This window comes from Centropristis striata, chromosome 22 (genome assembly GCF_030273125.1).
Source record: "Centropristis striata isolate RG_2023a ecotype Rhode Island chromosome 22, C.striata_1.0, whole genome shotgun sequence".
Lineage (NCBI taxonomy): Eukaryota > Metazoa > Chordata > Actinopteri > Perciformes > Serranidae > Centropristis > Centropristis striata.
The window spans coordinates 14,040,141-14,303,470 of record NC_081538.1 but is presented as its reverse complement, the minus strand read 5'-3'; the positions used below and the strand labels follow the sequence as shown (position 1 = coordinate 14,303,470).

The 263,330-nt window shown below is 40.6% G+C and overlaps 2 protein-coding genes and 3 non-coding genes across 5 annotated transcripts in view; 3 read left to right on the top strand and 2 right to left on the bottom strand.

Annotated features, from left to right (window-relative positions):
* The first annotated feature begins 38,594 nt into the window (after positions 1 to 38,594).
* mpped1 (metallophosphoesterase domain containing 1) lies at positions 38,595 to 173,607 on the top strand. Its single transcript, XM_059325471.1, has 7 exons — positions 38,595 to 38,655; positions 53,501 to 53,895; positions 59,452 to 59,633; positions 95,910 to 96,135; positions 154,504 to 154,619; positions 163,219 to 163,332; positions 167,377 to 173,607. Exons 2-7 carry the CDS (start codon positions 53,714 to 53,716, stop codon positions 167,490 to 167,492), a joined length of 936 nt encoding a protein of 311 aa, XP_059181454.1. The 5' UTR covers positions 38,595 to 38,655; positions 53,501 to 53,713; the 3' UTR covers positions 167,493 to 173,607.
* On the bottom strand, positions 73,954 to 74,140 carry LOC131961193 (U2 spliceosomal RNA). The gene has a single exon (XR_009389854.1). It is a non-coding gene; the product is annotated as a U2 spliceosomal RNA (small nuclear RNA).
* Positions 162,383 to 162,455, top strand: trnav-aac (transfer RNA valine (anticodon AAC)). Its single transcript has one exon. It is a non-coding gene; the product is annotated as a tRNA-Val (tRNA).
* Positions 162,594 to 162,667, top strand: trnav-cac (transfer RNA valine (anticodon CAC)). Its single transcript has one exon. It is a non-coding gene; the product is annotated as a tRNA-Val (tRNA).
* A 12,957-nt stretch (positions 173,608 to 186,564) lies between the features above and the next one.
* efcab6 (EF-hand calcium binding domain 6) overlaps positions 186,565 to 263,330 on the bottom strand; it is a 191,423-nt gene continuing 114,657 nt past the window's right edge. Inside the window, exons 10-30 of the mRNA XM_059325470.1 lie at positions 261,830 to 261,920; positions 258,356 to 258,595; positions 251,826 to 251,950; positions 246,550 to 246,690; positions 243,518 to 243,523; positions 240,567 to 240,774; positions 221,138 to 221,252; positions 219,542 to 219,669; positions 218,252 to 218,475; positions 218,103 to 218,166; positions 216,107 to 216,225; positions 215,003 to 215,173; positions 209,114 to 209,269; positions 205,647 to 205,857; positions 204,243 to 204,437; positions 201,350 to 201,568; positions 200,749 to 200,967; positions 190,947 to 191,130; positions 190,686 to 190,873; positions 187,206 to 187,355; positions 186,565 to 186,693 (exon numbers count right to left, since the gene is read on the bottom strand). Of these exons, the coding sequence (XP_059181453.1) occupies positions 186,571 to 186,693; positions 187,206 to 187,355; positions 190,686 to 190,873; positions 190,947 to 191,130; positions 200,749 to 200,967; positions 201,350 to 201,568; positions 204,243 to 204,437; positions 205,647 to 205,857; positions 209,114 to 209,269; positions 215,003 to 215,173; positions 216,107 to 216,225; positions 218,103 to 218,166; positions 218,252 to 218,475; positions 219,542 to 219,669; positions 221,138 to 221,252; positions 240,567 to 240,774; positions 243,518 to 243,523; positions 246,550 to 246,690; positions 251,826 to 251,950; positions 258,356 to 258,595; positions 261,830 to 261,920 (3,277 nt within the window). The 3' untranslated portion in view covers positions 186,565 to 186,570. The remainder of the gene's footprint in view (positions 186,694 to 187,205; positions 187,356 to 190,685; positions 190,874 to 190,946; positions 191,131 to 200,748; positions 200,968 to 201,349; positions 201,569 to 204,242; positions 204,438 to 205,646; positions 205,858 to 209,113; positions 209,270 to 215,002; positions 215,174 to 216,106; positions 216,226 to 218,102; positions 218,167 to 218,251; positions 218,476 to 219,541; positions 219,670 to 221,137; positions 221,253 to 240,566; positions 240,775 to 243,517; positions 243,524 to 246,549; positions 246,691 to 251,825; positions 251,951 to 258,355; positions 258,596 to 261,829; positions 261,921 to 263,330) is intronic.

Genomic DNA, 263,330 nt, shown 5'->3' with positions numbered 1-263,330 from the left:
ATTGAAGCATGGTCAGTGACCCTACCAGCCCAGTCTCAGTCACAACTCGTCACATACCAACGCTTAGTTGCAGTCCTCTGTGTCTGTTATCGACACACAAGGTAGCCTTTAGCGTCTGTATGAGACTTACCAAGTTTTCCATTAACTCCAATATCCACAGCAATATATAGGCGCTTTCACAAGCCAAGGTTTAGTCCATTTCAATGGAACTGGTGTGGTTAAATCCTTGTTACGGTTCGTTTTGTCACTTGTGAATAGGGCTGCACGATAAACCGTTGAAAAAATCGCGATCTCGATTTGCACATACACGTGATCTCATTTCTACACATCGATTCTGAAGCATTTTATATTTCGAGCTGCATCAGAAACAAATGCTCCTATTTCCTCACAGATTTTTTCAAGCTCCCCCAAACGCAGCACTGCCGCTGCCTCCTCCCTCAAACAATGGTAAAGCGTCTTTATGTTAACACGTGTTTTAGTGGAGGAAGCCCGCCTGCAGTTGAGTGTATGGAACAGTGTTGCCAACTTAGCGACTTTGTCGCTAGATTTAGCGACTTTTCAGACCCTCTAGCGACTATTTTTCAAATAAGCAACTAGCGACAAATCTAGCGACTTTTTCTGGTGTTATTAGAGACTTTTGAAGACTCGTTCTTTCTCTTCTTAACGAGCCGCGGAGTCTGCCAGCTGCCCCTCCGTCGCCCCAAAACACTGAAAAGCGGCACAGTCCTCCCGTACACTGTAAAAAATATCTGTAGATTTTACTGTGAAAAACTGCTAAACCATGACGGTAAAAGACAGTAAAATGATAAATGAGTTAATTCAGTTTCAATAACAATGAAACACCATAAATGTATACCAGCCAAAACAGTGTTTTTTTACAGTTATTTAAAGGAAAAATACATTACTCCACTGTAAAATACTCTGGCATTGTGTTTGTAACAAAATATACTGTATTGAAAGCCATCACTGTCATTTTTGCATTTATTTTTGTAAAAATACTTTTTCTCACTCTTAAATTTAAGATTTTACCATTAAATATTACAGTATATTTTTGTAAGATATGGCGTTTAGTACATTTATGTGGCATTTATTAAGTGTTTTTTACCGTAATATTAGAAAAATTTGCACCGTATTTATTACAGTAAAGTTCTGGCAACCACAGCTGCTGTTTTTTACCGTAAAAACAACAGTTATTTTTTACAGTGCAGGAGTCTCTCCCAGCTGCAGTCAGAGCCGGAGGAGAGACTTCTAGCGACTTTTAGGACAGCCAATAGCTACTTTCCTTGCTGAGGAGTTGGCAACACTGGTTTGGAAAGAGTGATACCTGATTATTCCTGCGACAAGCTCACAAGTGCTCTGTTCAGGGCCATACACTCTACCTTCTAAGGAAATGATGTGCACATGATGATAGGGGGAGACATAACTAAAGCACTGTTTTTTTGTTTTGTCAAAGTTTATCAGTGCAATAAACATTTTGTGAAAGAAATCGTGTCAGAGAATCATGATCTCAATTCTAAGCAAAAAAAATGTGAATCACATTTTTTCCAGAATTGTGCAGCCCTACTTGTGAACTTATTGTGCATAACCAAAACACAGTGGAATGTGGGCTACTCAGCGTGCATTTTGTGAGCTGTATACACAGGGACAGATGCAACAGGCATGGGAGAGGACGGACTTGGACTTCTGCTGAAGTCCGATGTTCCATTGACATCAGGGCCCAAAAACACATACAGAAAATGCTGAAAACAGGCCACAAAAAATTATGATTATAAAATCATTCAAGATCAACCGTAGAAAGGATTGAAGCACATGATAAATCAGTGCAGAGTCAAGTTCTTCATATCTTCATGGTGCGTTCGGCTCTGTGTTGCTTTGTTTATTCCGTGTTGACATTTTCCACCACCAACTTTCCAACCAGTCAGAAATAAAACTGTGGCTATATTTCCAGCCCTCCACCTTCGTTCATGCCCCTGGGCAAATCTTTTTTAATTTGGTGTACTTACATTTCTGCACTGTGAAAGCAAACCAGTTAAGACAAAATGAACCAAAAGTATCACTTTCACTTTTATTCGGACTAACCAAATGGACATGGGTTGTGAAAGCACCCTCAGACACTTGGAGTAATTAAAGTAATATAAAGATTGTAAAAGTCCACTTAGAACTGGCAGGATTGGAGGTGGATGGGTCAAATAAACCCTGGACTTTGATCCCTGAGATTTAATGCAAGTTGTTTTTAAGCCAGACCCTGCTCGTGAACAAGACCCCAAGATACTTGAACTCCCTTCAAGGTACTGCCTCGAGTGAAGGACTTCAAGTATCTTGGGGTCTTGTTCAGCAGTGAGGGTAGAACGGAGCGTGAGATGGACAGGCAGTTTGGTGCAGCTTCAGCAGTGATGCGGGCGTTGTACCAGACCATCGTGGTGAAGAAGGAGCTGAGCCTGAAGGCAAAGCTCTCGATTTACCGGTCCATCTATGTTCCAACCCTCACCTATGGTCATGAGCTTTGGGTAGTGACCGAAAGAACAAGATCGCGGATACAAGGGGCTGAAATGAGCTTCCTCCGTAGGGTGGCTGGGCTCAGCCTTAGAGATAGGGAGCTCAGACATCCGGAAGGAGCTTGGAGTAGAGCTGCTGCTCAGACCCAGAACACGGTGGAGGGATTATATCTCTCCTGGCCTGGGAACGCCTCGGTGTACCCCAGGAGGAGCTGGACGTTGTGGCTGGGGAGAGGGGTGCCTGGAATGCCCTGCTTAGCTTGCTGCCCCCGCGACCCGGCCCCGGATAAGCGGACGAGAATGGATGGATGTTCTTTTACCCTTATCAGTCAAATGGTTTTATTGCCAACAGCTAACCATTTCCTGTGAAAACAAATTTTTCACATTTTTAAAAATGTTTTATTTTGACAAGCCACTATGCATCTAACTAGCAGAAACTCGAGCTCTGTCCCTTTTCCTGTTAAAACAGCAGCAAGAGACTGTAACTTTAGTTGATTGCTTGTGAGCAAAATTATGTGATGGACAAGTATCCACAGACTGCAAACATTCACTCAGGTTGTCTTGGGATAGCTGGGTTCAGTTATTGTCAGATGGGTGTCAGACAAAGGACCAGACACTGTAGAGAACCCTAAAGGTATCAGTATGCTTCCAACAAAGTTCTTCATGCTTTATGTTTTGATCATTTCCTGGGAGCCAACACTGACTGGAGGCCCTTGCTGTTTTACTGAGCCCACGCAAGGAGAACCAGGACTGAGCAGGGCAGACTGTCCAGCCCTTCTGCAGTAAAATGAGAATTATTATTATTAATATTATTATTACTATTATTAATTATTACGTTTTTTTTTTCTTCCTGAGAATGTATTCTATTGTGAATGGGTGGGTGCATTGTGTGTGTGTGTGTGTGTGTGTGTGTGTGTGTGTGTGTGTGTGAGCACCTGGGCCAGGGCTTGCAGTTTGTTCAGTTTTTTAAAATTGATCTTATTTTTGTTACATCTTGCCCTGAAAAGTAACTCGTAACTAAAGCTGGAAACAAGTTTAGTGGAGTAAAAAGGTACAATACTTGCCTCTAAAATGTAGTGAAGTAGAATTGTAAAGTTACATTTTTAAAGTACCTTTAAAAAATTGTACCTAAGTACAGTACTTGAGTTACATTCCACCACTCATAAAATGGATTGGTAATGTTGTTTCATAGCAGGTTAAAGCACAGAACGTGAAATATATTAGTTCATTACAAATCCAGAGCGTGTATGTTCATTACATTTTTCTATGGCAGAGAAGTGTTGGCACAGCACTGTTAAGACCTGCTTCCATGGTGTTTTTTTATGACAATATCTTGACAACATGTCACCCCTCTGACTACCATTATATTATTATATTATATATTATTATATACTGATGAGCTGTCACTGATCCATACCTGTCAGGTTTTGGATTTGAAAATAAGGGAAATTTTCCGGCACCCGTTGCGAGCAGTCCCACCACCCCAACCAAGCTCCAGTACCCCTTACATTTTAAGACAGGTGTACAAGAAAACTAAAATCACCACTTGTCAACCACTTATAAACTACAATTGGCTTTATGCACAGCTGCACTACTTCCTGAACTTCAGCCAGCTCCTTTGTTTCCTCTCTGCCATTATTGGACAAACTGATTAATGCAGGTGTGCCTGACCTCAGTTGTCACAACAACAATAATCAGACACACCTGGATTAACCAGTAAGTCAGAAGCCTATGGGTGACGTCACGGTGACTACGTCCATTATTTATTTATACGATTTTTTGGGGGCATTTTATAGCTTTATTGATAGAGAGATGTTCAAAGTGAAAGGGGAAGACAGAGGGAAAGTGTTCCGAGCCAGATTCAAACCTGGGCCACCCGCTCACGAGGACTGAGCCTCTATTTATATGCGCTCTACCAGGTGTGCCACTGGAGACGCACCACTTCCATTATTGATACAGTCTATGGTTGTCACTCATCTGATGTCACACACTAAACTTGAGACAGCTGCTACCTACAGAACCTGTAGTAGCTACTGTAGGTGGCAGTTATCGCAAGGCTAGTAACAGAGCTCAGATTGGGAATGTTTTTTTTTTTACTCCGCCTGGGCCCGGTTAAAATATGGGAGATTTACGGGAAAATACTAATATGGGAGGACGGCGGGAAAGAAGGGTAAAATACGGGACTTTCCTGGCCAAAACGGGATACTTGACAGGTAAATGGACCTGCACTTATATAACGCCTTTCTTGTCGCTTTGCGACCACTCAAAGTGCTTTACACTACAGACTGCGCTCATTTACCCGTTCACACACACATTCATACTGGTGGCAGAGGCTACCCTAAACAGTGCCACATGCCACCATTGGGAATTCATTCACACTTGTTCAGTCACAGCTTGTTTGTTGCCCATAAAATCAGTGGATGTGTGTGGCTGAATGACATGAGGGGGAATAAAGCGTGAAAAAAAATAATCTTGCAGAAAGCGAGAACTGGAGAAGCAAAGCAGCAAACAGCACTCTCTCACAGACACACACACAACAAACATCCATCTCTGTTGCTCTACTACGTCATCTGGTATAACTGATCTGATTGGCTAAGAGCTACCTACAGACGCTTTTGATAGACATTCTAAGCTCCCAATAAACGGCTCCGGAGGATCGTAAACCACACCTCCTCTACGGAGGAAAGCATTGAAGGTGTCCAGACCTAATCTCCAATGAGATTTGGTCTGGTGTTAGCCAGGCTAGCTTGTGGAGCCCCTGTGCTGCTCATTAAAGGTCCCATATTATGCTAGTCTGAACTGTGTAATACGTGTCCAATGGTCCTTAAAATCAATATTATGAAATCAATTCTAAAAAATCGCTCACATACAGCCTGAAACAGACTGCAGAAATTGGCAGTTTCTGCCTCATTGAATACAGAAGCTGTTTTGGGTGGGCGGAGAAACTATGTTAATGAGGCGCTGCTCTGATTGGCTGCCTAAAAGGCTTGGCTTCCTGGAGGAGGTGGCTACGCACAGAGCCGCCTCTATCAGCTGACTTCCAGCCATGCTGAAAAAACAACAACAACAACAACATGGCTCGCACTTCAGGAGTACCGCAAGCAGGATCAAATATTGCGAGACCGTACGTATGTGAACCGGAGTCTGACCCTGAACAGGAAGAGGCAGCTGTCCAAGTGTTGCAGCAAAGGCTACAGCTGGATGTCCGTGCATGGTGGGTTGAAATGTCATTGTTGTTCATATTATCTTGCCTGGCATGTGTATGTGCTAACGTTTGCCTCAGCTATATTAGCTAGAAATATAACGTCAGGACACAATTGTAACCATTTACAATTAAACAGTGATATTCTTTTACCTGCCGGAGTGTGCACACTTTGTCAGTGTGTGTGTTTCTTTTGGTTTATTTTATTTTTTGTGTGTTGTTCACCAATGCTGGGGTTTACAATTTCACTGTTTTATTTCTATCATTACTGTTCCATGACAAATCTGACAGTAATCATTGTATTGGCCAGAAATAAAAACAAAACAAATTCACACTGACAGTATGTAACGTTAGTTATATAGAGTTATTGAAAAATAAATTGGGGGAATAGTGATCCTGTTCTATCAGGTGTTACAGTTTGACATCTACCCACCCAGTTTAGGATTAGCATCATTGTTTGTTCTACATTATTTCATAACATAACATTGTCTATTCGTTTTTCAACAGGTGCTTATGTGGGTATTGTGCAACAATGCCCACAGAACAAGAAAACGTGTGCTGCATGGAGATCCCACAGGTATCATTACCAAGTAATTACCTTAAGTTACATTAATCATTACATAAATAAGAGTTACAGGTAAAATGGTCTTTTAGTTAGCAAAAATGACTGAACTACCTGTTTTCATTTATTAGGTTACAAGAAGAGTAAACCAGCTCCAGGATCCACCAAGATGTATGCTTGACCATCCTGGGGCCTCATGTATCAACGCTGCGTACGCAAAATAACATTGCGTACGCTGTTTTTTCCGCACACGCCACATGTATGAAAAGTGAACTTGCCGTAAGAATGTGCGGACCACTCCGCAACCTCTCGAGGTGCCGTGAGAATGTGCGGTGGCACCGCAAACTTTTGTTTGGCAGAAACTACTGTCTTTTATGCTCTATTTAAAACGTCGTTCATGTCTAAACTCATACGACACACAACTGACATTATTTTTATAGTTCATAGCTCTCGGAAAATGGAAGGAAAATGCCGTTTTCCACCATCAATAACCCGTTCTGAATATCAGGGGGGGAGATGATTTTTGTTATGATATTTTACATGTCAGTTATGCCACCTGCAGACTGCGGCTTATTAGTGCAATAATAGTATGTTGAAGTCTGTATATTCCGGCTATGCATGTTTTTAAGTGTGTTAATTTTTGTAGGTTAGTATATATTCATAAGTCTATATGTTTTACTATTTGTACTATTTTTATATACATATATACTTACATATATTATATATTTATATTTTTGTTGGAGAAACTGGAGAGAAACCGAAGTATCCCCCTGTAACCAATAAAGTATTTGTGATTAATATGGAGCCCAATAAAAACCTAGTGAAACATGTTTTTCACAGATAACATTTAGCCTAAATCACTGTGTGAAAGTCCCGATCGCCGACTGTTTCCCCTTTGGTTTTACACGGAGATGTTAACGCTGCAGGTGCGCAGCGACCCATGTCGCACAGATCCCTTTTTCCCCGGACAAAACACGTGTGTGGGAAAAGAATAACTCAGGTGAGGTGATTATTGATCCTGTATGTGATGATTAATTAGGACTACAAGGTGTAGGCAATTAAGTGTGGCTTATAAAACGATGCGTAAACATGATTTTGGCACGCATTACGCAATGGCTGCTTTGTTGGCGCTGGAGGATATAGAAAATGGTTGAGTTCGAAGGGAGCGGATCTTCAGAGACCACGCTGATCTACTGGCCCATGATGATGAGTGGCTTATGAGCCGGTTCCGGTTGCCAAGAACAATCCTATTGGAAATCTGTGCCGAACTGGGCCCAGACTTGCAGAGGGCCACTGCAAGGTCCCGCGCATTGCCAGTCCCGTTGCAGGTCCTCACGACACTGGGGTTCCTCGCAACAGGGGCTTTCCAAAGGGAGCTGTCTGACAGGTCGGGCATCTCCCAGTCTTCCCTGAGCCGAGCCATGCCAGTCGTATGGGACGGCTTAATCCGCATGCTGCCCAGGTACGTAAAATTCCCTTACACTGTGGGTGAGCAGGCCAACATCAAACTGCAATTTGCAGCGGCGAGCCGATTTCCAAATGTAATTGGAGCGATCGACTGCACTCATATTGCTATAAGGGCACCATCGGAGAATGAATTTGCTTATGTAAATAGGAAGCATTTTCATTCCGTTAACTGCCAGATCATATGTAACGCTGAAATGCTAATTATGAATGTTGTGGCAAAGTGGCCTGGCTCAACCCATGATTCCTTTATTCTGAGGAATAGCAGTGTTGGGACTAGACTCCAAGCAGGAGCTGTGCGTGACGGCTGGCTCCTTGGTAATTTATGGCGTTATTTTTATGATTCAGATTATAGCTGGTTTACAGTTATTTGGCCCTTTGCCTGTCAATTTAACAGTGTGGGTTTTTAATTAGCTATAATTACCTTTGTGCATTAAATCATACCTCAAAGGTGACCATGGCTTCCCTCTTAAAACGTGGCTGCTAACGCCGCTCACCAACCCACTACCCGAGCAGGAGCACCTGTACAACCAACTCCACACTCGGGCTCGGTCGGTGGTGGAAAGAACAATTGGGCAGCTGAAAGGCCGGTGGCGGTGCTTGGACAGCAGTGGTGGCGTGCTGCTGTATAAACCACTGAAGGTGTGCCGCATTGTGATGGCCTGCAGCGTGCTGCACAATGTGGCACAAATGCGTGGCGTCCCCGTGGCGCAGGAGCTGTGGGAGGATGGACCGGACCCCGGCCCACTAAATGTGGTACCACATGTCGCAGCCATACAACGACGCTTGGATGTCATTCAGGGTAATTTCAAACATTTATTTCATTTTATTAACCATTTCTTTTAACACTGTACACATATTTGTCAATATGACATTTTGATGGTTGATTCCATCACGAATTCCACTCATCATGTTAATGATTTCTCTCTGCGTCTCCAGCACTTCGTTTGTGAGGACACGGCCAGACCAGGGGGATCCAGTGCGTCAGTCAAGGTGGACGCACTGGATCCCCCTGGTTGCGCGTCCTCTGCCGAGTCGCCGCTCTCATCCCCCTCTCTCCCCCCAGCCTCTGGTGGGCTTTGGTTGCCACGTGGTGGCGTGGGTCTGGCGCCATCTTTCAGTATGAAAGCTACGCACTCTTTGATACATGAGGCCCCTGGTCTTGAGCCTGTATGTTTAAATATATTCTCTTTGCAAAATGCTAATAACATATATCGAGCTGACTATGGGCCTTTGCGGCTTTGCATTCAAAGAATAACATTTGCCAAATAACATTTTGAACATGACTTTTGATTTTACTGTATGTCAATAAATGTAAGTAAAACAAATGTTTGTATTATGTTATCACTCTATGTAGTAAAAGTACACAGTTAAGTATTGCACTCGAAGTGTGCAGGACAACACCCAGGGTTACTGAAAAAGAAATGGCATATAATTCTACACACACTTCAATTATACAGAGTTGCAGCGGTATTCTCTGTTGTAGCAAATAACAGTTGTCATACCATGGTCATTTACCTATCTAGTGTATTGAATTCATTTTAGCTAAATATCAACTTTTTTAGCATACTAACATGAAATACAGTTTGAGTTATAATTATAGTCAAGGTTTGTTGCAATTCTGTGCAAAGGATAATAGTAATAATATTAGTGTAATACTGTATGCTGTAAAAATGTTATAAATTCTCAGACTGTTACCATACCACTGCAACCCTTCAATAACACGGTGCTTTACCACAGTTTTACATATTTTTCCATTATGTATCACTGTAAACTAAATGTGAAGACCAGTACTCACAACATTGTTTCTACAAAATAAATGTACTTTATTAAATAACAAAAGTAATAAATACATGATTCTTGTATGAAATACAACAGAGCAGGGGTGTCCTCTGGGTTATAAGGTTAGTCTTGTGGTCCTGGAGCCACCATAGATGAGGTGTTCTCCCCAGGATCTTCCTCATCCTCTTCGTCCTCCATTACCTCACCTTGATTGGTGTTGAAGTCATACTTGGTTCTATTGAGAGGAATGGGACGGTGGACGTGCCAACTCCCAAATCAATGGTGGAAAGTGTTGTCGTCTGGGTACCTTGTATGTACATAAGCAGACATAAGATGCATAAAATTGTGAATATAAGTGAATTGAAATTGAAAAATATAATATTTAATAATATAAGGTAATGACAGATTATCTGACTTTTCATGTATGAGTTGCCACAAACCTTTACTTCTGAAATGAGGCTTGAGTGTGTTCAAGGACAGCTGTGTACCAACCGATGCTGTTGTTAGACGTTCCACCTGGCAGCACTGATGTACTGGCCTAAAACCAGACAACAGAAATGTTAAAAGCAACCAAACACTTGATCTGATATACCTTTTAGCATATTTTATCATAAATTACATGCTCTGGTTTGGAACAGCATAAAAAATCATAACCTAACATTATACTGAAATCCTATAGCAAAATACCACACACTCAGTAATTACTACTGTTTTCATTGCCATTATAAAATCTCAAACACATTCCATTTGAATGTAAAATAAAAAACACATTAGGTGTCATCTATACTTCGGACGATGGACACTCGAAAAAATGAATTGTGTCCCCCCTATAGCAGCTCCTGTGTCGCACAATAGATACATCCTGCATTGAACATGAAATAACATAAACTGAGCATGAAAAATCCGCGACACCGGCGGCGGCATGGAGGTGCGTTGCACATAACATTGAATGTCTGCAATAATATAATCCATATTCGTGAATATGGGCTTATATTATGAAAAGTCTTCGGTACTGGCGGCACCAACAACCGCTGCAGCGACGTCACCACCAGCGGTGCAGCAACGCACATCCATGCCGGCGCATTACACATTAAAATACATGAATGTATGCAGTAATATCCTCTACATTAGTGAATATGGGTAGATGTTATGAAGAGTCCTCGGCACGGCCGCGCAGAGCTCCGGGGAGCCGAGCTAAGAGCAGACAGACAGCCGTATGTCACACAGAACTGCTGACACGGTAACAGGATAAACACCATTAATTAAATACCATGTCCCTTTGTCTTTCTAACCACACAAGGCTGTAGATTAATCAGCAAAGGTCCATATAATAGAAGAATTAGAAGTAATAGTATAAGTTATAACAGTGACGCTAACAAGCCGATAGCACTAGTTAGCACGGTGAGACATGCTATTAGACCAAGGTAACGCTAACTGCACATTCTTTACTGTACATGATATCACAAAGTAGCAAAGCAGAAACTTACCATGGCACGTTTGCTGTAGCTTGGTCGCGTATAGTGGGTCTGGCTCCAACCCTAAGAATTAGTTTAGAGGCATATCCAGCGTTGAACTGACCCGTGTTGGTGAAGCAGTCTGTTGAGCGTTGCAGCTTCATCTGGGTTGAACTCTGGAATTAATTAATCATGAATTAATAACGGAGGCAATAATGCTCTTTAGCCCCTTTTGGCATATTTATTGAGAGCACCCTTCTTCAGTCATGAAGGCAGAACTATACAGTGAACTCTGAACGCCCTCTGGGCATAGCCCACAGACCTGCGCCCCCTTGTGGCACCTCAACAAAACAGCACCGCTTAAAACACATTACTGAGTACACTCAATTAAAGAATGTCTTTTAACACAGTCAAGGGCAAATGGTCATGGTAACGCATTAGCATTAGCTACTGCAGGAACCTGGTTGTCATAAATAAAAACGGGCCATTGATCCCTTCTGTCCTCCTGTGGTGGGAGAGAAAATAGACTGTTGTGCTCGTTGTTGCAGCCAACAACAGAACATTTGCCATGTCTCAGTCTAAGCTTTGACAGCTCTCGCTGAGTTGCAATGGCGGATGCTACTGAAGTCGTAACGGACTGACAGGTGGCAGGTGCAGCGGTCAAAGCCTTGATTGACGGCTCTGGGAGTAATTATTCACCAATGTATGCTAATTCAACCGAGTCTACACACCAACGAGTGGCAAATTAAAATGGCCGGTAGGAGGGCCATCAGACCAAGAAAAAGTTGGGGAAAATCAATGGAGGGGTTTCAGCTTTCAACATGCACAGGTCTGGTTGGCTGAAGGATGACTGAAAAACATATCTATAGGCCAGAAAAAAAAACACATTTTTCACAATAGGGGACCTTTAATGTCCTAGAAACACAATTCCCCAACCTGTTTGTTTCTCTCTTAACAAACTGCTTCCTTAGAGTGAGATAATCCATCACAGCATGACACCTTCATTTGGTTTGATCAAAGTTTGTGTTTGAGTGTGTTTTCATTCACCGCTGCATTACTGACCTTCTCCTTCCTGTCAATCAGCTAACACCAGAAGAAGATAAATTTATCTCAGGAAATAAACACGTCACCTTACACACTTTAGTGATGTCCTCTTCTTTCTTGTGTCTTTTTCTTTCTTACGTGAGCTTGGATTTCAGAAACATCAGTATATTTAACCAGATGTAAATGGCCTATAACTCTGACTGACAGTAGCAGTCTCCTTTAATGATGGGGTTGTCAGCCTTTTAGAATATTGCTGTAAGTCCTCAGCTGCTTTGCTGTTGGTCATTAATCATATTTGACAGGCAAATCAGATATTTCCTACGTGTTCGTTCCAGGACGTCCAATCAGCATCCGGCATCTGCAGGCAAATGCAACTGTGCCAGATGCTGAGATTACTCCCAATTCGCTATCTTGTTGCCTTTCTTCCATCACTCGCTCTGCTCAAAGTTCACTGGATTTCAAGTGATAAAGGTGGAAGATGTGCTGATTGAGTGACGAAAATGTGACAAAAGAGGAGAACGACTTTCTCACAGATTTTGTTTATTTGACGTATCACAAACATGTTTCTAATCAGACTTTAAGACCATAGATAAATGTTAAAATAAAGCGAAAAATACACAAAGATTGTGACAAAATGCTATAATGAATCAGAGAATATGCTTTAGAAACAAATATTTCAACATTAAACATTTCACCAGCTTTACAGTGCGCTTCCAGTGTAAAAAAAACTCATGAAGTGCCCCTTCCCGTAGAGTAAAACATGGTTAAGACTGCCCTCATGCTTTTAAATGTTCTGCATGCTGGTGCTTCACCGCTTGAAGCTGCTGCCCATTATGTTTTCTTTCCACCCCTTCCCAGAGGCCAAAGAGAAGAAAAGAAGAGTAAATATTATAGACCAGGGGTCAGCAACCTTAGGCACGGGTGCCACGATTGGCATGCGATCGTGGCTTTACCAATGGCACACTACTGCAAGAGAGTTTTTTTGAAAATGCTGCATGCCAAATGACCTTTCGGAAAATGATGGCAGCATTCCTGTAAAGTGCTCATGTTACACTTAACCCTCTGAAATATTCAGCTATTATGTCTGTTAAAAAATCAATGTGTTAAAAATCTTGATGCCATGTTGGTATCAGTTTTCTCAGCGTTACCTCACCGATATGTCCTGATAATTCATTTTTAACTGTGACCTACTTGATCAAAAGGTTGAACTCAAAAGAAACTAAGGAAGCATAAAATCTGATCTTGAAAATTATGTTTCGAAACACAGAATTTTAAATATTGCAAATATGAATACAGGTTGCAAATATAACATATAACAGGTAAAATGAGGATAATATCTCAATATTTTTTATATATATATATTTTATAAAAATATAAAATAATCTGGCATGGAGTTTCAAAGCAGAACTTTAGAGGGAAGCTGATGGCAAGACTCAATGTTGCTTCATTTTTATGTCTTCACGTCATGAAGAAGTAATATGCAGGTGTTTTCATGGACTCCAGAGGGTTAATTCTCCCTTTTTTATATTTGCTGCTATTGCTTCATTTTGTAAATGAGTGAACGTTGTTTAAAGCAGTATGCTGAAATGGGAACTGTGCATTCAATTTGTAACCACAGCAGGTAAAAATGGTACAACTATTTGATCAGTTTATTCCTGATGAACAAGATTGTTAGAAGGATGGTACAGTTAATGATTTTAAATATGTTTTTATAACGTTTTAGTACTTCCAAAAGTACCAGATGGACTCATTACTGAGTACTTTCTGGGTAAAAACGTAACTTTACACGCCATAAAATCAAGATCCCTCTTGACCCCCTGTGAAGCTTTGGCGACCCCCCTAGTGGCATATATTGATGGAATAAAGAGGCTAAATAAAACAACAGATCTCACATTAGAGATTTACATTTTGATGTAGTCAGTGGTGGGTGGTGCATTTCACACTTAGGCCTTCAGTGATGTCCAACTTAGTCAATAAATACCTTTCATTTTGCCAGCATTTATAACACCAGGACTGGAGAGTAGTTAGAAACACACTTAAGCACTACTAGGCATTGCATCACCTCAGTTGTTTACAAAATGGGCTATTATCCGGCACATTTTAAAAATCAACAATACCGCATCAGCAATTAAAACCTATCTGATATGCTACTGTCAAAACTTAAAAATAAAAGGGTCTTTAAAATTATCTTTCCAAAAAGTTTTATTAAATGAGTCCACAAAGAATATGGAAGCTTTAACAAGATTGTACAATACATTGCAAAATCGCAGTTTAATATCAGAAAGACACTAACAAGACGGCCATACTTTGGCGACAGCGACACAATAAACAAGTCTCCTTGTAAAAAAACGTTTTCATGTCAAAACGTGAGGTATCACGACTTTCTGTGACCTGTTGCTTTGAGTACAACCACACAGCTGCGCCAATGCGCCAGATTATTTACATACCGTTAACAGTCCCGGCCGGGTGTGACTCTGTTGATCTGCATAGCAGTGCCGTGGCTCAAACTAGTAAGTATCCATATCCAATCACAGGACGCGTAAATGTCACGTTCAACGTGAGGCCAGCTAGAGCATAGACATATATATATATATATATATATATATATATATATATATATGTCTATGAGCTAGAGGGCCTTACTGACACAACTCGTGATCTGATTGGCTATCGCAACTATCTATCAACTGTATTTGCCTGTTCACTTACAGTGCACAGACGCCCGCATTGTTGATTCTGAAGGCCCTGGCAGATTTCATACAGCCTGGCAACATAAGATAGCTGAATTCTGATTGGATAAAAACTCTAACCTAAAAACAACAGCACTGGAAGGAGCATAATATGACATGAAGAGAATATGAATACTTTTAGATATTTAGGGAAAGAAATTTAAAAATTAAATTAACCTTTATCATAATTATGATCATGATTTCTGGTTATGTTAGGCCAGCAGAGAAGGCCTTGCTGGCCCTGACGGCCCACCACTGGATGTAGTGTCATAATCAGGCGGCAACCTCCGGGTCATAGCAAGGAGGCCAACCAGGAAGTGCCTTAAGTTGCATTCTACCGAAATTCTAGCAGGGTGCGCTGCAAAGAAAATCTACCTCTGAAATTTTTTTTAGGGCAACACTATGGTCTCAATCACTAGTAAAAAATCTTCTTCAAGACAATCTGATGTTTATAGTTCTAATAATGGCCCTATTTAGAAGAAAATAGAAGATAAAGAATCATATGGTTTGGGGCGTGGCTACCTTTGATTGACAGGTCACTAACAAGGCGAGCCGTGGAGAGAAGCAGAACAATGCATATCCACGGCAACGCGTCAATAAAGTTATATATAACATTATATAGATATCAGAAAAGGACGTTTAGTGGTTTGGTCTCATAACTTTGACCCTTTTACTGTATTTTCACTTAATGACAGTTTATTTGAATGTTTTGTTCAGTAAAAATGTCTTGTTCAGTGTTTGGTTGGACTAACAGACACTCCAAGGAGATGCTGGTCAGCTTTCTGAGGTCAGTAACATACATTTTGTTTTTGTTTGTTGCTAGCCAAAACTAGCATCCCAATGCTCCAGTTAATGCTAACATGAATTAGCAGCAGCTTCTCTCAGTCAGGTTGAGGTGTAGAGAGGCTGTAGTCAGTGATCAGATCCCTCTCACTCCTCTGACAAAGCCATTTTTTTATTTTTCTTAAAAAAAACAAACATATGTAGACGTTGCGGAAGAACTCAGGATGCTCAAAGTGAAGTCGGATCAATGATAGGTATTATGGTTTTGCCAAAAATGCTTTCTGTTCGAGGCCAGAATTTCCAGTTTGTCGACCTCTGGCTGCTCAGTGTGGCGGAACTGTCTCCACCGTCAGTTAATTTCAGTTGATTGCTCTGCTCTGATTGGTCGACTCCACCTGGCCACCTGGTTGCTTAACTACCAAAGCCCCCCCCCCAACACAGACATCTTAACTGAAAACTGTTTACTCTAACTCAGCGGTTCCCAAACGTTTTTAGCGCACCCCCTTCTATGTCCCAACCGTGTTGACGCACCCCCAATCCCCCACACCTTCAAAAAAAAAAAAAAAATGCAATAAGCTTTTTTATAGCCATATTAAAGCCGGCATGTTTAATCATGCTTAAATGAGAACTCATATAATAAAATAATCACCATCACAACAATGCGGTCTCGCATTTGAATTAACCTGAACACAGTTTCAATATAATGCAACAAAGTTATGCGTAAGCTTACACTTTTAAGAGCAAAGAGGATGATGACAGGCTCAGGATCAGAGGCAGAAAGCACATAAGTTGGGGAAAATGTTATAATACTTTGAGCCGCGTTGAACAAAAATTGCAGCAAGTTTAAATGAGCGTGGAGCTAAACAACCAGTCATAATCGTATCATCATCATAATCATCAATCATAACACAGGTTGGAAAAAAGGAAGAAGATAACTTCTTCTACGCTTCATTTGAAGATGAAGTGCATTTTGAATAGCCTGCATTTATTTATTAATTAATATTAGTTTTTGATTTTACATTTTACAAAGGAAATGTTTATTCACACTTCTTTATTGTGTGGGGGGAAAAATGTAATTGTGTTATTATCAGACCGCCATTACATTTTTCATCTTGCACACCCCCTAGCGGCAGCTTGTGCACCCCCAGTGTGTGTGGGAGCTTTGCAAGATGGCGCCGCCTATGGCTGCTATAGTGTTACACTGTGTCGTGTTTTGTTTACTGTGTACTTTTTCTGTGTCAAGTCGGTTAACTTACACAACCGAGGAACTTATGCACTTTAAGGGCTCTGTCCCTCCGGATGATTGCCCTAAATTACTCACCCGCTCTACGGACGTTTTGGATATACTTGTAAGGGGGACTTCGTTCTTTGCCTGCGCCGTGAGATGGATCAGAAGACAGCGGGGAAGGAGAGCTGGTTCTCTGGTCCGCCTGCGCCGGAGGGGAACGCGGCCACCGCTTCCGGGTATTTTCCTTGCTAATGTGAACTCTATTTGCAATAAAATGGACGAACTTCGGTGCCTTGTAGCAAGGAACAAGGACTTTCACTCCTCTGCTGCCTTTGCCTTTGTGGAAACCCACCTGTCGCCATCTGTTCCCGACGGAGCTGTAGAACTGGAAGGTTTCTCCTCGTTCCGGGCGGACAGGGACTTTGAGGCAGTGAATAAGTCTCGTGGAGGGGGGCTTTTGCTCCTTGTGAACGACCGCTGGAGTTCCGACGTCAAAGTTATTTATCAACACTGCTCCTCTGAAATTGAATCCCTCTTCATCCTCTGTTACCCATTCTATTCCCCCCGTGAGTACAGTTCATTCATTCTCGTGTGTGTTTACATCCCGCCTTCTGCTGACGTCACAACAGCTGTAGACACACTGGCCGAGCAGATCATGAGCGTGGAGCGCCGGCACCCTGATAGCCTTGTTATTGTTGTGGGTGACTTCAACAGGGCTAATCTGAGCCGGACGCTCCCCAGATATAAACAACAAGTAACATGTCCCACCCGGGGAGCAAACACCCTTGATCACTGCTACTGCACAATCCGTCAGGCCTACCACTCCGTCTGCCGTGCTGCACTGGGCAACAGTGACCATGATCTCATTCACCTGATCCCCTGCTACAGGCAAAAACTGAAACTATCCAAGCCTGTGATAAGCCGGTTCAGAGTGTGGTCCAGTGAAGCATGTGAGCGACTCCAAGCCTGGCTGGAGAAAGGAGGCTGTGACCAGAACTTCGAGTGGGCGGGGCCAGTGGCTGGCAACAACTTGGATGAGTACACAGACACTGTGGCTTCGTTCATCGGCTTCTGTGAGGAGGCATGTGTCCCCCTCCGCTCCAGGAAGTCTTATAACAACGACAAGCCCTGGTTCTCACCCCAGCTCAAGCGACTAAGGGGAGAGAAAGAGGCAGCCAGGCGCAGTGGGGACGGCGATCTGTTCAAGCAGGCCAAGTACAGGTTCACCAAAGCGGTGAAGGAGGCGAAACAACGCTTCGCAGAGAAACTGCAGCTGCAGCTGTCAGAGGGGAAACCTGCCTCTGTCTGGAAGGGCCTAAAAAAGATCACAAACTACAGACCCAAATCCCCTCAGGCACCTGATAGCCTGCCCCTTGCTAATGAGCTCAATGAGTTCTACTGCAGGTTCGAGAAGGTGCCCCCCCCGGCCCCCCCTCCTGGGTCTTATTCACCGGCCCCTTCTACTCCCCCTCATTGCCATTCCCCCACCTCTCCCCCGCATCCCCCCTCCCCCCACTCCCTCCACTCCCCCACCCCCCCCCCTCTCTGTCACCGAGCGGCAGGTGAGACGGCTGTTCAGGAGTCAGAATCCTCGCAAGGCAGCCGGCCCGGACTCTGTCTCTTCATCTGCCCTGAAGCACTGTGCTGACCAGTTGGCTCCAGCGTTTACCTACATCTTTAACACCTCTCTGGAGCTGTGCCGGGTCCCAACATGCTTCAAGGCTTCAGTCATCATCCCCATCCCCAAGACGGCCAAGGCCACAGGCCTTAACGACTACAGACCTGTCGCCCTGACCTCTGTTGTCATGAAGGTGCTGGAGCGTCTTGTCCTGGCCCACCTGAAGTCCATCACTGATCCTGCACTGGATTCCCTGCAGTTTGCATACAGAGCCAACAGGTCCACGGACGATGCTGTGAACATGGCTATGCATTACGTGCTGGAACATCTGGACACTGCAGGGAACTACGCTAGGATTCTGTTTGTGGACTTCAGCTCGGCGTTTAACACCATCATCCCTCCTATCCTGGAGCGCCAGCTCTCCCAGCTGCAGGTACCAGCCCCCACCTGTAGGTGGATAACGGACTTTCTCACCAACAGGTCCCAGCGGGTGAAGCTGGGGAAATGTACATCTAGCCCCAGATCCATCAGCACAGGCTCCCCCCAGGGATGTGTACTGTCCCCCGCCTTATTCTCCCTGTACACCAACAGCTGTACCTCACTCCACCCGTCTGTAAAACTCCTGAAATTTGCGGATGACACAACCCTGGTGGGTCTCATCTCCAGGGGGGACGAATCAGCATATAGGAGGGAGATTTCACAGTTACAGTCTTGGTGCAGCCACTACAACCTTGAGCTTAATGCATCAAAGACAGTGGAGATGGTGGTTGACTTCAGGAGGAATCCTACCCCGCCCCCTCCCATCACGCTGGGGGAAACACCGGTGACTTTAGTAGACTCATGCCGCTTTTTAGGTCTGATCATCACCAGGGACCTGAAATGGCAACTAAACACCACAGCTCTTCTGAAGAAGGCCCAGAAACGGATGTACTTCCTCCGGCAGCTAAAGAAATTCAACCTGCCGAGGCCCATCATGACTCAGTTCTACACCACCATCATTGAGTCCATCCTCACACACTCCATAATCACCTGGTTCCCTGCTGCAGCGGCCAAGGACCAGGCCAAGCTGCAGCGGGTGATCAAGTCGGCAGAGAGGGTGATTGGCACTCCCCTGCCCTCTCTCAAGTCCCTCCATGACACCAGGGCACTAAAGAGGGCAAGAAAAATTATGGCTGATCCCACACACCCAGGGAACTACCTGTTCTCCACCCTCCCCTCTGGGAAAAGGCTGCGGGTGCTCAGGACCACGAAGACCCGCCACCGCCTCAGCTTCTTCCCCTCAGCCATCAGGCTGATCAATGCGGCTGGTCCTCTACCCCCACCCCTACCCCTACCCCACTGAATGTCATCTGAGTGTCATTGACCATTGAACTGAACTAGGACTGAGGCCCACCCCATTGCACTTTATTATTATTATTATTATTATTATTACTAATACCTCAATCATTACATATGCACTATCTGTCTGTTGTATCATCACTGTCTTTGTCTAGCTGCACTATATGTTATTTAAAACACACACACTGTAACTACTGAAACAAATTCCAATATGTTTTTCTTACATAAATGGCAATAAAAGTACCTTGAACCTTGAACCTTGAACCTTGAACCACACTTTGGGAATCCCTGCCCTAGACAATAACAGGTTGTCTTACATAGTTTTTGCTGCTTCTTCTAGGGTGGGTAGATAGATATCTTACCTTATTAGGTGAACGACCATGCATTCATATATTTTTTTCTCATGATAACGAGTTAATTTCATTTGTTTTCTCGAGATAAAGAGATAATTTTCTGGAGCTCCGTAGTCCAGACACGTAACCAGCAAAGGGCCTGCCCATTTTACTCACTGGCCCACCCAGCCAAGTATGATAAAAACATATTTTGTTACAAAAAAATATAAACATGTATGTAAGAAAGGAAACAAATGTATAATTAGGGCCTCGGGGCAATCACTGTAGGGACCAGTGCTCGGGACGAAGCACTACTGTTATACTGTGGATTTCTTCTCCTTCCTCTTCCGGACGCAATTTCGTCCCGCTACTAGTCCTACAACTTGAAGAGTTGCAGGACAAATTATACATCAAAACATGCGGTTTGATCGGGATCGGTGTGATATTACTTTTCTCTACAGAATATGAATGATTATGATGGGTGTGTATTGCACGAAATGTTCGTGTCACAGTGTGTGATGTCATCGCTCAGAGTGTAGAGGGAGAGAAAAAATAGTCAAAAAATAAATTTGAAAACTGCACTCCAGGCCTCAAATTCCACTCTACAGAAATAATTTATACATAGAAATGTAGGAAAATTTGTCTTCTCACTCACAATCCTCTGGTAAAGCTGTCAGAGTTATAGTTTGGGCGTAAGACGCACAGATCTGCCACCAACACCACCGACAGCCTCATTGGGTCCCATATTAAAAACGCAGGAAGATTTCGGAAAAAAGGAAGATGAAACAGTTTTTTTAGATCGCTCTAACAAAGCTATGTTTTCATTTTTCTTAAAAAAATCATATGTAGACGTTCAGGAAGAACTCGGGACGCTCAAAGCGGAGTCGGATCAATGATAGGTATTACGGTTTTGCCAAAAATGCTTTCTGTTCGAGGCCAGAAATTCCAGCCTGTCAATGTTCCGGGACATTAGCAGGTGTCATAATTCTGTTGATTGCTTTGTTCTGATTGCCTTTGATCTTTGATGTGATTACAGTTACAGATACATACACACACACACACACACACACACAGTAACTTTATGTGATTTTAATTACACATACACATAGTAACTTTATGTGATTTTAATTACACACACACACACACACACACACACACACACAGTAACTTTATGTGATTTTAATTACACACACACACACACACACACACACACACACACACACACACACACACACACTTTGAGGTTAAAGGGCATAGTTTGAAATCTCTGAAGAATCTCATCATAGTGTACACACACCGGCAGTAGCCCCCGTGGCCCTTTCAAAATTTCCCCAGAGGAAATTTTCTAGTTGTATTTGTAACCCAGCCCATGTGGGATGAGCCTCTCCACACCCTGGAACTCTGCGTTGTGTTGTTTATGATGATGTAGGGCGGAGGAGGGACCAGTCAGACATGGGTGGTCGTTATATTTGCGGCTCAACTATAGCACATGACACAGAAATGCAGTGCCACCCACCTTCCTACAAGTGCTGATTGCACTTTGATTTTTATGATTTCCGTGCTTTTTTTCTTACAGTATTAAACGGTAGATAAGGTGTCAACGCACAGCATAACATAGGCCTGCATCAGACAGAATTCTCACATTAACAGCAAGTGGTTTCAGTACCACGGACAGCTCATGCTTAACAGAAAATGCACAGATCATAGCCTACGGCAACCAGTTAGTGTGGAAACCAGTAAGGACACAAAACCGGCCTTTAGACTTTCTGTTGTCTCACGCCAGTGTTAACTTGTACTGTTTAAGATTGAGCTGCCGTTCACAGCCGTGTTCACATTGTTTTATAAATGTGGTTCATATCAGACTGCGTGTGAACTTACAGTCCTGAATTGCTACCATTGTGAAATGCGACATGACTGTTCAGCCTGAGGTGGCATTGGAAAACATCAGATCTATATCCGATTTAGGATCACAAAGAGACCCAGTTCTGATTTGAAAAAAAATTTGATTCCATCTGATCTGTGCTGCATACTGTACAAAACAAAACAAAAACAGATACATATAAGCAAAAAAAACAAACAGATTATGGTCACTTTTGCTTGCAATAGCCCATGTTGTGTGGCAATCTGCCATAAAAATTGTCTGCATTATTTGAGTCTATATTTTAATGTTCAAAATCCACACCCCAGTCAACTCTCCCTTAAGCCAATAGGATTCTGGCATTCATTGACTTTCTTCTTTAAATACTCGGAAAAAAAGATAGCTGTGTAATTTACCATACCCTGGACCAGTAGTTCTCAACCTTTTTGAGTCGCGACCCCAAATTTAACATGCATGTTGTCTGTGACCCCCCCAGAATCTCACAGTTCAGATCATACAAACTCAGTTAATGCGACAAATTTTGGACAAATCATGAAGCAGAGAACAACTAAAACATCTCTCTGTCTGTGCATTTATATATTTTTATATTTTATTGTTAGTTTTAATCTAAGTCCTTTGCTATAAATTTAAAGGTCCATTCTGACCTCCTGAGTGTGTAACAGTCAGCTTCAAGCCAGAGACTCCTTGGAAAGTAATAACTTGCTACTTTGGGATTTGTCACAAAATTACCCAAAAAAGAATCAAATTGACCTCAAATTGACACAAAATGACAAAATTACCCAAAAAGACACAAAATTAAAAAAAAAAAAAAAAAAAAAAATACCAAAAAAAAAAGACACAAAATGACTAAAAAAACACAAAAAGACTACAACACATGAACACTTTAACACAGTGGAGACAGAGCTGACTTCCAAAATGATTTGGCGACCCCCAGAAATCGTCTTGCGACCCCAATTGGGGTCGGGATCCCAAGTTTGAGAATATCTGCCCTGGACAACAGGCTCCCCGTGGTGGTAGCCACAAGAACATATTGAATTCTTCAGACCCCGGGAATGAGAGGTTCGCTCAAACACAATAGCTCTAATTGATATTTATTTATGTGATGGTGACTCTTGAACTGCTCAGTTGTAACCTCCTGTCCCTTGGAAGAATTGCAACATTCAGTTCACAAACTAGAAGTAATGGTGTGGGACATGAAAATTGAAAAGGAACATATACCATAGTTGAATCAACCTCTGATGGAAATCAGACATGACATTAGTGACAGTCAGGAACATGGATACCGGAATACAAAGGAGTTTTTGGTCCAAAATACAGAGTACCTTAGAGATCAGCTCAGAGACACTATGAAATGGCTACAACAGCATCACTCAAAACTCTTAAAGATATACATTGTCCCCCATGGTTGAGATAATCCCCCGGCTGCAGGAAGAAATAACTTCTTGTAGCCTTAAGCTACACAGTGTCTATTAAGAGGTTACTGCAGTAAGACAACCACTCTACGTGATTTTACTTCAATCCAATCCACTTTATTTGTATAGCACATTTAAACAACAAAAACGTCTCCAAAGTGCTGTACATAGAATCAACAATAAAACAAACATTTCCATATAACAATCAGCAATAAATAATAAGTGTATTACTCTAAAATGATGCTATAAATAAAACAATAAAATCAAACACATAGTAAAATAAATAAAAAACGTAGTTTGAAGTAGTAAAAGAAATAAAAGACACAGAGGACCACAAAACTCACACAAAGTTAAAAAGCCAGGGAATAAAAATGGGTCTTAAGACGAGACTTAAAACACTCGACCGTGGGGGCTGTTGGGACATGGAGGCGGAGGGCATTCCAAAGTCTGGGGCCAACGACAGAGAAAGCCCTGTCCCTCCTGGTTTTAAGTCTCGCTCTAGGCTGGGGCTGGCCCATGGACCTCAATTTGAGCACTGGAGTATAGAATTGGATGACTGTCGCTGAGAACATATGAACCAGTAACTCTGCCGCTGAGACCATGTGAACCGATGACTCTGTCGCTGAGACCATGTGAAGCCGTAACTCTGCCGCTGAGACCATGTTAACCGGTAACTTTGTCGCTGACACCAGTAACTCTGCCGCTGAGACCATGTGAACCGGTGACTGCCACTGAGACCATGCGAACCGGTGACTGCCACTGAGACCATGCGAACCTGCGACTGCTACTGACACCATGCGAACCGGTGACTGCCACCGAGACCAAGCGAACCGGCGACTCTGTCGCTGAGAGACCATGTGAACCAGTAACTCTGTCGCTGAGAACATGTGAACCAGTAACTTTGTCACTGAGACCATGTGAACCAGTAACTCTTCCTCTGAGACCATGCGAACCAGTAACTCTGCCTCTGAGACCATGCGAACCAGTAATTCTGCCGCTGAGACCATGCGAACCGGCGACTGCCACTGAAACCATGCGAACCGGCGACTGCCACTGAGACCATGCGAACCTGCGACTGCTACTGAGACCATGTGAGCCGGCGACTGCCACCGAGACCATGCGAGCCGGCGACTCTGTCGCTGAGAGACCATGTGAACCGGTGACTCTGTCGCTGAGACCATGTGAACCAGTAACTCTGCCGCTGAGACCATGTGAACTAATGAGACTGCCGCTGAGACCATGTGAACCAATAACTCTGTCGCTGAGACCATGTGAACCAGTAACTCTGCCACTGAGACCATGTGAACCAGTAACGTTGTTGCTGAGACCATGTGAACCAGTAACTCTGCCTCTGAGACCATGCGAACCAGTAACTTTGCCGCTGAGACCATGCGAACCGGCGACTGCCACTGAGACCATGCAAACCGGTGACTGCCACTGAGACCATGCAAACCGGCGACTGCCACTGAGACCATGCAAACCTGCGACTGCCACTGAGACCATGCAAACCGGCGACTGCCACTGAGACCATGCGAACCTGCGACTGCCACTGAGACCATGCGAACCTGCGACTGCGACTGAGACCATGCGAGCCGGCGACTGCCACCGAGACCATGCGAACCGGTGACTCTGTGACTGAGAGACCATGTGAACCGGTGACTCTGTCGCTGAGAGCATGTGAACCAGTAACTCTGCCGCTGAGACCATGTGAACCGATGACTCTGCCGCTGAGACCATGTGAACCAGTAACTCTGCCGCTGGGACCATGTGAACCTGCGACTGCTACTGAGACCATGCGAGCCGGCGACTGCCACTGAGACCATGAAAACCGGCGACTGCCACTGAGACCATGCGAACCAGAAACTCTGCCACTGAGACCATGTGAACCAGTAACTCTGTCACTGGGACCATATGAACCGATGACTGCTACTGAGACCATGCGAACTGGCGACTGCCATGGAGACCATGCGAACCGGTGACTGCCACTGACACCATGCGAATCTGGGACTGCTACTGAGACCATCCAAACCGGCGACTGCCACCGAGACCATGTGAACCGGCGACTCTGTCGCTGAGACCATGTGAACCGATGACTCTGCCACTGAGAACCATGTTAACCAGTAACTCTGCCGCTGAGACCATGTGAACCAGTAACTCTGTCACTGGGACCATGCGAACCGGTGACTGCCACTGACACCATGCGAACCTAAGACTGCTACCGAGACCATGCGAACAGACGACTGCCACCGAGACCATGCGAACCGGCGACTGCCACTGAGACCATGCGAACATGCGACTGCTACTGAGACCACCCAAACTGCCACCGAGACCACGCGAACTGGCGACTCTGTCGCTGAGAGACCATGTGAACCGGTGACTCTGTCGCTGAGACCATGTGAACCAGTAACTCTGCCGCTGAGACCATGTGAACCGATGACTCTGCCGCTGAGACCCATGTGAACCAGTAACTCTGCCGCTGAGACCATGTGAACCAGTAACTCTGTCACTGGGACCATGTGAACCAGTAACTCTGTCACTGGGACCATGTGAACCGGTGACTGCCATTGAGACCATGCGAACCAGCGACTGCCACTGACACCATGCGAACCTGCGACTGCTACCGAGACCATGCGAACGGACGACTGCCACCAAGACCATGCGAACCGGGAACTGCCACTGAGACCATGCTAACATGCGACTGCTACTGGGACCATGCGAACCGGCGACTGCCACCGAGACCATGCGAACCGGCGACTCTGTCGCTGAGAGACCATGTGAACCGGTGACTCTGTCGCTGAGACCATGTGAACCAGTAACTCTGCCGCTGAGACCATGTGAACCGATGACTCTGCCGCTGAGACCCATGTGAACCAGTAACTCTGCCGCTGGGATCATGTGAACCGGTGACTGCTACTGAGACCATGCGAACCGTCGACTTCTACTGAGACCATGTGAATGGACGACTGCCACTGAGACCATGCGAACTGGCGACTCGGTCGCTGAGAGACCATGTGAACCGGTGACTCTGTCGCTGAGACCATGTGAACCAGTAACGTTGTAGCTGAGACCATGTGAACCAGTAACGTTGTCACTGAGACCATGTGAACCAATAACTCTGCCTCTGAGACCATGCGAACCAGTAACTCTGCCGCTGAGACCATGCGAACCGGCGACTGCCACTGAGACCATGCAAACCGGTGACTGCTACTGAGACCATGCGAACCGGCGACTGCCACTGAGACCATGCGAACCTGCGACTGCTACCGAGACCATGCGAACTGACGACTGCCACCGAGACCATGCGAACCGGTGACTGCCACCGAGACCATGCGAACCGGCAACTCTGTCGCTGAGAGACCATGTGAACCGGTGACTCTGTCGCTGAGACCATGTGAACCAGTAACTCTGCCGCTGAGACCATGTGAACCGATGACTCTGCCGCTGAGACCCATGTGAACCAGTAACTCTGCCGCTGGGATCATGTGAACCGGTGACTGCTACTGAGACCATGCAAACCAGTGACTGCTACTGAGACCATGCGAACCGGCGACTGTCACTGAGACCATGCAAACCGGCGACTGCCACTGAGACCACGAAAACCGGCGACTGGACCATGTGAACCGGTGACTGCTACTGAGACCATGCGAACCGGCGACTGCCACTGAGACCATGCGAACCGGCGACTGCCACTGAGACCATGCGAACCGGCGACTGCCACTGAGACCATGCGAACCGGCGACTGCCACTGAGACCATGCGAACCTGCGACTGCTACCGAGACCATGCGAACCGCCGACTGCCACTGAGACCATGCGAATCAGTAACTCTGCCACTGAGACCATGTGAACCAGAAACGTTGTCGCTGAGACCATGTGAACCAGTAACTCTGCCTCTGAGACCATGCGAACCAGTAACTCTGCCTCTGAGACCATGCGAACCAGTAACTCTGCCGCCGAGACCATGCGAACCTGCGACTGCTACTGAGACCATGCGAACCGGCGACTGCCACCGAGACCATGTGAACAGACGACTGCCACTGAGACCATGCGAACTGGCGACTCTGTCGCTGAGAGACCATGCGAACCAGTAACTCTGCCGCTGAGACCAAGTGAACCAATAACTCTGCCTCTGAGACCATGCGAACCAGTAACTCTGCCGCTGAGACCATGCGAACCGGCGACTGCCACTGAGACCATGCAAACCGGCGACTGCCACTGGGACCATGTGAACCGGTGACTGCTACTGAGACCATGCGAACCGGCGACTGCCACTGAGACCATGCGAACCTGCGACTGCTACCGAGACCATGCAAACCGGCGACTGCCACTGAGACCATGCGAACCAGTAACTCTGCCGCTGGGACCATGTTAACCGGTGACTGCTACTGAGACCATACGAACCCGCGACTGCCATTGAGACCATGCGAACCGGCGACTGCCATTGAGACCATGCGAACCTGCGACTGCTACCGAGACCATGCGAACCGACGACTGCCACCGAGACCATGCGAACCGGCGACTCTGTCTCTGAGAGACCATGTGAACCGGTGACTCTGTCACTGAGACCATGTGAACCAGTAACTCTGCCGCTGAGACCATGTGAACCAATGACTCTGTCGCTGAGACCATGTGAACCAGTAACGTTGTCGCTGAGACCATGTGAACCAGTAACTCTGCCTCTGAGACCATGCAAACCAGTAACTCTGCCGCTGAGACCATGCGAACCGGCAACTGCCACTGAGACCATGCAAACCAGCGACTGCCACTGAGACCATGCAAACCTGCGACTGCCACTGAGACCATGCGAACCTGCGACTGCTACTGAGACCATGTGAACCGGCGACTGCCACTGAGACCATGCGAAACGGCGACTGCCACTGAGACCATGCAAACCGGCGACTCTGTCGCTGAGAGACCATGTGAACCAGTGACTCTGTCGCTGAGACCATGTGAACCAGTAACTCTGCCACTGAGACCATGTGAACCAATGACTCTGTCGCTGAGACCATGTGAACCAGTAACTCTGCTGCTGAGACCATGTGAACCAATGACTCTGTCGCTGAGACCATGTGAACCAGTAACTCTGCCGCTGAGACCAAGTGAACCAGTAACGTTGTAGCTGTGACCATGTGAACCAATAACTCTGCCTCTGAGACCATGCGAACCAGTAACTCTGCCGCTGAGACCAAGTGAACCAATAACTCTGCCTCTGAGACCATGCGAACCAGTAACTCTGCCGCTGAGACCATGCGAACCGGCGACTGCCACTGAGACCATGAAAATCGGCAACTGCCTCTGAGACCATGTGAACCAGTAACTCTGCCTCTAAGACCATGCGAATCAGTAACTCTGCCTCTGAGACCATGCGAACTGGCGACTGCCACTGAGACCATGCAAACCTGCGACTGCCACTGAGACCATGCAAACCTGCGACTGCTACTGAGACCATGCGAACCGGCGTCTGCCACTGAGACCATGTGAACCAATGACTCTGTCGCTGAGACCATGTGAACGCATGGTCTCAGCGGCAGAGTGACCATGCCTCTGAGACCATGCGAACCAGTAACTCTGCCGCTGAGACCATGCGAACCGGCGACTGCCACTGAGGCCATGAAAACCGGCGACTGCCACTGAGACCATGCGAACCAGTGACTCTGCCGCTGAGACCAAGTGAACCAATAACTCTGCCTCTGAGACCATGCGAACCAGTAACTCTGCCGCTGAGACCATGCGAACCGGCGACTGCCACTGAGACCATGAAAATCGGCGACTGCCTCTGAGACCATGCGAACCAGTAACTCTGCCTCTGAGACCATGCGAATCAGTAACTCTGCCTCTGAGACCATGCGAACCAGTAACTCTGCCGCTGAGACCATGCGAACCGGCGACTGCCACTGAGACCATGCAAACCTGCGACTGCCACTGAGACCATGCAAACCTGCGACTGCCACTGAGACCATGCGAACCGGCGACTGCCACCGAGACCATGCGAACCGGCGACTGCCACCGAGACCATGCGAACCGGCGACTGCCACCGAGACCATGCCAGTAACCAGTAACTTTGTAGCTGAGACGAAGTGAACCAGTAACTCTACCGCTGAGACCATGTGAACCAGTAACTCTGCCGCTGAGACCATGTGAACCAGTAACTCTGCCGCTGAGACCATGTGAACCAGTAACTCTGCAACTGAGACCATGCGAACCGGCGACTGCTACTGAGACCATGTGAGTCGAGGAAGACCACTTTTTAGTTTTAGACTTATCTTTTCTTTTCTCTTTGTTTTTACATAATTTCATTAGCCTGGCTAACACCAGACCAAATCTCATTGGAGATTAGGTCTGGACACCTTCAATGCTTTTCTCCGTAGAGGAGGTGTGGTTTACGATCCTCCGGAGCCGTTTATTGGACGCTTAGAATGTCTATCAAAGCGTCTGTAGGTAGCTCTTAGCCAATCAGATCAGTTATACCAGATGACGTAGTAGAGCAACAGAGATGGATGTTTGTTGTGTGTGTGTCTGTGAGAGAGTGTTGCTGCTGCTTTGCTTCTCCAGTTCTCGCTTTCTGCAAGATTATTTATTTTCACGCTTTATTCCCCCTAATGTCATTCAGCCACACATCCACTGATTTTATGGGCAACAAACAAGCTGCTGCGGGGCTCTGGGGGCTCCGCTGTCCCCCGGCTCGGAGCCAGATCACCGGCGGTGACCGGAGGTCTCTCCGGCTCGGCGCAACGAACCGCAGAAACCGCCCGTGCGGCGCTAATAGCCCCGCTACCGGTGATCTGGCTACCAGCCGGGGGACAGCGGAGCCCCCAGAGACCTTTCGCCTTTCAACTTTCGCTCTAAACTATTTAAAACACCATCTACAGCTAAAGAGAGTTTCGCGTCTGCAGCAGCCATGTTGGATCCGGAAAGCTTCCAAGTGCCGAGTAGTACGCGTCATCGTCTCACCGTCCCTCCCCGCTCTGTGATTGGATCCCTAAAACAGGGCTAGCAAAATCGCCTAGTTTCCAGACTGGCTGGAGGTTCGAAATCAAATTCGAGCGCGCAAGGCAGTCTGGGTATACCCAGGCTATAATTTCATATGAAAAATACTATATAGTATCAATTTCTTTAAATGAGATTAGAATTTAAAGTAAAATTAATATTGTATTAATGTGGGCTTATTAAAGATGTTTAACCCATCATTTCAGGACTGTCAATCATTTTTTATTTTTGCATGATTGTCCATAAATGTTAGAAGTAACTGCATATTGATACTTTTGATAGTCACAGAAGAATAATACCCTGGCTTCTAAAAGAATCCACCTCCGCTCGGACATCCTTCAGCTCGGACATCCTTCAGGGACAGCACGTCCTCTTCCTGGCACAGTACTTTAAATGTGCGAACATTTGTTACACATGCTTCTCCACACAAGATATGGTCAAGGTCAGCCTCCTGACAGCAGATAGACTCAGGACACACCGACACCAAGTGCTGCCGACCCGCTCCGCCCCCCAGACGAGCTCCGGCTCCACATCCTCCTCCTCTCTCCGGACCACCGCTCCAGTCTCTGATCAGAAAGTCTTCCGATGTTTGTGGGCTGTCTGAGAAGACTGACATAAATTAAGACGACCGTCATCCTCTGCTTCAGAGACAGCCTGCACCACTGAACTGCAGGTCTCTGCTCCGTGTCATGGCAAACCCATGGATCTAACACTTTAACTACTGTATGATCATTTAGAAACAAGAAACAGCACATTGACACATTGGGGGCGGGGCCAAGGCTGACCCCGGGCCTCTTATGATTGGTCATTTTCCAGCCCTCCACGTGGGTGCGTTTTCAGTTTACTGCTGACAGCTGGTAGCGGCGGCATCATCGAAACAACAACGGTTGTTTCATGACGTTGACGACCACAACTCTACGCTTCATCACTGGTAATAAAAAGGTTAAAAAAATGCTGTTTCTTGTTTCTAAATGATCATACAGTAGTTAAAGTGTTAGATCCATGGGTTTGCTGTGACACCGAGCAGAGATCTGCAGTCCAGCGGTGCAGGCTGTCTCTCTGAAGCAGAGGATGGCAGTCGTCTTAATTTATGTCAGTCTTCTCAGAATCAGGCCTTTATTGATTCATTGATTCTTAAGTATTTCTGACTGCTATGTTGGTTTCATTTCACATTATTAATTGTGATGGTTATTTACCGTATTTCCTCAATAAATAGCCGGTCTCATATAGCTAATGGCCGGGTGCGTTGTTTACATGAACAAATAAAGGCCGGAACAGCACTTTTTAACCTTTAACCCTTAAAAAAAAGAAAAAGAAACCTTGACAAGGATATGATCAGAAAGTCTTCCAATGTTTGTGGGCTGTCTGAGAGCTCCGTGTCATGGCAAACCCATTTAGAAACAAGAAACAGCATTTTTTTAACCTTTTTATTACCAGTGATGAAGCGTAGAGTTGTGGTCGTGAACGTCATGAAACAACCATTGTTGTTGTTTAGATGATGCCGCCGCTACCAGATGTCAGCAGTAAACTGAAAAGGCACCCACGTGGAGGGCTGGAAAATGACCAATCATAAGAGGCCCGGGGCAGCCTTGGCCCCGCCCCCAATGTGTCAAAAGTCCTCGCTCCGCGTGAGCAGAGCGGAGAATCTGCTTCACTCGGTTGCTGAATATGTGTGCGATCAAACAATGACTCAAATAAAATATGACGCTATAGTCCACCTCATGCCTGCTCACTATGGCAGAACTGTCTACACCAGCAGTTACTTTCAGTTGATTGCTCTGCTGTGATTGGTCAACTCCACCTGGCCACCTGGTTGCTTAGCTACCAAAGCCTCCCCCCTACCCCCCCTCCCTCCTCCAAGACAGAGATTCTAATTTAACGGACATGGCGTTTTTTCATAAAGCATGATACCTTATAACTTGACCATACAACTTGTCATGCATGATGATGGTTCATCACTGACCAGTTCTACATAACAATATTTAATAAATATTGATTAGCCACGCCCCCTTTCATAACTATATTCATAACTTTGTCCTAGAAACTTGTATGAGGTGTCAGATTACTCGGCATAGAGTTCCTGTTTAATAGGTGGTTGATTACCCCGCCCCCTTTGATTAGCCACACACCCCTTTACTAACTAATGAACCGTTTGTCCTAGAAACTTGTATGAGGTGTCTGTGAACTCAGGACAGAGTCCCTGTTTAACTGTTGATTTAATCAACAAGAATCAAGGGCCAGAGGCAAGCACACAATCAAAATTTCTTTAGAAATTTTCTAGTTATACTTAATGTTGGCCTTAATGTTGATATGGCACACTGATTAATAAGAAAATGTAAAAAGGGCACTCAATATTAAAAAGGTTGTTGACCCCTGTTATAGACCGAGAACTGATGGGTTCTAAGATTGGTGGAAATCAAAAAAGAAGAATTAATATTGGACTTACAGTTGTCAGCTAACCCTTTCTACATATATGTTTAAGTTTTAGATCAACATGATCATTTATTTACACATGATGATTTACTGACATTAGTAACTAAAGCATTAAACTAAACACTTTTATTATGAAAAAAACCTGTGTTGTGTGTAAGCCAAACAAAGTAAACAGGTAGTTTTCTTGTCCAGAATTAATTCTAATTAGGTCTCTTAGATATTTGAAGTGATCCCAGGAGGAACTGGGAAATAATATTGCTGAATATTTAGGTTTTGTAGAAATAAACTTCAACAACTTAATGTTTCACCTTTTTTTAATTTGTATTTGCCATGCCAGCAGGTGGTGAACAGAGGCAGAGAGAGTTCAGTGTTCAGTGGATTCTAATTAATTGGTAAATGGAGCGTACACTGCCAGCAGATGGCGGACTCACTCCAACCTGAGACTCTGGAAGCCTCCACTCTAGCTTGGGTGGTTGTGAATGCATGTGTTTGAGCTCCAGATTGTGCTCTATTTGTTTAGCTCATTACCAGCCTAAATCCCAGTCCAATTACCTGCGGATAAACAGGAGCAGAGGTGGTGATATGCTGTAATGCTGAAATTTGACTGATTATCCCTTACGTGGCCAGTGATGTGGGGAGCAAATTCGTTTTTTCACTTTAACAGAAATGGAAAGATTTAACAGGCTGGAGCTTTTAGAGATAAAATACAATTTATTGATCTGTTTGGTTTGCCCTGATGAATAGTGATATATATCAGTGAAACATGGCCGACAGAGGGGGGCAATGGACGGAAACTCGAAAAATATTTTTTTATGTATTATACATTAATGTTTTTCAGTCAGGAAATTAAAAAAGGAAATATTTCTATATATAGAAATTAAATAGCCCAGTTTTTTTTAAACAGATCAATATCCTTTTGGCTCAGATCAAGAAAGCAAATCCTTAACATTGTCTACACTCAGTGTATTAATGTGTATTAATGACAATAACTCCTTATTATTTACCATTTCAACTCAGCCATGCGAGTTGAAACAATTAATACAAATAATTTCATTTGTTGTTTAATTAGTTCTTGTTTGTTATTTCAACTTACTGATGTGAATCAAAGAAATTAATATAACTTTTTTTCTTGCTTTTTCAACTTAATTATATTAGTAAAAACAACAAATACCATTATCATAATTTACACTCTTTCTCAACTTAAGAAAATGATGTTAAAGCACAGATCCAAACCAAGAAATCAATGCGTCTTCAAATAAAATCATGTATTCAAGTATGTCCTTATAAGTACAATTTTTAGCTACTTGCACTTAACCTTCAATTGTATAGTGTTTGATATTTCTATTGGTGGTGCACCAATCCAGCTTTTGAGCCCAATACTGATGTCAGTGGACTGCAGGACCAATCAATAGCAGCCATTAATTGATTAAATTAATCAAACTGGATTAAGCTGTATGTGTCACTGTGTTGAAGTGACTGGGATCATGCATTTATGTCTGAGCTAAGATCAGGCTTGACTGAAACATTATTGAAATGGTTATTATTAAAATAATAAATCAGCAATATCAATCTGCAAATTAGTAATTGAATACAATTAAAGTGTAAAGTGCAAAGGGACAGAGTTGGATCAATAAAGTTTGCATGTGGCAGGTGTACAAACCTTTTAAGGACAGACTTTACAAAAAGAGGCTGAAGACCCAGCTCTTTCCTGATCACCTACACACATAATCCACACACAGCACGCACACACACAAAAAAATAAAATAAATGATAAAATAAAAAAAACTTTTTTTAGGACCCAACGTAATATTTGCCACTTATTCTTGCTTATTTTTGTGTTGTTTCTTGACTTCATCCTTTGAATAATTTCCTGAACGGCATGCCATTATATATATATATAATGGCATGCCGTTTATATATATGCCGTATATATATATATATATATATATATATATATATATATATATATATATATATATATATATATATATATATATATATATATATATATATATATAAATACTGAATTGAATAGATAAGCCCTATTGTCACTGATATCTGCTCCAGCTATTAGAGTAAGTCTGGGCTCAGTATCTGTTATCAGTATCTGTACTGGTGTGAAATAATGTTGCTTTTACTCCTTTTATTCACCATGTTAAGTTACTTTTCAGATCCAGATGTCACATTAAAAAAGCCATATGCTGTGTTTGTTTGTGTTAAGTTGGGGCCCCTTGTCACATGTTTCTGAGTTGTCAACACTTCCACCAGTGAAACATTGCACTCAAAACTCTCAACATGTAACTAGCTTCAGCAGTAAAATGCTGCTCACACATTGAAGCATCAGTATGAACAATTTATTAATGTCAAATATAATAGATATGATCATGAAACTTCCCTGGTTGATTACTTGCATCAAAACAATTATTTTTTGTATGACAGGTTTGCTGAAGATGGATGTCAACATATAAAAATTAACATTATTATTCTTACTGTTATTCTGAATTACAGTTATTCTGTATAAAGCTTTGGTTATCTATTTTCACCTGCTAATAATACTGCCAATTTGCATGCAGTACTATCACTTGTAATTTAGTAAAACATAAATAACAAATAATTTTTAAATCAAATAAAATTTGGCTTTGAAAAAATATTTGCCACACAAATATAATTTAACATTGGCAAAGATTACATGGTAACATTGTCTCCACATCCAGCAATGGTCGGGTCAGACTCTCTTTTACAAACCAGCAAATATTAATACTATCAATGCTGAGAAAAATGGCAAATATGTCTGTGTTTGTTTTCTTTAATACAGCAACATTTGATTGAGCATTGATTTGGCACTGAAATGGTTATGATCAGACAGCCACACTGTGATGTCGCTTCCGTGTCAAAAGACTAATATTACTGGACTGCATTTTTTAAACAGAAAACAAGTTTAGTATTGTGCCATCTATGTATACTTACATTTACATTGTATCCCTGTCTTATTGTTTAAGCCTGTGGATACAACTATAGGACAAGTTTTTGTCTTCAGTGTTATTTTGCAATAAAGTTAGTTGAATTGGTATTGACATATTGAGATTGTTTAATGGGTTCAATACAGGCAAACTCAGGCTTTTCTGAGTTTGAGTCCCATGTCAAATTGAAAGATGAGCTTTCAGTTATTAGAATTTGACAAATTATTTTTCGCTTTTTATAATGCATAAAGCAGCTGAATCACCTTTCAATCTGGACGTTACCGCAATGGGCGTTGATCAACGATTGTCATAGTTGGACTGACTGGACTGGATATTGGGCCATCGCACATTCACATTCTGATGACCATGGCCGGCAATTTTCCAAAATGGCGGCTTGCTGTTATAAGTAGATAGAACCTGGGCCTCCAAGCTGCTGTTCACATGTTTACAACACCACACATATTTATTACATAGAAGTTCAAGTGAAAATATGTCTTTTGACAATGTAAAACAATAAGAAAATGCAACAAAATGGGGAGAATGCCTCTGCATGGTATTGTAATAAATGGACGCCTTGGTGTTCTAATCTTCTGTCCGCGGCACATTGGAGTGATTGGCCAACCGCCGGGCTCATGGGGCTGTAGCGGTTTAATTTTCACATCATATCTATCTTTTGAAACTATCTTATGAAGAAAGATCTAAGGAATCCATTGGTAAAAAGCATGCCAGGATATCATATCGGAAAGTTGACGTAATACGGTGCAAAGTGAGCCTATTTTAAAAATGGCTGCCACGACAACCAGGGTCTGAGTTTGTGATGGCCCAGTATCCAGTTTTGTTCCCAATATATCTATCAACACATCTGCCAAATTTGTTGCTTTTATCACATAATGAACAATTGGTATGATATATTAAGCTATGCTGCCCCACTATCTAGTAAGTATGGGCAAATATTACTATCCTACCTTCTAGTAGCTCCAGTAGGTTGTAATCAGCCCATTCAATGGTCGATGACTGTTTCATTACATTTAATTTTCATTTCATTAAGGCACCAAAATTCTTTCTTCAAGTTTAGGCAAAATGTTCCTGTTAAGCCATTATAAAAGATAATTTAAAAAGTAAAATAAATACTATTTAATACCCAAATACTTCATACTACATTCCCTTGCTTACCCGTTTGCTTTCACGCTCTGTAATGTCACTTCTGCCGTATTGTTGTTCATAATTAATAATCATAATAAGGCTCTAGAGGGCACCACCAACAATATACATTAATATAGCAGCCCGTTGAATGAGCTGCCAACAACCTACTGTCAGAGTCAGATTCAGAGTCTGATTTTCCTTGATTGTCATTGCACAGAGTAACAAGTACTAGGACAACGAAATTAGCCATCAACCCATCCAAACGTATACTTAAAACACACATACAATATGACAGAGGTGGACAGGACAGGGAGACAGAGATGGAAGAAACCTTAACAGGACATTTTTAAAATCGAGTTCAAACAATGGTCATTAAATGTCTCAGTCTATCTGGGTTGTATCATCATGTTGAAAAGTAAGTTCAGGCGAAAATATATTTCCCAATCTATCTCCTTAAAAGTTAGGTCGAAATGTCCAAAATAGCGCTTTCTTTCCGAGAAAAGAACTTCAGGGGAGTCAATAGGAGTCACAATTGCAGGTTAGGGTTAGGTTAGGTAAGGGGGTAATAACCAGGATCAATGGGGTGTTTTTTGGTGATCGTATTTCCCACATGGGTAGGCTCTCTGGATTTTTTAAGGGACAAGACTGGCGTGTTCAGAAGGGTCGAATTATGGCAAGTGGATCAAGGTTGCAAGAAGCGGTGTGTCATATCGTATCGTTCAAGATAATATCGGTATTTTTTTATTTATGGTTAAAAAAAATGCATATCATGATATTGGCAACATTCCTACTTCTTGATTTAGTGGTTAAAGCTGTTTTAATCACAAAAAGCTACTTAGTCTCTGTCGCAAAACACATGCAGCTTTATAAAATAAGAGCACAGTGTGTTAACAGAACCCACCACAGAACGTACAAGGAGACTGTCAAAATAAGATGCCTTAAATAAAACATACAAGAACCTTTATTCTCCTTTACAAAATGTCATGAAAACATGCCCCTGGAACCCCTAAATGGTTATTTTTATTATTTGCTCATACTCAAGAGTCAAGAGTAAATTTTTTTGTATTTGGCAACTGTTGAGATTTGCACTTCAAACTACATTTTAGATTTTTATTCATTTATACAGACTAAAATATATATATATATATATATTTTCTATATCTTTTTAAGTATTTTGTAATATCGTCAAGAATATCGTTATCGCAAAAATAGTCTGAAATATCGTGATATTATTTCAGGGCCATATCGCCCACCCCTAGTTGCAAGTCTCTACGACGTACGGTTCTAGAGATAGGGTTAGGTTTGGGGAAAACAGGTTGAAAAATGAATAAATATGTGTAAAAGATCAGGTATTGAAACATTTGTTTGAAGTGGATGGGGAATAGTGGGCTCATGACTTCAGCATTTACAAAATCCTAGACACGGCCCTGGTGGCCCCAGCGGGAGCCCTAAAGTAATACCAGGTGATCTCTGTCGCTGTGTGACCAGGAATGAGCTCTGTGGAGCGGCGCAGCAGCTCTCGGTCCTCCCTCCCTCCCTCCCTCCCTCCTTGCGTCCTCCTCTGCTGCTCCTCCTCATTGTACCGCTCACCGGGAAATACGGTGGGCAGGACTGATCAGGAGAGAGAGAGAGAGAGAGAGAGAGAGAGAGAGAGAGAGAGAGAGAGAGAGAGAGAGAGGAAACAGATCTTTCCACCGGTGCACCACGGGGTACGCATTCAAACTGACCAGCGCGTCTCTGAGAGCGCAGACACACCGTCCTCTCTGCACAGCCATCACCGAGCAGCCTCACTGCAGCGGAGCACCGGAGCCGGTAGGTTGAGTCCTCTTCATCATCTTATGCAGAGGTTTCTTCTTTTCATGCATGCCACACCGGGGCACAGACTGGCACTGAACCCGCGCAGCGCTGCGTATTCTCGGCTTCATCTGGTTATTTTTCCCCTCACATGTGTGCGGGATCCTGCGTTCTGCGTGCACTCACGTTCCCACATAGAAAGCTCTCCCAGCAGGGCTCCCCGGAACGCTTTTAGGTTAGATCACATTTCAGTGTGTGAGTACAGTATTAGAGGAGCTTCTTGTGCAGCCTGTGGAACCAAAGTTTTATTATAGTTTAGTGAAACAGAAACTTCTACAAAATGCGCATGAAGCTCAAAGAATTAGCCTAAGTGTTAAGGTAAAGTAAGGTTTGTACACCTGCAAAGTAATTATATGAAACAAATAATGTTTCAATTAAAATGGTTATAAAAGCAAATGCAATAGAACAAAAAGAGATGTAGAGAGAGAGCGAGAGAGAGAGAGAGAGAGAGAGAGAGAAAACTCTTCTTATTCCTCCATCATTTTCTTGGTTGAATGTGTCTTGTAATTTTTATGTAGATGGAATTTTCTGAACTCATATTTCACAGAGCCACGGCTCCAGATCAGCCCGTGGACATCTCCAGGCTGTGCTTAAACTGTAATAGAGCAGCACACTCAGATGCACTTTAATCTGCTGTGTGTGTCCAGATGTAGCAGAAAACCAGCGAATAAGCATGAAGATTGCCACACAGTGTGACGTGACGGCCGCTTGTTAAATGTGATAATGCATCAATCAGACTGCCTTGCTTCTGTCCCTGGAGGACATACGGCTGAGGGGCCACATCTGGCCCTTGGACCAATTTGTAAAATAAATATTGTAGAAATGCCCCTGCGTTCACCTCACCTGTGTGCGCCTGGATTATGAGCCTTCTAAGGTTCATTAATTATATCTGATTATTAATAAGGCTGAACAATCAATCTCACTTTAATCAAAATCACAGTAGGGACCAGTGCAATGTGCAAATGTATTTATTTAAGGCAAATTATATGTGTTAACAAATAATATTCTGAGAAAAACCTTGGTTTGTTACAGATTCTCACAAAATATCACATCATGATTATTTTTTAATAAAACACGGTCGCCTATAAAGTTGGATTAATTTTGTTTTCGGACGCATTTCTCTGTTAATTGTGGTTTCATTTTCATTGCGATGTGTTTGGAAGAGATTGATTAATACAGTTTAGAGAAGATATACACTATCTGTTGATAATAAATCACATTGTGACAATCATTTCATGGAAAGAGGTAAAAAAAATATTTTATTCTAACTTTAAAAGCAACTGTGTATTTTTCAATCAAACTGAGAATGATGATGGAAAAAATATTATTCCCTCCTTTTCCCCATGGCAATTTAAACTCGAGCAGCTCTAATTACCATGTTTTTGTTCCTTAATGGCCCCTGGCCTCCCTTCACTTTATAAAAGTGCCCCCCTGGCAGAGCGGGTTAAGTATCTGTGCTCTGGAGCCTGGCCATCATACTGTACAGTACAAGGCTGTCTCTGTAACTGCTCCGTACTGCTTGTCTTCTCTTCTATTGGATGATTAAACATGGTAGGGGCCCGTAGGATTCGGGGGTCATTATCATCTCACATTGCAGAGAACAGTCATGTCAGGAGCAGAGCTGAAACATCATTGTCCTTAAAGTGTGTAGAGTTGATATTTAGTGTTTGCACATTAAGTTGTAATTCATGTTAAATGCATTTTTACATGTTTTATTTTGAGCCAGAAAAAGTGTTAGTAACACTTTACAATAACAACTAAATGATGTTTATAGATGGTTTATAGACTGATTATTAACCATTTACAAAGTGCTATACATATTTAATCTTTAAATGTTTTCAACCAATTTCTTAAAGGTATATGGATCATTTAAAAACCATTAACATACTTAATATGATGTTAAAATGTTAAAATGAGTGCAACTAGAACTATTAATAAACTATGAATTATAATTTAATTGTTTGTTAATGGTAAAGTAACTATAAGCTTACATTAATATACCATCTATTTGCCATTTATAAACAATTGTATTGTATGTATTTACCATTCTAAATGGCCTATATACGGTTTATAAATGAAGATTAAACATGATCTGTTTACCATTTATAAATGATGGTTATTGTAAAGTGTTACCAAAGTGCAGGGCTGCACAATTCATTCAAAATGTTATCAATATCGCAATGGACTAGTGCAGAGGTTCTCAATCTTTTTACAGCTTACAAGATAGAGAATGAAAAGAAAAGAAAAGTGGATCTTTCAGCTTACCTTCTTACATATACTGAAGGACATAGTAATATGTGGATATATTACAAGATAGATAGAGAACTGGGGAGCCCCTCTGTTATGTCCCTAGGAACACGCATAATTTGTTCTTTGACAACATTTTGCAGGTTCTAAGAGTAATATATTTGTTAGATAGGTACTGCAGAGATGTCCCGGTCTGCAGATGTAGGAAAATTCTTGGTTTGGTACAGATCCTCAGCATGATCATTTCATACATTTCTCAAAGAAAAGAAAAATGATCCTGAAATGATCATTCTCTTCTTTATTGTGAATAATATTGCAACTGCAGTTGCACTATCTGCAGTCAAATTAGTCGCAATTATTTCTTTTCTGACACATCCCGTGCTGTTATTTGATACATTCTACCACTAACAGGCATATTGATTGTGTGCAGATGTGTATACTTTTGTCTTTGTGCACAGTTTTCTATTCAATCATCAAAGAAAAAAATCAATTTCATTGCAAAATCATGAAATGGTTCAGATATTTGGACTGTGTGCTTTGTCTTCGAGAGTCTGTTGTATTAGTTAACTCTGTAAATCCTCATCTACATTTTACTCAAGCTGTTAGTCGTGAATATGAACATATGTATGTAGTGTATCAAAAATGTTTTTTAAGTCTAGATTAAGGCGACTTTTTACCTCCACTGAGGATTTCATCGAAATCCATGAGTAAATAGTATTCGGTCAGAGGCATAGTGCTTGTATGGCTGAAAAAAATATATTACTAAAAGCTTGTCAATGTATGAAAAAGATATCCCTTTTATATGAAAATATTACTGTTAAGTACTTGTTATTTTAAAAACACTCGTGTGTGGACTCGAGCAGTAGTTCTCAACCTTTTTGAGTTGCGACCCCCAATTTAACATGCATGTTGTCCGCGACCCCCGCTCACTGAACACAATCTCACCTGCACAGATCACCCAAAAAAAGAAACAAAATGACCAAAAAAAGACACAGTGACTAAAAAAGACACAAAATGACCAAAAAAGGAAACAAAATGACCAAAAAAGACACAAATTGACCAAAAGAAACAAAATGACCAGAAAAGACACAAAATGACTAAAAAAAGACACAAAATGATCAAAAAAGACACAAAATTACTGAAAAAGACACAAAATGACCAAAAAAAGACATTAAATGACCAAAAAGCCTAAAACACATTAACACATGAACACTTTAACACAGTGGAGACAGAGCTGACTTCCAAAATGATTTGGCGACCCCCAGAAATCATCCTGCGACCCCAATTGGGGTCGGGACCCCAAGGTTGAGAAAAGCTGGACTCGAGGACCATCGTCATACTGTTTACAACAGCATATTTTAACATACAGCAAAATGTAATTCTCATCAGGAGAAATATTGAACGAAATGTACAATTATAGTAATGAAACATTAAGATCATCAGATACAGTTATACAGTTATAGTTGAGACTGACAAATGTAACTGCAGTTTTATGAAAGTGCTAATGGCCATCCCATCATGCACCTCTGACCTGGGTGGTATAAATGTTCATGTGTCTATAAAAGGCACATTCACTTAGATAATGTCTCTTTGGGTATCTGCTCATGAAGAATCTAAACTGTAGTTTTGTAACTCTGGTTCTGTGTCATTTCCTCTGATCACAAGCCTGTGATTTAAACTGAAATGATTTAAGGTATCAGTTAAAATCCGAGGGGGAAAATTGTTAAATATCTGTTGCAAATGGCAAAAAAAAATCTGTCATAGCCTCCTTCTGACTACGTCAATAATTATGTGTATTTCGGGTCTATTTGTGCTCTTTGTGTGATGAATCATACAAATGCAGGAAATGATTGGAGAAACTTCTCTATGGAAGGATTAATGAATGGCTCCATGGGGTCAGGGGCCCCTAGGCCAGAGCCTCAGTTTAAAGTGACTGTAAACATTTCTTGTTGGAAAGTCGACCACATGAAGATGCTTTAGAGCCACAAAGAGATGCAAAATGGTAGGTATTACACAACCGTAAAGAGATACAAGATGACTATAAACATCTGCAAAATGACTATAAAGATATACAAAAGGATCACAGAGAGACTAAAAACGACTACAAAGAGATGCAAAAACATTGGCATCAATGCAAAGTGATGCAAAAGGTCGACAAAGAAATAACTAACGACTACAAAAAGACACCAAATGGCCAGTAAGACATACAAAATGACTACAAAGAGACACAAAACGACAACAAAGAGATGCAAAATGTCCATAAAGAGATGACTAATGACTACAAAAAGACACCAAATGGCCACTAAGAGATGCAAAATGACTACAAAGAGACACAAAACGACAACAAAGAGATGCAAAATGCCCACAAAGAGATGGCTAATGACTCCAAAAAGACACCAAATGGCCACTAAGAGATGCAAAATGACTACAAAGAGACACAAAACGACAACAAAGATGCAAAATGTCCACAAAAAGATGACTAATGACTCCAAAAAGACACCAAATGGCCACTAAGATATGCAAAATGACTACAAAGAGACACAAAACGACAACAAAATGATGCAAAATGTCCAAAAAGAGACGACTAATGACTACAAAAAGACACCAAATGGCCACTAAGAGATGCAAAATGACTACGAAGAGATGCCAAATGACTACAAAGAGATGCAAAATGACCACAATCATAAATAGACACAAAATGACTACAAAGAGATGCAAAACAATCACAAAGAGAATCAAAATGATTACAAAAACACTTAAAATTACTATAAACAGATGCAAAATGACCACTAAGAGATGCAATACAACTTTAAACACATTTAAAATGATCAGAGAGAGAATAAAAACTAACTAAAAGAGATGGAAAGTAACTGCAAAGTGATGCCAAAGGATCACAAGAAAACAAATGAAGACTACAAAGAGACACAAAACGACAACAAAATGATGCAAAATGTCCACAAGACTAATGACTACAAAAAGACAATGAGACTAATGACTACAAAAAGACACCAAATGGCCACTAAGAGATGCAAAATGACTACAAAGAGACACAAAGCAACAACAAAGAGATGCAAAATGTCCATAAAGAGATGACTAATGACAACAAAAAGACACCAAATGGCCACTAAGAGATGCAAAATGACTACAAAGAGACACAAAGCAACAACAAAGAGATGCAAAATGTTCATAAAGAGATGACTAATGACAACAAAAAGACACCAAATGGCCACTAAGAGATGCAAAAATGACCACGAAGAGACACAAAGCGACAACAAAGAGATGCAAAATGTCCACAAAGAGATGACTAATGACTATAAAAAGACACCAAATGGCCACTAAGAGATGCAAAATGACTACAAAGAGACACAAAACGACAACAAAGAGATGCAAAATGTCCACAAAGAGATGACTAATGACTCCAAAAAGACACCAAATGGCCACTAAGAGATGCAAAATGACTACAAAGAGATGACTAATGACTCCAAAAAGACACCAAATGGCCACTAAGAGATGCAAAATGACTACAAAGAGACACAAAATGACAACAAAGAGATGCAAAATGACTACAAAGAGATGACTAATGACTACAAAAAGACACCAAATGGCCACTAAGAGATGCAAAATGACTACAAAGAGACATAAAACGACAACAAAGAGATGCCAAATGTCCATAAAGAGATGACTAATGACTACAAAAAGACACCAAGTGGCCACTAAGAGATGCAAAATGACTACAAAGAGACACAAATTGACCGCAAAGAGATGCAAAAGGATCCCAACAAGACTATAAACAATAACAAAGGAACCCAAGCTGACCACAGGGATGCAAAACGACCACAGAAACTCAAAACAGCTATAGAGAGATACAAAACATCCACAGACACCCAAGAACTACAAAGAGACTAACATCGACTTTAAAGAGATTTAAGAAAAAGCACAAAGAGAAGCGAAACAACTGGAAGACTGTTGCGCCTGTGTAGAGGGCTGTCTGGTTCAGGAGAGCAGACTGAAGGCTGTGGCAGATATGGTGTGTGTCAGGATGAAAATCATGTGTGAAAGCATTGATGAGAAAGTAAACAAACTTTTGATCAGGATGGTTGGAGGCTAGATCATTTCCTAGAGCCAAGGTGCTTTGCTCGTCAGTCTGCAGGTGTGATTGGGCTGTTGGTGTGGGCATGAATGTGTGTGTGAACGGGTGAATGAGCGCAGTCTGTAGTGTAAATCGTTTGAGTGGTCGAAAAGCGACTAGAAAAGCGCTATATAAGTGCAGGTCCATTTACCATTTACCACTGTGATCCTTGCTCCAGGCAAGCTGCGGCTTTAATTTAAGATATTTTTTAATTTAAATGTGCACTTTATGACGCTTTGATTTTTTTTTTTTAAAAGGTACTCCTGTTGTTGTACAGTATTTATGTTCACTTAAATGAACGGTTTCAAATAAACTACTTGTGACATGTCATATTTGGCTTTGACTTTGACTGAACATTTGCTTTCACTTAGCGTTAAAAAATAACGGGATATATATTGTATATCGATATTCAGCCTAAATATATCGCGATATTACTTTTGGTCCATATTGCCCAGCCCTAGATCCAAGGAAGTCTTACTTTTTAGATGTATAGGAGCATGAGATTGCACATCTGTAGCACAGGAAGGGATGGGTAATTGGGTAAAGATCTTCTATCCTGACAAAGGTTATTTCCAACCTGATATTACAAATTTTCGTGAAATGACCATGACTTCTTAACACCATGGCATGTAATGTGTGCAAAATGACATGCCACCAGCACGAAACTGCTGAGTATTCTAAAAAGTAGCACACAAGTCATTATACATACATGTACGGTTCACAGTTGTAAAAAAGGCTGCAGTTTCTGCCAATTAAGGCAACCAAACCACTGACCCAGGTTTACGGCGAAAAAACGTTCTGGTAAGGTATTACTAAAGACAGTTTGAAAAGTAAATCGGAAATGCCAGAAGTGAAGCTACGGAGGTTATGATAAAATAGTAACTGTCACAAACAGTGAACGACAGAAGTTACATAAGTTACATAAAAAACACAAGTTACGATAAAAAACATTTACTTTTGATTTCACACGGGACACGAACCCCATTTCCTGGGTGAAAGTGTGTTGTCTGTTTGACCCATCCACCCTAACTGCAGCTTCTGTGCTTTATACTCCGCCTCTTTTTGGATGCTTTCTGCAGTTAATGCACATTGTTTTTATGTTTTTATGTTTTATGTCTTTTTTTAATTCTCTCATTTACTTTTAAACTGCCTTTTTGCTGTTGGTGTTCCATGTATACATATATATTTTACATTTTACTTTTATTATTGCTAAAATTGTGTATGGTTCCATATTTTTTTTTTCATTGCTTTGTGTGAAGCACATTGAATTGCTACGTGTATGAAATATGAATTAATATGCCTTGCCTTGCCTTGCCTTGCTTCGTCGTCAGTCACTACTACTATGTCACCAGGGAATCAGGTGATGTGCTGTGCCCAGCACGTAAAAGGATCCCTATTGACTTTTTGATGGCAATTTTTTTTGTGCCAGTGGCATGTAACTTTCACACATTACATTACGTAGAGCAAAGACAATGCTCTTTCAGTCTATTAAAACTTGTAGTTATGCTGTTTTTTCCTATGTGTAATGCATGGCAGCCACCACCAGAGGTCAGTCTCTAGGCAGTTTAGCTGAGAAACATGGCGACTTACAGGACTAAAATTTAAATGACTCTGTTCTTTTGTGGGCTTAATCCTCATGATAAAGGTGAGCCAGCCAAAACAGACCAAGCTGTTTTGAGGCGAATTTTGTCATTTTATTTAGCTATTTTAATGGACTGCCTCCAAAGAACAGAGAGCCGTTGCAGCGCTATTCACAGCTGGCAGCTGATGAGGTTGAGCTGGGGCACGTTAGAGAAACAGCATGTAACCAGTAGGATTTTTTACATCATACTCAAAATGTCATGACATCACAGTTACATGAGTCTGTGGAGCTATCTACTCCACTGAACTCAAACAATCGTCCACTCTCTCTCCACTTGAAGATGAACTACTGTAAAAGTCAATCAATCGCAAACTTCAAAAAATCTAAAAACAACAGGGGCAGCACAACTTACAGCTTACAGAGTAAGCGGGTGCCAACTTCAAAAAAAGAAGTGTTTATTCCCTTACTGCAAAGTACTACCTTCACAGTTGTGCTGCTAGGGGAAAATCTGAGCAGGTTTTAATGGGTGTATTTTTTAATATCTTAGATGCTTTCTTTTGTTGTGGGTGAATTATATTTCTGTCCACCGTTTTAGAACTGCGCCCACGGTGTACGCTGGGTGCTGTCATGGACTTCATGGTGCATTCAGCTGCAGCTTGTAAATACAGAATACATATTTTCAAGCACAACAGAATGCCTGAGAATGTTGCTGTTATATATTCCATTGTATTTTTGTACTTTGAAATGTCACCTGCTGCCTGAATGTATGTTTTCTTTTAAATACATAAATACATTTCCACCATAAATTGATGCAAATAAAGACACAAATTGGTGCGTAAAAATTACAAGTGCAGGTTTTAATGGAACCTCTGAGTCCTCCTAGTTATTTTAAACACTTGTGACATTAAACGCACCACTGAATCGAAATGTATAATAGACTCAGATTTAATAAAATGCTCTTAAACCCCAAACGGAGTGACAGATTACTTTGTTTTAGATCCTGCAGGTGGAATTATCTTACAGATATAAAAAATACATTTTACTTTAGACAGAGTCAGAGTGAATAAAATGAGGAGAGTAGACTTAGTGTTTGATTCACTTCCTGTATAGCCTGCATGATCCAAAAAACTGCATTTGGTCCCAATGTGTTATAATCTGGCAGCATCTGCTAATGCATCTTTCTGTCTCACACTGGTAGTGTGAGGGGCTGTCACTGTCACATTTATGACAACAGAAACACATTTCAATATGCATGCACAGTCCTGCACACACATCAACCTGCGTGCACACACATGTAATGTATGCACTCCTGAAACACATCCACAGAGCATGCTGGGATTTGCCCGTGACAAACCACCACGGTGTGAACTGTGAAGTGTGTATCTGTCACGTCAGTGTGCTGTCAGCGTGTGAGGTTGCAGTGAATGGGGAATCGAGATGGCGCGCCGACATCTCGCCGCGGTCCAGGGCGACTTTGCCAAAGCAGCCTGTCCCCAAATTATCACCTCCGTCTCCAGCATCCCCGTCATCTTGCCACCTCTCAGCGGCTCCGCTCCCTCTCAGCAGTCGCCAGAGCCTCCGAAAATGAGCTGCACAGCTGAATCCATTCTTAATGGGCAACACACGTGCAGGCCTCACACTCCAGGGACAGGGATTTCAAGGATTTTATCAATTCAGTTTGTTATTTTATATCTTGGGAGAAAAAAAATCAAATGAAAAGAACATAATGCACAAGAGGCAAGGAACTTTTAAAAGAGCAAAACAAAAAGGAGATTTGGAAATATGAATCATTCTAGCTGTAGCCTGACTTACATTCTGCATAACATAGGTTTTTCATTTCACTCCCTAATCAAGGTGAAAATGTTGTCTCAGGCAGCTTCTGTTACATTTAAAATGAAAGCTAACAGATGCATAGTACAGCAGTAGCTGGAGGGGATGCAGAACCTCCACACTTCTGTCATTTCATAAATTGTATCTCCAACAAATGTTTGAGCATACTGGTGTTTGCCTGTCTCTGCCTTTACACCCAGTTTCCTTCTGTGTTTTCTGTCTGCATGAATAATTATTTTTGTCAGGTTGTCTTAGGGGAGGCCCATAAAAACATCCATATAGATGGATCTCCTTTTAAAAGGAATTTATTGATTTGATATTTTAATAATTACGATCTTGCTTGCATTAATATCACATTTTACTGGAATTACCAAAAATGACTACATGATAAAACTGATTGATAAAATCGTCTTTAAAAAACTCTATGCAGTATACCAGGGGTGGCCAACCCGTCAGAGACCAAGAGCCACATTTTTTACTGTGTTACCGCAAAGAGCCACATCATACACATGGGCACAGATGATCACCCCATCTCTTCCTCACACACACACATACCTTCGCCCAGCCAGATTTATTGTAAATGTCACACACCAACATGATTACATTGATATAACATGATAATTACAGAAATTGACTCCTAAAGTACTAAGACCACAGGCCAGTCTTTTCAACAATGAACATTGTGTGCACTGTCTCACACAGACAAACTCCCAGTTCAACCAAGTCCACAAACATAAATAAAATAATTTACAATAGCGTTTTTCTTTTACTATGCATGTTACTTAGCGTTTGACTAAAATACCTTATTGAACTTGTGCAATCTTCCCTGCTCTGCCCTGTTCGGGACATCGCCGAATGTCACCGGAAAGACCAGAGTAGTCCCGAGTAAACCCCAATGAACGACGAACAGTTCCGGAGGAAAAGTTACCAGTTAAGTGCGCCGCTGCTGCCGCACATCCTCGTCGGTTACGGCAGAGTCAAACTGAGCCTAATCATAACTGCCTGTTATCACTTAGTGTTCGTTGTGTGAGAGTACAAGTTATTTGCATCGGTTGATTATTATTATTATTTGCTGTATAATGTGCGTTTTTATGGATCCGGACAAGTCGCCATGTTGTGATGCGTGATCCCGCACATAGAGTTTTATTTTTGTAAAATCTCACCACAGCAAGTCCTGTACCTTGTTCATGTGTGAAGCAATTAAGGAGGATGTTTTCTGACAGAAAACTAAGGCCAGACTGTGTACGCCAGCATTCAAAATATAGTTTACAGAACTCAAGCGAAGCGCACACGCACATTGAAAAAAACACAAACACAAACTTCGATATGAACGTAAGAGCCGCATGAAACCGGGCAAAGAGCCGCATGTGGCTCGGGAGCCGCGGGTTGGCCAGGTCTGCAGTATACCTTCATGGGTGTTAGGGCTGGGCAATATATCAATATTAAAATATATCGACACATTTTTAAATGTGATATGGAATTAGACCATATCGCATATATCGATATAGTTCAATTTTTTTTCTTTCTTTATATATAGATGCTGCCCTTACTAGGGTTTGTCATATCTAGTTATTTTGTAATGTTCGTTATTCTTTTCTCATATAAATATATTTATTTCAGAAAAAGATTGGCCTATTTTATTTCATAGACTATTTTTAAGATTTTTTTAATTTAAATGAGCACTTTATGGAGCTTTGATTTTCAAAAAAAACGTACTCCTGTTGTTATACGGTATTTATGTTCACTTAAATAAACAGTTTCAATAAAACTACTACTTGTGACATGTCATATTTGACTTTGACTGAATATTTGCTCTCACTTTGCTTTGGATTTAAAAATATCAGGATATATATCGTACATCAATATTCAGCCTAAATATATTGGGATATGACTTTTGGTCCATATCGCCCAGCCCTAATGGGTGTTATGATTATCTAAATCCATGATGATTCAATATTTGATTAAAAAATACATTTCAGCTCTTGATTCGTAAAGATCAACAGATCACTGGTTTTATGCCCTGACAACTTTCATTTACATTGTAAAATTCTCACTATACACACAGAAGACTACAGTGCTGCAATGCTTGCATATGTGCTGGCAAAATATTGACAACATTTCCTTCATTCAAGTCTTTTTTTTTTTTTGTCTATTTGCATTCATTTTCTTAATTTGTAGTGCCTTGAGCTCTCAGTTCCCAGAGTCTGGTCTTGTTCTCGAGTCTGGTCTCAAGACCATTTTTTTGAAGTCTTGCACTTCTCCTGGTCTGGTGCCTTCCTCGATTCAGAATTGTCTTGTTCTTGGGCTTGGCTGTTGGTGAAGTTGTTCCTAGCTGCTGGTTCTGGACAAGGCCGGATTAAACATATGGGCAATTGGGCAATTGCCCAGGAGCCCACAACCTTTATAGGGCCCAGGGCAGTGTGGGCACAAGCTAAATATCTTCCATAGAAGCCGTTGCTCAAAAATTAATTTTGAGGTGACAGGGTGATTTCTGTTTAAAATGAGCTGAGGACCAAAATGCTACTTGATAATAGATTCTTGATTTTTGTTTGTGTCTTGTCTTCCTCTGTGATGCCTCTATCAGTTCAATACATTTGTGCTGCTGGGAATAGGTGTTGTTAAATATATATTGGATACTTTGAAAGTGGTTGTATTGGGTCAATTTTGCCAGATTATAGTGATGCTGATGTGTTTTGTTTTCATAACATCATATTCACATATAGTTATAGTTGTCATTAGTGGCTTGACAAGAGGGCGTTTGCACATCTGTACATGAAAATGCACTTGATAACAGTTAGTTATTGATGTATGGCTGCACGATAATGGCCAAAATGATAATCACGATTATATTGATCAATATTGTAATCACGATTATTAATCACAATTATTCATCATGTTAAGGAAACAAGAGATCACTAAGTGAACACCTCCTGCAGCAGCAGCACATACACACTGTACTGCTACAGAGCTAACTGTTAGCCTGTTAGCAATTTGCAGACAGTCGCTTTTTTAAAAAAAAGTCGCTAAGGGGTCTGAAAAGTCGTCGGCTTTTTTCAGGGGAGAAAAAGGTCCCTGCCCCCTGGTGGTTGGTGGACTACTGGTGTAGAAAGTGATTGATTAGATATGCAGGAGAGCCGCATTTTAAAATGGAAATATCGCAGACGATCAGGTTAATTTAACCGTGGCGGCCAAAATCTCGATCACAATTAAAATTTGATTAATTGTGCAGCCCTATATTGATGAAAGGAGTATATTAACTGTATATAACTGTAATTTATTCTGTATTTTGCCAGATTCTGGTGATTCTGGGGTTGTGATGATGGGGCCCTTGAATATTGTTGCCCAGGGTACAGCAAAGTGTTAATCTGGCCCTGGTTCTGGATCACTTGTACAGAACATTGCTTGATTGTCTGTTTGTCTTGTTCATAGATTATTTCTGTCCATCCTAACTCCATGATCACTATTAGTATTGGAAAGACACTATTGCCTATTATGGTCTTAAACAAGACTCGATATGCTCTGGACTTGGTCTCAACTGACTTTGGACTTTACTTGGACTTGATTAAGTAGGTCTCGACCTTAAGCCCCTGGTTCTCAGGGCCACTGTAGAAAACTGATTCAATTCACCTCCATGGAGTTTGTTTTTGGTGTTTAGGCATCAGAACTGGAAAGTGGTTTGGCTAAATGAGTTTAACCTGATAAAATGTTGTTAAAACAGTGAGTTAAAGTGAGTCTTACGTACCCATACCAAGTTTTCACGGTGAAACTATTTCTCAAACAATTAGTTATTTAGCAGACAACAATTCTGATAATTAATAATTGTGACAGTTATGTAATGAAGACAGCCTTCTGTTTCTCGAAAGTGAGGATTTACTGTAGCATTCTCTGTTTCATTTTATTTTGGACAATGTTTTGTCATGTCCTGTTGGTCACGGACAAGACATTTAAAGACATCACACTGCAAAAAAGGGGATTCTAAAAACAAGATAAAAACACTAAATCTGAGGGAAATGATCTTGCTGCATGGACAGATAATTTCACTTGACAAGATTTCTTAAATTAAGATTGTTAAATCCAGAAATAAGCATGTTGAAAGCTTAAAATAAGAAACCAACTTTTAAAACAAGATAAATTATCCAACACTTCCAAATCTAAAGGTTTTTTTTTTATCTTGGTAAGAAACAAATAATTGTCAGTACACTCTGCTCGGGCCAGTTCATCGCTGCTCGCAGCTTTAATTTATCTTGTTTTAAGTTCATTTCTTATTTTAAGTGTTCAACATGCTTCTTTCTAGATCATTTCCCTCAGATTTAGTGTTTTTATCTTGTTTTTAGACACACCTTTTTTGCAGTGCACCTTGGGCTCTCAGAACTCTAAGACATTTTTCCCAATTATTTTTAATTTTAAGAAAAAACAATATTTTATAATGACTGGGAATAGAAATTGCCAGTTGTATCCTGCAAATGAATAGCTGATTCATCAATGGTTAAATGAAATACACTCCCTTCTCATTGGAATTCAAATGTGTTGCTTGTTTTTGATGTTAAATAGAAAGTCTTTTGGACTTTTTGTTGGACCAAACAAGATCCCTAATGATATCAGCTTGGGCTTTAGTTAAGTGTGATGTGCAAACAAAACAAACCGATTAATAAAGCTTATAAATTATTAATTTAAAAATAATAATTTGGAGCTTTACCCCATTTGGCAAAACGAACCCACCTTTCCTTCCTGCACACAAACACAGTCTGAAAAAATAGACAAACATTGGAAAATAAACTGATTGCACCAGATCCAAATTATTCTTCATTCTTATTTCCATGTAGTTGTAATCACAAGATGCCAGAGGACAAGGTGGCATCAGCAGTCCAAAATATTCAATTTACAATTATATCAAACAAATGAAAGCAGAAGATATCTGGCTTGATAGATAAACTGTGAAATAATTTTTGTTGCCAAATTTCACCACTTCTCTGAATGCCATCACCACACTCTCTGCTCTGTTGTGTTCCTTCCAGCTGCAGAGAAGAAGAAGAGGAGGTGGGAGGAGGTGATGTTCTCCCCTCAGCTGGCTGTGACTGTTGGCTCAGTGAGGATTTGAGCCTGTCAGGACGCCTCCCAGCAGCCTCTCCTCAGGCCTGGACTTTCTGCTCACAAAGACAACAAACAGCTAAACTTCCCAAGCCGACACCTTGCTCTGCTCCAGCCGCTCCTCTCCCGTCCCCAGTGCCATGGCCTTCACCCTGTCAGAGATCATGGCAGCGAGACGGCAACAGCAGTCGCAGGCTCAGTCGCACACCCAGCGAGGCACCAGGACAGCAGTTGAAGTGGACGAATATAGCACCAACCCCACTCAGGCCTTCACCTTCTACAACATCAACCAGGGACGCTTCCAGCCTCCACACGTTCACATGTGAGTAGAACAAACAGGCCTGCAGGAATTCATATGCAGCAGGGTGGATCATTGAAGGAGCATACAGCTGTCATTTACGCTTACGGCCCTTTTTATTTTGTAGACTTTTCGGTTTACATTTTTTCTGATTATTTTCAACCTGCATATACAGCAAAGTTATTATATTTAACGAAAACTAACGAAATAACTAGAACTGAAAACACATTTTTTCAATTTATTATTTTTTATTGGTGAAATTACTTAACAAACAAGGTGACATGAGGGACAAATCCACTACACCATGTGGACCACAAGTAGAGACAGCAGACAACATGGCTCACTTATATGTATAACACAATGAAAATAAATAGGCAAACAAAGCAAGAAGCACTAACGCGAGAATAGAGGGAAGAGGAAAGAAAATAATAATATAAAAAAAATAATAGTAATAATACTTATACATATATACATACATATATATACATAAATATATATATATATATATATATATATACACAGGCCAGCTGACAGTCTTGCCTGGGCCCAGGACGAGATTATCTTAGATGTGCCCCCCCGCGCCCAGATCTCTCCTTTTCTCTTGTTGTTCCTCTCCTCTCCTCTCCTCTTTCTTTATAAGCCATGACTAAATGTGCAGCTATTTACCCTGCAGATTATGAGTGTATATTTTGAAATAAGGGGCTAATTCCCATCTTTCAAGTATAATATCCCTGATTTACAAAAAGCTTTTTTGCAGTTAACCTATTTGTGCAATGAGCTTTATGTATCTATTTTATTCTTTAAAATAAATTAAATATGAATTAAAACATTGCAAGCAAAAACATTCTCTCCTGTTCCTCTCCTCACATCTCTCTTTGACAAGAGACAATAATGGTTAAGATTAACAAACTACACATGCGCTGTTGCTAAATACACTCTTCATATGTATTGGAATTCTGACACTAGCAGGAAAATAACTGACTAAATAAATAAACTATAAATGCATTACTCTCTCTGTCACCTGACAGCTGCTGGATCTCTCCCCTCTCTGTCTCATCCTCTCTGACGGAGCTACCAAACTTTGTTTCTGTCAAAGATAACGTGTTGTGTCAGGCTTTCATACAAGCTAATGGACGTTAACATTAGAGCGAGCTTGTTAGGTTACGTTACAAGGCTGTAAACATTGGCTGCGCTGTTTCTTACCTTGCTCTACGTTCACTTTACTAGTCCCAGCTTCACCGTCACCACCTTTTTTTTTTTAATATTTGTTCATAAAATAAGGCCTCCATTTTCTTCTTCTCGTCTTCTCTTTTCTTTCCGTTTCTGAGCACCGGACTTGTGTTTACCGGACGGCAACATCAAAGTTTGATCAGTGGCCAAACCATTTTTGTGTTGGGGGTGGGGGGGGGTTCTTGACCACTAGTTCAAGGACAATTAGGAAGAAAATAAATAAAAAGCTTTTAACTCAAATACATATTACATTTTTTTTTCCACAAATAGGCCTATTTCATTTTATTTTTTTAATCATTCCATAATTTAATGAGGGCCCAGTTCTGGGCCCCCCCCTACCCTGGGCCCGGGACAGCAGACCCGTTTGTCCCCCCCTATCGGCGGGCGTGTATATACATATACATATATATACACATACACAAAACACATTTCGTTAACTGAAATAAAAATAAAAACGAGAGTTTTTAAAAAAACTAACTGAAACTGTATTGTGTGCTGACTAACTAAAATTATCGTGAAAATGTCCTTTGTTTTTGTCTTTGTCAACTTTTTTCATCATTCATTGTCCATCGGACGCAACTAATTCACTAAACCAGAAGTAACCAGATCGGAAGTCTCGAGTTCACTGCTCATTGAGCACCATAGATGGGGAAGAGTCATAAGGGCTGTTTCCACTACCGGGCAATACCTGGAATGAGGCGGGTCTCACTCTCCGAAACGCCCCTAATTTGAATACGAGCAGTCTGGAGTTGACTTTTGTCAGGACTTTTTTCGTCACTGTCGAAGAGCAGGGTATTTTTTCTCCCCTGAAAACAGCCTGGTTGCTGATGGATGTGACGTAGTACACTACACGACAACAACACACGCCATTTGTAAAAGCCGGCAAAGCAGTTTCCCAACTTAGCGACTTTGTTGCTAAATTTAGCGACTTTTTAGACCCCCTTAGCGACTATTTTTCAAGAAAGCTACTGAAGACAAATCCAGCGACTCCTTCTTACTCTTCTTAACGAGCCGCTAGCAACCGGAGGCCGGCTCTTCAAGAAGAGCCGCCGTTAGCGACGGTTAGCCACAGTTAGCTCTGTAGCAGTACAGAGTGTATGTGCTGCTGCTACAGGAGGTGTTCACTTAGCGATCTCTGTTTGGAACGGACACTCTGTGCACAGTTAGTGATGTTGTTAATTCACAATCAGTATGTTTATGTTTCTTGGAGACTCTGTGCATAATTAGCCATGCTGCTTTCAGCTGCTGACGTTGTGCACAGTTAGCGACGGAGAAAACCATACGTCACCTCCGGAGTTTCTAAATCCCTCTGGGGGGCTAACTTGTAGTTGAAACATGCAGAGTGAGTGGACTTTTGAGAGGGTGTGGCCTGAGACTTTAGCCATGCTGCTTTCATCTGCTGACATTGTGCACAGTTAGCGACGGAGAAAACCATACGTCACCTCCGGAGTTTCTAAATCCCTCTGGGGGGCTAACTTGTAGTTGAAACATGCAGAGTGAGTGGACTTTTGAGAGGGTGTGGCCTGAGACTTTCCCAGTCATCTCACAATGTGAAAGACAGTGGCACATGCTCATAACCTCAGAATTATTGATTATTAGTAGTAAGTAAGGAAGTTGTTATATATGAATTATGATCTTAATATGCTTTACTTTATATGGACTTTATAAGTCTCTGCATAGCGGTGAGAGAAACCATGGAAACGGCAAATAGCCACCTTCTCCAGACCTTTGACGTGACTGGTGGCTCATTATATATTTCCCATGTTTATTAGGAGTCTGTTGACACTGATATAGTCTAATAAAAATAGCATGAATTTAGTAAGAAAGTGAAAATATCAAACTATGATAGGAATAAGTACATTTTTATTTTTGAAAGGTCAGCCCCCCACAGTGTCTGCTTGGAAAAAAGTCTGGCCCTTGGAAAAATGTAGTTGATGACCCCTGGTTTATATAGTTAACATTGGGAAATGGTTGCACTTTCATCGTATTAAGGAAACAAAAGTGCTTGGTTAGGTTTAGTAAAAAGATCATGGTTTGGGTCAACAATAATACAAGTGGATACTTGTTTTGTGCATATGCTCTGTACAGTATTGCTAAGCCAGACCAGTGCTCTCTTTTCAGTATCAGTTCTGACATTACTCACCACTTAAATCATTGTAAAATTAAAATAAATATCAGATACCATTTCTACTTCACCAAAAGTTGTTGTTTTCTGAATTAAATGCTCTGTAAAAAGCAAAATTATTATGACAGACTTATGTCAGACTCTACTGTGTTGCCCATCATTGGTTGCACTCGTTAATTTTTTTTTTTACCTGCTTTAGTATGTATAGAAGCACAGGTGAAGACAGTGAGATGCAGCTGAAAGCTCTAGAAAAGAACTTGTTAGTGGAATTTGAGTTTAGATTTTGAGTTTAGATGAGTTCACAGTTCTGAACTGTTCGTGGTTGTAAAAAAAGGCTGCAGTTTCGGTGAATTCATGCTACAAATCCACTGACCTAAGTTTGGAGAGAAAAACTTCCTGGTTAGTCGTTATAAAAGCCAGTTTAAACTGTAAATAAATGTACATATATGCTGGAAGTGAAGTAGGTGCGTAATAGTAGGTACAATACATACTAGGTGCGTAATAAAATTTTAATTTCGATTAACAATAGTTCATAGATACAATGTAATCTAGCAAATGCTAACTCTTAGAATCTGCAAATATCTTTCTTATACATTTCTCTTTTCGTGTTCTTCTTCGTGTTCTTCTTCATCTTCTTCTATACCCTTCCAACAAGTTCACAAAAACGGACCAATAGTAATTCTGTTGACAAACAGATGAACTAACAAACCAAACGGGATCCCTTTCCCAGAAAAAGGGTCCTATGCTCCCCGCAATCTATCAATCTTAACGGTAGACTCTCAGCATGGCCAGCAGGCCTACCGTTGCATGGCCCACCTTAGCTCAAGCAGCCAAAAACTTACATTTGCACAGCAGCTACTTTCTGGTTACTTTGCAGTTAATTTTTTTTCCTTTTTAAATCTAGGATTACTCATGTTTGTATATTCCCACCCCTAATCATATTGTCTTGCATTAAGGCTTAGCTTATTCTTTTTAGGGTTAGGATTAGGGTTAGGGTTAGGGTTAGGTTAGGTTATTTGCATATGCACGTCAAACAGCCCGTAGGCCTACATAGGCCTATTTGCCATGGGATTTGGCAGTAATGGTGGAAAAAGTAAGAGACCGGGGAACATAGGACCCTTTTTGGGAAAAGCGGGGAAAAAAGGGTCCTATGTTCCCCAGTCTCATACAAAGAGGGGAACATAGGACCTGGGGAACATAGACACGTTCTAACCAAACTATCCTCCTTGGAGAAGGTACTAAATGAACAGTATTTCTGTGGAAAACAGAAGCAGAGCTGCAGAGTGGTCTTTCGTACTATACAAACTAATGGAGCTCGTACTAGCGACATGTCCATCACACTAAATTTACCAAGTGAGCCATTTAGTGCATGTTATTTGTTCTTGTTTAATGGTGCTTACCTGGACCTTTCATTAAAACAGCTTGAAGCTATTTAACAACATAACACAGTTTAGTGGCTTTCTCTGACTTCCAAAAGTTCAACTTTAGTTTTAACTTTGCTTGAGTACTTTATATAACGTCTTTTTAACAGTTATATTGACGTGAAGAAAGAGTATATCTCTGCGGGGCTCCATAAAGCATCACTTAACATTTCCTTACAATTCCGTGTACTCAATAATGGAAATGAAGCATTTTTCATGAACTCTCATCTGTATACTTTGTGACTCACACTTCTTACCAGCTGTCCTACATGGATGTATATCTCCTTTCCCACTTCTCCTCGTCTCTTTGTCTCTCTTGTGGTGGGGTGCAGAGGAGGAAGAGGAGAAGGAGGAGGACGGGCTGGGTGTTATCGTACCTGGAGGAGAGCTCACTAAAGTGGGCCACGGTTATTCACCAGCTCCCCTCTTCCCCCTGGAGACCCCGTGGATCTGCACACTCGCTGGAAATCCCACAAGACTCTGCTCTTTTTCTATATCTGTGCTTTACTCTTTTTCTATCCGCACATTTCTCTTTCTGTCTCTCAGCGCCGCGCTTTTATTGTGGCCTCTCGCTTCTCGCTACGTCTCTTGTTTCCTCCTCTGCCTCAGTCTGTGGGGATGATTTTCTGCTGGATACTAATTCAAACTTCTTTCATTGTCAGCCTCTTACCACAGAGACTCTGCATACTGTGCAGTGTCTCTTTCTCCCGTATTGTTTAAGAGCACCATGAGCTGCACTGACCCCTTTTCTTTTCTTTCCTCTCCCTTAACTTTATTGTCTTCTGTTCTTCTTCCTTGGTTCAGGGTGGACCCGATGCCCCATGACACGCCCAAGCCCCCGGGCTACACCCGCTTTGTGTGCATCTCGGACACTCACTCCCGCACAGACAGCATCCACATGCCGTACGGAGACGTGTTCATCCACGCCGGAGACTTCACTGAGCTGGGACTGCCCTCTGAAGTCAAGAAGTTCAACGACTGGCTAGGTGAGCACCTCTCTAAGTTGTGGCTCTGGATCCAGAGCAGGTCAGGGCCCTGTTTTCTCTAACTAGGTCCCCTTGTGACAATCTATTAATGAGGCAGGCCAGGCTAAAATTACTCACTCTGGGTGCTATGCTGAAAGTTTTTAAGAAAACTTTAATAGGAGAGGAGGCTTTGAAGTTTTCAGAATCTCAGGGGCACAATATACTTCTTCCCCCCCCCCCGTTTTCACTGTAGTTTAATGGACCGTACCAGGGGTTTCCCATGATTTAGAACATTGATTACAAATTAATAATCTTCTTGCCTTTACTGATGACCATTTTACAAAGCATGCCATACATTTTAGAGGTCCAGGCAGCAACACTCACTGCTCTTTTTCATTCATCCTTTTATTTTTTTTCTGTATTTGTACGTGTTTTCTTCTGCTCTACAAATATTATATCTTGCAACTTCTTCTCAATCTTTTCAAAATCCTATTTTCAACAACTGGTCAGGATCAAGGTTAATATAGTTATGTTAAAACTAACAAAATAATTAAAACTACAATTGAAAAAACATTTCCGTTAACTGAAATGAAAATAAAAATGAGAGTTTTTTTAAAAACGATAACTAACGGAAACTGTATTGTGTGGTTACAAAACTAACTAAAACTAACTAAAATTATAGTGAAAATGTCCTTCGTTTTCGTCTTTGTCAACTTTTTTCATATGTAAATCTTTTTGGTTGATATGAAATCTATTTCGTCTATCTGGTTTTATGACTTAATAAACTTATTGGTGCTGAGATGGATCAGACAAAGGAAATAAAGGAAACATTTATTGTGACTTTTTTTTAATCTGGCACCCAACAAATACCCCATAACAAGAAAACTAAAACTAACACTAAAACCAATAAAAACTAAACTAAATCTAAGCATTTTCCAAAAACTAATTAAATCTAGCAAAGTCACTCCAAAAAATGAACTAAAACTAACTGAATTTGAAAATAAAAAATGAATGAACCATGAAATTAAAACTAAAACTAATGAAAAATTCCAAAATGATTATAACCTTGGTCAGGATCATCTGCTGACTCTGATTATCTTAGTTATTAAAGACATTTACATACATCAATCCATCTTGGATGCTAAATATCACGTTTAAATGGTGTTCAGATGGGTGAGTCTCGGGAAATTCATTGTGTTACTGAAGTTAGGGCTGCATGAGCAACATTTTCTATTATCATCTAATTTTTAATTTCAAATATTTTTATTTGGATTTTCAGACACATGTTCATGTTGATTACAAAGTAGACAATAGATCCTTATTTTTAACAAACAAAAAGTGCAGGGATTAACAAATACAATTAACAATCCCCCCTCCCCCCTCCCTTTACAGTACTGAGAGCATTTTAAGGCACAGTTCTAAAGATTAGCTTATGGTGTATCCCCCTCACGGGAGTCAGGCTGCGAATGCTTATGTCAAGGGCCAAAGCTGAGCACATTCATGTTGTTTGGGTATTATGAAAATATAATAAAAAAGGATCCCATGTTTTATAGAACTTTATCTCTGAGCCGCCGATATTGAAGCGCAGCATCTCCAACTTGGGTCATTATGTCCTGAAGCCATTGGCTCAGCGTGGGCGAGGCAGCATCCCTCCATCTAAGTAGAATTGCGCGTCTGGCCAGAAGCAAGGCAAAGGCAACAACATGTTGCTCACTAAGTGTCAACTGTGGGTTGTCACCAGTGGCAATGCCAAATAGAGCTAGAGTAGGGCTAGGGGTGAAATTCCTACCCAAAATTTTAGATAAAGTATTGAAAACATTGTTCCAGAATATCTGTAATTTGGGGCACAGCCAATACATGTGGAAGAGGGTACCGTCATTGGCTTTGCATTTGTCACAGATTGGATTTAAGCTAGGGTAAAAACTAAACAGCTTTGTCTTAGACATGTGAGCCCGGTGGACAATCTTGAACTGAAGCAAACAATGTCTTGCACAAAGTGAGGTTTTGTGTATTGCCCGCAATATAGAGTCCCACTGGTCATCAGATAAGGGTCCCAAATCCTGTTCCCAGGCTGATCTAATCCTATCCAGGAACGGGCGCGACAATACGGATATGTTTCTGTATAGTTTAGACATTGAACCTTAAGATAACGGGTCAAAAGAAAGAAAGGAATCTATCGGGTTAATGTCTGGTTTTGAGGGAAAGCTAGGTAAATGGGACCGGGTGTACTGTCTAACCTGTAAATATCGAAAAAAGTCGGTTTTTGGTAGGTTGTATTTCACAGACAGTTGGCTGAAGGAGGCAAAGTATCCATCCACAAACAGGTCTGCAAAACATTTGATACCATTCCTGTGCCATGTCTTAAAAGTTGGGTCAGAGCAAGAGGGAATAAAGAGGTGGTTAGACGCAATTGGGCTCAGGAGGGAGAGGCGTTTCAAGCCAAAGAATTTACGAAACTGGGCCCATATTTTAAAGGTGTGACGCACCACAGGATTGTCTAGAGGTTTTGGGGAAGAACCATCGAGGGGTGAACCCAAGAGAGCCTCGAGAGAGATATCTTTGCATGAATTGAGCTCCAAGAGGGTCCAGTCTGGACCCTTAGACCGCAGATGAGGGAGGGTCCAGAAGGCCATGCAACGAATGTTAGCGGCCCAATAGTAATGGCGGAAGTCAGGGAGCCCCATACCTCCATCTTTTTTTGGCCTTTGAAGCAAGGATTTGTTAAGTCTAGGCCTCTTACCCTGCCATATGTATGAAGAAATTATTGAATTGAGTGACAGAAAAAATGAATTGGGAATAAATATTGGGATGCACTGGAATAGATATGTGAATTTTGGGAGGATATTAATTTTTATGGAGTTTACTCGTCCGGCAAGTGATAGCTTGAGGGGGGACCACTGTGTAAGCGAAGTCTTTACCTGATTTAGTAAGGTGAGGAAATTTTCTCTCAGAAGATTTTTGAATTGTCTAGTGACTGCTACTCCCAGATAGGTAAATTGTTTCTTTTCAATTTGAAATGGTATATTGCTATAATCAAGGCCAAGTGCCACACTGTTAATTGGAAATAGCTGACTTTTATGCATGTTAACCTTGTACCCAGATATTGATCCAAACTGTTTGAGCAAGGCAAGCACTGTGGGTAGAGATGCAATCAGATCTGACAAATATAATAAGAGATCGTCTGCATATAGCGAGACTTTATGTTCGGTGTCTGCTCTTGAAATGCCAGGGATGTTTAAATTGTTTCGGAGGGCCACTGCAAGTGGTTCAATTGCTAGGTCGAAAAGGATCGGGCTCAGTGGGCAGCCCTGACGGGTTCCACGGCTCAGGATAAAAGGTTGAGATATTATGCCATTTGTTTGAACTTTTGCAATGGGAGAGGTATAAAGTAACTTGATATAAGCTATGAATGATGGTCCAAATCCAAACTTCTCCAAGACCTTGAATAGGTACACCCACTCCACCCGATCGAAAGCCTTTTCGGCATCTAAGGATACAACACACTCAGGTGTGTTGTTTGAGGTGGGGTACAGAATGTTAAATAAGCGCCGGACATTGAAGAATGAATGGCGGTTCTTAATAAAACCCGTCTGATCTTGTGTTATTATTGAAGGGGCCACATCATCCAGTCTATGCGCTAACGTTTTGGCGAAGATTTTCGCGTCCGTGTTCAGAAGAGAGATCGGTCTGTATGAGCCGCAGTGAGCAGGGTCTTTTCCTTTCATTGCTATGAGAACTATTCGGGCCTCATTCATTGATGGGGGAAGTAAGCCCTGTTTAAGGGATTCAGTTAAAACTGTTGTCATGAACGGAGTTAGAAGTGTTGAGAACTTCTTGAAAAATTCGGCTGGAAAGCCGTCCGGGCCTGGCGATTTCCCAGATTGCATTGACGATATTGCTTGGGCTATTTCTGTCTGGGTAGGAGGTGTCTCCAGTCCCCCTGCCACCTCAGGGGAGATTGTAGGAATGGGCAGTGGGTCAAGAAATGCCTTAATTGGTGCAACGTCTCCGTCGCATTGGGAGGTGTACAATTCAGAGTAGAAATCCTTAAAGGTGTCATTTATTTTAATGTGATCTACAGTTATCTCTCCACTTTTAGTGTTCATGTTTTTTATGAGTTGCTTAGCCCTTTGCCCTTTTAATTGGCTAGCCAACAGCTTTCCGCATTTCTCGCCGTGTTCATAGTAATTACTCTTGTTTTTTAACAGTATGTTCTGTGTTTTGTAGGTGGTAAGAAGGTCAAACTTAGTTTTTAGTTCCAGACGTTTGTTATATAGTTCGGGAGTTTGAGTATGTGCATATTGTTGATCAGTCTCTTTAATTTTGGATATCAAATCTAGTTGGTCTTTCTGAGAAAGTCTTTTTTTATTTGCGGTGAAAGCTATGATTTCCCCTCTTAAGTAGGCCTTAAGTGTATCCCAGATCACAAGAGCAGATACATCTGGAGTGATGTACATTAGGGTTGTGGTACATTAGGGAGAAACAGTGCCATTACTACAGGGGCGTGGTCAGATATGACAATACCGTGGTATGTACAAGAGCGAACTTGGGGGATCAATCTATTATCAATAAAGATGTAATCTATTCTGGAGTATGAATGATGGACGCTGGAGAAAAAGGAATACTGTCTGTCCCGTGGATGGAGAAACCGCCATATATCCGATACTCCGAACTCTGACAGAAAGGACTGAATACACGAGGCCGATTTACTCACTGCCCCAGGTCTGCTGGAAGAGCGATCTAAAGTTGGTTCCAAGCAACAGTTGAAGTCCCCTCCGAGTATTAGAAAGTGTGAGTCAAGGTCATGGAGAAGAGAGAAGACGTAGTCAAAAAAGCTGACATCATCAACATTTGGAGCATATATATTGGCAAGGATGACTTTTGTGTTAAATAGCTTCCCAGAGACAATTACAAATCTTCCATTTTTATCTGCTGTGATACTGTTTGGTTCGAATACTATGTGTTTGGCTACCAGGATGGAGACCCCTCTTGCCTTTGCCTGGAAGGTGGAATGGAAATGCTGCCCCGCCCAGCACGCCATAAGTCTGGAGTTATCAGAGGAGCGCACATGCGTTTCCTGTAGGAAGACAATATCTGTCTCTAAGTTGTTTGAGATGAGTGAATATTTTCTTTCTTTTTACTGGGTAGTTTAGGCCCTTGACATTCCAACTCACAAAATTAAGGGGGCTACCCATGAGTCTTGTGCAAAATGTGGAATGAAAAGTTTCCAAATGAAGCGGACTCTGTGAGGTAGCACCGCCACAGCCTCCCTGAAAAAGACAGTAATGTGCCTAGTTTGGAGCACAGTAACACATCCCTCAGTCTCTGTACCAAAGAGACTCCCAAAATTCCCCCAAAAACCCCAAAACAAAAACAAAATAAGAATGTCATGTAAATCCCAGATAGCAACTGCAACAGCCAGTTGCAAGCTCTTCCTAACTTTAACAGAACTGCACATATACTTCCTGTGGAATCACCTCAATCCCATATGATAATAGGAGCCTCGGATAAAAGCTGTTTTTTGAATACTCTTCTATCAAATGACACTAAGGTGGATGAACAGATATAGAGCTAAAACAATAGTACAATAACCAAAGAAATAGAACCAATAATAGTCACAATAGTGGTAGGCTAAGTAACATAAATAAATAAAAGCTGTCTCATGTACACTTGGCTGTCAAATGCCTCTAAGGTGGATGAACCGGTACAGATCTATAATAATAGTAATAGCAGTAAAGTAAAATAAATTAAAAATAGCACCAATTATAATAGTCAAAATAATAATAAGTAACCAGAAGTAAAGATTTGAGGTGCCTCAAAATGAAATAGAAACTATCTTTCTGGAGTTGTGGGGAGCCTCAGCCAAATGCAGCGTATGGTGGCTGAGTTCACAGTCACACATCTCTGTTGCTACGCAACAGTATGAAACAGTCTCTGTGTAAACAATATGGCGGCCCCCATAGTAGCCATGTGAAAATGTTATTGCCGTAGCTACCCACTACAGGGCAGCCGAGTGTACAAAAGAATCATTGTAAAGACAGTCCAGAGAAACGTGGAACATATGTTTAGATTATATTATACATTCAAAGTGCTATGTAAGGCCTACTAGGTGTAAACAGGGAAAGCGAAAGCAACATTCATTGTAAACATTAGCTTGTCATGTCAATATGAAGATAGCAGCTTTACTCTAGCATCGGCCACCCTGAGTGAGTTACCGCTTTTCCCCGGCTGGTGAGTGTGGTGCATTATCGCTGCGTGTCACGAAAGCCTCAGCATCCTCCACCGATGTGAACATCTTTTTCCTCCCATCTTTAGTTGTGATCCGTAGCCTAGCTGGGTACAACAGTGATGGCTTCAGGCCTTGTTGGTACAGCTTCGACATCACCCCCCGGTACGCCGTCCGCTGTTCGATGACCTTGGGGCAGTAGTCCTCGAATATCGCCACCGGTTTCCCCTGGTAAGACAGCTCACCTCTTCTTCGTCTGGCCTCCTGGATGATCGTTTCCTTGATTTTGTAGTGGTGAACACGGGCGATTACCACTCTGGGCCTGGACCCCGGGGCTGGTTTTGCTGTGAGTACTTGCAGTACTTGTATTTGCTGTGGGCACGGTCGAGCTCTGGAGGTGCATGGAGGGTCCCTTCGCCGAGAATGTCTACCAGCAACTCGGAGAAAAATGTCGTAGGCTGTGTGCCTTCAATGGATTCCGGTAGGCCGACTATTCTTATATTATTGCGGCGGCAACGGGACTCAAGATCGATGGTTTTAGCCTTGAGCTTAGCGTAGCCCTCTTCCATAGCCTCACACTTAGCCTGTAGCATCCCAACTTGGTCGCTAAGTTGGTTAGCTTGAGGAAGTGAGGACAGGCGGTGCTCGTGGTCGGTGACCCTGGCTTGAACAAAGTCTAGTTTCTGTTCCAGTGGTGTAATAGCCGACTTGAATTCAAGTGAGAGGGCTTCTTTATGCTGCTCGAGGACCCTCGTCATGTTAGCCATGATGTCTTGGGTGGAAGCAGGGGCTGGTGAGGCCTCGGTCGAGGTCGAGGCCGAGGCCGAGGCCAAGGCCGGGGCCGGGATGGGGGCGGATGAGTCCTTCTTTCTGTTGGATTTCGCAGCCATTTTTGTGTTTTTTGGGAGAAAATAGGTTCTCTGTGCGTTAATTGTTTGGTTCAGTTCGATTGCATGAGCAAATGAGGCTCTGAAAACGATTTGTATGCAAAGTTAAGCGGGAGCTCGAGGGAAGCACGTCTACTCCATCTGTGACCCGGAAGTCCCTCATCTAATTTTTAAACAAATTTCACTTAAGTATATGACAGTACACCTGAAACTAAAATAATGTTGTGTGGATTTTGTCAGATTTCTATTGCCACAATTTTAACTGTTAAAAAACACAGTTTTGCATGTGATGTCATTGTTGTCCCGGTGGTGCAGTCAGTCAGTCACCTTCTCAGGGTGACAAAGCATGAGGATTTGAATCTCAGGGGGGGCGAGTCTAACTTTCCAACACAGAGTTCAGTGCTTGGACCCGTTCATTGCTGCTTGCGGCTATATTTTCATAAGATTTCCTCCTCTACTCTTTTTCCTTGTTGGTGAGTTCAAGGAGGCTTAGAGATCTGAGTCAGCAGCACATTTTTAAATGTAATAAGCAACGAGATTTCACAGTGTGCTTATTGTTTGTCCTCTTTGTTAAATTTTCTGACAACAGAGCTCATGAATGCAGTACTGTGCTGCAGTTGATTCTCAAATATTTAAGGAGTTCCTTAAACACCACAAAGGAGAGTTTTAAAAGAAGGTTTTCTGCTCATAACTGCATATGTAACGGCTATGTGCGGTCAGGGAATAAAGGATGACTCGATTGCACTGTTTTCTGTGTTTATTTTCCTCCTGCAGAAGACATAATAACATTTTTCACATGTTCTGCTTCCTCCTCTGCATCACCGCTGCCCTCACGAACACAAACAGGGACTGTCGCAGAGTTTAAAGACTTCACAAAACATTTTATCACAATTAATTTATAATCTCAAAACAATAAAAGAACATACAAGGAGCAAACAATGCCACCTGGTAGCGAAACAAGCACAGAGAGTGGGTGAGCTAGCTAAACAAAATCCATAACTTAACAAAGAAAACACATACCTGCAGAAGACATAATAACATTTTTCACATGTTCTGCTTCCTCCTCTGCATCACCGCTGCCTAAACATGCAAACATACACTGTTAACGCCAGGAGAGGGGGGACAACTTACACTACTACACAGAAGCAAATCGCGCCAAAAATGTGAAACTAAAAACATCCATAAAACTTATATTTGTGGTTAAAACAACACAAACCAAAGTGATAACATAAAGTATACAATAAAGAACAATATACACCGAAGAGTTATACTTAAATGACTACATTTTCAAAGAAAAATAACACAAGATTACAATGACATTTTCCCACACAACTTACCCTCACGAACACAAACAGGGACTGTGGGGGCAGAGGGGAGGGGATACAGAAGCCCAGGAGGTACACAACAGACGGAGTGCAGGGAGGTCAAATGTATAAAATAATGGTAAACGAAAATAACTCATTAAGATAAAATTCATAAACACTCAAAATAATCATGAAATGATAATTAAAATGTACAAATACAAATTGGAAATAATAAATGCATTTTTAACTCTGTTACACATATCCACATTGCATTAACTTCAACAAAGGAATAAAGTTTGCTGAATGTTCATTATGATGGACAGCAAGTCTCTGAAAGTGGCTTTTCTTAGCGTGACATGCATTGAAACCAACGGCTGCCTGGAAAGAAGAAAAAATCTAAGTAAAAACTGATGCAGTGCTTTGGAGAACAGACCACAGTAATGTAAAAAAGACTTCTATGTGATTTGCGTTAAACATGAAAACCCTCATTATGGTCCTTTAAGTGTGATGTGGTGCAGTGTGAGTCTGGTTTGTGTTACTCCACTCTCAGCTCTGACAGAGACTGGAGGGACATCCCACATCATATCTGTGTAGTTTACCACTGACAGCAGGAATAAACCATGAAACAAAGCAGGCACAGTTCATTCGTTGAGTTTTCAGATGCCTAAAGGATGGACTAGATCATTCTCACTGAGGCCCTGTTCACACCAGGACGCTTGTGTGTAAAAATGACAAAATATTTTATTAGGGCCGGGACTCGATTAAAAAAATGTATCTAATTAATTTGAGGCTTTGTAATTAATTAATTTTAATAATAGTTAAGGTACGATGTAATCTAACAAATGCTAACTCTTAGAATCTGCAAATATCTTTCTTAAACATTTCTCTTTTCGTGTTCTTCCACATATACAAAGTCAATTTCAAGTACATTTCTTCAAGCATTTCAATGTGCATTTTCAAGCTTTTCCTGCACTGTGGTAGACAACACATTTATATATTTCACTGAGTCATGCATTAAATTAGATGGAGGTTTGCTCTAAATAACCTAAATTATGTTTTGTGGCTGCATGCTACATACGACATTGAAGAAAAAGAACAATATGGAATGTTTCATTTGTGTTACCTGTTTGTCAGTAGACTTGGCGTTCTGTATAACATCAACTTCAAGCACGTTATTCGAAATCCAAGCACTTTTCAAACCCTGCACTATAAAAGAGTAAAAAAACAGCTGATTTAATTATTGGTATTTTAAGGGACATACTTGAAGTGGTCCCCAGCATGCTCTAGACTTGTAAGGGCTCTTTGGTTGAAAAAGTTGGAGCTACTGTGAGCAGCTGTTGAGATGTTTCCAGTATGTTTCAGTGCAGGCAGACGAGTCGGAACTTTCCAGAGCAGAGTATTCTTCTTTGACTTTGTGCCTCAGCAGCCTCCACTGGAGGCTGCTGAGTCGGGAGCAAGTGTAAGCCTTATCATCGCCACGTGATATCTGTTAGAACGGAATGAAGTGACCTCATAGAAAGCAGTGCGACAGAAAAACTGTTGAATGGGTGGATGTACAACAGTGGAGCAGTAGCAGAGCATCCTGCTATCGTCGCCATCATCATCATTGTCGTCGGCGTCATCAACACCGGCTCGAACCGGCGCGCGGGCCTTTGTGTGTTCATCTCTTCCTCTGAGCGAGGGGGAGGAGGAGGAGATAAGAGGAGAACTTGTTGTCCTTCCCCTCCTCACACACAAACACACACACACACACACACACACACACACAAATACCCCATTACAAAAAAACTAAAACTAACACTAAAACTAATACAAACTAAACTAAAACTAATAAAAACTAAACTGAAACTAAGCATTTTCCAAAAACTAAAAACAAATTAAATCTAGCAAAGTCACTCCAAAAAATGAACTAAAACTAACTGAATTTGATAACAAAAAGTCACCACGAAATTAAAACTAAAACTAATGAAAAATTCCAAAATTATTATAGCCTTGGTCAGGATCATCTGCTGACTGTGATTATCTTAGTTATTAAAGACATTTACATACATCAATCCATTTTGGATGCTAAATATCACGTTTAAATGGTGTTCAGATGGGTGAGTCTGCAGGGAAATTTATTGTGTTACTGAAGTTAGGACTACATGAGCAACATTTTCTATTATTATCTAATTTTTAAACAAATTTCACTAAAGAATATGACAGTACACCTGAAACTAAAATAATGTTGTGTGGTTTTTGTCAGATTTCTATTGCCACAATTTTAACCGTAAAAAATACAGCAAACTAAACTAAAACGAACACTAAAACTAATGAAAAACTAAACTAAAACTAACTCTAAAACCAATAAAAACTAAACTGAAACTAACACTGAAAACCAATAAAAACCAAACTAAAACTAAGCATATTCCAGGGCATCCTGCTATCGTCGCCATCATCATCATTGTCGTCGGCGTCATCAACACCGGCTCGAACCGGCGCGCGGGCCTTTGTGTGTTCATCTCTTCCTCTGAGCGAGGGGGAGGAGGAGGAGATAAGAGGAGAACTTGTTGTCCTTCCCCTCCTCACACACACACACATGCGAGCTGCAGGGAGCGCGAGCTGCAAATCCACTAGCCCGCACTCCAGCGGCGAGAGAGGCAACGGGAGAGACGGGGAAGCAAAGATAAACCGAGCCAAACGCGCCTGCTGCTGCCTCTGAAGTCACTTCTCTCTCTTCATCCCTTCCTCTTCTCCTCCGTCGCTACGTCCTCCTCCCCTGCAACTCTGCCAGCTCTTCCTCTTCCTCTCGTCTGCTCATATAAATATTTATAATCTGGCTATTCCTATTCTTTCGCTCTCTTTCATTCCCTCCTGCTCCCCGTCTCTGTCACACACACACACACACACACACACACACACCGTCCCATTCTGGAGATGAATGTGACTCCTGCTGTTTAGTGTGTGCACAGCAGATTTACAGGGAGATCAGGTATTCATTACGGAGGAGTCGCTTCAAACTGAGCCTCGTCAGGTAACGATATCTGCTCCCAAACTTTCAGCGCTTTTATATCCTCGTAAAACACTTTTTTTTGTTTAGTGTATTTCTTTCAGTTTGTTTGTTTCTCCTTTCGTTCCTTTTCTCTCCCTCTTCAAACTTGTTCTTCCACCTCTGTCTTTCAGTAGGGGAGACCGGGGCAATTGCAACACAAATGATCACCCAAATTACAAACAAACTCTACTGTGTCTCCATCAAGGTTATTATAGTTAACAAAACTAAAGAAATAACAAAAACTCGAATTGAAAAAACATTTTCGTTAGCCGAAATAAAAATGAAAGCAAGAGTTATTTTAAAAAACGATAACTAACTGAAACTGTATTTTGTGGTTACAAAACTAACTAAAACTGAATTATAGTGAAAATGTCCTTCGTTTTCGTCTTTGTCAACTTTTTTCATAAGTAAACCTTTTTGGTTGATATGAAACCTATTTCATCTATCTGGTTTTATGAATTAATAAACTTTTTGGGGCTGAGATGGATAAGACAAAGGAAATAAAGGCAACATTTATTGTGTCTCATTTATTGAATCTGGCACCCAAAAAATACCCCATTACAAAAAACTAAAACTAATGGAAAACTAAACTAAAACTAATACAAACTAAACTAAAACTAACACTAAAACTAATACAAACAAAACTAAAACTAACACTAAAACTAATAAAAACTAAACTAAAACTAAGCATCTTCCAACAAAAAAAAACTAATTAAAACTAGCAAAGTGACCTGTGCCCAAATCATACGATTCTTTATCTTCTATTTTATTTGAACTTTTAACATCAAATTGTCTTGAAGAAGATTTTTTACTAGTGATTGAGACCATAGTGTTGTCCTAAAAAAATTTCTGAGGTAATAAATCAAGTGAGAAGTTTTCAAATTTTGCATTGAAATGAATGGACAGATTTTTTTTTGCAGCCAAACTTAGCGCCCCCTGCTGGAATTTTTGGTAGAATGCAGCTTAAGGCACTTCCTGGTTGGCCTCCATGCTCAGACACGGAGGTTGCCGCCTGTGTATTATCCATATTTTTAAAGGAATTAACTATAAAGCAACTCACAGTTGTTTACTGTTATTTGATGGTAAGTGTTTTGGTTTTTTTTAGACTTTTTACTGTTTTGTTTTTTTATTATTTCTTTCTCTTGTCTCTGAGCTAGGATGTTAAAACTGACTCTGCCCGTGCTCAGTAGGATTCTCTTTGCTATGCATGGCTGCAGTCACATGTATATGTTAATATTGAATATTGTTATGGTCATGTACTGTATAGTACTCATCTTTGCTTTGGTCACTGCATTTATCATGGTTGCAAGATCGGGGGCGAAGTAAGCACCTTGTCTGAGTTGACACTTTTCTGTTAAAAAAACAAAATCAACATATTTCACTACAATAGCAGCTCATCAATTAAGTTGTGTTTATTGTTTTTGCAAAGCAGAAGCTCCTTTCATTGTCAGGTTGTCACTATAGAGAATTTAATGGGTTAGAATACATTTTTTCCCAGTGTTATACAAAAAAGGTGTGTCTAAAAACCAGATAAAAACACTAAATCTGAGGGAAATGATCTTGCTGCATGGACAGATAATTTACCTTGACAAGATTTCTTAAATTAAGATTGTTAAATCTAGAAATAAGCATGTTGAACGCTTAAAATATTAAATTAACTAATAAATAAATTAAAGCTGCAAGCAGCGATGAACTGAAAGAGTGCACTGCAAATTATTAATTTCTTACCAATTTTACGTCTTTTGTGTCTTTTTTTGGTGGTTTTTTTTGGTGTTTTTTTGTCTTTTTATGTCTTTTTTGTGTCTTTTTTTGGTCATTTTGTGACGTTTTACGTCTTCTTTTGGTCACAAAATGACCAAAAAAGACAATAAATGAACAAAAGAGATCAAATTAAAGCTGCAAGCAGTGATGAACTGGCCTGAGTAGAGTGCACTGCAAATTATTTGTTTCTTACCAAGATAAAAAAAACTTTAGATTTAGAAGTGTTAGATAATTCATCTTCTTTTAAGAGTTAAAAGTCTTATTTTTTTGACACCCCTTGTTTGCAGTGTACAGTTAACCCTTTAGTGAGGGCAATGGTAACCCTATGGTCTTACATTAAATTTTATATAATAGTTTTGTCCTTTTCAGCAAAATATATAAGTTGTATGATAATAAGTGCATAAAAATGTTTGTTATTTCAGAAGATTTAACAAACATATATAAAAAGAAGAAATATAAATCATGTCACGATTGCCCCCGGTCTCCCCTAATCCTTTACCACATACCTTTCTTTCTTTCTCCACTCTCTCCAAATCTCCCTCCAGTGTCAGCTCTCTGCCATTCTTCTCTCAGCTCTTATTTTTAGCAGGAAGTCAGCCGGCTCTCAGGGGCCGCTGGCAGCCGCTCAAGGCTTTGTCAGCGATGGTGAACGCCGCAGGAGAGGCGAGGAGGAGAGGGAAAGAGGGGAGGACTGAGGAAGCAGGAGATGAAATTCATGCAGGGAGAAAGGAAGTTGGAAAATGATGGGATGGGGAGGGAGGGAGGAGGTGGAGGTTTAAAATGAGACTTCTCCCTGGAGGAGGGCTTCCTAACCTGGGTAAACTGCCCAAATTCTGACCTGTGCTGTCATGGTGACCCATGCAGTCCAGCTGCCAGTCACTGTCGGAGGACTGTGTGTGTGTTCTGGTCCCTCTACTGGATTTAGGACAGTGGTTCTCAACCTTTTTTCAGTGATGTACCCCCTGTGAAATATTTTTTCAGCAAAGTACTCCCTAACCAGGGCAAAGCAATTTTGGTTGGAAGAAAAAAACAGAGCACTGTCTTTTATGAAACTAAGTAGCGGCCAAATTCAGCCAGGATCAGTTAAATATTCAGGTTTAATCCACTTTATGGCTTTTACTTGATAAATCGTGGAGATTCAACCTTAAAGCATCTTCTTCCATTTTCACAAATATGTGTCAGAGTGCTGATGCCAAAGACACATTCATGTCGTGAACTGATTTTGAAATTGCGGCGCTGAATTTATTTATTTATTTTTTATTGAACTGATAAGAACAGATACTACACTTGATCTTAGCCAAAGGGCCGAGAGCGGCGCTGAACTTAAGCAGGACGTCCAATTACGCAATGACGCAGAGCTGCACACTCCGAAGGCTGTCCCATTTGTGCGTTACACCAGTGAAAGGAAGGACTCTTGCCTCGCCTCCGGAGGACCCGACTCCGAAGGAAGGATCCTACCAAGGAAGGATCCTTGACTTTGGGATACAGCTATGTTTTGCTTTGAGGTGATACTTGAGGCTGGATGTGCTGCGGTGATATGTGAATTCCTTGTTGCATAGCAACACAACCATGCTCTTATCGACGCTTCCATCCGTTGGTTTTTTGTAACAAAATGTCCCATCATCCACGGGGCCAACCAAAGCGGTCTCATCAGCTTCTTTGTTCATGTTCACTGTGGTTTGTTGTCTGAACTCATGAACGCTAGTTGGTGCTCCAGTATTATCGGTCCGCCTGAAACTCATCCAGTGAGAAATGTTCCGCGGTGCAAAAATAAGTGCGATTAAAATGCGTACATTTTTGTGTAATTAGTTATTCTTAATTAACACGTTAAAGTCCCGGCCCTAATTCAAACGAATGTAGTAAAAACAGTGAGCATATAACCATTTAAAACTATAACTGCTACGCTTCAGCCACAACTCCATCTTTGAGTTTTCAAGTAATTAACAGGTGATGCCAGGTGGCATATGACAGGTTGGGTCCAACCATCCTGGTATGGGGGACACTTTGGGTTTTTAGGATCAGGAAATTGAATAGCTTACTGAATATAAAATCAATTTTATGACTTAGTATACTTATATTCTCCTAAAATATTTATTAAATAATTATCTTTTTAAAATGTACATTTTAAAATCTCATGTACCCCCTAGAGTGCCTTCATGTACCCACATTTGAGAACCACTGCTTGGTGTGTGGTTTGAGAGAACCATAGTCTTGTCAGATTTGTGAGTCATTTTACTTATTTAAATTTTTACTAATGTATCGTTCAAACAACTGGATTTAATAGTTTATCAATAGAAAATTATTCAACATCATTTTTTATAAATCAACATGTAAATCAAATATCTTTGATTTATTTAATAATGTCATATGACAATACTTTAGGCTCCATGAAACTATTATCTCAAGGTTTATTGACTAAGTGACTATTGATAATTATATTAAAGAATATTTCTAATGACTTTACTTTAAAAAAAAAAAAAGAAGCCAGGAAACTGACGCGTCATTATCATTTATTTAAAGTTAACACCAGAGCCTAACCGTTATGGTCTTTTTTACGGCTGATACTGATTTAAGAGGTGAAAAATTCATCAATAACCTAAATATATGTAATATGTAAATCTAGATTTTGCACCAATATGACTGCACAAATACTCAGAAGGCTGCTTGCTTAAACAACTAACTGTATTAAAGACTATTTGTCATTATTGTACATAATGAGTTCAAACAATTCTAGCAATGATTATTGGAAAAAATGAAGAATATATAGAAATAAAATAAAAAGCTCAATAGACATCAATGTTGTATATTCAGTCAGTCATTGCTGATAAATAAAGAATACATAAAAATAAAACACATTTTTAAATCACTGCAAACATTGTTTTCTGCATTATGTATTGTGTAAAAAATAATATCCACCCATATCAACAGTGATATGGACAAGATAATTAATCATAAATTAACCTTTCTATTGTTTTTTGGTGTGATCTGTGTGTTTGACTTCATAAGTGTGTGTGTGTGTGTGTGTGTGTGTAATGAGTCACAGTGTACAGCCTGAGGAGCAGTGATAGCTTTAAAGGACGGCTCTAAGCGTTGTTGAAAAGATGCCCTTCGTGCAGAAGCCAGCGTGGGATTGTGGGAGATGGAGGCTGATTGAGCGGGACAGGTGGGAGAACAGACAGAGGAGAGAGATTAGGAAAGAGAACAGAGGAGAAAAAAAGGGTTATTGAGGGCGAGGGGCAGACCTCGAGCTCGTGAGGAGCAGCACTTCACTCCAATTGTCTCCAATAATGGCCTCTTTGATCAGCCTCTCAGCACACACACGCCAACAAGTCTCCACATGGATTTTGTAAGCCGAGCCGGTGCTTCTCTGAGTGTTTGCGTGTTTGTTTTTTGTGCGTTGCCCTTGCTGTAGACTTGAGTGACGTCTTTATTTATGCCGCGTGATAGCGTGAGCTGGCGGAGCCGAGCGGGAATATACTGCAGCGAGTGTTGTTTAAATATGGATCTCATTGTGCTTCGAAGTTGACTCAGGGTCAAGAGACGAGCAGCTTTAATTCTTAAAGGCTTTGTTCTCTCGCTCTTTCCTTCTGTGTGTCTGACTTGAACTCTACCAGCATCACACAGACATAAAGACGAAGGATTCACACAATGGAAATACAGATCAATTAACAACCAGCTGGCTATTTACACCATTTTCGGTCTTTTTCCGAGAACAATTTCCATCTACAGCTTGTGTGAAATATTAAAAAGGATATTGAGGGCATTTCCTCTCTTTCATTAACTCCACTCTTGGGTTGAATCAGGTTAAAAACACCTCATGCCTTATTTGTTTCCCGCAGCAGAGGGTTTTTAAAGGAATACTGCGGCACTCCATTAATCAAACCACCACCTGTGGGCCTGAGTGTTTAGCTTAGTCTGCAGAGCTGTCGCTGTTATCAGCTTGGAATTACATTTTAGGCTTCTAATGGTTTCCAATTGTGACCGAAGCTACAGCAAAAAATTGTCTTAATGTATCAAATGCCTCAAAACCTTTTAGATCACTCCTGCAGTGAGACACCAAAGGGCTGTTTCCACTAGGGGGCAATACCCGGAATGAGGCGGGTCTCACTCGCGGAAACACCCCTAATTTGAATACGAGCAGTCCGGAGCGGACTTTTGTCTGGACTTTTTTTGTCCCTGTGGAAGAACAGGGTCTTTTAAATCCCCTTAAAACAGCCTGGTTACTGATTTGATAGATCGCTAAGCAGGATCTGACGTAGTACTCTACCACCAGTAGTTCTCAACCTTTTTGAGTGGCGACCCCCAATTTAACATGCATGTTGTCCACGACCCCTGCTCACTGAACACAATCTCACGCGCACAGTTCAGATCATACAAATAATGAAGCAGATTATAATAATGATTTTATATTTTATTGTTACTTTTAATCTAAGTCCTTTGCTATAAATTTAAAGGTCCATTATGACCTCCTGAGTGTGTAAAAGTGAGCTTCAAGCCAGAGACTCCTTGGAAAGTAATAACTTGCTGCTTTGGGATTTGTCAGAAAAGACACAAAATTACCCAAAAAAGAACCATATTGACCCTAAAAAAAGACACAAAATGACCAAAAAAGGAAACAAAATGTCCAAAAAAAGACACAAAATGGGCAAAAAAAAAGACACAGAATGGGCAAAAAAAGACACAAAATGACCAAAAAAGACACAACATGGCCCAAAAAAAGACAAAATGACCCAAAAAAGACACAAAATGGGTATAAAAAAGACATGAAATGACCAAAAAGACTAAAACACATTAACACAGTGGAGACAGAAGAGTCGCCGTTAGCAGTTAGCTACAGTTAGCTCTGTAGCAGTATGTGCTGCTGCTACAGGAGGTGTTCACTTAGCTATCTCTGTTTGTTTACAACAAGCACCAAACACTCTGTGCACAGTTAGCAATTTTGTTAATTCACAATCACTATTGCTGTGTTCCAATACCCATACTTCCCGTACTTACTATACTTAGTTTGAGTACGCAGGGTGTTCCGATTCCGATCGCAGCGATAAGAAGTGTACCTAAAGGACCCGTATGTTGCCCTCATAACGGTCAAAATGTTGAGTGTGGAACGATGTACACTATACGCACTCAACGGCCGATATCTTGTCTACGTAGCGGAAGAGGCGGAGCCAGGCAGAGCCGCTCAGCTCAAAAAAAATGTTTGTAATGGCGGCCGAAACAACAGCGGAGCATTGTCTATCAACATCAGGAGGAGTAGGCAACGTTGCTGACGACGCCGGTGCATTCTCCACATTTGCTGCATTAATGGAGCCATATTGCCGGATTGTAGAAGTAAAGATTAAACAACAAAGGGTCATTTTTTCGGCGTTCAAAGCGGGAAATTTTTCGCGAGCATAATTTCCGGTAAGTGCAACACGGAGACTCTGTGCAGCTGCTTTCAGCAGAGTCTCTAAATCCCTCTGGGGGCTAGCTTGTAATGGAGACATGCAGAGTGAGCGGACTTTTGAGAGGGTGTGGCCTGAGACTTTTCCGGTGGCCACTTTCTGAATTTCTGAATGGCAAACTCGAGTTACCACCTTAGTTTATGGTTGTTGCCCTATTGTTTTTTTTTTACGTCATCAGCAAATGCTAGTGTTAGCAAGGGGCAATCATTATCACAATTTACAAAATGAACATCATGCTTTAGACTTGGAGCTAGCACTTGACACCAAAAACTCTTTATTATGAGAATGTTAACTGGGTATAAATCAAGTGAAAAGTAGTTTCATTTTCCTATTGACTTTAATACAATCTGGCTTCATTTTGCAAGTCAAGTCGCCCCCTGCTGTCCGTTAGAATGCAGGTTTAAGATACTTTTTAGACCCTAAGGTTACTGATTAGATTAGAGTTAAGTGACTCCAGTCCACTTGGTGTTTTTATTGATTGTGGATGGAGTTCTTGTTATAGATTAAAACACACACAAAAAAAATAATTAAAAATGGATTGTCAGATAAACTTAAGCAAATACTAATATACTGTACCTGGGCGTCCCTGGGCAAAGTCAATTCTATGTGTTGGAAACACTCTATACCTTGTCTCTTTTTTCATTTTCTGACTTAGTATCACAGGTTAACTGTTACACAAAGTATCGTTACATGTCATTTGATCCATTGCTGTCATACAGAAATAAGAATTGGTGCAGCTTTAAGTGCATTTTGAGATATGTTGAAGCCAAAGTTACGCCAACTCTCATCTTGATATTGATATAATATCTCAGGGTCCTCCTAATAAAACAAAACCAACACAGCAGTCTGTCTCTGACTCTGGGCTGTGAGGTCTTACAGCCTTTAGCATCTCTGCTACATCTCTTTATTTAGCGCCTGCTCCACTCTGTTCCCCTGAACTGTTGAATAATAGATAAGTGACGACCATGATGCTATTGCCGTGTAGGCACTTTAAATGTGACTGTGTGTTTTTTCTCTGCCCGGGAGAGGGAGAGTGTGTCTCATGCTCTGCACCTACCTCTGCAGCCGTGTGTGTGTGTGTGTGATTTCTGGCCCTCTGTCAGGTGCTGCCCCCCCACCTCCCCTTTAGACCTCCTCTTCACCTCCTCGGCTCCCCTCGTTCTCCTCCCAGCTTGCTCCCTTTAGCTGGGTAACAGCGAGGGCATTAAACTTTCATGACTGCTGTCTTTTTCTAGCACGCTCTTCTCTCCTCCTTCGCTTCCTTTTTTCCTTCCTTCCCTCTCTCCTCTTCTCTTGTTCCTCCTTCCTCCTCTTAACCTTATTCTCATTCTCTCCCTCTCGACTTTATTCCTTTTTTAAAAATCTTTTTTTGTCTTCACCCCCTGTCTTATGTTTACCCAGCAGTGAGTGCTGGAGGAGAGCATAATGAGGAGGTCTGACACTCCTTTATGTTTTTTGTAAGGCTGATGCTGATTTTAGAGGTGAAAAAAAAACTAAATCATTATTGATATGTATAATAGAAATTATTTCTAATGACTTTACTTGCCAGGAAACCGGTTGCCTCATTATCATTAATTTAAAGTTAACACCAGAGCCTAACCGTTATGGGATTTTTAAGGCTGATACTGATTTTAGAGGTGAAAAATTCATCAATAATCTAAATAAATGTAATATCTGAATCTAGATTTTGCACCAATATGACTGCACAAATACTCAGAAGGCTGCTTGATTAAAAAACTAACTGTATTAAAGACTATTTGACATTATTGTACATTATGCATTCAACCAATTCTAGCAATAATTACTGGAAAAAATGAAGAATATATAGAAATAAAATAAAAGGCTCAATAAACATCAATGCTGTATATTCAGTCAGTCAATTGCTGATAAATAAAAAATACATAAAAATAAAATAATTAGCAAACACATTTTTAAATCACTGCAAACATTGTTTTCTGCATTATGTATTGTGTAAAAAATAATATCCACCGATATCAACAGTGATATGGACGAGATAATGAATCATAAATTAACCTTTTCTTATTAAGTTTCTATTGGTTTTCGGTGTGATCTGTGTGTTTCACTTCATAAGTGTGTGTGTGTGTATTCTTATCACGCTCTTCTCACCTCCTTCGCTTCCTTTTTTCCTTCCTTCCCTCTTCTCTTGTTTCTCCTTCCTCCTGTTAGCCTTATTCTCATTCTCTCCCTCTCGACTTTATTCCTTTTTTATCTTTTTTTGTCTTCACCCCCTGTCTCATGTTTACCCAGCAGTGAGTGCTGCTGGAGGAGAGCATAACGAGGAGGTTTGACACTCCTTTATGGTTTTTAACATCGGAAAACTCGACAGAATTTCAAGTGACTGTAAATTTAAGCAAACCGTTTTCCCATCTGTCCCTCACTGCTTTTGTGTCGTCTATTTGCACACTTGAAAGACTGCATTTGTGTGTGTGTGTATGTGTGCATGAGGGAGAGAAAAAGATGCAACGGGATGTGAGAATGGTCTCAGAAACATCCGCACTTTTTCTTTCAAACAACTTCTTCTCTTTCATTTCCTCCATTTGGAAGAGAGTGAAGCCTCAGTGGATATCACTTATGAGATGATGGAAGTCTTTCTCATAATTTTCCCTTTCTCTCTCTTTTTTTCCGTCTCAGATTTGTTTTCTGGGTCAGCAACAGTGCATGTAATTTGCTCTATGCAAACTGTTGCTGAATGTGCATTAGCTCTCTCGTTCCAGCAGAAACAGAACAAACAGGAGGCAAACTGTTAGAGAGTAAAAAGAGCAAAGGGGAGTCAGATGTAGGCATCAAACACAAAGATTTTACATTCTGTTGAATTAATATCAGTAATGGAGGTCACGGTTTGTCAATTAAATGTGTCATCACATTATAAAAACAATCCACCATATTCAAAAAAAGATGAAGCATGAGGCGGGTCTCACTCGCGGGGACTTGTAGCAGGGTCTTTTTTCTCCCCTGAAAACAGCCTGGTTACTGATTGGATAGATCGCTAAGCAGGATGTGATGTCGTACTTTACACAACAACAACACACGCCATTTGTAAAAGCTGGCAAAGCAGTGTTCCCAACTTAGCGGCTTCCTAAATTTAATGACTTTTTTTCAAGAAAGTGACTGGAGACAAATCCAGCGACTCCTTCTTACTCTTCTTAACGAGCCTGAGGCGGGCTTGTTAAGAAGAGCCACCGTTAGCGGCGGTTAGGTACAGTTAGCTCTGTAGCAGTACAGTGTGTATGTGCTGCTGCTACAGGAGGTGTTCACTTAGCGATCTCTGTTTGTTTACAACAAGCACCAGACACTCTGTGCACAGTTAGTGGTGCCGTTAATTCAGACAGTGCATAATTAGCCATGCTGCTTTCAGCTGCTGGCGTTGTGCACAGTTAGCGACGGTGAAAACCGAAATGTAATTTCAGTCACATGACACCCATGGTAGACCAATAGTAAAGGTTTTGATGACTATATTTACTTTAAGCAGGAAATAAACCAGCCAAACCTTAAGTGTCCCACATTACCAAGTGTCCCACATTACCTGAATCCACCCTATACATATAATAAGCAAAACATGTACCTAAATACATAAATATATCTGTTTTCCTCTATTATTTGTGCTTTTCAGAATAACATATTTAATATTTTTGGGTACTGGAGACCAGACCCTGCAGTAGCTGGAGTTAGCAACAACCAAGCAAAGAAAGGAAAATATAAACACTTAAATATTGAGTACTCTCAAGCACATCAACTTACAACTGCTTACAGAACAGTCGCAGCTGCATTTGTGTGTGACAAACTGGCTTTGACAAACAACTAGATTGTGCAGAATACTGCAGTGTACGAATAGTTTAACATCAGCTAAATGCGTCGACAGTACAGATCCAGCTTTAAAACAGACATGGGACAGATGGCGAGTGGCCAGTCATTGAATTCATCAGCATTCATCAGAAGCCCACGTCGCTCGTTGTGAAAGTTGCAGCTTAATCTTCAACCACATTATCCTGGAGGCGACGTCGTCACACTGAACGTGGAAGTGGAGCAGACAGGATGAAAGAGACAGAGATGGAGTGTAGGAGAGAGACAGACCACCTACGAGGCCGCTTGATGATGTGCTGTATCTGTCTTTGTCACTGCTTGTGTGCGTGTGCGTCTCAATGTATGTGTGTAATGCATTATGTTCAGTGAGGACATTGTGAAGTGCTAGGAGGTGCTGCTGTACTCAGATAAAATGTGTGTTTTGGATGCGTGGCTCAGTAGGTGGTGTTTGTGTACGCCGGCTCATAATTGCTGGCTGTCTTTGTTTTGCGTCTGCTTGTATTAGTGTGTGTGTGTGTGTGTGTGTGTGTGTGTGTGTGTGTGTGTGTGTGTGTGTGTGTGTGTGTGTGTGTGTGTTGGGATGAAGCAGTGTGTGGGTGGTGAGTTAAATGAAACGTGTGAGTATTAAGTTTAAGCTGAGGTGAGAAGGCAGAAGCCTCGCTCCTTCTCTTCCTCCATCATCTGTCTCTACCTTGTTGCACATCTGTCCCTTACTCACTTCCTTTTTTTCTCTCGTTCATGTGACATGTTGCTTTCTTCTCTCACTTCCAGTCTTCCCTCTCTGTCTCTCACTAGTACACCCGCACACACATGCTGGAGAGGAATTACGTCTGATCCGAGCTGAGTCTTTAGCTTGTCTGTCTTTGAACATCAGTGCCGTTGCTTTTGAAGCTTCCTTTTGAATTATTGCATTTCTGTTTATGCACGCACAGATAAAGGCCGGCTAAAGCCGCACTGTTGGGCTGTAATCTCACTCTGTTCTATACATAAAGAAGACATGTATAAGCTGTGGGTGTGTACACAAAGACACAGAGTTTGGTATTAAGAGTTCTGACCATGCTACCATTAGTACAAACAGGATCAGACAGGTTGTACACAGGCCAACAGTTTATCCACTTTATCTCCTTCATGCTGCTAGTTGAGCTCACAAGTGGCTCTGTAAACTGTGATTGATGTTACACTGGCAGTTTAGGTCATTATTTTTACTTTTAGCAGAAGTGGAAAGTTAATAAATATATTTTTATATTAACTGCAATTTCACTGTACTTGTGCTCTGCTTGAATTATTCCACTTTAAATTACATTATACTTCCACTGCACTCAGCTTCTATAGGAAACGCTGAACCTTTTTACACTGCCAGTATTCAGATCCCTTACTAAAGTAAAAGTACTAACACCACACTGATTATCAGGTGAAAGTCCTCAAACCTATATGACCACATAGGTCGTTTGTTGCTACCCTCTAATTAGACCCACAGGAAGGTTTAATAGATGAGCAGTCCTACCAGTGTCAGGAGATTAACACGTCCTCATTCCTAAATGCAACAGTTGCAGTTTAAATGTTGTCAAATGGTTGCAGTTAGGTTAGGGTAATGCAAAAAAAAAAAAACTTGGTTAGGTTTAGGAAACAAATGGGATAGTTAAGGTTAGCAAAGGATAGTTTAACCCTTTATCAGGCGAAGAACCATATTTGGTAACTTCATTGGATATCCAAAATAAGAGAGAGATTAAGAGATTTAAAGTGGCAAATCTGGGCGAAAAAAAGTCACCGATTTACGAGAAAAAAGTGGGGAAAAAAGCAACTTTTTCTCGCAGATTCGCCACTTTAAATCTCATAAATCTGCACATTTTTTCTCGTAGATTTGTAACTTTATTCTCTTTAACTTTTTTCTCAAAATATTACCCCCCTCTACACATTCCACAATCCACATTCTGGCTGTATGTAATATCCTCCAATATTCGCTAGGGTTGAAATTTGGAATTTGCAAGTATTTCAATGACTGCCCTATTAAGGGTTAAGGCCCTGTTTACACGAGGACGCTTGCAGGTAAAAACAAAATATTTTATTGGAAGTGCCTTTTCTTTAGACGGTGACGGCGTTTTTGTGGCTTAAAAACACAAAAATGTGAAACCACCCTCCAGAGTGTAAAACTGTAATCGGCTCCGCCGTAGCGTGTCCTTCTACACTGCCAAGTCGCAAAACTCTGCTCAGATATGCTCACGTTACGTACGCGTTTACGTCACATACATGCTCCAGTACAGGGAAATAAACAAACGTGGAATTATTTCCATGCATCGGACCTTCAAGCTGCTCTGGCAGCTCTAATAAACTTACAGGAGTCTTTCCACCAAATGTACAGGATATGTACAGATAGTATTAGTGAACAGAGAAGGATCTGTAATTACCTCTTTCACATTTTGGATGCACCAATTGGTCAGAGGCGAGCCAGGCGGCTTTGGACGAGACCTGGGAGATCTAGTGGATGGTGGAGAACTTTGTGGAAGGAGTAGCTGATGAAAATGCATGTTGTGAAAACTTCCACATGCCCAAAGATGCTCTTATCGCTTTAAGTGATGCCGCCTGGAATGCACACCCAATCCAATTCACACACTTTTGCGTCACCGTATGCAGCAGATTTCCGTCTAAACACGAAATAAAAAGAAGATGCAATTCCACTTTTGCGTCTTCTGTTCAGACCGTCATCATGTAAACGTGGCCTTAGTTTAAGATAGTTATTTAATAGTGTAAATAACTACTTCCACAAGTGATTATCTTATATAGGTGATCTGAAATGTGGTTGAAAGCACGATGTAGAAGGTGATGTTGTGCATGGAAGTTAAATTACATATGACATACCGGTCTCCTGGGTGAAAGCTGTGTTTCTTTGACACATCCACCTAAGTGGACCTTGTCATTCTTTATTCTCTGTAACCTTATATCGCCTTGGCTTCTGGCATAAATACTAGAGCCATATGAGAACACCTACTAAAAATAAAAGCAAATATGCATATATGCATATATGCAATAGGAAATCTCCAAAATGTCAAAAGTTTTTGATGCCAAATCACAGCATGGATCTTTTATATGGTGTTCCTCAAGGTCTTGGTGTATTGATGTAGTATTTTGGACAGATTAATGACGATTTTTGTCAATTCAATGAACCACAGCTGTTAGGACACCTGTTATAAATCTTACTAAATGTGAATGAAAGGGCCTCAAATCATGCTTCAATTAAGAAATTAAAGAATATCAACAGAAAATGTGGCCTAAAAAAGTTGAAAAACGTTCAATAAGACTACCTCACACACAGCTGTGTTGATGAACTTAAGCTCCAGACGTGGTGTGATATGGCCATTTATTAAAGAGAGTAACACTCTGTAATTACTTTAACTACACACACAATTAATACTCCTGCGTTGTGGAGAATAAGATCCAAGTTGTAGTAAACTGGACTTTTCCTTTAATTTAATTTTAGCAGAAGGTTTTGGCTACTGCTTCTTGTACACATGCATTCACTCATACTGACACACACACACACACACACACACTGGTATTAATTTAATCATTTTGGGTTGGCAGGATAATTCTGGCCCCTGTTTTCTGCAACTGCACACACACACACACAACGCACACTCATTCACGTTCTAAACACACACACACACACACACACACACACACACACACACACACACACACTCTTTGGTATTAAGTTATTTGGCAGGACGTTTTGGCTACTAGTTTTTGGTATCTATGCAGAGACACACACTTAGGAATTAACTTTGTCTTGGCAGGAAGGGCAATTCTGGCTTTTTTTTCAGCATGTACACAAACACATATATAGAGCACACACCCCCACATACACACACAATGGGCAGTAATCCCCCTGTACATGCCAGAGCTTTGGGCAGAGCAGGGATTTTCCTCTTCAAAGAGCAGACCACCCAATGCAGCCTCGGAACAATGGTGGCCGAACTCCGGAAGATTTCCTGTGGCGGGGGTGGGAGTCCACACACACACACATGCACACACATGCAGATATTGTAGCCTGTGTTATGTATAGACACACACAATCACAAGTCATGATACACAAACAATATGCTTGTGCACAGTGCACAGTGTCATTATCACGTAGATACCTGCAAACTACACACATTTAAACACACACATATACATACTTATTATATAACCAACAGTAGACTATTATAGTACATCGACCAAGTAAGCACCTGTGTTTCTGTTCATCAAAGAAAAAAAAGTATTTTTTAATTCTTATTTTTACCAATGATATTACTGCAAATGTGCTTTTAATTTTTTTTAAAGAACTTCACATGATGGGACTTGTATCCTTGAGTGATATCTTCCTGTCAAATAGGGGGCACCATATACTGCAATGGAACTGTCTGGACCTTTTTTTTCCACATAATGAGTGTTTGTTTGTGGTAAAGCCTTTCTTTGTTTTGTTTTTTTAAAGAATAATTTAACTTTAATGTTTTAAATATTTAAACACACACACTACTTACACACAAACACAGACATTGGCTGCCTTGTTTAGAACCTTGTGGGAGGACGGAGGTTTTTGTGGTGACAAACAGACAGACAGCAGATCTGGGATGTGTATGACTGGAGGCAGGCACTTGACAAAAGAGCAAAGACACTGAGCGAGAAGGGATTGAAAAAGAACCAGAGAGGAATAAAGGGATGAAGGGGCAGAAGGAAAGACTGAAGTCCAGCTGTTTCCACTCCTGAACGCAGCCTCTCTTTCAGCCCAGGCTCTCCCGTGTTTTCCTCAAATCTTTGCACTCCCCTTGCTCACTTTTTTTCCTTCTTTTGTTATTTTCTTGATGCGGCAGAATGCAAGGTGGCCGTCCTCCCTGTGCCGCTGTCGATTAACTCACAGACAAATTAAAACTATTTGTTGTTAAAAAGCAGCCTTTTGAATTCAAAGACAAAAGATGGCGGGGCGACAAAGAGCGGCCCGCATGTTGTCTGGGAATGTCGGCCCAAATGTTTAGATGCCCACCCCCCACCCCCCGCACACTCACACACTTCCACCCACATCCTCTTCCCTTTTCTTCTCTGTCTTTTGTCACATAAGCAACACATTCATTTGATGCAGAAATTGTCTTTTTGTGATTGATTGTTTTCTTTGTGAACACGCAGAATAAGACCCTGTATTGTTGAATTTCTTTATTACTGTATTGTCATTATTTTCATATTGACAGAAGTTGAATTCCTTCTAGAAACACATGCACACTCTGGCTGCTTTTAGTCAAATTCAGCTAAGTCCAGCTAGTTGGTATTCACACTTTGTCATTTTGGAGCTTTTTTACTGGGGGAAACTTTCAAAAAATTCATCCATGAAATTGAAATTTAATTCTGCTAAGTAAGAGCGTATGTGTGTGTGTGTGTGCAGGAGGATGCTGGGGTATTTGTGTCCAGCTGGTGGAGTTTTATATTTCTCCCTGTGATTTATTTCTCTCAGTTTACAGTTGGCCGTCAAACTTCATGGGTGAAAAACTGCTCACACTGCAGAATTTCTGAGGAGACACGGATAGTGTTTATTTGTCGAAAAAATTTATGAGCACCATGTTACCTCGCTGGGTTTGTGCCTCACTGTCTGTCTTCCTCAGGCTCACACACACACACACACACACACGCACACACACACACACACACACACTATGAGGGGCATTTTATGCCAGCACACTATACTAAAACGCGTGTACAGCGCCTATGCGATGACATCAAACGTCTAACGTGCGCGTGTAAATTCCATTCACTTTCAATGGACAGACAGGCGTCACGTAGGCGTCACGCAGACGCTGTACACGCGTTGTTGCGCATACGTGACGGCTGCGTGAGGGGTGAACTACGCCTCAAATACGTGACATGAAGACCCGCGTGACTTTTAAGTACAATTCTACATAGGCGTACAAACACGCGTATTGCGAGTACACCAGATAACATGGGTGACGGGTGAAAAGTGCCACTAGCGAACGTAGCGGACGCCTGTGTGTGTGTGTAGCGTGTACGCCTATAACAGTTCAGCTGTTACACAGAGTCTCATCTTCATATGGTATTGTTTATAAGAAAGCAGAACTTGATGATGGAGATGAACTCCAAGCCCCCACAGAGCTGTCAGGATATTTCTATTATTTTCAGGCCCATTTTTATTTTCTTGTTAACGAAATCTCTCTCTCTCTCTCTCTCTCTCTCTCGGTTTGAATGATATGGAATTGATATTTAATGATAGCAAGGGTAAAAAAGGGATAATTAAAATAATTTCAGCTACTTAAAAAATAGTAATAGTAAAGTGCGACGCTCACAGCCAGTTCCCAGCTTTGCGCGCGGACATACAGTTCATTACGCACCAGCTGTAATTAGGTAGGTTTACCTGCCTGCAGATGCCTTAATCGCTGTCCCCCCTGAATATTAAGTAGCCATGCGGACCTATCTAATGAATATTCAGTAGCCATGTGGACAGCAGTCCGCAATATGATTCCATCGGACCTTATATCTACACTGTTTAACCCAATTCGGCACTTATGCACAGATCCATTATGTTTTACAGATATTTGTAGTTAGCTAATAAGGTAAAACATTTAGTTTAAGCTGCATTTTGCTGACTTTCACTACAATACCATATGAAGCTGAGACTGTGTGTCAGTGGCGAAGGCAGAAATAATAAAACACTGCCTATATAACACAAGCTCTCCCAACAGAGCTTTATACAATACAACAGTAAAGACAAAACATGCGTATCGGCTCTATCGTACGGCACAATAAATCATTTTATTGCACAAAGTGCCGACTACAGATGAACCCAAACAGTAGATAAGGTGTTAAGGAACAGCTCAACATCAGACAGAATCCTCACATGAACGGCGATTGGTGTTTCAGTACCATGGACAGCTCATGCGTAACAGAACATGCGCATAGCCTACGGCAACAAGTTAGTGTGGAAACCATTAAGGACACAACACCGGCCTTTAATCTTTCTGTTGTCTCAGGCCAGTGTTTACTTGTACTGTTTAAGGTTGAGCCGCCAGCCGTTGTGAGAAATAAAGCACGACGCGGTGCGAGCCGCAAATATAATGACCACCCGTCAACGAAGAGTTCCAGGGTGGTCACAAGGGCCGAGTTACAAATGCAATTATACATTTATTTCCTTTCTTACATACTTGTTTATATTTTTTGTAACAAAATATGTTTTTATCAAACTATGATGGCGAATTTTGAGTTTAACAGCCGCTTCGCTTCACAATTAAAGCAATCCATGTTTTACCAAGACAGACCTATTACACAGTTTAGGCTGTTTCAGTCTACCTAAATGCAATTTAAGTACATGCCTCGGCTGATGCTTAATGAACTGTATGTCCAAGCGCATAAAATTACTCAAGAAGCATCCTTATTCATTGGACAGGTCCGCAACTGCAACAAGGCTACTTAATATTCAATTTGTACATTACAGCTGATGCTTAATGAACTGTATGTCCAAGAGCGAACTGGGAACTGGCTGTGAGCGTCGCACTTTACTATTACTATTTTTAAGTAGCTGAAATTATTTTAATTATCCCTTTCACCCTTGCTATCATTAAATATCATCAAGAAAATAAAAACGGGCCTGAAAATGATAGAATATCCTGACAGCTCTGTTGGGGCTTGGAGTTCATCTATAAATTCTGCTTTCACAATCCCGTATGAAGCTGAGACTCTGTGTAACAGCTGAACTGTTATAGGCGTACACGCGTTACACACACATACACAGGCGTCCGCTACGTTCGCTGGTGGCACTTTTCACCCGTCACCCATGTTATCTGGTGTACTCGCAATACGCGTGTCTGTTAGCACGCCTATTAATCAGACTTTATGCTGGCACAGGCGACGCGTTTTAGGCGTTTAAGTATAGTGTGCTGGCATAAAATACCCCTGATACACACACACACACACACACATGCATGGACACATGTACAGTATATCCATGCCCCTTACTTTTTTTTATGTTTGCATTTGAGGCATTTAGCTGATGATCTCATCCAAAGCAGCTTTCATTCTTCCTCAGCTCTTTGATCATCACTATGGTTGCTTTGCTTGATCCCCTTTGAATCATTGCATTTGCAGGTAAAGGTTGCAAGGTTGTACTGAAGGCTGTAAATGTGCCACCTGTAAGATAATACCCTGACCTGACATGGATTGGAACCAAAATATTTGTTGAGTTTAAGATGAAGGACTAAACGCTTCTTCTTGACCTCACTTCATATATTTTTCATATAAACTTTGCATTTTTGCTTTGCATGCAGTCACCAGTCAGTACAGTTTTCATCCATCACTTCACACTCAGGCTGCTCCAGCCTTCAAACACTGAAACAACAAGCTAAACAAGTCTCCAGGTAGATGCTGGGCTCCCATGCAGCTACTTGGCTCCTTTCCTGGTGAGCTTTTTTTCCCCTAGAAACTATCACAGCCGTCATTAAGGCTGCAGAGAAAATGCATGTTGTCTGATAAATGTGTAGCATTTTCTGAGGCGGTAGATATGCAATTAAACAAGATGTCTTCACGCTGTAGGGAGAGACCCTGGAAATGAACAGCCTGAAATGGCTGTGTGATAAATTCATTGAAACTTATTCCTAAAGAAGCACTATAAATGTTTATATCATAGACTGTATATAAAGGTGTGTCTTCACTTTGTCCCATTGTACAGTAATGAAGCCTAGAATATACCATAAATGGGGGCTGACATCTTGGCAATTGGAACCAGCTGGTGATCAGCTGGTGGAGCTGTGGTGTTGAGGCTCCACCCATGATCTCAACCAACTAATCAAAACCACAGGTCAATCACAGATAGAACCACTTTTTATAGCATCAAATAACTTCAACTCTGATTCCAAAAAAGGTTGGGTAACATCCTAAAATGTGATGTATGTTGAAGTTTTGAAAATGCATTCTTGCTTGATATATGACTTCAGTTATATATTACTTCTGGCCCATTGCCTCACAATCAGTTGCTCCGTTACAAGGAGAGTGGGCAACAGTTCCGTAATGCCTATGATTTACGCAATTTACAAAACATAGACAGAAACATAGAATCTGATAATAGAATTTAAATAACATGTAAAACACAGAATATCATTTAAAAAATGCCAATTATAATGCTAATCCTAATATAAGTGATGTATATTAAGTTGCTCAACAGTCCAACATCTCCATTGTCGTATTTTGTGATTCCTGGCGTGCCACACATTTTCAATGGGAGACAGGTCAGTCTAGTACCTGCATTGTGTCTTGGCATTGTCCTGCTGAAATAATCAGGGAAGAGTCATTGTCTCCATGGCAGCATGTTTCTCCAAAACATGTATGTACCTTTCAGCATTAATGGTGCCTTTATAGATGTGACAGTTACCCATAATGCCACAGTTACAATCTGGATGGTCCTTTTCCTCTTTCGGCTAGAGGACCATCCATCTGTGGATTCCAAAAACTATTTGAAATATGGACTCATCAGACCACTACACACTTTTCCACTTTGCATCAGTCCATCTCAGAGGAGCTCAGGCCCAGAGAAGTTGGCAGTGTTTCTAGATGTTATTGATATATGGCTTTCTCTTTACATTGGAGAGCCTTAGCTCTCTTCTGGAACCTGAACACCCCCTATTATCAGTATACCTGGGAAAGCTAGAGGTCACAACTGATCAGTTTATATAGTGAGGTCAAGTTTCAAAATGCTCTGACTACAAGGAAATGCTACTATGGGGACTAACATCATCACACATGAATAAAAAAAGGGCTCATTGAATCCAGTGTTAGCTTTCCAGTCGTGGCCAATATATGCACACCAAAGACTGTTCATGCAAGAATATTTAAATACAATAAGCAAAAGTGGGACAATGCACTGCATTTGGAAAACTTTCTGTCCCAAACGGCATTGGATTAGGGTTAGGGTTAGCATAAAGTGGGCATGTCTTTACAGGGTAGACTCATGGGTACTCATAGAACCCATTTTCATCAAGGATTTATTTTAGTCTTCTAGTTTCATATGATACCAATATCTTCCATATAGCATTAAAACTGAGCCTTTTCAGCCTCCCCAAACCTAGTCAGGCCCAGACTGATGACTCATGAATTACTTAAGTAACTAATCCAAATTGTATTTTCAGCTGCGCAAAAGCTGGACATTGAATTTTTCCATGTTGTTGTGCTTTTTTGCAGTGCATTTCAACCTTTTTCAGCCAATAGAATCACACTGTGGGTCAAATTTACTTGACTATTTCTGTATTTCCTTCTTACTATGTTTCTCAATATGAGTGAGAGAAATAGAGAGGTAAATATTGGACTTCAGGAGCCACAGAGGGGAAACACATTGATGATATTGCATTAGACATTCAGTGAATATGCAGAGATTTTTAGCATTTTTGGTAAGAAGACAGCCCTTATTACCTTCAATACTTTGCCTGAGATAGAAATATAGGCGCTTAGTTGTCCTGCAAGCTTTCATAGGGATTTGATCGAAGATAATGATTGAATTCTTACTTTGGAATGAAGTATTCCTTCAACCTTGGTTTACCCAGGGACGATTGAGCGAGCGTTACTTCAAATGCCAAAGTCTGACGAAAAGCAATCGCAAACATCTTTTGATTGTGCGGTGGTGTGTGCGTGTCTGTGTGCCTTTGTGGAGGTGCAGCCCCTCATTTACGGGGCTTTTTTGGTGTCTGCTTGACAACTAAACACAAGCCCTTCTGCCAAACAAATGGGAGCTGTGTTGGGGAGAGGGGGCGGCCCCGGCCCCAAACTGCAGAGATGGGCACTCTTTGACAGCTGCTTTCATCTTGTTATTATTCCTCCTTCACACTCAAGGATTTTTGGGCTTCCTAAAGTATTTCTGTCGCTCTCTCCTTCCTCTCCCTCCCTCTATCCCCCCACTCTTTCTCTCTTTCTGTCACCGGGCTGTGATTGGCTGTTATGACAGAGCCGTCGCCGGGCTGTCAGCCTCTTCTAAAGCTCAGTTTAATTACTCCTTTTCACTAACATGACACGTTCATGCACAGATGCATGCAAACTCGCACACACGAGGGAAAGTCACTCACAAACACACATGCTGACACACAAACCGATGTGCTCAGCTGCATGCCGCGCCATCCTAGCAGTAATAATAAAAAAAAAAAACCATGGTGATTGAACTCGCCGTCAACTGCTCTACCTGACAAAGCAGACCCCCAGATGTTTGTCAGTGTTGGCTCTCTGTTTCTTCAGCAGAGCCTTGAAAACATCATGTAGATTTGTGAAGGGCCGGCCGCCGCTGGGTTTGATGGGCGCAGATCGATCGCGCGCCCTGCTGTGCCACGCTCTGAATAGCCAATTAAAGCCATTGAGACAGAGGAGAAAATGGGGGGTGATGTGAAGGAGTGGGTGTTTGATTAGAGGAGGATGATGAGAGAAAAAGGGGGAAAGATGCAGCAGCAGTTGGCATAGCCGGTAAATGTTTAATATTCTGCATCGTAAACTTCACAATGATCACTCTTTCTGCTTCCCCTCCTCATCATTCCTCTAGATAAAGATTCCCTGACGGATGCATTCAGCTATGCTTCCATAAACAGAAGACAGCAGTGCACTGGGTTGAGACCTTGACTGATGGAGGGAAGCTAAGACAGATGTACAGATTTGCTAGAAATTGAGGGGAAAACAATGAGAAAGCCATGTGAATGCCAAGCCATCTGGGATGGGTTTCATATCCTCCCCAGTTTCCCCTCCACACTCTGTCTACCAATCTTTTTTCCTTCCTTTCCTTTCCCTGAACCCATGTACCCAAGTACGTACGCAAACTCACCGCCACATGTATCAAACTGTTCTTACGCCAGGTTCAGCGCACCTTTCCTTGATACATCCCAACCACCGTGGAACTGAGCGCACATGCACGAGCCACCAACCACGCCCCGGCTCCTCCTGAAAATGAATACGCAAATGACATGCAACTTACTATTAATCGCCGGCATGCCCGCTGATTATGGACAAAACAACGGCAAATCAACTTACTGCCACTGCACGCGAGGTGGACGTGGTGATCTCCGGGGTGGAGGCAAGAAAATTAGCTTTTTGTTGCCTCAGGTCTGGGATCAGCAACAAGGTGTCACTGTGGATGTTAACGAGCCGGATCAGAGACCTGCACCATGACAGAAGGGTCCCTCAACACACGCTCCTTCTAAACTCCACCGTTATTGAATTTAGTCAGAGCCGTTAGAGCTGCCAGTGTGTAATGCGTGCCAAAATATTTTTTACGCATTAGTTTAAAAGCCACACTTAACTTTCCCAATTCCCAACTTAACTTTCCCAATTCCCAATTAAACATCACATACGGGATCAAATATGCACCACACCTGACTTATTCTGAAAGGATTTCCCACACACGTTTTTTTCTCCGGGGAGAGGGATCTGTGTGTCATCGGCACTTAGTATGGCAGGTTATCTGTGAAAAATGTGCGCGCTCCATAATCAGAATCACAAGTACTTTATTGATCCCTGGAGGGAAATTCGGCATCTAGCAGAATATATAGACTTAAGAAAATATACAATCTTAACATCAAAACATATAGACTTCAACATACTATCATTGCACAAGTAAGCAGCAGTACGCAGGTGAAGTCTAAATAGATGAAAAAAATCATCTATCCCCTCATATTTAGAACGGGTTATTGATGGTCAAAAACTTCATTTTCCTACCATTTTCCGAGAGCTATATACTATAAAAAATAATGCCAGTTTTGTGTAGTTAGAGTTTAGACATGAAACACGTTTTAAATAGAACATAAAAGACAGTAGTTTCTTCCAAACAACTACTTCCCTCCACCTCCTCCCCTTGTTTTTTCCTCTATACCAAAGACTGTATAATATTGTTACTTCACCCATTGGTTTGTGGACTCAAGTTGGTCTTTTTGGCTATCACAATCCTGGTTGATGGCCTTCGCCACATTAGTTTTTTGCACAAAGTGGATTGGGAGCCGGAATGATAGCATGATTAGCAAGGGCCAATCATTATTCAGAATGAACGGCCCACAATTGTTTTTCCTTTTGAATATCCAAACTGTTACAGATAACCCTGCATGATTTACAATATGAACATCCTGTATTGAAGAAAACTTTAAACTATCGAGACCATAAACTCATTCTGACAATGGTCATTATTTTCATTCTGATTGGCAATTTGAGAATGGAGTTGGAGTTGAGAGACGATGTAGACATTGTATTGTTTCTCTGGATATGAATACCAAAACATAAAAAAAAGGCTAATTAAAAGCTAAATCAGCATCAGGTAATAGCAGATGGGCTTCATGATTGGATTTTTACAAATTCGTCATGTTTTTTTTGATGTGTTTTGATGCATGCAACCAAAGTCCACTCAAACATACGTACGGGCTACGTACGGAAACCAAAACATTTCCGAGACCTAAATCTTGTCCTCTTGCCATCCCCACTTTCCCCTCCCCCTTTGTGGGGTGGCTGTGGCTCAGTTGGTAGAGCGGTCACAAACTGATCAGAGGGTTGGTGGTTCGATCCCTGACCATGGCAGCCTACATGTCGGAGTGTCCTTGAGCAAGATACTGAACCCCAAATTTCTCCCGATGCTGCGTTCATCGGTGTGTGAATGAATTCCCAATGGTGGCAGGTGGCACCGTTTAGGGTAGCCTCTGCCACCAGTATGAATGTGTGTGTGAATGGGTGAATGAGCGCTGTCTGTAGTGTAAAGTGCTTTGAATGGTTGCAAATCGTCTAGAAAAGCTCTATATAAGTGCAGGTCCATTTTTTAACTCTCTACTTCCCTCTCTTCCTATGCAAGGTACCCTGCCCTACGACATCAAGATAGTAATCGCCGGAAACCACGAGTTGACTTTTGACCAGGAGTTTATGGCTGACCTGATCAAGCAGGACTTCTACTACTTCCCTTCTGCCTCCAAGTTGAAGCCGGAGAATTATGAGAACGTCCAGTCCCTGCTCACCAACTGCATCTACCTGCAGGACTCCGAGGTCACCGTGCGGGGCTTCAAGATTTATGGCTCCCCCTGGTGAGTAACCCCTGCCACTGTACTGCACACAAGAGTTAACACCTAGTACCGCAGATACTGAAAGAAGTATTTCATTGAGGTTTCATTTTTATGTGACACCTTCTATAAAGTTGTTTATATGATCACCCTGTTACGACCCATACTGAGGTTTTTATTTCACAGGCTGGGACCTCGAGTCCTCTAACGGTGGAAGTCAAGCACCTAAAGGTGGTTGGGGTGGTTGATAGTTGTACGTCACTTACATAATGTATTTTAACTTACATAAGTAACTTGAGTTACTTAATGACCTCAATTACTTTAACCCAAACCATGACCTTTTCCTCATCCTAAATAATTTTGATGCCTAAACTTAACTCAACTGCGACCTTTTTAAAGCATTAACCATGTGTTGAAACTGCAAAATGTCTACGTCTGGAGTGCTTGCTTATTGCTGCTTGTTTGCCTTTTAGGGTTTCTTGCTTTCTTTGTGCAGAAAATATTCAGCACAGCTTCAAACAACCAAATTCTGAAACAAATTCCCTCTAAAGGTCAGCATATACTGATTGTGTCTTGTAGCGCTGCATCATTTGATGTTCATATAGCACACACTAGAAATGCCATACGGACAGATAAGATGAACCTGAGAAATCAGACAATGGTGTATCCTGATGCATCATTTCAAACATGGAAAACTCCCAACAACCGTTCAGTGTGTGTGGCTTTTATCCTCGTCACTCCTCAATTACTGCTCTACTGTGCTTGATGCTTCCTTCGTGGGAGTCATGAGGGCGGTCTAGTCTACCAAGTATTAGCAGTGTGCATATTCTACCTTCATATGATTCTAGCTGCAAGAAACCACTGGAATCAAATTCTACAAAAAGTGTTATACGAATATTAGTGTAGCCCAATATGTATCTGTAACTGCAGAAATACTGGGGTTAGACGGAATGAAAAGATGTGCAAGAAAAAAAGAAAAAAGCTGAGCAGCATTCGAATGGTGATTTAGAATTAGAATGTCAACGGCATGAATGATGCTTGGAACTACTCTGCCCTACAAAGCTTAACTGCAGTACATTTTTGGTCGAAATTGTGTTATCACTAAAAATGATCTCCTTTATGTCTGTTTTATCTTGTGACAAAGTTTTATGTTTAAATTGTGCTTTATTTCAGAGAAATAATGATATAAAAATTGCAGAAATTACAAAATCCCACTCAAAACGAAAGCAGAGTGCAGTAAGTTCACTTACCACGGTCGGATGGATTTGGATACGAATTTAAACATAAAACAAAAGCAGTGTAGTCTTGTATTTCTTCATTGTGTTGAATAGTGTAAACAAGAATATTAGAAATTATAAGTTTATTTGATTAGGGAATTATTATCAAGATGGTGATGAAGTAAAAAAGTGATATAAAATTATATTAAGACTCAGATATAACATTACTTTATAATATTAAGTCTAAAATACACAGATCTTTGAATAGAGTTGATAAACACTTTTAAATACACCGATAACAAAATCAATTTGAAAATGTTTATTTCCTGAAAACCAAACATAAAAGCTGAAAGAACATTGTTGTTACTGCTCTCTGGTTTTGCTGTAAAAGGTTCTTATAGTAATGCAAAATCAGAGTGCAGTAACTACATTTTTGGGTTTAACGGTCAAATAAATCATCATGATTTTTTAGCATAAAAATGACATCATCAATACATGTAGAAATAAGTGTCATATCACTTACCTACCTATAACCCATTTGGCTGGCCAGTCAAAAAATTTTAAAAAACTTTAAAGCAGTTTTTCTCAGTTTAACCCCTGCATAGTTACTGCAGTTATAATTTGTAGGGCAGTATACACTACTGTCCTACACATTACACAGTGAGGAATGGGGTCAATAGATGCCCAGCAGTTCATTCTTGCTTTGGGCCTCATAGCAGGTTTATCCGGCCAAAGTAAAATGTACTCTTGTACTGTTCTCTTCAACCTGATCTCTGCATCTTTGAATCATTACAATGAATCATTTATTTGCTTCTTTATTTAGCTTCAACTTACATTGCTTTACATTTTTGAACCACAACTCCATGTGGACAGGCTCCTTCTTCTCCAGCGTGTGTGTGTGCCTCTATGTGTGTGTGTGTGTGTGTGTGTGTGTGTGTGTGTGTGTGTAGGTGTGTGTGTGTGTGTGTGTGTGTGTGTGTGTGTGTGTGTGTGTATTTTGGTGACAGGTTCCCGAGGGCAATGTTTGACTGTGTGTTCATGTGCCCCCAGTGCTGGGTAATTGGTTTGCTGTGATAGCAGGGTCCCCTGAGTTTATTGCTCAAGCCACTGCAGAGAGCTGCCTGAGGTGGACCGAGAGGAAGATGGAGATGGAAAGGGGGAAGAAGAAGAGAGGGAGGGAAAAAAGTGAAAAGGCAAGAGGTAAAGGAGAGGTGTAAGAGAGAATGAAGAGAGGGCGATGGATGGAGAGAAAGAGACGGACAGACACAGCGAGCGAGGGATGGGGATTTAGGAAGAGGATGTAACCCTCTTATATGTTATATTTGCAACCTTTGTTCACAATTGCAACATTTAAATCTCTTTATTGAGCATGATCATTTTTTGAAAGTAAAAAAAATATTCAAAATCACACTTTATGTTGGACTAAAGGACTAAAAAAGACACAAAATGACCAAAGACAGACACAAAAAGACACAAAATGACTAAAAAAGGCACAAAATTAGAAGACAAAATGACCAAAAAAAAGACACAAAATGACTAAAAAGACAAAAAAAAAGTCTAAAAAAGACACAAAATGACCAAAAAAAAGACACAAAATGACCAAAAAAAGACACAAAATAGCTAAAAAACACACAACAAAAGGCACAAAATGACTAAAAAATACACTCAATGACCAAAATTGTTATGCTAAACACACAAGACACAAATAAAATAGAGTGACACTAGAATAAAAACCAGAGTTGGATGACAGGATCACACCACTGCAGAGAGCTGCCTGAGGTGGACCGAGAGGAAGATGGAGATGGAAACAGAGAGTGGAAGAAGAAGAGAGGGAGGGAAAAAAGTGAAAAGGACGGAGGTAAATAAGAGGTGTTAGAGAGAATGAAGAGAGGGCGATGGATGGAGAGAAAGAGACGGACAGACACAGTGAGGGAGGGATGGACATTTAGGAAGAGATGATTTTATTCAGAGTCACCGGCTGGCCCTGGCTGGTGTAATGGGCACATGAGGTGACGAGTGTGTGTGTGTGTGTGTGTGTGTGTGTGTGTGTGTGTGTATGAATATCTCTGGCTGAATGTGTGAATGTGTGCTGTGGGTTCTCAGTGTGTACACCAGTGTGTGCTCTCACTTGCCTTGGACTCCAGGCTGGAGTGCGTGTGTGTGTGTGTGTGTGTGTGTGTGTAAGCCTCAGGGTGTGTTCCTGCAGCGCAGAGGGGCTCCAGCTGGAGGCTCCGTGTGTCCCCCCTCTGCACTGTCTGCTCCCCTCTTCCCTCCTTCTTTTATCCTTAATCTATCCTTCTCTGCTTCTTTCCTTCCTTCCCTAACATCTTCTCTTCTTCTTTCATCCTTCAGTCATCTCTTCTCTGTTCCCTCTCTTGTAGTGGAAATCCATTGACAATACATATATAAGAAATTAATGCATGATTGCGTGACCTGGCACAAGGTAGGATTTCAGTTTTATGGGAAAAGACAAACTCATTAGACAAATCATCCTAGCATATCGTAAGCGGATGCTCTGGTTGATACGATAACATCAGAATAGGAATCTGACCTCCCAAGTGTGCTCTGATATCAAAAGTGGAACATAACAGGAAATTACAGGACATTTAACCTTAGTTACACAGAAATAATGACGCACAAACCTGCAAAATAAAAAGAGACACAGTGTGTTGTCTCTTTCTGTGTTGTTCTGACTTTTGGAATTGTCTGTCACCTTTGGCATCTGTATCTGTTTTTGATACTTGCAAAATAAATCCCGCACAAGGCTGTAATTCGAAACTACCTGGTTGTCAAGTGTTTTTTCTTTAAAGATTTTCTACAACACTCTCACCCCTCACCTCCCTGATAATTTGATGGGCTCTGCATGTAGATGGATCACACACACAGCAGCCACCTCCTCCACATGCTCCACCCTCTTGCAGGAGTAGCGGGACGGTGCCTGTTCTGGTCCCTCCGTTGTCATGGCGATGCCAGGCTGGTGCTGCTTTATGGCCCGTGGATTACTTAACCCCCCCTCCACCATAACCACTATCACCTCCAGCACCCCGAGGTGCTACCCGACTGTCTGACTATCTGACCGCCTGATTATCTGGTTGGAATCTCCCCTCATGTATCCAATACTAGGGATGTAATGATACACTCAACTCACCATTCAAAGTAGTTTTTGATTTTAAAAACAAATCCCACAGCAAAATAACAAAATTAATAACACAAATAAATAAAATATCTTCAAATAAACAAACTATGACTTGCATGTGTTCCTAGTTTGGAAATGACTTTTCTTTCAGGAAAATCAGCATATCATTATTCTCAGGCACAAGCTGAGATCTCTGCACGCACAATGTCTTCTGTAGCTAACATTAGCAAGCTAAGCTGAGCAGAGACACAACGCAAAATAACTAGATATTATGAATAGTGTAGATATACTATCAGTAGCTTGAAATGTGACGTTAGCGCAGCACATGAGTCTCTGGCAGGTCGCCACAGTCTAGGTCATTAATGGGAAATCCTTACGCCACTACGCCAAGAAGTAGGAATGTTGCCAATATCATGATATGCATTTAGCCTGGGTATACCCATACTGCCTTGCGCGCTCGATTTCATTTTGAACTGCCAAGGGGTCTGGAAACTAAAGCCGTCTCTTAGCCCTGTTTTAGGGATCCAATCACAGAACGGGGAGGGACGGCAAGACGATGACGCGTACTATTCGTCAGACGGAAGCTTGTAGTTTTGTAGTTTTCTTACAGATCCAACATGGCTGCAGCAGACGCGAAACTCTCTTTTGATCTCGCTGTAGACGCCATTTTAAATAGTTTAGAGCAAAAGTTGATTTTAAAAGAAGAAAAACGTTTGACTTTACACTCCTGTTTCACCACGAAAAAGGATATTTTAGCCTTGCTTCCGACAGGATTTGGCCAAAGCCTAATCTACCGACTAGCCCCGCTACCGCTCACTGCTGTAACGCCGGTGATCTCGCTACGAGCCGGGGGAGAGCGGAGCCACCCAGAAACCCGCAGCAGCTCATCTATTGACCATAAAATCAGTGGATGTGTGGACTAAAAAAGACACAAAATGACCAAAGACAGACACAAAAAGACACAAAATGACTAAAAAAAAGGCACAAAATGAGAAGACAAAATGACCAAAAAAAAACCCACAGAAGACAAAAAATGACACAAAATGACCAAAAAATGACACAAAAAAACAACAACAAAATGACTTACAAAGACACAAAAAAGGAACAACAAAATGACTTACAAAGACACAAAATGACTAAAAAATACACAAAATGACATAAATTGTTACGCTAAACACACAAGACACAAATAAAATCGAGTCCCACTAGAATAAAAACCAGAGTTGATGACAGGATCACACACAATCACAAGATCACATTTATGTTGGTTTTTCTTTGTTTCTTTTTGGTTCAAAATGTTGATCCAGTAAGTCAGAATAAAAAATAATTTATTATTAGATCATATAGGTGAGGTTGTGCATCCATCCATCCATCCATCCATCCATTCTCCCTCTCTTTCCCATTTCCCGTGTTCTGATTAGCTCTGCATTTCTTTATTGCTGTCTTTTGTCTCCTCTCATTCTCTGCTTCTGTCTTCATCACTTCCTGTCTTTTCTTCCTACTCCATCCCTCTATCCATCTGGCTCCACGGCCGTTTACTCTCTCCCTCTGCCATCCCTCACTCCTACTTCATTCCTTTCTCACTCTCTCTCTCTCTCTCTCTGCTCCACAGAGGTAGCCTGATGATGTGTGCTTCTCAGCAGGCTCTTCCAGTCCATCCCACGCCTGGATCACTCTCACACACACACATGCAAACACACACACACACACACACACACACACACACACACACACACACACACACACACACACACACACACATATACTACAGCACATATCCCCATCCTAACCCCATACCATTTCAACCTAAATTAGATCGTGCTCGCTCCATTCTCCCCAAACCTTCCAAATTTGTCACTGCATGCATGGGCGGAGCGGAGGGATGGCGTGGAGGGCGCTGCTCCGCTCCTTCCTCCTGACACTAATGTGAGTTTACAAGTCATTTGTCACGGGCGTATTGCACAGCCACCCTCTGTCTGAGAGCTGAAGGGACAGGGGAGGGATTCTCACATGCATGTTTCAGTCTGTGGAGGAAGTAAGTAGGATGGTAGGATGCATGGTATTAACTCTGTGATCCCTTGTGCACAGAGCTCACAGCCCCTGCACAGAAGAGTGTGTTTGAGGTTTAACCCTAACCCTAAAAACAACGTTCACAGAGTGCTTTGACAGAATAAGCATGAATAAAACTCATGCACAAATAAGAAACCAACAAAGGCTTGCAATATATATATATATATAAATATATATATATATTGCAAGCCTTTTTTAGTATCAAATAACTAAAAGCTTATTGGAAAACATCAGTGTGATATAAACTACCTAAATGTTTATTTTACTCTTTACTTTAAAGTTTGGACCACGTCCCATTCATCAACATGGAGGGGGCGTGGTTTATGCCCTCATACTGCAGCCAGCCACCAGGGGGCAATCAAGATGTTTTGGCTTTATTCATAGGAGGAAGCTGTCATGTCTATGGTTATAATTCTAAAATCTGCATGTTGTGATTATGTTGGTTAAGTGACTTTTGGAGCTAGTGTCAGCTACTTTTATTGGAAGAGAGTTGGAAACACTGCACAGTACTGAAGCTCCAGACGCTCTAACTTCCTTTTTACTGGGACTGTAAATTGACTCTGCTCGACTGTTACAGTTTTTATGTGAGCCAACACAACTTTTGTAATGAATTATTAGGACCCGAGCACTAACAGTGCGAGGAAACAATTGAAATTGCTCCGTTTATTATTATAAAGGCAAATGAATTGCGTTTTTAAGGGCTTTATCATATTCCAAAACTCACCAAACTTGGGACAAAATTCAATTCCCGTCGAAAATGTATGTATTTCATTGGTTTCAGAAATGGGCGTGGCAAAATGACCTACTAGCACCCCCTAGAATTGAGCCCCTAAAACAGATTTGTCATAGAGACACGGAATTTGGTACATACATGTATCATGGGAAGACGCACCAAAAAGTCTCAAGAAGCCATACCCAAAAATGAACAGGAAGGTGGCCATCTTGGATGGAAAATGGCGTTTTAGACGTTTTTCGCCATTTCCACGCTGCATACTTTAACAAACTCCTCCTACAGATTTAATCCAATCGACTTTAGACCGATCGACTTTGACCCTCAAAAGGCCTTTGACATCAAAAGTTATTAAAAGCTTTGCAGGCGGTCACACTGTGGGCGTGGCATGATGGAAAAATATGGCGTTTTGGCATAAAACACGAGACTGTATAACTTGACCATCCATTGTCCAATCTGCCTCAAACTTGTCATGCATGATGATTGTCCATCACTGAAAAGTTCTACATAACAATATTTCATGGAGTCCCGCACTTTTTGATTAGTCCCTTTTCCTAGCCCTAACCCTAACTAACGAACCGTTTGTCATAGAGACATGGCCGGCTCCGCCGACGGCTCCACTCTGCTCGGGCCCCTTCATCGCTGCTTGCACCTTCAATTTTTATTTGAAGCTCTTGAGTTTGGAACGTAGACCACTGTAGCTGTGCTAGTGTTTGTTATGGAATCACTATGCATTGTACGACTTTGGCTTTCTTAACCTATACAGCATGTCTGATGCAAAATTAGTGTTGTGAAATAAATTAGTGCTCCATAGTACACACCTAATTTAGAAAAGAAAGGACATCAATTAAGTGTATGGGTGTGGAGAAGCTTTGATTTATTTGGTAAACAAATACAGTACAGCAAGCATGACAAATGTTCTGTAGCTATATTTAGGCTACCATTTTTATGGGATGTCAACTTCTTCCACCAAAGAAAATGCCTTGTATTTACTCTCTGCCTTTAAGACTTATTTTACTGAAACTATAAGAACAAATAATGATGCCAGTGGGGTGAGAGCTGTCCGGTTGTTCACAGTGTATTACATATTATTTCAGGCCATTTTCAAAAGTAAAGTGAAAAAACATCTCCTGCACAATTTGTAAAATTATAGAACCTCACAGATGACTATAATTAAAAAGTTCAGATGGAGATTTTTTTGCTCAAATATAGATGAGAGCATTCCAGCATTTTTGTACCATTTTATAAGCATAGTCTTATAAGGTATTATCTGTCCTTCATTTATTAATAAAAAATGATCTTCATTCTATTACTGGACTGAACAGTCCTTTAAAAAAGTTACTTTTGAAATTAGAGATCCACATAATAAGTACATAATAGTTTCACCAGCTGGTATCACAGATCTTGGATGCTCAGAATCTCAGAACTACTCTCTACTCATAATTTAGCGACTAAAATTCTCGGCAGCAGAAACCAATCTGGCAACCTCGGCATATTACATCTGAGTCATTATTAATAATGAGCTGCATGGCCGGGACACGCAGCTTTGCACATTCATGGATCTGCTCCTCTACGAGCACAAACACAGACATGAGCATGAACGTCTCGCTCTCTGCAATTTCTCCATCAGCAGCCAATTAAGAACAAACTTGTGTTTGATAGGAAGAGGAGTGAAAAGTTATTCTTCTCTTTATTACAGTGATTCATGCTTCTTTGAATGAACTTTATATTCAGTGAAGCCAATGAAGCCAATGTCCTGTCCGGTATTCTTACAGTAGAATACATTTTTCAGACTTGACATTTACTCTAAGATGCCCAAAAGTGCATTCACATATATGGCCTGATTTATGAAAATTTTTTATTTTATCCTATTGTACATGGCTATTGATTAGTCGATCAACAGAAAAATAACCTGCAATAGTTTTGATAACCAAGTAGGTAAAGAAAGTAACTTGGGTTTTCACTGTTAATGAAATGAATATAATATGATGAATATATTTTCATAGAAAACAGATCATTTGATAATGAAAATAATAATTAGCTGCAATATTACAGTATGCAGTGATTTAACATTAATAATACCTTGGGAAAAAATTGAAGACATTTGATTAAATAAAACTTAAAATCCAATGGGCACAGTATACACGAGAATATTCAGGTCATAAAACTAGATTTTCAACACAAAATCCATCTACAGGACGAGGGAACCATCATGCTTGATATAATACTTTATTGGATTGAGTAAAGTACTTGGATGAAACGAGTAACTGATCAAAAACGTTGAGCTGAAGCTCAGTTCTGAGCCTATTCTGTACATTTGTTTGAAATATATAAGAATACTACAACTTCTCATCGACCATTCCAATTTCAGGCTTAAAAGATCAACTTTCAGTTTAAACCCCGGCCATTACAAGTGCAGATACAGATATTGACAATGTATTTCGCTGAACAGATATACATACAGAAAACGTATAAGCAGTATTTATTTTAATATTAATCAGATCTTTGCTGGCGGAGAACATCCATCATTACGACGTATCTTTTTAGTGGAGTTCTGTCAGAAAGGGAAACGGATTCCTCACTTGTCTATGGCATTCAACCCCAAGTCCATTTATCTCTATGGGCAGCAATCATTACAGTTGTTCTCAGTCGCTTTGGTGCATTTCTCACATCAATACAAACATTTGCACAACAGTTAGTTCAACCTCCACAACATTTAGTCATTGGTGCTCATCATAGTAGCAGTTTCTCATTCCTTACAACACATTACAAATGCTTTTGGACAGTCATCAAGTGCTTTCATACAACTCTCTGCTGTTTTATAACATTATCATTTGCTTGTCAGTCAAAATTAACTTGTGAATGCTGGATAGTCATTCAATATAAAACTAATAGTCCTCATTTCATTGCTTGAGGCATTACATACAAAAATGTTGAACTAGTTGTCAAAATCTGTCAAGCAAATTTTCTACATTTAAAAAAATGTATATTATATATAGTATATAGTTATTTTTTACTGAAAATGTCTCCTTAATTGGACAATTTCTCTCAGGTGAAGCTCAGCTTTCACTGATGAGAAGGCTGTGTGAAGCATTAGTTGAACCAATGATAAGCCACTTCTCTACAATCACATAGAGCTGAATCCATAAACCATAAACACTTTACAACATATATGAACCAGCAGGACATAGTGAGGACCATTTCTACAACACTGTGACACTGTTACAGCTCGACCCAAAGGGACTTTTGTTGTAAATAAAGCTATTTTTTTCTTTTGCACAATGCTGTAAACAAATTAGAATTGAAAAGATCATATACAGTAAAAGTGTGAAACATACATATTCAGTGTGTTGCACTCAGTAACCTCACTAAATACAGTAATGTGTAACTTTACTGTAGTTTTCAAATGGCTGTGTAAATAGTATATAGTGCTGTCTGGAGCATTTTCAGGTAGCGTCACCAAGATGTAAGACCAAGATCGTAATGAAAACATGACAGAGACATTTGACTATCTTGTTCATAAACATGGTGTCAGGACTTTTCATCTTGATGACACTGACACTTTCATTGACATGAATACTTGCTTTTGAGGAATGAACTATGATCCATTTTGAGCAAGTGACACGCTTTTACAGGTTATCAACTAGGTCTTGCAGTTTGTATTAATTGTTTTGAGAAATGCATTGACTGTTGTGCATGTTAATAGCGATGTGAGAATTGCACCAAAGCATTGTACATAGCAAACCATTGCTATAATATATAGCTTCAAAAAGCTCAGAAATGACCTTAGTCAGCTCGTTACTTAAGTTTTAAACAGATGTTACTCAAACAGTGCATTTGTTGTGGACTATTTACAGCGGTGGATTAATCCACATTTGGTGCACTAGTGAGCATTTGTGGCAGCAGAATAGTGTATGTGGGATACAGTCAAAATAAACACCCCATTAAATGTCTATTATCAGCATCATACATACTGTATGCATTAGAAGGGGCCTTCTCCACCTGCTAGTATGTGCAGAAGGTTATCAGCCACTTCAATGGCTGCTCACTGTTTCATTACATTTCACTTTTGTTCGATTTAGGCGCCAATACTACTGTTTAGGTTTAAAAAATATAGAATAAAAAAATATAAAATAAAAAGGTAAAATCATCGTTTTGATTAAATACTTTTGAAAATGGGCTATAAATTGGTAAAACTGCTTGGTTAAGTTTGGTAAAAAAAACAAAAAAAACCTCATGGCGAGGACACTTAAAAAATCACCTTACGCTGTTGCTCCTTATACGACATTATCTCCTCCTTCACTCCTGTATTAATTACTATGGCCACTAGAGATCGGCACCTAGCAATAAGATTAATAAAGTAGTCGATTTAATAAACTGATAACAACCTACTCAACCTACTAGTAGGTCGAGCAGACCCCTTTTAACCCAGACCCTTAAGGATGATAACCGCAAAGTACACGCACACTTACACACACACTCACACTCACACACACATACGCATATGTAGCATTTACATAAAATTCCCACATTGGTCTGTCTGTCTGTCTGTCTGTCTGTCTGTCTGTCTGTCTGTCTGTCTGTCTGTCTGTCTGTCTGTCTGTCCGTCCGTCTGTCTTTCTGTCCGTCCGTCCGTCTGTCCGTCCGTCCGTCCGACATCTGTCTGTCTGTCTGTCTGCTCATTTGCATATCAGCATATATGTATGGCCACTCAAATAAAAAAAATCTATGTTAACAACAACTGGTGTTGTAAATATCTACTCTTTATTTTATTTTTTTATTATTTAACTTATTTTCTGTTTAAGTTGTTTGATCTTTTCTTGTTCTGTAAATAAAAATAAAGTTCTCCTCCAAAAGTGAAAATATATATAGATATCTTCTTTAATTCACTCCTGCTAGCATCGAAGGTCGCATTAGCTGGCAAACGTAATGAAGGAACATATCACAACAGTGTAGCTCACTGATGTGATTTAAAAAAAAATAGTTTTTGGACAACAATGGCACATAGAAAGAAGAGATCTCAGGCTTTAATATGCACACAATACTGGTTGGTAGATACACTGACTGGATTATTTTTGTGCGGAAAATATAGAATATCACCAGCCTCATCTGTTAAAATTGTAGCCTATTTTCCAGGCGACAGCAGACATGTAAAACCTTGACAAGGGACCATTTGGCTCGAGGGTCTTTGACAGATGCTTGGAATAATTGAATTTTAGGTGGCAGCCCTAATAACTTTGAAACTAATAGGGTTAGAGACTTGATTCTAAATCCTAGGGGGATGTTTGGTAGTGTCAAGATGTAAGCCTGCCTCATGAAGAACATGCATTGGTTGAGAGTTGTTGTCTTTAAGTCTTTAAGTACTTTTTATTGTTGAACCCGACTGGAAGGTTGAATCAGCGCGTTGAGGTAGGGCTGGGCTATATATCGATATAAAAAATATATCGATATATTTTTAAATGTGATATGGAATTAGACCATATTGCATATATATCGATATAGTTCTTTCTTTATAAAGAAAAACATTAGAATTACAATATATGGCATGAAAAGCAACATACAGTACAGGCCAAAAGTTTGGACACACACCTTCTCATTTAATGCGTTTTCTTTATTTTCATGACTATTTACATTGTAGATTCTCACTAAAGGCATCAAAACTATGAATGAACACATATGGAATTATGTACTTAACAAAAAAGTGTGAAATAACTGAAAACATGTCTTGTATTTTAGATTCCTCAAAGTAACCACCCTTTGCTTACTAGAATATAAGACATGTTTTCAGTTATTTCACACTTTTTTGTTAAGTACATAATTCCACATGTGTTCATTAATAGTTTTGATGAATCTACAATGTAAATAGTCATGAAAATAAAGGAAACGCATTGAATGAGAAGGTGTGTCCAAACTTTTGGCCTGTATTGTATATACATATACTATAAACAATTTATATTACATTGTGAACATGTTACATGTATATTGTAAATTTCTAAAGTTTACTGTCTAAATTTTCCATGGCATAGCAAAAACAATGAAATCCCCTAATTTGTATAATTTTTTTATATCAGTTTTTAAAATGATGCACAAAACTTGATGAAATTAAATTTAAATGTTTTAAAATTTTGTAGAAATTCAAAGAGGAAAATGTATAAAATGAACGTTATTTTAATGTTGTGGTAAGGACATTTTGTAAGAAAAAGTGATGAAAACCATAAAAAATAAACATGTTCCAGATTAAAATCTTAACGATTGTACCTGTTTATGTGTATTACCGACCCTGATGGTTAAAATTGAAATTCATCGAGGTTGATTTTTTTAATTTGGGAGACTCAAAAGTGACCATAGTTGCAGAAACCCTTATATATAAATGCTGCCCTTACTAGGGTTTGTCATATTTGGTAAATATAATTATTTCGGAAAAAGATTGGCCTATTTTATTTAATAGGCTATTTTTATTTAAGATTTTATTTTATTTAAATGTGCACTTTATGGAGCTTTGATTTTTTTTAAAAAGGTACTCCTGTTGTTATACAGTATTTTTGTTCACTTACATAAACGGTTTCAATAAAACTACTTGTGACATGTCATATTAGGCTTCGACTGAACATTTGCTCTCACTTAGCACTTAAAATATCGGGATATATATCGTAAATCAATATTCAGCCTAAATATATCGGGATATGACTTTTGGTCCATATCGCCCAGCCCTACGTTGAGAGACAGACAGAGACATAAAGTGAGGACATGCAGGGGGCAGATGAGGAGAGTGACGCTCTATATGCATTGGTATTTATGGGTTAAATCCCTTTAAATGTTGATAAAGATTGTCTCTGAGGGATGTAAGAAAGGCAGGGGAGACAGACAGCTTGTTCACAGGCACACACACAAACAGACACAGGGATGAGAGAGACAAAGTAGTGTGTTTGTTGATGGGGGATTTGCACGGAGCGTCAGGGGAGAGAAAGCGAGAGACCTTTTTTTTCTTCTTTAAATGAAAACGGCAGAAATGTATCGCTCCCCACTGCTCCGCGTGGAATAATTAAGGACGGAGATGCAAAAGACTCCTTAATTAGATTTTTTAATTATTGAGGATTCACTTCTCCTTCTATAGTGGCCCAATTAAGAAAGCTCATCAAAAACTAAAGAGATGAAGAGAGGCCTCCTCCTCTTCCCTGTCCCCCCCAACCCTCCCCCCACGTCTCGTCTTCGTCCTCCCTCTCTTTCCTCCACTCTCTCATTTGACAGAAATGGACTACCTGCGCTCCGTTTGATGGCTTGTCCTCGCTGATGAGCGGGAAATGGAAGGACTCTCTCCGACTTTAATTAACTTGCTTGTTTTCACGGCCCCGGTGAAAGTAAAGGAGAAAGGAATGAGAGTGAAGAGGTTGAAAAGGAGAGGTAGAATGCAGCAGTGGCGTGCAAAGCTTTTCCTTTAATGATAATGAGTCTAATGATGGTGGAGATGGCATGAAGGTAATTTGACCATCTTTCTCTTCTCTGAGCGTTGTGAGTTTGCTTTGTTCTGCCTCTGATGAGGAGACACTTCACAGAAAGAGAAGTTTTGAATGATGGAGAAAAAGAGTGAATGAGTGACAAACGCAACTTCTCAAAGGACTCTACCGGCGCTGTTGCATGTTTTAGCCCATTAACTACAAATTGTCTTTAGTTTACATTACTGCCAACCACTTTCTAAAGCATTCTATCAGTTTTTAGACTGATTTCCTCCCTTCCAGGCAGCTATTGGTTTCACTTCATTTCAGGAAGCTATGAAAATCAACCTGCAGAAACTTAGGTAGCTAATCCATCACAGTGAACATTTAGTGGCCTTTGTTTTATGCTCTCATCATGTGCTAATGCAGCTGCAAACAGGTACCATTTTGGAGAAAAGTCCTTGTTAGTTTGTTCAAGGACAGTCTGAATTCTGAGGACTGAGAAATGGAAGCTAAAGACATTCTAGGGCTGGACAATAATTCTATATGATTGTTTATCGTCTTTCAATGGAATCATTTTTGATTGAATTATATTTTGAGACACAACTACATCATCTAAAATTATATAATAAGAGTAGGGCTGGGCAATCATTCAACATGATAATTCTTCAATGGAATCGTAAGTCATAAACTGAGAAATCGAGACACGATTATGTTGTCTAAATTGATAATAACAAGCACTGGGCGATATGACTTTATTTATCATCAGAACAATATAAAAATGTCCATTGTATTCATTTTTCTGCATTTTTTTTCTATCGGAGCTGCAGAGGCCCTGTTTTGAGAGTTAAGTATTGACAGTATTCAATGAATATCCAGAAAGCACGCTGTATTATGGTATACCATTATTGACAATATATATTGGAATATATTAGAATAGAAGATTTTGGATATATTGCCCTGCCCTAATAGACACTGTGAAAGAGCTGAAGGGATTCTGGTCATTTCTTGCATTGAGAGGGTATTGGAGTTTTATTAAATGGTCACTAGCAAAACAAAATATTAAGCCATTTATTAAAATCCTTTCGGTCAAAAGTTCCTGACAGACAACTTATAGTGGTTGTGTAAATAGTTGTCCTCCCTGTGAATGACTCTCTCAGAGGTGATGGCATTAGTAGTGTAATATTATAACACAGACTGCCTTTTACCTCTCGTGAGTCTGTAGCTTTTGGCGTTGTTTGTGTTGACAGATATGTCCTTATTTGATTTTAGGGCCAGGAGCTATGGATCTTTCAGAAGCCCTTCACTATACACCACGGCCACATTAGTGAGAGTGCCCTCTTAGTAGTAAAAAACGCATTAATTAAGATGAATTAATTACACAAAAATGAATGCGTTAAAAAAATTGACGCATTTTAATCACACTTATTTTTGCACCGCGGAACGTTTCTCACTGGATGAGTTTCAGGCGGACCGATTATACTGGAGCACCAACTTGCGTTCATGAGTTCAGACAACAACAAACCACAGTGAACATGAAGGAAGAAGCTGATGAGAGCGCTTTGGTTGGCCCAGTGGATGATGGGACATTTTGTTACAAAAAACCAACGGATGGAAGCATCGATAAGAGCATGGTTGTGTTGCTATGCAACAAGGAATTCCCATATCACCGCAGCACATCGAGCCTCAAGTATCCCCTCAATGCAAAACATATAGCAGCTAGCGGCTAGTGTGGTAGCTAGCGTGGATTGTGTTTTACTTCAAAAACCAAAGTATTCTAGTTTACAGAAGGTCTACCTACCTATAGGCTACCTGAATTTCTGAAATGTACTATATTTCTAAATATGCTATTGCTACACTTAATGGCAAAAATTGCACTGGTCTGTTGGACTTGAACAAATATAAACAATATTTTTGTTGCTTAAGCTTATGTATTCAGTCATTATTCAATGGTATACTAAAAATCCATGTGAAAAAAATAACTTCTCACTGTTCTCAGGTCAAATATTTATATGTGATTAAAGTGCGATTAATTAATTAATTAATTAATTACAAAGCCTCTAATTAATTAGATTAATTTCTTTAATCGAGTCCCGGCCCTAGTAAAAAGATTATGAAACTCATCAATATAAGGAAATATGTCAACAATATGTCAGGACAAAGTTAAGATAGCAGCCAAGTAGGCTTTTGTGTGCAGCAGCTACATGAGAACACCAAATAAAAAAAACCTGCAAACATCACAAGCCAAGAACCAGTTTAAATCCTGGATTAACCCTTGTTAGTCCTCTCGTCGACTATACACCCATGCTCCTCAGGGGTCAAAAAGGACCCCATGACATCAGACTGGTTTTAGGACATGCAGAAAAAAATATTACCAACTTTTTTTTCACCTTTTAAGGCAATTTTAGTCAAATATACAAAATTAGGCCTCATTTCAAGAGAAAAAAGTATAAAAACCTGAATATTTTTTTAATAGTTATAGTGAAATAATAATTTCTTGATGGGAATGCACAGAGTAGATTATGTCAACTTTTAGTGAAACTTATGTTTTGAAAGCATTGTTCATTTTTGGATGTCATCAAAAATAAAAAAATAAAAACACCCATCCTCCTCAGGGGTCAAAAAGGACCCCATGACATTGGACTGGTTTTAAGACATGCAGAAAAAATATTAACAACTTTTTTCACCTTTTACGGCACGACCAAGACCAACACATTGATATATAATTTTCATATTTTTTTCATTATGATTGGTCAATTGTAGTCAAATATACAAAAGTAAGGCCTCATTTTCATGAGCAATTTCATCAGCAATTCTATGAAAGTTAACCTATATTAATCGTATGTTGAAAATGATTTGGGGTCAAAAAGGAGCCCAGGAGGACACGAGGGTTAAACCCTCTGTTATATTTCTGTCAGAAGTACTTTCTCCTGGTCTTCTTTGCCACACATATGTATATTTTACATTTGTATGATATGTGAGAGGGTATAACATAGCTGTACGCTGCTGTAGTCTTGCTTGTTTCATGTGTAGTGCTGTCCATGGTGCTGATCATGTCATGATGTCGCTGTTCTGACTTTGTTTTGGGTGAATAACCGACTGAAGCCTCAGACTGTTTGAGTATAAACTGAAAGGTTTAATAGTATGGTGCGACCACACAACTTAATATTTTTCCATTCTTATTTTGTTTTTTGAAAAGGCTCCCCTTTTGGGTCTTAAATAATGAATATAGATGTTTCAAACCAATAATCATGTAGGCCTTTTAAAATATAAACCTACATAATTTTAAACTACTCAATGTCTATGCATTGTTCCATTAAAAATACTTTGATTGTCAGGGCCCATCCAAAAAAAACAAATGCCTGGTCTTCATAGCTGTATGTGAACTCTCTGGGACCTCCCTGCCCTGTGTTGTCCATGCCAGTGGTGGTGCACCTATATGATAAGATTTAAACTATTTTTAAGGTTGTGTCTCATGACAGAGGACTAAGTCTTTGACAAGTCTGCATCCATTATGTGTAAAGCGTGTAAAGTATAGAGCAGGGGTCGGCAACCTGAGGCTCCAGAGCCACGTATGGCTCTTCAGGCTGTCTGCAGTGGCTCTCTGTGGCTGTGACAAAATAATTATACAAAATGAATTACTGTTTTCCTTACATTTTTATTGTTATATATTTATTTTTATTGATCATTGGCGTCAGACCATTGGAATTTGTATCCAAATTCCATTAAAAAGTCAACTTAAATGTGCATCACAGCTTTCAAAACTTAGGAAAGTCCACGGCCCGGCACCTTAACCTCTAAATTGTCAACTTCAAATCTAGTTTTGAGTTTTTCTAGCTAGGCAAGCTTACAATTCTTATTATTTCTTATGAAATCATATTTATAAATGCTTATTATGGCCTATTAGTAATGTTGGTAGGCTAATTTAGACTGAGTAGGTTATTTTATCTTCATTGTAAGACTCAAAATAAGGTTCGCGGCTCCATTCCGACATTTTTTCTCTTTTTTTGGCCAACAATGGCTCTTTTGTTTGTAAAGGTTGCAGACACCTGGTATAGAGTATAGACTTTATGCCAAAGTAGAGGACCTGAACCTTAGGTCCCTGGGGTGCAACCAAACATCGACCCAGCCTTAGTATCAAACTAAGTAGTTCCAAAATTTATAATTTATTAGTGTGTACTTTATTTCCTCATTGAACTCATTGTATAGCTAGTGCAATAGGCTGCTGGACTGTAAAATCAATTCTGTTGGTGACTGGCCACCAGTGAAGAGATTTAAGAACTAGGGTTGATATGGGCTCTCCTTTTGGTCTTTGTCAGTGTTACTAAATCGATCCAAATTGTTGAAAAAGTTCTTGACTTTGGCTTGGTTTTTGTGGCGATACAATCTGTATTGTACTTTTACACAGCTGTTAAAAATGATGTTGAAATCAATTAAGACACTGTGGTTCTTAACTTGTTCTTTTATTTTTAGTCCTTTGTCCTGAGGCTCTCATCTTTGCTGCAGAATTAAAGTACCTCCAGTTACTTAATTGCTCAATGCATAATTGTCTAAATAGGACTGCAGTCATTTGATGAAAGCTGAGTAGATTTGGTTTAACCTAATGCTGCCAGATAATTTGTAACACAGAACTAATAAATACTCGGAAAGTGATTGCATGAACCATCCACCAATCACCACCTACACCCCTCTACACCTCTTGTTTTGAAGGTCGCCTCATGTCATTACCTTTCAACAAACAAACCTAAACCACGCCTGTAGCTGCCAGTAGCTCCTCACGGATTGGTTGAACAACTGGCTATGAAGACTCAAATGCATCATGAGAGAATCTAGCAAGATCTGGGGGTCATGTGATAAGGAAAGTTACTGTTCTAAATTATGTAGCCAAGTAGGAAAATGTTAACAGAAGTGGGTCCTGAATTGACCCTTGAGGGTCATTTGTTGTAATGGTATTGCAAGGAACTGTCCAAAGACCGACAGATGGACAGAAATATAAAGACCTGGGGCGGCTGTGGCTGAAGGGCAAGACACTGAAACTCAAAATGCTCCTGATGCTGCGTTCATCAGTGTGTGAATGAATTCCTGATGGTGGCAGGTGGCACCGTTTAGAGTAGCCTTGGCCACCAGTATGAATGTGTGTGTGAATTAGCGCTGTCTGTAGTGAAAATCGCTTTGAGTGGTAGCAAAGACTAAAAAAGTACTATAGAAAGTACTAAAAGTACTATATATACCACTATAGTGGTAGCAAAGACTATAAAAGTACTATAAAAGTACTATAAAGTACTATATACAAGGGCATACATCTGTGGTAGCTCCCGTTACAGTTGGTGTCTGCAGGACTACATTTTGCCTATCCCGAGGCAGAGCATCAATTTTCGAATATGTGAATAGTCATTAAATCATAACAAATTGAATAGTTCATCATATCTGGGGGGGGAAAAGTTGTATTACTGGTGCCTTCTGCATGGGGGCAGCGTAGCATTTGATGATACACAGTGTGGCGGGCTAGATGCCAAGCTGTAGAAGAAGAAACAAACAGGGGAGAGGGTGTTTTCCACCACGGGACAAGTTAGCCCCCAGAGGGATTAATTATTATTATTCATTATTATTATCGAATATTCAAATATTAATCGATTAGTAACCCACGATTATTTAATTGTACTTTTGCCTGAAATGCACATCCCTAATTTTGCCACGATGACACAAAGACTGACTCAGAAGGTGAAATCCATACTAGACTGTTGATGCTGGTAAACATGTGATGCATTTGTTGGATTTGTTGTTTGAAATTGTTGGATGTAATGTAATGTATGCAAGGTTGTAGTCAATGGGCTAGCAGCAGCAGCAGCAGCAACACCGGTGTGTCTTTAAAGATGTAGAGAGACACAGCGACGCACAGTTGGGAGTTCATGCTTTTCTGGGCCTCCTCACCAGAGCCCACACTAAATTAACATCCGATTCACTGTGAGACTCCAAAATCCCCCCTGGGCCCTGTCCTCTCCTCTCCCACCTCTCCTCCTCCATCCTTTCATTCCTCCATCTCCCACCTCCATCCCTGTAGCACTTACATTCCCACAGGAGCTAAATAAAGTAGCCTACGAACACTGAACATTAATAAACGGGTACTTAAGGGGGTTGGTGGAGGAAGGAAGAAGAAAAAAATTGGCCTACTTTAACACTTGTCACTTTCCCACACACCCCATCCCCTCTCCTTTTTTCCTACTCTTCTCCAATTTCATCTCTTCCTCCTTCCTAAGTGTCTGCCAGTCTACAGCCCTGTAGCTGAATAAACAGTTATGGAGGGAGGAAGAACAGACGAGAGGACATTTACTGTGTCGTTTCCCTGGAGGGATTTCTCTTTAAATTACCTGTTAAATGGCCTCCAGGGGCAGGGCTTCAACGTGCGTGGGTGTGTGTGTCAGCATCCGTGTGTGCTTGTGTGTTATGGCACGCTACGGGGCATTTTCCTCCATTTCACACATGCCTTCCCTCCCCAAGGCATGTGGCATTGTGGAGGAGAAAAACTGAATTAAAGTGATTCTGTCCTTATGTTCCTCCTCGCCTCAGTCTCTATCTTCTTCTCCACACCACACACACACACACACACACACTTACTTCATCTTTCCGTCTCGCCAGTTCATCAGCGAGCGGTTATGTTCGGTGTTTGACCACAGAGTCCGGGGAGTTGGGATGCCATGGACACTGCAAAAAGTGTTCAAGCTGGAGAGTCATATTGTCTCTTTCTGCCTGTGTCTTCTCATGCCTGAAACCAGCAAATATGATGATTCTTCCTCTAAATACGGTCTAGTTTACCGCAGGAAATCTGCACAAACAAATGTGTTCACTGTGAAACAAGGCAGATTAACTAAGATTGATCCTCTTGCATTAAAATGAGCCCTCCAAGTAAGGTAAACATGTTGATGTAGTGAAATTAAGGGACATTGTCTGACTGATTTTCTTTATAGAGAATACTGACAAACACACTTACATACTCTGACTGTGTTAGGATTATTCTAATTGTAATTCTGGTTGCTGTTTTGGTTAAATGCTGTAATTTACTCTTTTTGACAGTATGTATCAAGGCTTTATTAAGTGTTGATGTCAGTTCTAAATTTACCAAAATCCCTTTGGCCTAAATGCATTGTAGACTGTACACTGCTTTTCTATGCAGATGATAAAGCATTATTAGCAGCTGTAAGAGCGAAAATGACACTGTGTTTGTCTTTTAATTGGGACCAGCAGCAGACTAACAGCAGCATCAATGTAGGGCCCTGTAGTTTCTGTGATAACAGGTTCACAGTCAAAATTGCAGAGTATCAGTTCTGGCTAGCTAACTGTAGTGGAAATGTAGTACTTCTCTTGAGTGAGGAGATTAATCAAAGATCAAGTCAAAGTTCCTTTTAGTTGTCTTCATTATCAGACATCAGAATACACTGCCTAGGTACAGCGAAGGAGAACTTTGTCCAATCTCAGAGGCTTCTGAAAAAAGGGCTCCATCTCCAATATAGTCCTCAGTTCTCTCTGCCTTTTTCTGTCTGTGTAAGGTCATTTAAACAATTAGGGCACGTTTTTCCGTGAACATGCATGCTGCTAAGTCTACTTTTTAACCTTAAAGGAATTCAACTTATTCTGTTTATATTCTGCTTCCACAGCCTCTAATATCTGACAAATCCCAGACCCTACAGTACATTATTTCTGGTTTAAACCGGCTGTTACATGAACAAGAGGTCATACTGAGGCCTTTTACTAAAGCAGAAGACTTAATGATTAAAAGTAACAATAAAATATACCACTTGTAACATAAAATATACTACATATCTATGGTTGTGAGGTAATGCGAGCTTATGATAGCTGAAAGCATGAAGGTAAAGAAAACTAGTCCCACTGTAGCCCCACTGTATTGCAACTGTATCCACCATGTAGCTGCACTGTAGTCCAACTTTATCATCACTGCAGCCCCACTGTAGTACAACTGTATCCACTCTGCAGCTCCACTGTAGCAGTAGTTTCTATGCTACCTAAACAGGGAGCTTCCTTGGCCTTGAGATGGATCCAATATGTCTTGGGGCTAGATTGAATATTCTGGTCTAATGAGATGACTGTCTACTACTGTGATTGGTCTTTCTGCATGAGTCTGCTCTGATGGATTTCTCCCTGTTGACTTCTGAATGTCAGTGCTCCAGTATATCTAGTGAGGCTCTGCTGGAAATCTCTCTGAAGATTGTTGCATTGTTTGCCAGTTACTCACTTATCCCAGCCAGTTTGCATTTTATGAAGTGCTTCAAGTGTTTTTGAGTGGATTTTTCCTTTAAATCTGATCAAATAGTCTGTTGAAATGGGTATTTTTCCAAGAACTGATTTGCATTTGAAACGAGAGCAAGAAATTTGAGTTGTTTTATTAAAAAGATTATTGATTCTTTATTTCTGACTTAGTACAACATAAGATGCATATTTTTCTTGCACAAGATTATTTGCATTGAAAACAAGGCAGACAAATTGTTAACAGGTTGAAGCCTCTTCATCTTAACCCATAAGAACCCAGACCCAGTAATCCTTAAAGGTAAATTATGGGGGATATACAGACCAAGTGGACCACATAGAACACATTTATGATTGAAAATTAATAAATAAATACTACCCCTAAATGTCAAAGGTCTGTAATGTGACATATATGTTACATTGGGCATTAATGGTATTTATGCTTATGATATTTCTTATTTTTAAATGAATAAACACATTTTAGAGACACATTTTCTGCTTACAGAAACACAAATTTTCCTTTTTCTCTGCTTTCTCTCTATCCACAACATATATCCACGGGATATGACTGTCAATAACTTGCATTGTAGCGAAATCTGTGTCAGTTTTCCACTGATTTGGAGTTAAGCGAATCCGTGGCTATTTCACGGATTCCTGTGATACCTGTGACCAGGTTTGTGGGTTCTTATGGGTTAATGAAGTTGTGCTGTGAGCCGGATATTTTTTTCAGTGTGCAGGACCACAGGACAGGCTCCATCCATCCCTGGAGGGCAGCTCGCTGCTCTGCACCGCAGTGGTCCCTTCTGCCGCGTTGGCACCGGCCTAACACTTCTTGCCACTTGCCCCCCACCCCATCCCGGATGCTGGAGAGGGAGCCACCCTGCCACCCCATCTCCCGCCCCACTGCTCACCCAACCACCCACAACACCTCCTCCACTTCCCCTGAACAAGCTACCAGCTCTGGGTGATCTGGCTAATCTCCACCATTCACACGCTGAAGCGCAGAAGGCCGGAGGAGAGGAGAGGAGAGGAGAGGAAAGAAGATGAGGACGGGGGGGGCTCCCTCCCTTTTTTTTCTATTGTCTTTCTGTTCCTTTCTTCTCCTCTCCCCTGCCCCTCGTTTCCTTCTCTCCACCGGAGAACTTTGAAATAATTTGCGTCTCGTGGGTTTTTTTACACATTCTAATTTCCAACTAAATGGGACATCTGTTTGAGAAAAGGAAGATTTGCCACGGTTGCCAAGGCAACTATCACTCTGAAAGGGGGGGGGGGGGGGGGGCAGGTTGCGGGAGGAAAGAAAAAAAGAAGTCCAACAGCTTTTATGGACAGAATTAGACTTTGGTGGAATATTATCCCTGCAAGACAAACAGCAGCGGAGCCTGTTCTCTCTTTCTCTGTCTGTCTTCCCATCCCTCCTCATGTCGTCCTCCCTCTATCACTCTCTTTATCATCTCCCATTCCACTTTCCCCATCTTCCCACTGTCTGTCTCTCTTTATGGGCTCTTTTCTTGCTCACGCCCTCATATCCCCCTCCCCTTTCCTTGTTTCCTTTTCCCCTCTTTTTTCTCTCTCTTTCTTTAGCCCTCATGCTGCAGCATCATCAGAAATATCATTGTGAAATCTGCCTCCAATTAGAGGCCTAAACCCCCCTGTCCAACCCCCCTGTCCAACCCCCAGCCGCCCACCCATGACAGCTTTTCCGCTGTCTGAATCGTCTCATCCACGGTGCTGAAGCCCACCTCACACTCCCTGGTAATTGGTCATTATTTAGAACAGGAGGGGACAAATGTGCTTCCCCCAGCGCTTCTAAATGCAAGTTAAACGGCCCTTCATTATGCCTGCGCTAACAGTAAGGAATGGTTGTGGAGGTGTTGGGGGGGGGGGGGGGGGGGGGGGGGGCTTGGCAGTTGTGTAAAATGTCACATGCTGACAAGACAAGGTGGAGAAGGATTTTTTCCCCTTCCCTCCTGTGACATTTCATGGAGGTTTGTTTGAAGGCAGAAAGTCGCAAACTTGGAAAACAGGTGAAGCGACGCTGTGGTTGTTTGTCTTACGTTGAAATCTGCTGTGAGCTGAACCTGAGGGATGAGCCAAGGGGAAGGAATTAGGTTTGGAGAAAAAGCAAGCAAAAGAAAAGGGTTGTTTTCTGTTAACAGCAGTAGAGCAGAAATTGTCATTATCACTGTCGACAGTGTTAAAAAATCAATCCGTGGCTGCAGCGGTGCTTTGGATAACAATCTACTGGTCACCGTGCATCTCACAAAACACTCAGGTTTTTGCAGTAAAATGGAGCTCCTTTCCCTCTTCCCACACAAACCTCAAACCAGTGCTTGATTGGAATAAAAAAGGTGGCAGTACTTTAAGCTAGCAGCATGTGCCTGCAGCATAACTCATGCACAAGTGATGCTGATGTGAAAAATAGAGTTAGAAAATTTTCCTGTGGCAGTTTTCATTTTGTGAGAACACACTTTGTGTCAGGGGCTCTTACTCCAACTGATATCTTGGTGAAAAGGTCAGAGTGGTGCTCCAAACTAACACCTGAGAAACTCTGGAGTCACCAAAAGCTCCAAATCCAGACTTCTTCATGACATCCAGACTAGAAAACAAAGCAGCGTGGAGCCCTACTGTAAATTTACCTCTAAAGTTCTGGCTGTAACTCCATGAGGCCAGTTTCAGTTTGATGATGATATACCAAGTAAAACTGGAGACAAGCTCAAATATATTTTGTATAAAATTATAAATTAACTGGATGTAACCCTCTTATATGTTAGATTTGACACAAAATGACTAAAAAAAGATGCAAAATGACCAAAAAAGATACAAAATTACCAAAAAGACACAAAATGACTTAAATAAAGACGCAAAATGACCAAAAAAGACACAAAATGACCAAAAAAGACACAAAATGAGAAGACAGAACGACCAATAAAAAAACAAAACACAGAAGACACAAAAAAGACACAAAATAACTAAAGCTTGGTAAAGTAATATTCCATAATAAATCTAACTCAGTTGAAACGATTGCATCTCAAAGATGCTTTGGACTGAAGGCTGATTTGATGTTTCAGTAGCCCTGGGGTAACTATGTCCTAGTCCTTCCTGTGGGTACATCCTACCCTTTTTTTCAGTTTTACCTTTTGTGTAGTTACTGCAGTTGGACTTTTTAGGACAACACTTATGATGCAGGATAACAGGACTATACGTGTCCAATAAATGAGTTCCTCTCCATGAGGTTTCTTCTTCTTTTTTCCCCTGTTAAAGGGGTTTTTTGAAGGGGTTTTTCCCTGGAAAATGTGAGGGTCTAAGGACAGAGGATGTCGAGGCAAATCTGTGATTTGTGATTTTGGGCTGTATAAATAAAATTGACTTGACTTGACTTGTCAGTCTATACAACACACGTACAGCTTCTTCTGAGTTTCAAATAAGTTAGTCTGAACATTAAACACAGCAAAAGAGTAATGGTTGGTTTTACCCAAGAGAGTTTTCACTGAGTAGTTTTGATTTTGTATTGATCAGCTGGATGTCTTGTATCTGGTAGCTCTGTGATGTGTGATTGTGTACCTTCAAAGTTGCCTTCCAGACGTTTAAAGTATGTAGAAATACTCTGCTATGATTAATATTTTATTTTACATGGTTTTCCCACATAAAAAGTTAAGAAAACTTTGAGAAAAGGCCGGAAGCACATCTACTGTGGATCTGGATCAGGCCGTGTATCATGCCCACCACTGCTAGCATCACTGCTGTGTGCTAGGTTGACCGTTGAAAGGGCAGTATGCAGTGCTCTGCAGACTGCCACAGTGCTGTTGGCGCCTGCCACTTTTTTCTCCGTTGCTGGAAACATTGATGAGCCCCAAGACTCCAACAAGTTCTCCAACCTAAACGACAGAATAGACTGTTGTACCACCCATATCGACACAAATGAGGGTTTGTCATAAGCGACTCACGGTGCAATAAATGGAGTCTCTAGGTGAAATTATGCCATAGAAGTAGACGTTTGAAAATCTCCAATTATTGTTCTTTTTCGCTCATTTTTTTTAGGCCGTCCCATTCACTTCAATGCAAAATTTTGGGCTGTTTTTTGCGACTTACTAACTTACTAATCTAGGAAAGATTTGTATTCTGTAGAGAAAAGTAATAGCACACCGATCCCAATCAAACCACATGTTTTGATATATAATTTTGACTAGTAGCGGGACGAAATTGTGTCCGGAAGAGGACCTAGGTTTAGGACAAAAAACTGCCTGGTAAGGCGTTATAAAAGACAGTTTAAACAGTAGATAAATGTACGTAAATGCTGGAAGTGAAGTAGTTACAAAGGTGACGTGAGCCATAGAAGTTACATGAACAACGCAAGTTAAGTAGAAAAAAACAGATTTACCAACGGTGAGCCAGTATATAAGTTACATAAGTTACGTTAAAAGTCGTTGACCCTGGGGCGTTCCCGGTGGCACACCTGGTAGAGCGCGTACCATAGAGGCATTGTCCTCGTAAGCGGGCGGTCCGGGTTCAGATCCGACTCGGAGCCCTTTCCCGCATGTCTTCCCCTCTGTCTCCCCCTTCACTCTGTCCTATCAATAAAGCCCAAAAATGGCCAAAAAAAATATCTTAAAAAAAAAAAAAAAAAGTCGTTGACTTTTATTTTCACACAGGACACGACCCATCCACCTCCCCTCCATTCTACCCCAAGTGTGTTATCTGCCAGTTAAACTCCACATTGCTGTCAGTAGTACGAATGCCTTATATATTGATGTTTCAGATCGGTGCCTAGCAGACAAATCAGAATAAGTATATTTAGCATCTTTTAGATTATTTATGTTGTTTGTTAGCTTGTTAGCTTATAACGTGCAATCCAATCCAATCCAATCCAATCCCCCTTTATTTGTATAGCACATTTAAACAACACAAACGTCTCCAAAGTGCTGTACATAAAATCAACAATAAAACAAACAATTCCATATAGAAATCAGCAATAAATAATAAGTGTATAAATCTAAAATGATGCCATAAATAAAACAATACAATCAAACAGATAAACATAGTAAAATAAAATAAAAGACGTAGTTAAAAGTAATAAAAGAAATAAAAGACACAGAGGACCACAAAACTCACGCAGTGTTAAAAAGCCAAGGAATAAAAATGGGTCTTGAGACCACCACAACCACTAATGCAGCGCCTAACACAGCATTAGTGGTTGTGAAACATGAAATAATATCTGCTACGATGTTACAGTGTGTCTTCTTTACAGAGCCAAGCTGTGCGTTGAAATGTTCAGGTCTCTTTAATGACTTTTGATTGGCTTGACTGAGTAGTGACATACATAATGTCACCAACCTAGCATTAGCTTGAATCTCAGATTGTAGTAGAGTGCACAGACATCTCACCCTTCAGCGGATAAATGGGAAACACACCTCTCTTCTGACAAACTTGGTACAGATATAAATCTGTATAGTTATGGTCATTAACATAAAAAAAAAATAGGGCAGGGACTTTAACACATTAATTAAGATTAATTAATTAAACAAATATTAACGCATTAAAAAAATTGACACATTTTAATTGCACTTATTTTTGCACCGCGGCACGCTTCTCACTGGATGAGTTTCAGGCGGACCGATTATACTGGAGCACCAACTAGCCTTCATGAGTTCAGACAACAACAAACCACAGTGAACATGAAGGAAGAAGCTCATGAGAGCACTTTGGTTGGCCCCATGGATGATGGGACATTTTGTTACAAAAAACCAACGGATGGAAGCGTCGATAAGATCGTGGTTGTGTTGCTATGCAACAAGAAATTCACATATCACCGCAGCACATTGAGCCTCAAGTATCACCTCAATGCAAAATGGATCACCTCAATGCTAGTGTGGTAGCTAGCGTGGATTGTGTTTTACTTAAAAAAACAAAGTATTATAGTTTACAGAAGGTCTACCTACCTATAGGCTACCTGAATTTCTGAAATGTACGATATTTCTAAATATGCTATTGCTACACTTAATGGCAAAAATTGCACTAGACTGTTGATTGATTGATTGATTGATTGATTGATTGATTGATTGATTGATTGATTGATTGATTGATTGATTGATTGATTGATTGATTGATTGATTTATTTGACCATTCTTGATATAAAAATATGAAACAGCAACCTGTGCCATACGTTATATAAATAAATAAAAATAGTCAGGGATGACACAATAAAGCCCTAAGGCTTATTTCCATTGTGGTCTGTTGGACTTGAACAAAAATAAACAATATTTTTGTTGCTTAAGCTTATGTATTCAGTCATTATTCAATGGTGTACTAAAAATCCATGTGAAAAAATTACTTCTCACTGTTCTCAGGTCAAATATTTATATGCGATTAAATGCGATTCATTTTGATTAATTAACTACAAAGCCTCTAATTAATAAGATTTATTTTTTTTAATCGAGACCTGGCCCTATTTAAAAAACACATTTTGTAGTGGAAGGGAACTTTAACCATGAGAAAGTAGTACTAAGCTGCAGTGACGGTACTCAGTGTGAGTACAGGTCTAATTCAAGCACTGCCCCAACCCACACACCTCATTCTCCCGCCCCCAGTGCCCACACACATGCTTGAATTAGACCTCCTTTGTCGCCTGTGCAGCTCCAGGTATCTCCAAATGACACAGCAACTCACCCACCTGGTCTGCGAGCACACACACTCTCATACACACACACTGCAGCCTCCACCTGCTGTACTAAGGGAGGCTTACGCTGGGCTGAAACCATGTGCTCTGATCCAGGCCGTCCTCATCCCGTGCGCATCCAGAACACATTCCGAGCCTCCGCAGAGACTCCCGTGCTCATCCCCTCTTCCTGGTTATGTTTGTCCACCCATCTGCCTGTCTTCAAATCATTCCCTCCTCCTCCCTTCTCCCTCCCATCTTCACATTTTCACACTCTCCTCCCTGAGAAGATTTTTTTTTGTTCTTTTAAAAATTCTTTACACACTCCACTTCGGCCGATTAGCGCATCGTTAACGTTTTTCCACGTCGCCGTTCCCTCCCAGTGAGAGTCGTCTCCGGCGGGAGCTCATTATCGCCGGGCATGAAGTTGACTGCCAGGGTCCCGGCTGATTTGTCACATCCCAGTTCCCTCCCGCCGTCGAGCCCAGCAGATTGGGGGTGTTTGAGTGGTGTGTGTGTGTGCGTGGGGGGGTGGATTGGGGGTGGAGAGGATTGTCTAGAACTGCCTGCTCTGGGGAGCGTCGCAAAGTGTTTTTCTACGGCCTGTGCTTGTTACTGTCTTGTTTCTTGACAGTAACTCTTGACGGCAGAGAGGGACGACGGCGAGTCACGTGGTGTGTGTTGAGAGCATTTCCATGTGGCATTTGTCATGTTGTTGGTATTGTTTACAGTGATTCATGCAGTTTTGTTTATGGCTTTGTATTGTACTGTGAAATAGAAATGGCACCCTGGCAGAGCTTCATCCACTTACAAGATGCATGAGATGGGCTGGAGACGGAAATCAGCAATGCCGGCAAAGATTTATGAAAAAGACAAAAAAACAAAAAAGACACAAAATAACTTAAATAAAGACGCAAAATGACCAAAAAATACACAAAATGACCAAAAAAGACACAAAATGAGAAGACAGAATGACCACAAAAAAACACAGAAGACACAAAATAACCAAAAAAGACAATAAATAACTAAAAAAGACACAACAACAGACACAAAATGACTTAGAAAGACACGAAAATACATGAAAAGGATTAAAAAATAGCTCAAGACTCCATAGAGTTAAAGCTTGATAAAGTAATATTCCATAATAAATCTAGCTCAGTTGAAAAGATTGCATCTCAAAGATGCTTTGGACTGAAGGCTGATTTGAGGTTTCAGTAGCCCTGGGGTAACTATGTCCTAGTCCTTCCGGTGGGTACATCCTAGCATTTACCATGTAGTACTCTGCCATACAAAGCCTAACTGCAGTAACTACATTTTTGGGTGAAATTGAGTTATAACTAAAAATGATGGCTCTGTATTGTACTGTGAAATGGAAATGACGCCCTGGCAGAGCTTCATCCACTTACAAGATGCATGAGATGGGCTTGAGACGGAAATCAGCAATGCAGGCAAAGATTTATGACTCAAACAGACATTTTTCAGCATGTTGGCTTCATCAGAGTGTGGAGATCAATTCATCCAGACGCCTGACAATGGGTTTACTTAAGTATCCTGCGTCAGCATTGTTGCACATTGAAATGAGGATGGAAAGTTAACATTGCATTGAATCTAGCAAGTGTTATGGTTCTGGGATGACTTTTGTATTGTACAGCTCCTGCAGATCTTCAGTATCCTTGAAAGTTGCCAAATTTCACAAATTAAATGAAGTTGTAAAGGTAAATGAATAGTTGAATGAAACGAAAGCCTTCGAAGTGCTTGATTAAAAGGCTTTCAGGGGTAATTCATCATTGCGCCTCACCAGTCCAAATATCAAGGCCTTGCTTCTTCCAAACCCTCTGATGAAGGTTTGCTTTCATGCAGCAGTTTCACTTGAACCAAAACAGGACAAACATTGAAAAGTCTGAGTGTTGGAACCCTGAAATGGTGTTTTTTAGAAATAAATTCTCAAGCGTAGACTGTATTAAAGATGTGATCACAGACTGCATGTCTGAACAGTGAATACAATGCTGCCCTTTTTTGGCTAGCAGCGGGCAACTCCACTGGTTGTCTGATATGCCCCTTGGATAGTTACAATCATGTGTAAAGAGGAGGCAAATTTTGCTCAGCTTGAAAACTGTATGGGCATCTTTTTGCATCATAATATATATATATATATATACAAAACATATAGCAGCTAGAGGCTAGTGTGGTAGCTAGCGTGGATTGTGTTTTACTTTCTGAAATGTAGTATATTTCTAAATATGCTATTGCTACATTTAATGTCAAAAATTGCACTGGTCTGTTGGACTGAAAAATAAACAATATTTTCGTTGCTTAAGCTCATGTATTCAGTCATTATTCAATGGTATACTAAAAATCCATGTAAAAAAAATACTTCTCTTTATTTATATGTGATTAAAATGCGATTAATTAATTACAATACTTAATTAAATTTTTTTAATCGAGTCCCGGCCCTAATATATATATATATATATATATATATATATATATATATATATATATATATATATATATATATGCTATGGGCAGCCACAAACATACCTTGTGAATTTCCCCTATGTGAATAGAAATCTATGAGAAAATGACTGAGATTTATAACCTCAGTGAACATTCTCATAATGATGCTAACAATCATACCCACAGTAGTGTTTACATTTAAATAGATGTGAGCTGGTTTTTGGTTTACTTTGAATAATGGTAACTAACTTTGTCACGAGCCAGATGCAGACAGGCGCAGATATAGATCAAGGTTATAATAGTTTTGGATTTTTCATCAGTTTTAGTTTTAATTTCGTTGTGATTTTTTGTTTTTAAATTCAGTTAGTTTTAAGTTGTTTTTTAGAGTGAGCTTGCTTGTTTTAGTTTAGTTTTTATTACTTGAAAATGATTCGTATTAGTTTAGTTTTTTATTAGTTTTAGTGTTAGTTTTAGTTTTAAGCGCCACTGCAAAGAAAATGTGATTTGTATTATCATGGGCAAATTAAAGACATGCGCACTTCGGATTATCATAATAACTAAACGGTTTAAGCTTTAAGGAATTTTCATATTTCCAATAGTTTCTAAAAGCTGAGGAGTTGCTCTTTACAGCCAATATTATTATTATCATTACGGTAATTTCCCTCACGCTTCTCCTGAAAACCAACAAAGCAGGAACACACTTACTCAACGGTGGAGGAATAGAAACACTGGATTATGTATGAAAAAAGTTGACAAAGACGAAAACGAAGGACATTTTCACTATAATTTTAGTTAGTTTTAGTTAGTTTTGTAACCACACAATACAGTTTCAGTTAGTTATCGTTTATTTAAAATCCTATTTTTATTTCAGTTAACAAAAATGTTTTTTCAATTCTAGTTTTCATTATATATATATAGTTTTTATTAACTATAATAATCTTGGTATAGATGGGTGTGCATAGTGCACACACATAGCTCTCTCAGTTAGATCCACCATCTTGTCTAAATATGGTTAAATGTGGCTCCAAAAACCAAGATGCAATGGCCAACATGTCATTGAATCTTCTGAATGGTTGTCCATAGACCAATAGCTGACTTCACTGTGGCTACGTCCACTTCTTTTATACAGTTTATGTTCTCAAAACACTCATTAAATATTAGTGGTTCTCAAAGCAGGGTCCAGGGTCCAAATGAAATAGGGCTAAATTAATTTTAATGACCAGTTGATCCCAATTAGATTATTATGAGAATCACTACGCTGCTATCTGCTTTTACTGACTGGTAGAATATAAACGAGAGACCTTGTCCAACAGGCAGTGATAGATATACTGGTGATAAATAACAAGGTGGGACATGGCTGGATTATCAACTGCCTTGTTTGGGAATAGGACCAACTGGCATGATAGCAGACATGACATCAGACTGGTTTTAGGACGTGTAGAAAAAAAATATTACCAACTTTTTTTTTTTTTTTTTACCTTTTAAGGCAACTCATGACCAACACATTGATATATAAGTTTCATATTTTTTTCATCAAAGTGATTTGGGATCAAATAGGACCCCAAGAGGACAGGAGGGTTAATAAAGTAGTCATTTTAACCCCATAAACCAAACGAAAACTTAACAGCAGTTACATTGTTATATTATTAAACAGATTAATTTGTGATTGTAAATGTGTCATTAGTAACAGTTTCGGAAGGTGCAGAGACGTGATCTCATCCTGCTGATAGGGGCATCAGATCACATAACACTTCTATGTCTCAGTTCAAAGGACAATTACAGATAACATTTGGTCATTTCACTTGTTGGCAACATTATGCACAAGGGATACTGTAACTGTGGTGCAACTTTTGGATTCATATAGCTGACAATATGTTATAGAACAGATGTATGCAGATGCCCATCAGCTCATAATTGCCAGAGGATATTCAACTTAAGGGTGCTTGGTGGCCTGAATAGATTTTTACTCTTTTAATTTGGAGGTTTACAAGGTGTGCAAAAGAAAAAACATCAAAGAAGAGCTAAAAAAAAAAGGGACTAAAACTTTCCTTTTTAGCAAAACCTTTGGTTCCTCCCATCTAGATAGTTTTTAGCTTTTGCATGTATGTATGTATATATGTATACTTTTTCTTCTGTTTTTAGCTGTTTTATCCTTTTTAGAATTAGACTGTTATGCTTTTAACCTGTAGCACTTTGAGATTTGAGACACTTTGTTTGTTTAAGTGCCAAGGGGCTCTGATCAAAGAGCTATTTTTCCAATATCAAACATAGCAGAAATCCGCTGTATGACACGTCACTACATTTTAAGGGGATGATGCATCATTCGGCAGATTTCTGCAACTGGAGGGGCAGCGGGCACTTGCAACACAGAGGTAAACTATACACCTATTGATCAAGTTGATTCAGTTTAAAAGTGATAGTCATAGGTTACGCAGGCGCCCCATGTGTAGAGGCTACAGTCCTCGCTGCAGCTGGCACCGGTTCGAGTCCCGCACAGGACGGCCCTTTACTGCATGTCATTCCCCTCTCTCTGCCCCCTGTTTCCTGTCTCTCTTCAACTATCCTGTCCATTAAAGGCATGAAAAAGCCCAAAAAAATACATTTAAAAAAAATAAGATAAGATGGGTCATGGGCCTTTTAGTATTTTGTGATTAGTGTTATTAATGATTGTTTATTAACTGGCCCCTGCAGTGGCGGATTCATGCCTCCATGGTTGAAAAAGCAGGCGAAAGTGCCTCTAGATGGTGAAAACAAGAGGAAGTGCCTTATTGGCTGCCCTATACTTGTGCAAAAAGGGTGGCCCTTCATAGAATTAATTATGATGATGTGCCCTCTAGAGCAAGAATATGGCAACTGAAAAAACTTGTTGTGGTTAGCTAATGAGGTGCAGTCGTTCCTCTCTTTGGTAATCGACGAATGGGGAATGCAAAAGAGGCGTTGGTTTCTCTTTGGCATTGTTATGACGAATGTGAGGTTTTTGCTCTCATTTAGCTCTCAAAGTGCACAAGATTGATGCATTTTACTTAAAAATCTGGGCATGCCCCCAGACCCCCCTAGATGGTTCGGTTCGATGGTTTTAATTGTCAGTACCATATCAATAATCACTTTGATCTGGATCTCCTTTAACTTAATGCTAATTGTAATCAAGGATGAGGACTATTTCATCATAGATGCATCAGAGCTTTCTGTGTGCTGGTGGGGCCCATGTTGTGCAGAATGGCACATTTTTTCGCCCCTGCCCTTCAAACAGTCTGAGTCCGCCACTGGACCCCTGTCCTCTTTTCATTTTGCAAAAGGGGCTCCTGGGCAAAGCATTATGAGGATCCGGCGTTAGGGTAAGCCGGCCATGGCGGTCACTGTGATCATTTTAAAGCACTTAAACCATCAGTATGAACAATAGTCAGTTATATTTTAAGAAAAGGAATAATTATTCCTTTTTTATTTTTACTTTTAACAACCTTTTAAACTCGGCAGAGCTTATGACTCATCCATCATTGCAAATTCAGCATTGTGCACTCAAGCTTTGTTCAAACCTGCACAACTTCTAGTCAAGTCTCCAAAGATCATACAGACATACACTGATGATTCAGTGTGCTTGAAATGATGCATGAAGCATCTAGAACCTCCTGTCTAATGTGATGCCGCAGTCATAAAAACTTGAATATTGAACTGAATATTTGATTCATGTGTTCACTGAAGGATGGCTCTGTCAGAGTTCAATCAACAAAAAGTTTGATGGCACTCCCTGTTGGAGCAGATCTGTGTGGAGGGCTGGAATCACTCCTGGTTCTCCTGACATCAGACTTGACGAGAGAGCAAAAGCGGCTGGTGAGAGAGGGAGATGGAGAGGGAGAGAGTGTCAGAAAAGCAGAGGAGAGCAGGAACAGGGGACCAGACTATTCATCTGTCACTAATCCTGTGTATTATTCCTTCCCTCTGCTTGTCCGGCACTATCCCCTCTCTGTGTCTGTCTTTGCTTTGGCTCCTCATGTCTTTGTATGGTGATGTTGTAGCTGCTTTCATTTCAGTATTTTTCCCTCGTCTTCCTTTTCCTCCACTGCTTGCTCTGCGTCTTTCTCTTTGTCTGCCCTTCCATCGTTCCTCATCCCAAAAGCATCCTTCTGTTTCTACCCATCCTACTCCGCTCTACGATGGCAGACTCTCTTTTATTAAAAGCAGGAAAGATGCAGGAGAATGAGACCTGCCAGGTGTGTGTGTAATTGACGCAGGCCTTGAGGTGTGATATTTCAGCGTTTCAGCAAACAAGCAGATTTTACAGCCTTGGGGATGGATGGATGGATAGATGTACAGTATAGATGGATGGACAGACAGGGTAAATGAGAGGGAGTTGGTGTGATAGCGATGCAGTTTTTGGAGCGAGGCAGCTGCCAGTGACAGCAATCACTTGGGAGACGGATAGGGAATAGAATCTGCGCTGTTTGAAGAGGAAAGCAGATTATTCACATATTTTTCTGCTGGTTTCAGCTTGGACAAACTTTTCCTGCTGAAAGAAAATTAAACCAACTTAGACCAACTTATCCTGCATTTTTTGCAAGATTTTTAAATGGTACCACCCACTCAGCCTTAGCAAAAGCACCGGTGTAGGTTAGCATAGTAAGCTGTGACAGTAATTGAGTCAACGTTAGCAATGCTAACTTTTGAAATCACAGCAAAGAATATACTGCTGGTCTGAACAGAAGACGCAAAAGTGGCGTTGTGTCTTCACTTTTTATTCCACGTTTAGACGAGCGTTTTCAGGAGGAAATCTGCTGCATATGTTGACGTCAAAGTGTGTGAATTGGATTGGGTATTCATGCCAGGCAGCATCACTTAAAGCGATAAGAGCATCTTTGGGCATGTGGAAGTTTTCACGCCACGCATTTTCATCAGCTACTCCTTCCACACTACAATTTAGATTTATGACATTTACGATTTTTAATCATACATACTCAAAAATAATAATAAAATGATGATAATATTTTCTATATATTTTTCAATATTTTGTCATGTCATCAAGAACATCGTTATTGCAAAAATACCCTGATTCTTTTAGGGCCTTATTACCCACCTCTAATCTGGACATTTATTACTTACCAATAAGATCACTTATTGTTCATCAGTGAGCTAACGCGAAGCAAGCATTTGCATGTTGTTTAGGTAACATTAGCCAGCTTTGTGTCAGTTAAGACATCCTACTTTAATTTGATAACAACAAACAACAAGAAAAGTTCAGTGTAAAGATTAAAAAAAAACAGATAGAGCTGCAACCATCCATTCTCGTCGGCTTATCAATGCGAAGGAGCAGCAGCTCTACTCCGAGCTCCCTCCAGATGTCTGAGCTCCTCCCCGTATCTCTAAGGCTGAGCCCAGCCACCCTACGGAGGAAGCTCATTTCAGCCGCTTGTATCTGCGATCTTGTTCTTCTGTCACTAGCCAAAGCTCATGGTCATAGGTGAGGGTTGGAACGAAGATGGGCCGGTAAATGGAGAGCTTTACCTTCCGGCTCAGCTCCTTCTTCACCATGACAGTCCAGTACAACGCCTGGATCACTGCTGACGCTGCACCAAACCACCTGTCCATCTCATGCTCCGTTCTACCCTCACTCGTGAACAAGACCCCGATATACTTGAACTCCTTCGATTGAGGCAGTACCTCTCTCCCCACCCAGAGGGGGAATCAGAGAACCATGGCCTCAGACTTGGAGGTGCTGACTCTCATCCCAACTGCTTCGCACTCGGCTGCAAACCACCTCAGTGAGTGCTGGAAGTCCCGGTCTGATGAAGCCAAAAGAACCACATCATCTGCAAAAAGCAGTGATGCAATTCTAAGGTCACCAAACCAGATCCCTTCCTCCCCCCGGCTGTGCCTTGAGACCCTGTCCATGAAAACCACAAACTGAATCGGAGACAAGGGGCAACCCTGGCAGAGGCCAACATCCACCGGGAACGTGTTTTACGTTGTGCCGAGTATGCGGACACAGCTCTCACTTTGGTTGTATAGGGACCGGATAGACTTCAACAGTGAAGTCATAGTTTAGGATAATATTGTTTGGTCCACAACCAGTTTGAAAGGAAAAGTAGCGCGCATGTCTAGATGAAAAACAACATCAGCATCACTGAAGTACATCTTTATGTGTGTTTGTTTGTGTGTGGGAGAGTGAGTATGGGAGTGATTTCTTTTATTTTGTAGAAATTTATTTCAGTCAAAGGTGAAACGACACAGCCATGATGGTTGTGTGGGACTTGCCATGCCTCCCCATTCACTGGCACCAAAATCTGGCACCAATGCAGAATTGGAATGTTGTCAGGGTGACGTATGACCCTTCCTTCTTTTATAGATTCCCAGGGTGTAAACAGGAAGTAAAATGTTGCCATGGAGTCAGTGAGTAACACTGTGCACTGCTGCAACTTGAACCCCATGTTTCTGGAATATATTTGTAAATATATTGGCAAATAGGGGCCATTAAAAGAATGCTGAATTAGCAGTCATTGCCCATGCATATACAGACAACTATCACTCTGATAGTGAAGAAAACTCAACACTGTTATGATTTCTAAGCAGACTGTTGCTGCTGTTTTACCTGCTGACCCTGTTGATAAGTGGATAAATCAGCTGCTTTAAAAAATAACTTACTGTTGTTTTGAGAACACCAGCATGCATCTGTCTCTTCCACCTAAAGCAATCTTCATCCCTCACGGTTATAGACTAAAAAAGTAATGAATTTATTCTAAAAATAGTCAATAGTGTCATTAATATTTTATAACTGCCCTAAACTGAAACTCCTTAAATGTGTGTTTGTTTGATGATATATAAACATCTGCTTATGTGATGTACAATACAATTACTGTACGACAACACACACACACACACACACACACACACACATTCTTGTACTACTATCTAAGGTTATAATAGTGTTGCATTTTAGTATTAATTTCATTCTGAATTTTTGTTTTAAAATTCAGTTATATTTAATTAGTTTTTAGAGTGAATTTGCTAGTTTTAGATTAGTATTTATTTTTGAAATGCTTTAGTTTTAGTTCAGTTTTTATTAGTTTCAGTGTTAGTTTTAGTTTTTTGTAATGGCCTTTATTTCCTTTGTCTTATCCATCTTTATTATGTATGAAAAAAGTTGACAAAGACGAAAACCAAGGACATTTTCACGATAAGTTTAGTTAGTTTTAGTTAGTTTTGTTACCACACAATACAGTTTCAGTTAATTATCATTATCATGTAACCTTTAACCCTTAAAACAAAGTCGAAAATCTCAACAAAAAAAAAGCCTTTAAAGAAGTGAGGACTGGCCAAAATGTCCTCACTTTGCAAAAATGTCCTCACTCTGTTGGTTAAAAACGTGTTCTGGTCCTCACTATGTAGGAAGTACAAGAACACACACACACACACACACACACACATTCAAACAAGAGAGGTTCATCAAAGAAACAGTGAGAGTTGCGAGCACTTACACACTCTGGGGATTCCTATCACAAGTGTGTGTGTGTGTGTGTGTGTGTGTGTGTGTGTGTGTGTGTGTGTGTGTGTGTGTGTCAAATGGACAGATGTCCCCACTCTCTGTCCCACAGATGGGCTCTGTGATGCCACAGTGTCCTTGTCCAGGATTCACAGGATGCTTGGACACACACAAGCAGACTAAACCCAACTGGGCCCTCTACTGAGTTTCTGGGTGTGCGTGCGTGTGAGTGTGTGTGTGTGTGTGTGTGTGTGTGTGTGTGTGTGTGTTGCTAGTGTATCAGCGGAGAGAAGACTGTGTCTAGTATTACACTTTGTGTAGATCAGAGCTCTGGCAATCTTCTAATCCTTCCGCTACTTTGTGCTGAGACCCCCGCTGCACTCACTGCTTACCTGCAATTACAGCAATACAGAGATCTAACTCTCCCACACACACACACACACACACACACACACACACACACACACACACAAACACACACAGAGAGGTACTTAACGTAAGAGAATTCCAAAATACTCACTATCTCTGAGGATAACGTCTGTGTGTATACATCTGTGTGTGCACACTCTATGTGTGTGAGTGTGTGTGTTCTGGGACCTGCTGTGAGTTACATAAGTCATGCTGAGGGCCAACATGTCTCCAATCTGCCTCTCTGCAGAGAGGTGTGGGGGTGAAGACACCGCCAGCGCCACACAGGTGGAACCAAGTCACAGGAAGGGCAAATTAAAGTAGCATTATACTCACAAGTTAACCCTCTGTATTCTCCAAATCCAGACTTCTTGATGGCATCCAGACTAGAAAACAAAGCAGCGTGAAGCCCTACTGTAAATTTACCTCTAAAGTTCTGGCTGTAAACTCCATGAGGCCAGTTTCAGTTTGATGATGATATACCAAGTAAAACTGGAGACAAGCTCAAATATATTTTGTATAAAATGATAGAACTGGATGTAACCCTCTTATATGTTATATTTGCAACCTTTGTTCACATTGGCAACATTTAAAATTCTTTATTGAGCTTGATAGTGTTTTGAAAGTAAAAAAAGATTCAAAATCACATTTTATGTTGGACTAAAGGACTAAAAAAGACACAAAATGACTAACAAAAGACACAAAATAGGCCTAACTAAAAAAGACACAACAAAATACACAAAATAACCAAAAAAGACACAAAAAAAGACAAAAAAAGACACAAAATGACACAAATAAAATCGAGTCCCACTAGAATAAAAACCACAGTTGGATGAGAGGATCACACACAATCACAAGATCACATTTATGTTGGTTTTTCTTTGTTTCTTTTTGGATCAAAATGTTGATCCAATAAAAAATCAATTATTATTAGGTCATATAGGTGAGGTTGTGCAGAAAAAAAAATACTAACATGGCATTTATTAAGTGGTAAATAAATATCCATTTATTAAGTGGTGTAAAAGGATGAAAAGGATTCAAAAAAGGACAAAATAGCCCAAGACTCCATAGAGCTAACTGCTTAGACATCACTGAAACATGAGCAGTTCCAACCTCAAGGTTAGTCAAACTTATTTTGAAGAGAAAACAAAAGTTAAAATGATGACCAAACCTGCATGTTGTCAACACCTAACACTGTTTCCAGGAACACTTCCTGCTTCCACTGTGATCTGTACTTACCTTCAACGTCAAAGAAAGTTACATTTATCTAAAATTTGTTTGTTTTTTTAAATCCGTTTTTGGGAACAATGTTAAGACAAAAAAATTATCCAATTTACCTTTCTTTTTAAAAATAACTTAATAATCAAGAATACAAACATGTTTCTCGTTGGCTTATGTTCAGACATTTAAGTTTGGCTGAACTGTCACAATGTATCCTTTGAACAGGAGAGCTTAACACGTTTCTTCACAATTTAGATTTGACTCTTGTGTCTGGTGAGTACGGAAGATGAAAATGCTTCATGTGCTTCATTAAATTCATTATTATAAATCATTCCAATTATAATAACTAGTGCAGTACCCGTAGGAAGTATGCATTCGTACATTACATGCAACGTCTGCAACTCTATAAAACACTTACTTTTCATAAGGTACCACATCATCCAGCACATACACATTGAACATTGATAGGCTGTTTACACAGAGCAGAGAGGAGAGGACAGGAGAGGCTGGAAAAATAACAATACTTCAATATGTGAGGAAAACTGTTTTGATAGTTTTGATAATTGAGTTTTTTGGTCATTTTGTGGCCTTTTTAGTCATTTTCTGTCATTTTTTGGTCATTTTCTGTCATTTTGTGTCTTTTTTGTTATTTTGTGTCTGTTTTGTTTTTTTTGGTCACTTTGTGTCTTTTTTTGGTCCTTTTGTATCTTTTCTTGGTCATTTTGTGTCTTTTGTTAGTCATTTTGTATCTTTGTTTGGTCATTTGTGTCTTTTTTGGCCCATTTTACAACATTTGTGTTCATCAGACTAGTACAGTGACCGTAGGACGTATGTATTCGTCTGCAACTCCATAAAACACTTACTTTTCATAAGGTACACACACCATCCAGCACATAGACATTGAACATTGATATTCGCTGGAAACTATTGGAATATTATTAGAAAATCTAACCTTGTAGCGCACTTTAAAACTCTGAAAGATAGGTAGGCTAAATAGACTTAGAGTTGTGATGAGTCAGGGTGTAAATCCAGAGTGAATTGTGATACTGAACAGTGTCGGCCTATCACACGATGGCCCCTAAAAGGGGCGGAGCTCCCCTAAAAGGCGTCCCTTCGGAAACAGTGCAATGCTGCAACACATCCTACATAAATAATGATATTTTGAAAAATGAATTCAAAAATCTTCAAAATCGAGGATGCACACCTCCGTGCCATGCGCAAGCCACATACGAAATACGAGGTCAGTCTGACTAACGGTCAGAGAGATATGCCCTAGACACACATACACACACACACTCACACACACACACACACACACACACACACACACACACACACACACACACAGACGCTTTCTTGCTTTATACATAGATTATTAATTAATGCCATCATCTAAAGATCACAAGCTACTTATTTTTCCATCTCAGGATAACAAAGCTCATTTTGACTTCGATTCTGAAGACAACAAAAGGATCACATGATAGTTATGGAGAATTTGAAAATGAGTGCTGGTCCATTTGATCACACCTGATTTCAACCTCAACATCACTGTAATGAACAGTAGTCTGATCAGCACCACAGGGGCTGGACAGCTCCACTTCTGGAACCAGGATGAAATCATTTCTGTGGGTTAAATGTTGCAGGTACAGTGTCAAACTTGTCTTTGCTCAAAGACATTGATATTAATGAGAATAAAAACATCATGTTTATGTGGTTGGATGAGTTATGCTGATCAAGAATTGCCCTATTCTTCACTGGAAGGGTCAATAAAAAAAACTCCCGACACCTGTGTTAAACATCATTAGACATAGGACCAATAGGTTGGTTTCAGCACATTTAACAGCCAGTCGCTGAAAAGTAGACGGTAAAGCTTAGTAAAAAAGCTTCAGTTGTATTTGGTCCATGCTACAAATATCTTTGAGTTAAGAACAAAAAAGTTCCTCCGTAAATACCAGAAGTGAAGTTATTATGAGGATGACGTTGTGACATTTTGACTTTTCTTTTCACATGTGACTTGATCCCAGGTCTCCTGGGTTTGTTTTACAGAAGCGAAGGTGTTTGTACAAGCAGCAAAATACGTTTCACATTTACGTTTCAGACTGTCCTGTTTTGTCGCATAAATTCACAGAAAATGTATGTATAATGACGTGTGTACTAATTTTAGAACGCTCCCCGGTACCGTGGCCAGCGAATCGCTCAATTTGACAAAGGCTTATATGTGTAGTTATATGGTATGGTATTGACAAACAGTCTATTCTGTTGTTTAGGTTGGAGATCTGGTTGGCCAGAAGAGAGACTGCTTTCACACGCCAATTCCGCCTTGGTGTTGTTCATAATTAGTACGGCTACTAGAAGGCACCACTACTTGTTGATATAGCAACCCTTTGAAATAAAAATCAAAAAATCAAATCAAAATCACTTTATTTATCCCTGAGGGTAAATTCAGTTAGGCTGTTAGAATCTCTGTTAGAATGAGACGTAGGAGAGAAGGATCTTTTGTATCTCTCCGTCCTGTAACGGAGAGAGAGGAGCCGTCCACTGCTGTTTTTTGGTCCATAAAGGTTTTGTGTAGCGGATGATCTGGGTATTTCAGGATGGCCTCGGACATGTTGACAGGTCATCTCTCCACCACCTCCTCCAGTGTGTCCAACCTGGCTCCAACCACAGAACCAGCTCTTTAGACCAGTCTGTCCAACCGCCTTGCGTCTGATGCTGCCTCCCCAGCAGACTGCAGCATAAAACAACATACTACCACCACAGACTGATAAAACATCTGCAGCATCTTACTACACATGTCCAGAGATCTGAGCTTCAAAAAGAAAAAGAGGCGGCTCTGCCCCTTTTTGTAGAGAGCGTCAGTGTTTAGGGACCAGTCCAACTTATTATCCAGGTATGCACCTAGATACTTATAACTTGGCACCACCTCCATGTCCACCCCATAGGTATTCACTGGCTGAAGGGGGGGGGGGGGGGGGGGCTTGAACCTGTTGAAATCTCTGATCATTTCCTTAGTCTTTGAGGTGTTCAGTAGGAGATAGTTCTTGTGACTCCAGTCACTGAAGGCTTTTATCAGATCCCTATATTCAGATTCCTGTCTATTCCTGATACACGCCACAATAGCAGTGTCGTCGGAGTACTTCTGGATGTGGCAGGACTCAGAGTTGTATTTGATGTCCGCTGTGTACAGTGTGAACAGGAATGGAGCCAGAACAGTGCCTTGTGGAGCCCCAACCTGACATACTGTGGTCTTCCTGTCAGCTAATCTGTGATCCAGGAGATGAAGGAAAGATCCACTCCCATCTCTGTGAGCTTGTTTTTGAGTATGTTGGGTTGGATGGTGTTGAATGCGCTTGAAAAATCAAAGAACATGATTCTCACATAAGCACCAGTTTCCTCCAGATGAGCAAGGGCATGGTGAAACATATAGAGGACAGCATCGTTCACTCCAATGTGTTGTTTGGATGCAAACTTCAGGAAGGAGCTGATAACAACCTATTGGACCAACTAAAAGATGGAGCAGGCCCATACTTGCCCATAATAACTGCTGATGAAGCCCATTCCAGTGACATTCAATTGTGGTCCTCCAGACAGCATGAAACATGGCCAACACTTGCTGACATAAATGAACAATTCAACCGTGCCTTATTAACAAGATTAAAACAGAAGGAGGTATTCGGCAAACATTCTAAACAAAAGATCCATGAAGTAAATTGAAATAAATGTAAGTATAAACAATATTGAGAACATTTTGTGTAAGCCAAGGTGTTTGGTGTACTGTATGTTATAAGAATTATTATTGGAAGTGCCTTTTTCTTTAGAGGGTGACGGCGTTTTTGTGGCTTAAAAACGCAAAAATGTGAAACCACCCTCCAGAGTGGAAAACTGTAATCCGCTCCGCCGTAGCGGAGCCAGGACGCAAAACTCTGCTCAGATCTGCTCATGTCACGTACGCGTTTACGTCACATACATGCTCCAGTACAGGCAAATAAACAATCATGTGGGATTATTTCCATGCGTCGGACCTTCAAGCTGCTCTGGCAGCTCTAATAAACTTACAGGAGTCTTTCCACCAAATGTACAGGATATGTACAGATAGTATTACTGAACAGAGAAGGATCTGTAATTACCTCTATGACATTTTGGATGCACCAATAGGTTGGAGGCTAGTCTAGATCTAGTGGATGGTGGAGAACTTTGTGGAAGGAGTAGCTGATGAAAATGCGTGGCGTGAAAACTTCCACATGCCCAAAGATGCTCTTATCGCTTTAAATCAGGGATGGGCAACTGGAGGCCCGGAGGCCGCATACAGCCCTCACCCTCACTTGAAGTGGCCCTCAGTACAACTAATCTTAAAGCACAGTGTAAAAATGCACAAAATTACTTCTTGCAATTAATGTTCGTCTACTGTTCTTGCACTGAAAAAGAAAGAAATCACAGTAAGTGGTTATTTTTTATTTGTTTCAAACCTTTTGTATTCCTCTTTATACTGTTATACATGCATTTGAGCATGAAATATGTTAAGTTACTGCACTGTAAACATATTTAAAATTGCAGTTTCATCATATCTGGTTACGTGCACGGTCCTATATGTGGCCCTGTGCTAGTGCTGATGAAAAATTGTAGCCTGCTCCAGCATTTAAGTTGCCCATCCCTGCTTTAAGTGATGCCGCCTGGCATGCATACAATCGAATTCCACACACTTTAGCGTCACCGTCGTCTAAACGCGGAATAAAAAGTGAAGACACAACGCCACTTTTGCGTCTTCTGTTCAGACCGTCATCATGTAAACGTAGCCTAAAATACATTTTTTGTCAGGGATGGATGGAGTGAAGTGCTGCCACTGTGTGAGTGTGCTAACACACACACACTCACACAGTGACAGTGTTGTGCTGCAGGCGAGTCTCTGTCACATCTCTAATCCTCCTTATTGTCAGAGTCAGATATACTCTGCCATCCAGCACTGTCTTCCTCACTCCATCCCTTCTTCATTCCTCTCACCCATCATTATACCTTCACCCATAAGTACCCCACATCTTCTCTTATCAAATTAGAAATGTACCCTCCCGCTTACTATCCGTCTCTTTCACTCTCCCCCCTTCTTATTCAGTGCCTAAGTCTCTCGCCCTCTCTCTGTATCCCTGCTGTGAGTATCAGCCCACTGTGGCAGGCCGGCCCGTGTGTACCGGCCCACAATTCAACATCAAAGTGTGTGTGGGACTGGGGGAATAGAATAGCATGTGTCTGCAGTGGTTTTGAGTCATGTTAATAATTAAATTGAAGAACTGTGTCTTTGCAAAATATCAAACAAGTTGTTCACTCCGCGTCTCTCTAACTCTGCACCCCGCTGAGCTGAGTGGGCCGAGCGAGTCCAACTCTCACATGCTTGCCATGTACAACCAGGGGCTATGTGAGGCACGCATGCACATTTTGCCACACGCCTGTTTGTGTCCACGAGCGCCGGCGTGCCTATTGAGTTATAACTGTCAAATTTGCCGAAACGAGCACAGCTAATCCCATTGTGTGGGAGGGAAGAAGAGTGAGTCCGGGACAGTCTCTACTTTTCAGACATGCTGCTTTTAGCTTGTGTGAAAACTGTTGATGTTCTGCATGTCCAATTGAGAAGAGGACATTTTCTCTCATCTCTTGTTGCCGATTATTTTGCTTTTTGCCTTTAATATCATTGTCAGATCAGACGTGTGTTTTTAGGGCACAATAGCTCTGGTGCTGGCATTCTTCACTGTTGATTGCATTCAAGGCTGAACTGTTTCTACCTTTCATTTCAATGTCAAGCAGCTCTTATTAATAGCTGCAGCTCACAATGTAACTCCTGATCACCTGTGGCTGTCAGGAAGTTTAAACACAGACTTTTAGATAATACATTATCATATTATGAATTGGATCAATACTGCAGCTATCTGTTATGTAAGCTCAAATTCACCATACTCCTTTGACAAAAACAGTTGGTGGTCTGTGACTGAGGTGTTCTATGAGGTATACTAAAATTGAAACTTTTATATAATCCCTCTTCAAAGCCCCCTGACTCCTTGGACAAAAACATTAATTTTATCTTTCAGAACACAGTAGTTGCTGGTCTGTCACTGGTGAGCACACTGCAAAAAAAGTGTGTCTAAAAACAAGATAAAAACACTAAATCTAAGGGAAATGATCTTGCTGCATGGACAGATAATTTCACTTGACAAGATTTCTTAAATTAAGATGATTAAATCTAGAAATAAGCATGTTGAACACTTAAAAAAGGAATTAACTCTTAAAACAAGATACATTATCTAACACTTCTAAATCTAAAGTTTTTTTTTATCTTGGCAAGAAACAAATAATTGTCAGGTCACTCTGCTTGGGCCAGTTCATCGCTGCTTGCAGCTTTAATTTATCTTGTTTTAAGAGTTAATTTCTTATTTTAAGTGTTCAACATGCTTATAGATTTAATAATCTTAATTTAAGAAATCTTGTCAAGTGAAATTATCTGTCCATGCAGCAAGATCATTTCCCTCAGATTTAGTGTTTTTATCTTGTCTTTAGACGCACTTTTTTTGCAGTGTAACTCCTGTGTTCTACAAGATAAACAGTTTTTTCAATGGAGTTTGGTGGCTATGAAGAGAATATAGATAACATCTTATTTTTTCCCCTTTGGATGGCATGGTAAATCTGTGAAAATATTCAAAATACAATGATGTTTTGGGTGCCTTAAATACATGTGCCCCCGTCCACCATAACTAGTAAACATGGCAGGCTAGTGAAGGAAGATTATGAAAAGTAAAACAGAAGAGCTCTGAGCAGCAAAATGACTCTGCTGAGAGCTAATCCTCTCAATAAACATAATTGAAAACTAGATCTTAGTTGTATCAACAATACTAAAATACAGTGAAGTGGAGGCTGAGTAGTGAACGGAGCTGTGGCAGCAAACAAATGGGTGTGAGTTTATCAGCAGAGTAACAGTGAGTCAGTACGTTTACATGACACTTGAAAAAAAAAAGATTGCCTTAATCTATGCCTATCTATTGCCTTAAACTATAACTGGACAACTGAAGTGCATGTAAACGGAATAGGATTTTCGCAGGCATGCCAAGCCGGTCGCATTAGCCGGTCACATTAGCAGGTCACATTAGCCAGTCGCACATTAGCTGGTTGCATTAGCCGGTCTCATTAGCCAGTCGCATTAGCCAGTCGCACATTAGTCGGTCACAATCGCCGGTCACATTAGCTGATCGCACATTAGCCCGTCGCATTAGCTGGTCAAATTAGCAGGTTAAATTAGGAGGTCACATTAGCCAGTCGCATTAGCTGATCGCACATTAGCCGGTCACATTAGCTGGTCACATTAGCCGGTCAAATTAGCAGGTCACATTAGCCGGTCTCATTAGCTGATCGCACATTAGCCGGTCGCATTAGCCGGTCACATTTGCCGGTCAAATTAGCAGGTCACATTAGCTGGTCAAATTAGCAGGTCACATTAGCCAATCACATTAGCTGGTCACATTAGCCGGTCACATTAGCCAGTCGCCGGTCAGTAGCTATGGCACAAAGTGTCGAACTGCCGGAAAGGGCGCCATATATTACCCCCTTAAACGACGCATATCGCCACCCAGTGTTGAGGAGGAGGACACGTTCCAGTTGGTTATTCAATTTTCTCAGTTGTATGTAAACTGTGACGAGGACAGAAGTCCTATAAGATGCCAATATCGATTTCTAAGCATAGCTCGATTAAACTGTGCATGTAAACTCACTGTGTTCAAGCTCAAGTTCAAATTAATTATAGCCATTTCAACAATATAATAACATAAATTTGATAGGAATGTGCTTTGGTATGCTCACATATCTCACAATTAAAACACAACATACTCAAGACAAGAAGGCACATAAATAACAGGGAGAACAACACTAATATACATAGAAAATTGCATGGTAACAGAGAGAAGCAGCAGGTTCAGTAGTACAAAAAAGTGCAAAAAGAGGTAGGCCAGGTTATAATGGTCACTCTGTACACCTGCATGAATGTGCCTGGATCTTCAGCCACACAGCTGCTGAATGGGGCCGTGATTGCATCCTACATTACCCCTGCAAGCACCGTACTCCACTGACATGGCATGAAAAGCATAGGGAGGCAGTGAAGAAAGCCTGGCTTCCAGCCACGCTTCAGGAGTGAACTACAGAGTCGGCTTCTGAGGCCGACCGGCAGGCGGTCTCACCTGCCAGATGATTTAACAGAGGCTTCAGAGCCGACCTCCGCCAGAGCGGGGAAGTCCCAGGGGCCCCTGCCTCCCCTCTGTTCATTTTTAATTGAAACAGTTCCCTAGTGATGTTTCCTAATGAGGCGGGGCAAAGAGGTTGTGTGTGAGCAGATAGATGTCAGGCAGGGGGAAGTTTGGAAATAAAACTGTGGATAAAACACGCAGATATATAACCTGCATTTGCAAATAAGCATCACTGTGCGAGCCACATCACTTCACCAATGTGTGTGAGTTTAGCTTGTGTGTGTATGCAGACCGCTGCGCTTCACTCCCCCAACCTGCCTCCCAGGCTGTTATTAGGGTCGTTAAGTCATGAGTAGTTAATTAAATCTAGCAGAGGTGATCACGGTCGGGTGTTTTCCCTGCATCAGTGCATGTAATGATTAGCACGAGGCCTGCGGTACACATTAAGATGGACCTTGTTACAGTAATCCTCTTTAATTCTTATTTCTTTTTTTTTCTTACCATACAACCACACCGCCTCCTTATCCATCTCTTTTTTGTCAGTGTTTTTTTCTCTCCCGCCTACGTCTGGATCTCATTTGAAAAGTTTTGATATTGGTGCTGATACAACACCTGAGTTTCAGTACTGATACCAAAATTATACTTTTGTTTGATACCTTAGGTTTTCTTTTTGAAGAAAAACTGTTTTATATTCCTCAAACTGTCTGGCTTTATTCAGGTTTTTTCCATCTGTTGATATAAATCATTAAAAACAGCTCACAAATACATAAATATATTTCTTTCAAACGCTCAGCAATTTCCTTAAACTGCTGAAGTTTTTAACTTGCATTGGAAAAACACTTAATAATCAGCTGCTGCTAGTGCTTGTGCATCAAAAAAAATCCATACAGTGTCTTTTAGCACAACTGAACTCTGAACTTGAAACTCTGAAATGAAAACACGCCTTGGAAGGATCACAGTTCTAACAGATAACGCAAAAGCTGCTAAAATAAATTAAAAACAAACACATGAAGATGCAAAATGACAACAAAGACACACAAAATGGTGTTTGAGTGTCATATTCCCACAGGTGTCCTTTTTTTTAAATAATCCTCCCATGATAACTTCCTAAAGCCAACAATGGCAACAATATGTCAATCATGTGTTAACAGCTTGTTGTACTGGGAATATTGTAATGTGTGTGATTTGAGGTTATCATCCTCCAGTATACAAGGGGCCTCCTCCACCTTCTAGTAGGTCCAGGGGCGTTATCAGCCCATTCAATAGGCTGTGATATGAATTGGAACAAAGGACATATTTGTTACATTTCGTCACATACGCGACGTATTAAACACGGGAGATGCAACTGTGGCCGCCATCGATAACTGTGCACAACGTCAGCAGCTGATCATAAACAAAGCATCATGGCTAATTATGCACAGCGTCTCCGCTGATCATAAATATAGTGATTTTGAATTAACCGGCATCACTAACTGTGCACAGAGTGTCCAGTGCTTGTTGTAAACAAACAGAGATCGCTAAGTGAACACCACCTGCAGCAGCAGCACATACACACTGTACTGCTACAGAGCTAACTGCTAGCCTATTAGCAATTTGCAGACTGGACGCTAAGGGGTTAACATCCCCTCCGGCTCTGTGACTGCAGCTGAGAGAGACTGCGGCAGGAGGACTGGGCCGCTTCGACTCGTTCTTACTCTTCTTAATGAGCCTCCTGTCCCCGAGTCTCCAAAAGTCTCCAATAACACCAGAAAAAGTCACTGGATTTGTCGCCAGTCGCTTTCTTGAAAAATAGTCACTGAAGGGGTCTGAAAAGTCGTTAAATATAGCAACACTGCTTCGCCAGCTTTCATAAATGGCATGTGTTGTTGTCACGTAGAGAACTACGTCACATCCTACTTAGCAATCTATCCAATCAGTAACCAGGCTTTTTTCAGGGGAGAAAAACAGCCCTGCTGTTCAACAAGAACAAAAAAAGTCCCGACAAAAGTCCGCTCCGGACGGCTCATATTCAAATTAGGGGCCTTTCGGCGAGTGAGACCCGCCTCATTCTGGGTATTGGGCTGTAGTGGAAACAGCCTTATAGGGTCATATTTTGGGGCTTAGGGTTATTACAAGACAGTTATTGTTACCTTCCAACCTGTTGTGGCTGAAGTAATTATTGGCAATGAATCACCAATATTCAAGTCATTTTAAAGGTGATTTATACAGACCACAATGTTTTTACCTAAATCTAAGCACATACTTTCTACTGTCTAAACCTAAACTCTAGTTTTGGTGCATAAACTTTACAAAACTGGAATGAAATGTAACAAAAGAGCCTACTTGTAGGTAGACTGGGCCCCTTCGAACCCATATCTACAAGGATGATACTAGCTGATAACACCCATTCGTGATAACATTCAAAATGGGTGGCCAGTGTCTGGTACTTGAAAATACACAGTGCTACAGATACATTTTCATAGGTATTCAAAAAGTGCTATAGCTTTATACCCAGTTCTTCTCCCTGCTGGACTTCAGAATACCTTCAGATTTGATGTGGTTTTTAAAAATTCCCTCTCAAACACAGAAGGCAGCCTCTCAGAGAGCCGGCTGCTCTCCTGGCGGCAGGTCCTCTCCCCTTAACGAGGAGAGAGATGGAGTAATATGTCAAGGAGACATACATGGAAGGAGGAGGAGAGGGGAAATGGACAGAGAGATGTGATGAGGGGGAGAGATGAAGAAGAGAGAGAAGGAGGGGAAGGAGAAAGAGAGAGGCAGACATGGGTGCTTGGCAGCCCTCGGCAGAGGCACTCAATGATTCATGGACTTACTCCAGTGATATCAGTGGGCCTCCGTTAGTAACACACACACACCCAAATACACACGCAAACTGAAAAACTTAAGCAAAAAGCTGTGCATAGCCCTGTTTGTGCTAAATCCTTAAATGCATTTTAGATTGAGTTTGACTTTTCCGCTTGTCCTTAAAAAGAGGTGAAGCCTCTAACTTTTAGTGTGTGTGTGTGTGTGTGTGTGTTTGTGGGGGGGGGGGGGGGGGGGGGGGGGGGATAATAATAATGGTTTGAACGCTGTTGTTTCCTCCGAGTGTGTTGCCTGAAGATGTGCCGGGGGAATTGAGCGCTATAACACAAACATCTGTTTTCTCCTTTTTTAAAACCCATAACAAATACCAGCTCGGCACATTAACATTATCTTTAATATGCTCAACGCTTCGCCCCGCTCTCCTCCTCCACGTTAACACAAATCACTTGTACCATTGTAATCCCTTACCTGATAAAAACATCATAATTCTGAAGCAGGGATATTATCCGTGGAATTACATTCAGTTAGTCTCGGGTTTGCTCAGCAAACACAGGAGTGGCTCTCTCACAGAGAGAAGCGATGGTCAATTCCTTGCGAGAGATAATCTCTTTTTAGCAACTGTGATGGAGACGCCCACAGTCGGCATCGAGACGTTTTCCTGGCACGGTGGGCACCATGAAGAGGTTTGCTGCAAAATGAGATAGAAACCATTTGACAAAGAGTGACGCCTTCGCTTACAGAATGATTGATGTCGCAAAATTAAAGAAGCTGCGGCACTTTCTAAAGGATACTGTAATCCTCGGCTGACAAAATGATAGACTGGATCAGCACTGTTTTAGACAAACCGGAGGTTTTTCCTTTCCAAAAATTGGGTACACAGCCTCTATAAAGATGAAAAAGGAAGTTTTTAATTTGAAAGTATATTTTCAGAAGTTTTGACAGGAACTCAAAAGCAACATTGATCAATCACAGATTGCGTGTGCTTGCATTAAAGACTGTTTTATCCCATTAAGTACAAGTAAGTACTGCCAACCAGTTTCCCAACTAGCTTTTAGATGGATTTCCAATCTTCCAGCCAACAACTGGTTCAACTCATTTAAGTTCTTTTATGAAAAGCAGCTTTCAAAGTCAGAGACTTATAGCAGATAGTGAATGCATCACAGTTATCAAGTAGGATAAATCCTGAGACAGTCTTTGTAATTTTGTCTTGCTCTTGACATGATAAATAACGCAACATCTGATACATTTCCGTCCATCCATCCATCCATCCATCCATCTTTTCAACAGTCCTTTCAACTGTCCATCCATCCATCCATCAATCCATCCATCCATCCATCCATCCATCCATCCATCCATTTGCCATTAAAATAACCATTTGTTTATCAATTTTTCTCACCACATGTTACCTTGAATTCTTAAACGTTTTTCACGACTGCCTCCACAGTGAACAAAAAAACAGAAACCATCCATCCATCCATCCATCTATCTTTTCAACCGTCCTTTCAACCATCCATCCATCCTTGCGTCCGTCCGTCCACCCATTCATCCGTCTGTTCATCCATCCATCCATCCTTCCGTCCGTCCGTCCACCCATTCATCCGTCTGTTCATCCATCCATCCATCCATCCCTCCAAGCATCTTACTTCATTCTGTCTTCATGTTTTTTTCTCTTTGCTCCTTTATGACTGTCATATGTTATATAAACTGTAAATATCTATAAATATGAATCCGTCTATTAGATGTTATTGGAGGAAACCTCTTTACTGTCTCTAACTCCTTTGCCCTCTCTTCATCCCTCCATACACACTGAGAGAATGGGGAGCATCAACTGCACCGCCGAGCTCATTTCATTTTAATTGAGACGTCCATGTGAAGATGGACATGAATATTACATTCCACAGGACCTATTAATATGCTAAGGCCAGTCTAAATGTTTTAATATTCGCATTGTAAATTATTGAAATTGTGTTCATGGGCAGCATCAGATCATTCGTCAGAAATGTTTAGTCTCTGATGTTCAGGAAGTGATGGAATTTTAATCGTGTGCACTCCAGCTGAAATAGGACGTTATTTCCCATGATGCACTGCCCCATGTGCTTGACCAGCCCTCCCTCCACAGGTGACCCAGAGTCCCCATTTTTAGCTTTCTTAATTAGAGAAAAGGACAAGGAGACAGTGTGTGTGACAGGTATTTCTTCCTTTCTTCAGGCCTGTCTTTTTGTCTCCACATCTGTCTCTAAAGTCCCCAAGCATGTAACACACACACACACACACTCCGGAAATTATTCTAAAAAATCCTCATCTGATGTTTCACTGAGCACAGACGCGTCGGGCAGCGGCCTCGGTGATAAAGTTGGCGTTTCGAGTGACTGCACTTGGCAATTTAAAAAAAGCCAGTTGCGCGGCGGCAGCAAACGTCGTCGCCTGCGGTTGCACACACACACACACACGTGCGGCGTGTTGGAGAGGAAGATGGATCGGAGTACAGATTGTAAGTGACATGTTAATTTCTTCTCCGTCACTCACGACCGAGGCGTCCGTTATCAAAGTAAAGGGACACGAGCCCCAGCCATCAAGGCTCTCCTGTTCTTCTACTCTTCTTCTCTCATTCCCCCCCTTTTCTTCCCTCGTCTTCCTGTCGTGGAGCGTTCCAGGGCTGACTGTGATCAAGGAGATGTTTAATGTAGCTTTCAGACCCCCACACTACGCCCCACTCCCCTCCAGCCTGGGATGTGTTTGATTCCTCCCCTCATCCTCCACTAGATGACTGCTCTTCATATGCCCCCTGGCAGCTTCTCATCTTGAAGGTCAAACTACATGTTTAGACACCAAAAGGAAAAAGACTGACACTTGTTTGTGTAGGGTGCAAAAAGAGGAGTGAGATGTGATGCTAGATTTATGATCTTTGCTTTCCATCTCATGTTCCTTTTGTTTTAATGCTTCCGCTGGCAACAACTGTGGCCGGAGGCATTATGTAGTCATGTTGTCGGTCCATCCCATGCCTTATTTCAGCAACACCTTGAGGGAATTACTTTGAATTTAGTGCAAATGTCCACTTAGACTCAAGGATGAATGTCTCAGCAACACCTTGAGGGAATTTGTTTAAATTTGTCACAAATGTCCACTTAAACTCAAGGAGAAATGTCTCAGCAACACCTTGAGGGAATTACTTTGAATTTAGTGCAAATGTCCACTTAGACTCAAGGATGAAAGTCTCAGCAACACCTTGAGGGAATTTGCTTAAATTTGGCACAAATGTCCACTTGGACTCAAAGATGAACTGATTAGATTTTGTTGGTCAAAGGTCAAGGTCAGCCACAGCTGTCCCATTGTTGTAAATGCGATATCTCAGCCACGCCTTGAGAGAATATATTTCAATTTAGCACAAATATACACTTAGACTCAAGGATTAACTGATTAGAGATTGGTGGTCAAAGGTCAAGGTGACCTCATGTATGTCCCATTCTTGTGGCCACGATATCTCCGCAACATCTTTAGGGAATTTGTTTACATTTGGCACAAATGTCCACTTGGACTCAAAGATGAACTCATTAGAGTTTGGAGGTCAAAGGTCACTTCACATCCATCCCATTCTTGTGGACATGCTATCTCAGTAACGTCTTAAAGGAACTTCTTTGAATTTAGCACAAATATCCACTTGGACTCAAAGATGTACTGATTAGAGCTTGGAGGTCAAAGGTCAAGGTGACCTCACATCTGTCCAATTCTTGTGAACACAATATCTCAGCAACGCCTTGAGGGAATTTCTTCAACTTTGCCACAAATGTCCACTTGGACTCAAAGATGAACTCATTAGAGTTGGAGGTCAAAGGTCACCTCACATCCATCCCATTCTTGTGAACATGCTATCTCAGTAACGTCTTAAAGGAACTGCGTTGAATTTAGCAAAAATATCCACTTGGACTCAAAGATGTACTGATTAGAGTTTGGAAGTCAAAGGTCAAGGTGACCTCACATCTGTCCAATTCTTGTGAACACAATATCTCAGCAACGCCTTGAGGGAATTTCTTCAACTTTGGCACAAATGTCCACTTGGCCTCAAAGATTAACTCATTAGAGTTTGGATGTCAAAGGTCACCTCACATCCCCCCGTTCTTTTGAACATGCTATCTCAGTAACACCTTGAAGGAATTTCTTTGAATTTAGCAAAAATATCCACTTGGACTCAAAGATGTACTGATTAGAGCTGGTGGTCAAAGGTTAAAAATGAAGGTCACTGTGACCTCATGAATGCTATATCTCAGGAATATCTTAAGGGATTTTCTTCAAATTTGGAATAAATGTCTTAGACTCAAAGATGAACGGGTTAGATTTTCTTGGTCAAAGGTCATGGTCACTGTGACCTCAAATTTATTTATTTTTTGGCATAATTTAAGAATTCAAACACTCATTTTAACATTAATGTCTAACAGGATAAAGTGGTAAATTGATTCTTTATTTTCCTGTTTTCATTTTTAGAATTGGTTCACAATATATAACGTTGTATGTATACACTCCTGATCAAAATCTTAAGACCAGAGGAAAAATTTCAAATATTCGCATTTCGCGTTAGTGGAACATAACCAGGTTGTAAGTAGAGCCTTGAAACGCAAAAAGAATAAACAGGAGAAAGAGACAAAAAAAAGAGTAGGCAATTTATTGAAAACTGTATTTAAACTCAGACAGGCTGTTCAGCAGCTGCCATATTGTTTATTCCTGAATTTCTCCTTCTAATATTGGTATTGGTCTCAAAAATGTCATATTTCTCTGACTGTTATTCGTTTTTCTTTTCTATTTTTCCAGTGCAATTCAACAGTATAAAAAAGTTATTTTGTCCACAGCCTGTGCCAATTATAAATGATTCACCTCTCACATACACACTCCTCCCCACATAGAGAAGGTCGATTATCATTCCAGGTGTCAGTGAATTTTTCTCCTCCAAAATCGTTTCAGCATTTATTCTGAAAAATCTTGTATCAGTCACACTGTATACAGTTTTTCTTCTCTATCTTTCTTGTGCAACGCTACACACCATGTTTGTATTGCAATTATGGGTGCAGTTGATCTATTACGGACATATCCGTAAAATGTTTACAGTGCCTTTTTAATTTATTTGTATTTTAGTGTTGTTTTGTCACTGAATTCTTTTTTTAATTTTCTTTGTGACCCTCAAGCTGCTGTAACAAGTGAATTTATCTCATCTTATCTTTTCTTATCTTATCTTATCAAACATTTTGGCATTTTACACCTTGGTTATTGGTTTGTTTGCTAAGTTGTTTTTTTTAATTTCTGTATTTCTCCATCTGTACTGATCATTTTCACCCTCTGGAGTCACCAAAAGCACCAAAGACTTCTTCATGACATCCAGACTAGAACACAAAGCAGCGTGGAGCCCTACTGTAAATTTACCTCTAAAGTTCTGGCTGTAAACTCCATGAGGCCAGTTTCAGTTTGATGATGATATACCAAGTAAAACTGAAGACAAGTCAAATATATTTGAATAAAATTATAGAACTGGATGTAACCCTCTTATGTTATATTTGACACCTTTGTTCACATTTGCAACATTTAAAATTCTTTATTGAGCATGATGTTTTGAAAGTAAAAAAACGATTCAAAATCACATTTTATATTGGACTAAAGGACTAAAAAAAGACACAAAATGACAAAAAAAAGACACAAAATGACCTACGAAGACACAAAATGACTAAGAAATACACAAAATGACCAAAATTGTTACGCTAAACACACAAGACACAAATAAAATAGAGTCACACTAGAATAAAAACCAGAGTTGGATGACAGGATCACACACAATCACAAGATCACATTTATGAACAGTTTTTCTTTGTTTCTTTTTGGTTCAAAATGTTGATCCAGTAAGTCAGAATAAAAAATCAATTATTATTAGGTCATATAGGTGAGATTGTGCTGAAAAAAAAAAATACCAACATGGCATTTAAACATTTTTAAGTGGCAGGATGAAAAGGATTCAAAATTGACTAAATAGCCCAAAACTCCATAGAGTTAAACTGCATTTGTGCTCTGGATTTCTGGATTATGCTTTGGTTTGAGATTGAGTTCACATTAGGAATGTTTACTACAGCCTGATGGTTGGGATTACTTTATATGGCAGTGTAATGCATGTTGTGTGTTTGGTTCCATTCTCTTATTAGTGTAAAGGACAGTAGAGAGAGACATCTGATTCAAAAGATTCACAACATCCCACATGGTGTGTTATCTGGACTTTTGACAGTGAGTGTACCAACTAAACATCAGTTTGTCTTTCTTCCTTTCTGTGTGTGTGTGTGTGTGTGTGTGTGCAGGCAGCCCTGGTACTACGGTTGGGGCTTTAACCTGCCGCGGGGTCAGGCTCTGCTGGACAAGTGGAACCAGATCCCTGACAACACAGACATCCTGGTCACACACTGCCCCCCACTGGGTGAGACACACATTACAGCACACACACACACACGCACACGCACTCAAATCTGTACATATAACAAGTAAGTGCAGCAGTACAAAATGTTGAACTTGACTACACAAACAGAAACAGAAATTAAATTCAATATACAAAATATATCTAAAAAAGATACAATAACAAATAAATGCTCACAATATTGTTGTTTACAATCACTGAAAGTGATCATTCCCTCCACACTGAAACAAGGTGTGTCTAAAAACAAGATAAAACACTAAATCTTAGGGAAATTATTTATTTATTATTACTTGCTGCATGAACAGATAATTTCACTTGACAAGATTTCTTAAATTAAGATTGTTAAATCTAGAAATAAGCATGTTGAACTCTTAAAATAAGAAATGAACTATTCAAACAAGGTAAATGATCTAACACTTCTAAATCTAAAGGTTTTTTTTTTTTATCTTGGTAGGAAAAAAACAATTTGCAGTGCACTGCTTATGCTTATTTCTAGACTTAAGTCAAGTGAAATTATCTGTCCATGCAGTAAGATAATTTCCCTCAGATTTAGTGTTTTTATCTTGTTTTTAGACACACCTTTTTTGCAGTGCAATGTCATGGGTCATGTTGCAATAACAATATGTTTCTCATCAGCATGACCTGACCTGATGTCTGTTCCTCTTTTGAATGCATATACAACAAGAAACGTTCAGAGAGCAGATCTCTGCCAGGAAACTCCTGCACAGCCCAGCTCTGATCCATGCACACTCTGCTCATAAAACAAGCATTTAAAAGTAAACACAAAAATTAATTTGCTTGTCATCTTGCAGACAGACCTGACAAAGTATGAACTTTCTACATATCAGCATCATGAAGTGGTGATTTCAGCATCCTTTTGATCTGATTATTGCAATGACATCACAGCAAAATCAGATTATTCTACATACATACTGCTGTATCAGTGATAGTCAGAATAACCCTGAATGTCCTGAACACTGCTCAGAAAACGAGAATTTTAAAAGTTGTTTGCTTTTCGTCTCGCAGGCAACCCTGAAAAAGTATGAATTCAGACTTTTTACACATCAGCATAATGATGTAGTTATTTTAGCATACTTTTGATTCATTTATTGGGATAAAGTCACAGTAAAATCAGTTTATTTGGGGTTTATACCAATGTACTAGTCTAGTACTAGACCCTCTGGGGTCTATGATCGTGCCGTCCTAATCGGATCATGTGACGTTTAACAATCAAACTAGGTCAAATGGAGCGCTGCTATCAACTTCACTCCAAAGTACAGACTTGAAACTTTCTCCCAATTTTTGTTTGACATTCCTAGGTCATGTAAAACCAAAGATATGATAGTTTTAATTTGATAGTACAGAAATATATGAGCGTTGGTGTAGCTCTCTGTGTAGTTTTGCACATAGTTTGTTTTGAAGAGTTGCAGCTAACAAGGGGGAAAAAGCCTTGTAGAACCTGATAATGTAATAAATTCCCTATAATGTAATAACCCCGATAATGTAATAAAAATCTGCACTTGAGTCCATTGAAAATGTAATAAAACCTGATAATGTAATAACTTCCTGATAATGTAATAAAGTGCATTTCCCAATAATGTAATACACGTTTTACCAATAATGTAATAAAGTATAACATTAATGGGAGATTATTACATTATCAGGTTAGCCTTCATTTCGCAAGTGCTGATAATGTAATAATTCCCCAATATTGTAATAATTTAACAACAGACCACCCATTACTTGGGTTCAAGTGGTGATACTGTGTAGGCAACACTAGCTCAAGAGCTCTAGCGCCACCAACAGGTCAAAGTTGAATCTTTATTAACTTTTGACCCGTTCATCTGTTTTTCACAAACACACGAATGCATTCAACAGCTTCTTGAAATCTAAAGGTGCTTGGTGTTATACTTTATTACATTTTTGGTAAAAAAAAAAAAAATGTATTACATTATTGGGAATTGCACTTACATTTTCAATGGACTCAAGTGCAGATTTTTATTACATTGTTGGGGTTATTACATTATCGGAAATGTATTACATTATCAGGTTCTACAAGCCCCTAAAATATATATGTTTTTATGGGACTTTTTTGTATATAGCTTTATTTTTTAAAATTTGTACTCTTTTATGTGTTCATATTTGTATCCTATAGTTATTTTTTCAAGTTCCAAAACAGTTCATTGAGCATATTTGTGTTTTCTATTGTAGTAAATAATATAATTTTTCAACTTGGATTTCATGATTTTTGGGCTCAATATGTTGATCAAGTAGGTTAAAGTGAAAAAATAATTCATATCATAGGTGGAGAAAAAATGGATACCGAATGTGGGTATAGTAAAAAAAATTTTATGTGGTACATCAAGGGCAAAATTAAAAGTATTAAAAAATGGCCAAAATAGGCTCAGACCCCAGAGGGTTAATCCTGACATGATGGCGTTGGGTTTTGTGACATATCTATCTTCCACAACATCATATATGATGATAAATATGATAAATACACTGAATGCAGTCAGCATGAAAAAGTAAATATGGCCCTTAAATTTATTTATTCATTTTACCTACTCATTCATTAATTGATTGATTGAAAATTAGTCACATTTAAATATATTGATTCTAGAAATACTGGCAGGAGCCTATAAAATATCCATCATGTTTTATATATTTTTTTAGATTTTAAACAACACAGTGATGACAGTGAGACAGTGGACTTTAATGGGAGAAATTGCAGTCAAAGTGATCGCCTTTCAGCTTCTACACACACACGCGCACATACACACAAACAAGATTTTGAACAAACACAGATGCTGGCTCACAAGCTAACTGACAACCCGTACGCATGTCTCTGTCTCACACACACAAACACACACACACACACACACACACACACAGATGCTCGTGCGCACACACTCCTCTCTTTCTCTTTCTCTCTGACTCTCGCTCTCCCACACACACTTTCACACCTCATCTCCCGCTGCAGCTGTGGTGTTCAGACGAGTGTGTGTGATTGATTTCTGTGTCTGCGTCTCGGCTGCGAACACGGCCGTTTATTTTCCATTCAGCTTAGCGAAGTGTCTCCAGCTATCTGCTCGTAAGCCACCGGCATATGGAGCAGCTACAGCAGGCTACTAGTGCATGAGACACACACACACACACACACACACACGCACACACACACACACACACACACACACACACTCAGAACAACACTGGAGGGGATGGCATGAGAAAGAAAAAGGGGATAGAAAACAAAAGTGTGGGCACAAAAATGGATTCTTTAAAAAGCTAAAGGTTAAGAAAAGACATCCTTTTTCGAAATATTTTTTACAAAAGAGTGTGAAACGAATGATGGCCGAGAAGGTGATGGAACAAGGAGTGTGAGCAAGACGTTGTTTCGCACTGCAGCAAAAAGCTCCCGTCTTTTATGAGGCGCGATAAAACGGCAGATCGGCAGCTAGAGAGGAAAAATATGGCCTCTTTATCTGGCTGTGAGGAAGAAGTTAACAGCAGAGAGAGAAAGAGAGAAAGTGAGACAAAAAGAGGAAAACAGGCTCAGTGCCCAAAGCAGCAGCTGCTTTGAAACAAGCGGCACATTAGAGCAAAATACCCCGAGACACAAAAAGCCCTCGTAACTTCTCACTTTACTTCAGCGTCTCCAAAGGCTTGTAAAGAATACACTTAGAGTTTTAAGGTGTTTCATAACTAAACTGATACTAAAAGTGTTTTTTTTTTTTTACAGGTAGATACATTTAGAGGACAAAGAAGTCAGACTGTATTACTTTTACCAGCATGACTGATTCACTGCCAGCTGAGAACATGGGAGTTTTATGTCTGTGTTGAATATGAGAGGGTCCATTAACTTTGCCTGAAGTGAGATTTTAGCACTTTCTGTGGTAGTAAAAGATAAAATTGTATACAGAAATGTAAAGTCATCCCCAGAGAGTCTTTTCTCTTTCTTTTCTTTTGTCCCTGGTAAAGACCAAAGACTTGCTGCTTCTCAAGTGTTTTGGGGCGAGGAGCGAATTCACACGACTGTTCACATTTGGGAAAATGCTTAATCAAGACTTGAAACCTGGACTTGAATCATAAAAAGTAGGACTTATAACTGGAATCGTGGTTTTGGACATTTTGCCTTTGCAATAGTAGGTAAACTATTAAAGACTTTAGGCTTGACATGGACTTGGATTTCAGTACTTGAGAATTGCCTTTGACTTGCCATTAAAGACTTGGGACGTGACATGGACTAGTCCATAGAGTTTTAGAGTTGGCTTGGTTATGCCCTTTACTTGGTTAAACTTGTCCTGAGAGACATACTTGGAATTGTCTTTAACGACTAGAGACTTGAATTTCCCCTAAAATCTTGTGACTTCACTTGGACTCATCCTTAAAGACTTAGGACTTGTCTTGACCTGACTCACTCACCGTGTGTCTAAAAACAAGATAAAAACACTAAATCTCTAAATCTGAGGGAAATGATCTTGCTGCATGGACAGATAATTTTACTTGTCAAGATTTCTTAAATTATGATTATTAAATCTAGAAATAAGCATGTTGGACGCTTAAATTAAGAAATAAACTCTTAAAACAAGATAAATTAAAGCTGCAAGCAGCGATGAACTGGCCCAAACAGAGTGCACTGTAAATTATTTGTTTCTTACCAAGGTAAAAAAAACTTAGATTAGATTAGATTTAGAAGTGTTAGATCATTTATCTTGTTTTAAGAGTTAATTTCTTGTTAATTTCTTATCTGTTCATGCAGCAAGATCATAACTTGGTTGAACTTGTCCTGAAAGACATACTTTGACTTGTTTTTAATGACTCGAGACTTGACTTTCCCCCTAAAATCTTGTGACTTCACTTGGAATCATCCTTAAAGACTTGGGACTTGTCTTGAACTTGACTCACTGTTGCCCTTGAAGACTTCAGACTTGACTTGTCCTTAAAGACTGGAGGCTTGACTTGTCCTTAAAATCATGTGACATGACTTAGACTTAAAAGGCTTGAGACTTGACTAGGACCTGCACATTCACTTTCGTTAGATTTAGGCAATGAAAAAGGCAGCAGTTTTCTTCTGTAAGGTTAGGGCTAAAAGATTCCTGGCTCTACGTTACCAAAGATAAAAAGTCAAATAAATACAAGAAAATGCTAAAAGTAAAGTAGTCAAAATGACGGCCGCTAATACCGGAAGCAACATAGTTACGTTGGTAACAGAAAAGGTGACGCACTAAAGTTAAGCGATGTTACTGTAACCTTAGTGTACACAATATATCCTTGGGTTACTTTAATTATTTTAATTTAATATTATATACAATATATTTTTTTATTGTCGTGTATGGCACTTAAACTATTCTTTTATTTATTTAGTTTCATATTTAACATTTAAGTTGATATTATCTGTCCTCTTGGCCTTGTTTTAGAATTGCAGTTGTATGTGAGGGGCGGAGTCAAGCTGCTGTAATAACAGAGTCGGAGTCTGCTGTGAAATCTGAGAGAGTTGTTGATGTTGGGTGTGCATTGTCATGTCCATATTGGTTTTGATTAAAGAAGATGAATGAATAGGTAAACAAGAGATACTGTAGGTCGCTCATTACCCAGCAGCCAGAGAGCATCCTGGAGAACGCTTTCAAACCCAAATTCATAATTACTACAGCTACAACAATACATGTTGGCCATTGAATGAGCTGATAACTACCTGCTGTACCTGCTGGAAGATGGAGCAGGCCTACACTAGCGTATACTAATGGGGTGATAAGTGCTTAATACACGATTAAGGCTTTGCTTAGCATTAAGCTAAAATGTTGGTACTGCCATATAACTTTTCTCCTTCCTAGGGATTAAACAAAAGCTAGTGAAAAATACTCTGCATCTGGGAATTGAACCACGGTCTCCCATGTAATAGATGGAGATACTGTCCACTATACTAACAAGGAAGGGTGGCTTTGCTTTACACTCCGAAATGTCACTTCTTTTAGTTTCACATGGGACATAAACGCCGCTCTCCTTTGTGAAAGTCACTTGACTTCCTTACTTCCCCCTTTGCTTTACACTCTGAAACGTCACTTCTGCCTTGGCCTCATTCATAATTAGTACAGCTGCTTGAAGTCTACAACAATACATGTTGGCCATTGAATGAGCTGATAACTACCTGCTGTACCTGCTAGAAGGTGGAGCAGGCCTCTACTAGCGTATACTAATGGGATGATAACTGCTGTTTAACGCCCATTCAATGGTCTCATAACAACCCAATCCTGTCCTGGGTATTGACCATGTGATGGACAAACTATGTATTTTAGGAATTTAATTGGCATTTTTGTTTTTACAATGTTCTGCTAGTTTATAATTATTATTGATAAATGGATAAATACAAGTCTAGCAGAACTTAAAGTCTTTCAGTTTCCTTTGTCATTTTATCACTTTCGTTCACTTCACTGTATTTTTCTTTTCTTTTCTCTGTTTACTTCTTATTGGTGTCTGTGCAGAGCGACAGAAGGCAGGGAAGATGGAGGCACAGGCTCCTCAGTCATTTTATTTCTCCAACTTGATGCTTTTATTGACTCAGCATCAGCAGCATCCCTCCTCGCAGAGCAGCCACTAAATCATATACACTCCATGCTTCATCCTTGTCACACACACACTGTGAAGTCTGCATCTGTGTGTGGCTGTGATTGATCTTTATTTTCTATGGCTGCTTTCTAAGAGTCTGTTTTTTTCTGCTGCAATGTGCAGTTTGCCATTAGACAAGGAGTCTAAAATGGAGAGCTTCATTCTGAAATGTGATGTATCGCTGTTTAAAGGGAGATGAAATTTATAACCTTTGTGGAGACACATTCAGCCGCAGAAACACAGCAAATCAACCCAACACTACCATCACACTGTTAGACCCGTTACTGAAACGATCCAAACAGGATCATTACTGTATAAATGCCAGTTTAGAGAAAAGTGAGGATTAAAATTGTCATAGTTTGGTTCACTTCGTATAAAAAGTAAGGTATGACTTCAAGAAATATAATTAAAAAAACATGTGGTCCACAAAACGACATTTTAATTCAGCTTTTATTTTTATGGTGATTCCATTGAAGTGGAAATCCTCTCTGTGGATCAGAGACATTCTGCATTTCCTTCAACTAGAAAGAATGTTGTGGATAAATTATGACTCGCCAGTATTCCAGAAAACTTTTGGGACTCATCTTCCGACATTTTATGGTTATATGAAATGTGCTAACTGTAAACTGCCCCAGTGCATGCTTCTTCCGATGACTGAAAATATATCCAGTCAGGGTCAGCTGTTCTCCCTCACTGCTGAATGGTGTCTCAGCTAGTGTCTCTTTCCTCTCCTGAGTCATCTAAGGTTTGCAAGAGTTTCCAAAACCAAAATCCTGCACAGTGCTTAATGCATGATTAAGGCTTTGCTTAGCATTAAGCTAAAATGTTGGTACTGCCATATAAGTTTTCTCCTTCCTACGGATTAAACGAAAGCTAGTGAAAAAAGTCTCCACGTCGGGGAATAGAACACCGATCTCCACGTGACAGGCGGAGATACTGTCCACTATATTAACGAGGAAGGGTGCCTAAATATTATATTTGACCCATGATCCCTTCCAGTGATCACAGTGATCACATAGAGGTGATCGAGGAATAACTCCAGTATATTGTAGATTTATTGTTAACCTTCATCATCATCAAATCATCCGTGACAAACCCGTAATTGCTGTAACATGTTTGATAGTTTGTTTACTTCTAAATGTGCCTTCGGGCCATAATCAGTGGTTTCTGTAGTGTAGTGGTTATCACGTTCGGCTAACACGCGAAAGGTCCCCGGTTCGAGACTGGGCGGAAACATGTTTTCTGAAATGTTGCCCAACCTTTGTTATCTAACTCTAGGCCTAGGGAATAGTTTCAGCTGAACACGTCTTTTGAAATGTTCATTGTCCAATTCAGCTGTATTCAGAATACAATATGTAAAGGCTGATAAAGACAGTTTCTGTAGTGTAGGTGGTTATCACGTTCGCCTCACACGTGAAAGGTCCCCGGTTCGAAACCGGGCAGAAATACATTTCTTTCACTTTAGAACAGTGAGTCTCTGATTGAGTCCTATTACTGTAGTGTGCACATTGTTCATTGTCTATGATCGGTGAATGGGCTCGGGAACTTCGTATTTTTTATTGCATAAAAATAGTATTTAAATTATTTTATCATTTGCTGTTGTTGTTGTATTATTAATGTATTTTTAGTATACTATTATTATTAGTAGTAGTAGTAGAAGTAGTAGTATTTTTATACTAGGTTTTTTTTATTTAATTGTATTTAATAATTTGAATGTATTTATTAATCTCTTTACATTTTTTTTTTTTTTTTACTTTTCTTCCTTTACTATACTATTACAATTTCAAAAACTATTACACAAAAATGTGTAGAGGTATTTACCCATGTAGAACTGGCAGTGCAGAAATGGGCACGAGATCTTCTAAAATGAAAATGAAACTGAAACTGAACATATCCATGTAGGCCCTGTAAATTTCAATAAACAAAACTGAAAAACTGAAAAAAAAACTTGGATTTTTGTATGTCCCAGAAGATGAGGTGTGTTTTGATTTGTGTGCAGGTTTCCTGGACTGGGTCCCGAAAAAGATGCAGCGCGTAGGGTGTATGGAGCTGCTCAACACAGTCCAGAGGAGAGTTCAGCCCAAATTACACGTGTTTGGACACATTCATGAAGGTATGTGTACACACAAACAAACACATGCACGCACTAATAGAAATCGATTTCCCCCTTTTTTTGTGTTTCCACATTTGAAGACTCATCTAAATCCTAAAGATCTGAATCTATGGATGTCATATCGCATTAACATGAATCTAAAAGTCCTCAACTTCTACGATTCTACATTAAGGCTGTTTCCACTACAGCCCAATACCCAGAATGAGGAGGGTCTCACTCTCCGAGATGCCCCTAATTTGAATATGAGCCGTCCTGAGAGTCTTTTGACGGGACTTAACAAGCCTGGTTACTGATTGGATAGATCGCTAAGCAGGATGTGACGTAGTACTCGACGCCACAACAACACGCGCCATTTGTAAAAGCCAGCGAAGCAGTGTTCCCAACTTAGCAACTTTGCTGCTATATTTAGCGACTTTTCTTAACGAGCCGCAGGGCCGGAGACTCTTTAAAAAGAGTAAGAAGTAGTTGAAGCGGCACAATCCTGCAGTAGTCTCTCCTAGCTGCAGTCACAGAGCTGGAGGGGATGTTAACCCCTTAGTGTCCTGTCTGCAAATTGCTAACAGGCTAACAGTTAGCTCTGTAGCAGTACAGTGTGTATGTGCTGCTGCAGCAGGAGGTGTTCACTTAGCGATCTCTGTTTGTTTACAACAAGCATCGGACACTCTGTGCACAGTGAGCGATGACGTTAATTCACAATCACTATGTTTATGATCAGTGGAGACTCTGTGCATAATTAGCAATGCTGCTTTGTTTATGATCAGCTGCTGACGTTGTGCACAGTTAAAGATGGCGGCCACAGTTGCGTCTCCCGTGTTTAATCCGTCACGTGTGTGATCACGGTAGAAAATGTCACTAAGTAATTACGTGATGATCGAAAAACCATACGTCACCTCCAGGGTCTCTAAATCCCTCTGGGGGCCTTTTTTTGTAACAGAGACACACAGAGTGAGCGGACATTTGAGAGGGCGTGGCCTGAGACTTTCGTGGTGGCCAGTCTTCCCCCTAAAGGAAACACGGCTACTGTCATTTACCATGTACAAATGAGAGTTAATATACAACACAAGCAAGGATGAAGTCAAGAAACAAAGCAAGACTTTAACTGCTGCTGTGCCTTCACAATATGATAGTTTACACACATCTCCACCTGCACCTACATCACTTTGTCTTCATTTCTCTCACATATCTTAACACCTTAACATTTACTTATTATATAAATAAGAAACTCACATATAGATGTAGCGCAAATGGACAAAAGCCATGTATTTAAATTTAAACATGATCTTTTTCTTAAAAATTTAGTAAATAAAATGAGATTCCATCCCAGCAATGAAACCTCAGAATATGGAGACACAGTACAGCAATACAGTACAGTTTCCATGCAGAAATGTATTAAAGTGTATATTAGAGAATAGCTGAGCTGCCACGTCCCCATAAGCATTTCATCCAGGCCAGCGAGGGCAGAGAGGCCATCTCCCTGGACTGGGGATTGCTTTTTCGGTCGGGGGACGAGGTCAGGTCTGAACCCCTGGAGCGCCAGTCCCCCATCAGACAGAACCAGATTAGAAACTAGATCAGATGCTATAGCAGGAGAAATAGGCTTAAAACAGCTCCCTTCATTAATGTGAGGAATTCAAATTGAAATCATCCTCAGTGTGTTTTGTATTCATATATTCCAAATCTGAAAGGACCAACACAGACATCTGTTGGGTTCCAAGAGATAGTGAAAGTGACACCTACTCTTAAAAATCACTGATAGTGCAAAGCTAAATTGTAGTACTTTGGGAGAGATGGTAGTCAACTTATACTTGACTAAATGGTAACATTTACATCTGCCATTTGGAAGAAACGTTGATCTAAAGTGCCTTTGAAGCAGGGATTTTTTTTTAGCTGTAGTGGTGTTAGTGTCACTCTTGTGCATACATTTGCTCAAGCTGGATTCTCGCCATTCTACAATGTGCTGTGATACTAAGTGCTTAGAACTGTGCTGTTTCTCATTTGCACATGCAAGACATTACCTCTATGTTTGTGTATTTATTATGATCCCTATAGGATGCGTCATAGTTGCTATTTGTCCTGGCATCCATTGTGACAGTGGAAGGCTGTTCTTCCTCTTATTAATTGTATCATTAAATAAAAAGCTGTTGTCTCATATGAACTCCAGACATAGCAGGAGATTGTCTATGTCGGATGTGTTCTTACCAGGCGGTAACCCCCGTGTCTGAGCAGGGAGGTAAACCAGGAAGTGGATAGACAGTCCGCATCGAATTTGTGTATGTTGATGGCATTATCATGCAATCGCAAAAATAAATAAATATCGAGTTCCCTGGATAGCTCTATTCACAGGGGCTCAATCAAATATTACATGGACTTTGTAGACTGTCTATGCTCCTATGTATTGTTATTCAAGGCAGCTTATTACAACCCACATTTATGCTTTTAATTAGTTTAAAAGCATAAATGTTTAATGAGCACCCTCTAGTGGCCGGAGTAATTATAAATGACAGCTTGGCGTAAGAGACGTTACAAAGCAAAGAAAAGTGGGGATAAAGGAAACAGAGTATAAAGTATAAAACTAAAAGATCCCTTCGGGCAGGTGGTTTCTGAAGATAACATAACTGGTTCCAAGTTTGAACTTAAAGAACCATGCAAAAAAATTTTAATTTATTAAAGATAGTTAATATTTATATATATATAGCTTCAAATGTAAGAAAAAAAAAAGACATTTGATAACATTGTAGTGACAGCAGCAAATAAAAAACATAATATCATGTTACACAAAAAAATTGGGGTGATTCAAATTGTGTGTTCCTGTTAAAACAAAAATTACTAAACACTTCAAAATGTATTTAAAGTATGCACACCTGTAAGACAATCTCTTTCCTATGCTCTAAAAACATGCCTCCTTTTTAAAAACTGTTATGATAATACACTGTATAAAAAAACTGTTTTTACGGTAAAAAAACGGCAGCTGTGGTTGCAACTTTTTGTAATATTACGGTTAAGTATGATTACGTTTTTCCATCAAAAGAAACGCTGTTCTAAAATACTTTAGAAATGCTGCATAAATTAAAGATTTTACCATTAAATATTACAGTATATTTCTGTTGCCGATATGGTGTTTAGTACATTTAACAATGAGAAAAAGTATTTTTACAAAAAACAAATGCAAAAATGATGGCTTGTATTACAGCAGTAGTTCCCAACCTTTTTCTTGAGGGACCAACATTTTTACCATTGTAAACTTTGGCGACCCCCCATTGTCCATTGCTTCTATGAAGCCGAACTCAATGTGACTTTCATGGTACCCTCTCTTTTTCTTTTTGAGATATTCAGCATTTAGGTCTCCCTGACGCTTCGCCATTTTTTCCATTAGCTCTGTGTTTCTGTTGTTAGGCGAGGTTACCGCTAGGTGAGGTTACCGCTAGGTGAGGTTACTGCTAGGTGAGGTTACCACTAGGTGAGGTTACCGCTAGGTGAGGTTACCGCTAGGTGAGGTTACCACTAGGTGAGGTTACCTGTGTATACTGCAGGAGGGATGTTACACATGTCCTTATTCTTGCGATATAGCCTATATTTTTAAACTTTTCTATAGTGATTTTTCTATTTAAATGAATGAATAAACTTTTAATGTAGCCCTTAATTAGTTGTTTTTGTCCCACTAATGTATTGAATGCTGACTCATCTATATTTCACACATTAGATTTATTACATTCCTTAAAATCAAGAGGGCTTCGCGACCCACCGTGGATCTTTGGGGGGGGGTTCCTGTTGGGAATCACTGTATTACAGAATATTTTTGTTACAGACACGGTGCCAGTGTATTTTACAGTGGAGTAATGTATCTTTTTTTTTTTTTAAATAAAATGTAAAAAAAAATACTGTTTTGGCTGATATATACATTTACAGTGTTTCATTGTTACTGAAACTGAATCAACCCATTTATCGTTTTACAGTCTTTTACTGTCGTGGTTTAGCAGTTTTTCACCGTAAATCATTTTTTTACAGTGTAGTTAGCCGGAGTTGACCTTTTCCACTGCTCCCCAGGTTACGGCATGATGACTGACGGCACCACGACGTTCGTCAACGCCTCAGCCTGCACTGTCAACTTCCTGCCCATGAACGCGCCCATCGTCTTCGACCTTCCAAACCCGAGGACATGACTAGAGTCCGCCTGCGCCAAAACACCTGCCGCCAGCCAATCAGGAGAGACGAGTCAGGCGAGGTAGGTAAGGCCAGCAGGCAGAGTGGAGCACCTCTGTAAATATAAGGCGGCACATGCTACGGTATACACCTGGAGATGGAGCGGACGCTTTTAATGTCATTTTCTGTGCCATCATTTCTTCATCTTAACACTCTTAAAGAGTCTTAAAGCAGACAAATGGACGAGCAGAGAGACATTTTTACATGCGGACAAACAGACATTTCTCTGTCTTCTTTTACTGCACTGACAATCTGATGTGGCTCTCAGAGAGGAGAGAGACACCAACGTCCCCGTTGGCTTTTTTTCACTTCATTTAAATGAACTGTAAACATTTGGACTCGAAGTGCAACAACCTCGTCTACGTGAGAGTTTCAGTGAAGCTCTGACTCAACAGCAGAACATTTGCCCGAGGGATTTTCACAGAACTTTTCTCCCTTCCCACTTTAAACATTCATTTCCTCATTTCTTCCCCCTCATTCTACCAGCCCTCCTTATCTTCCTCCTGTTTCTCTCCCCTCCTCCAGCCTGGAGTGTGTTTTTTTTTCTTACCAGCATGTGTGTGTATGTGAGATCAAAGTGAGTGTGTGAGGGCAGCTAGAGGTCTCTGCCAGGGGCTGTGTGAGAGTCGGGGTGTCAAACATGTTGACACCACTCCCCTGGGTCTCATTACAGCCCTCATAAGCCTCTTAACCGGCCGAGAGGAGGACGCAGAGGAAACCAAACGCAGCACTTCCTTTTATTTTTTATTTCCTCTCCACTCTTCCTTCCATGTAGCTCCCCTTTCACCTTTTCTCCTCTTTTACATTTTCCCTTCCTCTCTATCCTCCATGCTGTGAATAAATCGCACAGCTTTTTAGCAAAGCGTGAAAGGACGGGCCTTTCGGACTTGGAAAAGACAGCTGGTAACGCACAGCATAAAGGTGCTACATGCTACGCTACTTCTGGACAGCCATTGGGAGCTGTAATGGTTGTTGCAAGGAGCCTCCCTTGTGTTGGGAGAGATGGAACTTTTTATCCTTTTTAAAGAGGAGTAAAGCTGTACAACGTATCCTCATGAAGGGGTTTGTATGATTTCCTACGAAAACCTTTGCAGTGTGATTCCTATAATATGCTACGAAATCTAACATGTGACGAGCGCTGTTCTGCTAACGCGTGATAGCAACACAATACTGTTGTTGTACCCTACGGCATGATCAATATTTTACACCACGGGTGTGTAAAGAGAACTGGATCCAGATTTGGAGACTTATTCTAGACTTTACAAATATTAATGGACCGATTGAATGATAGTGAAACAAGAAATTCCGTGGGAGTTGTTATGTTAAAAAAATGTATCCACTGATTCTAAGTCTAAGTCTATGGGAAAATGCTTTTTGGGCCCCACATCCTAATGTGACAGACATAGAAAATTGTTATTCCACCATCTGGTCACTATGTCATATTGGCCTAAAAGCCAGGTGCTCTTCCTGAGGGCTTGTTGTACCCACATGGTTGTCACACATTTAGGTGACCATTGATTTTTTTCCACATTTTCCCGACATGTGACCACAACACATTTTTGACAGATGCGGACCACTGTTGTTACTGTTTTAAACATGTAGTCAATCCTCGTAAGCGATTAGGTTTAGGCTTGTGCTCGAAGTGGGCAGATCCCTAGTACTCTTTACCTTTTGGCATACTCAAGCTGCAGGTACTCTTAACGGGAGCATGTCTATGTTCCTAGACCTCTGATATTTTCCCCTCTTTGTATGAGACTGGGGAACATGGGACCCTTTTTCCACGTTTTTCCCAAAAACCCTAACCCATTACTGCCAAATTCCATGGCAAATAGGCCTAACCCTAACCCCGCAACAGTGGGGAACATAGGACCCGGGGAACATAGGGATGACCCCCTCTTAACTGCCCTCTCTATAGACGGATCCGGTGTTCAGCCATCTAGTCATGCTGTCGCTACTGCGGTGGCAAATCATATCTTCTGCTATCTTAGTTAGCTAAAGCTTAGCTATAGATAATAAACAGAGATTAGTAATGTTATGAATATAAAATCAGTTAATTTAAAATTGAAGGCTTTAAGACACCTAGATGTTCTGTTCATTTTTATCTATAGTCACTACGAGCAATCATGGCCTGTGCGTCGCTAACTGACAGGGTCAAATACTAGGCAACATTGTCTTTTTTCTCTTTGAGATGCTGAACAAATTATGAATTTATTCTTTGGGACCACTGCAGCCCCGAAACAGTGTTAGCTCACTAACATTAGCTAACATATGCAGTGTTAGCTTAGCTGATGCTACTTGTTGTTTCAATAAATCAGTAGCCTGTCATGGTAAAACAACTCCAAGACAGCATTGTCAAAAGTAACTTTTCACATAAAATCAAGTAAAAAGTACACTTCTCAATATTCATTTAATATTTTAGGGAGATGCCACAGCAGTAATGGTAACTTGACTACTTGTGGTATTTCCCTGTTTTTGGCTGTATCAATCACTATGAAGGATATAAAAATGGCTCGATATAAATGGAGATTCACTTTATTACATTCTTATCTTCATCTCTTTATGACATTTTATGACACGCCTTGTTTCAGTATGTCTTAATTACTTTCTTTCGATTTTGGGGAATTGTATTTAAGAACTGCGGTCGCTGTGTACGGTGGGCGCTTACAGACTTCGTGGTGCATTCAGGTGTAGATAGGTGTAAACCACTAAATAAGCCTAAAGGAGAATACATATTTAAAAGCAATACATAATGCCAGAGAGCCTTACTGCATTATATTCCATGTATTTGTATGCCTTGTATGTGTTAATTGCTAACCACCAGGAGAGTACTGGCACGTTTTGTTTCACTTCAAGAAACCGTTTAGGCACCAAAACTGCTATCCCATGTTAGGCTAAAAAGACATTACTATTGGACATAACGCCCAATAACTGTACACAAACACCGGTCTCCTGGTTGAAAGACTGGGGGTTTAATCCATCCATGACCCCTCTTGACAACCGACCCACTTGGTTTTTAACATTACATTGCTTCATCACTGAATACAATTTCGTGGAATACCAATTCAAGTGCATTATATTTCGTAGGAAGTCATACAACGTACGTTTGTGAGGACAGCCTGAGCTGTAAGTACATGTACTGTAACTGGTCTATGTAAATGTTCTCTGTCAATGTAAAGAAGAAAAAAAACTTGAAGTTTTTCCTTGAAGATTGCTATGCTTTTAAAAAAAATGTTAATATTTGTGGTTGTTACATTTCCTTTGGTCTATTTCTTAGTAATGTAAATGCTTATTATGGTATTTTCTTCTCTGTAAAGCTGCTCGGCCCCATTTGGTGATTATTAACTCTTTCATGTCTCTTAGCAGTTTGTCTGTTTTAAAAAAAAGCTTTACTTTTTTCTCCTTTGCTCTATTCTCTGAATAAGGCCATTCTCGGTAAGAATCTGAATGTGCTTAGCATAACAAGACCACGTCACACTTTGATCTTCCTGCTCTCCGACATTATGTATGAACGTTCCCTGGGGCTGCAGTTTACTCCCGCTTCACTCTCGCTTCCTCAGCACATCAGCATTCATTGTGCCAGCTGATGTCTTAATGTTTCCAAACAGGCAAAAGAGGAAGGAGTAGCAGAATTGCTCACCAAGAAAACAGCGTGTGTGGATAATGGCGGGAGGTGTGAGCACTTGTTAGAGCATGAACATTGATGCCTGAGTGTCTGTATGTTTTATGCTAATGTTATGTGGAGCAGTTTGAGTTTTAGGCCATGAAGTTGGGGCCATTATGGCTGATGCTTACTTCTTTATGGGACAGTTTGAAGTTTAGGACTAGAATTAAGATGAAATATAGGGTGTGGTGTGCAGGATGTAGAGATTATGTGCACTGCAGCGGAATAAGATACAGGCAAACAGAGAAATCATATTTACAAGTTTTAAATCATGTGACAGTGGTTTATTTGGAAGTCCTAGAACACAGAGACAATGCTGGGCTGACAGTTAACGTCTGATAACATGGTCAACTCACAATATGACTACCAGGATAAACAATATAGTTTGATATAGGGGTGTCATGATTTCAATTCTGAATCAAAAATGAAGGGAAATTAGCTTTTAATTAAATTTCAATCATCAAAATTAAACACACTTGCAAAATAGAGAATTGGCAATACACTGTAAAAAATAATCTGTTAAATTTACGGTAAAACCACCACCAGCTGTGGTTGCCAGAACTTCACCATAAAAATTACAGTTAGCGGGTTTTATACTGTAAATTTAAATGTAAATATCAGCAAAAACTGTAATTTAGACTGAATATCCCCATTATTTTTAGGGTAATTGTGTTATTCATTCACACATCATGGTATTTCTCCATTAATTTTACATGAAAATGTTATATTTTTTTACAGCAAAACTGTGTGTTTCCTACAGTTAATGACAGTAAAAGTTAAAGTTTTGTGCTATTCTTTGATTTATGGTAATTAAAAGTGTCCACTACGGTGATATACAATTTTTAATTTTACGCCCTATTTTTGATGTAATTTGACAGTGTTTTACTGTAATTTCTACAAACATTTTTTACAGTGTAATATGTCTATAAAGATAATATTCATGGGTAACCATAGAACCCATTTTCATTTGGATATCTTGAGGTCAAAGGTCAAGGGACCTCTTTAAAAATGTCCATGCCAATTTTTCCTCGCCTAAATTTAGCCTAATTTGGAACATTATTCAGCTCCCTTTCCTACAAGATATTAGGACACGGTTGATGCCAATGAATTACTTAGATCTTTTAGTTTCCTAAAATACCATCTTCACATATCTTTAAAACTCAGAGCACTATAGTCTGGAACTTCAATTTTTCATACATTGCATATTTAGTAAGTCATTTCATACCCTGCTGCTTTGTCTTCTAAATTGTTCTTAATCATTCATCAATTCTGATAGTTACTACTCAATTTTTCTATTGCTATTACACTAAGGTACTTCCTGCAGATGTTTCACATTAACCTACGAGTAATTGTAGAGGTGTATTATGGTTTATAAATATGTCTCTTGTCAAGCGTTTGTGAACTTTCTCTGCTAAACATCTGAACTGCTTATAAGAAAAACAACAGTTCCACCATTTTTACCAGTGGGAAGTCCCACTTTACTAATTGATTAAGAAGAACAAGTAATAGCTCTGTTGAATCCTGGCACAATTTATCAGGATTGTAGACATGAAGTAGACTTTCTTTGCCGTAATAGTTTGAATGTAGCCAGTGGATGGTGTATAAGCACAACATGTGTGTCTGTGTGAGTGTATCTAATGAAACAGTAAGCGAGTGTAAGAGGAGAGGGAGTGCTCAGCCTCATCATTTAAACTTAATTAATGTCTACGAAGGAAAATGTTCCAAGAAAGGAATAAAGGGAACTATTAAAAACCAAAAGATTGGAACAACTTTTATCTCTCATTTTCATGAAAAGCTGTCTGTTTGGTCTGACTCTCCACTTCCAGTCCTCATTTAGATGTCTCACTTTGATGCTCTTCTGCTTCAGTAGCTGTGTTATGTGTTTCCTGTTTTTTCCAAGAAAAAAAAGTGCTGTACTGTTTCTTGATTTCCTTTCTTGAGGCATGCTTAAAGGAGTTAATGACTTCTGCTACTCGGACAATCTGCATATGAAGAGTTTTGTTCCAAAATGAGATATCTCCTGTTTGAAAAAAGGGACGCCTACACAGGCAGAATGATTGACAGCTAAAACTTGAAAGCAGTTTGTGGTGGTCCTTTTTTAAGCATCATTAGTAACTTGGTTACACTTTTACTGGCAGGATCCTCTACAGTCCAACAATACTGGATGGTTCAGGTCTTTTTTTTAAATGGATGTATAGCATTTTGGAATAAAAGTGTTCATATGGTATTTGCCATTGTTGTTGGGGACATTTTTTATAAACTGTAAAACAAGAAAATGTAGACCCAACAGCTGCAAAATGTTACTGTGTTGCTCCTGGAGACAACTCTAAAAATGTACCTCTCTTTCTTAAAACCATAAAGATTCTGCTGGCTCTGAGAGATTATTCACTGATTGAATAAAACCTTATCTGTGACCGGTGGATCATGCTTTCTTACTTCTTCCCTTTTGTCTCCCCCTCCCTTTATTTCTTGTTCAAGAAAGAGAAAAAATTAGAAGTGGCGTGGAAACTTTTCCCGTCCCGGTTCTTCTCTTTTGTTCCGATCAAAGGTATCTGTGTCTCGTATCAATTATAGAGCCCAGAGCAGCAAGTTAATTTCCAGCAGCTAAACCCTCGCCGCTCCGTCTCCCATTTTGTTCCGCAGGTCTTCCACACCTCTGCACATTCTAATGAGAACCCTCGTTCAAATAATTACATTAGTAATCCCAGGGGAGAGCGGGTAATTTATTCGCGGATGGCTTTTTACTTTGCCATTAATACAACTAGCTTTCATATACTCTTGTCTTCCTCCAGCTCCCTCCCTCCCTCTTTTTTCTCACTCTGCCTCTCCAACCACAATGCTGAGCTTTTTTTCTCAGTTCTGATCATCCCTTTTCCATTTCCATCTGCTCGTCCCTCTCTCAGCTTCCTCAGATAATGACTCCCAGCTCTCTACATTTCTCTCTCCTCTCTGAGAGCTACTGTATATCTTGCTGCGGTAGCGTTTCCTTTGAATGAATGACAGACGTCCCCTCTATCTCCTTGTCATCCATCTCACTTCACACTTCCTATCGGAACAAAAGATGCAGCCAGTCCCTTCCGCCGTGTGCATCATTAAAAAGGCACTTTATTTGATTGGCTTTGGAACACAAATCAGTGTCAAATAGTCAGGCAGGAGACAGAGGGGGGAGAACACGGTGAAAAACTCACATCATTTATCTATTGCTTCTTGTTCGGCTTTATTTTTTATGTTTTTCAGTCATCGAATTCTGTGATGGATTTATTTGTCGTATCAGTGGCAGATCAAATTTGAAAGTCTAAAGTCTTGCTGTTAGGCCAGACAACCCGACCAAAGTGCCCCTGCTCCCCCTTCTACTTCCCATATTAGTTTGTGATCATTTGTAATGTTTTTTAGGAAGGAATATGCACCACATCAGCATAATATAAAGCAATGTCTGTGTGCAGGATTTAGGGGGATGTGATGTGGAATACAATCCCTGTATCTGTTTTGATTTGAGCCTACATAAAGAGCCACAGAATCCACCATATTGCCCCGCCATGTTACATCTTTTAAAAGCCAGCATCTGCATCTGCATATGAGCAGACAACATTTAACCGAGGAGCGTTGCTGTGCATCCCTGAGTGTGTAACAAACAACAGAGTGTATGCACATTGTAAACCACCTATGACGACACATCTTAGAGGTGGGCCATATGGCCCTAAAAGATTATCATGATATGTCAGAGTATTTTTACGACAACGATATACTTGACGATATTAAAAAATACAGAAAAATATATAGAAAAATATTTTTTAGTCTGTTTAAATAAATAAAAATCATACAACAAAATAAAAATTAATCATAAATCTAAATGTAGTGTAAATTGCAAAACTCAACAGTTGCCAAATACAAAAAATGTACTCTTGACTCTTGAGTATTAGCAAATAATAAAAATAACCATCTAGGGGGTCCGAGGGGCCCCCGGGGAGAAAATTTTGTACATTTTATGGTACAATGTGATCAATCTCATCTATTTTAAGAGCTAAATGTGAGCAAACACCTCACATAACATTTTTCACAGTCAACAGGGCTTTCCACTAGGACATGGAGCAGCCAGACAGTGTGGACTAGAGACATTTTTTTCATAAAAGCCCAAATGTGGTGGCCTCTCACACATTCTAATGCCACTATTCCATCATATACACTGATCTTAATCATTGCCTATTTTAATTAATTATTGTAAAGGAGAATAAGGGTTATTGTAAGTTTTATTTAAGGCATCTTATTTTGACAGTCTTCTTGTAAATTCTGAGGTGGATTCTGTGCTTTTATTTTGAAAGCTGCATTGTTTAGCGCCCGGACGTAATAGTAGCTTTTTCTGATTAAAACCAAAACAACTTTAATTATTAGCTAATGTTAGCTCGTGGCTAACGAACGGCATACCGCAACAGTGTGTTTGGGCCGTTTGGACCTCTGACAAGACCGGACAGGTTGATAGGATTTAGATTTGTGCGTGCACACGCAGATGCACACGGAGAGTAGGTAGGTACGGCAGCTTGCTGTATTCAGCGCGTGTGTTTAAATGTGTGAATGCACGCGCATGTCTCGGAGGAGGATGGAGAGGTGCGGGTCGGGTGACAGACACTCTGCTGAGCAGAGACAAAACACAAAATAACTTGATATTATGAATAGTGTAGATATACCTTCAGTAGCTTGAAATTTGATGTTAGCGCAGCACATGAGACTATAGTCTAGGTAATTAATGGGAAATCCTTACGCCACTACGTCAAGAAGTAGGAATGTTGCCAATATCATGATATGCATGGCAGGAGTGAAAACACTGGACCATTGACTTTAGACTGGGTTTTTTTTGACCAATGATGCAATAGAGACAAAGTCCATTTAAGCACCACCCCCACCAGAGGGGAAAACAATCCACTGACTTTGTATTGAAAGAAGGAGCCTCTTTGTCAATTATGACTGTTAGCAAACAACAGTAATGTCTAAAAGCTGCTGTATGGTGAAATGCACTACCAAGAGAACAGAAAAACCTATATGAGGACAAAAGATGTATACAGACTTGAAACATCAGCAGTTACAATGGAGAAAACTGTGATCCTGAAACTCTGTATTTTAAAACTTAGCTTAGGTATGCAGTGCATTTTGTCAGTAAGTCATATATCCAAATTCGCAAAAGCAAGAATACAAAAGAGAGGAGGTGGAGTTGCCACCCTGTTCAAGGACAGCTTCCAATGCAAGAACATGTCTTATGGCCAGTTTGACTCCTTTGAATATGTTGCCATTCAGTTAAAATCACCCTATAGAGCAATCTATTTGACCATCTACAGACCCCCCAAATATGATGCAAGGTTTTTTGATGACTTTGCCAAACTACTGTCTGTTGTGTGCATGGATTTTGACTGTGTTGTTTTAGTAGGTGATTTTAACATTCATGTTGATAATCCTAAAGATGGGTGTGCTAAAGAACTTTTAAATATTCTGGATAACTTTGGGCTTTCTCAGCATGTCACAGATCCAACACATAACAGAGGACACATATTAGATCTAATTATTACCAAAGGTCTTAATAACTCTGAGGTTGTGGTGAACGATGTTGCTCTTTCTGATCACTACTGTGTTCTGTTTAAAAATGACCACCCTTGCCAATCCTACAAAAGGTGAAGCAGAGGTAATCAGGAAGCGCTATATAAATGAAAACACTTGTGCATTATTCACCCAGGATTTTACACCACCACCAACCCTGCCCTCAGCTCTAGTTGATGACCTTGTTAACAGTTTTAGTTCCAATGTTATGACTGTTATCGACTCTATCGTCCCAATTAAGACCAAAGTTCTGTCGGGGAGGAAAAAGTTACCCTGGAGAAACGCCACACTGGTTAAAGCACAGAAAAAAGTATGTAGACAAGCAGAACGCAGGTGGCATAATAACAAACTCCAGGTATATTACGACAATTATAAAGACGGTCTTTGCAACTATAATCAGGAACTGAAGAATGCAAGGCAGTCATATTATTCAGAGATTATCAATAGAAACAGTAATAATGCCCGCACACTTTTTTCTGTAGTAGACAGACTGACAAATCCCACAGCATCAGTCCCTCCTGAACTGCTGTCTAACAAGTCATGCAATGACTTTGCAGCCTTTTTCACAAACAAAATATTACAGATAAGACAAGCAGTGTGCAGCTCCAGCTCAGGAATGATAACACTTCCCCAGGTGCCTTCCCATCCTCTAGTCAAGCTAGGACATTTTAGCCTCCTAGATTACACAACACTAACAGAAACGGTTTCAAAATTAAAGCCCATAACCTGCTGCCTTGATATTCTGCCCTCAAACTTTTTAAAAACTGTTTTCAACTGCATAACTCCGGATGTACTGCAGATAATAAATACTTCTCTCCAAGCAGGACAGTTTCCACAGGCTTTGAAAACTGCAGTAATAAAACCTCTTCTAAAAAAATCAAATCTGGATTCCACAACAATTAGTAACTATAGGCCAATATCAAATCTGCCATTTCTGGGGGAAATCATTGAAAAGGTTGTTTTTGAGCAAATTCATGCTTTTATGATGCAAAACAATCTTTTTGACACATTTCAGTCTGGATTTCAGCGACACCACAGTACTGAGACTGTACTTATTAAAGTTTTAAATGATATTCATCTGAACACTGATGCAGGCAAATCCTCTGTCCTGGTTTTACTGGATCTCAGTGCTGCATTTGACACAGTTGATCATAGCATACTATTCAGCAGACTGGAACAGTGGGTGGGGCTCACCGGCACTGTGCTACAATGGTTCAAATCTTACTTACAAGATAGGGACTTTTTTGTGTCAATTGAAAAACATGAGTCTGAGCGAACTAAGATCACATGTGGGGTTCCTCAAGGGTCCATTCTCGTGCCGCTTCTATTCAACATCTATATGCTACCGCTAGCTCAGATTATAGAACATCACAACATCTCCTATCATACTTATGCCGATGACACACAACTCTACATTTCAGTGTCCTCACATGACTACAGTCCCTTACTCTCATTGAGTAACTGTATTCATCAAATCAATGAGTGGATGTGCCAGAACTTTCTCCAGCTAAATGCAGAGAAGACAGAGGTGATCATTTTCGGCCCTAAAAATGAAAGATCTAAGATCAGCGCTCATCTTGGCTCTATGTCATTGACAGCTACAAATCAAGCCAGAAATCTTGGTGTAATTATTGACTCAGACCTGAACTTCAACAGCCATCTAAAGCTTATCACTAAATCTGCCAATTACCACCTGAAAAACATAGCTAGAATTAAGGGGCTTCTGTCCAAACAAGACAAGGAAAAACTTTTAGGTTGGATTATTGCAATGGCATCTTCACAGGTCTTAACAAAAAAACAACCAGGCAGCTGCAGCTGATCCAGAACGCTGCCGCCAGAGTCCTCACAAACACAAGGAAACTGGACCACATTACACCGGTCCTTAAATCACTAGACTGGCATCCTGTGAGTCAGAGGGTATATTTTAAAATCTTACTGCTGGTCTAAAAAGCATTGAATGGTCTCGGACCAAATTACATGCTTGATCTGCTACCTCTCTACGAAGCATCCAGACCCCTTAGGTCATCTGGAACTGGCTTGTTGCGTGTCCCAAGAACAAGAACTAAGCGGGGTGAGGCAGCTTTCAGTTGTTATGCTCCTCACATGTAAAGCACTTTGAATTACCTTGTGTTGAATTGTGCTATCCAAATAAACTTGCCTTGCCTTGCCTTGCCTTGCCTTACCCAAAATTCCAGCAGGGGGCGCTTGGTTTGGCTGACAGAAATGATGTCCATTCATTTCAATGCAAAATGAGAAAACTTCTCACATGATTTATTGCCTCAGAAAATGTCTTTAGGTTCTATAGTTCTAATTATGGCCCCATTTAGAAGAAAATAGAACATGAAGATTGAAGATGAAGATTACCTTTGATTGACAGGTCACTAACAAGGCGAGCTGTCATCAGGAGAGAAGCAGAACAATGCGTATCCACGGCAACGTGGCAATAAAGTTATATATAACGTTATATAAACATAAAAAAAGACATTTAGCGGTTTGGTCTCATAACTTTGACCCTTTCACTGTATTTTCACTTAATTAGGGCCTGAGCAGGCAATGACCTGCGAGGTCCCTGTTGCATTTTGAATGATTATTCTTTTTTATTTTTTTATTTTTAGGGCCCGAGCAGGCAACGACCTGCAAGGTCCCTATTGTATTTCGAATGATCATTATTTTTTTAATAGGGCCCTCGCAGGCAACGACCTGCGAGGTCCCTATTGTATTTCAAATGATTATTAGGGCCCTCGCAGGCAACGACCTGCGAGGTCCCTATTGTATTTCGAATGATTATTAGGGCCCTCGCAGGCAACGACCTGCGAGGTCCCTATTGTATTTCGAATGATTATTCTTTTTTTTTTAATTATTATTCCCAAATGATCGCATATTTCACTGCCTGAACATACCGACGGTCACACTATGTGGGCATGGCATGATGCCAAAATATGGTGTCTCGCCCTAAAACACGAGATCCTTATAACTTTCCCATACTTTGTCCAATCTGCTCCAAACTTCTCATGCTTCATCCAGCCCTTAACACTTCTAAATAACAATATTTCATAAAGCCCCGCCCCTTATGCTATATCCACGCCCCCTTTCATAAAATGACCACATTTCATATTTTAATGAACTTCTCCTACAGATTTAATCCCATTGACTTCAAACTTGGTCAGTACCATCACAAGGCTTTGGGGAACACAACTTATCAACACCTTCACTGACCTTCACAATATGTGGGCGTGGCATGGTGCCAAAATATGGCGTCTCGCCATAAAACACGAGATTGTTATAACTTTTCCATTCTTTGTCCCATCTGCTCCAAACTTCTCATGCTTCATCAGAGTACAGCCCTGAACACTTCTACATAACAATTTTTTCATAAAGCCCCACCACTTTTGCTTTATCCACGCCCCCTTTCATAAAATGACCACGTTGCATACTTTACATAACTTCTCCAATAGATTTAATCCCATTGACTTCAAACTTGGTCAGTACCATCACAAGGCTTTGGGGAACACAACTTATCAACACGTTTACTGACCTTCACAATATGTGGGCGTGGCATGGCGCCAAAATATGGCGTCTCGACATAAAACACGAGATTGTTATAACTTTTCCATTCTTTGTCCCATCTGCTACAAATTTCTCATTTCTCACAAATTTCTATTTCCCAGGGGGCATTTGGGAAAGAAGTACAGGATCCCTATTCCAGCCTGTGTGGTCAACTCCATCAGGGCTGTCTTCCCTTCACTGGAATATCATGGATTTGAGTACGCATATGATGATTTATAAATGTTGCTAACAGTAATTCCCATTAAATATGTTTTACTGCACCAGTATTGTAATTGTTTAAATTATATGAGGTGTACATTCATAATGTCTTAGACAAGGACTTATTCCAGTTGGGATAGAAAAACTGAACTATTTAATATATGACATACAGACATAAATAAGTAAGTGATTTGAACCATAAACAGGACTGATTAGAATCTAAAAATATTATGTGAAAATACAAATTATCTAAACAGTAGTAATAACAATATAAATCAAACAAACATTCTACAAAAACAGTAATTTAAATCCATAGAACATGTAGAATTTAAACTTTATATTCTGATATATATTGAAAGAACATCATTGAATTTAATTTTTGCAAATGTACAGGAATTCTGATTATGTATTTTGATTAAGTTTTTTCCGTTCTTCCTCAGTGAGCGGTGTTTCAGCCTTGGAGTACTAGTGTTTATGTTGCTCCTCACCCTCCTTTGTTTTTGCTGTCTCCCTGTACACATTACTGTTGTGATCCAGTGCAGCAACACGCAGACGGGCCTCAAAACTCTCCCTCAGGAACTTCTTCCTCTTTGTGGCATATTTTGTGTACAGGGAGTGAAGACATTCTAGCTGGCCTGTGTGAATGCCCAGTGTGGTTTTCTCTAATTTTTTTGCAACCCGTTCTCATTCCCAAAGCGTAATATACCGACGATTTGTCACACCCCTAGACGTATCATACTGACGCAAAGGGTACCCTTCCACGTCTGTGTGAAACGCTCTGGGTTCTCAATTGACTCCAATATAAACCCGCTCGCGGCGCTGAGAAACGCTTAGAGCAGAGGCTACAGCCGTCTATTCACTCCAATAATATCCCGACCACGGCCCTACATGACGCTGCGAGCGACAATCTGATTGGAGAACTGAGGACCCTGTGCACGGAAGTATTTTTCTCCCTATTTTAAGGATTTCTTTTAATGACATCGTCAACATTTCTCAACACAAACACATCAAAGTCTCACTGATAATTCAACAATAAAATAGCTTCATGTTGTGGCTCTCAGTATCATTTTTTTCTCCTTTGATTCTGAGAAATAAACTTTTATTCGTTTGTTTTACGGCATAAATATTTTGACTTTGTTTTGATATATTGGGTAGAAATAGGTTTTCACAACCCTAATACGGAAGAACTACAAAACGTTTGTAATCTACCGCGATCATACCGGATGTGGTCCTATCCTCCCGGATGGTACGATCTCATTGAATCGCGCTTCACTGTAAATGGCCCGGACTCTGCTCTCCTGTTTTAGTTAAAATATCTTCATTAAACAAACATTGTTGTCTTTTTTTAGCATAGATAATATACATACAGTATAATTATTTATTAGACAGTGTGTGATATTCGATATATTGGGTAGAAATAGGTTTTCACAACCCTAATACGGAAGAACTACAAAACGTTTTTTCTAATGTCGACATAAGTACTGAAGAGATGTCTAAGGAGTTGTAGTTTTTTTAATAAAACAGGGTTTCTCCTAAAATTGGAAGTTGGAAATACTTAATTAGTGGCTTTCCAGGGGGTTTGAGGGGATGTCGAGCACATTTTTGGCATCAGAATTTAAATATTGTCTTGTTCAATGGGGGATTTGTTATTTTTTCAGCATATCCTAAAGCCCCCCCACTCCCACCCCTTAGTGACTATGCTCGCATTATAGTCCATGTCAACACCTTTCTATAACAGTAGGTCTCATGTCTGTAACCCTTTTTGTCTCTTAGTTATAATCATTTAAATATGCCCCAGGGTTAAGGTTCAAAGGTCAATATCTCAAAGCAAGAATATTATAGAACCTTGAAATTGATATATGTTATTCTCCAGGCCAAGACCTTTCTGGTGATGTATTTGGTTTAGCTCTATGACAAAGTTTTATTTTTTTCAAACCTTGGAAATCTGCCCTAACACTTAGATTCCCACAGCCCTTTGAGTGCTCTGAGTGCGAGATGTGACAATATGCCAGAGGTCATACTCGTGCTGTATGCATTCATATTCCTGACGCATAATTTTCTGAACTGACGGATGGCAGTCAGTCGCCAGAACAGATATGTTGACATGATTTTCTCCCAACTTGGAAAGGCATCTCTGTAGACCTTCCACCTCAAGCCAATAACTGTTTTTCACTTCTGTGACTTTTACAGTTTCCTGTGCCACGACCAACTTCGATTTGATGTCCAGGAGCGAGTAGGTGCCATACGTGGCATTATGACCTGGGCTGTCATATCTGGAGTCTCCTGACATGATCAGCGGCTCCTCACATAAGGCGCTCAGTACAGCCTCATTGTGTACTGTCCAGGCATTGTTGACCTCTGGGATAACGTAGGCCTTCTGTATGTTGAACCACTGTCTTTTTGAGATGGTTTCTAGACCAATGGTGTCACACACCTCCATAAATGGACTGCACTCATTTCCAGTGACAAATACAGCAGCAGGGATAGAAACATTGCATTCCATTATTCCTCTAACTAAAGGCTGAGAATTCCACATGTAATCATGGCCGTCGATACACGCTGTACTAATTCGAAGCCCAAATCCAAATTTGGAGACTGTTGGTGGTCTCACCAAACATTTGCCACAACCTTCCCAATGGCACACATGAAATAGCTTCAACAATTCTCCTGTTGACACAATACTTTTTCTTTCTTGTGAGACATTCGGTTCTTCATCCTCAACATCACTGACACTTTGATCCTCATCACTGATGCTTTCCTCAGCACTAAATTCAAACTCATCATCATTGTTACCGTCTATAGTCTCTTCCCTTAATAAGAGGCTCAAAGAGGGACAGAGTCAGAGAGCTACGTTTCAAATATAGTGTTAGTGTTTGTGTATACGGGTGTTTTGGAGTATGGGCATAGTATATGACTTAGTACCTTTCTACTTAACTTTACCTGTCTCTCCCCTGCCTGCCTGGCGCGTTTTCGCGCCCTGTCACTACGGTGGATTGATGCCTCAGTACTGCCTGAGTGTGGTGGGTGGTCAGTAGCACTCAGGTTGTAGGCTGTGAAATTAAAAACACTCGGGGCAGCTTCAGGCTTCAGTCTGTTGGTCTGCCGGACTACTAGCTTGCCAAACTCAAAGCTCCTCGCCTCTATGTAATCTTCCTCCAGAAAATGTTGACTACAGACCCAGGAGTCCGGGCCTGTCGGAGGGCTCTTCCTCTTCAGTGCCGCCAGCCAGCGCAGCAGTACTGTTCTCCGTTTCAGCGGAAGTTTATGAAAATGGACTGTTTTGTCCTCTGTCTTGACTTTGTAAAACTCATTTTTACACCCTGGAGCAATACAATAGTGGCCTCCCTTCTGTCTTCTCTTCTTCTTTGGCTCACCAGTCTCCATCGTTTACTGTGTTATCTCTCTCAATTATCTCTCTCAATGTGATGCGGGCTATGGGACTCTCCTCAGGACCGCGAACCCAACCAACCCCGTGACGTCACATGATATCGTACCGCAAGATGGTGGCGCCCTTGCCACAAAAGTTAAAACTGCGATCCATTTTTCTTTTATATGTTTATATTTTTCACGTTTGTTATATAACAATTGATAAAAATGTTATTATCTATTGTCATCCTGAATTTCCACCACTAGGTGGCGCTATAATAAAGGAAGCGCGTTTAGGCTAATAACTCCCACATGCTTTATCGTACATTCAAAAACCTTATATCCACGTGTTCACTGAGTTGTGCTGAATCTCGTGATATAGGCCACGCCCATTTTTGCCATTTCACCGTTTTTTTCTGCAAATTCCCAAAATGTCATAAACCTACTTTTTCGAACTCCTCCTAGGCAATTTCATCGTTTTGCACCAAACTTTGCACACAGCATCTTTGGACCCTCATGACAAAAAGTTATTAAAAGAATTTTGATAACCCAAAGAATAGTCTAGTTATTAAATAACAACTTCCTGCAGGTGGCGCTATTATCAACACAAAACACGAAGTGTTGCATATCTCCACATTGGTGTGTCTGAATGACATGAAACTCAGGTTACTACTTCCCCATGAGCCTGTTAGAGCGTAACGCTTTTACAGCTTCTACCTCCCACCCGGGTTCTTTTTCCTAAACTTGGTTTACAAAACACTCAGGACAAATGAATAAAGTCAACCATTTATTGAAAGAATCATAGCCAAATGCAATGCTCAGCGCTGGACTCTGCCAAGTGACCCCAATGGCATCATAGGACAAAGTGCTTACAAGCAACTCTGATTTCACATATAGCTTCTTGGATTTTGGCGAAATCCCGTACAATGGGTGGGCTCTTTAACGCAATTGGTCAATTTGGAAATGATATGCACTGGTTACCACCCATTAACCAAGCATCTTAACCCATTAACATCTCACTGATCAAACTTTATGTGTGTGTGTTGTTGTCTGCTGAAGCTCCACATCCTATCCTGTACTCCCCCATGCATACCTTTCCTGAACTCTGACCTCTCCTAACCGTAAATGACCAGTCCTGTCAGTGTATGACCCAGTTCAGGTCAGAATTTTAAGTCTCAGGCAACCTGAGTGCCCCAACTCCCACAAGCCCCTGAGGCTCTGTGCAAAATTTTGGGCCATGACCACTAGGTGGCGCTCTTTAAATTGAAGTATTTTATATCTCCAAATCGGTGGGTCGGATTAACACCAAACTTGGTATACTTATTGTCAATGCCCTCCTGAGTATAACCCTTGAAGATTTTATTGATCGCCCCCTAGGTGGCGCTCTGGCGAAAGTTTAATTTAATAAGTGCCACTGTGCCCAGACCATGACACTTAAGGCAAGGGCCCATTCAGTACTGCTTGCAGTCCTAGTTATTATTATTTTCATTTGCTACCTACACAATGACTTCCAAAACCTAGACAGTCTTGATCATGCAATATATCTCAATGTTAACTCTTCGTAGATAATATTTTCATGTTGTTTTTTTCTGAACTTTGTTTGTTTTACACCAACTCTTTGCACAATGAGAACAACAGTATGAGAGGATGCAAGACCACAGACAGTTAATGTTCACTATGTCCAATGCCCTAGTTTAAAATTAAAATTCTTGTTTTCTAAAACATCTACTCATGGCAAGCAAAGCATAGTTTAAGGTTTAAGTTTATAGCAGGTCTGTGAAGTCAGACGTGCTATACACCTACATACTCATACAACACCCTACCGCCACACTTTCCACCTCGCTACTTAAACAGTTGGTGTTAAATGTAACTCTGAGGTGCTGAGTTTCCAACATGTACACAATTGAAGACAGTGGGCTGTTATTTAGTTATGAATATTTAATGTTATAGAGGAAAATGTTTTCAGGGGATTAAAGATTAGGTAACAATGCAGAAGCCACCTTGTGGAGCTCTCTATTCTTGGTTATATTTAGCTTTTTACAGTGCATATGACCTTATAACACATTTGTAATTAGCAATTAGTAATTAAAGTACAATTTAATATTATTATTCATATTGTTGAATAACAAACTTGTGTTAAGTTGTGTTACATTACTCATACATGTCAAAATATCATGTCAAAGATTTATAGTTTTTCCCTTCTTATAGCTTTTTAACTCGAAAATAATAAGAAAAAATCAGTCCACTTGAGTTGAAGAAGTATGGAGAACTCAAGATAAAAGTGTATGTTGAATTTCTTTGATAACTTATTTTTCAAAAGCATATTTGGGGAAAAAGTAATACATTTTTATATTAATATTTTGTTAAAATAATGACATATATATATATATATATATATATATATGTGTGTGTGTGTGTGTGTGTGTGTGTGAGAGAGAGAGAAAGAGATAAACTGATGCTTTTGTCTCTAAAAACCATTATTACTGTTTGTGGAAATTTGAGTCAATTATTTTGCTTGCTAATGATTAGACCTCGACTGATAAGGGATTTTTGGGGCTGATACAGATTTTAGAAGGGAAAAGGTCACAGATTACCAGTATGTCAGCCAATATAGCCTACATCACCATGAGTGTGTGGGGCCTCAGGGCAGCTGTGAATGAAGGTCAGTGAAGAAATGCCCACAGGAAGTTGTTGTAGCAGATCCTCCCTGTGGTGTTGGCATCGAAATAAGAGCTGAGGTGGAAGAAGTCCTCCTCTGACAGTTTGACGCTGAAATTGCGCAGCACCTGTAGGGCAACAACAGCAAAAGTTGGAGTGTGTGCACACAAGTTGAGAATGTGCACATTAGTGTGCGTCCCAGTGTATTAGGCTGGGGATGAGGAGATGTCATCCCTAAACAGCCTGCTAATTGTTTCTATCGATTAGCTCAGGGAGTGTCAGTAAATTGTACAGCAGGTAAATGGCAGGGACAATAAAACATGAGTGTCAGCTGCTGTTCTCCTGGGCCAAAATGTCAGCGCAGTCTTGTTTCAACCTTCAGCTTAATGGAACAATTAAAATTACTGATTGGCTGTCAAGTGAATAGGTGTGTGTGTGTGGATCTGCAAGCTTGCAGGCTTCAGCTTCATGGATTTCCAGTCACTCTCCATCATTCTCCTTCAGACATTTTGATAGAAGAGACACAAGCGGAGCAAACGATCACATCAATAATTCATAAAGAAGCAGTTTGTCTCAGAGTGTTTGACACGGCTCAGAGCAGGTGGAGCTCTGTGGGATGGAGCTCTGCAGCCAACCTCACCTTCCTGAAGTCCTGCACGGAGACACTTCCTGTACGGCTGTGGTCACACGTCAGGAAGCAGCGTCTGATGGACGTCCAGGAGGAGTGAACCGCGTCATGCATCCTCAGCATGGCCTGCACGCATTCTTTGCTAGGAGTGGCCTGGCTTGTCTGATCCACATCAGACCATGCAGGATCCCATCAGACCATGAAGGCCCCGAACAGAAGGACATGAACAATGAGAAAGAAAACAAGAAATAAAGGTGAGAGCCCCCACATGATTCTTCACAAACTGAGAACAAAGTGTTTCTTTTCCTGTGATCACATAAAAAGGTTTTGTCTGTAGAATCATGTACAGACACACCACCAAATCAGATAAGATGCAGGGGGTCTCTGTAATTTTACACAGATGGTGGGTTCGGCCGAAACAATGCAGGTCTTTGTGATTCCAAAGTTGGTTTGGAAGGTTGCAGCTCGTGGGTTGCCAGATTAGGCCCTCACCCACACGCTCTACCGAAGCTTGGGGCTCGGCTTAGTCGCTCAGCGGGAGTCCTTTTAGAACGTGCCCACCCGTGTGTCATTGTTCAAAGCTTCAGATACACCTCGCCATGCCAAAAAGCACTAAAAACTCACCAAACTTGCCCAATTTGCTTATCATAGGAGGCAATAGTCGAGAGCCTGGGGGTGGGAGGTCCCCGCTGAGTTTACACAATCTGGCAACCCGCCGTCGCCCATCACCACCCCCTCACATTCCAGAGCCACCCCCTAGTCACACACACACACACACTTCACTGTAACCCAATTTAAAGTTGTAGCCAATAAAACTACAATAGATCAGACGTTAAACGGAGGAAAGGAGAGGGAGCGCAGAGTTAATTTGAAATGTGCTAATGTGCTGCTCAGCATGGGTATGTGTAGCTGAAAGTACATATCCTGTGTCCCAATTTCACATTCACTCCAACTGTGATCACTGGATACATGAGGGAAAAGGAGATTTCAAATGCTACATGAATACTGAAGGCTTTTGATTCCTCAGTACTGCACCATGTAAAGTAAGTGGAGGAGAAGCAAAAGAACAACAGAAAAACTATAATTATTTATCATTTGACAAAATGATGTGGTGTTAATATTATCATTGGTGCCACCTTCTATTAAGTCAGTCTCCATAAAGGTGTTATAGGTTGTAACTAATGGCTTTTTAGTGGTTAAGTTATTGTTTACGAAGACTTCAGTTATGAGTTTGCGCCTGTTTGTGTTTTTCTTTTATTCTAAGAACTATAATTGACTATAAGGTTACTTTAGTGTCTTTATTATGCATCAGACAAAAGAGGTTTGAGAGCCAAACTTTCCACATTGCAATGAAAAAATGATTAATTGCAAGTAAAATGAATCTGTGATTAAAAATGTAGTAATGCAAATCAGTAAGTTTTGGTTGCTGTTAAAACTTGTGGATTTGCAAACAAAACCTTTGGATTTGCATTAATACATTTTCAATCACAATTTATTTTAGTTGGAATAAAACATTTGCAGCGTGAAAAGTTTAGTTCTTTCCATTAAAGTTAAATTACAATCTAATATTTTTATCCCTGATGGTCCAATTAAATTGGTGTATTTAATGCTAGGAAATAGCAAAACTGACGCTCACATTGGGCTCTGATTTGATCGGCCATGACGTCACCAGCACAAGATGACACCTCGTCCATTCTTTATTAAAGTCTATGGTTTGGAAATGTCAAAAGATGGAGGGATAGTGGGAGGGAGTCTGGAGTGTGCTGAGGGAGATACTGGGATAAGAGATACCAAAGACTTGTTTGGTATTATATCTGGGGAACATTCCACAAGAGGTACAAGGAGCTGGCAAAACCTGGCAAAAGTATTATTGGTGGCTAGCAGGAAGGCAATTACAAGGGCCTGGTATAAGGTAGATCCCCCTACTAGAGAACAGTGGCTGAGTATTGTGGAGGAGATTTATGATATGGAGAGGTTCACATATACCTTGAGAATGTAGGAGGAACAGTTTGAAGGGAAATGGTAGAAATGGAATTATTACAGAAAGGGTGAGGGTGGTACCACTAGTAATTATAGTAATGATAACTGAACAGAACAGAATTGTTTCATTGTGACTGAATGGAAGGCTACTAATGGAAGTGTTTTGTTTGTTTTTTTGTGTATTATTGTATTTAAATGAAAAAAAATCCAAATAAAAATTAAATAAAAAAATAAAAAAAGTCTACGGTTCACACCAAACGCAAAGCAAATTTGACCACAGGATCATTTGTGTTTATTTGCATTACCTATCTACATTGACCAAAAGAACCACTATTCTTACTTTGTTTCTAAAGCACTTTTCTACAAATGATAAATGTAACTGCACTTATATGGTGCTTTTCTAGTCGCTTTGCGACCACTGAAAGCGCTTTACACTACAGACTGCGCTCATTCACCCGTTCACACACACACATTCATACTGGTGGCAGAGGCTACCTTAAACGGTGCCACCTGCCACCATTGGGAATTCATTCTCACACCGATGATCGCAGCATTGGGAGCAATTTAGGGTTCAGTATCTTGCTCAAGGATACTTCGACATGTAGGCTGCCATGGTCAGGGATCGAACCACCAACCCTCCGATCGGTGGGCAACCACTCTACCAACTGAGCCATAGCCACCCCAAGTAATCTCTTTTTGGCTGACAGCTGAGATCAGCCCTACACACGAGTGTGTAGGGGGCGGGGACCCTTGTCACTGTCTATTATATCATTAAGCATATTATTACTTGTTACTTGGTACTTTTGCTGAGAAATAGTTTTTTTTTTTACCTCCATTTCTGATTCAATAGAGAGTAGACTGTTGACAGTAGAAGCTCAACACTGATATACATGAATTTGCCCAAAGTCACATCTATTTGTGTCCTTGCATTGATTTTGTATGTTTTAGCTCTGTCTAAAAATAATAATAAAAATAATAATATTTCGAGAAAAAAGTTGCAAATTTACTAGATTAAAGTGGCCAATCTACAAGAAACATTTTTTTTTGCAGATTTACATATTCACCACTTTAAATCTCTCATTTTTTTTCTCGTAGATTTGCCACTTTAAATCTCGTAAACTTTTTTCTCAAAATATTACCCCCCTCCCCCGGGTCCGTATGTTTTTTTTTTTACACAAATCCCACAGTCCACATTCTGGCAGTATGTAATATCCTACAATATTCTCTAGGGTTGAAATTTGGAATTTGCAAGTATTTCAATGAGTGTTCTATTAATGGTTAAAATGAAGTCTGCAATTGTAAATGTTATTATGGTCTTCAAAAATTATTTCAGTTGCAGATGCTTTACAACCCTGAAAATCAGAAGTCAAAGGGACCAGTTTAGAGCACAGGACATGAGATCTATACACAGTAGTAGCTGAATAAAAAACAATCATATGTCAAAATTAGATAGATATGTAACAGTTATTTTCACAAAGACATGGAACTGCAGAATTACAAATGTTCTTTTACCGGTGTTGCAGGAAGGGGGAGTTTGCGTCGCTCATATGATGTCTTGGTCTCTGCTGGTTTTAGATTCAGCAGGAAGTGACGGAGGAAGTTGTGATATGAAACACAGTCATTGTTGACGATGTCATACTTCGCAGCAAGATAATCAAACTGCTCGCGGCTCATACTGATGCTGAGAGCCTGGAGGATCTCTGCAACACACAGGTTGTTAGCTTACAGCAGGTAGAGTGGATAGCTCAGTGTCATATATGAGTTTCTGCTCACCCAGGAAGGAGCTAGTGCTTATGTGCCCCTCTTGCTGAGGATCTTCCTGGGTACAGCTCCTCAGGATCTCCTTCCACCAGCGCTGCACCACCCCGTGGAGCCTCCTCTCCATGCTGCCCAGCAGGCTTCCTGTTCCCGGCCTCCCCACTGAGGTAGAACGCTTGGAGGTACACTGGGGGGCAGACTGGGAGAGGAGTGAAGGGAGGTCAGGAGAGTGGCTGTACAACTACACTGAAGAGTGCAGTACACAAAAAGTTCTTTAAGTTGACACACACTCTTTAATTTAATACTGATATATATATACAAATATATATATATATACATATATATATGATCTAAATAACCAAACAAGACCATCAGTAAGAAACATTGTTATTATAGTTAACGAAAACTAACAAAAATAACGAAAACTACAATTGAAAAAACATTTTCGTTAAGTGAAATAAAAATAAAAATGAGAGTTCTTAAAAAACGATAACTAACTGAAACTGTATTGTGTGGTTACAAAACTAACTAAAATTATAGTGAAAATGTCTTTGTCAACTTTTTTCATACATAAACCTTTTTGGTTGATATGAAATCTATTTCATCTGTCTGGTTTTATGACTTAATGAACTTATTGGGCCTGAGATGGTTAAGACAAAGGAAATAAAGGCAACATTTATTGTGACTTTTTTTTAATGTCGCACCCAACAAATACCCCATTACAAAAAAACTAACACTAAAACTAATGAAAACTAAACTAAAACTAAGCACTTTCCAAAAAATCTAAACTAATTAAAACTAGCAAACTCACCCTAAAAACAAATTAAAACTAACTGAATTTGAAAAGAAAAAGAAGAACTAAACAAAATTAAAACTGAAACTAATGAAAAATCCAAAACTATTAAAACCTTGGTAAGAACCCAGACTTTTTCTGTATAGTTATTCTTAAAGCCTGTCACAGTAAAATCCTGTGGACCTGGGACCTAAGTGAGATTAAAGCAGGTCTAGGTGCTATATAAATACATACAAGTGCATACAAGGGATGTACCCGAATATGAACATGGGAAAAAAATAATGTGTCAGAAACATATTTTTGATATGCACAAGTATATGCCAATATCAAATCAATTGACATTTTGAAGGAATATGCATTAATACTATTAGAAAATACAATATTTGACTGATTTAATGTGATTTCTGGTGTAAGCCAAGGCCCTTTGTGCATCTGAATACAGATACAGATCATGATACAGATAATGACAAGTCTGTGCAACTCTACTACGTATAGGTAAAAAGTGTTGCTACAGTGCCATTACAGTCATTGCCTGGCTGCAATGATGGTGCAGAGGTGTGCAGATTCAGCAGACTTGAAAACACTGAACAATCAGAGCAGACTGGGCTTTTTTGGGATGGGATCTTAAAGACAGGTGCTAAAACAGAGCATTTCAGACACAGGGTGAATAATAATAATAATAATAATAATAATAATAATAATAGTAATAATAATACATTTTATTTGGAGGCGCCTTTCTTGGCACTCAAGGACACCGTACAAAAAAGATAGAAAAGATACAGCAATAAAATACAATAAAATACACAGAATTAATAACAGTACAATACAAAAGATAGATTGCACAGTGTAATTGTCATCAGAGGGAATAGGCAGTTATAAACAGATGTGTTTTGAGTTGTGATTTGAAATTAGGGAGTGATTCAATGTTCCTGAGTTGGGGTGGTAATGAGTTCCAGAGGCAGGGAGCAGATCGGCTGAATGCTCTGCTCCCCATGGCGGTGAGACGGGCGGAGGGGACAGACAGGTGTATTGGGGAAGAGGATCTGAGGGAGCGGGAGGGAGTGGGAACATGGAGGAGGTCGGACAGATATGGGGGGGTGAGGTTGTGGATAGCCTTGAAAGTGAACCAGGTTCTTATTTCAGAGATGCAATCGGGGAGGGAGGTGGGCAGAAGAGAGGACGAGGATTTAGTGGTGAGGTCGAGCTGGGTTTCACCGGCATAGCAGTGGAAGTGAATGTTAAATTTGCGGAAGATAGGGGGCACGGTGGCGCAGTTGGTAGCGCTCTCGCCTCACAGCTAGAAGGTCACTGTGGGCATTGGAGGCGTGTCCCCAGCTCCATGTCTCCGGTGTCCGTAGAGCTGGTCGGTGTTGGCAAAAGGGCCTTTCTGTGTGGAGTTTGCATGTTCTCCCCATGTCCCCTGAGGATCCCCTTACAGGGATCTCACAAAAACATGCATTGATCCTGGTCGCTATAGAGCCTCCCTCTTGTCGGTCGGGGCGCCTGACGGGGGGGAGAGGAACCGGTGGGAATAACGTGATCCTCCCACGCGCTACGTCCCACCGGGGAATCTCCCCCTGTCAGGTGTCAAGAAGTGGTCCGCAACTCCACATGTATCGGAGGAAGCATGTGCTCAGTTCAGGGCCCTCCCCAGGCCGACAGAGACGAGGTAGCGCCCAGGATCAAGATAGATAGGACAAACTGGGTGATAAAATGGGTTACAAAAATCGTGGGATAAAAATAAAATAAAAAATAAACAAATAAAAAAATTTGCGGAAGATATTGCCGAGGGGAAGGAGGTAGATGATGAAGAGGTGACGGAGGAAGGGATGGATTTGTGCGACTTGAGTTGAATGAAGTGAGTGCGGCCAGACAAGTAGGATGTGAACCAGTCCAAGGTCCAAGGATGTGTGGGTGATGCCAATGGAAGAAAGTCTGCTGAGGAGGGTGGTGTGACCGATGGTATTGAAAGCTGCACTCAGGTCGAGGAGGATGAGGATGGTGAGGAGTCCAGAATCAGATGCCATAAGGAGGTCATTGGTGATTTTGATGAGTGCTGTTTCAGTGCTATGGAGTGGACGGAAACCAGACTGGAACTGTTCATACAGATTATTGTGGGATAGGTGAGAGTGGAAAGCAACAGTTTTTTCCAGGATTTTGGAGATGAAGGGTAGATTGGAGATAGGGCGGAGGTTGTTGAAGTTGGATGGGTCAGCACCAGGTTTTTTCAGGATTGGGGTAATGGCAGCAGTTCTGAAGGGTTTAGGGACGGTTCCAGTGGTGAGAAAGGAGTGGATGATGGCAGAAATGAGGGGGACCAGAGAAGGGAGGCAGGCTTTGACAAGTTGTGTGGGCAGGGGGTCCAATTGACAGGTGGATGGCTACTATGTCCGGATGAGTTCTGAGATTTCTGAGAGAGTGGGGAGCTGGAAAGTGGAGAGTGGGTGTGTTGGTGGGAGAAGATCAGCTGAGGTGCTGAGTTGAGGCAGTGATCCGAGGTTCTGGTGGATGTTCTTGATTTTTTGTTTGAAGAAGGACATAATGGCATTGCAGGAGGAGGTTGTGTATAAGTGAGGAGGGAGAGAGTCTTGGGGTTTGGTGAAATTGTTGAGTAGGGAGAACAGTGACTTTGAGTTTCCTACTGAGTAGTAGTGGGTTTTTGTGCTGGCAATGGAGTCCTTATGGCGTAAGATGTGGTTATTGTACATTTCTTTGTGTATGGTGAGACCAGTTTTCCTGTGGAGTCGTTCAAGTTGCCAAACTTTGGTTCTCATGAGACGAAGATCGGGGGTGAACCAGGGGGCGGAGATGGTGAAGGAGACAGATCTGTTTTTTAACGGAGCAAGAGAGTAAAGAATATTGTGAAGTCCATTGTTGTAATGACAAACCAGATCATCAGGGGTGGACAGATGATGTATGTCAAGGAGGCCAGAGGAGTGAATAATTGAAGTGAGAGTGGCGGGGGGTTAATATTCTTTATATTCCGGTCAGAAATGAGGTGTGGTGTTTTGGAGATGGAGAGAGTGAGTATTACTGTAAATGAGAGGAGAAAGTGGTCGGTTATGGGGAGATCATCAGCGGTTAGGTCCAGAAGGGTGACACCAGAGCAGCAGATTAGGTCCAGAATATGTCCTTTGGAGTGTGTGGGAATAGTGGTGTGTTGCTGTTATCCAAAACTCTCTAGGCAGGATGGGAAGTCTTTGGTAAGTGGCAGATTGGTATTGTCCATGTGGATATTGAAATCCCATAGCAGTATTATGTTTGGTGAGTGAGAGGATAGATGGGTGAGGAAAGCAGCAAAGTCAATTAAAAAGTCACTATGGGTTTTGGGGGGCGGTAGACAGTAGCAATGATGGTTGGAGTGGGACCAGACAGCTCACAGACAGAAGACTCAAACGTGCTGGAGATGGGCACAGATACCGGCGAGACTTTCCAGCCCGACCAGAGCCACAGGGTTGACAGGTGTAAACAAACCCACGAGGAGTGGATTCGTTCAGCTGGGAGTAGTCCTGAGGCTGTTGCCACGTCTCGGTTAAACAGAGAAAGTCTAGTTTACGGTCTGTGATGATGTCCTGGATGAGATGTCCCTTGCCTGTCAGTGAGCAGATGTTGAGCAGAGCGAAGTTGAGTGGAGAGCTGTCGCAGCAGGTGGTGGTGCTAGTTGACCGGGCTAGGCGGGCTAACACGCTGTGGTCGACAGCCCGGTTGGTGGAGTGTGGAGGGCGACGAGTCTGGCGTCGGGAACTGGACCAGATGGACTTTATTGCTGTTGAGGTGTTGTGTTGAAAGTTCTGGGACCCTCGGTGGATGTATCTCCGGCGGGGGTGGAAGATGATGTCCGGGTGGAGGTGAAGAGCCTCTGGTGTTGGTCCAGGCAGGTGATGGCGCAGCCAGAGCAGGTCAGTGGCCAAGTACTGGATTAAACCCGCCACTGGCAGGTGGACGGGCAGTACAAAGAGCCAGACACAGACGAACAGGATGTATGTCCTACCGGCCCACATTGTGGACAAGGACCCAGGCAGCGCTGACGGCCAGAAAACGCCAGGTGAGGATCACGCCAGGACAGGACAGGTGAGCGTGACAGCTCACGTAAACGATAGTGCCAGCAAGTCTTAAAAGTATTCCAGAATGAGGGCAATTACACTTTCCGATTAGATCATAGGACCATGAAATAAAATCAGCCTGGAACGTTAAAAGTTAAAAAGTTACCGGCGAGCAGCGGCAGCTAGTTGCGCCAGCGTTAACTCATCGGCCATCTCAAATGTGATACAGGAATATTCAGACAAGTGTTTATTTTGTCAGCTATTTTTTTCATTTTTTGTCTTAAAGTCTAAAAATGGTAGTAAGGTGACAAAATAAGGGGAGATTTTAGACAAGCTTTTATTTTTGGAACCAAATTTCAGTCTTATTTATATTTTTCATCGATGACGTGTCATAGTTCATCATAGTTAATGTTTAACGATGTCGGTGCTGCTTTGTCATCATCTCATCTTAATCATGAAAAAAGGTTGTTAACGAACATATTTAATCGACGTTCAGACCGACAGTATGACAAAAAAATAGGTTGTTTGACCTTTACAGCATATAAAGTTGGAAACCAAAATACAACTATGAACCTGAAAATAAACACAATTTGTCTTCTTTAATGTTTGAAATAATAGAAAAGTAATCACGTCATTTGGAAACAAGGCAAAAAATTTAGATAATTTCTCTTATGTAGATAGATGTCATATGAGAACAAACTTGACACAGGGTGAGTTATGGAATCACCTGCAAATATAAAAGCTTGTTTAAAATCCAGACAGTGCACAATTTACATAGATTGGTCACAGCAGTCTTTACAGGCGTATCATGTGTTAAGTTAGGAAGATGTGGAAATGTTCTGCCTACAGCCTTGTTCAGCCCAGAATTTGAAATAACTTCCTGAAGTCGAGACTACACTAACATCTGCTTCACATCATTTTAGAAAGGCTCTATAGTGAATGACATGTCTCTAAAGTGGAGCATGTCTGTAAAAAAGAGACTCGTGGGTATGAGGGGCCGACAGGGGCATAATTCAAAATACCATTCACACACACACACACACACACACACACACACACACACACACACACATAAAACAAAACACATTCACACACTATAGTAAAAACCTCACACACGTACAAGTGAAATGCTTTCACAAACACCACTGAAATGTTATGCTGTCTCACACACACTACTGAAATGCTTTTATACATACAACTAAAATGTTGTGCTCTCACACACATTACTGAAATGCTTTTATACATACAAATGAAATGCTTTCAGACATACAAGTGAAATGATTTTATACATACATGTGAGATGCTTTTATACATACAGGTGAAATGCTTTTATAAAAAAATGTTTATACATATTTTATACTTTTGCTCCAAAGCCGTTCCACTTTTCCGAGCCACCTTCCTTTTACACTGAAACGCCTTCCGGTTACACTGAAATCTCAGTAATATTTATGAGAGCGTTCAATAATGTGTGTGAGAGCACAACATTTTAGTTGTATGTATAAAAGCATTTCAGTGGTGTGTATAAAACCATTTCAGTGGTGTGTATAAAACCATTTCAGTAGTGTGTGTGAGACAGCATAACATTTCAGTGGTGTTTGTGAAAGCATTTCACTTGTAAGTGTGTGAGGTTTTTACTATAGAGTGTGAATGTGTTTTATTTTATTTGGGTGTGTGAATGGCAATTTTGAATTATGTCCCTGATGACCCCTCATACGTGGGTACCCATAGAACCTTTTTTCATTAAGATATATTGAGGTTTTAGCCTAACTTTGGAGAGTTAAATATCAAGCTAAACATCTCCAAATTATAAAATCTTCTCCAAAAGAAGTTTGTGAAGAACTATGAGACGGCACCACAGTTACTGGATCTCCTTTTGTATATAAAGCAAATTTTCACCTCATGTTATTTGTACAAAATTGACAGCTGGGGTGCTTTTGCAGTCTGTGTTTGTGCCAATCTCAGAGCAGTCCCTGCTCTGTTTACAGCACGAAGAAAAGAAAAATTGCAAACACATTAATTAAATTTTGAAGGGAAATTGTAAAAAAAATTTTTTTTATTTGAGCTAGCAAAATGTGTTCTTAGCTCAATATTTGTATTTGTGTGTTTGCTATCATCCACCTAAGTGCACAATAATAACCTCCCTTATTCAGTTTAACACATTTTCCAACTCTTACATCCCTTGCTTGTGCTGTTTAACAGGCTGAAACTGGCACACTGTAACACTTGAGCAAACTGAAGAGTGCACGGAGCCGAGATGAGCAGGGGAGAAAGCCTGCGCAGAGCAGGATATTCGATGGGGAAATAAGTAAAACTTAGTGAGAGAGGTTATCATTTATGCAATCTATTCTGTATTAGCAATACACATATAAATACATTTCTCTCTTACAATGTTGCTGTCAGCTGGTATCTCCACATAAACTATTACTGTTTGACAACTACCAATAAGTACGGTTGGTTAGCCAGTAACTGTTTGTCAGTCTGGAATATGAAGTCTCACAGGAAATGAGCCTTGTTGTTCTGGACCATCGTCGGTGGTATGATCCATCTGGATTTGGGTACTTCTAATCCATACTGGGCACAGATGTACATGTACACTATCCCAGCTATTTGGTTGTTCATTTCCATGTATATGCTGTTTCTGCATCTGCCATGGTAGACCCTTGTGGACTTCTGGGACCACTTGTGCGTAGGGCATAGATCCAGCAGGTTAATGCAGCAATCTGAAGGTACTTTGGAAAAGTTACATTAGCCGTGTTTCGACTAGGGGGGGAAAGTGGCCACTGGGAAAGAGCACACACCCTCTCAAAAGTCCACTCACCTTGCGTGTCTCCACTACAAGTTAGCCCCCAGAGGGATTTAGAGACTTTGGAGGTGACGTATGGTTTTCGCCGTCGCTAACTGTGCACAACGTCAGCAGCTGAAAGCAGCATGACTAATTATGCAGAGTCTCTGCTGATCATAAACATAGTGATTCTGAATTAACGGCATCTCTAAATGTGCACAGAGTGTCCGGTGCTTGTTGTACACAAACAGAGATCGCTAAGTGAACACCTCCTGCAGCAGCAGCACATACACACTGTACTGCTACAGAGCTAACTGTAGCTAACTGCCGCTAACGGCGGCTCTTCTTAACAAGCCAGCCTCCGGCTCATTAGCTGCTTGTTAAGAAGAGTAAGAAGGAGTTGCTGGATTTGTCTCCAGTCGCTTTCTTGACAAATAGTCGCTAAGGGGGTCTGAAAAGTCGCTAAATTTAGCAACAAAGTCGCTAAGTTGGCAACACTGCTTCGCCAGCTTTTACAAACGGCCTTGCTCTTCTACAGGGACAAAAATAGTCCTGACAAAAGCCGGCTCTGGACTGCTCGTATTCAAATAAGGGGCTTTTCATCGGATGAGACCCTCCTCATTCCGGGTATTGCCCGGTAGTGGAAATAGCCCTATTGTTGGCAGAGCCAGGAGCAACATTTGTAGAGAGACGATGTAGGCTGCCATTGTTATTATACTTGCAGAGAGCGGACATGTATACAGTGAGGTAATGACTTGGCTCTCAAAAGCCTGTGGAAAAGCAAACTGGTTCTGAGAAAGTTTGCAAGTTGAACCAAATGTGAACCAGCACCAGCACCAGCCCAGCAAACGAACTAGGTTCATGTTGGAAAGCTGCATCCTCAGTGTGGCTACATCAGTACCCTGGGAATGGTAATACCAATGCAGATCCAGTCTGATCACTTGCAAATAACTGTGTGGACAGTCTTAAAGAACTGATTTGAGAAGCATATCAAATGCAGTCTGAACACTGCCAAAATGTCTGTATGTGCACTCGATGCTGTAGTTTCCATACTTGTCGTAGTAACATATTGACTTTGCCTGGCTTTGCAGGGCAGCTAATGTCTTTATAAATCACACATCATACAGCAGCATTTAGCAAAAAAATTAAAAAATTGTTATGAAAGATTTGTGCATCTGAACTCATGTTGTCATAATTCATAACAGAGCTTATTCCCAAGGACCAAGAAGATTCAGAGCATTTTTTTGCTCCTGTCACATTCCATATATCACATAAAAAAGAAAGAACGGAAGTTGTATGACATTGATCATTTATTTTACAGAAGAAAATGTAATTTATATGCTATAAGTGCTATATATATTTTGCTATTTACATTTACCAGCCTCTACTTGAACAGCCATCAGTTTTACTGAATTTTTGTTGTGTGACTGTTGGTCACTGATACATTTATGGCTTCTCAGTTTTGCTGAGGAGCACATAATTTAATGTATTTTTAACAGGATCCGATTAGTGCAAGCGTTTTATTCTTGACAAACTTTTAAATGAGACATGTAAAACAAAGTCATTTTGAATAAATATCTCTTTTTTAATCTCAGGTTTGGTTTGGTCAGTTTTCACAGATTAAATTATTTATTTTTGAAAGGAAACATCTTTAAATAATTGTATTACAGTTTTTCTCAGTCACTTTGGTGCATTTCTCACATCAATATTAACATTTGCACAACGGTTAATTCAACCTCCATAGCATTTAGTCATTTGTGCTCAATGCACATCATAGTAGCAGTTTCTCATTCCTTACAACAAATTACAAATGCTTTTGGACAGTCATCAATTGCTTTCATACAACTCTCTGCTGTTTTATAACATTATCATCATCTGACTCTTTTGCATTGAAAACATTTACAGAGTAAACTGTCATTATGAAAACATGACAGAGACATTTGAGTATCTATCCAGCTATCCATTTTGAGCAAGTGACACGCTTCTGCAGGTCATCAACTAGGTTTTGCAGTTTGTACTAATTGTTTTGATAAATGTATTAACTGTTGTGCAAATCTTAATAGTGATGTGAGAAATGCACCAAAGGGACTGAGAAAAACTGTATTTTACTAGAGCAAGATGGCGAATGGATGGATGGATAGATGGATAGATAAACAGACAGACAGACAGACAGACAGACAGACAGATAGATAGATATACCTTAGTGCGTTGCAGAATGGTTCCTGCAGTCTGTGGGGAACAACATATGGGGGCTGAAGCTGTTTCTCTGGGCTCACAGGATGCTGATGGGACATTGTTGTTTGGATCCCCTGTTTTTGTGTAGGGGCTGCTGCTCAGTGCACCAAAACGCTTGAGAAACGCTCTATACTGCAGCTTCTTCTTTTCATTCACAGGCATCTGACTCCACACGCACTCAAACTGACAAGCAAAGGAGAAACACACACACAATAATCATCCTCACTGGGGGGACTAGTACCCCAAAGAGAGTCACACGCGGCACGGTAAATTGGCTTCACAGATGACTAACTTTCTCACGCAGTCAATAATTATCAGCAAAGATAAATTAGATTTTGATTAGAATAATTAAAGAAAACATATCAGACTAAAAAGAATGGATCTGGCAAAATGCACCGAAGTCCAAGCTCATCTCCTCATTTGTAACCATGGACTGATGCCACTTTGTGTTGTTGCAGCTTGAAAGCACTGGGAGAGTTGTTGGAAATGTGCTTGAATGTCTCCTCTTTGAATTCTCTGAATAATAATGCACTGGAATATAAGTAAACAATTTTTTTGGCTTTACCTGATCATTTGTGAGTCTCAGGCAGTGGTGATCACAAAGCCGTCTGAACTGCTCTTTTGAGATTGTAGTGCTGTTGGAGGGGTCCAGATCCAGCAGCTCTTTGGTGATTTCATAAAAGTGACCTGAGACCACTTCCTGGATCTGCTGCAGATGCTCTGTTATTTCAGGGCCCTGGGTTTTGATAGGGGATCTGGTTTTACTCAGGCAGCTCTCTGACATCTACAGCATAATGAACAGAAGCATAGAACATACACAGACATGCTTCATATGAGGCTTACAAGCAGGCTCTCTGAGGAACAGGGGCGGAAAAACTAAAGGGCACCAGCTGCATGCAAGTTGTGATGACATGCATCTTAGAGAATCACTTCCTACTAACCCTGCCTCTGACAAGAAACACACATAAGCATGAACTATTAATTCATTATCTTTAAATACTTATTCAAACTCGGGCCCTGGGGGGCTGGAGCCAAGCCCAGCTGACATTGTCTCCAGACTATCACAGGGCTGACACATAGAGGCAAACAACCACACTGCAAAAAAGGTGTGTCTAAAAACAAGATAAAAACACTAAATCTGAGGGAAATGATCTTGCTGCATGGACAGATAATTTCACTTGACAAGATTTCTTAAATTAAGATTATTAAATCTAGAAAAAAGCATGTTGAACACTTAAAATAAGAAATTAACTCTTAAAACAAGATAAATTAAAGCTGCAAGCAGCGATGAACTGGCCCGAGCAGAGTGCACTGCAAATTATTTGTTTCTTACCAAGATTTAAAAAAAACTTTAGATTTAGAAGAGCTAGATAATTTATCTTGTTTTAAGAGTTAATTCTTATTTTAAGTGTACAACATGCTTATTTCTCGAATTAACAATCTTAATTCAAGAAATCTTGTCAAGTGAAATTATCTGTCCATGCAGCAAGATCATTTCCCTCAGATTTAGTGTTTTTGTCTTGTTTTTAGACACTCCTTTTTTGCAGTGCCTTCATGCTCTCATTCACTCCTATGGGCAATTAAGAGTCACCAATTAAACCTAGCTGCATGTTTTGGGCCGGTGGGAGGAAGCAGGAGGACCCGGAGAGAACCCACGCTGATAATATGCAAACTCCACACAGGCTTTGTATGGAATCACACCACAGGAAACATTTGCTGAATTCAAAGCTAGACTCAGGATGAGCATAACATGACATAACATAACAAGAATAAGGATCTACAACCCTACTTGGGGCTGTATTTTCTGTCCTTTGAGCTAAATTATAGTGTTTACATGCTTACACGTTTACAATACATGTTTTTGGACCAAACAGTACTAGGGACTTTTTGAGACAAGCTGCACACTGGGAAGCTCCCCCATAACTCCATACATACATGGCTTTTTTCGATTTGTTTTGTGTCGCCAAATGAATGCTGAAGTGATGTAAGCCGGCCGTTGGTTGACGAGTCAAAATAACATTGTATTTCCCTATGCACAGTAAAGCCTGGATTTACTTTTGATCCATTTGTTTGTGTTTTCTTCCATTTTTTTTTTTTTATTACAAGTTCACAGTTCCTCTTGTGCTGGGAGAGTACCTACTCCGAAATCGATGCTAAAACAGCATTCTAAAAACTATAATTGTTCCTAGTTCTTGTGGTGCGAACACAATACAAAGGGGATTCTCAGAGCTAAGTTCTTCCAATAGAACGATGAAAAAGTTCTTCTGGTCCGAAACACCAAATGACAGTGCAAGACTGACCTCCCAACAAAAACGACAATATAAGGCGTTTGTACAGGCGGCAAAATACGACTAATATTCACATGTATGACCATTCTTTTAAAGCAAGCTGACATTATTTTAAATGTGCATGTTTTAAGTCACAAAAGGGAAGACGAAGCCAGAGTTCACATCCATCGTGACAGTTTACGTACAGTTTTTTTTTTTATGTTAAAGACGTTTTGTTTCACTGAAAATTTCAGGTTTTGAACTTTTATTGATATAAGAATGAATCTTCTTTACCAGATAAAAACTTCATAAGTAAGGATGGTAAAACTCTGACCTCACAGAGTTAAGAGGAGGCCGAAAACTGAAAAGGACAATATCCATGTTTCGCTACTCAAGCCATCATTCTTGCAGTGATTTTATGGTGAAGTGGAATTTAAGTGGAGGATGTCACGCTCGGGGTGGATGGGTTGAACAAATGGTGGCCTTTCACCCAGGAGAGCAGGGTACATAAGTATTACTTTTAACGTAACAAGTTTTTTATGTAACTTCTGTGGTTCACGTCACCCTCATAACTACTTCACTTCCGGCATTTTTCTACATTTATTTACGGTTTAAACTGTCTTTTGTAATGCCTAACCAGGAAGTGATTTGCCCTAAACCTAGGTCAGTGGTTTTGTAGCCTAAATTCACCGAACCTGCAGCCTTTTTCACAACTGCGAACCGTACGTGGGTGTATAATGATGTGTGTGCTACTTTTAGAATGATCCGATGTACCTTGGGCCACGAAACGCTCATACACTGCAAAAAAGGTGTGTCTGAAAACAAGATAAAAACACTAAATCTGAGGGAAATGATCTTGCTGCATGGACAGATGATTTCACAAGATTTCTTGAATTAAGATTGTTAACTCTAGAAATAAGCATGTTGAACATTTAAAATAAGAAATAAACTTTAAAAACAAGATAAATTATCTAACATTTCTAAATCTAAGTTTGTTTTATCTTGGTAAGAACCAAATAATTTGCAGTGTATGTGTCGTTATGGGTGGTATTGACAAACAGTCTATTCTGTCATTTAGGTTGGAGATTTGGTTGGACAATGCGTACATGCAGATGCTCAGCAGGTATAATGGTGACTATAACAGTAATAGACTACTAATAGTTGAACTTCAGTATCTATAGCTTCACTTACCCGCGGGCTCTTTGATTGAAACTTGTTAAGGAAGTCCCTCCAGTTAACAGTGCAGTTCTCACGGTCCAGCTGCAGTTTAGTCAGCATGTATCTGTACTGTTTGTCTGACAGGCGGGCACAAAAAATCTCCAGCACCTGGCGAAATTTCAGAGCTTTGACCGTCCCTGTATTGCCCTGGTCAAAGGCCAAGAATGCCTGGAAGACAGAGAGACATAGGGAAGTGATCAGCTGAGGAACTGATGACGAAGACGAATGAAGCATTCTGTTGGCTTCACCTAGCCTGGCTAACGCCAGACTATATCACAAATGGGATACAGTCTGGAGACCACCTATTCATTTTTCCGTAGAGGAGGCGTGGTTTACAATCGTCCAGAGCCGTTTATTGGGCGTTACAAATGTCTATATGCGTCTGTACGTAGCTCTTAGCCATCGTTTCAATTAACTGTGCAACAGCTTGTGGACAGCTGTGCCCTGTGGCACAGCAGGATACCGAGTTGCGCTGCCTCCTTTATCTGGTCATCCATCAAGGTGATCAATGGTGAGACGACCACAATGACCGCGGTCTCGCTAAACCCCATTAGCTTAGCCACTAACAGGGCTAGTTGGTAGATTAGGCTTTTGCCAAATCCTGTTGGAAGCAAGGCGAAAACATCCTTTTTGGTGGGAGTGTAAAGCCAAACGTTGTTCTTTTAAAATAAACTCTGGCTCTAAACTATCTAGAACTCTGTCTACAGCTAGATCCAAAGAGACCTTCGCATCTGCTGCAGCCATGTTGGATCTGTGATTGGATTTACATTTACATTTAGTCATTTAGCAGATGCCTTTATCCAAAGCGATTACAGGAAGAATAAAAGCAAACAATCAGGGTACTGTGCAGTAATCAGTGCATCAATAAGTGCTAGTGACAATTCTTTAAGGAGTAGAATTATTGTGTGGTGCGAGGAGAAAAGATGCTCTCTGAAGAGCTTCAGGAGGTTTTTAAAGGTAGAGAGCTGCTCTGGTTAGAACTGGTAGGAACTGGTAGTGGTTCCACCAACGGGGAACAAGAAATGCAAAGAGTCTGGATTGCCTTGGACCAACGGGGGGCAGAGCCAGGCGCCGTTCATTGGAAGAGCGGTCGTGAGGTAGCATATGTCTGAATCAGGGCGTTCAGGTAGGTAGGAGCAGTACCGGAGACAACTTTGTAGGCCAGCATTAGAGATTTGAATTTGATGCGGGCTGCAACAGGTAGCCAGTGGAGCTCAATGAGCAGTGATGTGACATGTGACCTTTTGGCTGGTTGTAGACCAGGCCCACCGCTGCATGGATACCAAAAGCAGAGTTATGAATCGCCATGGACACCTTGCAGTTTGAAACAAAATCGAGCGTGCAAGGCAGTATGGGTATACCCAGGCTAGGCTTCACCTTATATAGTTGAGTTGTTGAGCCAGAGACTAGTTCTTTCATCCTGGACAGAGCCAAATCTGGACTGAGGCTGTCCAGAGACTCTATATGGTGAACAGCATCAGGAGAGGCAGGAGGACGCTCGCCTGTCTTCTCTGCTTTATGGTCAAAGGCAGACAGGAAGTCCATGTAAGCCAGCCTCCTGCAGTTATCATCCATGGAAACCTCAAGCCTAAAGAGAGAGGAGGGAGGAAATTGGTTTTAACCGACAATGTGAACTATACTATAATATAGGGCGTTTGTGTCAAATCACAGCATGGATGTTTCTATGGTGTTCCAAAGTTCTAGGTGTCTTAATGTGGTATTCTGGAGGGATTTTTGACCATTTTGATCAATTCCTGAGTTGTAATTTTTTTTTATGTATTACCAAACTTGCCTTCATTTACTCCTTTTGTAATGTTCTAAATGTATTTGTTCCAAACAGAAGCTGCAAAACCTGTGGAGCTAAAACTAGCAAATTAAAGCTCATTAATAATTCACATGCTCTTCCAAGCTACAATAGCAACTGAACATATACTGAATATATACACATGCATTTGCTTTTTAATGATTATAACAGTGAATAAAACTAGAAAATTTCCTCTGGGGAAATTCTGAAAGGGCCACGGGGGCTACTGCCGGTGTGTGTACACAATGATGAGATTCTTCAGAGATTTCAAACTATGCCCTTTAACCTCAAAATGTGTGTGTGTGTGTGTGTGTGTGTGTGTGTGTGAGTGTATGTGTGTGTGTGTGTGTGTGTGTGTGTGTGTAATTAAAATCACATAAAGTTACCTGTGTGTGTGTGTGCGCGCGTGCGCGTGTGTTTGAAGCATTTTGAAGCATATGTATGCATGTGTGAGGAGTGTGCGCACTTACGCGCGTGTGTGTGTATCTGTAACTGTAATCACATCAAAGATCAAAGGCAATCAGATCAAAGCAACAGAATTAACTGACACCTGTTCCGGCATAGTGACAGCAGAGGTGGACAGACTGAAATTTCTGGCCTCGAACAGAAAACATTTTTGGCAAAACCATAATACCTATCATTGATACGACTTCACTTTGAGCGTCCTGAGTTCTTCCTGAACGTCTACATATGTTTTTTTTTTTAAGAAAAATGAAAAAATAGCTTTGTTAGAGCGATCTACAAAAACTGTTAGATCTCCCTTTTTCAGAAATCTCCCCGCGTTTTCAATATGGGAGCCAATGAGGCTGTTGGTGCGTGTTGGTGGCGCATCTGTGCGTCCTATGCCCAAACTATAACTCTGACAGCTTTACCAGAGGATTGTGAGTGAGAAGACAAATTTTCCTACATTTCTATGTATACATTATTTCTGTAGAGTGGAATTTGCAGCCTGGAGCGCAGTTTTCAAATTTATTTTTTGACAATTTGTTCTCTCCCTCTACACTAGCGATGATGTCACACACTGTGACACGAACATTCCGTGCAATACACACCCATTATAATCTCAGAATTTCTCTAAAAATGATCATGGTCATTGAACAGGGATTGATAAAAAACTATATGACCTATCGAAACGTGGATTAATACACCGATACACAAGACTTGTGTCTACTGTTTAAAGTTTAAATGGAGTCTCTAAGTGAAATTATGCCGGAGGAGTAGACGTTTAAAAATCTCTAATTATTGTTCTTTTTCGCTAATTTTTTTTCGGCTGTCCCTTTCATTTCAATGCAAAATTTTGGGCAGTTTTGCGCAACTTACGTCGCGAAAAATTCATATTCTATAGAGAAAAGTAATAGCACACCGATCCCGATCAAACCGCACGTTTTGATATATAATTTGTCCTGCAACTCTTCAAGTTGTAGGACTAGTAGCGGGATGAAATTGCATCCGGAAGACGAAGAAGAAAAAATCCACAGCTTGGCCCCAAGCACTGGACCCTACAGCTATTGCTGTATTGTTAAAGAATAAAATAATTTTTTTTATAACTAGAAACAGCATCTATGTCACTCACCAAATACCAGACTGCACTGAAAAAACATTAATTTTACTGTGTTGTAAAACCAGACGAGTTCGGCTGCTCTGTCCATTCATTTCAGTACAAAATGAGAAAACTTCTCACTTGATTTATTACCTCCGAGGTTTTTTTAGGACAACACTATGGTCTCAATCGCTAGTAAAAAAAAAAAAATTCAAGACAATTTGATCTTTATAGTTCAAATAATGACCCCATTTAGAAGAAAATAGAAGATAAAGAATGGTATGATTTGTGGCGTGGCTACCTTTGATTGACAGGTCACTAACAATGCGAGCAGTCATCAGGAGAGAAGCAGAACAATGCGTATCCATGGCAACGTGTCAAAGTTATATATAACATTATATATATGTATAAAAAAGGACGTTTAGCGGTTTGGTCTCATAACTTTGACCCTTTCACCATATTTTCACTTAATGACAGTTTATTTGAACGTTTTTTTCCAGTAACAATGTCTTGTTCAGCGTTTGGTTGGACTAAAAGACACTCCAAGGAGTTGCTGCTCAGTTTTCTGAGGTAAGTAACATACATTTTGTTTTTGTTTTTTGCTAGCCAAAACTAACATTCCAGTTAATGCTAACATGAATTAGCAGTGGCTTCTCTCAGTCAGGTTGAGGTGTAGAGAGGCTGTAGTCAGTGATCAGATCCCTCTCGCTCCTCCATAGTCCAGATATGGTCTGCTCCCCGTATCGGAAACAAGATTGCGACGCAAGATGGTGACGAGTGTACCGCTGAACTCGATGCATCCAACGGGCCACAAACCAATGGGTGATGTCACGGTGACTACGTCCATTATTTATATACAGTCTATGTCAGGGATGGGCAACTTAAATGCTGGAGGGGGCCACAATTTTTCATGGACACTACCACTGGGCCACATATAGGACCGTGCATTTAACCAGATATGATGAAACTGCAATTTTAAATATGTTTACAGTGCAGTAACTTAATATATTTAATGCTCAAATGCACGTTTAACAGTGTAAATAGGAATACAAAAGGTTTGAAGCAAATAAAAAACTGTTATTTCTTTTTTTTTTCCAGTGCAAAAACAGCAGACCAACATTAATTGCAAGAAGTAATTTTGTGCGTTTTTACACTGCACTTTTAAGATTTCATGCTCAAATGCATGTAGTTGTACTGAGGGCCACTTCAGGTGAGGGTGCGGGCCGTGTGTGGCCCCCGGGCCTCCAGTTGCCCATCCCTGGTCTACGTATAAAACACACTTCATTCAAACTTAACAGAAACAGAATAAAACACACAGTGCAAGGCTGCATCTCAAATTCCTCTTCAGGTTCCCTGCTTTTAGATTTCCCTACGGCATCTACTGTTGACCTGCTGTCTCCCCCTAAAGACCCCCTGTCCCCTACCATACCTCTTTAAAAAAGGGGGTAAAGGGGTTAGGGGTTAGTGTATGTCTATCAAGAGAAACTAAAAGGAGTTGACCTGTGCAGGTGATTAACAAGCTGCTCTCTCTGGACAGAGCAACTGTAGGTTTGTAACAGACTCAGCAGCTCCTCCACGGTCACTGTCCCATCTCTGTTGGTCTCCAGGTGAGTCAGGGACTTGCTTAGTCCCTTATAGTTCTTCTGCAAAATCCGCCTATGAACAGGTCAACAAGAGCTCTTCATATAAACAGGAAATCTGCTGCTATGCTTTCATAACTTCAGTGAAGTATTTCTGTTTGGACGAAAAGTGTAATTAAAAATATTTTCAGCTTAAACTTGTACTCACATCATAGCAAATATGAGAAAACAAACATTTGGAAATGCAGATTCTGAAAAAGCCTCTCCACGAGTCAAGAAAATGTTAAACATCTGAAGAAAAATGTTTATACTTTCATAAATCAAAACTTGTGTTCACACAGTTAATACATTCCCATACCTTTTTATAAAGCTACACTTGAAAATGAGTGGAATTTAATAAGCCCTGTTGCATGGCATTCACAATATTTATCAGGAAAAATATTTTAATAAGGGCTTAATAACAAACACAGCATGTGCAAATGTTTCTACACCAGGCTTAAATGTTTGTTTTCCCATACCCCCTGGGGTAGGAGCTCATTCAGGAGAGTAGCCGCACTAATATTACAGCATATGTATTATTGAAATGCACTGACAGTGTACAACAAAGCCTCAAATCTGTAAATAAATATGCTCTCTGTCGTTCAGTTGTTGTGCCTGCGTCATTGAGAAGACTATATTAGGTAAAATACACTAAAATGTTATTTATGTGTATATTTTCTGCAACGTAAACAAAAGCTGTAACAAGACAATATATTTATGTCTTGCCTTATCAACTTCATAGATTTTTGTCAATATATTCCTTTTTTTAGTTGATGCCATCAACACATAATAAAAAAAATTGGGACATGGGCAACAAAATAAGTTGTGGAATGCTCACAAAACAGTAAGTAGCAGGTGATAGTATCATGATGGGGTATGAAAAGGACATGTTCTAAAGACTCAGCTGTTAACAAGAAAGGATAGAGCGAGGTTCAACTTGGTGAATAACTGTGTGGGCAAATAATCCAACAGTTTAAGAGCAAGGTTTCTCAACAACAGATGAAAGCAATTTAAGTATTCAACCATCTATGATCCATAATATCATTAAAATATTCAGAGAAATCTCTGCATGTACACTGTAAAAAAACTGTTGTTTTTACGGTAAAAAAACAGCAGTTGTGGTTGCCAGAACTTTACCATAATAAATACGGTGCAACTTTTTTCAAATATTACGGACAAAATATATATTTTTGATTCATTGACATATATATATATATATATATATATATATATATATATATATATATATATTACAGTATATTTTTGTTACAAACACGGTACCAGTTCATTGTTACTGAAACTGAACTAACCCATTTATCATTTTACGGTCTTTTACTGTCATGGTTTAGCAGTTTTTCACCGTAAAATCTACAGACATTTTGTCAATGTAAGGAGCAATGCTAAAAACTTATATTGGATGACCTTTGACCCCTCAGGCTTCACTGTATGAAAAACCTCCATGATTGTATGAAGGACATTCTTACCTGGGCTAAGGAACATTTCAGAAAACCTATTTTTTTGTGTTTTTTTTTTTTTTTTTTTAATCATGGACTGTGTCCTCCCGCCTAAAGAGGAAAAGGACCAACCAGACTGCATCGTGGTGCCATCCAGACAACGTCTCTTCCAGGGAAATTCTGCTTATTTCAGCAAGAGATTGCCAAGACACGTTGTGCTCATGTTACAGCAGCGTGGCTTCAGAGGAAAAGAATGCAGGTACTAGTGCACTAGTGCAGTCCAGACCAGAGACAGAGACCACAGACTGATGAGCAACTGAAGTCATATATCAAGCAAGAATGGTAAATAAATAAAGAATGGTAAATAAATAAAGAATGGTAAATAATTTCACTTTCAAAACTTCATCACTTAGTGTCCTCAGTAAACACTTACTGAGTGTGTTTAAAGAAAACACAATGGTAAACACGACCCTGTTGTCAGTTTGAGCATTAAATATATTTTCTCTGGACTTTTCAACTGAATATACACTGCAAAAAGGTGTGTCTAAAAAAAGATAAAAACACTAAATCTGAGGGAAATGATCTTGCTGCATGGACAGATAATTACGGTGGCCCTGAAGAGCAAAACACACCAGCAATTCACACAGCACGCCAGCAATTCACACAACACACCAGCAATTCACACAGCACGCCAGCAATTCACACAGCACGCCAGCAATTCACACAGCACGCCAGCAATTCACACAGCACGCCAGCATTTCACCACAGCACGCCAGCATTTCACCACAGCACGCCAGCATTTCACCACAGCACGCCAGCATTTCACACAGCACGCCAGCATTTCACCACAGCACGCCAGCAATTCACACAGCACGCCAGCATTTCACACAGCACGCCAGCAATTCACACAGCACGCCAGCAATTCATCACAGCACACCAGCAATTCATCAAACCGGAAAGGGTAGGTACATATTGGACACTGATCCTCCTCCTGATTGGTTCCTGCCGTCATTCACTTCTCCATAGTAAAACCAGTCGCCCATGTAGTGCGCCCGTATTGTGATATTTATGGTAAATTTATTGAGCCTGTCCAGAGCGAGCTGACATGAAGGATGAACGAGCAAATTGCGTCGCGCCGAAAATGTATTTGTTGTGTCGGCGAAATTCATAATAAAATGCGCTTGGATAATTACTGTACAGTAAATATCAAAGGGCATTTTATTCTGATATTCCACAGAGACACGTTCTGTGAGTTTGTGAGTGAGAAGACCCGAGGTCCTCCGGTATTAGACTGGAATTATTGATTGGAAACAGATTATTTTTTAATGTAATGTAATATTTACTGGGCTACACAGTGGTGTGGTGGTTAGCACTCTTGGCTCACAGCAAGAGGGTCGCCAGTTCAGCGGCTCCTGCTCAGTGTGTACCCCGCTTCTCCCCCAACGTCAGCTGGGATCGGCTCCAGCCCCCCGCTGCCCGAGTCCGGATAAGCGGAGAGGCTGAATGAATGAATATACAAGGGCATTGTATTGTGAATTTCGCCGACACAACAAATACATTTTTGGCGCAACGCAATTTGATGATATCACGTGGAGTGTTCATGTAAAGTTAACACTTCATCTCCTCTCTGCAGGTAAGAGTTTTATACTGCACAGTGAAAAAGAATGACAGTAAAGTGTTTATCCTTCATGTCAGCTCGCTTTGGACCAGCTCAATGAATTTACCATAAATATCACAATACGGGCGCACTACATGGGCGACTGGTTTTACTATGGAGAAGTGAATGACGGCAGGAACCAATCAGGAGGAGGATCAGTGTCCAATATGTACCTACCCTTACAGGTTTGATGAATTGCTGGTGTGCTGTGGTGAATTCCTGGTGTGCTGTGGTGAAATGCTGGCGTGCTGTGTGAACTGCTGGTGTGCTGTGTGAATTGCTGGCGTGCTGTGGTGAAATGCTGGCGTGCTGTGGTGAAATGCTGGCGTGCTGTGTGAATTCCTGGCGTGCTGTGGTGAAATGCTGGCGTGCTGTGTGAATTGCTGGCGTGCTGTGGTGAAATGCTGGCGTGCTGTGTGAATTGCTGGCGTGCTGTGGTGAAATGCTGGCGTGCTGTGGTGAAATGCTGGCGTGCTGTGTGAAATGCTGGCGTGCTGTGGTGAAATGCTGGCGTGCTGTGTGAAATGCTGGCGTGCTGTGGTGAAATGCTGGCGTGCTGTGTGAAATGCTGGTGTGCTGTGGTGAAATGCTCGCGTGCTGTGTGAAATGCTGGCGTGCTGTGGTGAAATGCTGGCGTGCTGTGTGAATTGCTGGCGTGCTGTGTGAAATGCTGGCGTGCTGTGTGAATTGCTGGTGTGTTGTGTGAATTGCTGGCGTGCTGTGTGAATTGCTGGTGTGTTGTGTGAATTGCTGGTGTGTTTTGCACTTCAGGGCCACCGTAGATAATGCCACTTGACAAGATTTCTTAAATTAAGATTATTAAATCTAGAAATAAGCATGTTGTACACTTAAAATAAGAAATTAACTCTTAAAACAAGATAAATTATAGCTGCAAGCAGCGATGAACTGGCCCCAGCAGGGTGCACTGCAAATTATTTGTTTCTTACCAAGGTAAAAAAAACTTTAGATTTAGAAGTAATAAATAATGTATCTTGTTTTAAGAGTTAATTTCTTATTTTAAGCGTTCAACATGCTTATTTCTAGATTTAACAATCTTAATTTATGAAATCTTGTCAAGTGAAATTATCTGTCCATGCAGCAAGATCATTTCCCTCAGATTTAGTGTTTTTATCTTGTTTTTAGACACACCTTTGTTGCAGTGTATGTCACAAAGGATTGAGGAAATGAGCCCACTTTGTTTTATTTATGTTTAAGAAAGTACCATAACTCTTTTGGAATTAGGATTGTAATTAGTAATGTCTCATTGGTGAATTATTCGTTGGAAACAGCGTAGCGCACAGGTGAACAAACCTTACTTAATCACTTCCTAAAAAGTTTTGTTCTTTTTTCAACTTTAGATGAACCCCGGCCCGTCTAGTGTCTCTTTCTATAGAACATAACTGCAAAGTAGCGTGAGCTCGGAGTTGCTCAAGTGCGTCCTTCACTCCAGACCTGTTCTTTATTCTTATTCTTATTCTTTTTGTCATTTATTTATTTATTAGTGTGAAAGGTGCAGCTTCCTCTCATGCTCTCCAAGGTTATTATAGTTAACGAAAACTAACAAAATAAGAAAAACTAGAATTGAAAAAACATTTTCGTTAACTAAAATTTAAAAAAAGAGAGTTTTTAAAAAACGATAACTAACTGAAACTGTATTTTGTGGTTCCAAAACTAACGAAAACTAACTAAAATTATAGTGAAAATGTCCTTCGTTTTCGTCTTTGTCAAACTTTTTCATACGTAAACCTTTTTGTTGATATGAAATCTATTTCATCTATCTGGTTTTATAACTTAATAAACTTATTGGGGCTGAGATGGATCAGACAAAGGAAATAAAGGAAACATTTATTGTGACCTTATTGAATCTGGCACCCAACAAATACCCCATTACAATAAAACTAAAACTAATAAAAACTAAACTAAAACTAAGCATTTTCCAAAAACTAAAAAATAATTAAAACTAGCAAACTCACTCTCAAAACTAATTAAAACTTACTGAATTTGAAAACAAAAATTGACAACGAAATCCAAACTAAAACTAATGAAAAATCCAAAACTATAATAACCTTGATGCTCTCCATTCACTGTCAGTTTGTGTACGGAACGTATTAGAAAAGTGAATGGGAGCCTTGATTGGCTCTCTGCATCTGCATTAGTCAGTCCGTGATGCATTCACTGAACATACTAGTTCAGTTCAGTAACGCTCGGCCGTGTTTCAGCCCAGTGAGTCATAGCTCCAGTGAAGTACTGATGATTGATGAAATGATTCGGTGAACAAATCTTTTGTACTTATCTTTTTAATGAACAGATTCTAGTGATTCAGTACACTAGTTGTGGTTATGTTTTTCTTTTATAATTATGTCATAATGTGAAGTTTACATCACAACAATTTTCATTAATTTAAGTACTGGCATAAAGTTAAAAAGATTTCTTGAATTTATTTTGTTGTTGGGCTATTCAATCAAATCTGGCTTCCTCTATGAATAATCTGGGTTAAATAATGTGAAACAATCCTTAGATCTCCAATGTATGGAATCCCAATGTGTTCAGTTTTATTTAATACATTTCAAATATAAATTACAGAAAAAATAAATGTGAATAAGTTGTAAGAATGGATCCAGAGAATGGTTGGATGACAACCTATGTCATCCTTGCTTACCCAATACACTCCAGTGATGCAGCATCAGAGGACAGTGGTCTGTCGGCATTCTGCTGGCCAACAGCTGGGTTCAGCTTCTGTCTTCCAGCTCTCAGTTCCCCTTCATGCTGAAACCCCAACTTCTCCAGGAAGTCACAAACTGCCACACAGCCCCGCCCATCTGGGTCATACCTGTCAAAATAAAGTATTCAAATAGCCGTGTTTCCACTAGGGGGGAAAGTGTCCCCCGGGAAAGTCTAAGGCCACACCCTCTCAAATGTCCGCTCACTCTGCATGTCTCCATTACAAAAAGGCCCCCAGAGGGATTTAGAGACTACAGAGGTGACGTATGGTTTTCAACTGTCACGTAATTGCTTGGCGACAGTTTAGACCATGACGTCACATACGCAACGGATTAAACACAGGAGACTCAACTGTGGCCGTCGTCGCTAACTGTGCACAATGTCAGCAGCTGATCATAAACAAAGCAGCATGGCTAATTATGCACAGCGTCTCCGCTGATCATAAATATAGTGATTGTGAATTAACCAGCATTGCTAACTGTGCACAGAGTGTCCGGTGCTTGTAAGTGAACACCCCCTGCAGCAGCAGCACATACACACTGTACTGCTAGAGAGCTAACTGTCTATTAGCATTTTGCAGACTGGACGCTAAGGGATTAACATCCCCTCCGGCTCTGTGACTGCAGCTGGAAGAGACTGCTGCAGGAGGACTGGGCCGCTTCGACTCGTTCTTACTCTTCTTCTCTTAACGAGCGTCTCCAAAAGTCTCCAATAACACCAGAAAAAGTTGCTGGATTTGTCTCCAGTCACTTTCTTGAAAAATAGTCGCTAAGAGGGTCTGAAAAGTCGCTAAATTTAGCAACAAAGTCGCTAAGTTGGCAACACTGCTTCGCCAGCTTTTACAAACGGCCCTGCTCTTCTACAGGGACAAAAAAAGTCCCAACAAAAGCAGGCTCCGGACTGCTCATATTCAAATTAGGGGCATTTCGGCGAGTGAGACCCGCCTCATTCTGGGTATTGGGCGGTAGTGGAAACAGCCCTATTTTGAATGACACTTCACTGCAGGATGAAGTGGATAGGATGTCAGCTTGGTGTCTCTTACCTTGACCAAAGCTGGTCAAACTCATCCGGTCTCAAGGGAAGAGCGTAGGTGAAGAGGAGTCCCCTCAGGCTCTCCTTTTGGATCCAACCCTGGCCCTCTGTGTCAAACTGGCACAGAACCTGATGGGTAAGAGACAAACACTTACTGAACTTTGCATTATGTAAAGAATCATTTCAAGTAAATGGACCAGCACTTATAGAGCGCTTTTCAATCAATCAATCAATCAATCAATCAATCAATCAATCAATCAATCAATCAACCAATCAACCAATCAATCAATCAATCAATCAGACTTTATTTGTATAGCACTTTTCATGCAAAAGAAATGTAACACAAAGTGTTCCACATAAGAAGGAGAAAATAATAATAATAATAATAATAATAAAAAATAGAAACAAGCAAACACCCTCCACCCATCCCATTATAAACAAAGCAGTGAGGAAACACTGGAGGCAGCTTAGAAATTAATTAGATAAAATAAATAAAAAAGAAAGTAAGGTTAGATAAAATAAAATAAAAAACAAAAGTAAATAATGATAACAATAAAAAGTAAAAAAGCTACATAAATATATATTATATATATTTTTTTTTTATGTGTGTGTGGTGTGTGTGTGTGTGTGTGTGTGTATATAGACTAATAAATAGTAGCAAATAAATCAATAAATAAATAAAAGAGATAAGGTTGTAACACTAAGATGCATGAGCAGAAAAATATCTTAAAATCGTTCAGGTAAAAGCCAAATTAAAAAGATAAGTCTTAAAAACATGAACAGTCTCTGATGGCCACAGGTCTTCAGGTCTGTTCCACAAACGTAGACCACAGTGAGAAAACGATGCCTCATCTTGGGTTCTTGTTCTAAGTTTTGGTATTATTAAAAGGCCAGAAGACCTGAGGGTCCTCGAGGGTTCATAGGATAAAAGTAAATCAGAAAAATAGGCTGGACAAAGACCATTAAGAGATTTATAAACCAGTAAAATAATCTTAAAATCCATTCTGAAATGCACAGGCAGCCAATGCAGAGACTTTAAAATAGGTGTAATATGAGCTCTCTTTCTGATCTTTGTCAACAGACGAGCAGCTGGATTTTGTAATAACTGTAATCGATCAAATTTTTTTGTTAGGTAGACCAGAAAGTAGAGCATTACAATAGTCAATTCTACAGGTGATAAAAGCATGCATCAATGTCTCTGTATTGACTTTGTGACTAAAGTCGCTTTCTAGTCGCTTTGCGACCACTCAAAGCCAAGGTTATAATAGTTTTGGATTTTTCATTTAGTTTTAGTTTTAATTTCGTTGTCAGTTTAAAAAAAAAAAAAATCAGTTAGTTTTAATTTGTTTTTAGAGTGCTAGTTTTGACTAGTTTTTATTTTTTGAAAATTCTTAGTTTTAGTTTAGTTTTAATTAGTTCTAGTTTTTTTTGTAATGGGGTATTTGTTGGGTGTCAGATTCAATAAGGTCACAATATATGTTGCCTTTATTTCCTTTGTCTGATCCATCTCAGCCCCAATAAGTTCATTAAGTCATAAAACCAGATAGATGAAGTAGGTTTCATATGAACTAAAAGGTTTATTTATGAAAAAAGTTGACAAAGACGAAAACGAGGGACATTTTCACTATCATTTTAGTTAGTTATGTAACCATTTTTATTTCAGTTAACGAAAATGTTTTTTCAATTCGAGTTTTCGTTATTGAGTAGTTAGTTATTGTTAACTTTAATAACCTTGCTCAAATCGCTTTACACTACAGACTGCGCTCACACACACATTCATACTGGTGGCAGAGGCTACCCTAAACGGTGCCTCTTGCCACCATTTGGGAATTAATTCACACACTGATGAACGCAGCATCAAGAGCAATTTGGGCCTCAGTATCTTGCTCAAGGATATTTCAACATGTAGGCTGCCATGGTCAGGGATCAAACCACCAACCCTCCGTTCAGTGGGTGACCGCTCTACTAACTGAGCCACAGCCACCCGGTGTTTAAGTGTTGCTGACCTTAGACATGTCTGCCCACTTGTATTGGGCTTCACAGGCCAGGAGTTCATGAAGCTGCTGTTGTCTGTCAGAAGAGACCAAAAAACAATCAAACCAGAGACTTTTCTCACAATGTCCAAGCATCAGTAATAAAGACATGTCAGACTCACACAGACACTCTTTGTGTCCCTTGTTTTCCATTATTTTCAACAACATTGACAAATTCGGCGTAGTTGAGGTTGCCCCCGGGATGCAGGCCAATCAGATCCAGCAGCCGCTGGTACTCTGCCTCCCTGCAGAAAAAGCCCAGGCTGCTGTACAGCTCTTTGAAATCATGGCAGTCGACCACACCTTTATGCTTCCTGTCCATCAGTCGGAACGCCGTTAGGTTGTCCTGATGGGACAATCAGGTGATCAGAACAAAGACATTTATTTAGTGAATAGTGCGCTGTGGTGATTGTTTGCAGTCACACAGTGATAGAGTGATAGATCATAGAACTTAACCCATAAGAACCCGGACCCAGAAATCCTTGAAGGAAAATTATGGGGGATATACCACAGACCAAGTGGAGCACATAGAACACACACTTCTGATGTTTTAAAAAAAATACTACCCCTAAGTGTCAAAGATCTGTAATGTGACATATATGTTACATTGGGCCTTTATGGCATTTATTTTTATGATATTTCCTATTTTTAAATGAATAAACTGGACACATTTTCTGCTTACAGAAACACAAATTTGCCTTTTTCTTTGCATCTCCACAACATATATACAAATTGTGACATTAATAGTGCTGTTTAACAACAAATTATTTTTCAGATTTGTTTTTAAGTAATAATAAATAAAAATAAATAACCATTTGCCTTTTTGTTTTCATCTCAATAACATATATCATAATTGTGACTTTAATAGTGCTGTTTTTAAATAACAAAATAATAATAAAGCAATAATAAATCGATATTAATAACACTGCCTCATTTGACGGCTTCTCAACAAGCTACTGTAGCTGTAGAACACTGAAAAACACACTTATGTATTTGAGAAAACATACATTGTGCTAAAAAACAAAACATGCTGAAGGGAAACAAAACTTTTGTATAATCAGCACCATGTTTGAACAATTTTTCTCAGTTCTAACATCTATTAAGCATCTTCGGCAGTTTAGCCTAGGCCAAAAGGTAAGATTTGAAGCAACTTTTTTTCCTCAGTGAAGCAAAGGGTGTTGGTTGCATTCATTTTACAGAATTTGCAGTGGTCACACTTATGAAATGTTATTGTATTGGAGGAGCTGAGGCTTCAAGTTATGGGTGGCCTCTTTGTGCAGAATTGACTAATTCTGTCTGTCATTAAATACGAAGTCTAATTCTGTCTGTCATTAAATACGAAGTCTTGATGCAATCAATGCATTGCTGATTACCAGCTAGTCTAAATGACTTCCTGTGAACGTCTTGCTTACCCCATGGATGATCTTGATCCTGGTCTTCATGGAAGCCAGGCACTGATCAGCAGAAGTAAGCAGGGAGTCAACCTCATCCTTCTCACCAAGACCCTCAGAGCGCTGCTGCCCCTCCCTGGCTGTGGCCTCTACACAAACCAAGGGAAACAGTAAATCACATCAGATAGATAGATAGATTACTTTATTCATCCCCGAAGGGAAATTCGTTATCAGTATCAGTATCAGTTCCCGATAATGTAATAAAAATCTGCACTTGAGTCCATTGAAAATGTAATAAAACCTGATAATGTAATAACTTCCCGATAATGTATTAAAGTGCATTTCCCAATAATGTAAAACATTTTTTTTTTACCAATAATGTAACAAAGTATAACATTAATGGGAGGTTATTACATTATCAGGTTAGCCTTCATTTCACAAGTCCTGATAATGTAATAATTCCCCAATATTGTAATAATTTAACAGCAGACCACCCATTACTTGGGTTCAAGTGGTGATACTCTGTAGGCAACTCTAGCTCAAGAGCTCTAGCGCCACCAACAGGTCAAAGTTGAATCTTTATTAACTTTTGACCCGTTCATCCGTTTTTCACAAACGAGGTATCCATGACACACGAATGCATTCAACAGCTTCTTGAAATCTAAAGGTGCTTGGTGTTATACTTTATTACATTATTGGTAAAAAAAAAAGTGTATTACATTATTGGGAAATGCACTTTATTACATTATCGGGAAGTTATTACATTATCAGGTTTTATTACATTTTCAATGGACTCAAGTGCAGATTTTTATTACATTATCGGGGTTATTACATTATCGGGAATTTATTACATTATCAGGTTCTACAGGCCTTTTAATCAGTCTTATCATTAACTGGTTCCTAAACTCACTTTCTTGTCTTTTTGAGGGAATTATACACAACAAATTACAATTTTTGTTCCATTTTATGAATCATTTGTGTTTTTCCGCACATTGCAGAATGTCCTTCATGTCTTCAAGCACACTGGGCATTTAACTGCCTGACCTAATTTACATTTAATTAGTAGCCCACTTGTATTCTGAATATAGGAAACTTGATTTTTATGCCTTGAGAACATGACTAACTTTACGTCCTGGCTTTGTTTGATGATTCTTTTCTTTTTTGTTATTCTTTCTACTGTGTTTCCTTTTTATTTTTTTAGAGGATACAAATTAGAGCGATGCCCTGCTGCTCTGTTTTCTGCTTCCAAAGCATATAATTAGCCCAAACAAGCAGAAATGAGTGCGATTCTGAATCAGTGTGCTCCTCCGCTCTGCTAATGAGAGACGAAGAGGCTCACTCTTACTCTATTTATAATCCTGGATGATTTCTCCAATGGCTCATGTGCTAAGAAAGACATCATTTTACAGGAAGCAGGGGGCTTATGTTTGATCACTGTGGGTGGGGTAGGAGCTGGGATGCAATGCAAGATGGAGTGGAGGGGGACGGGAGCCTGGTGGGGAGTAGGAAGGGATTTTAAAAATCTCTATTTAAGCATTGAACACCCTGCCATGCAGAACTGATGGGATTGCTGACGCCGCTGGTCAAGATGTTCTTGTTGCCGTTCGTCTGTCTCACCCTCATACTTCAGCAGGAACACCGAGGACTCGATCCGTCCATCCCTGAAGCCCAGCGCCTCAGTGAACTTGTGGAGATTCTTATCGTCCAGCATGACCCAGCTGTCCTCCAGTATCTGGGGACAGAAGGAGAAAAAGCAGGCAACATGGTCTCACAGGAATCCGTGAAATAGCCACGGATTTGCTGAACTCAAAATCCGTGGAATAGCCACGGAATTACTCAAATTTTCATGAAACTGACACGGATTTCGCTACAATGCAAGTTAATGACAGTCATATCCCGTGGCTATTTCACGGATTCCTGTGAGACCAGGTTCAAGCAGGACTTGTTGGCAGGCTTCAGGTTGCTTTGACTTTTCAGAGTCACACTCATTATAAAAGTACAATAGGTACACAGGGACATTTGACCTCGTACTGACCATTTATGGAAGATTTATATTATACACTATATATTTGGGCAGTCCGTGGCCTAGAGCTTAGGAATCTGGCTTGTAAGTAATCTGATTGAAGCAAAGTTGAAAAGGCAGATTCCTGCAGTCAGTTGGAGGCTGGGGTGGTGGATGGGAAGACTTTCACGCAGGAGAGCGGAGTTTCAGTCCTTTGTGAAAACAAAACTTAATATTTTTAACTTAAGTTACGTTGTTTACGTAAATTACGAGGTTTTTGAACACATGTTTTTAACATAACTTGCAGTAGTGACCCTTGTAACTGTTTCACTACCAGCATTTACGGACATTTATTAACTGTTTAAACTGTCTATTATAACGCCTTACCAGGAAGTTTTTTTGCACTAAACCTAGGTCACTGCAAGTGTGCGCCGTGTGTGCTAATTTTAGAACGCGCAGCTGTACTGTGAGCTGTGAAATGCGAGCTGCGATAAGTACATATGTGCCGTAATTTGACACACAACCTCTTCTGTCATTTAGGTTGGAGAACTTCTTGTACCATCACGTACTTTGTACTAGTGCAGGGCAGTCCGTGGCCTAGAGGTTAGGAATCAGGTTTGAATCCCGGTACTGATAGGTCTAGGACTGAAGTGCCCTTGAGCAAGGCACCTAACCCCCCTGCACAGCTCCCCGGGCACAGTATTGTGCTGCCCACTGCTCCTTGCATGGTGTGTTCACTTGTGTGTAAAAAAGGATGGGTTAAATGCAGAGGTTGAATTTCTCCATTGTGGGATTAATAAAGTAATTTTCTTCTTCTTCTTCTTCTTCTTATATATTTAATAAAAGAAAAGAAACAAAAAAGTGAAATGCAATGCACATTGTTAAATGAATTTGTTTTTATGTACACTGTAATGAATTTCACTGTAAAATGAAAGTAAAATACTGGCAGCATGGACGCCAGTATTTAACTGTTATTTTACAGTCCATGTACCATGTACATGATGGGCAACTTAAATGCTGGAGAGGCCACAATTTTTCATGGACACTACCACAGGGCCACATATAGGACTGTGCACATAACCAGATATGATGAAACTGCAATTTTAAATATGTTTACAGTGCAGTAACTTAACATATTTCATGCTCAAATGCATGTTTAACAGTAAACATAGGAATACAAAATGTTTGAAGCAAATAAAAAATAACCACTTACTGTGAACAAGAACAGCAGACCAACATTAATTGCAAGAAGTAATTTTTCATGCTCAAATGCATGTAGTTGTACTGAGGGCCACTTCAGGTGAGGGTGCGGGCCGTATGTGGCCTCCGGGCGTCCAGTTGCCCATCCCTGCCGTAGGGTAACGGTTGGTGTTGGGGTTATTTTACAGGGCATTTATCGTAATTTATCAAACAGTATAATACAGTTTAATGCTGTTAAATAACAGTTATCTATTGTTAATTGACCGATTGAACTGTTAATTTTCATGTGAGGGATGAATATTTAACAGTATTTTAGCATTATTATAAAATACAGTAGGATACTGTTGTAAGTCCACCGTAAATATACAGCAATTTGTTACAGAGTATGCATTTCCTTACAATGAAATTTTTTTTAAATCTTGACAAGAATTTTCCATGCCATAGACACATTAAATGTATTTCCCACCTAAAAATAAAATCACGACACAGTAAAAACAAGTCCAGATGTGCTTGGGTCCTGCATTTACAGATGACTTACTCATTATGAGCGGCTGGCTTGTTAGTTTGGCAGTGTGCTAATTCCAACATGCATTTTAATGCAACTCCATGCACTCCTCTGGGCGAGTAATCTCCACCCAGATGGAGCTAAACTCTACAGGGAACCTGTCGATTGTCACTTAGAGCGCTTTCACAACCCAAAATTTAGTCCGTTTCAACCAGTTAAATCCTTGTTGGTAGCTTGTGAACACTCCAATCGTGCTCCAAAACAACCGGTCCAAGACAACCGACCCAATTACAGGACATTAACCAAAAAACACCGGATTGTGGCTCCTCATCTAATTGTAATGTCCCATGAGAGCATAAAGATTAAACTTGTGTCCTTCAGTTTTACTCGGTAGGTACTACCACAGAGCAAAAGCTTATTTCTCATTGCAGAATTATCAATGTATTGCTCAAAGTAATGTAATATTTACCTTTGTGGTAGAAGTGCACCATGGCAGCCTTCTCTGATGATACAGGTGTCTGATCACAACACGTCAGAAATAATGGATCAATACTTAAAACTGCAAGTATGTTTCCAGCCCTCTGCCTTCATACACGCCCCTCTGCAAATCTTTTTTATTTGGTCCGCTTACATTTCTGCATTGTGAAAGTAAACCAAACTAAATACAAAGCACACTAAAAGTATCAATTTAATTCTGATTCAGAAAACCAAATGGGCGGGTTGTGAAATCGCCCTTAAATGCAGAACTCAGTTAGGTTGTATGTCTTCATTAGGGCCACGGGGCAATCGCACTGAGCACTGGTCCCATACAGCAATAGCTGTAGGGACCAGTGCTTCGCCCCGAGCACTATTGTTACACTGTGGATTTTTACTTCTTCGTCTTCCGGACGCAATTTCGTCCCACTACGAGTCCTACAACTTGAAGAGTAAGTAAGTCGCGAAAAACTGCCCAAAATTTTGCATTGAAGTGAATGGGACGGCCGAAAAAAAATTAGCGAAAAAGAACAATTGGAGATTTTTAAACGTCTACTTCTCTGGGATAATTTCACCTAGATACTCCATTTAAACTTTAAACAGTAGACACAAGTCTTGTGTATCGGTGTATTAATCCACGTTCCGATAGGTCATATAGTTTTTTTTATCAATCCCTGTTCAATGACCATGATCATTTTTGTAGAAATTCTGAGATTATAATGGGTGTGTATTGCATGGAATGTTCGTGTCACAGTGTGTGACATCATCGCCAGAGTGTAGAGGGAGAGAAAAATTTGTAAAAAAAAAAAAAAAACTGCGCTCCAGGCCACAAATTCCACTCTACAGAAATAATGTATACATAGAAACGTAGGAAAATTTGTCTTCTCACTCACAATCCTCTGGTAAAGCTGTCAGAGTTATAGTTTGGGCGTAGGAAACTAGGACGCGCAGATGATCCACCAACACGCACCAACAGCCTCATTGGCTCCCATATTAAAATGCAGGAAGACTGGCCAGATAGGCTTCCATATGCAAGGATACAATGTAAGGTCTCAACATATATTGTTGTAATGCTGTTTGGCCACCTTTTTTTTTACATTGTGACAGAAACAAAAATGTTAAAGGTTCTTATGAAAGACATTTTTATGTAGTTTATATCATAATTGTAAATTTATTATAATCATAAATATATTATAATATATAATTGCCCTGCTGAACCCAGCATTATGAAAAACTAGTTTGTACTGTGATGACCCCTCCCCCTCTGTGTGTTTTGGCTTGTTGTATTTGTCTTCCTTTGTAGGAGTCTGCAGAGGCTGTGTGTCAGCGGGGGGGGGGGGGGGGGGGTGTTGTAGGGGTGTGTGTGTGTGTGGGTGTGGGGGGTTGTTGTAGGGGTGTGGGGGGATGTTGTAGGGGGGTGTGTGTGGGGGGGTGTTGTAGGGCTGTGTGTGGGGGGGGTGTTGTAGGGGTGTGTGTGGATGTGGGGGAGTGTTGTAGGGTGTGTGTGTGGGGGGGTGTTGTAGGGGTGTGTGTGTGGGGGGGTGTTGTAGGGGTGGGTGTGTGTGGGGGGGGTGTTGTATGAAAAACTAGTTTGTACTGTGATGACCCCTCCCCCTCTGTGTGTTTTGGCTTGTTGTATTTGTCTTCCTTTGTAGGAGGAGCCACAGGTCAGGCCACTCCTCCAGTCTGCAGAGGCTGTGTGTCAGCGGGGGGGGGGGGGGGGGGGGGGGGGTGTTGTAGGGGTGTAGTAGGGGTGTGTGTGGGTGTGGGGGGTGTTGTAGGAGTGTGTGTGGGGGGGTGTTGTAGGGGTGTGTGTGTGTGTGTGTGGGGGGGGGGGGTGTTGTAGGGGTGTGTGTGTGGGGGGGGGGTGTTGCTGTGCCAGCAGAGGTAAGAAAGCATTTTTGGCAAAACCATAATACCTATCATTGATCTGACTTCACTTTGAGCATAGGGCATAAGTTGTTGTATAAATAAATACTTGAAAAGGAATGCTTGTTGTAGGTGTGCTCCTTGTATATAATATAGTACCATAACATTACTAGTATTACTTGTTTGAAATCTCTGAGTAATCTCATCATAGTGTACACACACCGGCAGTAGCCCCCGTGGCCCTTTCAGAATTTCCCCAGAGGAAATGTTCTAGTTAAAGGTAGCCTCATTATTATGTTTTTCAGTCTGACTTAAATACCCTGATAAGATGTATATTGGGGAGTGGGAAACTACAGTGTTGAAGTATTTAATGTATGTTGTGGAATTTTAGAGTACCTGTTTGGTCTCCTTTCTTATGTGGGGGGTGTGATGACCCCCTCCCCCTCTGTGTGTTGTGGCATGTTGTATTTGTCTTCCTTTGTAGGAGGGGCCACAGGTCAGGTCACTCCTCCAATCTGCAGAGGCTGGAGGAGGCTGGAGAAGCACACCTAAATCCAGTCTCAATCACTGAGGCTATATAGAGGAGCTGAGGTCTCAGTTCTCCTCTCTCTCTCTCTCCTCCACAGCCACCACCTTGGTCTGTTTTAGTTGGTCTGCTTTAGTTGGTCTGCTTTAGTTTTAGGCCCCGTTTACACGAGGACACTTGAGGGTAAAAACGACAAAATATTTTGTCGGAAGTGCCTTTCGTTTAGACGGTGACGGCGTTTTGGGGGCTTAAAAACGCAAAAATCTGAAACCACCTTCCAGAGTTGAAAAGTTAAATACGCTCCGCCGTAGCGTGTCCGTCTACACTGCCAAGACGCAAAACTCTGCTCAGATCTGCTCACGTCATGTATGTTTACGTCACATACATGCTCCAGGAAAATAAACAAACGTGGGATTATTTCCATGCGTCGGACCTTCAAGCTGCTCTGGCAGCTCTAATAAACTTACAGGAGTCTTTCCACCAAATGTACAGGATATGTACACAATGCTTGAAGCAGAAAAAAATCCTGTGCCTGAATTTTCTAATGCATGGGGGGGTGACATTCTTGTTAACGAGATGAAAATACAGAATCCTGTCAGAAATTTTGCTCCTTTCAAAATAAAACAATACACTTTCATGCAGCCTAAAACAACTTCACATCAACATTACGTCTTGGCACCAGATCAGCAATCAATTAATCAAAGGGTCTCAGAGGGTCGGAGACATGGACGACAACAGACAGATAGTTGAAGTGGAACAGCATACAATCATTTATGACATAACACATTCTTTCTATAAGGATAGATGGTCAGATCAACAGATCTTCCACGTCGGAGAAGCAAAGTAAGCTGTTTGTTGTTGTTGTTGTTTACCTTATACACAGTTTATCACGGTACGTTCAGGATTATCGCGTGTTCTCGTTATCTCGTGTGTATACGGCTGGCTCGCTACGCTGCCGTTCCGCGCCCGGTGGGAACTGACGCCGGGCAGAGGACGGAGCAAACCCGCGGAGAGCCGTTCCGCGCCCGGTGGAAATCCCCAGTAAGGTTGACGTGTGGGAGAGCGCACGCACGGACCGTATAGCCGCGTTTCGACTACCACCGGCAAAGTCTCAGGCTACACCCTCTCAAATGTCCGTTTACTCTGCGTGTCTGCCACAACAAGTTAGCCCCCACAGCGATTTAGAGACTCTGGAGGTGACGTTTGGTTTTCGCCGTCGCGTACTGTGCACAACAAATGATCATAAACAAAGCAGCATGGCTAATTATTATGCACAGTGTCTCCGCTGATCATAAACATAGTGATCGTGAATTAACGGTACGCGCTAACTGTGCACAGAGTGTCTGGTGCTTCTGGTGCCCCAGAAATAGTAATGACTTGGGTCTAAAGCACACTCGCCAATGAGCCGCCTTCTTCTTCTCCGGCAGGCTATACGCTATCCACCGTAATGCTGCCCTCCCCGGTCATATCCAGATCTAACTAACTAAGGGTTTTTGGTGGGGTTTTTTTTTTTTTAAACATGATTAAAAAAAAAAAAAAACGAGCCGGATTTCCGGCACCGTGCCGGAGGTCTTCAAGCCCTGTGTACCAACCCGTTCTCATTCCCAAAGCGTAATATACCAACGATTTGTCACACCCCTAGACTTATCATACTGGCGCAAAGGGTACCCTTCCACGTCTGTGTGAAATGCTCTGGGTTCTCAATTGACTCCAATATAAACCCGCTCGCGGTGCTGAGAAACGCTTAGAGCAGAGGCTTACAGCCCTCTATTCACTCCAATAATATCCCGACCACGGCCCTCCATGACGCTGCCAGCGACAATCTGAATGGAGAACCGAGGACCCTGTGCACGGAAGTATTTTTCTCCCTATTTTAAGGATTTCTTTTAATGACATCGTCAACATTTCTCAACACAAACACATCAAAGTCTCACTGATAATTCAACAATAAAATAGCTTCATGTTGTGGCTCTCAGTATCATTTTTTTCTCCTTCGATTCTGAGAAATAAACTTTTATTCGTTTGTTTTACGGCACTCCACTGGCGGACATTTCTCTCATTTTTAGTGAAAAAAAATAAATATTTTGACTTTGTTTCTGCATAAAAATGGATTTTGATTACATTTCTAGCGAGAAATATATGTTTTATTTTCTTAATATTCACTCAGTGAATGTACATAATCACTTTGTGGCGAAGATCTCGCCAGAAAAAGACGATCCGCTGTGTTTCATTTTTAAATCTGTTTTATTTTGTAATCTACCGCGATCATACCGGATGTGGTCCGATCCTCGCGGATGTGCTGTGCGATCTCATTGAATCGCGCTTCACTGTAAACGGCCCCGACTCTGCTCTCCTGTTTTAGTTAAAATATCTTCATTAAACAAACATTGTTGTCTTTTTTTAGCATAGATAATATACATACAGTGTAATTATTTATTAGACAGTGTGTGATATTCGATATATTGGGTAGAAATAGGTTTTCACAACCCTAATAGGGAAGAACTACAAAACGAGAGGTCTAGGGAGTTGTAGTTTTTTTAATAAAACAGGTTTTTCCCTAAAATTGGAAGTTGGAAATACTTAATTAGTGGCTTTCCAGGGGTTTGAGGGGATGTCAATCACATTTTTGGCATCAGAATTTAAATATTGTCTTGTTCAATGGGGGATTTGTTATTTTTTCTGCATATCCTAAAGCCCCCCCACTCCCACCCCTTAGTGACTATGCTCACATTATAGTCCATGTCAACACCTTTCTATAACAGTAGATCTCATGTCTGTAACCCTTTTTGTCTCTTAGTTATAATCATTTAAATATGCCCCAGGGTTAAGGTTCAAAGGTCAATATCTCAAAGCAAGAATATTATAGAACCTTGAAATTGATATATGTTACTCTCCAGGCCAAGACCTTTCCGGTGATGTATTTGGTTTAGCTCTATGACAAAGTTTTATTTTTTCACATCTCGCACTCAGAGCACTCAAAGGGCTGAATCTAAGTCTGTTAGGGCAGATTTCCAAGGTTTGAAAAAAATAAAACTTTGTCATAGAGCTAAATCAAATACATCACCGGAAAGGTCTTGGCCTGGAGGGTAACATATATCAATTTCAAGGTTCTATAATATTCTTGCTTTGAGATATTGACCTTTGAACCTTAACCCTGGAGCATAGTCACTAAGGGGTGGGAGTGGGGGGGCTTTAGGATATGCAGAAAAAATAACAAATCCCCCATTGAACAAGACAATATTTAAATTCTGATGCCAAAAATGTGATTGACATCCCCTCAAACCCCTGGAAAGCCACTAATTAAGTATTTCCAACTTCCAATTTTAGGGAAAAACCTGTTTTATTAAAAAAACTACAACTCCCTAGACCTTTCGTTTTGTAGTTCTTCCCTATTAGGGTTGTGAAAACCTATTTCTACCCAATATATCGAATATCACACACTGTCTAATAAATAATTACACTGTATGTATATTATCTATGCTAAAAAAAGACAACAATGTTTGTTTAATGAAGATATTTTAACTAAAACAGGAGAGCAGAGTCGGGGCCGTTTACAGTGAAGCGCGATTCAATGAGATCGCACAGCACATCCGCGAGGATCGGACCACATCCGGTATGATCGCGGTAGATTACAAAATAAAACAGATTTAAAAATAAAACACAGCGGATCGTCTTTTTCTGGCGAGATCTTCGCCACAAAGTGATTATGTACATTCACTGAGTGAATATTAAGAAAATAAAACATATATTTCTCGCTAGAAATGTAATCAAAATCCATTTTTATGCAGAAACAAAGTCAAAATATTTATTTTTTTTCACTAAAAATGAGAGAAATGTCCGCCAGTGGAGTGCCGTAAAACAAACGAATAAAAGTTTATTTCTCAGAATCGAAGGAGAAAAAAATGATACTGAGAGCCACAACATGAAGCTATTTTATTGTTGAATTATCAGTGAGACTTTGATGTGTTTGTGTTGAGAAATGTTGACGATGTCATTAAAAGAAATCCTTAAAATAGGGAGAAAAATACTTCCGTGCACAGGGTCCTCGGTTCTCCATTCAGATTGTCGCTGGCAGCGTCATGGAGGGCCGTGGTCGGGATATTATTGGAGTGAATAGAGGGCTGTAAGCCTCTGCTCTAAGCGTTTCTCAGCGCCGCGAGCGGGTTTATATTGGAGTCAATTGAGAACCCAGAGCGTTTCACACAGACGTGGAAGGGTACCCTTTGCGCCAGTATGATACGTCTAGGGGTGTGACAAATCGTCGGTATTACGCTTTGGGAATGAGAACGGGTTGTGTGTACAGATAGTATTAGTGAACAGAGAAGGATCTGGAATTACCTCTATCACATTTTGGATGCAGCAATTCGTCGGAGGCGAGCCAGACGGCTGTAAACGAGACCTGGGAGATCTAGTGGATAACTTTGTGGAAGTAGTAGCTGATGGAAATGTGTGGCGTGAAAACTTCTGCATGCCCAAAGATGCTCTTATCGCTTTAAGTGATGCCGCCTGGCATGCATACAATCGAATTTCACACACTTTTGCGTCACCGTATGCACGCAGATTTCCTCCCGAAAATGCTCGTCTAAAGGAGGAATAAAAAGTGAAGATGCGACGCCACTTTTGCGTCTTCTGTTCAGACCGTCCTCGTGTAAACGTAGCCTTAGTTACTTTCAGCTTATACACCTGCATTTCAACACATCGCATGCATGCACACACCTCACCACTGATATACTGACTCACATAATTAAGGTTCTTTGTGTTGTCAATTACTTAAATAAACATTATTTTCTTATAACTTTAATACATGTGTGGTCTCCCTTGTTTTGTCGTGATCTATGAGCCGGTTCATGACAGTACCCTCAATTAAATTAACTGCCAAACCCTCCCTAAAATATCTCATAATTGAATAGTATTGAGATGGTACAACTCATTTCATTGTTCGTAACAACAAGGGACAAAGAATTTCAGTTAGTGTTCCTTAATTTTCACCTAAATGTCTTAATGGAACAATAATTTTAACAAGTAGTTACCAAATTTGTGGTACAGAAAAAAACTGCAACCGCTCTATTTTGATAAAGAGCTACTAATAAATAAGCAGTTATTATAGCCTCAGAACTGCAACTGCAAAGTGGCAAATGATGATAACAGAGATAATTTAGATAATGTACAGAATAACATAAGATCAAACGGCTTAGTGTCTCTATCATAATGTCAAATACATGATTTGGGGGCATAATTTTTTACAAGACAATCAGAACAGAATGGGCTTTCTCATACTGTCTGTAACAGACAGTATGAGAAAAATAAAATGTTATTTTCCAATATTAAAGCATGTTAACACGTTCTTGTAGAAACCCAAAATACTGGTAGAAACCTGAAAATGAACATAAAATGTCCCCTTTAATTCTTGGTCTTTCTGTGTTAATATGTCACTACCAGCTTTGAGCACATAGATTGGTTGAATAGTTCAGAGTTCAGTCACTTTTGTGGTGAGCGATGGACTGCTCTCTTCAGGTCCATCCAATTCTTAGGCCACTGCATTGTTATTTTGGCGTTATGTTTAGGGTCATTTTTGTGCTGGAAATTAAACCACCAGCACATCGTCAGCTGTCTAGCAGAAGAATTTGGGTGCAGTTAGAACAATCCGTGTATCATTCGTACTTTCCATTTTCAATTGGCAATCAAAAATCAAATAATGAAAAATTGACTGGTTATTTTGTTATTTGGTTTTTATTATAACAAAAAAAATGAAAAAATGCTTGTTTTTCATATTTCAATATTAGGCTCAGATCAAAAATACGAAATGGAAAACAGGCACCAGGATTGAATTTGATTTTAATACTTAATTGGTTGGCTTTACGTGACCCGGAAGTTTGACTGCAGTCCAGTCATCCGTCATTCGCTTCTCTGTAGTCAAACCATCCTGCCCTATATGTAGTGCACCCGTATTGTGATACTTATGGTAAATTCATTGAAACTGCTACAAGCGAGCTGACATGAAGGATAAACACTTTACTGTCTTTCTGTGAATATCATGCAATTAATCTTCTTTCCATATTTATCTGGCATTTGGGCCTGGTTGTATAACTTAACTTGGCTTAAGGCAATTTGATTATTTCACGTGGTCAAGTTAATACTTCATCTCCTCTCTGCGGGTAAGAGTTTTATACAGAAAATAATAAGAAAGAATGACAGTAAAGTGTTTATCCTTCATGTCAGCTCACTCTGAGCAGTTTCAATTAATTTACCATAAATATCACAATACGGGCAAACCACATGTATAGGGACGGCTGGTTTGACTACTGATTAGCGAATGACGGCTCACTGGACCGCAGTCAAACTTCCAGGTCACGTAAACCCGACCAATTAAATATAAAAATCAAATTCAGTCCTGGTGCCATTTTTCCATTTCGTATTTTTGCTCTGAGCCTAATATTGAAATATGAAAAAAACAAGCTTTTTTTCTTGTTTTTTGTGTTATAATAAAAAACAAATAACAAAATAACCAGTAAATTTTTCATTATTAATTTTTGATTGCCAATTGAAAATGAAAAGAACGAATGATACACAGATTTAGAACCATCCCTTTTCCCCTTCAATCCTGACCAACTGCCCAATCCCCACTGAAGAGAAACCCCCACAGCATAATGCTGCCTCCACCTCGCTTCACAGTAGGAATGGTGCGTTTTCGTGGTGTTCTGTGTTTGGTTTTCGCCCAACATAACACTTGGAGTTTAGTCCAAAAAGTAAAAATTTGGTCTCATCTGACCATAAAACCTTTTGCCACATGGCACCACAATCTTCCAAGTGTTTTTGTTTTGTTTTTATTGCAAACGAGTGTTGCCACTTTTTCAGATGAGGCTTCGTTCTTGTCACTCTGCCATGCAGGCCAGCTTTGTGTAAAGCCTGGAAGATTGTTGTCACATGCACATACAGACCCATTTCAGCCATTGTAAATCCTTCAAAGTTGCTGTTGGCCTCTTGGTAGCATCACTGATCCATGTCCTACTGGCTCAGTCATCTAATTTGTAGGGACGGCCCAACCTAGAGAAGGTTTTGGAAGTGCCATATGCTGTCCACTTTTTTGCAAAAAGCTCTGAACAGTAATCAGATGGATAATTAAAGCCTTTGAAGTACTTTTGCATTATTCTTCTTACTCTTGCCTTTCCACAACTTTACATCACAATATGAGACTAGATATGGCCTTAGATTGTGGATACCCTAATATGGAATGAGTGTTTTCTTTTCTTTGTTTTAAGGGAAGCATTACAGTAAAGTCATTTTCTGAACTTCCAGACTGTTGTAGCTTTTAGCTTTTACCCACTTATGCTACCTACACACCAGAAGACTTGGAAAAGATTTGGAAAAGACTCTCACAAGATTAAGACAAGACTATCAGCTCACGTTTAGTGTTCAAGCTCAAGTGTTTAGAGTTTTTAGTCTCAGGCTGAGATTCAGACTGTCAATCTTCCAGGGTCACTATTTACAAGACTACAACTAGATTCTTTTAGCCTTTTTTTTACCTACCATGCAATTTTTTTTTCCCATCATGCTCTTGGTAAAAACTTACAAATGGAGGAGAAGTAGCTTTTGGCTCCAGCTGTTCTAGTGTGTGCAGCGGTTTGTGTTGAAAAAAAAAACAACAAAAAGAAGAAGAAAAGATGCCACAAAATGCCTCCTCACAAAGCTGAAAAAGGGTTTCTGTTTTTATCACATGAAAAGTTGACTATTTTACAGTAAAAATAGATATAACAATAAAGGAAAGGAACATTTAGAAATGAATTCATGATATTGTACCGTGTTGGGAAGGACCGTAGAGAGTGTTTCCCAGAATGCTTTGCAGCACTGTGTTTTACATGTAAATAAGGGTTTGGAAGCAATCTAAGTGTTAGATTGGCATGTTAAATTTGTTATACAGGTTACATTAATGTCTAGTTATTTACGTTCACTGTTTATTTATTGTTGTTTTAGGGATGAGTCAGACAGCACCATTAGTGAACTGAGTGTTACATTTTGTTACTCCCTGCCTCTTTCTCTTATATGGTGTGTAAAGCCTACACTATGCATGTGTCACAATAAAGCAACATAAAAGTTTAGAGTTCATCTCTCTGCTTCCTGCTTGCTAACCATAATTTGTCACAATATACATTTATGTCCTATTCAATTATAATGTGTTTAATTGAATACTTATATTTATTAGCTCTATCAACTTCCATTTAGTTAATCATACATTAATCATCGATTATTTATAACTTATTTATGTAAACATTTATTTAAACATTTTAACTGGGTCTCCTTACTGTTCTCTTTACTAAGAAACAGCGCCCCCAAAAATCTAAATATATGACATGACTATATTTTTATTGAGGCATTATTGTGATGTTCCTTTTTCCTGTGGAAGTGGTTTTACTGGCCGGTCTGGAACCGGGGACCTTTCCCCCACTCATCTATTGGTTGTTGATTGTGTTACGTCACTGAGACTTGAGATAATATCAAACACGTTTGATATGATCCAAACCCAAGACTAGGAAAAGACTGATATGAAACAGAGCAGATAACTACCTTAAACTTAACCATGGAGATGACGGGACCGCCATGACTCATTTTCTCCTAGATTTACTAAAGACTTAACATTTTTGGTCTGGGACTGTGAAAATGGTTTGGTGTAAGCCCAGCATTAGACATTATTTCCACATTACTCATGACTTGTCATCCAGTTCATTGTGTAAATATGTTGTGGAAGCACCAGAGGTCAACCCTACATTATCATCGCAATATCCATATTGAGATATTTGTAGAACAAAGTTGTAACTGACTGATGTTTTTAAGGATTAATCTCAGCGACTGATAGTTTACAAATTAAAATTAAACAATTGTTATTTTCACTTTTGTTGAGAGTTACAATGTGTAAATACAGCCGGAAGAAAGTTAGATTTAATTCATTTTCATTTCCAAAGTTTAATGTAACAAAAGGATTTTCACTGGGCATCATTATTTCTACAGGCACTGTGAATGATTTAGCTCAGTCGCTGCTGTCAAACTATGGAACTGTGATTTTAATACTTTCAGTTTTCATTACATTAATACAAAATATTTTCATTTCAAGAAAATGTATAAAGAAGAATGATTGGACTATATGAAGCTGTCAGGTAATCTGAGTCTTTGGTTGATGGTGAATTATTGTGTATTATTGTGTCTTGATTTAATGAATATGGAGGAATTCTAAAGTTAAATTTAATTGGGTTTTTAAAAATGAATCCAAATGAATTAAAATCTTATCGACACAAAGAGTTCTGATAACTGGGCAGAACTTGACATGTACTGAAGGTGGTTCCTGTGTAGAACCATCTGTTGTAAATCAGATTCAAAGTTTATTTATGAATAACAATAATAATAATAACAACAATAAATAATAGTATTCGGCCTGTGTATTGTGGGTTTTTATGTTTTCTTTTATGTCTTTATTAGCTAAACTAAACAATAAATAATCAAGTCAATATTTTAACACAAAAACCTAACAAAAATCAAAATGCATTTGATTTGTTTGTTTATGTATTTTAGAAGTAATATTTGACTGCATTTTTTTGGCCAATGTTGGCAGACCTACAGAGCACACGTTTGTATTTCTTGTTACACTTAATAATAATAATAATAATAATAATAATAATACATCAAATTTTTATAGCGCTTTTAAAGGCACTCAAAGTCGCTTTACATGACAGGAAATTAGACACACAAACACAAAATACAGAAAGAAAAAAAAAAACAAGAGATTATGAGATTAGGTATTGTAAGCTATTTTGAAAAGGTGGGTTTTGAGTTGGTTTTTGAAGGCATGGAGGGAGTCGAAATTGCGGATGTGAGTAGGGAGGGAGTTCCAGAGGGTTGGGGCAGCAGTGGAGAAGGCTCTGTCGCCAATGGTGCGGTGCTTGGTCCTGGTGATGGGGGTCAGTAGGTTGGCGTCTGAAGATCTGAGGTTGCGGGTGGGGGAGTGACTTTGGAGCAGATCTGTGAGGTATGGGGGAGCAAGGTTATTGAGGGCTTTGTAGGTGATGAGCAGGATCTTAAAGTGGATTCTGTGCTGGATAGGGAGCCAGTGAAGGTGCTGAAGGATGGGCGTGATGTGGTCTCTGGAGCGGGAGTGGGTGAGTAAACGAGCAGCTGAATTTTGGACATATTGTAGTTTTTGAAGGTTGGTGGAGGGGAGGCCGTAGAGAATGCTGTTGCAATAGTCCAGTCTGGAGGTTATGAAAGCATGAATCAGTGTTTCTGCAGCGGAGGAGGACAGGATTGGGCGAAGACGTGAGATGTTGCGGAGGTGGAAGAAGGATGTTTTGGTGATGTTCTTGATGTGAGATTTGAAGGAGAGAGTTGGATCCATGGTGACGCCGAGATTTCGGACAGAGGGGGAGGGGGTGACTGTGTGTCCATCAATGTTCAGTGAGAAGTCCTGGGAAGAGGGGAGGCGGGATTTGGGGCCAATGACGATGATTTCTGATTTGTTGTAGTTTAGTTTGAGAAAGTTGCTGTTCATCCAGGTTTTTATGTCGGTGAGGCAGTTTGTGATGGTGAGCAGAGTGGCGGGAGTGACGGTTTTTGTGGAGAGGTAGAGTTGGGTATCGTCTGCATAGCAAGGAAATTGTAGTCCATGGTGGCGTATGATGTGACCGAGGGGTAGCATGTACAGGATGAATAGGAGGGGACCAAGCACCGAGCCTTGGGGGACACCATGTGTGACAGGGATGATATGGGATTTGCAGTTATTGATGGAGATGTAGTGAAATCTATCAGAGAGGTAGGATTTAAACCAGGAGAGTGCTGAGCCAGTGATACCAATGCACGATTGCAGACGACTGAGGAGGATGGTGTGGTTGATGGTGTCAAAAGCGGCGCTGAGGTCGAGGAGGAGGAGAATGTTGAGGGAGCCGGAGTCAGAGGCGAGCAGGAGGTCGTTGGTCACTTTTAGTAGAGCGGTTTCGGTGCTGTGGTGGGTGCGGAAGCCAGATTGGAATGTTTCGTAGAGTTGATTGGAGTGGAGGTAGTGCTGGAGTTGAGCGGCAACAGAACGTTCTAGAATTTTCGAGAGAAATGGGAGGTTTGAAATGGGTCTGAAATTGTCGGGGTTATCAGGGTCCAGGCCGGGCTTCTTGAGGATGGGTGTGATGGCAGCAAGTTTGAAACAGGAGGGAACCGTACCAGAGGTGAGGGAGGAGTTTATGATGTTGGTTATGAGTGGGGTGAGACAGGGGAGGCAAGCTTTGACGAGGGTGGAGGGAATGGGGTCCAGGGGGCAGGTGGGGTGTTTAATGCTTGAGAAAATATTGGAGAGGTCAGATGCGGTTATGGGTGAGAAGGAAGAAAGACAATGGTCTGTTAGTGAAGGAGATGAAAGTTGTGGGTTGAGGCTGACGGAGGAGGAGGTGGCAAGATGGCTGTGTATGTTGTCAACTTTTGAGTGAAAGAATGATAGAAAGTTATTGCATTTTTCCGGGGTGAAGGAGTGTGAGATGTGGTCCATGGGTTTGAGGAGCTTGTTTATTGTAGAAAACAGAGTGCGGGGGTTGGAGGAGCCAGAGTGAATGATGCCGGAGTAGAAGGTGGAACGGGCTTTGTTTAGTGCTGACTTGTATTGGTGGATATGGTCTTTGTAGGCTTGGTAGTGTACAGTGAGTCCAGTTTTCTTGTGTAGGCGTTCCAGTTTTCTGCGCTGTTTCTTTAGTTGGTGAAGTTCGGGAGTGTACCAGGGGGCAGAGTGAGTGAATGAGACATTTTTTGTTTTTATGGGAGCGCGCTGGTTGAGGCAGGTGGGTGTGGTTGTACAGGTTGACGAGGTCTATTAGAGTTGGGTTTTCAGGGAGGGTGGAGTCAGCTATGGTGTTGGATATGCATGTGGAGAGGGTGGTTGGACAGAGAGACTTGAGGTTGCGAAAGGTTATAGTGCGGTTTTGTTTGGGTTGGGGGCTGGGAATGTTGATGTCCATGATGATGGTCAGGTGGTCGGAGATGGTGAGGTCAGTGTGTGAGAGGTTGTCAATATTGAGGCCAGTGGAACAAACCAGGTCCAGAATGTGCCCACGGCAGTGGGTGGGGAAATTTACATGTTGGGTGAGGTTGAAGCAGTTGAGAATGTCCAGAAAGTCTGTTGTACTTTTACAGTCAGGGGAGTCAATGTGGATATTAAAGTCACCTAGGAGTAGGATGGATAGGGAGAGTGAAGACAGTTGTATGAAGAATTCTGAGAAATCTGACAGAAAGTTTGGGTTGGGTTTGGGTGGACGGTAGATGATAGCAATGATGAGGGGTTTTGGACCGGGGAGTTTAAATGTCAGATGTTCAAAAGATGGTGCAGCAGTGATGGAGAGTGGCCGAGGGTTGAGGTCTTGACGGTGTATGGCTGCAATTCCTCCTCCTCGGCCCTTAGAGCGAGGGTTGTCCATGTATGAATATCCAGTAGGTGTGGTTTGGTTGAGTGTGAAATATTCCAAGGGTTTTTGCCAGGTTTCGGTCAGACAGAGGAAGTCCAGTTGTTTGTCAGTGATGAATTCATTTAAGATGAGGCTTTTATTGTTGAGGGATCTTGTGTTGAACAGGGCTATTTTCAGAGGCTTTTGTTTTGAAGTTTGCATGGAGGAAGTTGCTACCGGGCGAAGGTTGAAGGCATGTACGTGGTGGTTCTCCTGATGACGTGGTGAGTTGTTGTGGTGACGGAATGCGGAAGTGCAGGAGCTGTAGTCGGCCAAGAGAGATGGGATACTGTTTGCTGCAGTGGAGTTGTAAATAAACTTGCGACGGGAGCCTCTATGGATGTAGTGGCAGCGTCATAGAAGTCCGAAGTGTTTTATTGCGGTGATAAGTTCCGTAGCGGGAGGCGATTGATGACTTATCAATCGCTTAAACTTATAGTTAAAATATATGTATTTGAATATTCAGATGCAGATAAAATTAAAGAAGAGTCAGTAACTCTGTATGACTTTAAGAGAGAAAACAGTAGAAGAAGAGATTGCACAAAAGAAAGAGAGAGAAAAAAAGAGGTTGCTAATCGGATAACTTTGGCCACCCACGAGAGACAGTGGAGAGAAGTCTTCAGGAATTAGATTTGATTGGGCAGCTAATAATTCTTCTTTAATGTCAGCTCGTCTTGACCGGCAGAGCCAGTGTCACACCGCGGTGAGGTGGTGGTTTATTTTGTGTTCTGGACTTGTTATTTCCTGTTTTATTTTGAAATAGTAACTCTCCTCTCGTTTCAGGTCACTTGCCCTTCCCCGTGTGTCATCTGTCTCATTGTCTCCCCTAATTACCGATTGTGTTCACCTGGTGCTTCCTTCCATCCATGTGTTCCCATAGTCTGTGTTCACCTGGTGCTCCCTTCCCTTCATGTGTTCCAATAGTCTGTTTTCCCTTGTCTTGGTCCAGTGTGTTTGACCTTGTCACCATACCAGCCAGTTATCTTGTTATGTTCTTGCCACAGCACCAGCTTATCTTGTTTTTCGCCTTTTTTGGATTCCTCGCAAGAGTGATTTTTCTTTGTAATTTATTTGTTAAGCGCAGTTCTTAGTTTCATAGCTTTTGAGTCAGCTGTTTTGTTTTTCCTCTTTTTGGAGTGACTTTGTTCGTTATTATTTCCCCCCTTTAGTCCTGATCCAGATATTCATAGTGTTTTAGTAGAATCTTTTATTTTTCCTATCAGGTTTTGTACCTCCCTTTTGGAGCACTTTTAGATTGTAGGAGTTTTTATTTTATTGTTTTCCCCTTTAGAGTTTCCCCCTTATCTTAGATTAGGATTATCTTTTTAGTTCATTAGTGTACATAGCTTTCTGTGTCTTTCCTCCTTTTGAGCGACTTTTCTTTGTTAAATTTCTACTCAAAGTCAAGAGTTTCATGGCCCTTTTCTTTCACTCTTTGAGGCTTTCCTTGCTGCATTTTTGAATAAAGAGATTTTAAGTTCACCTGCTTTGCATCTGAGTCCTGACTTGAGCCTGGCCTGAAAGCCAGCATGGCCCAAAAAGCCATCGCTGGATCATCAACAAGTCTGATCAAAAAAATCAAGGGAAAAATGAGGTTTTAAATGTGGAAAAATGTAAATCATCTGTCAGAGTATGTTCTGATAACACCATTTGATTCCTGTTTAATTTCAAGTATTGGAAGAGTAAATGCATCATTCGGCAGAACTAATTGCAGCTGCTGAGTAATGCATTCCCTGAATTATTTCAAAATGTATACTCCAGGCAAGTACATGGGGTCAATGATTCACTATCATTATGAGACAGATAGAAGGTCGGATGTTAATTAGCTTTATCACAATTCACATTTGGTGCAAGATAATTTACCTGCCTTGTGGACCAATTCAATTTTTAATAGGAATTGGCATGTGAACCTGTTTTGTTAGGGGTTTTAGCTGGAGAAAATGACAGACTGAAAGCCATGAAAAGGCAGTTTATGGAGAGGTCCAGCGTTTATGTTCCCCACTTACCTTCTGTACATCTGTCTCTGACAGTGTCCCATCAGAGCTGTGGCCCATGGCCTGGATGCGGTCAGTCAGGCTGCAGTGGCGATGCTCTAACGTTGATCTCATCCTCTGAAAAATAATGTCCAGGATGTTGTAGGTGTCTGAACTGAGCTGCAGGCTGGAGGGAGGCCGCTGTCCCCTTACTGACTGCTGGGTCCACTCAGGTGATGGCCTGGAGGGCAGATTGTTCAGACCTCAGTATAGAAGCAGGCTATAAATAAAAGATTTAGTGCAGCCAGGGCTGCAGTCAAGACTCCATAAAACAGTTCCAAGTGGAGAATGAGACCAGAGTAAATCATGCTGTAATCCAACCTCAAACCTAAACATAGAGTAATGCCTCTTCAAACATGAAAAGCAATGCTTAAATAAAAGAAAACAACAACTATCTGTTGATCTGTTGGTAGGACATCTGCACTTCTACCATTCAAGGACCGAAAATTAATTCATTGGAAGTGATCAATCAAAAGTTTGATGGTTTGATGGCTTCAGGTTAACCCTCTGGAGTCCACAAAGTCGCCGGAGCACGACTTCTTCATGACGTCAAAACCTAAAAACTTCAGCAGCATGGAGCCCTGCTGTCAGCTTTTCTCTAAAGTTCTGGCTTTTCCACAAGTTGAATTTAGTGCGTCAACTCTTTCAGCAAAGGTAAATAAAACAACTCGACCAAGTGTTAAGTGTCAATTTCCCTTTTTTGTAGATATTTTCAGATTCTGCAGTGTGCATTCAGCAGTTTTAATGTAATCTTTTATGTTTAATGTTTTTTTTTGTGATTTTCGTGTATCTTTATGTGTGTTTTTTGTCATTTTTGTGTGCTGAAAAGAAAAAAAGAGTGGTTTATACAGACAGAATGAAAAGGAGTCAAAATAGCCCCAAACTTCAAAGGGTTAAATGGTTATAAACTTTATTTGTATAGCACTTTTCTTAACAAAGTTACAAAGTGCTTTACAGGCAAGAAACAAAAGCATAGTGGAAGACAGAAAAAATTACAATAAAACAACAAAGCAAAGTAAAGTGCAATGCAGACAAGTTGGAATCACAAATGACAAAACAAAGAAAGTGGCACGAGCTGGGGGAGAAAACAACAACCAAGAGATTAAGTAGTTAAAAAGGCTTTGCGATAGAAGAAAGTTTTCAGTAGGGATTTAAAAGAGGCTAGAGATGTAGCCTGTCTGACCTCAAGGGGTAGAGAGTTCCAGAGACGTGGGGCCCTAACAGCAAATGCCCGGTCACCCTTTGTCACCAGCCGGGATCTAGGGACCACCAGTAGAGCCCCATCCATAGATCTTAATGTACGCATTGGGACATAGGGGACCAGAAGATCAGCGATATAAATAGGGGCAAGGCCATTTAGAGCTTTAAATGTGAGTAAAAGAATTTTAAAATCAATTCTGAATAAAATGGGTAGCCAGTGCAAAGCTGCTAAAACTGGAGTTATGTGGTGGTATTTTTTGGTTCCTGTTAAAATTCGGGCAGCAGCGTTGCTGCTGCCCGAGCAGCTGCACCAGTTGGAGTTCATGGAGGGAACTCTGACTGATTCCAGTGTACAGTCCATTGCAGAAGTCCAGGCGAGAGAAGATAAAAGCATGTAAAACCTTGTGTAAATCAGAATGGGATAAAAAAGATCTAATTTTGGAAATTTTTTTAAGCTGGAAGAAACAAGACTTTGCAGTGCTTTTTACCTGTGCATCAAAACAAAGCTCAGCATCAAACATAACACCCAGGTTTTTTGCAGCCTGCTTCAGGTTCAGGGAGAGGGGACCAAGTTGGCTTTGAAGCAGGTTGGATGATTTTTCTGGACCAAAGGCAATGATGTCAGTTTTATTTTCATTGAGTTTTAAAAAGTTTTGTGACATCCAGCTCTTCACATCCTTGAGGCAACTCAGAAGATTGTCAAGGTTGGTGGAGTTACAATGCTGGAGGGGGACATATAGTTGAGTGTCGTCAGCATAGCAATGATGGGAGACGCCGTGATGTTGTATTAACTGACTGAGAGGAAGCATGTATATGGAGAATAACAGTGGCCCAAGAATGGACCCTTGAGGAACACCACAGTTAAAAGGAGCAGTGGAAGAGCAGTGAGTACCCACAACCACTGCGAAGGTTCTATTCTTGAGGTACGACTTGAGCAGGTTAAGGGCAGTGCCCTCTATACCTACATATGTTTTTAAACGACGTAGAAGAATACGGTGGTCAACTGTGTCGAAGGCAGAGCTTAAATCTAAAAGCACAAGGACTGAGCAGTCACCTCTATCAGCTGTTAAAAGTAGGTCGTTGGTTACTTTAACTAGAGCCGTCTCTGTGCTGTGGCGATCTTTAAAACCAGACTGAAAGCTGCTAAAAATATTATTATTATTCATAAAAGCAATCAGTTGCTCAGACATGGTCTTCTCTAACACCTTGGATAAAAACGATAATTTTGAAATGGGTCTGTAATTATCGAGCAGTAGAGGGTCTAGGTTAGGTTTTTTAAGAAAGGGATGAATGATCGCGTGCTTAAAACCGTTAGGAAAAATGCCAGAAGTCAGAGAGCTGTTAATAATCAATAAAATCAAAGGACCAACAATGTGGAATACCTCTTTTAAAAATTTTGTAGGGACAGTATCTAAAACACAGGTAGAGGATTTCATTCGGGAGATTAACTTTTTTAGTTCTAGGATGTTAGTCGTTTGAAACTGCGAAAAGGAGGCCAGATTACTGCTTGAGGTGGGAAGATGACGAGGATCAGGAGAGATTTGTGACCGGATGTTCTCAATCTTACTGATGAAGTGGGTGGCAAATTTCTCGGCCTGATCAGGATCAAGGTCTGTACTGGATGGGCCGTTAAGGGCAGTATTAATTGTCTTAAATAAGATTTTGGGGTTATGGTTATTTTTGGATATTATGTCTGCAAAATATGAGGATCTTGCTTCCTTTACTGCAGCCTGGTAAGTTGCCATATGGACCTTGAGATTGATGTGGATAGCTGGTGACTTGGTTAATTTCCATCTGCGTTCGATTTTTCTACATTTTCGCTTTAGGGACCGGGTGTACTCATTAAGCCAGGGGAAGATGATTGTTTTCCGCTCTCTTGCTTTGATTGGAGCAATACGATCGAGAGCGGACTGACAGTTACTGTTAAAAGAGGTTAATAATTCATCTGGGTTTTGAGAAAGAGTTACAGAGTGGGTAAAGCAATTCCTGAATTTATTGGCCGAGTCAGCATTAAAAATGCGGGACTTAGTGATGGGGATAGGTTTAGGAAGAAGAGAAGAAGGTAAAGGGGCCTTAAAAGTAATCGCTTTGTGATCTGAAATAAAAACATCTGTTATCACAACATTCATTGGGGAGAAACCAGAGGAGAGAACTAAATCCAGGATATGGCCTTTTGAATGTGTAGGAGTATTAACTGATTGTGTTAGGTTAAATGATTCTACAAGGTCAAGAAATTCCTGGGCCATGGGGTGTGTAGGACAACAAACATGAATATTAAAATCCCTAAGAATAAGCACTCTGTCGTAATTGGATAAAACAATCGATAGGAGTTCAGAAAATTCAGTGATAAAGTTAGTATACCTTGGTGGTCTATAGACTAAAATACACAGTAAAGGAGGCAGGCCTGAGATGAAAAAACATAAAACTTCAAATGAATTAAAATTGCCGAAAGAAATGAGGGAGCACTTAAAACATTTCTTAAAGAAAACTGCTAAGCCACCACCTCTCCCACAGGGACGAGGAAGATGGAGATGATCGAAATCAGGGGGAGTTGTCTCCACCAATACAGCAGAATCAGCAGGAGTCAGCCAGGACTCAGTGATCATAAATAGGTCCAACTTATTGTCAGTGATGAGTTCATTGATTAGGAATGATTTGTTCACAAGTGACCTAGCATTCAGAAGGCCGATATTTATGTGTCAGGCAGACAGCGTTGAGGGCAGACTGGCAGTTGCCCGTTGTAGGTGGCGTAAATGACAGGGATTTGCTCCCCCCTGTGGCCTTCTGGTGCAAAGGGGCCTGTTGTTGTAAATGACTGGGATGGTGGAAACAGACGATGACTGAGGTGGGGATGAATGAGCACCACCGACACTGATGGGGCTATTCCTGAGTCCAGGGCTGGTTATCTTATTGAAGCAGGCACAGATTGAAATGGAGGGATTTACAGGAAAGATAGACTTGCCAGAGGGTCCAGGCTCTGTTTGGTCAGCCAGGATGAGGCAGGAGAAACCTAAGGGACTGGTGCTAGGACCCCGGGGACGTCAATAGTAGTGGGAGTGGTCGGAGGGCGTGGACATCAAGGAATTGTTTTGACTGGGAATTTGTGTAACACGTGAGTGGGCGACGTGATAAGTAATGTTTGCGGACAGTAACTTTGCCCCTTGCCAGTTTGGGTGAATGCCGTCACTCCTAAATAACTGCCTGCGTTCCCAAAAGAGGTTAAAATTGTCAATGAAGGAAACACCATGGGAAGCACAGGCTGAGGAAAGCCAGGTGTGCAGCGACAGCAGACGGCTGAAACGCCCACTACCGCGGGCACAGGTGGGGATGGGGCCGGACACAAAGATCTGGTCCACCGCATTTTTCAGTGTGCTGAACATGAGGGCAAAGTCGCTTTTCAAGATTTCTGACTGTTGTTTACGGATATCATGGTTGGTTGGGATTAGAGAAGGTAAAGTCCAGCTCTGAGAGTGAGACATGACTTAGACATATTAAACATGTCTTGTTGCCAAACAAATCACACCTATTCGGGTGGAAACACACCCAATATTAAATGGTGGGTACATTTTCAAATTCTTTCTGGAGGTTGTGTGGCTTCCACTACACCAGACCTTTCTAAATGTCTAATAATGTTGACCTATGTATGTAAAAATAAAATAACAGCATGGTTGCCTGATGCAGCTATCATCAGAAAGTGTAAACTCATATTGGCAGACTGGTCTCCCATCAAAAACGTCAATATAAGGCATTTGTACATGCAGCAAAATACGTCCCACTTTTACATTTAGACTGTCCTCCACCACCGTTTGCACACATAGTAGTAACGATTGAAGGCGATGCAGAGTTTAAATGGTGGGTGTCACATTCAGGGCGGAGGTGAGGTGGATGGGTCGAACAACTTACGTAACTTCAATGTCTTACGTCACCATGATAACTACTTTACTTCCAGCATTTATGTCTATTTATTTACTGTTTAAACTGTCTTTATAACATCTAACCAGGAAGTTTTTTTGCCCTAAACCTACGTCGGTCAGTGGTTTTATGGTCTAAATTCACCAAAAGTGCAGCCTTTTTTACAACTGCAAACCATACGTGTATGTATAATGACCTGTGCGCTATTTAGAGCGATTTGGTGTACCCTCAGGTTTAGGGTTACGAAACGTTCATTTTGATGTTATGGGTGGTATTGACAAACAACCGAAGTAGTATTGAATGACTGCTGTCTGATATTTGGCCAGGTGAGTAAATGTGCTTGAGATAGATGTTCTCCCTATGTCAGTGTGGGTTCTGTCCGGGTGCTCCGGCTTCCTCTCACAGTCCAAAAACATGCAGTTTAGGTTTAATTGGCGACTCTTAATTGCCCGTAGGAGTGAATGAGAGCGTGAATGGTTGTTTTTCTCTATGTGTCAGCCCTGTGATAGTCTGGAGACCTGTCCAGGGTGTACCCCGCCTCTCACCCAATGTCAGCTGGGATGGGCTACTAGCTCCAGTCGCTAACTTTAGCTATCATTTTCTACTTAAATCTCCCAGAGAGGTCTTTGCTAAAAAACGAGAGAAGTTGTCACAGCACATCGCACGGCAATACCGTATTTAATGTAATGCTAATAATGTTAATTGACTCGTTAATTTAATTGAGTTTCTTCTTCTTCTTTGTATTGCTTTACAAAATCAGCATCATTCTGTATAAAAAAGAAGACTTGTAACTTGTGATTGAGACCATACGTCTGTCTGGCAGTATGTCTCTCTCTATACTCACCTCTCAGTATGGTCAGTTGTCCCATGAGATGGGGATGGGGATGTTCCATCTGTTAGTGGTACTCCCAGGTTTCTGAGGAAGCCAGTGTAATGAACCAACTCAGAATAACTATCAGGTCCAGAGCAGGAGGTCTCACAGAGCCTGGAAACACAAAGAGAAAGACTCAGAACAAGATGAAACCCAAACTTAACCAAACATCTAAAGCATCATATTGTAGCACCAAAGATAAATCACTGCTTAAAGCAGCTACAAAGAATTGTTCGCCAGTTATGAGTTCCAGCTAAATAGTGATACTTGTGTATGATCTACATAAAAAAAATCAGCGAGAAGACTATTTCTATATAGTTATTGTTAATGCCAGTCATGGGGTCTGAATCCCCCACAAAACCATTTAGAGCAAACAGACCGGAAGAGCCAGTGTTTCCTTTTTTCATACGCACGTTAGCCAGTTAAAAGAAAGCAAGAGGAGTTTTATATTTATATTTGATACATTTATATTGCAGTTATAGCTGATACTGGGACAGGATCAGCAAAGAGAAAAACAAAGAATTGACCGAAGAACAAAAAAAAAAATCTCCACGGATGTCAACAGATGGAGAGAATTGTGTGATTCTAAAGACTGATTTCCACCGGGCGCAGAACAGGTGCGCCGTGGTCACCGTTGCTCATGGCTGCCACTCTAATCAAAGAGAGCATTTCCACCGGTCGCACTGCGTAACGTCTCAGCAGCGTCCCAGCTGCAGCTCTCCACTCTGCAGCGCGACCAATTCGTAGCATTTCTATTTTTGCTGCGATTGCACCAGACAGGAAATCTGACACAGAATCAAAGTAATACACTTCCACCCCCTTTCAAAATAAAACACAATATGCAGTTCATGCAGCCTAAAACTACTTCACATCAACATTATGTTATGACACCAGATCAGCAATTAATCAATCAATCAAAGGGTCTCAGAGGGTCGGAGACATGGATGACGAGAGACTGATTGTTGAAGTGGAACATCATCATTTATGACATTACACATTGTTTTTATAAGGAAAGATGGTCAGATCAACAGATCTTCCACGTCAGAAAAGCAAAGTAAGCTGTTTGTTGTTGTTGTTTCCCTTGTACACACAGTTTATCACGGGATCTCGAGATCTCCCGTAAATTCAGGATTATCGCATTTTCTCGTTATCTCGTGTATATATGGCTGGCTCGCTACGCTGCCGTTACGCACCCGGTGGGAATTGACGGTGGCCAGAGGACGGAGCAATACCCCGGCGCAGCTGTTACACAGCCGTTCCACGCCTGGTGGAAATCCGCAGTAAGATCCTCTTCCTCCAGGACAGGGATGTAATATGTCTATTTTATTTTGAAACAAATTGGTTTTAGGTTAAATATATAAATTGACGACGGCGTCTTAAGCAAATTTTACTTTGTTTAACCACGTCATGTTACAGCTAATAATCTTACATAGCCTTAAATAGATATATTACCTCATTGCTTTGTACCCTGCAAAAGAAAATTTGTATTAAAGAGAAGTTACATCTTTATTTCACTTGCTTCCTTAACCAATTTACAGGCTAGCTAGATCACAAGGTCAGATCTGTGCAGAGATTCAGAAAAAGAACACAGTTATATTAAAACACAAGATTCACTCTCAGTGGTTTGTGTGACCTGAGAAATACTTCCAAAATACCAATGTTAGCACTTTGAGGTGCATTTATATGTATGAAAAGCACTATATAAATAAAGTTTGATTGATTGATTGATTGAATGTTTGGAAATACAAAATGGGCTACAATGCATGGAGCAGGCCTTAGACCAGTAGCCCCACCTAGTGGAAAAGTCATGCCACACCACTGTGCCAAACAGCTACAAGCTCCAGAGAGTGAGGTCAACCAGACCACCTGGGGATTCTTTTTGTCATGTTTGCATGTTTTTCCCATGTCTGTGTTGGGCCCTTTGGGTGGGTGTCCGAACCATAGACTAGTGGCATCACCTCATGGTTTGTTGACCTGTTTTGTAGCCTTGAGTAACCCCGGGATTCCACTGGATGCGTAACGAATCCGAAAGGGGTCCATCCGCAACGGCTGCGTATCTCCGCAGTCCGTCAACACACACCGGATCCGTCTGTGTCGGAGCTGTTGCGGACAGCGTAGTCCCGAGGACGCACGAGATCTCGCGAATTCACGCCTAATCAATTGATATAACTGAAAGATAAGCAACATCTCCTTGTTAATGACTGGAGACAAATCCAGCGACTCCGTCTTAACGAGCGCTAACGAGGTCGGCCGGCTTGTTAACAAGCCTTAGCATCTCTGTTTGTTTACGGAGCGGTGTCAGTGGGGTGAAAAGACGAGTGAAAACCTCTAACCTGTTGATTTCAGGTCTTCAAGTTATGAAATACGATCCACCGTGAACCCGAGGTATTTTATTTTGAAAATATACCGGATGTTTTATTTTGTGTCTGTACACGACTACCTGTCCCGAACAATCTTTTCTGTGCTGAATTTATGCGCCGTGCTCCATCGTCCGACAAAAATAGAAGCTCTGCGCAAGTGTTGCGAGGGCTGTCGGATGGCCATGCGTCGTCGGACTCATTACGCAGCGGATCTGCAGTCGGTGGAATCTCACACATTGATTATAATGGGTGCGTAACGGCTCCGACGACGGATCTGCAGCCATTACGCATCGAGTGGAATTCAGGGGTTAGGCATTTTTGCCATCGCTTTAGCTAGCTTGCCTAGTTTGCAAGGGGCAATCATTCAAAAAGGACAGACGACTCCTTAAAGTGTCCTTTAGTCCAACCAAACAGTAAACAAGATGTTTTTAGGTGACAAAAATGTTCCAATAAAGCAAAAAGCATACCCAGCTTTATCGTGGGTATGGGACCATAACTAACAATGAACATCATGCTTATTTAAGACTTAAAACTAGTGTTTGAGATCATTAACTCATAATGTTTAATAAATCAAGTGAGAAGTAGGATCACTTCATAATTGACTTTCATACAAACAGACTTCTGTTTGCGATTAGTAGAGTCGCCCCCTGCTGGCAATTAGGTAGAATATAGTTTTAAAGCACACAATACCATTGTTTTTATTTTTCAGGCCCAGAAGTTGCCACTTGGTCTAAAGACATGCATGTCATGTTAACAGGTGTAAATGTGTTTACTTGACAGCTATCTGACATACTACCTGTCCTACCTACTGGCTACCTGTCAGGTACGGAATTGATTTTAAACTTTTTCTCATTACTTTTAAAGCCCTACATGACCTTGCACCAACTTACATCTCTGATTAATTCCTAGTCGCTGCCTGTGCTCCTCAGAACCCTATTAAGTGTTGCTTAAGTCTGCCCAGCCACAAAAGGTGACCAGGCGTTCTGTTAAAGCCCCACAGCTGTGGAATTCCCAACTGACGAAATCAGATCAGCAAAATCAATTCATTTTTTTAAAATTGGCTCTCAAAACCTACTTTTACAGGAGGGCTTTTATAAGTATATCTGTGGTTAACCAAATTTTTGGCCCATATGCCTTTAACGGATCCTATAGTCACGTTTAATCTCCAAACTAAATGTTTTATTATGTTTGTCGTTTTTTTGTTTTATTTTGACTCCATGTATTTTGTTATCATTGCCCTTGTTCTTACTTTTTTCTTTTTTTGCTATGTAAAGCACTTTAAATGTAACCGTGTTTTGAAAGGTGCTATATATTATATTTATTATCTATTCATTTATGATGTCACAGCTTTGCTCTTGATGTTTATCTGAAAATTATAGTTGCCATCTCTTTTATTAATGCAGTGTTTGTGTGTGTGTGTGTGTGTGTGTGTGTGTATCAGGGGTATTTTATGCCAGCACACTATACTTAAACGCCTAGAACGCGTCGCCTGTGCCAGCATAAAGTCTGATTAATAGGCGTGCTTACAGACACGCGTATTGCAAGTACACCAGATAACATGGGTGACGGGTGAAAACTGCCACGAGCGAACGTAGCGGACGCCTGTGTGTGTGTGTAACACGTGTACGCCTATAACAGTTCAGCTGTTACACAGAGTCTCAGCTTCACATGGGATTGGTTATAAGAAAGCAGAACTTATAGATGAACTCCAAGCCCCCACAGAGCTGTCAGGATATTTCTATTATTTTCAGGCCCGTTTTTATTTTCTTGTTAACGAAATCTCTCTCTCTCTCTCTCTCTCTCTCTGAATGATATCGAATTGATATTTAATGATAGCAAGGGTAAAATGGATGTACATACTTTACATACTTGTTTGTTTTTTTTTTGTAACAAAATATGTTTTTATCAAACTATGATGGCGAATTTTGAGTTTAACAGCCGCTTCGCTTCACAATTAAAGCAATCCATGTTTTACCAAGACAGACCTATTACACAGTTTAGGCTGTTTCAGTCTACCTAAATGCAATTTAAGTACATGCATCGGCTGATGCTTAATGAACTGTATGTCCAAGCGCATAAAATTACTCAAGAAGCATCCTTATTCATTGGACAGGTCCGCATGGCTACTTAATATTCAATTTGTACATTACAGCTGATGCGTAATGAACTGTATGTCCAAGAGCGAACTGGGAACTGGCTGTGAGCGTCGCACTTTACTATTACTATTTTTAAGTAGCTGAAATTATTTTAATTATCCCTTTCACCCTTACTATCATTAAATATCAATTCGATATCATTCAAACCTAGAGAGAGAGAGATTTCGTTAACAAGAAAACAAAAACGGGCCTGAAAATAATAGAAATATCCTGACAGCTCTGTGGGGGCTTGGAGTTCATCTATAAGTTCTGCTTTCACAATCCCGTGTGAAGCTGAGACCCTGTGTAACAGCTGAACTGTTATAGGCGTACACGCGTTACATGCGTTACACACACACACACACACACACAGGCATCCGCTACGTTCGCTCGTGGCACTTTTCACCCGTCACCCATGTTATCTGGTGTACTCGCAATATGCTGTACATAGGCGTACGCGTCTGTACGCCTATGTAGAATTGTACTTAACAGTCACGCGGGTCTTCATGTCACGTATTTGAGGCGTAGTTCACCCGTCACGCAGCCTTCACGTAGGTGTATGCGCAACAACGCGTGTACAGCGTCTGCGTGACGCCTACGTGACGCCTGTCTGTCTATTGAAAGTGAATGGAATTTACACGCGCACGTTAGAGGTTTGATGTCATCGCATAGGCGCTGTACATGCGTTTTAGTATAGTGTGCTGGCATAAAATGCCCCTCATAGTGTGTGTGTGTGTGTGTGTGTGTTTCTTACTTGTTGAAGTGTGTGTCTGAGATGGGCATGCCATAGCAGCATAAGACATTCTTCATATCTTCCCGTGTGATGTAACCAGTGTGCTGAGGGTCACACAGCTTTATTGCTGCCAGCACTGAACTGATCTGATCACACAGCTTGTCCAGCAGTAAATTCTCCACCTTTACACACACACACACACACACACACACACACACACATATATAAATTTATAAATATATGAGTACAGTGTCCACACAGCCATGCAATAAACACACACACACAAATCCAATTACACATTAATAATTAACCCCTTTTTCATTTGATCTCATCTTCTGTTTGTTCTCCCTGTTTCATCTCATGGTATATGTTGTGTGTGATACGGGTGATATGTGATCTCAGTATGTAGTAAATGCATTCACTGTTCTCCATGAAGCCGATGCCACGGACAGTGTATCAGCCCACCGTGTATGGAAGAATTATCCTATCTTTATTCAAGAGCGTAGATTTTCAGTTTGAGAGCATAATTTGTCTTTCTCGTGCTCAGATTTGTTCTCCTCTTGCTCACATTTTGCGCTCGCACTCAGATTTCTGCTGCTTTCTTCCAAAATGTGTGCGTGCACTTAAAAACCACATGCTTGTGCTCACATTTCTTCTTCTTTGACACAAACATTTCGCTCGCACTCAAATATGTCCTGTGCACGCTCAAATCTAAAGTCTACGCGCTCAGATCTCAACTCTGCGCTCTCAAAACTTTTGTGCTCGGACTCAGAACACGCACGTCCTCTCAGGTTGAGGTGTCTGCTCAGACAGAACGATGTCCCACCCTGCGCTTAAAATAGTGTGTTTCACCAGCCAATAGGGAGACGGCTAGATAGTGGCCCCGTGTTAGGTGCGTTCCCTCGCCCTTTTGAGCGCTCCGGAGGGGCGGGTATATGGTCTGTTCGTAAAACTGCTTCTCTCTTAAAATACACCAATTTACCATATTAGCCAGCTATTTGAATCGTCACCTATTTAAGACGCAGCATATTTATGTAGAATTAATCTTAAGTAGTCCTAAAAAGAGTTATCGTAGTTTAGATTATATATATAGCCTATATTTTTTTTTATTATTTGTATATGTATATATATATATATATTTTTTTTTTTTTTTTTTTTTTAAGCTGCATATCGGTGTTACGATAGTCCAGTGGTGAAGTACACTCTCATCTGTTGCATTTTAAACCATGGGTCGCCGGTTCGCATCTCATCCGCCGCACTCTTACTGCATGTGTTATTATGATTTAAAATTTTAATTGATAAATTAATGTAACAGTAATACAATCCGTGTAACCAGCTGATTCTCTTATTGAAACGTTTAACAAGAGATGATGGGTAAATAGACTTGGCTACGTGATTAAAAAGGTATAATGAAAAATACACTATGATGATGATAATGATTTGAGGATAACATTGGTGCGTGTAATGCAGTGTATCACCGTCCTATTTACGCGGTCAAAGCCAGGGGCGCATAATTAGGCTAATGTTGGTAATGCTTTCACAAGAAGAAGACTTTGAGCAGGATTCGGAGCGCGGCAGCGAATGAATGGGAGACGAGATAGATCGCCAAAGACCTCAAGTAAGTTCATTGCTAAATGTTGCGACAACTCAAAACACATCGATCATATACAGTAGTTTCAATAACAGTACAGTAATCATTTTGACACTCGTACTTATCAACATACGTACTTTGTCGGCACTAGGCACAGCAACTCATTATGAATGAAGTGACGTCAGCGGGGATTCCCTTCAGCTCGCGCATCATTATGTGTGCCGACCTGCCGCTGGTACGATCATACGTTGCCAATTATTGTACTTTTGTTGTACATGTTACAATGAAGGCCCGCTATATATGTTGATAAGTAAGAGTGTCAATGATTACTGTACTGTTATTGAAACTAGCCTACTGTATATGATCGATGTGTTTTGAGTTGTAGCAACATTTAGCAATGAACTTACTTGAGGTCTTTGGCCATCCATCTCTTCTCCCATTCATTCGCTGCCGCGCTCCGAATCCTGCTCAAAGTCTTCTTCTTGTGAAAGCATTACCAACATTAGCCTAATTATGCGCCCCCTGGCTTTGACCGCGTAAATAGGACGGTGATACACTGCATTACACGCACCAATGTTATCCTCAAATCATTATCATCATCATAGTGTATTTTTCATTATACCTTTTTAATCACATAGCCAAGTCTATTTACCCATCATCTCTTGTTAAACGTTTCAATAAGAGAATCAGCTGGTTACACGGATTGTATTACTGTTACATTAATTTATCAATTAAAATTTTAAATCATAATAACACATGCAGCAAGAGTGCGGCGGATGGGATGCGAACCGGCGACCCATGGTTTAAAATGCAACAGATAAGAGTGTACTTCACCACTGGACTATCTTAACACCGCTATACTGCCTAAAATATATATATATATATATATATATATATATATATATATATATACATATACAAATAATAATAAAAAAAAATATATATATATAATCTAAACTACGATAACTCTTTTTAGGACTACTTAAGATTAATTCTACATAAATATGCTGCGTCTTAAATAGGTGACGATTCAAATAGCTGGCTAGTATGGTAAATTGGTGTAATTTAAGAGAGAAGCAGTTTTACAAACAGACCATATACCCGCCCCTCCGGAGCGCAGCTGTCTCCCTATTGGCTGGTGAAACACACTATTTTAAGCGCAGGGCGGGATATCGTTCAGTCTGAGCAGACACCTCAACCTGAGAGGACGTGCGTGTTCTGAGTCCGAGCACAAAAGTTTTGAGAGCACAGAGTTGAGAGCACAGAGTTGAGATCTGAGCGCGTAGACTTTAGATTTGAGCGCTCACAGGACATATTTGAGTGCGAGCAAAATGTTTGTGTCCAAGAAGAAGAAATGTGAGCACAAGCATGTGGTTTTTAAGTGCACGCACACATTTTGAAAGAAAGCAGCAGAAATCTGAGTGCGAGCGCAAAATGTGAGCATGAGGAGAACAAATCTGAGCACGAGAAAGACAAATTATGCTCTCAAACTGAAAATCTACGCTCTTGAATAAAGATAGGATAATTCTTCCATAACCGTGTGGTCTGCTTTTTAGCTGGTGTTTTTTCAGTTCATCGCTGCTTGCAGCTTTAACTCAAGTGAAATTATCTGACCATGGAGCAAGATCATTTCCCTCATATTTAGTGTTTTTATCTTGTTTTTAGACACAAGATACTTTTTTGTAGTGTGCAAGCCGAATGTCTGTGGTACTGGAAAACCCTGTGCATTTCTGTGACTGTTTTGCACTGCTGACTTCCTGTTGTCAGTAGGTGGCACTGATATACTGTGACCTAATTTGGGTGTCTAGATGTCTTTATGTTTGGACTCTTAGTTTGTGAAAAAAAAAAAAGTTGGGAAGTTGATTGCAAATGCAATGATTTTCTAATGCTTTATGACATATATATTCAATTGAAAACTGCATAAAGATAATATTTCACTCTTTTGTTTTCTGTCTGAATTCTGATTTTAATGCATTCTGATTTTATTTACTTTGCTCACGTCACCCTTGTATCTACTTCACTTCCAGCATTTCCGTACATTTATTCACTGTTTAAACTGTTTAAGAATACACACACACACACACACACACACACACACACACACATAGACACATACACACACAGACACACACACACATAAACACACACACACACACACACAGACACATTCACACACACACATACGCACATACATACACACACACACACATACTATGAGGGGCATTTTATGCCAGCACACTATACTAAAACGCGTGTACAGCGCCTATGCGATGGCATCAAACGTCTAACGTGCGCGTGTAAATTCCATTCACTTTCATTGGACAGACAGGCGTCACGTAGGCGTCACGCAGACGCTGTACACGCGTTGTTGCGCATACGCCTACGTGACGGGTGAACTACGCCTCAAATACGTGACATGAAGACCCGCGTGACTGTTAAGTACAATTCTACATAGGCGTACAGACACGCATATTGCGAGTACACCAGATAACATGGGTGACGGGTGAAAAGTGCCACGAGCGAACGTAGCGGACGCCTGTGTGTGTGTGTAACGCGTGTACGCCTATAACAGTTCAGCTGTTACACAGAGTCTCAGCTTCATATGGGGTTGTGAAAGCAGAACTTATAGATGAACTCCAAGCCCCCACAGAGCTGTCAGGATATTTCTATCATTTTCAGGCCCGTTTTTATTTTCTTGATGATATTTAATGATAGCAAGGGTGAAAGGGATAATTAAAATAATTTCAGCTACTTAAAAATAGTAATACTAAAGTGCGACGCTCACAGCCAGTTCCCAGTTCGCTCTTGGACATACAGTTCATTACGCATCAGCTGTAATGTACAAATTGAATATTAAGTAGCCATGCGGACCTGTCCAATGAATAAGGATGCTTCTTGAGTAATTTTATGCGCTTGGACATACAGTTCATTAAGCATCAGCTGAGCATTGTCCGGTTCTGAGCTTTGTGCTCTGTGCGCGTTCTCATCAAAGGAGCTGCGATCGCGAGCAAGCTTCCCCCATATTCCAGGGATTTATTATGATGCAGCTACTGCATTGCCATGGTGATGAGATAAACAACATGAAAGTAGCTTACTTCAGAAGCGATCAGCAGCACCCGTGACCGGGCTCCGCCCGGTCAACTTCTGCCCGGCGCTGTGTATAACATGTGGCCTTCCCAAACATCAGGCTCAACCGCCGGCATTAGTTATGATTATGATTAATAATCAATAATAATAATTATGTTAATAAATGTGAACCGTGCATGGTTCAGAGAACAGTAGGCTAGCCTATACTAGTGCATGATGATACTTTTTCCCTCTTTTTTATGCTTGATAATAAGTATTTCTTAATAGGCTACAGGACTTTTTTTTGTCACGCAGTGTTGACATACTAATATTAATACCATCAGTATTTCCCAGTATCTCAAACCGAGAAGGTAGTAGTAGCAGATTAACTGCAATAGCGCCATCATTGCCACTGAGAGAGGATTTACAGACGTTTCCTTTTTTCTTTATCTTACGAGGATCTCGTAATTATGAGATCAGGATCTCGTAATTACGAGAAAAGGTGTCTATTTTTTTTTAATCCAGTGAATGCAATGCGCTTCCGTACACAAGCTCTCCCAACAGAGCTCTATAAAGGCTGTACACAATACAACAGTAAAGACAAAACATGCATATGGGCTCTATCGCACGGCACAATAAATCATTTTATTGCACAAAGTGCCGACTACAGATGAACCCAAACAGTAGATAAGGTGTTAAGGAACAGCATAACATCAGACAGAATCCTCACATTAACGGCAATTGTTGTTTCAGTACCACGGACAGCTCATGCGTAACAGAACATGCGCAGATCATATCCTACAGCAACCAGTTAGTGTTGAAACCAGTAAGGACACAACACCGGCCTTTAATCTTACTGTTGTCTCACGCCAGTGTTTACTTGTACTGTTTAAGGTTGAGCCGCCAGCCGTTGTGAGAAATAAAGCACGACGCGGTGCGAGCCGCAAATATAACGACCACCCGTCAACGAAGAGTTCCAGGGTGGTCACAAGGGCCGAGTTACAAATGCAATTATACATTTATATCCTTTCTTACATACTTGTTTACATTTTTTGTAACAAAATATGTTTTTATCAAACTATGATGGCTAATTTTGAGTTTAACAGCCGCTTCGCTTCACAATTAAAGCAATCCATGTTTTACCAAGAGAGACCTATTACACAGTTTAGGCTGTTTCAGTCTACCTAAATGCAATTTAAGTACACGCCTCGGCTGATGCTTAATGAACTGTATGTCCAAGCGCATAAAATTACTCAAGAAGCATCCTTATTCATTGGACAGGTCCGCATGGCTACTTAATATTCAATTTGTACATTACAGCTGATGCGTAATGAACTGTATGTCCAAGAGCGAACTGGGAACTGGCTGTGAGCATCGCACTTTAGTATTACTATTTTTAAGTAGCTGAAATTATTTTAATTATCCCTTTCACCCTTGCTATCATTAAATATCATCAAGAAAATAAAAACGGGCCTGAAAATGATAGAAATATCCTGACAGCTCTGTGGGGGCTTGGAGTTCATCTATAAGTTCTGCTTTCACAACCCCGTATGAAGCTGAGACTCTGTGTAACAGCTGAACTGTTATAGGCGTACACGTGTTACACACACACACAAGCGTCCACTACGTTCGCTCGTGGCACTTTTCACCCGTCACCCATGTTATCTGGTGTACTCGCAATACGCGTGTCTGTAAGCACGCCTATTAATCAGACTTTATGCTGGCACAGGCGACGCATTCTAGGCGTTTAAGTATAGTGTGCTGGCATAAAATACCCCTCATACACAGACCGACACATACACACACACACACACACACACACACACACACATACACACACAGACAGACACAGAGACATACACACACACAGAAACAAATGGTTAAATACGTCTACAGCAGTGTCTTCAGTGTCCTCAGGGACATCTCGGGGCTCTGCGGTGTTAGCAGGGGAGGGGGCACAGGTGATGCTGGGGTTGAGTCTCTCCAAGCTGGTGAGCTGGATGACCCCGGTGTGCTGTGGGTCCAGTGTATTGAGCAGCTCTGTGATCTGTGACCGTCCAGTTTGTGTCTGAGTCCCGTCTGGCCCCTTTAGCAAATGGCGCAGGTCTGCTCGAGTGATGGAACCAGCCTCCTTCTGGAAACAAAAGCTATGTGATGTATTGTATATAGGGGGAACGAGTTCTTAAACCAGGAAGGAAGTTAGCATTTTAGTGCCATGGGGTCTATCCTCTCAAACTCAATGAGTATTTTGAATGTGTTTTTGGTTAGATGTCTGAAATGAGTTCTGTGGTTAACACAAGCTGAAGAGATGTTTGTGTTTGTTGTACATCTTAAAATACGTTAGTAAATACCCCAACTTGAGAACAGAAGTGCTCGCCATCCTATCACTGAAAAAGGCAAATCTCCAAAAACGTCAAAAGCTTCTGGTGCCAAATCACAGCATAGCACGGTGTTCCTCAAATCAAATCAGCTTTATTTATAGAGCCCTTTAAAACAGCCATAGCTGATACAAAGTGCTGTACATGACAGGACAGACCAGCAATAAAAACAGAGAACAAGTAAAAACAACTAAAACAGAGTGAGTCTCATGCTGGGTAATAACCAATAAATAAAAGTGGGTTTTAAAATGAATCTTAATTTTAAAATTAATCTTAATTTTAAAACGACAAAGAACAGATGAAATAAATAAAACAGAGCAAAGGCTCATGTTGAGTTAAAAGCCAGTGAATAAAATGGGTTTTAAGATTACTTTTAAAAACAGACAGTGAGGAGGCCTGCCTGATGTGCAAGGGTAAATAGTTCCAAAGGCTGGGAGCAGCGACAGAGAAATCCCGGTCCCCTCTGAGCTCCTCAAGGTCTTAATGTCTTATTGTGGTATTAGGTGCTTTTCCATCTGGTACTTTTCCCTATAGTGAGCAGCTATGGGAGTGACTTGGGACAGAGGATCTAGAGGAGATCCGCCAATCTTCACCGGTTATCGGCTCAGGTAGCAGCTCAAAAAGTACCTGCCTCGGGTAGGTACTTTTCTTAGCCGCTACTGAGCCGCTACTGAGCCGCTACTGAGCGGCGATTTCGCCAATGTGTGATTCATTTGCAGACTGGTGCAAACTGGATGCTGAGGGGTTAACATCTCCTGCTCTGCTGACTGCAGCTGGGAGAGACTGCTGCGGGAGGACTGGGCCGCTTGTGAGTGCTTTGGTACGACACTACTCGTTAAGAAGAGTAGGAACGAGTCTCCAATAACACCAGAAAAAGTCGCTAGATTTGTCGCTAGTCGCTTTTTTGAAAAAGAGTCGCTAAAGGGGTCCCAATAGTCGCTAAATACATATCGACCATGTCGCTAAGTTGGCAACATTGCTTGCCGAGTCGGTCTGTTGTCACAATTGAACTCCGTTGGTTAGCCGCTACTAAAGTACCTGTTTGGGAACAGACGCTGAGGGGAACTAACCACTGGGCGGAGCCAAAGCACTCAAAACAATCAAAACATGCTTATTTTGGAGGGCATCAAATCTGTGTAACAAATGCCAGCATCCCAATAATAGCTGCAACAATGGTAACACTTTACAATAACCATCATTTATAAATGGTTAACAGATAGTTTATTAATGTTTAATCATCATTTATAAACCGTATATAGGCCATTTACAATGGTAAATACATAATTTATTAATGTTTAGTCATCATTTATAAACCATATATAGGCCATTTACAATGGTAAATACATAATTTATTAATGTTTAACTAACTTAATCATTTATAAATGGCAAATAGATGGTCTATTAATGTAAATTTATAGTTACTTTACCATTAACAATAAAAACATTATAATTAATAGTTTATCAATAGTTTTAGTTGCACTCATTACATTTTTAACACCATATTAAGTATGTTAATGATTTTGAAATAATTCATATACCTTTATGAAATTGGTTGAAAACATTTAAAAGTTAAATATTTATAGCACTTTGTAGGTTGTTAATAATTGGTCTAAAAAAAAAACTATAAACATCACTTAGTTGGTTATTGTAAAGTGTTACTGCAACAACATATGAGGCATGATTAAGCATGGGAATGACCATCATATAGATCCACCCATCATAGTGTTCTAGGCCCTTATTAGTCAAAACTATATGATGACTTTCCCCACAGTGCTGAGCTGCATCGCACATTAATCTTCAGATTCCAGCTTTCAGATGACGTACACCACTTCTATGTGGCATTTACTTTTGACCTGCCAACCCCCCCTAAAGGCTCCATTCCTTCCCATAAAAACACAAAATAGGGAGAGGTAAACCATCAATCCATTTAAAATCAACTGTACATGACTGGGGAGTTCATCTGCTCGGAAAAAGAAGATTGAGAACCACTGATTCCTCCAATATGTACATTAAGACTAGTTTAAATAGAACAGCAATAGCAATAAATATATAATAATGCCCTATAATATTATGATCGCACTAATTTTGGCCTGGCACAACAGCTCATCCATCTGATGTGTATGTTACATTGTGAATCATACACAAACAATGTGAATCATAGCAAGTCTTCCAACTCTTGAATGCTTCCCCAGAGATAGTCTAAAACCATAGCTGGCTTAGAACCTGCCTGAGTGAAAAACCTCATTATTGGCTGGCGGTGTGAGGACTCTCTTGTTTGATCTCCCACCCGCTGAATAGATTATTAAAACAGTTGATGGATGGATTTTTTTTCCCTCCCATGCCATTAAAAGGAGGAGATTCTGGCAGATAGATATGTGTGATTCATATCTGGGAGAGGCTTCACACACGTATACACACAAATACACACACTTCCTCAAACTTGGAAGCAGACTGTTGTTTTGTGAGTGGCGGCAGCAACATCAAACATAACGGTGAATTAATGGAAAATTCAACCCCCCTTTCCCCAAAGTTTAGTCAAACTCCAAAGTTTCATCCAGCTGAAGTAGACTGATTTGAAATTAAAGAGGCAGAACTGGATGCGGAGGCGTGTTGAAGGGGATGGCTGTCAGACGAACATATGGCTAGTGACTGAGTGGCTAACCAGTGGCCATATGCAATCATCTAATCATGTTTATGGCCATCAAAAAGCTGCGGATGATGATTGGCTCATCTGTAAAGCTGTCTGGCATTTATATTTAAAGCATACACCTGAGCATGTGCCTTTGTCTCTTAGCAATCTGCTGAGATTACTCCCCTGTGTCCTGTCTGATCACATTCACAATCACTTCTGTCTTGTCTGTAACTACACTTTTTGCATGGCAGTACAAACAAGGGAGAGGTTTTAGGCACTGCAATGTGTCTTTTGTACAAGTAGGATATTCATTACTCCATTTTGGTTTATTATTGTCTTCCATAGACCTGACTCTTACCGTGTCTAGCATGGAGAAAATCTCTTTCAGTCGAGGGTAAATGTCCTGAAGATCCAAGGTATCTTTTTCATGGGCAGGCTGCTCCAATGCCCTAAGACAGGAGAGAGGTGGAAAGGAAAGGGCAGATGACAGAAAAGAATGGATACATATTGACTGATCATTCCAAAAACCCTCTCCCCAACCATTGTTTCACCTTGTCATGTTTTCTGACATTTGATGAAACGATGTTCGCTCTGCCGTTTGCATCCTGACACGCCACTTAGAGCCAATTTAGCCCTCTGTCTTCAAAGAGGATAATACAGGGGAGAAGGCCAGATGGTGACACGCAAACAGGAGGAATAAAGAAAATTAGAATTTGAAGCGATCCAAATTTAGGCTCAATTTTAGTGAGGAAAAAAAATGCATGGCCATTTCAAAAGCTGTCCCTTGACCTCTGACTTCAAGATATGTGAATGAAAATGAGTTCTATGGGTACCCACATGTCTCTTATTTACAGGCATACCCACTTTATGTTGTATGTATCAGGCCCAGTTTACATGAGGACGCTTGCAGGTAAAAACAACAAAATATTTTATGGGAAGTGCCTTTCGTTTAGACGGTGACGGCGTTTTTGGGGCTTAAAAATGCAAAAATGTGAAACCACCCTCCAGAGTGTAAAACTGTAATCCGCTCCGCTGTAGCGTGTCTACACTGCCAAGAGACAAAACTCTGCTCAGATCTGCTCATGTCACGTACGCGTTTATCAATCAATCAATCAATCAATCAATTAAACTTTATTTATATAGCGCTTTTCATACATATAAATGCAACTCAAAGTGCTTTACGTTTACGTCACATACATGCTCCAGTACAGGGAAATAAACAAACACGTGGGATTATTTCCATGCGCCGGACCTTCAAGCTGCTCTGGCAGCTCTAATAAACTTACAGGAGTCTTTCCACCAAATGTACAGGATATGTACAGATAGTATTAGTCAACAGAGAAGGATCTGTAATTACCTATATCACATTTTGGATGCACCAATTGGTTGGAGGCGAGCCAGGCGGCTTTGGACGAGACCTGGGAGATATAGTGGATGGTGGAGAACTTTGTGGAAGGAGTAGCTGATGAAAATGCGTGGCGTGAAAACTTCCACATGCCCAAAGATGCTCTTATCGCTTTAAGTGATGCTGCCTGGCATGCATAACCAATCCAATTCACACACTTTTGCGTCACCGTATGCATGCAGATTTCCTCCTGAAAACGCTCGTCTAAACGCAAAAAAAAAAAAATTGAAGACACGACGCCACTTTTGCGCCTTCTGTTCAGACCGTCATCATGTAAACGTAGCCTGAGTTTGGAGCAGAAACATTCAGTTCACTTCTCGTTAGCATTAAAATGTGTTATTTCCTCTTTTGGATTTGAATATTTCTGCAAACTGGGGTCCATAAACAGTCTTGGAATGCATATATTGGGTATGACTGGAAAGGACCGTTGTGGATTAAATTGGCCCTATTTTTT

Coding starts and splice junctions, on each gene's coding strand:
- mpped1 (XM_059325471.1), top strand. CDS start 53,714: ATGGCCTTCACCCTGTCAGAGATCATGGCAGCGAGACGGCAACAGCAG. Junction 59,634..95,909: donor GAAGTTCAACGACTGGCTAG/GTGAGCACCTCT, acceptor TTCCTATGCAAG/GTACCCTGCCCTACGACATC. Junction 154,620..163,218: donor CACACACTGCCCCCCACTGG/GTGAGACACACA, acceptor ATTTGTGTGCAG/GTTTCCTGGACTGGGTCCCG.